Source organism: Schistocerca gregaria, chromosome 1 (genome assembly GCF_023897955.1).
Source record: "Schistocerca gregaria isolate iqSchGreg1 chromosome 1, iqSchGreg1.2, whole genome shotgun sequence".
NCBI lineage: Eukaryota > Metazoa > Arthropoda > Insecta > Orthoptera > Acrididae > Schistocerca > Schistocerca gregaria.
This window is the reverse complement of record NC_064920.1, coordinates 725,981,160-726,269,517: the sequence shown is the minus strand read 5'-3', so window position 1 is coordinate 726,269,517 and position 288,358 is coordinate 725,981,160.

Here is a 288,358-nt window from a genome sequence, read left to right as displayed (position 1 = left end):
TGCTTCTAACAGTTTCCACAACGAAACTTTGTCTCGAAACCTGGCAGAAAATCCAAAGATATTCTGGTCATATGTAAAGTACGTTAGCGGCAAGAAACAATCAATGCCTTCTCTGCGTGAGAGCAATCGAGATACTATCGAAGACAGTGAAGCCAAAGCAGACTTACTAACCACAGCCTTCCGAAATGTCTTCGCAAAAGAAGAAGTAAATATTCCAGAATTCGAATCAAGAACATCTGACAATATGAGTAACGAAGAAGTAAATATCCTCGGAGTAGTGAAGCAACTTAAATCGCTTAATAAAAGCAAGCCTTCTGGCCCAGACTGTATACCAATCAGGTTCCTTTCAGAGTATGCTGATGCCTTAGCTCTATACTTAACAATCATATACAACCGTTCACTCGACGAAAGATCCGTACCCAAATCTGGAAAGTTGCACAGGTCACACGAATATTCAAGAAAGGTAGTAGGAGTAATCCTCTAAATTACTAGCCCATATCGTTAACGTCGATATGCAGGAGGATTTTAGAACATACATTGTATTCAAACGGTCTATTGACACACTGTCAACATGGGTTTAGAAGTTTCAGATCAGTTTCGTATTTCTGGGTTTCCGGAAGGCTTTTGACACTGTACCACATAAGCGGCTTGTAGTGAAACTGCATGCTTGTGGAATATCCACTCAGTTATGTGACTGGGTTTGTGATTTCCTGTCAGAGAGGTCACAGTTCTGACGGAAAGTCTTCGAGGAAAGCAGAAGTGATTTCTGGCGTTCCCCAAGGTAGTATTATAGACCCATTGTTGTTCCTTATCTATATAAGCAATTTGGAAGACAATCTGAGCAGCCGTCTTAGGTTGTTTGCAGATGACGCTGTCGTTTATCGAACAATAAAGGCACATAGAAGATCAAAACAAATTGCAAAACTATTTCGAAAAGATATCTGAATGGTGCGAAAATAGGCAGTTGACCGTAAATAACGAAAAGTGTGAGGTCATCCACATGTGTGATAAAAGGAATTCGTAAAACTTCAGTTACACCATCAAATCTAAAGGCCACAAATTCAATTAAATACCTAGGAATTACCGTTACGAACAACTGAAATTGGAAGGAATACATAGAAAATGTTGGAGGGAAGTCTAACCAAAGACTGCGTTTTATTGGCAGGACACTTAGAAAATGTAACAGATGTACCAAGGAGACTTCCTACACTATGTTTGTCCGTCCTCTTTTAGAATACTACTGCGCGGTGTGGGATCCTTACCAGATAGAATTGACGGAGTATATCGAAAAAGTTCAAGGAAGGGCAGCACGTTTTGTACTGTCGCGAAACTGGGAGAGAGTGTCAATGAAATGATACAGAATTTAGGCTGGACATCATTTAGAAAGGCATTTTTAATTGCGACGGAATCTTATCACGAAATTCCAATCACCAACTCTCTCCTCCGAATGCGAAAATATTTTGTTGATATCAACCTACATAGGAAGAAACGATTACCACGATAAAATAAGTGTAATCAGAGGTCGTACGGAAAGATATATGTGTTCGTTCTTTCCGCGCGCTATTCGAGATTGGAATAATAGAAAATTGTGACGGTGGTTCGATGAACCCCCTATCAGGCACTTAAAAATGTGATGTGCAGAGTATCCATTTAGATGTAGATGTACAGTGTTCCTGTATACAGCTGACACGAACAGCTAACCTCCGAACGGAGTGTGAACTTAGTCCATACCCATGAAGCCCTAGCAGAAGCCCACTTAGTGATTTAGTGATACCGAAGACCAGTGCTTCGATCCCAGTCCGCTCTGTGTGTAAGAGCGAATCGGCATATAGCATCATCTAACAAAGCCATATGTCTCCAGTACGTCAGTGTCCTGATTTATTTATTTTATTATGTCAGAAGTAATTTCTATGTAGAAATACGTTTCCATGATAATAAATTACATAAAAAGACAAATGTAATATCGACAAAATAATATAAACATAAACGTGAATTGTACGCACAAATTACATTAAAGATTTTCAGATGACCCCAACTTCCTCATGTCTCGATGGAACTCTTTGGGATCAGACCATCGAACTGGGAGTACCTGATTCGCTTACACTTATGTAAGATTCCTATACAGTAATGCACTGATCCTAGCACGCCATCATAGAAGTTATAGGAGGCTGGTATGTGCCTGGTTCTTGTTCCATTCGGTATGAAATTTGCGGTTTGGACTTGACCTCGTCAACCGTTTTACATCTCCAGATTAGTTGTACGGAGAGGTGGGGGGGGGGGGGTGAAGGGTTATAGTGTTATTTTCACGTTGACGAATGATGCCCAGTTCAAAAGGTTAAATTAGCGGCTGAGGTGCCATACGAGAGAATCTCATAAATTATTTTAAAACGTTTGAGCCAGTCCTAATAATCATAAACAAGTGCAAGCAGATTTGCCCAAAGCCAGCCGTCACATGTGAATGCTAATAATTCCCTTCCTTAATTCAGCGAAACTCTATAATTATCACTGTATCCAAATATTGCTATTTTCCATTACTATGTCACTGCCGTCATCCTATCACCATAATGTTTCCACCACAACAACGAAGCAGTCACTTGCAGGAAAAGTGTTGCGAATGATTGAACCTCAAAAGTTTCTAATTGTAGAATCGCTCAAAGTTGCGACTGAGCTGCTCTTCGCACACCTAAATTATAAGCAAAAGAACACGAATTAAAGACCTGAGCTGAAACACCTCATCAAAAGACAGACCACGAGCTCAGCTGAACAGGCCAATAAATAGGTTTGGTTGTACGCCCTTCCGTTCAAGTCAAACCGTTTTCAGACTGGAAAAAGCCCAGCACTCATGTAAGAATTAAACTCACATCCAGCGTATTTGAAAAGAAGCCCCTTTTTCCGGCAGTAATTCTGTGAACTCTCAAACCTAGATATAGTAGTTTAAATACTACCATTAAAACATTCTTAATAACTACGTGTCTGGCATTGCTACGCTGCTATCTATTACTGTTTAATGGTAAGTATTTGTTTTAATGTTGTTCCCAAAAATCACAGAAAGTTTTTTACCGATGTACTTCAGATTTTTTCACGATGCTCTACTAAACATATTGACAGACATACGCTATACACTTTTTAACCTATGTAATATATAAAACATAATATATTGAGGGAAAGCTTCGTTACCAAAAATCTCGAGAAGTTCTGGACCGATTTACTTCAAATTCTACACTATACTGTGATGAACATTAAACACTGTTACCAAAAATCCGGAAAAGTTCTTGACTGATTAAGTTAAAAGTTTTAGTTGGTACTTGAAGGAACATGTGGTCAGATGTAGGCTGTATATGTTTTGATTACACATACTATATAAATTAACAATAAATATGTAAAGGGGGAAAATCTCGAAAAGTACTTAACCGATATACTTCAAGTTTCTGACAGTATATTTGTTTCAAATTTCAACAAGATACTCTAATAATCATTCAGGCGGATTCAAACTACATAGATTTTTAAACAACAATGTGCAAGTTTTCTGGGTTATTGCGTGCATATGGAGTATCGACTCAGCTGTGTGACTGTATTCGTGATTTCCTGTCGGAGAGGTCACAGTTCGTAGTGATAGACGGTAAATCATTGAGTAGAACAGAAGTGATTTCTGGCATTCGGCAAGGTAGTGTCACAGGCCCTCTGCTGTTCCTGATTGATATACATGATGTAGGTCATAATCTGAGCAGCCTCCTCAGATTGTTTGCAAAAGACGCTGTAATTTACCGTCTAGTAAAATCATCAGATGATCAATTCCAATTCCATCTAGAGCAGTGGTTTCCAACAGGTGGTCCGCGGACCCCCAGGGGTCCGCGAGCTATGCCAGAGAGGTCCGCAAGATGGTATTAGAATAATAAATATATTTCGTATGATAACAGATTCTTTGTTTTGGGCGCTTCCTGCATGAGCAGAGCTTTATCGAACGCTAAATTCTGCGTCTAGCGTCTTCCTAGAGCCAAACGACACTAGCACACTCTAGCGCAAAACTAGAATTAGATAGAGGCAAATAGTTCTGCTGTTTGCCGTTAGACTGCGCCCGCTACCTCTTTGCAGCTGACAACTGATAGTCACTTTACGCAGAAACTCGCATTTCAGACGACAATCGGCCATTGTTAATTTATTGCCAGTGTTTTCACAGACCGTGTTGTTTACATATTCAAAATTCTGTATTAAAACAGTAGTGTTTGTAAAGCATTGTTTCTCGCGGAAGCTGCAGTTCGCTTAGTTAAAAATGGACCGTTGGTTAAAAAGTGGATTATTAAAACGAGAAAGGCCTACAGATGAAGAGAAAGATAAAGTATTTGAAGTTCAAGCAAGTAAGTAAGTTACTCGAACCGAAAATGTCGGTATTCATTGAACCTAAATCGTCGGCGTCCCTTGAACGTAGCCCTTCTTAATGTGTATGTTTTAGGTACATTATACTTTGATATGACAAGGTACCAATCATGCTCGATGAGGGAGTCCTCTAAAAAATTTTGTTGGGAACCCCTGATCTAGCACTAAACAAAGAAAAGTGCGAGGTGATCCACGAGGGTACTAAAACAAATCCGATGAATTTTGGGTATACGATAAATCGCACAAATCTAAAGGCTGTCAATTCGACTAAATACCTAGGAATTACAATTACGAGGAACTTAAATTGGAAAGACTAGATAGGTAATATTGTGTGGAAGGCGAAACAAAAACTGCGCTTTGTTGGCAGAAAACTTAGAAGATGCGACAAACCCACATTACACTTGTCCGTCCTCTGCTGGAATATTGCTGCGCGGTATGGGATCCTTAACAGGTAGGATTGACGGTGGACATCGAAAAATGCAAAGAAGGGCAGCTCGTTTCGTGTTATGGCGAAATAGGGGCGAGAGTTTCGCTGATATGATACGAGAGTTGGGAGTCACTGAAACAAAGTTGGTTTTCTTTGCGGCGAGATCTATGTACGAAATTTCAATCACCAACTTTCTCTTCCGAATGCGAAAATATTTTGTTGACACCCACCTACGTAGGAAAAATGATCATCATAATAAAATAAGAGAAATCAAAGCTCGAACGGAAAGATTTAGATCTTCCTTTTTCCCACGCGCCGTTAGAGAGTGCAATGCTAGAGAAGTAGAATGAAAATGGTTCGATGAACCCTCTGCCAGGCACTTAAGTGTGAATTGCAGAGTAACCATGTAGATGCAGATGTAGATGCGAAAAGGAAATCCTGTGCTTTGCTCTGTCGTAAGAATGTGTGGTTTTCTTTTCTTCCCAGCAGGCGGTTTTAACTACGACGGCAGGGTATTTAATCTTAAGGCAAATTGTTTCTCCCATATATATTTTTAAACAGAATTTGTGTACACAGCAAGTCACTGTTTTATTTTCTTCATCGCAGTCTGTTTCCAGAGGAAACAGGAAAGTTCTATTTATGGCTTGTCGGCTTATGATTAGCACACTACTACAGAATCTGAATTTGCAATATCAATAAACCAGGCTAAGGGTTAGAGTCCCACATTGGGATCTCCGGGGGGCGACTGCCAAGGGCGAGGTTACCATGAGAAAAAGATTGAATAATCAACGAAAGGATAATGTTCTACGAGTCGGGGCGTGGAATGTCAGAAGCTTGAACGTGGTAGGGAAAATAGAAAATCTGAAAAGGGAAATGCAAAGGCTCGATCTAGATATAGTAGGTGTCAGTGAAGTGAAGTGGAAGGAAGACAAGGATTTCTAGTCAGATGAGTATCGGGTAATATCAACAGCAGCAGAAAATGGTATAATAGGTGTAGGATTCGTTATGAATAGGAAGGTAGGGCGGAGGGTCTGTTACTGTGAACAGTTCAGTGACCGGGTTGTTCTAATCAGAATCGACAGCAGACCAACACCGACAACGATAGTTCAGGTATACATGCCGACGTCGCAAGCTGAAGATGAACAGACAGAGAAAGTGTATGAGGATATTGAAAGGGTAATGCACTATGTAAAGGGGAACGAAAATCTAATAGTCATGGGCGACTGGAATGCAGTTGTAGGGGAAAGAGTAGGAGAAAAGTTTACAGGAGAGTATGGGCTTGGGACAAGGAATGAAAGAGGAGAAAGACTGAGTTCTGCAACAAGTTTCAGCTAGTAATAGCGAATACCCTGTTCAAGAATCACAAGAGGAGGAGGTATACTTGGAAAAGGCCGGGAGATACGGGAAGATTTCAATTAGATTACATCATGGTCAGACAGAGATTCCGAAATCAGATACTGCATTGTAAGGCGTACCCAGGAGCAGATATAGACTCAGACCACAATATAGTAGTGATGAGGAGTAGGCTGAAGTTCAAGACATTAGTCAGGAAGAATCAATACGCTAAGAGGTGGGATACGGAAGTTCTAAGGAATGACGAGATACGTTTGAAGTTCTCTAACCCTATAGATACAGCAATAAGGAATAGCGCAGTAGGCAACACAGTTGAAGAGGAATGGACGTCTCTAAAAAGGGCCATCACAGAAGTTGGGAAGGAAAACAGAGGTACAAAGAAGGTAGCTGCGAAGAAACCATGGGTAACAGAAGAAATACTTCAGTTGAGTGATGAAAGGAGGAAGTAAAAACATGTTCGGGAAAAATCAGGAATACAGAAATACAGGTCGCTGAGGAATGAAATAAATAGGAAGTGCAGGGAAGCTAAGACGAAAAGGCTGCAGGAAAAATGTGAAGACATCGAAAAAGATATGATTGTCGGAAGGACAGACTCAGCATACAGGAAAGTCAAAACAACCTTTGGTGACATTAAAAGCAACGGTGGTAACATTAAGCGTGCAACGGGAAGTCCACTGTTAATGCATAGAAGAGAGCAGATAGGTGGAAAGAATACATTGAAAGCCTCTATGAGGGTGAAGTTTTGTCTGATGTGATAGAAGAAGAAACAGGAGTCGATTTAGAAGAGATAGGGGATCCACTATTAGAATCGGAATTTAAAAGAGCTTTAGAGGACTTACGGTCAAATAAGGCAGAAGGGATAGATAACATTCCATCAGAATTTCTAAAATCATTAGGGGAAGTGACAACAAAACGACTATTCACGTTGGTGTGTAGAATATATGAGTCTTGCGACATACCATCTGACTTTCGGAAAGGCGTCATCCACACAATTCCGAAGACGGCAAGAGCTGACAAGTGCGAGAATTATCGCACAATCAGCTTAACAGCTGATGCATCGAAGCTGCTTACAAGAATAATATACAGAAGAGTGGAAAAGAAACCAGAGAATGCGCTAGGTGACGATCAGTTTGGCTTTAGGAAAAGTAAAGGCATGAGAGAGTCAATTCTGACGTTACGGCTAATAATGGAAGCAAGGTTAAAGAAAAATCAAGACACGTTCATAGGATTTGTCGACCTGGAAAAAGCGTTCGACAAAATAAAATGGTGCAAGCTGTTCAAGATTCTGAAAAAAGTAGGGGTAAGCTGTAGGGAGAGACGGGTCATATACAATATGTACAACAACCAAGATGGAATAATAAGAGTGGACGATCAAGAACGAAGTGCTCGTATTAAGAAGGATGTAAGACAAGGCTGTAGCCTTTCGCCCCTACTCTTCAATCTGTACATCAAGGAAGCAATGATGGAAATAAAAGAAAGTTTCAGGAGTGGAATAAAAATACAAGGTGAAAGGATATCAGTGATATGATTCGCTGATGACATTGCTATCCTGAGTGAAAATGAAGAAGAATTAAATGATCTGCTGAACGGAATGAACAGTATTATGAGTACACAGTATGGTTTGAGAGAAAATCGGAGAAAGACGAAGGTAATGAAAAGAAGTAGAAATGAGAACAGCGAGAAACTTAACATCAGAATTTATGGTCTCGAAGTTAAGGAATGAAGTTAAGGAATTCTGCTACCTAGGCAGTAAAATAACCAATGACGGACGGAGCAAGGAAGACATCAAAAGCAGACTCGCTATCGCAAAAAAGGCATTTCTGGCCAAGAGACGTCTACTAATATCGAATACCGGCCTTAATTTGAGAAAGAAATTTCTGAGGATGTACGTCTGGAGTACAGCATTGTATGGTAGTGAAACATGGAGTGTGGGAAAACCGGAACAGAACAGAATCGAAGCATTTGAGATGAGGTGCTATAGACGAATGTTTAAAATTAGGTGAACTCATAAGGTAAGGAATGAGGAGGTTCTACGCAGAATCGGAGAGGAAAGGAGTATGTGGAAAACACTGATAAGAAGAAGGGACAGGATGATAGGACATCTTCTAAGACATGAGGGAATGACTTCCATGGTACTAGATGGAGCTGTAGAGGGCAGAAACTGTAGAGGAAGACAGAGATTGGAATACGTCAAGCAAATAACTGAGGACGTAGGTTGCAAGTGCTATTCTGAGATGAAGAGGTTAGCACACGAAAGGAATTCGTGGCGGGCTGCATCAGACCAGTCAGTAGACTGATGACCAAAAAAGAAATGGGTCAGAGAGAGGAGGGAAGAGATGGAGAGAGGAGGAGGAAATGAACACAGAAGTGGGGCAGGCTAAGCTGTAGAGAAAGAGGGTGAGGAAGTGAAGGTCAGAGAGAGGGGAGAAGGAGATTAGGCCTATATCCAATTCCCGTACATATTTAGCAGTTGCGAAGCACTGATAAGTTCGCTAGTTGAAGAATAAAATCATGCTGAAAATTTAATGTACAGTTTTATGCAGCCCACTCGTCTAAAGCATCTGTATATGGTTCAAATGGCTCTGAGCACTATGGGACTTATCATCTGAGGTCATCAGTCCCTTAGAACGTAGAACTACTTAAACCTAACTAACCTAAGGACATCACACACATCCATGCCCGAGGATGGATTTGAACCGTCGACCGTAGCGGTCTCGCGGTTCCAGACTGTAGCGCCTAGAACCGCTCGACCACTCTGGTAGGCCATCGGTATATGCTGCTTTTAACAGTGTATACGGACTTTTCATTACTGCACCAGTTGGCATTACTGGCCATTTTATTAAGTTAGTTTAGTTAATCAACAACATTCAAATTATATGTACCTTACCACTTCGTATCTGCTAACTCTAGGGATTGCTTTTTGTGGTCATTGTAATACAATTAACTATGTCCCTAATTGCTTGCCTTAGAAAATACCATTTGACGAGTTTAGGACAGGAATGTCATTAATAATCAAACGATCTACAACTCAATGCACGGAAATGTGGAGGGTAATTACGTAGCGGGTGGCCAAGTCTTGCTTACAGTAAGCAGAAATGACGATATAGGAAGAAACCCCAGATCATGACGTCTAAACGAGCATAGACAGAACACCCAACCGCAACGTGCTTACGGATACACCATATATCGACAGTCCCTAAACAAAGCCGCGGATGCACACTTTCGGAAATAGGCAAATGCTAAGAGAAATAGATTATATCTAGGATAAAGTAGAAATGATCAGGTAAAAACAACTGAGGTACAAATTTATCATTTGTATAACGAAGTTGCTATATACAGATGAGGGAATTTTACTTTCCTGAATATGTATACATATAATTTTAGTCGTGATTAGAAATCATACTGACATATATAAACGTATATAATTAACATTCCTCACTATAGTAAAAGCAAAAGTCAGTGTACCGTATTGCATACGCTGTGAAATAAGAAAAACGTAATAACTTCACTGAAAGTTTGTCTACCTTCATCACAATCTGTACGCCGACTTCCACTCGATTCTATGTCCTGTAGAGAAGAACCAATTTTTTTTTCTTCATCCGCACTGCTTCATGTGTTCTTTCCTGTATTACTATTTCGACTTCGTGTTACAACATTTCGTACTTTTTGGACCAATATTTCATAATACGCCTCTTTTTACATTTTTTTGTACTATTGGGATGGCAAATCCCAAAGATATGAGAGGACCTGTAAATATGTTCTTTCCAATGTTGTCTGACTGGCAGGCAAGGAAGAAACGACTCGGAAAACGTACAGACTACAATAAGTCGTTTAACTTTGTCTCGTGTTGCCATTTAGATGGGGAACGTGTGACATTCGACTTTTTTATCGCAATGGTAGCGCAATGCGAGAAGTGTGTCACGGAACAGTCCTGAAACTCGTGTTTCTTGACTTTGTGTACATGGCCTAAGACACTAACAGTCCTCCAGTAGCCATGAAACAGGAAAGAAAGATAAAAAGCGCCATGGTGGCTCAGTCACTGTAATGCGCCAGGACAGAACTGTCCAGCACAAACAAGAAAGAGCTTCCAGTACAGAAATGTTGTGCAGTGATGGGCAGTGTACAGTTATAAACTACAAAATCTGATGTGCAGCATCAGAAGTACAATAGAACTGTGGTAGAGTGTCTTCTGGTTTGCCGATGCACATTAATCTGTGTACTAAAGAGCCCAACCGAGGTAAGTAGACATATATCTTTTCAAAACATGTAAACACTCTCTCTCACTCTCTCCTTCTCTCTCGGTTCATCTTTCCTATTTCACTTCTTCTCCGTAAATCTCCCTCATACTGGAATGCACAAAAACGTTTGTAATATGATATACGTAATGTGTTATGCAAACAGTTGTGCGTGTAACGGATGACATGTTGTAGAACCTGCTTAACAAAATAAAAGGATATAGCAAATAAACAAATATGTAGATGTTAATGGAAACATGGTGTAAGTGTGTGGGTTTTATATTGTCAAGTTGCGCAATGGATGGATCCAACAAGTACCCTTTGACTCCTTCAAGAAACAGTTTCCACCTCACACTACTACAGAAGTCAGACACGCTCCTAATGTACCAACAAGAACTGCTTGAAAAACATTCAGCAACAAATATCTTCTGTAGTCGTCCGCTGTAAGGAAAAGACACAAAAATATTCTATATACTCTTACATATCTAGTGGGATATTAGGGTACAGAAATACTGCTAGTTAGTTTAAGAAAAACATTAAAGAACGAAAAATATTATTTATTACAAAAAATTCTAAGAAATGAAGTGAAACTTTTTCTTATAAAATAATAATATATTTCCGGGTTCTTTTTGGAACAGTAGATTGCCTCTTATGGACAGGAATGCTATTATTTTACAAGGTATGGAATGGTTCTTTTCTTCCTTTTTCTTTAAGAATATTATTTACTCGGCAGAATGGCTTAGAGCTGCGCCTACACAACTTGAATAACTTTCTAGGTACAGTCAAGGTTGTCCCGTGAGAAATGTAGTGGAGTGTACTGTTAGGGAGGACAGCAGGGGCTCGCATATGCTGTAGCGCACAATGCCGTGAGCTGTGACGACTGCTGCCTGTGTCGCTCCCTGCTGACAAATAACACAACTATCTCTTTCTGTGTGGACCGAGCGAGGTGGCGCAGTGGCTAGCACACTGGACTCGCACTCCGGAGGACGACAGTTCAATCCCGCGTCCGGCCATCCTGATTTAGGTATTACGTGATTTCCCTAAATCGCTCCAGGCAAATGCCGGGATGGTTCCTTTGAAAGGGCACTGCCGACTTCCTTCCCCCTCCCTCCCTAATCCAATGAGACTAATGACCTCGCTGTTTGGTCTCTTCCCCCAAACAACCCAACCCTCTTCCTGTCTGGATTGACCGTCGCCAATCAAACTCTCCCTACGCCTTGATGAAGTCACAGGACAGATAACCAGTCCACCACAATGCCACTCAATACTCGCTCGCAGGCATTTAACTAGTACTCTGTCCGTGTCACCACACAATAAATGTGGCGGCCAACACAGTGAACAACGCTTTTTTTCGCGAGCGATTCATTATAGAGTGTGACTCCGATTCACTAACGACAGAGGTGCTCTCCCAGTGAAGTAATGAGGAGAGATTTTGTTCCTCGCTCTTTGGGTACACGTACGAGTGCACTCGCTCTAGTTATGTGTTCCAGCTCCAAGAGCGACAACAGAAGCTTCTTTTTCTGGAAAAGTTGGAAGGGTATATATCATTCGCTGCCTTCCCTCACTCCTCTGATTCTTTGCGTCAGAAATATTCTGCCAATTAGCATTGCTCTTTTAAATGGGAGAATGACGTTTCGTATGAGTCGACCACTGCGGAAATCTGTAGCATCTCCATTACTCATGCACTGTCCTCCTGTGAGAAATCCGTAAGTATGCAGTCGGTCTGTGAAAAAATGCGTCTTCTAGGCACTCCCACACAATGTCGCGGAATTTGCTCTCAAGTCGAACACGGGGGTCATTATCCCTTCGCTCCAGCTAAAGCTGTCTCCTCTCTGGGCGGTCGTTTTGGCCAAAGTAGGTATGTTGTTGACCCAGCCCTCTCAAGGGACGGTCTTCCCAGGTGGCTGGTTTCCTCTTTAGAGCGAAAATTCCTGTGGCGGTCATGTTGTGTACGCCAGCCTCGACTTTTTTCAACCTAGGTGCGCACTTGCAATTTCCTTCTTAGATTTGCATATCGCTTACATGAATGCATACAAAATTGACTCTACCTTATCGAGTTTGGGTTCGAATGAAGCGTCTTTCTGTGCCGAATACGATTCTGAGGACGTAATATGTAAGAAATGAAGGTCAGGAAACCACACCACCTTACATACCCACCTTGTGACAAAATGTTTGTCTGGGGTTTGTCAATGGTGAGGAAAACATTGACAAAGTCAGGCAAACATTGTTCTTTTAGATTTTCCAATAAACTATCTCAGCCATTCTTGACAATTTTGTAATTATTTTTATAGCTATTGTTTCTAGTTTTTAATTATACAAATAGAAAGTCTTCCAGTCCATATGTGGCATAACAGCAAACCAGTGCTTAACAGTATTCGTTAAAAACAGTCTTGGTTGCAATTTTTTGTTTTTGTTTTTCAATGACGCGTTTCGCCTTATTTGGGCATTTTCAGGTTATCTTTCTAGATGGACGCGAGAGGCACCAAGATCTGCATAATGCTTTCCCGTTCACAGGAGCGAGTAACAGTAAGATGTGGCTCAGGTAGTAAGCCGCTGTTCCCTCTCCTTTCTTTTTCATTTCACCTCGTCTTCTTTAAAAAATGATTCAAGTTCCCGTAAGACCTCTTTGAATTCTTCGGTATTTTCATGTTTTCTTACTGTCGCCTGTTGATATTTTACTGGTAACTTCATTCTACATAGACGTATCAGCTCTCCGTTACAGTATGGTTTGTCTAGGCATTGATTCTTTTTGTTCATTGTGTCAAAGAATTTTACCACGCTTTTCTCCCCTGAGTTTTCATATGGTGTCATCTGAAGTAACTCGTATTTAATTTTGTTTTGCGTCTCCTTAGACCAATATCTTTCGAGATATGCTGTTCTGAACTGCAGGTAAGCCGTACAGGCTGCAGCGATCTTTTGCATCACCTCCGCTACTGTTCCTGACATGTGTGCACAAATGATGGTTCAAATAGCTCTGAGCACTATGGGACTCAACTGCTGTGGTTATCAGTCCCCTAGAACTTAGAACTACTTAAACCTAACTAACCTAAGGACATCACACACATCCATGCCCGAAGCAGGATTCGAACCTGCGACCGTAGCAGTCGCACGGTTCCGGACTTCGCGCCTAGAACCGCGAGACCACCGCGGCCGGCTGCACAAATGAAGTAAAGTTTGTGAGTCACGCTCCAGTGGTTTGGTAAGCCTACTTGGAACTGATCGATGAATGTGCGTGCATGCAAGCTGCCGCCTTCTTCCTTGAAATGTTGAAATTTTCTAACTGTAAGGAAGTGGTCTGTATCATATCTACTCATAAATCCGGTTTGTGGCTGATTCATGGACTCAAATAATCTGTCACTGCTTGTTTCGTCGTGTTTACTTTATGGTAATCTACTTCCTGTCTGCCTACTCTCAATTTCCTGACTCATTTCCGCGTCATATCGCATCATTGGTGAACAAAAGTTCGTTTGTTTCTACTCTCGTCATTCGCGGTACTGTACCTGTGCTACTGTTATATTGTGTCACTGGATTTACTGATTCAGTCGCCTGTCTTTCTATTGGTATCGCCTCACTGTACGGGGTGTTACAAAAAGTTGCGGCCAAACTTTCAGGAAACATTCCTCACACACAAATAAAGAAAAGATGTTATGTGGACATGTGTACGGAAACGCTTAATTTCCATGTTAGAGCTCATTTTAGTTTCGTCAGTATGTACTGTACTTCCTCGATTCACCGCCAGTTGGTCCTATTGAAGGAAGGTAATGTTGACTTCGGTGCTTGTGTTGACTTGCGACTCATTGCTCTACAGTACTAGCATCAAGCACATCAGTACGTAGCATCAACAGGCTAGTGTTCATCACGAAAGTGGTTTTGCAGTCAGTGCAATGTTTACAAATGCGGAATTGGTAGATGCCCATTTGATGTATGGATTAGCACGGGGCAACAGCCGTGGCGCGGTACGTTTGTATCGAGACAGATTTCCAGAACGAAGGTGTCCCGGCAGGAGACGTTCGAAGCAATTAATCGGCGTCTTAGGGAGCACGGAACATTCCAGCCTATGACTCGCGACTGGGGAAGACCTAGAACGACGAGGACACCTGTAATGGATGAGACAATTCTTCGTGCAGTTGACGATAACCCTAATGTCAGCACCAGAGAAGTTGCTGCTGTACAAGGTAACGGTGACCACCACACTGTATGGAGAGTGCTGCGTGAGAACCAGTTGTTTCCGTACCATGCACAGCGTGTGCAGGCACTATCAGCAGCTGATTGGCCTCCACGGGTAAATTTCTGTGAATGGTTCATCCAAGAATGTATCTATCCTCATTTCAGTGCAAAAGCTCTCATTACGGATGAGGCTTCATTCCAACGTGATCAAATTGTAAATTTTCACAATCAACATGTGTGGGCTGACGAGAATCCGCACGCAATTGTGCATTCACGTCATCAACACAGATTTTCTGTGAACGTTTGAGCAGGCATTGTTGGTGATGTCTTGATTGGGCCCCATGTTCTTCCACCTACGCTCAATGGAGAACGTTATCATGATTTCATACAGGATACTCTACCTGTCCTGCTAGAACATGTGCCTTTACAAGTACGACACAAAATGTGGTTCATGCACGATGGAGCTCCTGCACATTTCAGTCGAAGTGTTCGTACGCTTCTCAACAACAGATACGGTGACCGATGGATTGGTAGAGGCGGACCAATTCCATGGCGTCCACGCTCTCCTGACCTCAACTCTCTTGACTTTCATTTATGGGGGCAATTGAAAGCTATTTTCTACGCAACCCCGGTATAAAATGTAGAGACTCTTCGTGCTCGTATTGTGGACGGCAGTGATACAATACGCCATTATACAGGGCTGCATCAGCGCATCAGGGATTCAATGCGACGGAGGGTGGATGCATGTATCCTCGCTAACGGAGGTCATTTTGAACATTTCCTGTAACAAGGTGTTTGAAGTCACGCTGGTATGTTCTGTCGATGTGAGTATCCGTTCCATGATTAATGTGATTTGAAGACAAGTAATAAAATGAGCTCTAACATGGAATGTAAGCGTTTCCGGATACATGTCCTCACAACATATTTTCTTTTTTTGTGTGTGAGGAATGTTTCCTGAAAGTAAGTACCTTTTTTTGACACCCTGTATGTGTCCTGTTTTTCTAGATACTGTGCTTGGTTCTGTGGTATGTCATGTATTACTTTAATCGGGGTTTTCTGTTTCGATTTCTGCGCGAGTGTTACGTCTGGCCTTGGTTCTACTTGAACTGTCTTAGACGGCCGCGTTTTCTTGTACTGAGTTAATGCTTGAGGTATCAGTTGTTTCGCTACAGGTGTAATCGGTCTCGATCTTTTCTTCGATAGTTTGTATCAACTCTGTTCGAAGCTTTTCAAACTGATCTTTGTTTTTAAGTTCTATCTTATCGATCAGCTGATCATATTTTTTCAGTGCAACTTTTGCGACCTTGCTTTGAATTGCATGTTCTTCCGAAATTTGTTTTGCTGTTCGAGTGGATTTTTTCGCAAAACGTTGCACCTTTTTGTCAACGTTTACGATGTCCGATTGGACCTTGTCCACGTCAGTGCGTAATTGCTGCTGACTGTGTTAGTTATGTGTGTGTGTAATCTTATGTGACTTATCTGATAAGGTCATCGGTCCCTAAGCCTACACACTACTTAACCTAAATTATCCTAAGGACAAACACACACACACATGCCCAAGGGAGGACTCGAACTTCCGCCTAGACCAGCCGCACAGTCCATGACTGCTGCGCCTAAGACCGCTCGGCTAATCCCGCGCGGCTGACTGTGTTAGTACCTGAATTCTTTCTCTAGATTCTTTCGCGTCTTTGTTTATCTGTGTGATCTGACTATCAATTCTAGCGATCCCTTCTTCCATCTGGATTTTAACCTGTTGAATCTGTGTCTGTATCTCTTGTCTCAAGTTCTGATCATCCTGTTTCAGTTGCTGATGCTGTTTCGTCACCTGTGTATTAATGTCCTGATTCTGTTTCGTCATACTATCGTTCATTTTTTGTAACATCTCCATGATCGCGTCCTGTCCTGTAACACTGCCTTCTGCTGAACTGTGTGTTCTCGTTCTGTTGTTTTCTACTCGGCCAGTTACGTCGTTTACTGGGCTATGCTGTGGCGTTTCTAAGTTTTATAACTGCAACAATACGTGCTGTCTTCCCTTCTCCCTGTGTTTTTCTTTGTGTGGAGGACTAGTTGCGTATGTCACTGAACCATTACGTGGTGCAAACAACTCAGCCCACTGCCATCTCTGTTGTGTATGTCTTGTGTTTGCAGGTACAATTGCGTCTGTTATGGCACCTTTTCGTGGCGCTCGTAAGTCCACAAGGTTCTGTGCCTGTTGCTGGGGCATTTTGAGAATGTGTGTGAGAGGTTCGACGTATTCTAAATGTTCCCCCTCTTCCTTACTGTCTACTTCTCTTTGGACGTCAGCTAACTGCCGATTCATTCACTGTATTGACGCGTATTCTGTGTCTGAATATGCTCCAAAAAACGCGTTTCTTTAGCTCGTTTCGTTGCTAATCTTTGCCATTTCCTGCGTGGGCTCTCTTTTTCTGGCTCATAATGTGCCCTACACGGAATTTCGTATTCTGGAAATTCCATGTTCTCGTCCCTTGGATTCCCATCTGTCTGATCTGTCTCAATTACATCCCAGTCTGAGCCTGCTCATTCTACAGCTCACCGGCTGGCCTATTCTCTGATTCACTGTCTGTCCTATTCTCAGGTTCTCCGTCTGTTCTATTCTCGACAAGCTCGTTTAGTTGCTGTTTATATGATTTATTTTCCCCCATATTGTCTACCTGCTGCCTATCACGCAACCTTCCGGCTTTTGCTCTAGTTAACATGGAAGTTCTTTCAACACACCACAAACCTATCTACAAAAGTGTACGACCGCTTACCAGTTGGTTGAACCAACAACAACGTCGTGTCTCCTCTGCTGTCCTGTCTGCTCTGCTACAGTCTCCAATCTCCACCTGTGCCCTTGCAAAGGGACGAAAATGTTACTTCCTAATTCTAACTTATTTGGTACTGCGTCACTCTGCGTCTCTGCATCATTCAGCATTTGTGTCAATCACCTGAGACTCCTATGCTCCAAGAGCTACTCAAAAATCGTACAAATACAAAATTTTCCAACACAATAACACAAGACCTTGTCCCTACAACTCTACTTTCCTCGCTACTTATACCGATCCTAATCCACAATCTTTGCAAATAACTCTAATAAGCCTTGATGAAGTCTAGGACTCCTATCCGCCACTGGTTTAACTACTGGCGTGGTACACCGGTCAGATAACCAGTCCACCGCGATGCCACTCAATACTCGCTCAGAGGCGTTTAACTAGTACTCTGTCCATGTTGGCACCGCACAATAAGAATGGCGGCCAACACAGTGAACAAAGCTTAATCACAAGCGACTCCATATAGAGTGTCACTCCGATTCGCTAACGACAGAGGTGCTCTCCCAGTAAAGTAATGAGGAGAGAATTTGTTCCTCGTTCTTTGTGTGCATGTATGAGTGCACCCGCTCTCTTTATGTGATCCCACTACAAGAGCGACAAGAGAACGGCTCCTTTCTCTGGAAACGTTGCAAGGGTATACCATTCGCTGCCTTCCCTCACTCCTCTGACTCTTTGCGTCAGAAATATTCCACCAATCAGCATTGCTCTTTTAAATGGGAGAATGACGTTTCATTTGAGTCGGCCCCGCGGAAATCTGTAGCATCTCTGCTAGGTATATACTGTCCTCCTGTGAGAACTCTGTAACTACACAGTTGGTCCGTGAAAAAATGCGTTATCTGGGCGCTCCCACACAATGTCGCGGAATTTGCTCTCAAGTCGAACACGGGGGGTCGTCATCCCTTCGCTCATGCAAAAGCTGTCTCCTCTCTGAGCTGTCGCTTCGGCCAAAGTAGGTATGTTGTTGACCCAGCCCTCTCAAGGGACGGTCTTCCCAGCGGACTGGTTTCCTCTTCCTGAGGCGGTCTTGCTGTGTACGCCAGCCTCGACTTTTCCAATCTCGGTGCGCACTTCCGATTTACTTATTAGATTTGCATATTGCTTACACGAATTCATACAAAATTGACTCTACCTTATCGAGTTTGGGTTCGAATGAAGCGTTTTGTTGTGCAGCATACGATAGTGAGGACGGAATATTTAAGAAATGAAGGTCAGGAGACCACACAACCTTACAATGGTTAGCTTACATTTCACACTGAGGTGACAAAAGTCATGATATACCTCCTAACATCGTGCCTGACCTCGTTTTGCCTAGTGTAGTGCATCACCTCGATGTCGCATGGCCTCAAGAATTCTTTAGAAATCCGCTGCGGAAATATTGAGCCATGCTGCCTTTATAGCCGTCCATAGTTGCAATAGTGTTGACGATGCAGGATTTTGTGCACGAATTGACCTCTCTTTTATGTTCCATAAATTTCTAATGGGACTCATGTCGGGCGATAGGGGTCACCCAATCATTCGTTCGTGAATTGTCCAGACTGTTCTTCAAACCAATCGTGAAAAACTGTACGGAGTGACATGACGCATTGTCATTCATAAAAATTCCATCGTTGTTTGGAAGCGGATGGCTTGAAATGGTCTCAAAGTATCCAAACACAACCATTTGCCGTCAGTGACCCATGTAAACACAGCCCACACCATTATGGAGCCTTCACCAGCTTGCACTGTGCCTTCTTGACAACTTGTGTCAATGGCTTCGTGGCTTTCGTGCCAAACTCGAACGCTACCATTAGCTCTTACCAACTGAAATCAGAATTCATCTGACCAGGACACGGCTTTCCAATCGTCTAGGGCCCCACCGATTTGGTGACATGCCCATATGACGCGTTGCAGGCGATGTCGTGCTGAGGGTAGGGGCACTCACGTCGGTTTTCTACTGCCATAGCTCATTAACGCCAGATTTCGTTGCACTGTCCTAAAGGATACGATCGTCGTGGGCCTAGGCCTCACATTGATTTATTATTTCATGCAGTGTTGCCTGTCTGTTAGCACCGACAACTGTATCCAAACGCTACTGCTCTCGATCGTTAAGTGAAGACCGCCACTGCGTTGTTTGTGGTGAAACGTAATGCTTGAAATTTGGTACTCTCGGTACATTCTAGTCAATAGGTATGTCGGAATATTGAACTCTCTGACGATTTCAGAAATGGAATGTCCCATTCGTGTAGCTCCAACTACGATACTGCATTCAAAGTCTGTAACTTGCAGAGCAGAAGGAAATCAGTTTCTCTTCAGCCAGCCAACTCGAGCACGTCATCGTTACCAACTTTAAGCCACCGTCTTTTCACAGCCACTGTTGCTCCACTCGGAGTATGACATTGCTGGGTTCAGATGGACTTTGGCGCCTCGCCATCTCAACCTGCTGAACTGTTGCAGGATTCTGCCAGAAGTGCTTGACTGCACGTGACAGAAACACGTGTATTACTGTGGCTTACGGCGCGTAGAATGCTGAAATTGCTGACGTTATTATCAAAAACAGCTTCTGTTGTATCCTCCTGGCATTATGAATACCTAGGGATGCTCTTTGGTCTCGCATGCACCCGTGCTCAATTAAACGTTTCGTTGATTTACCAGGATGACCTAATCGTCTTCTCGGGTACGGCGAAAGAACATGCAGTGAGTCTGAGAAACGTGCTAATTAATGTTTGTGAGCTAATCTAAATCTGAAATTAGAAAAATGCAGTTTTGCGCAAGCGCTCTGTACAGTTTACGTAATTTCTGTACATAGGGTACGACGAGACCAGCGGTCAACAAGCGTAGTGGAAGTTGTTTCAGTGTCGAGAAAGAGTGCCAGTAAGTGTCTTGTTAGAGAACTATTCCTGTGATAGAGCCTGAACTTCTAGAAACTGAAGTGTCAGTTCATTCTGTTTCATTTACTGTGTTGTCGGTGTAAGTATCCGGTAATTTAATTTGGATGAGGATCAGAAGGTCAATTGGTACAAAAACTAACTGTAAGAGTGTTTATTTATTGCCGTAGGTTACAGCAGTCTAGAGTCTGATAACACTGTATATTGATTAAAAGTATATTTGCAGCAAATACTTGCAGGTATATACGTAAATCTGGTCAACAGCTATTGAACGCCGTTAAAAGATGTACGCCATGTCATTAAAGAAAGATAGTTCCAACATTTAGGTAGATAAGTGTTGGTGTGTACCGCATGGCAAAGCACTTTAGTCGTTACAGACAATACTATAATTTCTCTTCAAATACTGAAATTTCAGTACTACATAGGACAAACTGTACGTTGAAGGGCCAGTCACTAGCTTATGGTTTAGTCTCTTCTACGAAACTATTATTTCTCCATATGCCCTTTAAAAATAGCAGTGCGTAGATAAATCATCCGTTGAAAGTTATGCCGCATTCACTGTTTGTACGTTGAGCACTGTTGGCGTCCGTTAGGACCGTGCTCAGCTGTTCTGGGTAACAAGCGCGCACTGCCGAGGTGCGCTCGTACGAAACAATTGGTAGTTATGACCCACTGCTCGCCACAAAGGATCTCTCAGGGCTCCCCCGAAGCCTTGCTTGTGCATCCCGCTAATAACGACCTCGCTGCCTGTTAGAGCAAGTACATCCGTCGCTAGCAACGCCCACTCTGCTCTGCGTTAGCTGGCTATTGATCTGAAACTGGCGTGTCCTGCTTGCTCGTCATGTATGACGCACACCATGAGTAACTACGAAAGTGCTGCACAATTATAACAAGCCACGTTCACGCAGGTATGAACCCTTTTATCTAGGGTTTTCAGATAAACAGTTGGTGATCTGGTAGATGTATGGCTTATCTATGAAGTTTTACTTGCAAACTCTATGTTGTGTAACTCTGCAGGCTTTCGTGGCCGTTGTCACTGCAGGTAAAATCCTATGGGCTGTCAGGCAGCGTCATATTTCTTCTATAGGATCTACATTTCAGTATGATCTTTAGTCTTCTGGCATTCACGGCTGACTGAGCCGTGGACACAATAATATCATGAAGAAGGTTCCAGCAGAGGAGAAGAAACGTCGATCGTATAGAAGAAATATGACGCGGCCTGACAACCCACAAGGTTTTTACCTTCAGTCTGCCACTGTGTTTCGTTTGATAGCCAAATTAGCGTAGATTCCTAACCTTTATACCGTATGTTGCTTAGTCCTACCAGTACATTCTTTAGATCTCGGTTACCCTTCTCGTACCGTAGAGGAAACCGTGATGTAACTGTTACAAAACAAAATAATAATAAAAATAGGCGCAACGTGGAACAAAACAGGGAAATTGATTTTTATTCGTTGCGTCATCAGTTTTCTGACTGGTCTTTTGCTGGCTACCACTATTACTTGCCCCGTACTAACCTCTTGATGTCAGTGTAACGCTTGTATCCGATGTCCTCAATTACTTCTTGTATATTTTCCATCTCTGCCTCTCCTTACATTTTTGACTTTTAGTACCATGGTAGTCATTTTCTGATGTTCTTACACATCTCACTTCATCTTGTCCCTCCTTCAGGTCATTGTTCTTCATATAGTCCTTTCCTCGACGATTCTACAAAGCAACTCCTTTTCAGAGCACTTAATATTCTGCATCCCTAGTAACTTCGTATCTCAAACATTTAGTCTCTTTCTTTCCATATCTACGACACATTTCCATCTAAAGCTGTGCTCCAGACAAACATCAAAGAGATTTCTTTCTCAGATTAAGGCCTATATTTTGTACTAGAACCCTTTTAGCTGAGAATGCTCTTCGCTTATTGTAATCTGCAGCTTATATCCTCCTTGTTTGATCAGCTTTGTGTTATTTTGATCCTAAGTTAGCACAATTCTTGAAATTGTTCAGATGGCTCTAAGCACTATGGGTCTTAACATCTGAGGTCATTAGTCCCCTAGACTTAGAACTACTTAAACCTAACTAACCTAAGGACATCACACACATCCATGCGCGAGGTAGGATTCGAACTTGCGGCCGTGGTTCCGGACTGAAGCGCCTGGAACCGCTCGACCACAGTGGCCAACCAGCAGAACTCAGTCATTTCGTTTATTACTGCGCTCCCCGACTACAGTGTCAAGTTTAACCTAATCTCACTTGCGCTATTACTCTTCAATTTTTTATTTCTTTGCTCAATAGGCAGCCCATTCCATTCAACAGGTCCTGTAATTTTTCCCCACTTTCACCGATGACAGAAATATCATCAGCAAATTTCATCACTGTTATCATTTCACCCTGAATCCTATTCCTGAAATTTTCAGTTATTTTCGTGACTACTACTTCGATGTACCGTACCGCAGGACTCTAGAAGAGCGTAGCGTTCCAAAGGATTGGAAAAGGGCACAGGTCACCCCAGTTTTCAGGAAGGGACGTCGAACAGATAGACCTATATCTCTAACGTCGATCAGTTGTAGAATTTTGGAACACATATTATGTTCGAGTATAATGTCTTTTCTGGAGACTAGAAATCTACTCTGTAGGAATCAGCATGGGTTTCGAAAAAGACGGTAGTGTGAAACCCAGCTCGCGCTATTCGTCCACGAGACTCAAAGGGCCATAGACATGGGTTCTCAGGTAGATGCCGTGTTTCTTGATTTCCGCAAGGCGTTCGATACAGTTCCCCACAGTCGTTTAATGAACAAAGTAAGAGCATATGGACTATCAGACCAAATATGTGATTGGATTGCAGAGTTCCTAGATAACAGAACGCAGCATGTAATTCTCAATGGAGAGAAGTCTTCCGAAGTAAGAGTGAATTCAGGTGTGCCGCAGGGGAGTGTCGTAGGACCGTTGCTATTCACAATATACATAAATGACCTTGTGGATAACATCGGAGGTTCACTGAGACTTTTTGCGGATGATGCTGTGGTAAATCGATAGGTTGTAACAATGGGAAACTGTACTGAAATGCAGGAGGATCTGCAGCGAATTGAAGCATGGTGCAGGGAGTGGCAATTGAATCTCAATGTAGACAAGTGTAATGTGCTGCGAATACATAGAAATATAGGTCCCTTATTTAGCTACAATATAGCAGGTCAGCAACTGGAAGCAGTTAATTCTATAAATTATCTGGGAGTAGGCATTAGGAGTGAGTTAAAATGGAATGATCATATAAAGTTGATTGTCGGTAAATCAGATGCCAGACTGAGATTCATTGGAAGAATCCTAAGGAAATGCAATCCGAAAACAAAGGAAGTAGGTTATAGTACACTTGTTCGCCCACTGCTTGAATACTGCTCAGCAGTGTGGGATCCGTACCAGATAGGGTTGATAGAAGATCCAACGGAGAGCAGCGGGCTTCGTTACAGGATCATTTAGTAATCGCGAAAGCGTTACGGAGATGATAGATAAACTCCAGTAGAAGACTCTGCAGGAGAGACGCTCAGTAGCTCGGTACGGACTTTTGTTGAAGTCAAGGAGTCAAGCAGTATATTGCTCGCTCCTACGTATGTCTCGCGAAGAGACCGTGAGGATTAAATCAGAGATCAGAGCCCACAGAGAAGCATATCGACAATCTTTCGTTCCACGAACAGTACGAGACTGGAATAGAAGGGAGAACCGATAGAGGTACTCAAGGTACCCTCCGCCACACACCGTCAGGTGGCTTGCGGAATATGGATGTAGATGTAGATGTACAGGTTATGAAGTAGGGTAGAATATGGACGTAGATGTAGATGTAGATGTACAGGTTATGAAGTAGGGTAGAAACTGCATTCCTTAATTACGCCGTTGTTTATTCGGGTACCGCCGCGCTTAGTGGCCGAGCTCTTTGAGGCGCCATTTGACGGATTGCGCGGCCCCTCCCGCCGTAGGTTAGAGTCCTCCCTCCGACATGGGTGTGTGTGTTGTTCTTAGCATAAGGTAGTTTAAGTAGTGTGTTTGTCTAGGGACCTATGACCTCAGTAGTTTGGTCCTTTAGGAATTCACACACATTTGAACATTTTTTTATTCGGTAACTTTCTCTTGACCTTCCAATCTTATCGGTCTTGCTCGGGTTTTGATTCCATACCTACTATAAAAGTGTGTGTATGTTCCACATTCCCTCTCAAACCTATGGATCGATTTCAGCGAACCACAGTGGGGGTAAGACCGACCTACATGTATATGTAGGTGTATATTGTCTGCATTTACCGTAAATTAATGCTACTGGTGAATTTTTTTAGCGGCCGTAATGTGAGAAACGTTTCAAAGAAACAGTAACATTTACACCAAATTTTCTGTTGTCGTAATATGTATCGCGTTTTTGGCTGTAAATAACTTTAATTCCAAACTTCTACTGACAATACCTGTATCATATCAGGTACATAAATTAAAAGACGTTGAGAAAAATATTAGTAGAAATCTGTCCGCTCCCGGTAGCTAAATGGTCAGCTTGACGGACTGTCAATTCTGTGGGCCCGGGTTCGATTATTGGCTGGGTCGGGAAATTTTCTCCACTCAGGGACTGGGTGTTGTGCTGTCCTCCTCATCATCCTTATTGACTGCAGGTCGCCAAACTGGCGTAAAATTGGAAGACCGGTACCCGGCGAACGATCTAACCGACGAGGGGCCCTAGCCATACGGTTAAATAAATAAATAGTAGAAATTTATGTGTTTACTTTTCTGTAAAATAGTGCACAAGATCTAAGTTATTTGATAACTATTTGTAAGATATTGCGCAAGGCATAAAGCGCCTCACTGTGTTTGCTGCTCTCGGGCAGAGGATCAATTGACTGCTATTCGTAGGCAGCTGGTAATCGCCCTGACTACCGTCAAGCGTTTGGTAGCTACTGCGAATGCGTGTGTTGGAAGGGCTACTAAGAGTTTTATGCCAGAGATACCAAAGGTACCTCAAGTACTATCCTCTGCTGTGGATACTGTCTGCTCTGCAGGGAATGCAAGGACCATCATTAGGCGCCGACTTGACTGCGAGTGCCATGTCAATAGTAGGCTTCGGCGTTCTGTGCATCGGAGGCAGAGATCGGGGAGTACTCAGAATGTTGCACCCATCCACATAGTTTCTACTGAAATTGAAACAGAACCTTGAGACTCGTTTCATCTGCTGGGAAACCAGTTGTGTACTGTGTGAAGGGGCTTCGAAAGCAAAGGTGTGCCGGTCCATTAATCGTTCGCAGTTCAAAATTACAGCGAATAAAGGCACCCAAAAGGAAAATGTCAGTAAGCGATCGGAAGGAACACCAGGTGCACTAAGTATACAGGGTGAGTCACCTAACATTATCGCTAGATATATTTCGTAAACCACACCAAATACTGACGAATCGATTCCACAGTGTGAGGAGAGGGGCTAGTGTAATTGGTTAATACAAACCATAAAAAATGCACGGAAATATGTTTTTTAACACAAACCTACGTATTTTTAAAATGGAACACCGTTAATTTTGTTAGCACGTCTGAACGTATAAACAAATACGTAATCAGTGCCGTTTGTTGCATTGTAAAATGTTAATTACATCTGGAGATATCGTAACCTACTGTTGACGCTTGAGTACCACTCCTCCACTGTTCGATCATGTGTATCGGAGAGCACCGAATTACGTAGGGATCCAAAGGGAAAGGTGATGGACCCTAGCTACAGAAGAGACTGGAACAGCACATACGTCCCCATGCTAACACCTTTTTATTGGTCTTTTTCACTGACGCACATGTACATTACCATGTGGGATGAGGTACACGTACACACGTGGTCTCCGGTTTCAATTACGGAGTGGAATAGAGTGTGTCCCGACATGTCAGGCCAATAGGTGTTCAATGTGGTGGCCATCATTTGCTGCACACAATAGCACTCTCTGGCATAATGAATGTCGTACTCGCCGCTGTACATCTGGCGTAATGTCGCCGCAGGCTGCCACAATACTTTGTTTTATATCCTCTGGCGTTGTAGGCACATCACGGTACACTATCTCCTTTTTCTACCCCACAGAAAGAAGTCGAGGTGTAAGATCAGCAGAACGGGCTGGACAGTTTGTGCGTCCTCCACTTTCTATGAAATTCCCGTCGAACATCCTGTCAATGGTCAGCCTAGTGTTAATTGCGGAATGTGCAGGTGCACCATCATGCTGATACCACATCCGTCGACGCGTTTCGAGGGGACATTTTCGAGCAACGTTGGCAGACCATTCTGTAGAAACGTGATGTATGTTGCAGCTGTTTGGGCCCCTGCAATGAAGCGAGGACCAATGAGGTGGTCGCCAACGATTCCGCACCATACATTTACAGTCCACGGTCGCTGTCGCTCTACCTGTCTGAGCCAGCGAGGATTGCCCACGGACCAGTAATGCATGTTCCCTGGATTCACTGCCCCGTGGTTGGTAAAACCCGAGTCATCGGTAAAACGGTAGAACTGCAACGCATCCTCTTTAATGCCCATTGACAGAATTGCACTCGATCATTAAAGTCATCACCATGTAATTGCTCATGTAGCGACACATGAAATGGGTGAAAGCGGTGACGATGCAGTATACGCATGACACTACTTTGACTCAGTCCACCGGCTCTCGCAATGTCCCGTGTACTCATGTGTGGATTCACGGCAGCAGCTAACACAGCAACTGCACCCGCTTCTCCTGTGACGGGCCTGTGCTACGACCATACCTGTTGCATACAGTTCGCGGTAGATGTTTTGCAATGTGCGGCACGTTGGATGCTCTGTCCGGGTACCGTGCTGCATACACCCTGCAGGCTTCAGCTGCATTTCGCCGACACTCGCCATAGACGAGTATCATCGCCGCCTTTTCACAGTTCTGAATACACCATGGTCACAGTTCCTACAACACTACACTATCACAGACGTCTGGAAACACGGTGTACTACAGTTGGTCTGCGTGCGGAGACGAATGCAGAATAACAAAAGCAGCAAGCGCTACATGCGGCCCGTGTTTGTTACAACACGCAACTGAACGTCGGAGGTTTCAAGCGCCAACTTTGTTACAATATATCCGGATGTAATTAACATTTTACAATGCAACAAACGGCACTGATTACGTATTTGTTTATATGTTCACATGTGCTAACAAAACTAACGTGGTTAATTAAAAAAAACGTAGGTTTGTGTTAAAAAACCTACTTCCGTGCATTTTTTTGGATCATTCCAGCGACAAGCAAAGAAGGCTTAGAATACCAGACTCGCTCATGGAATTTCAACGAAGCTCACAATCTGCTGCAGCCTCCCCAGAACACATCGTTGTCCCCTGGTTCTGAAGCCAGCGGAAAATTTGAAGTAGAGACCGCAAGCCAGGCCCTGATTTCGCAGTCTAGCGCCATAAGGTTGAGAGTTGTAGGATCCACCTAAGTGGGTTAGGCGTGCACTGAACATAAGAGGCTGTTACACAAGTACCAGATGTATGTAGTATAGGCTGCTGTCCATCCAATACAGATAACTGTAGGAAATGTAAAAATATCAATGTAAGATAAAAAATACACCCCGCAGGCAAGAGCATCGAAACCCTAGTGGTTAACTGCTAAAGCATTCGCAACTAAGAGCCAGAGTTTTAAGCATTCCTAAAAAGCACCTAACCACACATAATACCAGGCCAAGAGAGCGTGTGCCGAAAGAATAGAGAAATGGAATCAAAGTGATGTGTCGCAGTAGAGAAGAACCTCAGATCCACCGAGATCGAAATCGAAGCTCCATGTCAGATTGTTTGGGCTAGACTCAGTAAGGGGGTTGGCGTAAAATTATAACAGGATGCTCCTGTCGACCATTAAACTTACCTTACGATGTAACCGAAAACTTTACAGGAAACCTCATCTCGCCTGTACGAAAATTATCTAATGTGCTGTAATCATTGGAGTAGACTTTAATCATTCGACAATCAATTGGAATAATTAGTGGTGGACATGAAAAGACACCCTGTGAAACATTACTAAATGCCTTCTCTAAAAACCACCTAGAACAGATAGATCGGAATCCACACTGATGATGGAATTATATTAGATATAATGGCCACAAACAGATTGGGTCTCCTTGAGAAAGTCTATTCTGAAACTGCTATCAGTGACCGTGAGGCACTTGCAGCAACAATCAATACATCAGGACAAAGGGGAACTAAAACAGAAATATTTGTATGTTCAGAATATTAGACAAACAAGCAGTTGTTTCAAATCTGAATGAAGAACTTGAAATTTTATCTCAGGATAGGAGCAACTACAGGAACTACACCTCAATTTTAAAAGCGATGTACTGATTAGATATGTCACCAGTAGAACACTTAAAGCCGGACGTTGTGGACGAGCGGTTCTAGGCGCTTCAGTCTGGAACCGCGCAACCGCTTTGGCTGCAGGCTGGAATCATGCCTCGGGCATGGATGTGTGTGCTGTCCTTAGGTTAGTTAGGTTTAAGTAGTTCTAAGTTCTAGGGGACTGATGACCTCAGATGTTTAGTCCCATAGTGCTCAGAGCCATTTGAATCATTTTGAAGGCAGCGCGGGATTAGCCGAGCGGTCCGAGGCGCTCCAGTCATGGACTGTGCGGCTGGTCCCGGCGGAGGTTCGAGTCTTCCCTCTGGCATGGGTGTGTGTGTATGGCCTTAGGATAATTTAGTTTAAGTAGTGTGTAAGCTTAGGGACTGATGACCTTAGCAGTTATAGCAGTTAAGGCCCATACTTTTTCACACGCATTTGATCATTTGAACATTTGAACCATTTCGAAGAACAGTTCATGATGGGAGAGACGGAGCGAGGTGGCGCAGTGGTTATCACACTGGACTCGTATTCGAGAGGACGACGATTCAATCCCACGTCCGGCCGTCCTGATTTAGGTTTACCGTGATTTCCCTAAATCGCTTCAGGCAAATGCCGGGATGGTTACTTTGAAAGGGCACGGCCGATTTCCTTCCCCATACTTCTCTCTTTCGATCGGAACGATGACTTCGCTGTTTGGTGCCCTCCCCCAAATCAACAGATCAATCAACCATGAGGGGTGAGATGCTGTAGTGTGTACAATCACTGTAAAGAAACTTCTAAAGAAACAGACTATTGTGTAATAGAATACACAACAAAGAATAATGATGTAGATAGAGTGATTGTGTTACTGAATGAAAAATGTTTGGCAGTCAAGAGAGCAATGCCCGAACCCTTCAAGCACTATGTTATGTTACAGTTTTCCCCAACACAACCTACCTCATAATACTACATGCACATCCCGATAGTCATTGTAGTCAACCTCTTACGCTGTATCATAACTAAAGAGTCCGCCTGCTTAGCTGGGTGGTAATTTGCTTGCCTCCTATGCACTGGGCCCAGATTCGATTTCCGGCCGACTTGGAGATTTTCTACGCTCGGGGACTGGGTGTTGTGTTGTCCTCATCATCATCTCATCCTCAGCATCGACACTTGGCACCCGAACCCGAATGGGACTTCCCAGCCAACAATGCCATACGATAATTTCATTTCATAACTGCACACAAAATTAAATATACCAGATACTGTGCAGCTAATTGCTTCTTCTCTCCCCTTTAGCCGGCAGGGGTGGCCGTGCGGTTCAAGGCGCTACAGTCTGGAACCGCGGGACCGCTACGGTTGCAGGTTCGAATCCTGCCTAGGGCATGGATGTGTATGATGTCCTTAGGTTAGTTAGGTTTAAGTAATTCTAAGTTCTAAGGGACTGATGACCTCAGAAGTTAAGTCCCATAATGTTCAGAGCCATTTGAACCATTTCTCCCCTTTAATTTATTATGGTGTTGTTTCCCTGCAGAACTGAAAGCTTACTAGCTGGCTTACTTAAAAGGTTCAGGAGTGGTTGCAAATGTTTTCGGAACTGAGTGCTGACTTTCAGCGCCGTTAGACAGTGTAGAATTCGTTTAATGTGGTCTCTGCACTCCAGGCGGTCCAGGCGCCAGTCTATCTGTCATTAAACTCCATTACTCCACGGGTAAATAAATCCTTTTGGAAAGACAACGGATGAAGCCAGGTGCAGACGCCACACAGAGAGAAGCAGCAGATCTGCCGTAACTCTGCGCTCTTGGCACCAAAGAATTTTAGTTTAAAATCCTTGCAATTGGTTGTCCTATTGGTTCACATGAAGTATTTCTATGGAATGTGCTCTTTCCCTCATGTATCTATGTCCAAGCACTCTGATTTACCAGTTTCACTTCTGAACTGGACTCAGAATTTCCAGCCGTTACTGCCACCCTCCACAATCACATTGTATGAGAGTGGTAAGATTGAGGTGGCGATGCAATTACCAAGTTGAGGAGCACGCGGTACTAGTTAAATTTCGTCAGGAGCTAATTGCACAAGTTTTAGAATTCACAGCCAGCTAGTTGCTTCATCATGCACTTTGGCGGTTCTATTGGTATTCGTACGCATTTTTCCTTGTTATTCCTTAATCACAAACCATTATTGCTGTCATTGACTGTATCTGCAGTTTAGTTTCATAGTCGTGCTTTTATTACGTTCACTCACCTGCGCTAAGGTTAAATTTTATAATTAGAGCCCCCTTATCCATTTATTAAATGCTAGAATGCCTATCTCAGTGGGTAATTCATATGTTGATGCTCTATCGCAATAAACAAAAATGGTGAACTGACCGTGTATTTCTGTTATAGATAGACTAGCTCCCCCATTGATATATCCACATATGGTGTGATACGTGTGTTTTTAATGTCTGATTGGGCTACCCCTAAGAGTTATCATGCAAGAAGTGGTTTCCATTGTGCGACATTGTACATTTCTTAAATTTACAGAATTTTTGGTAACTTCCCTTCTCTGCAGCTCACCATAGCATTTTAAGGGCATGCTAATACCGCAGCCGTCATCTGAAAACTATCAGAGCAGAATATAATCGAAAGATCTTTCACGAAACGCAAAGAATTTCTTGTCGCACTAAAAGGCTGTTAACAGTGGCACCGAAGTTAGTGTCTCGTTACTTAAGGACAAGATAGGAACTGAAATTGAGAGTAGCAATGAAAAATCAAATGCTAAACGCTCTCTTCAAATGTTCCTTCATAAAGGAAAACGCAGAAGTATTGCCCTAATTTCTTTCTCGTACTACTAAAAAACACGAGTGAAATAGATAACTAGTCACTGGCGTTGAGAAATAGCTGTAGTCGTTAAACTTGAACAAATCCTCAGGGACCGATGGAATCCCGATTGTATTTTATACTCAATTTGCGGTTGTTACCCTCTCTGTTAACTACAATCTACCGGCCATGGTGGCCTAGCGGATCTAGGCGCTACAGTTTGGAACTTCGCGACCGTTACGGTCGCAGGTTCGAATCCTGACTCAGGCATGGATGTGTGTGATGTCGTTAGGTTAGTTAGGTTTAAGTAGTTCTAAGTTCTAGGGGACTGATGACCGCAGAAGTTAAGTCCCATGGTGCTCAGAGCCATTTGAACAATAATCTATCGTAAATCCCTCGAACAAAACGCCGAGGCCAGTAGCTGGAAGAAAGGACAATATTCAGTATCGTTGACATGCATTTATCGTAGAATATTAGATCATATTCTGAGCTCAAAAATAATGAGGTATCTCGAAGAGATCGACCTCCATGTCAACCAGCAGGGATTTCGGAAACATAGGTGATGTGAAACCCAACTAGAATTTTTCTCACAAGACACCCAGAAAGCCATGGACCGAAGCCGTTAGGCAGATCTAGTATTTCCTGATTTCCGGAAACCACTGGAATTAGAAGTACACCTGCGCTTATTACTAAAAGTACGTTCGTGTGGTGTATCAGGTGGAATTAGCGACTGGACTGAGGATCTCTTGGCAGGGAGGACGTTGCATGAGATCTTGGATCGAAAGCCGTCGATAGACGTAGAATTGACTTCGGGTGTACCCTAAGGAAGTGTACTGGCTCCCTTGCTTTTCATATTGTACGTGTGTTAATGGCTCAGCATGTACTTTTCGCGTATGAAGTAGTTATGTGTAGTGAAGTACAGTCTGAACGAAACTGCACAAGTATTCAGTGACACCTTGACTGGATTACAAAGTACTACAAGGATTGGCAACAATTTAAATATTCAGAAATCTAAAATTGTGCACTTCACAAGGTGACAAAACAGAGTATCCCATGAATATAATATCAGCTAGCCACATTTGGTATTGGTAAACTCATACAAATATCTTTGTGGGAACGTGAAACTTAGAATCACATTGCCTCAGTCGTGAATAAAACAAGTACCTGACTTCAGTTTATTGGTAGCATACTAAGGAAATTCAGTCAGTCTACAAGGGAGATTTCTCTTAAATCACACACAGCAAATAGGAATAGCAAAGGATATTACGCAAATACAGCGAGGGACAGAACTAATGGTTACTGCTTTGTTTGATCTACGGGAGAGAGTAACTGAAATATTGAAATAACCTTCCGGGCAGCCTCTTAAAGAACCTTAGAAACTGTCCTCAGAAAGTCTACTAACAAAGTTTCAAGATCAATGGCTTTAGGAGTGCACTACAACCCCCTACATATCACTCAGAGAGGAATCATGCAAACAAGATTAGATTAATTACAGTATGCACAATGGCATTTAAACAATCATTCTTCGTAAGCTCCATGAGTGAATGTAACTGGTATAGTGCGATGTAACTTCTGCCGTGTACATCATAGTGGTTCTCAGGTTACAGATGTAGATGTAGACAAGAAAGAGGAAGGGATGGACGGTAAGAGAAGGTGAGGTGTGAACGGAGAGAGGGGGAGGAGGAGATGAGCTAAGTGTGGGGGGAGGAGGCGATGGTGAAAGAGAGGTGTAGGAGGAGATGGACAGAGAGGAGGAGAGGAGCTGATGGACAGAGAAAGGGGGCAGGAGTAGTTGTACAGACATAGAGGGAAGAAGATGGACTATGAGATCTGATATACGCACATGAAAAAAAGTTTTACAACACCTCAGTTCCCAGAACTCCTGAAGACAGACTTGGACTGTGGATATTATATCACAGACGCAGTCCCTTTGAATCTTCACAGATCTCCGTAAACCCGTCGAAAGATGTAAACAACCACGCATGAGCAGCGCCTATTAGACAGAGGGGGTTCAAATGGTTCAAATGGCTCTGAGCACTGAGACTTAAACTGCTGAGGCCATAAGTTCCATAGAACTTAGAACTACTTAAACCTAACTAACCTAAGGACATCACACACATCAATGCCCGAGGCAGGGTTCGAACCTGCGACCGTAGCAGTCGCGCGGTTCCAGACTGTAGTGCATAGAACCGCTCGGTCACTCCGGACGGCGACAGAGGGGGTCACAGCTGATCAGTTCTAGTCACTCCACCAGTAAGGAGGTACACGGCTCGTGTTGTCTGTAGTTCAGCCATGCCTAGATGGTAAATACCGCGGTTCGATCGCGTCCGCATTGTTACTTTGTGACAATAAGGGCTCTCAACAAGCGAAGTGTCCAGGCGTCTCGGAGTGAACCATAACGATGTTATTCGGACATGGAGGAGATGCAGAGGGACAGCAACTGTCGATGACTTGCCTCGCTCAGGCAGTCCAAGGACTACTACTGCAGTGGGTGACTGCTACCTACGGATTATGGCTCGGAGGAATCCTGACAGCAACGCCACCACGATGAATAACGCTTTTCGTGCAGCCACAGGACGTCGTGTAACGACTCAAACTGTGCGCAACACGCTGCATGATGCGCAACTTCACTAACGACGTCCATGGCGAGCTCCATCTTTGGAACCACGACACCATGCAGCGCGGTACAGATGGGTTTAAGAACATGCCGAATGGACCACTCAGGATTGGCATCACGCTCTCTTCACTAATGAGTCTCGCATTAGTCTTCAACCAGACAATCGTGGGAGACGTATTTGTAGGAAACCTGGTCAGGGTGAACGCCTTAGACATTGTCCAGCAAGGTGGAGGTTCCCTGATGTTTTGGGATGGCGTTATGTGGGGCCGACGTAGGCCGCTGGTGGTCATGGAAGGCGCCGTAACTGCTGTACAATAACTGAATGCCGTCCTCTGACAGATAGTGCAACCATATCGGCAGCATACTGGCGAGACATTCGTCTTCATGGACGACAATTCGCGTGTACATCGTGTGAATGGCTTCCTTCAGGATAACGACATCGCTCGACTCGAGTGGCCAGCATGTTCTCCAAGCATACAGCCTGTCAAACATGCCGGGGATAGATTGAAAACGGTTGTTTAAGGACGACGTGTCCCACCAACCAGTCTGAGGGATTTACGCAGGATGGCAGCTGAGGAGTGGGACAGTCTGGACCAAGAGTGCCGTGATGGACTTGTGGACAGTATCCACGACAAAAACAGGCATGCATAAATGCAACAGGAGATTCTACTGGGTATTAGAGGTACCGGTGTGTACAGCAGTCTGGACCACCACCTCTGAAGGTCTCGCTGTATGGTGGTACAATATGCAGTATGTGGTTTTCATGAGCAGTAAATAGGGCGGAAATGATGTTTATATTGATTTATGGTGGAGTTTTCTGAACAGATTCCGAAACTCTCGGAACCGAGGTGACACAAATTGTTTTTTGAAGTATAAACATACATGCTGCAGGAATATCGCCTGGTACTTAGCTAGTGTGTTATACTCATATATTACTCGACTTTCCAGACGGAAATACGAAGAAAACGCAGGTATCTCAAAAATACAGCGGTGGTGTAAGACAAACTGATTAACAGCAGTTTCAAAATAAAACTACATGTACAAGGCGGTCAAAAACAGTCTTTAAAGTTGGACGGTAGGTTGGATGAATAAGAATTGTTAAGAAAAATTCGACACGTTGCGGCGATTCCGTGTTATTTAGAAATTATCCAACCAGGCCGCTGCACGGGCAAATTCATGCAGACCGCCAGTGACGGTGTCGCCAAACGTGTTCTTCTTTCGGTGTCTTAAAACCGAACAAGAGAGTGATGAAAAAATTGGTATTGTGACGGTAGTATGGATCTAACACGACCCAAAGGCTGAGCAGACTCGTGAACTGTCATATACGCTATGCGAGGAAGTGATACTAACTTTATCTGGCGGGCACTTGAATTTGCGCGTGCAACGGCCTGATCGTCTAACTCCGTAACGGCGCAGTTATTTCACAGCATCACACCTGCAGCACCCTTAAAAACATTTCAGACTGTTTCAGACCAATCTGTATACTTTTTAAGAGCAAACTTGCCCGAAACTGGAATCAATCACTGCGCTATTTACCAGGCTACTTACTCGTAGCAGGCACTTAAATTTTAACTACCCGAGAGTGTCGGCTGAGAGCGATCATGTATCCAGTGTAAAGAAAGATTCAAATATGCAATGCAGTTTTTATCGTGTTGCTGGTCAATGCCGGCCGCAATGGCCGAGAGAATCTAGGCGCTTCATTTTGGAACCGAGCGACCGCTATGACCGCAGGTTCGAGTCCTGCCTCGGGCATGGATGTATGTGATGTTCCGAGGTTAGTCAGGTTTAAGTAGTTCTAAGTTCTAGGGGACTGATGACCTTGGATGTTAAGTCCCATAGTGCTCAGGGCCATTTTTTGCTGGCCAATAGGTGCACTGGATAACTAGCGTCTCTCTTCAAGTCTGCAAGCTTTCAAAAATTAGAAAAATTATACTGTTTTCATGGTACTCGTTAGGTAACGATTTTGCATAAGTTCTTTTTGACGTATCCCCAGTGTTATGAAATCATGAGGTGCGAGAAACCACACATTTGTTTACGTACCATCGTAACGGAATGTGAATTTGGGATAATAAATAAAATTACATTCACATAAGGTACTAAAGTGAATATACAAATCCCTGTATGTGCCTAAGATAACGTTACCTCCTGATGGAAAGAGTAAAAAAAGTAATACTTGGTCCTCATAGCAATACAGAGTCATACAGGTGTGGCACATCAAGAAGTGTCGCATGTTTATGAGTTGATTATGGCTACTTACTTCCGGATACCAGTTGGGCTAATAGAATAATACAGAAGAGTACCAACAGGGGGCAGCAGTCTCATGAATAATAATAATTTTTGTTTTTTTAAACAATCTATATATCTATGTGTAACTGTATGTCAGAGAGTGCAATGTGATACATTTAAAACTGAAAACAGTACAATGTCAGAAACTATAAAATGGGAAATACACTAGGTAATAATATTTCTGAGCCGTGTGCGGCTCACGGTCTTGCCGTTCATAACTTGGCGTCTTTTAATAGCGGCAGTGGTGTCTCGTTTCCTTCTTGTATTCATGGCACCATTGAGTTTGCTAGTATTGTTTGTTCTCGAGTGGCAGGAACAGCGGTTATCGTCAGCCAGTACTGCGGTACTTCCTTTGGTGCCACGGCTAGTATTTCCGGGTCGTCATGTGTGTCAGGCGGTTCAGGTTGGGACGGAGCAGCGTGGAGGGCGCAGTACGAGGGCGGGCCGGGACCGGTGGCGGCGTGCAGGCACTGTCGGATCGAGGAGCTGTAGCCGACGGCTGAACCCTGGGCGTTTGAAGCTGAGTGAACCTTATCCAGTAGCGAAACCTCTAATGTTTGACATCTCGCTGTTGGTTGCGTGTGCTGCTCCCAGGGTCGGTGAGAACAACCACGACAAGTGGAGTCTGTCAGGTCGGCGGAAGCTATTAGCCGCCTTCTACTGCTTGATATTAGTTTGGATTTGGTTTTATTATTGCTGAGGTTCAACGGGCGGTATCTTACTGCCTAGTGGCCGCTAACGCCTCACATACCTGCCCTGGAGTTTAGCATATTTTGCGGCAGTGTACTTTTCCTCGTCTTGCCTATGTTATCTGGCATGGCGTATAATTTGACAGCTTCCTTGATTTGGGTATGAATAATTGTTTTACTTGCCTGCCTGCGTTATGGTAGTTACTTCCGACTTTTAGGGTTTTAAACACCAGATTCTGGAGACGCAGTGCTGTCTGTCACTTCGCTCTCGCCCGAATTATTCCATCGTTGTACTGGCTATCTCACGTTAGGTGGGTTTGGTAAGAGGGTTGATTGGCGTTTAAACCGTCTCTAGTTTGAGTTGCCCTCCTTAGGTGAACATTACTCTTGGCTGCCTGTCTCACTGCTTGCACAGCTGTAGTCACCTTCCTCAGGTCGATCCAGGGAGCACTGTCCGTGGATCACTCCGTCTTACTAGGTCGTCATAATTGTTTAAAATTCACCATAACGTTTTAAGGTCTAATTGCCTTCCTCACTTGTAATTTAGGCCTTCGGCCGTTAATTGTTTGTAACATTGCTTGCGGCTTTCTGCCGCCAAATGATTTTAAATTCTGTCTTGATAAGTCTTCAGCCGTCACTATAGCTTGTTGTCGTTGTTGTGGTCTTCAGTCCTGAGACTGGTTTGATGCAGCTCTCCATACTACTCTATCCTGTGCAAGCTGCTTCATCTCCCAGTACCTACTGCAGCCTACATCCGTCTGAATCTGTTTAATATATTCATCTCTTGGTCTCCCTCTACGATTTTTACCCTCCACGCTGCCCTCCAATACTAAATTGGTGATCCCTTGGTGCCTCAGAACATGTCCTACCAACCGATCCCTTCTTCTAGTCAAGCTGTGCCACAAACTTCTTCTCCCCAATCCTATTCAATACCTCCTCATTAGTTATGTGATCTACCCATCTAATCTTCAGCATTCTTCCGTAGCACCACATTTCGAAAGCTTCTACTCTCTTCTTGTCCAAACTAGTTATCGTCCATGGCTACGTTCCATATAAATACTATCAGAAACGACTTACTGACACTTAAATCTATACTTGATGTTAACAAATTTCTCTTCTTCAGAAACGCTTTCCTTGCCATTGCCAGTCTACATTTGATATCCTCTCTACTTCGACCATCATCAGTTATTTTGCTCCCCAAATAGCAAAACTCCTTTACTACTTTAAGAGTCTCATTTCCTAATCTAATTCCCACAGCATCACCCGACTTAATTCGACTACATTCCATTATACTCGTTTTGCTTTTGTTGATGTTCATCTTATATCTTCCTTTCAAGACACTGTCCATTCCGTTCAACTGCTCTTTCAAGTCCTTTACTGTCTCTGACAGAATTACAATGTCATCGGCGAAACTCGAAGTTTTTATTTCTTCTCCATAGATTTTAATACCAACGCCGAATTTTTCTTTTGTTTCCTTCACTGCTTGCTCAATATACAGATTTAATAACATCGGGGACAGGCTACAACCCTGTCACACTCCCTTCCCAACCACTGCTTCCCTTTCATGTCCCTCTACTCTTATAACTGCCATCTGGTTTCTGTAAAATTGTAAATAGCCTTTCGCTCCCTATACTTTACCCCTGCCATCTTTAGAATTTGAAAGAGTATTCCAGTCAACATTGTCAAAAGCTTTCTCTAAGTCTACAAATGCTAGAAACGTAGGTTTGCCTTTCCTTAATCTAGCTTCTATGATAAGTTGTAGGGTCAGTATTGCCTCACGTATTCCAATATTTGTACGGAATCCCAACTGATCTTGCCCGAGGTTGGCTTCTACCAGTTTTTCCATTCGTGTGTAAAGAATTCGCTTTAGTATTTTGCAGCTGTGACTTATTAAACTGATTGTTCGGTAATTTTCACATCTGTCAGCACCTGCTTCCTTTGGGATTGGAATTATTATATTCTTCATGAAGTCTGAGGATATTTCACCTGTCTCATACATCTTGCTCACCAGATGGTAGAGTTTTGTTAGGACTGGCTCTCCCAAGTCTGTCAGTAGTTCTAATGGAATGTTTTCTACTCCCGGGGCTTTGTTTCCACTCAGGTCTTTCAGTGCTCTGTCAAACTCTTCACGTAGTATCTTATCTCCCATTTCATCTTCACCTGCATCCTCTTCCATTTACATAATATTGTCCTCAAGTACTATAGCTTGCTGCAGTTAAAATAATTGTTGAAAGTTATTTCTTCAAATAAAGTGTTCATGTTTACTGAAGCCAACGGCAGCTGATTACGGCCCCATCCACAATCATTGCCTTATCCTGCTTCTCCCTGACTACCTGATTACAATTTCGTCAATTTTTATGATCGGGAAAATTATTTCAAATAATGGAGGTAGCGTTAAACATTTGTTAAGAGACAGACACAATATAGATAACAGCATGCGAATTGTTCGCTTTATATGACTATGGCAGAATGTCAGGTTTTGCAAATTGTAGTATCTTCTATTATACTTTTCGTCTCAGAGGAGACGTCATTGAACCGTGGCGGCTCCACGTCGCTCTCTTGATTGTATTTCCGATTTCTCATCTTTTGTTCGGCGTGATAGTGGCGTCCACTGTCGTCGGTGACGGAGCTGTCGAACATGACGAAAGTGAATTTGTTTTGGCCGGCCTATGAACACGGAGAGCCCGGCGAGAACACGATATCTCCACTCTCGTAACCGAGTGGCGGTTCTCACGGACCCCTGTCTTGGGAGCTGTTGGCTCTTTGGCGCGATGGCTCGGCTTGGTGTTTCGGAAGGCTGAAGATGGCTGGAGTGTGCTGTGAGAGAACTTAAACTGAAGTTTACTCCTTGGGTTGTGTGGACCCTTTCTCGTCTCCTTGTCAATTTGTATCTGCAGTGGAGGCTTTAAGTACACAGTTCATTCTTGAGATTGCCTTGTTATTTATCTGCCAGTGTTCGTGCCCAATCTGGTACAAGCTGTGTACCCCGTTCGTACTGTGACCTTTCTTAAATTTCCTGCCACGCGGAGTGCGGTCTAAGGCGCCTTGGGCGGTTCTCGCGGCTCTCCCCGTCGGAGGTTCGAGTCCTCCCTCAGACACGTGTCTGTGTGTTGCCCTTAGCCTAAGATAGTTTAAGTTAGATTAAGTAGTGTGTAAGCCTTGGGACCGATGATCTTGGCAGTTTGGTTCTATAGGAACTTACCACAAATTTCCAATTTAAACTTCTTTCGCCTGGCACTTCACAATTACGTCAACTGACATTTTGTGAAGGTGGTGCCTGAAATTAATTTTGAGTTGTTGATCCATATAGAAGCACCATTCTTCGGCCTTGATTTACTATCTTGTAGCAAGTTTTGCCTGTGACAAGATTAAGGGGAAATCAATTTGGTGTAAGGATGTTACGTAACTGTAAGCCTTGCATTCCAGCCAACATAGCTGTCTGTTACTGGCACTTACCTTTGTAATCACTTATTTCCCTAGGGAAAAAAGGCAGGTTTATTTGGTATGCACAAGCTGCTCATATGTTGCCCGACGCCTAGATTGTAAACAGACCCGTTCTATTATTATTTCATGTTGATTAATTGGTTGCAAGCTAATTTGGGGTGTCGCGTACTATCATACGTTATTGTGTTATTGTGCCTCCAGAAGTAACGTCTAGAGTTTTTTCAGAATTCACTCTGAATCCATATATCGAAGGGGTATTGGCGAGCCCAGCTCCCTCCCCAGCTTCATGTGGGATGGTAGTGGCCGGTGATTGTAACTATTTATTGTTTTTTATCGCATCAGTGTAATTTAACGAGAAAAAAAGAGGCTTTGGCATTCCATAATACTAAAAAGTTATATTTGACTATATATTTGAGATCATTATGATTTATCGTTCTTTTCATATTAGCCCGGGCTGTGTTTTAAGTATAGAGCTTCAATTTTCTGTAACGTCCAAAACTTATGACTAGTTACATCACTCTGCCCTGCGAAGTCAGTAATATTGTTTACATAACTATTATTGAGGGATCGGTAATCCTGAAAGAGGGTACTGTGTTTAACCGTGGTGAGTCTTTAATGAAAAGTTTCTACGTTGAAAGTATCTGTCGGTAAACTTGCGTTAGTTGGTTGCGATTCGGTAGGGGCAGACGGATCCCATTGGTTGGAATAACTCTGCATGGGAGCTGACCCATGTCGTCGAGGGCCGCTGCACAGCGGCTCTCATGTTTTGAAGCCTCGTGAAAGCGGAGTTCTGAACTGGGCTACACCCCCCCCCCCCAATTCTTCCTCGCTCCGTCGGGTGCTACTTGCTGTGTTTGCTATTTAAGATACGTTCATTTGGCTTTTTGGCTTCCTTGCAGTGGGTCTAACCCCTGACAAGTTGTCGCGCGATTTTAGTGAGCCAAAAAATGTAACTTATGACGTGTTAATGTTTTCTGTTGGTAATTACGTTTCTCTCGGAGCCGTTGAATTTGGCCTTATGGCCTTACGGTAAGTTTATGAACAGCAGATGTCGAGTCTTGCTATAAATTTAAGGACTTTGAGATTATTTGTTCTGCTCATCTAACTGCTGTTTAAAATTTATTCTTGCTGAAGCCGCTGTGCTCGGGTTTTATGGTAAATTCACGTACAGCAGATATCAACCCTTGCTATAAATGTAAGTTTAAGCTTATTTATTCTGATCATTTAACTGCTCTTTAAATGCATTTTTCTTGGAGCCGTGGTGGTCGGGATTTATTGTACATTTTATTTTACAGGAGATATCAAGTGCGGGAATACGTTCTATGGATTTGATATTAATTATATTTAATTGCTAATTAAAACTGAATGTTCTTGTGGCCGTTGTACTCTAGCCTTAGTTCTACTTTCACGTCATATATGAGTATTTCTAAGTACATACTACTGTCAAATGTATTATTGTTCAAATGCATGTAAAAAAAGAGATGGTAGCTCCTCACCTTCCATTAACTTGTCTTGGGTATGGGTGCACTCATCGTGAAATACGTGATTGTCTACCTTAAATCAGTAACGTAGACCTTGGGTTATGGCATGTCCTTGCGACATGTATACATTATTGTAATATGACAAGATGCTATTACTTTTATGCTGTGTTTTGTGTATCGATGTATACATTACAATTAAATAAGTATGTGAAACGGCATTGACATCAGAAATTTTAATATGACGTCTGCTGTGAGATGAAACGTGTAATAGATGCTATTACAATCTGTAAAAGTTGGCGTCTCACATAGTCATATAAAGTGAACATTTCTCACACTGTTATCTACATGGTTTCCTACTGACGTAGTTCATTTACTCTTTAAAAATCGTAGAAAATATTTATTGTTATTCATGAGACCGCTGCCCTGTGGCGTTACGCCTTTGTATTACTGTAATGGCCCAACTGGTATCCGGCGGTATGGAGCCGGTAGTCAACTCACACACATGCGGCTCCGCTTGATGGTTCAAATGGCTCTGAGCACTATGGGACTTAACATCTGAGGTCATCAGTCCCCTAGAACTTAGAAGTACTTAAACCTAACTAACCTAAGGACATCACACACACCCATGCCCGAGGCAGGATTCGAACCTGCGACCGTAGCAGCCCCGCGGTTCCGGACTGCAGCGGCAGATCCGCGCGGCCACCGCGGCCGGCTGCGCTGCTTGATGTGCCACACGTGTATGACTCTGCCATCAGAACGCGGCTATATTTTTTAACGTTTTACTCTTTCCATCATGAGGTAAAGTGGTATTAGGCATATATTGAAAATTTTATATTTACTTCAGTGCCTTGTCTGAAGGTAATTTACTACTCCAAATTCACAGTCCGGTACGATGGTACAAAAACAAACGTGTCGTTTACCGCACTTCCTGATTTCAGAACCTCTACTATGAGGGTATTTCAGAATGGATTTATGTAAAATCGTTAACTTACGAGTACTTTTTGTAACCTTGCAGATCTGAAGACAGCAGGGTACCCCTGTTGAAACTAGTAATGAAATGTACCCACATGCGAGCAAGGAGATAAGAACTTAAAATGTGAACCTTTCATTACGTTGAAAGTTTTCTTCAGCGGTGGAAGGAACTTTTAAGATGTGTAAGTTGTCTGTCAAAATGTGGGTAAAATCATCCTTTATAACTACCATCGTAGGGATTACCAGCTACAGTTGTCTCTGAAACCATAGCACGATGGAATACTTGGCAACTGGAGTCGTTGCAACGTATGCTTGGGATGACTATCTGCATCTGATGTGATACAGAGCAACTCTAAGGATGACGAGAACCACTGATAAGAGCCACCTTAACACGTGCACGGCCACATGTTATCTTTAGGAAGATGGGAGCCCACGACACAGACCAGACCCAAGATGTAGACAATAACACGTTGTTCTACGGATGATGGAAGCTCATGACACAGAGCAACCCTAAGACACGCATAGATCCACGTTTTTCAAGGACTATGGGAGCCTCCGACACAGTCGGCCTACGATCTGCACAGCCACATATTGTTCTAAGGGTGATGAAATCCTGTGACACAGAACCAACCTAAGGTATGCACAGCCACACGATGTTCTACGGATGACGATATTCTGTGGCACAGAGCCACCATAGGACATGTACTGTCACAAGATGTGCTAAGGAGGTAGGAATCCTTTGACGCAGAGCCACCCTAAGGAGTGCACAGCCATAGTTTTTTTACTTTTATTTACATTATTTTTTAAAAATAGGTTCAAATGGCTCTGAGCACTATGGGACTCAACATCTGTGGTAATCAGTCCCCTAAACTTAGAACTACTTAAACCTAACTAACCTAAGGGCATCACACACATCCAAGCCTGAGGCAGGATTCGAACCTGCGACCGTAGCGGTCACGCGGTTCCAGACTGACGCGCCTAGAACCGCACGGCCACACCGGCCGGCTTAAAAATAGGACTGAAGCCTGTGACACAGAGACACCCTGAGTTGTGCACAGACAGAAATAAGTTGTAAGGATGACTGGAGTGCAACAGACCTAAGTCTACAGGAAACGAGGAACATGTACTCCCTTAAGACACAATGAGCCACTTTTGTTGTGCAATGATGTTAGCGTGGGGCACTTTGTAAACTTACGAACATTATTAAGTAGCAACAAGGTAGTGTCTTCATCTACAAAGAGATACTATCACTTAATGTTTTGCCGAATATCTCAGTAACAGTATTGAAGATTATACAGGTACATTTTGTTTGAAACCCATATGGAGCCCTTCTGAATCGAGAGTTACTGTGCCAAACACCTACCAGAGATGTACTCATATTACAAAATACAAATAATTAATGCGGGGATGATATGTACAAGAACCGCACAGGTATGTGTAAGTGAAAGGTAATTTTCCTCTTGGTGTAGGCAAAAGGAAGATATATTACAGTAACCGCAAACCAAAGAGTAGCTCCAAAAATTATTAGAAGAGATTTAATAAGTTCATTTTTGTTTTCTTTTGGTTACGTATTTCAATTTCATATTTTAAACTGTGTGTACAGAAGACAATGTCCTGACGGACTGACTCAACATCGCCCAGCCCAAACCACTAACGACAGAAACTTCAGATTTGAAGAGGGTGTTGATTTTGCACTATAGGCATCGTCTGAAGGGATTGTTCGAAATTCTACTCCTAAGAGGGTGAAATAGGGAATGAAAAGCTTTTTGACATTTTGAAGGCAGAACCACTAAATTGGTATTTGGTTTCTCACTCAGAAATACGAAAAATAAGTGTTTCAGTGTTTTTGGAAATTGAAACCCCTAAGGGAACGAAATAGGAGGTGAGAAGTTTTATAAAATTATTTCATTGTGAAAGCATTTTTAAAACTTAGTCTACGAAGATATGTGTTTGGCTTCTCCGTTAGAAATAAAAACTACATGTTTCACTATTTTTGGAAATTCAATCTCTAAGCGATGAAATAGAGGATTAAAATAAAAAAAAACATAAAAAAAATTTAAAGTTAAAATAATATCGGATATAAAGATATGTGTTAGGAGATTACAGCTTCTAAGGAAATACTGACGCAAGAATGCAAAAGGCAAGAGTAACAAACACCTTGGGCTCCAACTACAAAAATTACTCATTGGCCAGAAGTACAGTTGGGAAAGACAATGCTTCTACGGTCTTAATTAGCGTAAAACATTTAGGTGTTGCAGTTTGTGAACAAGATAAAAATTCGATTAAATGATAAAAAAAGAGCTGTGAAGACCATACAGTCTACGCGAGCGAAGCAGCGGGCGCTTAGGAAGTTAACTATGGTTTTATACAAAAAACTAATCTATGTTCTCCAAATTAATGTCTTTATTATTTAACTGTACAAATTTCTATTACCGTACGTAGAGAATTTTCAGTGTTGCAAGAGAACTGTAAAACGTGGTTTAGACACACAGAAAGTTTGCTTTTCAGAATGCGATATATAGATGGGTAACCATTACTCTAAAGAAATTCGTAAGCTGTTTTGCTGCCAGTGGTTTTACAAGCATCTCTGCTTTGGAAAAGCGCACTGGGGCAGATCAGAGACCCGGACACAGTAGCAAATGTGATCGTTCCTTTTTGTGTGGTGCTTGAGCGGCTGGAATCACTTGGTCCCCTGCGAGAGCCCCTGTTATTCGCTTTGTGCAGGTGCACGCCCATCCCACAGAGGCAGCTCTGTTTCCCTGCACTGTGTACTCAGTGTCGTGGTGATCGGCTGCACTGTCCCCAATAAACGACCCCGCGCAGATGATGAAGGTCGCTCAGTAGCGGCACGTGTCCGCTAGGGGTTCCCCTTTTGACGAGCGTTCACTTTGTGTACTTGCGTCAATGCGCAAACGCCGTTAGCCTCTCGAGTTCAATCAGCTGTGTGAAACGGACGGAAGTAATTTCGACACCAGAACTAAAAATCATGCCTAGAAGCTACGCTGAACGGCAACGATCGCCTCTATTGTTAAATAAGTTTCCTACTAAGTCCGGTATCGAACCATTATTGTAATGGACCAGCATAAGAATTTCAAATTTACTGTAGTTACATTTAAGTACCTTTTCTCATTTCTCCGTCTCAGTAACGCTACATATCCGCATCGCGACAGCATTGTTTTACTCTTTGATACCTACCGTCCCAACACTCACTTGATACAATTCTTCAGGCAAATCTATCTTGTGAAGCTTAATCACTTCTGACATCTACTGGTACGTACATCTATACATCCATTTCACTATGCTCCCTATAGTGAAGCCCTGGCCTCCTTGTCTCCTACAATGTTCACGCTCCTCTCACCCCCCCTCCCCCCTCCCTTGCCACCCGTTCACCCACACACGTCCTTTATTATCGAACTGGGTGCCTCAGGATGTGTATCTTTTCAATTTTACTCACGTTCCGGCATAATTTTTTTTTTATCCTGAATTCAATTCAGTACTTTCTTATTACTTACCGATCTATTCATTATAATCTTCAGGATTCTACACACGGGTACACTTCAGATAAATACCTTAAGTAAACATTTCCTTATACCTTAATATACACTGAGTTGGCCAAAGTCGTAGGATAGCGATATGCACGTATACAGGGGGCGGTAGTATCGCGTAGACAACATATAAAAGGACAATGGACTGGCGGAGCTGACTTTTGTACTCAGGTGATACACGTGAAAAAGTTTCAGGCGTGATTATGGCGGCACGACGGGGATTAACACACTTGGAATGGTAGTTTCAGGCAGACGCAGGGGACATTCCATTTCTGAAAGCGTCAGGGAATTCAATATCCCGAGATCGACAGTTTCAAGAGTGTGCCGAGAATACCGAAATTCAGCATTACCCTCACCACTATAACGCAGAGACCGATGTCCTTCACTTAACGACCGAGAACGGCAGCCTCTGCATAGAGTTGTCGGTGGCATCAGACAAGCAACACTGCGTTAAATAACCGCAAAAATAAATGTGGTCCGGTCGCGGTGGCCGAGCGGCTCTAGGCGCTTCTGTCCGGAACCACGCTGCTGCTACTGTTGTAGGTTCGAATCATGCCTCGGGCATGGATGTGTGTGATGTCCTTAGGTTAGTTGCCCGCGAAAGGCAAAGGTCCCGAGTTCGAGTCTCGGTCGGGCACTCAGTTTTAATCTGCCAGGAAGTTTCAAGTAGTTTTATGTTTAGGGGACTGATGACCTCAGATGTTAAGTCCCATAGTGCTTAGAGCCATTTGAACCATTTTTTGAATAAATGTGGGCTGTACGACTAACGTATCCGTTAGGACATTGAGGCGAAATTTGGCATTAATTGTTCTATGGCAGCAGATGAGCAACGCCGGTGCCTTTGCTGACAGTAAGACTTCGCCTACAACGCGTCTCCAGGGTTCGTGAGCACATCATTTGGTCAAAAGAAGGCCCCATCTTGGGATACATCCCAAGACGTCTGTTATCTCAATGTGTATTCGATGTCAACAGATATCTGTTTCTTAAAAACCCTTTTTTTCCTCTTGACACACTGCATATTTTATCCACTCTGTCGCGTCCCAAGCGTGGGTTTTGCGAGGGATTGAGCGACACGGTTCGTAAACGGGAATTAGCCGGTTGACCTAATTGAGAGGGAGACTTTTGATCTGGCTAAGATGTTAAATTCCCTGGTGTGAAGGTACAAGGCTAGGATGTTGGTAGAAGTAAACTCGTATGGACGTTATAAAAGTTCTAATTTATTCATAAAGAATACAGATCACCCTAACTGCGTAGTGATTGTACCTACAGAATAGCCAAGCCCATTACAGAGACGGTGACTGACTTCCACCGTTCTGGCTGCCTGATAGAACTTTCCAGCACTTTGCTGCCCACACTAGCACCCTACGTCAGAGTCCCGCGGTCGCTGCCTAAACGCTCATCGGCGACTATCTCCAACTGTCTGCCTGCAGTCCGCCCTCAGCCCAAGTCGGCTGCCACTCACGCTGACTACAGTCGCTGCCTAAACCCGAGAGAGAGAGAGATCCCCGGAGCGGCGTGCCTCCGAGTTTTGATAGCTCTTCCCCTTCGACCCCGCCAGCGCTTGGCATGACGTAGCGTCGAGTGCAACTTTTCCTTATTAGGGATTGTTTTAGTATTAACTTCAGTACTTTTCTTCAGAAGCTGGGTTGAGGGGTAGAGGGGCCTCTCCCTATATGGTCACGCACTGCGTCCTGAGCCCTTCATTGGCTCCTCATGACGTAGTGCGGTCCCCACCTAGGGCCCTCTTTCTTTCTCTCTCCGCTCCCAGACTTCTCCCTCTAGCCAAGAGTGTTGATACTGCAAGTTATTGTTTATTAAGGGACCTGCCCAGAGCGCCCTGTTTATCTTAATAGCTGAGTCTGCTTCCTTGCTTATCACGCGCAGCTGCCTGGCCGCTTGGACCGCCGCCTCGGCTATTTGGCTGCGTCGTTATCTTTTGTGACCCCTCTGACACGCCTGGCGTCCCCTGTTAACTCTATCTCCCCGTATGATTTCTGGTGTATCGTCTGATAACAACTGCATTTAGACTTGGCTTTTCTGCGGTTACAACACCTCCCCCGCCAGGGAAATTGGCGTTACTCCTCAGAGTAGCGTCAATTGTGACTCTTTTTTTTCCATTACATGCTTTACAGATTTGTTTATTACATTAGCATCTGATATGTTATATTTTTCATTTTCATTTAGTAAAGTCAAATACAATTACATTATACATGCCTAACATTCAGTTATATCAAAAGCATTTGCATTAAAATCAAAGGACACTTTCATTGATACATACATTCACATTTCAATTAGAATTACATTTCAAATACAGTTACATTTCAATTACACATTTCAAATACAGTTACATTTCAATTACACATTTCAAATACAGTTATTTAACGTCTGTTTCTGAAAGCGACCGTATCACCTTGGTCTTTTCCACATCTTTCATAAATTACTATCTCTTCAGTTTCTTTATTACTGTGTCTTCTAGCTGAACTAGTCTCTGGGTATTGGTTCACTATGGTATTTCTTATACATACTTTTCCACAACAATCACTGTCTTGAAAATATTTCCATATACTTTTAAAACAGTCTTTACAACATTTACAGTTTTTACAACAGCATGTTATTATGATTAGAATAACTATTGATATGGCTACATACGTAGTTATGGAGTAATGTGTGAAGTACCTGGAGTACTTCATTTCCTCCTCTTGTCTCTCTACCATCTTCTGGACATCATCCAGTCTTTTTCCTGCGACTTTCAAGTCGTCTAACTGTGTTATTACCTGGTCCAATGGCAAATCTAATGCTAACGTTGAGACATTCCTTTTTTCCTTGTTTACCACGCAACAATCGAATTCTAGATTGATCTGCGGAACTATGTCTTTCTTCGTCACATTACTCTGGATCACTCATCTGTTTGTATGAACACTCTAGTGCCATACCCCTTACATTTACTGTAAAAACTAATTTTTCCTACCCCTTTTATTACTAGGTCCTTTGGTGGTTCCCTTCCACACAATACTGTTAAGCCTTCTTCCTTCGGTGCTACATATAGCCATTCGTTACTGTTTAGATGAGTCCAAAGGCTCTGATTCAGTGCGACTATTTTTCGCACACAATCTTCCGGAATTTCTCTTACCGGTTGCAACAATTTGGCTTCGCACTCTTCGTGGTCGAATGGTGACAGCAAGGCGAATGCTTGTTTGCACAGTCTCCTATTTTTACTTAGCTCCTTGCATTTTAGTTCCTCCGCAGAAAGTTTCGCGTACTGCCTTTTGGATTCATCTATTAGTAAGAATTCTTTCTCTGGCTGTATGTACACATATTTACCTTTCATGTTTGGAATTTCTTTTGGTAGTGGGAGTACTCTATACAAATTGAAATTGTTATTATTTATTAATGGAATATTAATTACATATCCTAGTATGCTACCCGAGATGAAAACATCTAAATCAATTATTCTTAACAATAGATAACCTGAGGACTCCGTAAGAGGAACAGGAAACTTTACATCTTTTAGTTCTTCCCGTATTAAACTTAGGTATTTTACAATTTGGACTGAATTAATTATGAGGCTGTAGTATTCCCCTCTGAGCATTTACAATGGCATTTATCATTTGTTCGTATTCCTCTTCGATCTGACCAAACACTGCCGATAGTTGTAATACTTGCTCTGTTACTGTGGCGAAGGACGCTACACCTTTAAACCCTATATCGGTTTCCTTCACGTATTCCTTCATGAATCGTTCTAGTCTTTGGATACCTGTCTTCAGAACGTGCTCATTTGACTCTAGTGTATATACCGTCCTGTTTACTCCCGCCAATGTGGCTCTTACCACTGCCACCTGTTCTTTTGTTAGCCTCAACAACCCTTCTGAGTTTTTCTCCATAGCGTCTATTCTTTCCTTATAGTATGCTGCATCTGCTTCGTCCAACGTCCCGAACAGTATTTTACTTACCTGCCCGACGAAGTTGAATACTGCTCTCTTCCTTCTGGTCTCGTGTTTCGTTAGCTGCTGTACTAAAAGTTGCAATCCTGTGATTTTTTCCACATGATGGGTTACTTGTTGGTCTAGTACCCTGCATTCTATTAATCCTACATTTAATTGTGTTAGTGTTTCTCGGCACCTTTGTACCGCTGCCCTACCATACCTCTCTGCATTCTGAAACCTTTCTGTTATTATATCTAGATTTACGTATGTGACTATTCTCCATGTGGTACTGTATATTTCTACCTGTCCTCTATTATCGTAATATAGTCCTGATGAACTCGGAAATGGCGTCACTTGGTACTCATTTGTTGCATGCTCTGATGCAGTGATGTAGTATGCTGTTATCACTATGACGAATTTCACGACCTGCCACTTGAGTGCCATACCTGAAATTTAAAAGAATTGTTTCAGCCTGTTGGCATGTACTTTTGTTTCCTTATTTCTTTTAACTTTTATTACTACATTAGGACCTTCCACTTTTACTACTTCAAATGGACCTCTCCATTGTGAATCTAATTTCCGAGATCTACCCCGTCTCACCGACTCATCGTGCAGTAATACTTTATCTCCTACCTTGAAGTTTTTTGGATTTTGTTTCGTGTCATACTGTTCCTTACTGATTTTCTTACTTCTTATAATCGAGTCTCTGGCCACTCTGTGGGCTTCCTGCATTCTCGCTCTTAGTTTGTTTACATACATTTCATAATTGTAACTTACCTGCTGTGTTTCTTGCTGCAGTACTCCTGGTATGTTAACCTTTCTTCCGTATAGTAATTCAAATGGTGTGTATCCTGTGCTGCTGTGTGGTGTAGTGTTGAACACAAAAATTGCATACGGTACCCATTTGTCCCAAGAACTTTGATCTCCTGTTACAAAGTGTCTGAGATACTCTACAATAGTTCTATGACTTCTTTCTAGTGCACCATTTGATTCAGGGTGGTACGCTGTAGTATTTATACGCTTTACCTTCAACAATTTACATACACTTTTAAATACATCACTCAGAAAGTTAGACCCTTGATCTGTTAATAATACTGATGGAATTCCATACCTTAATACTACGTTTTCCACAAATGCCTCAGCTACTGTTTCGGCATCTTGTTTGTCAATTGGGATTGCTAAGGTAAATTTACTCAGATCGTCTTGGAATGTTAACATGTACCTTTTTCCTGTATTAGATACATCTAGTGGACCCACTATATCCATCGCACACTTTCCGAATACTGTTTCTGCTGTGTCTGTAATTTCTAAGGGCATCCTAGTTTTCATTTGCGTGTTTTTATTCTTTTGACACGATGGGCATTTCCTAATGTAATTTTCAATGTCACGCTTCATTCCGCGCCACTGCTTGTATGCTTTAATTCTTTCGAGTGTCCTGTGCATTCCTTGGTGACCTCCCAAGGGATTGTCATGCATTTCCTTTAGTATATTTTCTTTTTCTTCGGGACTAATTTCCTCACCACTATCCGTTTCCTGTTCTATTTCACTCGACACTTGTGCTTGCCGCACGTTTACGGAACTTTCTTCCCCATTTGCTTTTGCTGCCGAGATCTCTGTCTCCACCTTCTGCTTCGCATCTATCTCTTCCTTCCCTTCATGCCTTATTCTACTCAGCGCATCCGCATTACTATTTAACTTTCCTGGCTTGTATATTACTTCATAATCATACTCCTCGAGTTTCAGTCTCCACTTCAGGAGTCTCGAACTCGGATCTTTGACACTAAATATCCACGTTAGTGGCTTATGGTCTGTCACTACAGTGAACTTTCTGCCATATACATATGGTCTGAACTGTTTTACTGCGTAAACTATAGCCAACAACTCTTTTTCCGTTGTGCTATAATTTAGTTCGGCTTTGTTCAATGCTCTGGATGCATATGCGATGGGCAAGTCTTCGCCAATCTTCTTACCTTGCGATAACACTGCACCCAAGGCTGCGTTACTCGCATCCGTTGTAATGATGAACGGTTTCGTAAAGTCAGGGTACTGAAGTAACGGAGGGTTTATTAATTTCTCTTTTAGTTCTTCGAACGCATTGTTCTGACGTTCGCTCCATCGGTACTCCACTCCCTTTTTTAAGAGCTCATGGAGAGGTTTCGCAATCTTGCTGAAGTTAGCAATGAAACGGCGGTAGTAACCTATCAATCCGAGAAACCCTTTTAGTTCCTTAGTTGTCTTTGGCTGTGGGAAGAACTTCACCTTCTCCACCTTCGCCATATCTGGTGATATTCCTTTGTCAGTGATGCAATGACCTAGGAAGATTACTTCCTTCCTCAGGAATTCACACTTGTCTGGTTGCAGCTTCAAATTGTGCTCTCGCAACCTGTCAAATATTTCCCGGAGCTTTTCGTTATGCTCCTGCAGGTTTTTCCCATAGCACACTATGTCGTCTAGATATACAAAGCATTTCACTCCTTGTAAACCAGCCAAGACTGTATTCATCAGTCTCTGAAAACATCCTGGGGCTCCCTTCAGTCCCATCGGCATTCGTTTGTATTCGTAATTCTGATAGTTTGAGCTAAATGCCGTTTTCTCTCTGTCCTTCTCGTCCGTCAATATTTGATGGTACGCGCTTGCGAGGTCAAGCGTCGAGAAGTACTTAGCTTGCCCTAACTGATACAGTATCTCGGAGATATTCGGTAGTGGAAATGCATCGCCTACAGTGATATCATTTAATCGTCTGTAGTCCACTACGATTCTCCATTTCTGTTTGCCACTAGCGTCTAGCTTCTTTGGAACTAACAGTAACGGTGCGTTCCAAGCGCTCTTACTCTCGACAATTATGTCATCTCTTAGCATCTGCTCTATTTGCTCCCTTAGCACTTCCTTTTGCGCTTCCGGGATCCTGTACGGTCTAGCGTTTACTACCTTTCCCGCGTGTTCCGGTGCAATCGGTATTCTGCGCTTCACTGCGGAAGTATAGGACAGGTTGTCCCCTGGTAGATGAAATACATCTCCGTATTCCGCGCAAACCTCTGCTAGAGCGCTTTTCTCTTCAGCGTTCAAATGATCCATTCTTAATTGCCTTCGCAACACACTAGTACGACTTTCTGTCTTTCCTATGACATTAGTACAACATTTTACTTCGCGTATTTTCCCTACTTTTTCTAATTCTTCCGTCATTAACCTGACGTTTCCTAACTGCACTCTGTCTTCTGACAAGTTTAATGCACTTACTATGCATTTCCCATTTCGCACTTTTACTAACGCTTCAGGTACATGTACCCCTTGTGCAATCTCCTGCCTAGGAATAATCATTTCCTTTTCGATTCCCCTTTTTACATTTCCTTCCACCTTTAATAACATTATTTTTTCCTCTCGGGGCCCTATTTCCCCGCCTACTTCTGAATCTTGTTCGTTCTCATGTCCCTTTGGCTCTTCCTCTACTACTAAGGGTATATCTCGCCCTTTTAGTCTCACTATTTTACCTGCATAGTCTAACTTAACTCTATGCTCTGTCAAGAAATTCCTGCCCATCAGTCCGTCGTACGGAATATCTAATCCTCTCCCGTACTCGTGAAATTTTTGCCCTACTTGCTCAGAACCGTCCACACTTAAGTGTACCTGTACCGTACCTATTGTGCTGACGGCCTCACTGGTTACACCTTTTAGCCGAAGCCTTTCCGCTTCATTAATTGCAAGTGTACTATTTATCGGAATACTCGTTCTCTTGAGCAGACACAACTGTGCTCCGGTGTCTATTAGCAACTTCAAATATCTTTTTAATTCTATGCAGTATAAAACCAAAACGTCATTTTCTGTTGCACAGTCGATTACCCTAACTGAGGGTTTACCTATCGCAACAAGGCCCGACTGTGCGGCCTTGCCGCCTCTTAGTTTCCCTGCACCACTTTGCCGGTTTTGCTCGATACTGGCACCCTGCCTTTTCTCCATGCGTGCCAGGGCCCTGCGTGAAAATCTTTCGCGTAATGTCCCGGCCGCTTACACTTGAAACAAGCAACGTCTTTTACCCTCGTACACGGAACTCCACAGTTCCCTGGTAGATTACATTGTGGGCACCTCCACTCTCGTAACCCTCCATCAGTTTCCCTATGATTTCCTCTAAAGTCTCTTGTATCTATCGGCTGAATTTTTCTTAATCTTACCCGGCATTCCGCGTCTGTATGTCCTGGCTTGTCGCACCCGTAACAAAAATTCGTAAACTCTTTGCCCGTCATTATCCGTACTCTTCCCTCTGGCCTATTCTTTCTACACTTGCTTGCCATGTGCCCTCTCAATCCACAATTGAAACATTTCAAATCTCTAATGTCTCTGGTATTCTTCACCGTTTCCTTTCCCCGGTTGAAAGTTACTCTTGGGGCTAGTCCCCGCTCTTTCATTGACAGTATTGCACTTTCTTCTTGCAATGCTAGTTCCACGGCTAGCGTGATTTCATCGCCTCTACTTCTTACTATCGTCTGTATTCTATCATTGCTTAACCCTTGTATAAAGCATGCTCTTACTAGTGAATCAACCAGTTCTATTGCGCCCTTTAAGTTCTCCCTAGCCGTAACTCTGCTTACTGCTTCCCTGAAATCCCTTTGCATTTCATCTATTCGGCTTGCCCATGTCGCAATTGGCTCTCCTTGTCCCTGTCTCGATTGAAATATCTTGCACGCGTAGTAGTCAATGGTACGCTTACTCGCATAATTTTCCTCTAGAACATGTTTTACTTCCTGCCATGTCCCCGTGCGTTCCCTTACTTGCAGCCTCGATCTGGCCTCTCCGGTTATTTTGGCTTTAACAAACTTCAGTAACGTTTCGTGTTCCTCCGGTTTCACAAGTTCAAATGCAGCGTCTACATTTTCAATAAACTCCCTAAGATCTCTCTTATTTCCTTCGAACACTTTTGGAACTATACACAAGGCTTCTTTCACTGATATCTTACCGCTACTGGAGGATGACGGAACTTCGTTAGTTTGGGCCATGTTACCAACTTAACTATGTTAGCACTTTACAATACAAGATACAAAATTCTTAATATAATTTTATATGTACCGCTTCTCTTGTGGTGCGCCGTCTGTTCCGCTGATCCGCGTTGTCCCGCGTTGTGCCGCGCTGCTACGCGCTGTCTCTGTGCTCTCTATGCCCGCGCTGTTCCGCGCTGCCGCGATGCGTCGGCCGCCGATCTGCTGGGCTGTGCCGACCCCGTCGCTCGCCTCGGCTGCCGCTGCTACGGCTGCAGCCGCTGCTCGGCCCGGACCCCCGGTCTCGAACGCTGGCTGCTTAGGCACCTCTGTGCCTCGTCGCTCCGCGTCCTGCTGCCGCTATCCTGCGTTGCCCTGCACCCGCGAGGACTACTTCTCTGGACTCTGTCGTAGTGGGGCTACTAATGCTGAAAGTTCCGAGTCGCCACAACTTCCTGCTAATTGCCACAGTCGCTGTAGCAAAATCTACTGGCTCCTATCTCCTTTTTGCCTATATGCCTTTGTGGTACCCCACACCTGGCACCAAAACTTTTATTTATGTCGCGTCCCAAGCGTGGGTTTTGCGAGGGATTGAGCGACACGGTTCGTAAACGGGAATTAGCCGGTTGACCTAATTGAGAGGGAGACTTTTGATCTGGCTAAGATGTTAAATTCCCTGGTGTGAAGGTACAAGGCTAGGATGTTGGTAGAAGTAAACTCGTATGGACGTTATAAAAGTTCTAATTTATTCATAAAGAATACAGATCACCCTAACTGCGTAGTGATTGTACCTACAGAATAGCCAAGCCCATTACAGAGACGGTGACTGACTTCCACCGTTCTGGCTGCCTGATAGAACTTTCCAGCACTTTGCTGCCCACACTAGCACCCTACGTCAGAGTCCCGCGGTCGCTGCCTAAACGCTCATCGGCGACTATCTCCAACTGTCTGCCTGCAGTCCGCCCTCAGCCCAAGTCGGCTGCCACTCACGCTGACTACAGTCGCTGCCTAAACCCGAGAGAGAGAGAGATCCCCGGAGCGGCGTGCCTCCGAGTTTTGATAGCTCTTCCCCTTCGACCCCGCCAGCGCTTGGCATGACGTAGCGTCGAGTGCAACTTTTCCTTATTAGGGATTGTTTTAGTATTAACTTCAGTACTTTTCTTCAGAAGCTGGGTGGAGGGGTAGAGGGGCCTCTCCCTATATGGTCACGCACTGCGTCCTGAGCCCTTCATTGGCTCCTCATGACGTAGTGCGGTCCCCACCTAGGGCCCTCTTTCTTTCTCTCTCCGCTCCCAGACTTCTCCCTCTAGCCAAGAGTGTTGATACTGCAAGTTATTGTTTATTAAGGGACCTGCCCAGAGCGCCCTGTTTATCTTAATAGCTGAGTCTGCTTCCTTGCTTATCACGCGCAGCTGCCTGGCCGCTTGGACCGCCGCCTCGGCTATTTGGCTGCGTCGTTATCTTTTGTGACCCCTCTGACACGCCTGGCGTCCCCTGTTAACTCTATCTCCCCGTATGATTTCTGGTGTATCGTCTGAGAACAACTGCATTTAGACTTGGCTTTTCTGCGGTTACAACAACTCTTCTTCGTCCGTTGTTACTTATTTTGCTCACAAAATAAAACAGATTTACTCCTCACTTCCTATCGCAATTCGCCAACATTGTCTGATTGAATTAGACTAAAATTCATTTCCCCTGAATTTTGTTGATGTCATTTATAACCTCTTCTCAAGATACAACCTACTCCGTTAAACTGTTCTTCAAATTCCTTTACTGTCCTTCACAGAGTTGTAATGTCATATAAAAATCTTATAACGTGAATTCATTCTCCTGGAACTATAACGATTTCCATATTCCTTGCTTGCCTTCACAGCTTGCTCATTATACAGGATGAATAACAGCGATGATTTTTTCATAACTAAAACGTCGACTAGATGCTATTGGCACGGGGTTGGACAAAGATATGGAAAAACCGCCAGAATTTTATGCTTGAAGATAAATACCGATGATAGCCCAGCCTGGAGGCTGCGTTCTTGTACCTGACCACGAACGCTACCTGCGCAACGTCCTCAATACGTTGAGTGTCAGTCACCTTCAGAACAGTGTCCTGTGTAATTCTGAGTGCATTATGTTGATTGAATGTGAATTTAAGCGTCGGCAAATTGTGGGTGCTCGTATAATGAGTGCGTACGCAACAAAGGTAGTCGAAGTGTTTGGTTTTGCAAGACACACTGTATCGAAGACTGACACCGCATACAGGGAAAGCGGAAAAACATCGTTTGCTAAGTCACAGCGCGAACAGAATTGTGTGTTGAATGATCGTGACAGACGGTTACTGGAGAGGTTTGTGACGAAAAATAAGAGGACTACAGCTCCAGAAATCGCCGCTGAATTGAATTTCATACTCACGAACTCTGTCAGCACCAAACCAAGAAGGGAGATCCATAATCAGTGAATTGCCGGGGAAGTTTGAATTCCAAACCCAATCATCAAATGATTAAAATGGCTCTAAGCACTACGGAACTTAACATCTGACGTCATCAGACCCCTAGACTTAGAACTACTTAAACCCAACTAACCTAAGGACGTCACAAACATCCATGCCCGAGGCAGGATTCGAACCTACGACCGTAGCAGCAGTGCAGTTCCGGAATGAAGCGCCTAGAGCCGCTCGGCCACAGCGGCCGGGAACCGCTCATCGGTGATACAAATGGCCGTATCAGCAAACTGGTGACGATGCCATAAAACCTCGAGTATGGAGCAATAGAAGAAAGTCATTTGGTCGAATAAGTTTTCAATTTCTGGCAGAGTTTACGGCCCAAGAGTGAAACATCGCGGGGATTCGGTAACAATTTGGGCAGCTATATCGTGGTATTCCATGGGCCTCCAAGGTTACTCTGCAAGGTCGTAGAAATGACAAGGAATATGTGACCCTTTTAGCCGGTAATTCCTTTCCATGGCAAAATGTTTGTTGCCCATTGTACCAAGACGACAGGTCCCCGGTTCGCACACCTCATATCGTCAAGGACTGGTTTTAGGAGCACGAGGATGACTTGTCTCATGTCTCCTGGTTACCACAAACACCAGATCTTAATATTATAGAGACTTTGCTTTCTACTTTGGATAGAAGGGTGGGGTGCGTGATTGTCCGCTTCTGTTATCGTTACTTGGCAATAAAGTTCCAGAAATTGAGAGTTGGCTGAAACCGGAAGTGGAAAGCTCTGAGATATTTAGCGAGTCGTCAAACGTATATTGGAAAGACAGAGGCCATAAGAAGAAGAGTGTTTTTGTTGTTGTGGTCTTCAGTCCTGAGACTGGTTTGATGAAGCTCTCCATGCTACTCTATCCTGTGCAAGCTTCTTCATCTCCCAGAACCCACTGCAACCCACATCCTTCTGAATCTGCTTAGTGTAGTTCTCTTGGTCTCCCTCTACGATTTTTACCCTCCACGCTGCCCTCCAATACTAAATTGGTGATCCCTTGATGCCTTAGAACATGTCCTACCAACCGATCCCTTCTTCTGGGCAATTTGTGCCACAAACTTCTCTTCTCCCCAATCCTATTCAATACTTCCTCATTAGTTATGTGATATACCCATCTAATCTTCAGCATTCTTCTGTAGCACCACATTTCGAAAGCTTCTATCTTCTTGTCCAGACTAGTTATCGTCCATGTTTCACTTCCATACATAGCTATACTCCATTCAAATACTTTCAGAAATGACTTCCTGGCACTTAAATCTATACTCGATGTTAACAATTTTCTCTTCTTCAGAAACGCTTTCCTTGCCATTGCCAGTCTACATTTGATATCCTCTCTACTTCGACCATCATCAGTTATTTTGCTCCCCAAATAGCAAAACTCCTTTGCTACTTTAAGTGTCTCATTTCCTAATCTAATTCCCTCAGCATCACCCGATTTAATTTGTCTACATTACATTATCCTCGTTTCGCTTTGGCTGATGTTCATCTTATATCCTCCTTTCAAGACACTGTCCATTCCATTCAACTGCTCTTCCAAGTCCTTTCCTGTCTCTGACAGAATTACAATGTCGTCGGCGAACCTCAAAGTTTTTATTTCTTCTCCATGGATTTTAATACCTACTCCGAATTTTTTTTCTTGTAGTTGACAAAAATATTGTCTGAAGTCGAAGTTGGGTGTCACAGTGAAGTCATCTGGTCGTATAAGAGGTGTTGGAGCAACCAAATTACTTGTTGGATGTTTTTACCGGCCACCAGATTCTGCTGTGACAGTTGTAGATACAAAAAAGTCTGCGGTCAATAGCGCGTAAATACCCGGAACATGCAACACTAGTTGGAGGGGGCTTTAACTTACCGAGTATAGACTGGGATGTCTATGGATTCATCGCGGGGGGTACAGATAGACAGCCTGTGAAGTAACTTCGAGTACGTTTTCTGAAAACTGTCTTGAACAGATAGCTCGGGTGCCCACGCGCAGTGGAATATCTTAGGCATTGTGACTACAAATAGGAGGACCTTATCGACAATGTCAGTATGAAAACCGAGATTAGCAATCATGTGATTATAGCAACTACGATTACGAAAGTTAATAAATGAAACTAAATCGAAAACCTTAGCTGCCGACACGTGTTGTTACATGGCAGACGCTCTATGCATCTGACCCACCGAGGGCACAGAGCATACAGCAACTGCAGGGACTTGTCCCTTGCACGCTTCCCGCGAGACCCACATTCCCAACTGTCCACAACCTACATTCGTAGTGTTCCTAATAGATATTGTCTACTCACTCGGTACTCGCGCCATACTAAGCTGACCAGTCCCGTAAGAGTTCGGGCAAAGCGTGTAACTACGTGAAGGGACAGTTAATGGTGATTGTGGATGACGCTGAAGTTGTTGTTCGCTGATGCCACATATGTGCTAGATTGGAGACACATTTGATAATCTAACAGGCCAAGGCAACATGTCGACACTCTTTAGAGCATGTTGGGTTACAACAGCGCTATTTGGGAGAGCGTTATCGTGTTGGAAAACACCCTCTGGAATGTTGTTCATGAATGGCAGCCCAACAGTTCGAATCACCAGACTGAGGCACACATTTGTGGTCGAGGTGCGCGGGACCACCACCAGAGTGCTCCTGCTGTCATACGAAATCACAGCCCAGACGAAAAGTTTGGTGTAGGGCCAGTGTGTCTAGCACGCTGACAAGTTGGTTTCATTTCCTCAACTGGCTCTTTATAACCAACACCCGGCCACCTTGAAAGCCGTAAACAAATACACAGTCTAATTTCTCCTAATAAATTCAGTATTAAGCTATAGTGACTTGATGAATTATGCTACTAACGTTCAGTATTTTTCAGGATACGGTTGTATAAAATATTTAAGAACTTCAGGAAAATTTTGTGTGTGTCCGATGGTAAGAGGACTTGCGATCGAGAAAATTTCGGGAAGAATGTAATTTCGAAGAAGAAAGTAATAGACTAAAAAGGTAACTATTAATTGAGTTTATTTTTCAGGTATGTACTTTATACGTAATTTGCTGCTCGCGCTTACGTGATTTATACTTTGTGCTAAATTTTATGTTCTATGAATTTACTTGTGAATCGACGTGCTTGCGTACATTAACTGATTTTGACAATGATTGATTAATGAACAGGGTTGTTAATTATGTATATTATGCATGGCTTGGCTGCACTGATTTTTCACTGATGACACTTTTTTTAAATTATGTGCCTGCTGTGCTTATTTATTTAAATTGTAATTGTCACCTGATTAGTCGTGCTGATATGGTTATGTATGTAAGTTATACTTTGTGAATTATCTGTTTACGCCTTCATGTTTACTTATGAAAATTACATATGAACATTTGCTTATGCTGATATGATGCTAATGACCTGTTTATTATGTAAGATATATATTTGCTGCTTTGCGTATGGATTGCATATTTACACATCTATGTTTTGTTGTCATAACTACTTTTTAATTCATTATATAGAAATGCTGATATACTGTGTACGAACATGGAGTTTAGGACACACTATGGTATTAGTTATAGATTGTTTGCTTGGCAGAGCCTCGTTGTAGGGATTGTGCTACATCCACCTGTTAACATTCTGTTCTCTACTGGTATATTTACTCGTTGTTGCATGTTTTGCTTACGCTCAGTGCCTTATATTTTAAGATAAGAAAATGAACAGTTATAATTCTGCGAACGACATTGGTGCAAGAAACTTCATTGAAGTCGCATGAGCTGGAAGTTTTATGGAAGCTGTATAAACTTATGCTAATAGAAAGGAAGCTAACGACATGACATACCAACACTAGGTTCAGACCATTGACAGTTATTACACAGCATTATTCGTGAGCAATTAAAATAGCAAGTGACACTTGACACAATAAATACTCCACATGTTTGCTTCTGTTTTGCCATGATTCTTGAAGTGGTGTACACACTGTGCATTATTACGATCATTCACACTCTGTACTCGTACTTACTTACTGAAAGTTATTCAAACTAACGGCTGTTGGAGGTGATGTATGCATTTCTTTTATTTAATGATGGACAAGGTAACCAAAATGTATTTTATAATTCGTAATGAGAAGATTTGGATCAGATGGATTACACAGAGGTTGTGTGTGGACATTGTCTCTTCAGGCTGTATGGGATGATGAATTGAAGTTTGCACTAGGATTTTATCTGTACTTGTTAGAGGAGACTGACTAGAGGAATGAGTCGTTACGGAAGTGAAATGATATTGGTGATAAGGTTTATATGTATTGACGTACTGAAGAGGTATTATTGAGGTATTGAGATTGTTTGATGTTGATGATTGTTGGAGTTTTGGTGGACAAGAGATAAGGTAAATGATATTGGTGATAAGGTTTATATGTATCGACGTATTGAAGACGTATTATTGAAGTATTAAGATTATGCGATGCTGATGATTATTGGAGTTTTGGTGGATAAGAGGTAAAGTACGTGAGGAGCATATTTTTTTGTTAGTTTATATGGAACAAGGAGGATGAAGATGACAGACTAGAACACTAAAAGATTGTCTACACACACACACACTTTGTTAAATTAATAAGCAGTATATACATTTTTCTGGAGAAAGGAAGTAATTTGCATATCATGACACACTGGCAGTTATTCAGAAAACGTTGGCTTGGCAAACATTGGTCCTGACATGATGACTATGACGTTGACTAACTACTATTGACCGCTATACACTGTACCACTACTACTTGATACACATATTGAGCATCAAATTTTGACAGAATTGCATTTACACAGTTACTACTATTCAATTACACAGTAGTACTTAATATGTGGATGAGAGATGAGTGAGTGTTTTGTGTGTTTTCCTTTCCTAATCCCAAATAATTGGTACCGACCTACCTCCTAAATATTATTTTACTTGTTTGTTGTGGCTTGCACTGACACCCATAAATATTATAGGTTTCCTGATATTTGTGTATTTGTAACAGTTAATATGACAATTATCTGATATCATTTGTGTGTTTATTATAATTTGTATGTTTAGTGTAAGAGCATTGATAATAATTTTGTAAAAGCAATTGTCTGTGCATTCAAACTGTTGTTCGTGCTTGCACCAGTTCAACATTGATGGTTGCCACTTGGAAATGTTTAATTTCTGCTGATGAACTGTCTAATTAGTGAAAGTGAATATTATGAACTGTTACCTGCCCCTGTTCAACATTAATGGGTGACACTGATGGAACTGATTCTACTGAAACATTGTCACTTGTTGGTGTCTGCACCTGTTCAACATTGCTGCGTGCCACTGTTGGAACTGCTTCTAGTGAGATAATGCAACTTGTTGGTGTCTGCACCAGTTCAACATTGCTGGGTGCCATTGATGGAACTGCTTCTACTGAAATGTCACATGTTGGTGTCTGCGCCTGCTCGCCATTGCTGGGTGCCACTGATGGAACTGCTTCTACTGAGATAATGCAACTTGTTGGTGTCTGCAACTGTTCAACATTGCTGGGTGTCACTGATGGATTGCTTCTACTGGAATGTCACTTGTTGGTGTCTGCACCTGCTCAACGTTGCTGGGTGCCACTGATGGAACTGCTTCTACTGAGATGATGTCACTTGTTGGTGTCTGCACCTGTTCAGCATTGCTGGGTGCCACTGTTGGAGCTGTTTAAATACTGCTGATGAAATGTTATGAGACTGCTATTTGCACCTGTTGACCATTGCTGGGTGATACTGTTGGAACTGTGAACTACTCTGAGGAGTGCTACTTGTTTATTAAACTATTGAAAGGTTTTTTGTGAATATTTGTATAAACTGGTTTTTTGTGTATTTTCTGTGTATGAAATGTTATGAGACTCTTACCTACACCTATTCGTCATTGCTGATGCCATTGATTGAATTATACTTGTGTAAACTATCGTGTAAAATCACATATACGAAAGCGTTTGTATTGCTTACTGTATTTTATATATTAGGTTATTGAAGGGTCAGTACAAAGCCAAAATTTATTTAGTTATGTGGTATTTACTTATTTAATATTATCTTTTATTTTTGTCTGTATTTTTTTTGGACGAATTTGGTGGTATTTTCACCACTAATGCTGGCGAAAATACCATCAAATTCTAGCCCGTGGAGGAAGGGCATATGAAAGGTGGCTACACTGAGTCACAGCGCCAGAGATTGCGCCAAAGAGTATTATTCAGCCGCCTCCACTGGCAGTTGCAGCTGAGAAGTTGCTGAGGGCAGTAGTAGTTCCGAGGTAGCCGTAGTTAGACCATGTCGTGTGCACTTGTTTTGTTGGGCAAGACACCAGATGTTGTTGGAATGGGGATGTTGTAGTGATCTGAGTGTATTTTTCGTCAATATATATGAAGGTAAAGAAATTTTTTTTATTTCAAATGTATTATGCCTCTTGGTCACAGGTTCAGTCAGCAAAGCATCTGGCTCGTGTTCTTGTATTAGACTGTAATTCTAGTTTCTATATGCAATTATAGTATTTCTAGTTTTTTAATTATTTCAGTGTAAATCGTGTTTTTAATATCTTGTCTTATTAAGGTAGAACCGTCCCAGATGTGTACGTTGAATCACACTTCCACACACAGAAAAGTTACATTTGTGCTTTGTTGTTTCGTAGCTTTTATAGTTGCTGGGGACTTAATTGTGTTAACGGAAGTTTCCTTTCATTCTTTGTTGTTATTCTGTGCAGTCACATTGCGTACTAATATATTCAGGGCCAACCGGTTACGAGACTGCGTAACCGGACAAACATCGACTAAAATTAAAATTATTAGCATTTTATTTAATTAAGCCCCCATGCAACCTGTAATGAGAAAACACAGCAGACCTACACTCTGCCCTCCAATCGGTTCTCTCTTGGAACCATTTAAGTCGAAAATGACAGTGGTTTGGGGCGAATGGAATGAACGCTACAGAGCGTCTTGCTCGGAGTTGTCCTTGAAGTAACCGGTTCGTAATAGTTCGTTGGGTCACTGTAGTTCTAACAACAGGTCAAATTGCTTCTGAAGATGCAGTGCGATTCGTCACAGCCATGCACCGAACACGACGGTCTTCCCTGTAGGTAGTACCACTTGACTGTGGCCCGGTGCTCTTGCGACTTTACTTTCTCGAGACCAACGCTGCCAGCAATCATGTACAGTGGCTACATTCCTGCCAAGTCTTTCTGCAATATCGCAGAAGGAACATTCAGCTTCTCGTAGCACTATTGCAAAACCTCGGTGAAAATGAGTGAGCGGTGACAACAGCGTCTAGGTAGTCTTAAAGGCATTCTTGAACATCATCAAATCACCACGTCCTATCTCAAAGACAACTAACGTTCACGACCGTTACAATTTGCATTTACAGCAAACCTTATCTGCATCCTCAAAGTAGCCATACAAGTGCTACTGGCGGGCGCCACTCTTATGCAACTGGCACGAAGTTTGAATGGACAACATCTTTCAGATGTGAAAACACTCCTACCAACTTTAATTTTTGTCGTACAACTTCTTCTTGATGTTGCAACATTTTTTCTGTCATTGTATAAAGGACAGGGTAACCTTCGGAACACTTTAGTCCCACATAGTTATCCTCCTGTCTGTTACTTAAGAATAAACTGTATTTATGACAAAACTAAAAACAAAAAAACACCCGCAGAACAAAATATACAGCAAACATCGCTTCGCGCTTCGATACTTCATTTAACTTACGTAAAATATGTTTCTGTTATTCATAAACAGCTTTTTTGTTTTTTTTTGTTCAAATGTGTGTGAAATCTTACGGGCTTAACTACTGAGGTCATCAGTCCCAAAGCGTACACACTAATTAACCTAAATTATCCTAAGGGCAAACACACACCCATGTCCGAGGGACTCGAACCTCCGCCGGGACCAGCCGCACAGTCCATGACTGCACCTCCCTAGTCCACTCGGCTAATCCCGCGTGACAAACAGCTTTTGTACTTATCAATAATAACAGTAAGTTTTGCTTCTGCTCACGATGTAGAAAGTTGTTTTGAGTACGAAATAACGAAATAGTTGTATATATTTTTGTGTTTTGTGCATGTGAACCGGACCTGCATCAAAAGTAATTGCTCTGTTTACATAAAAGCGCAGAAGTAACGCGATCAACTAACCTTTATTATTTATAAGGTGCAATTCATGTTTTTCAAGGATGCAAAATACACAAGGGACTAACACTGAGTTATGTGCGGTTCTAATTATGTGCAAAACAAATAACCAAACAAACAAAAAGGAAAATAGAAGTTGTCGGTTTCCATTTGCTTTCTTACACATTCATTTATGTTCCTTCCCCTTCCAATTGTACCAGTGCTACCTGTAATCTACCATTTACTACGACATTTATAGAGTATCAAAACCACCGAATAGCAGTTCTGGTAGATCGCAACTGTACTCTAGTAATTGTGATTCAGCTTTCCGTGGCTGACTGTCAAAGACACTTGTGTATCTCACTCACTTCGAAGACAGAGACTGAACCGTAAACAATTTCTTGTGTTGTCCCAATATGCTCCGAAGAAATAGAACTGGTTTCCTATGTTCGTGCAAGTAAACTTCCCTCCATTGACTACTGGGGCTTTAGTTTCTCTGCATCGGACTCAGCATGCGCCACTTCGCAGTCAGCCGCATTCACATTGACGAATTTCATTTTCTTTGTGACTAGCCTTCGCAGACAAGCGATGGCTTTCAGATGTCTTGTTAGTCCCCACGAGATATTATGTGATGAGGGACATTTGTATCACCGCTACAGGGTAAAAGTCGCATTGTGATGGAATTTGACTTTGAAACTAGATACACTAAAAGTACAGGAATGAAATAAGATTAGATGGTAGGCGAAGCATACGAAGCATAAGCTCGAATTAGACGAGGTTATGAATAGAACTGTAGTGGGATTGACGTGCGGTGACTAGGACTACTGGATAATCCCCTTATTTGCAGGTTTACGCTGGGACTGGAATCTCGTTCTTCTCTAACAGGAAACCTGTGCTCTAAGCACTCTGTAAGTAGGCTGTTTAGGATTTTTTATTGGTAACGCCGCCGCCACGTAGCGCTCTGTATGAAAATGACTGGCTGTGCTGTGCGCAGTCTGTGTTTAGTTTGCATTGTTGTCTGCCATTGTAGTGTTGAGCAGCGGCAGCTGGATGCTAACAGCGCGCAGCTTTGCGCAGTTGGAGGTGAGCCGCCAGCAGTGGTGGACGTGGGGAGAGAGATGGCGGAGTTTTGAAATTTGTAAGAATTGGTGTCATGAACTGCTATATATATACCATGACTAGTGAGGTAAATACGTTGTTTGTTCTCTATTAAAATCTTTCATTTGCTAACTATGCCTGTCAGTAGTTGGTGCCTGTCAGTAGTTGGTGCCTGTCAGTAGTTGGTGCCTGTCAGTAGTTGGTGCCTGTCAGTAGTTGGTGCCTGTCAGTAGTTGGTGCCTGTCAGTAGTTGGTGCCTGTCAGTAGTTGGTGCCTGTCAGTAGTTGGTGCCTGTCAGTAGTTGGTGCCTGTCAGTAGTTGGTGCCTGTCAGTAGTTGGTGCCTGTCAGTAGCTGGTGCCTGTCAGTAGTTGGTGCCTGTCAGTAGTTGGTGCCTGTCAGTAGTTGGTGCCTGTCAGTAGTTGGTGCCTGTCAGTAGTTGGTGCCTGTCAGTAGTTGGTGCCTGTCAGTAGTTGGTGCCTGTCAGTAGTTGGTGCCTGTCAGTAGTTGGTGCCTGTCAGTAGTTGGTGCCTGTCAGTAGTTGGCAGTAGTGGCACTCGCTGTATTGCAGTAGCTTGAGTAAGAAAGATTTTTGTGAGGTAAGTAATTTGTGAAACGTATAGGTTAATGCTAGTCAGGGCCATTCTTTCGTAGGGATTTTTGGAAGTCAGATTGCGTTGCGCTAAAGATATTGTGTTTCAGTTTAAGCACAGTCGTGTATAATTGTTCAAAGAGGACGTTTCAACTCTAGAGCCTGTGATCGGTAAGTCATCAAATAGAACTAATATCTGCATGCCGGTGTACAGTGGTCGCCTGAAACAGAAGACGGAGTATGTGTTGTAGTATTCTAGAGCAACTAAGTAAGTACTGACTCTCGAACAGCACAGATATCGGCCGGACAATTTCTTGGGGTCTCCATTATCTCAAAGAAGAAGACAACATACTGGTGGTTTCCTCGTGATCAGATTATCAGCAGAGATGGAACAGTTGCTGACTTGTAGACTTCTCTATTACGTGTTCCTTATTTTCTGACATTTGAACACTATCGTTCAAATGGTTCAAATGGCTCTGAGCACTATGGGACTTAACGTCTGAGGTCATCAGTCCCCTAGAACTTAGAACTACTTAAACCTAACTAACCTAACTAACCTAACGACATCACACACATCCATGCCCGACGCAGGATTCGAACCTGCGATCGTAGCCGTCACGCGGTTCCAGACTGGAGCGCCTAGAACCGCTCGGCCACTCCAGCAGGCACTACCGTTCAGTCGTACTATTGAGCACTATTTACAAGCTCATTTAAAGAATTCTGTAAAGTCGGATTAGTCCACTGATATTTCAGAACCTTTCTATTGAGCAAGCTGGATTCCGATCAGGCCGGAGCTGCACCGATCAAATCTTATCTTTAACAACATTTACTGAAACGGGATACCGAATGAAGCACAACAAATCATTTGCTTTCATTGATCTAAGTGCAGCATGTGACACGGTTTGGGAGCAAGGGCTGTTTTACAAATTATTACAACATGTCCCACGCAGACTGACAACAAAAGTGAATGACAACATTTTAGCTGGAAGGACACTTAACATTAACTAAAGGTAAGTACACCAGTTGTCCAAAAGTATTGGCTATTGGCTAATGGCTTATCACAGGGATCCGTCGTTGCTCCTCTGTTGTTTAATTTATATCAATGGTGGGCCAAATAAGTGGCCTCGACGAGTGAATACGGTTGGACGTGAATGTATGCATACAACTAAACCGAGTGACGTCCACACCACATGTCAGCCCGCCGTCATCAACACCTGTTCAGAGCGTAGTGCTGGCTGCGTCATTGTGTGTGGAGCATTGCAAGAGTACGATGATACTCGCAGTAGAGTAGTGTACGTTGGTTGTGGAAAGTTACGTGACAACAAAGTCATGGAAACGGTGTGGCCCGTTGTTTGCTGAGAAGTTTAGTAATGTCAAAATGCCAGCAATTAGTGAAAAAACAATCCGAAGTGCACCTGCACACAAGAAAAGGTGGCTACAGTTCACCAGAAAATGCTTCTGAGTCACGCCAAATCAACCCGATGCCTTTCACAAGAGACTGGCGTATCACGTCGATCATGCAAATACTCCACATGGATCTACACATGCATCCCTACCGAGTGTCGTTGTTCTTGCATTAAAACAAGCAGATGCTCCTGAGTGCCTCCAATTTTGTGAATGAATGGCGGTTCATTGGGGTAACAATGAGTGGCTCGTAAATGGGTCTGTTCTTTATGTCGGATGAAGCCTGGTATCGCCTGAGTTGTTATATAAACTCACAGAATTTGAGGTTCTAGGCAGCAGAGAATCCACATAACTTCCATGAGACACCACTGAATGCGGCGCGTTAAATTGATAATATTTTGAAACAAGTGTGCCAGCATTAACGGAGGAATAAAGGAGCTGTAGTTATATCCAACAGGGTGGAGCAACTATACATATAGCAGGCCAAATCTTGGAGCACATTTGAAAAGTCTTCGCACTGAACAGAGTTGTTAGCAGGAGTTGTTAGCAGGAGTTGTTAGCAGGAGTTGTTAGCAGGAGTTGTTAGCAGGAGTTGTTAGCAGGAGTTGTTAGCAGGAGTTGTTAGCAGGAGTTGTTAGCAGGAGTTGTTAGCAGGAGTTGTTAGCAGGGGTTGTTAGCAGGAGTTGTTAGCAGGAGTTGTTAGCAGGAGTTGTTAGCAGGGGTTGTTAGCAGGGGTTGTTAGCAGGGGTTGTTAGCAGGGGTTGTTAGCAGGGGTTGTTAGCAGGGGTTGTTAGCAGGGGTTGTTAGCAGGGGTTGTTAGCAGGGGTTGTTAGCAGGGGTTGTTAGCAGGGGTTGTTAGCAGGGGTTGTTAGCAGGGGTTGTTAGCAGGGGTTGTTAGCAGGGGTTGTTAGCAGGGTTCACTCTGGTCGCGGCCCCAGCTGGCCACCCAGGCCACCTGATCTTTCAGTGTGCGATTTGTTTGTGTGCGGAGCCCTCAAGTCTAAAGTGCATCGCAACATCCATCATAGACTTAAAGAACTGCAACAGAAAATTTCGGATGAGATTGCAGAAATTCCAGCAGTTCAGCTTCGATCCGCCTTCAGCAACTTGCTGGCCGGAGCCCAAAAATGCCAAGAAATGTGTGGTGGTCACTTTCAACATCTGCTACAGTGGGTTTGGTTGAGCATTTCCTTTCCTTTGATGTTTTACTTTGTACGCTGTAACTCTGTTCTCGGAGCCACTTTTATTTACCCCACCTGTATATCTGATATTCGTGCAACACAGTCCAGAAAGATTGACTATGCAGATGAATAAGCAATAGCTACACAACACAAAATCTTTGAAACAACTGAAAAAATTCTAACTTTGAATCCAGGCATCTTAAGACAATATTTCTGTAAAAGAGGGTTACAACTAAACTCAAATAAAACAGAATTTGCATGTTTTCACCTGTCTAATAAATTGGCACACAGACTTAGATGTCTATTTTGAGAGAGACACACTTCATCTTAACATACATCCAAAATACCTTGGGATCATTCTAGATAGGATACTTTCATTTAAGGGAGGATGTAATCGATTTCATCAATTTTTCTAAAATATTATTTTCTTGATCTACACAGTTTAATCTATGTTGTGTGTGAGTTTTATCGTGATGGTAGCTTTAGAAATGCCTTTAAATTGTTAAACTGATTGACTCTTCACTGGCGGCCACTCCCACCTTTTCTGACATTTGTCCAACAATGAAGACAGTGATAAACTGTAGCAAGAAAAGGATGTTGTAGCATGCTCTAAAAATTATAGTGTCTCAAATGGGGGCATGGAGGCTGCGGCAGTTGTGAGGATGTTATCCAGATATGAGGACCAGTATGTGTTAGATATACTAAATACATTGATGATGGGGACTACTCTTCGTTCAAAACTGTAACAGATATAAATCCGTACAATACAACAGTAGAAAAGTTGGCATGTGTTGGCCACTTCCGAAAGAGGCTTGGTGGTAGTCTTCGTTGCTTGCTGAAAGAGAAGAAAGGTGAAGTACTTGAGGATGAAAAACCACTAGGAGGAAAAGGAAGGCTTACTCTGAAAGAAACTGATGCGCTTCAGTTATTTTATGGGAGAGCCATCAGGAAAAACAGACGTAATTTAGAGGCAATGAGGCGTGCTGTGCGGGCAACTTTTTTCCGCGAACTATCCACTGACCAAACACCTATGCAAAATCTATGTTCGAAAGACCAATGGTGTAAGTTTAACAGTATGAGACATATTCACATAAGCACTCATTACCAGAACCTGTTATGAAAACAATCAAGCCTACATTCAGGTTTCTTGCAAACCCTGATTTATTGTCTTCATTTAATTTGGATTAGATTCTCAAAAAGAACATTCTGTGGACTTGAAGTACTCAAATAGGTGTCTATGATGCAGTTTTATGTTACAATAACGGAAATAATGGTAGAATTGAAGTGCTGAAGAGAGTTTGTGTAGATCTTGGTGTGTTTACAACAAAAGCATTTTACACCAGTGACGAGAGCAGGGCCAATAAAATAAACAGATAGGTGTCTCACCTGCAAATACAGGCCAAGCCGATTCGAAGAGGAGAGAAGAGAAATCTGGAGGATGAGGAGCATCAGTACGGAGGATTTTAAAATTGAGGTAAGTTATTACATGTAGAAGTATGAGAAGACAATCTTTGAACCTCATATCCCCTGTTTTACATTTTTACGTTATTAGAAGCCTATTCCCAAAAAGTATGTGCGCTAATGCTATGAAATTTACAGAAATTGTTTGCAACTTGTTGCTGTCTCCCTGGAACTAAAAAATACGAGGTTCTGCAATTACATTCTGATTTTTAGACGATTGTATGTAGAAAAATTGTTAATTTTGGATGTGCAAAATTAAGAACTCTGTTAATGATACAGTTTGTACCGTGAATTAATAACTGCAGTTCAGTGGTCTTATAATCTTTTCAGGACACTATAATAAAATTTTCAGATTAATTGCATGATTAGAATTTGAGTTATAGCTTTTTATAAAAAAGACAAATATTAAAAATTAAAATTTCTAGTAAAATATTAATCCTGCAAATTTTGTTTAGATTTCTACATTAATAAATATGTCTGTAATGATTTTTTAAAATAAAGGTTTACATTTTCCATTGCATTCCCCCTTAAAGTGTTGTGATACAAAGATATGCTAAGCTCAAAAGCAGGAACAATATTCTCCATGAACTATGTGCTCATTAGAGATCACCAATAGACGCTCTTCGAGTGTCAGCACTCGGACTGGCATGCTCAGCAGCAGAATAATGTGCGCCTGTCTGGCTTAAAAGTGCACACTAAAAAAGATAGACTTAGAACTTAACGAAGCCATGCGCATTTTTAGTGGGTAAATACGATCTACTCACACGTACTGCTTACCTACCTTGAGCCACATTCCACCTCCTGATGTCAGACGGAAGAGCGTACTACTGCATGGACACCGGAAATTGCTAATAACACCGACCTTCCAATATGGAACGTTGTATTCCCTCCGGAACGAAAAAGAGTAAAATGAAGACACACCACTATTATCACAGCCAGGGTTCTAACGGAAATTCAAGTCAATACCCTGAACAAATGGAAACGTTGCTGGCAACAAAACTGTCCTTCACAATGCTGAAGCCGGCCGCGGTGGTCTAGCGGTTCTAGGCGCGCAGTCCGGAACTGCGCGACTGCTACGGTCGCAGGTTCGAATCCTGCCTCGGGCATGGATGTGTGTGATGTCCTTAGGTTAGTTAGGCTTAAGTAGTTCTAAGTTCTAGGGGACTGATGACCACAGATGTTTTGTCCCATAGTGCTCAGAGCCATTTGAACCATTTTGAACAATGCTGAAAATTGTCGTTCAACCGGAATAAATCCCCTCAATTTGACCTGCCTTGGGCAGTTTGGACTACTGTGAACCGTATCCGAAAGGGGCCATGAAGATGTGCAGATACTCTCCCCAAATCTTCGTCACCATGACTATGGTGCGGGACGCAGTTTGTTGCTCATGTTGTATCAACATGTCCCTCACGTGCTGCAAGAGCTTTTTCGAAGATACCCTGACAGGGACGAGCGCTATGATGAAATACATAAAAGATCTTGCTATTCGTATATAGCTGTTGTCATTTATGTTATTTCATGCTGGAGAGCTGTGCTTAAATGTTGACGTGAGGTAATATATATATATATATATATATATATATATATATATATATATATATATGATAGCTTAATATATATATATATATATATATATATATATATATATATATATATATATATATGAGATAGCTTAATATTCCGCCTCCAAATTATTTATTATTATCACACAGCATAGGTGCTAACGCTTTAGTGGCAGTAAAAACGTTTGAGGCGTGTGGAAACATGACAATGCAGCAATTGACAGAATCTTAGAATATCCGTCATTGCAAAATATTTTTTTGTTTATTAAATTGTAACAATTCCAATACAAACACAAAATATTATCAGTTTCAGCTGTACCTTGTAGCAATCTACAGATGAAATCAGCAGTTGTGACATTACGAGACTTAGGTCGTGTGTCACCATTTCACCATTTAGCACGATATTTCTTTCATTACGTGTGTGTGTGTGTGTGTGTGTGTGTGTGTGTGTGTGTGTGTACGCGCGCGAGTATGCCCACGTACGTGGGGATCCTCGACTGTAATCACGCATCATAATTATGTCAATGGCCGGCCAGAGTGGCCGAGCGGTTCTTGGCGCGACAGTCTGGAACCACGCTGCCACTACGGTTGCAGGTTCGAATCCTGCCTCGAGCATGGATGTGTGTGACGTCCTTAGGTTAGTTAGGTTTCAGTAGGTCTAAGTTATAGGGGACTGATGACCTCAGAAGTTAATTCCGATAGTGCTCAGAGCCAATTATGTCAATGTTTCCATGTTACGGTCATTTGCAGAGCCTTTGAAAATGACTGGGAAAAGCTGTGACTCCGACTGTCTCCCTACTCATTCGAGCACATTTCTACAAACGAACAAAAAATTGCATCACCTTTTCCGGAACCTGGAAAGAAAATAGGAATAGAGATAAACATAAACATCATTTCCACCCTTTTTACTGCTCATGAAAACCACACATTGCATGTTGTACCACCAGACAGCAATACGTTCAGAGGTGGTGGTGCAGACTGTTGTACACACCGGTATCTCTAATACCCAGTAGCACGTCCTCTTGAATTGATGCATGCCTGTATTCGTCGTGGACGCTATGTACAAGTTTATCAAGGCACTGTTGGTCCAGATTGTCCCACTCCTCAACGGCGATTCGGCGTAGATCCCATAGTGATTGATGGGAAACGTCGTCCATAAACAGCCCTTTTCAGTTTGCCCTAGGCGTGTTCGATACGGTTCATGTCTGGAGAACATGCTGGCCACTCTATTCGTGCAGTGCCGTTATCTTGAAGGAAGTTATTCACCAGATGTGGACGATGGAGGCGCAAATTGTCGTCCATGAAGACGAATACCTCACCAGTATGCTGCTGGTATGGTTACGCTATCGGTCAGAGAATAGCATTCACATATCTTACAGCAGTTACGGCGCCTTCCATGACCACCAGCGGCGTACTTTGGCCCAGATAGTACTACCCCAAAACAGCAGGGAATGTCCACCTTGCTGCACTCGCTTGGAAAGTGTGTCTAAGGTGTTGAGGCTGACTGGGTGGCTCCAAACACGTCTCTGACGATTGCCTCGTTGAAGGCGTATGTAACACTTATCGGTGAAGAGAACGTGATGCCAATCCAGAGCGGTTCAGTCGGCATGTTTTTGGGGCCATCTGTACAGCGCTGATTGGTGTCGGGATTGCAAAGATGGACCTCACCATGGTCGTTGGGAGTGAAGTCGCGCATCATGCAGCATACAGCGCACAGTTTGAGTCGTAATACGACGTCCTGTGGCTGCACGAAAAGCATTATTCAACTTGGTGGCGTTGCTGTCAGCGTTCGTCCGAGCTATAATCCTTAGGTAGCAGTCGTCCACTGCAGCAGTAGCTCTTGGGCGGCCTGAGCGGGGCATGTCATCGACAGTTCCGGTCTCTCTGTATCTCCTCCATGTCCGAACAACACCGCTTTGGTTCACTCCGAGACGCATGGACACCTCTCTTGTTGAGAGCTGTTCCTGACACAATGTATCAATTCGAACGCAATCGACCACGGTATTGACTGTCGAGACATGGTTGAAGTATAGGCAACACGAGCCATGTGCCTCCTTCCTTGTGGAATGGGTGGGACTGATCGGCTGTCGGACCCCTCCGTCTAGAAGACGCTGCGCATGCATGGTTGCTTACATCTTTGGGCGATTTAGTTACATATTTGAACAGTCAATGAGATTGTGTCTGTGATACAGAATCCACAGTTAACGTACACTATGTGATCAAAAGTATCTGGACACTTGGCTGCAAATGACTTAAATGTTCGTGGCGCCTTCCATCGGTAATGCTGGAATTCCAATATGGTGTTGGCCCACCCTTAGCCTTGATGACAGCTTCCACTCCCGCAGGCATACGTTCAGTCATGTGCTGGAACGCTTCTTGGGGAATGGCAGCTCATTCATTAAGGAGTGCTGCACTGCGGAAAGGTATCAATGTCGGTCGATAAGGCCTGGCACGAACTTGGCGTTCCAAAACATCCCAAAGGTGTTCCATATGATTCAGGTCAAGACTCTGTGCAGGTCAGTCTATTACAGGGATGTTATCGTCATGTAACCACTGCGCCACAGGCAGTGCACTATGAACAGGTGCTCGATCGTGTTGAAAGCTGCAATCGCCATCCCCGAATTGCTCTTCAACAGTGGGAAGAAGGAAGGTGCTTAAAATATCAATGTAAGACTGTGCTGTGATAGAGCCACGCAATTCAACAATGGGTGCAAGCCCCCTCCATGAAAAACACGGCCACACTGTAACACCACCGCTACGTATTTTACTGTTGGCACTTTCCACACTAGCGGATGACGTTCAATGGGCATTCGACATACCCACACCCTGCTAAGGGATCGCCACATTGTGTACCGTGATTCGTCACTCAACACGTTTCCCTACTGTTCAACCGTCCAATATTTACGCTCCTCACACGAAGCGAGGCGTCGTTCCTTCACTGGCGTGATGGTGGCGTATGAGCAGCCGCTCGTCCATGAAATTTAAGTTTTCTTACCTCCCGCCTAACTGTCGTAGTAACTGCAGTGGATCCTGATGCAGTTTGGAATTCCTGTGTGATGGTCTGGTTAGATGTCTGCCTGTTATACATTACGACCCTCTTCAACTGTCTGCAGTCTCCGTCAGACGAGGTCGGCCTGTACGCTTTTGTGCTGTACATGTCCCTTCACGTTTCCACTTCTCTATCACACCGAAAACAGTGGACCTAGGGATATTTAGGAGTGTGGAAATCTCGCGTACAGACGTATGACACAAGTGACATCCAATCACCTGACCTCAAAGTCATTGAGTTCCTCAGAGCACCCCATTCCGCTCTCTCAAGATATCCAAGTCTCTGACATGGAGTAACTGGCAGTAGGTGGCAGCAAAATGCACCTAATATGAAAAACACATGGTTTTGGGATGTCCGGATACTTTTGATTACATAGTGTGTATCTTCAAGAGCTTTGAGAACCGGGATGATGCATAACTTTTTTTAATGTGTGTAGCACCCTCCGTTGCAGCTCTGTAATCAAAATGCTTTTATTGCTTTGCCACTTGTAACACAACAGTTTAATACTGTAAATAATTTGTTTTGATTTATTATGAGTAATGTAAAGCATATATTCTTTAATATGTAATGTCTTTGATCTACTTTAAAGAAATGTAAAGGTTTGTGACTTGTTTACTCTTTGCAAGTCAAGTTCTTTGTATTATTTGGAGGAGAGTAGCATTTAATTATGTTTATTTGTGTTGATTTCTTAATATGCTTAAATGATGAGATTTTTAAAAATATGTTTGTTGGTAACTACACTGTAACTGGTTCATACATAGGGACTTTCATTATATAAAGAAAAACCCAATTTAGTTCCCCTCTGCAGCGGAAGCGAGTTGCCGTGCTAGAAAAAGGTGGATGTGGCGCTCGTCTGGGCGCCAAACGAGAGAGCACAGTAGGCAGTCGACAGTAAGTAACTGACGAGCAAACAGCGCAGGTGCCGAGTGAGGCTTATTGTATTACAATTGGAATGGAATGGCCTCGGATTTAGTATGCGGCTGTAAAATGGTGCTCTCGATTTGGGAAAAGCTCTAAAATTATTATTAACAACGCCATGAAGAAGTAAATAGAGCTTATTCTAACCAATGGAAAGACCACCTAGCCGCCACATACTCGCCACCTCGATTCGGCAACCACTTCGTCACACTCACGAATGGTCAGAATTGTATTAATGTGTGAACCTGTAATGTTGTCTTTGGTTCTATGAAATATAATCCTAATGTCAGAGATGTGTTTGAACAAAGTTTCCATCCTATGCCCTTTTCCAAGTAGGATCCTGTTCGTTAAGTAATGAAATCTGAGAATATCCTTTGCATAAAAAGTATTTAACAATTCTATGGTACATTTTCTTGATGTTTGGCAAAGTTTTATGCCAGTACACTTAATGTGCTGGCCAAGAATGACTTGTTTCTCGTACATATAACAGTGACTGACCATGTTTGAATGTTTTGAAACTTAACTAGATAATGAACTTAATAATCGGTTTAGGAAAGAGTATTACTTTGAAAAGAGAGTACTAATGTTTACTGGTTTAAAATTGTTTTCAAGTGTTACTATAAACATTTTGTCTAGAGGTTGTTTGAAGTAAATTTTAGCGGTAATTTTGTCTGTTTTGTAGAGGTTATTGCCTGGGTACAGAGTGTTTTAAAATAGTACAAACTTAATTATCTCAAATTGAAAGAGTAATCCAATCATACGTTGATGATACATAAATTTGGAAGTGTATACAAGGGCTAGTTTGTGGGATCACATTTCTTTTCTATCATAACAAAAAGAATAAATCAGGTTAGTATGTTTCTAACTAATGATTGTTGACGTAATCACTGAGAAACAAATATAGAAGGTTTGTATACTGTGTGTCCTGTTCGCTTCTGTATAGTGAATGTGTGTATTAATTGTACTTGACTATTATTATGTGTAAAAGTAATGATTAAAGTAAACAATAGAAGGACATTTGCAAATCTAGTGACTACTGAACTACTGAAGTGACAACTACTGTTACCCACTGTGTAATTTATCCATTTGGGTATGTTCATTGCACTTCATACAACAGTATTTAATGAAAGTTCGCTTTGAAGTAGCAAAACCACGTTCTTGATGAATAATACTTTTACCTTATTATGCCTAATTAGGCTGACGATCGTATAACTATTTCATTTAACAGTAATCATTTACTGTTACTTCTTGCAAAATTATTTCTTTCTGTCATCTCCCTGCAGTTGTTATTAGAAAATTAAGTTTCGATTCCAATTGTCCGTTACGTAAACTCTGTCAAATTTCTAAATTCCTCTCAGAAGGTAACATTTACTGCAAGTTTAGGCCATATTTAGCAAACTTACTATCGTTGTAGTGTTATACGTTGCTGCCCTGTGACAAAAATAAGCCTTGTCGTCACTAGATAAATTGCATGTCAGTATAACGAGCGGAGCAGTAGTGTTACAAACTGACTATGTAGATGGTAACATGCTCTACAGAATACTACCGCTAAACGTGCCACTCAGCGAATAAAACAGTCGTTTATTTTCACCAACTGACGCGCTACAATGCTGCCGTTAGTGTATCTCAGGTGTGAATCCCAGCGTCCCGACTCCCGCGGCCCACAGACGTGTAAATAAATTGACGCTGAAGTCTGTGGGCTACATTTGTAGCCAGCGCGACTGAACGAGAAAGTTAAATTTCTGATTACATAAGTTGAGGAAATGAGGTAAATATTATATAGTTACTGTAATTAATACACTGGTGTCCAAAATTAAAACAAAAAACTGCTATTTTCCGTCCTGTGTCTAATTCATGAATAATCATAAAAACTTTCAACATATGTCCGAACGATCGTGTTCTCCAAGGAATATGGCATTCCGGTCAACGGACAACCACGCCAACAATGACGTCAGGGCATCTATGAAAAGGTGTAATGCACAAACACAATCGCTATGTACAGCGTCACAGACGATCAGTACGGCAAAGAGAAGACGCCTACCAGAGTCTCTGCGGTGGAGAGCCATAGGAAGAATGGAAGCAGGACAGCCGCTAACTGATACGGCCCGACAGCGTAGCGTGAATCGTTCTGTTGTTTCTCGGATGTTGCTACAGTTTATAGAGACAGAAAGTGTATCCCGAAGATCAGGACAGGGCCGACCATCAGAAAGAGAGGGTAGCTATTTGGCTGCAAAGCTTTCTTACTGCACTACAACTGGCATCTGACGTCGAAACATCCGACGGACGTGTTTTACCGAGGCAAATGGTTTAGACAAGGCTTCGGTCAAGTGGCCTATATTGTCGGAGACTTGCTGTATGTTTACCTCTAACGAGTCTTCACAGTAGGGAACGTCTAGAGTGGAGTCGTCAACATGCCACATCGACGGTCGAACAAAAGGCCAATGTTCTTTTCACAGATGAGTGCCGATTTGGTCTGGAGCGTGATTCTCTACGGATTCGCATGTGGAGGGCACGTGGAACACGATTTCGGGAACGAAACATTATGCAAAGAGACCGATATCGTGGAGGATCCCTAATTGTATTGTCAGGGATTATGTTGAGCACTCTAACACCTCTTTGTGAAACTGTGCGGGTGAATCGGCAAGGCGTAACTGTTGTCAGGTTTCATGACGAGATCTTGGGACCTCATTTATGGTTGTTGCGTGGTGCTATGGGCCCGGAATTCGTATTCGAGGACTGGGAACGGAAGATATTCAACGGATGCCGATTTGAATAACACAGAGTATGTATTTGGTGCACTAGGGAGACGGGCTGCATCACGTCAGTATCCAGCACCACTCTCCAAAGCTTGCGAGCAGCTCTGCAAGAAACATGGACCTTATTGCCTCAACATGAGCTTGATGACATTATTCACAGAATTCCCCGTCATTGTCAGGCCTGTATTGCTGCCAGAGGTGGCCACACCCCAAACACATTAACCAGTTTTCGGACTATGTGCACAAACCAGTTCTACATCTACATCTACATCTACATCCATACTCCGCAAGCCGCCTGACGTTGTGTGGGGAAGGGTACCTTGAGTACCTCTATCGGTTCTCCCTTCTATTCCAGTCCCGTATTGTTGGTGGAAAGAAGGGTTGTTGGCATGCCTCTGTGTGGGCTCTAATCTCTCTGATTTTGTCCTCATGGTCTCTTCGAGAGTTATACGTAGGAGAGAGTAATATACTGCATGACTCCTCGCTGAAGGTATGTTCTCGAAACTTCAACAGCAGCCCGTACCGAGCTACTGAGCGTCTCTCCTGCAGAGTCTTCCACTGGAGTTTATCTATCATCTCCGTAACGCTTTCGCGATTGCTAAATGATCCTGCTCTCCGTTGGATTTTCTCTATCTCTTCTTTTAACCATATCTGGTACGGATCCCACACTGCTGAGCAGTTTTCAAGCAGTGGGCGAACAAGCGTACTGTAACCTACTTTCTTTGTTTTCGGATTGCATTTCCTTAGGATTCTTCCAATGAACCTCAGTCTGGCATCTGATTTACCGACGATCAACTTTATATGATCATTCCATTTTAAATCGCTCCTTATGCGTACTCCCAGATAATTTATGGAATTAACTGCTACCAGTTGCTGACCTTCTATATTGTAGCTAAATGATGTGGGATCTTTCTTTCTACGTATTCGCAGCACATTACGCTTGTCTACATTGAGATTCAATTGCCGTTCCCTGCACCATGCGTGAATTCGCTGCAGACCCTCCTGCATTTCAGTACAATTTTGCATTGTTACAAGCTCTCGATGTAAAAAAGTTGTAAAAAGAAATCTGTTAAATCTACTCAGCTTGAGCTCCAATGAACAAAAGACAAGTTCACAAAAGGGTTGGAAAAAGAAGAACACTTGAACATTTTCACATTTTTCAGTGGTTTCGCGTTCACCGTCTAGGTTGATCCTTGAAGTATCGATGTAAGAAACATGTTGTTTGGATTTTCGGAGAATATTGCCTTTCTCTAGATAGTTTCCCTTTTTATATATGATTTTACAAATGAGGTGGGGGGATGGGGAGGGGTTTACATACAAAAGAAGTAATAAGAAATGTTTCAGTCTACGTACTAAATTTCCTTAGGAGGTAGGGAGACGCTCTAGGAAAGAAACTGCTTAGTGACTGCCCGAACAAGCCGAGCGTTGCCTACGATACCTCTAGGCTCTCGCTGCCGCCCGGCCAGCCGTTGGTTTATCGCCGAGTCTGCCGCAGGGGACGGAAGCGGCCGCTGAACTTGAGGGCCCAGACCGGACCACAGAGCGGCGGCGGTCGGCCCTCGTAACTGGTACACGGCCAGCGCTGGTCGATACTGCTGCAACAGCTGAGCCTCGGCGGGACCATTCACGCGCTGCTGAGTGTGAGTTGTCGCCGGACGAACACAAGTTGCCGCTCCGCTGGTTTCAGAAGGAAACACACGCTGCTAAACTCGAGCGAGCCGGTGGTCCGTTAGTTGCTATAAACCGTCTCTGTGTGTTACAATTACTAATGAACTAGCGCACCTGCACGACTTCATACGGTTAGTACTAAATACCTAGGGCCAGACGAGTTGACTGGTGTAGCGTATTTTGGTGTAGCCTATTTTATTTGGAGGACAAGCGTAAAATTCAGAGAACCACACACCAAGTAAGCCAATATCATCACTGTAGGAACGTTGTATGGGGGCATGAATGTTACATGTTCCATATGAGACTGACGTTTAAAGTTTGTTTTGTTTACAACGTAAAGATTGAATGCGAATCATGGGGACTATGTCGATATGAGTGGTTCAGTATGTATCGGAGAGAGACTGAAGTGGCACAAACAATAGGAAAAATAAGAAGAAACACGCATGATCTACATGTTTAGCTTTTGTCACAGCACGCCTCTTGTGAAGCTTAGCAAGCACTGTGATGCACTGCTGAGACTCATTGCCGCAATTCTTTGTCGTGGACTCATAATGGCAGGCTTCTTCGTATGGCCACAAAACGAATCGTGTCAACATCTAGTATTGATTCAAGGAAATCAGAAAGTTCACAGTTGAGTCCCCTGCTGCGCTACTGAAGGAGCGTACTGTTCGTTAACGGAACGAAGTTACTGAGGTACTGTTTCGGAAGACGGTGTACTTGAAGCATAAAAAAACACCACATATTTTAGACTTATGTTTTTTCACTACGCAATTGTTCTCAAACGATTTCAGGGAAACTATTGGTTAAAATTATTTGAGTATTTCAAGTTATGGGTCCCACATCACAGCCAGATCATGAGGTTGTCTCTTCGTTGTTGATCATATTTATTCCGACACTTCAAAGCTGACTAACTCACTGCCCATTGCTCGAAGAATTCGCAATGAATGGAGAAAACAAATTACGACTTGTGATCTGAAGGAAGCAGAAATTGGCAATCTGATATCGTCGTCAAACTTCGAAATAGGTCCCTCAACCATCTAGAGAAATATTTAGAAATCACATGAATTCATCCACAAGAAATTTCTGAATATCAATCAAGAAGATCGTGCCCTTGTCTTTACGATCCATACATCTACGTCCACATCTCATTCAGAAATGTTCAACCATCTCTTTATTGGTCTTGCTATGGATCGTTTGCCTCTTCGTTTACATTGTTTTATGGCTTTATTGATTCTTGCATCTGGACAACTGTCTGTATGCTCTTTCCATCTTAACACATATTGTTTTATTTTGTCAATTATGTTTTACGTGTTCAGATCAGCTCGAATGACACCATTTATCTTTTTACACATTAAAGTCGATCCAGCCACGTATCTAAAGAAATTATTTTCAAGTGTTTCTATTCTCTTTTCATCTCTTTTCATCTTAATGAGTCCAGTTTTTCCATTCATAGAGCAGTGATGATATAGCGATAACGTTATAGAAATGTAGTAGAATATCTCTGTGAACTTTCTTTCCCAATATTTTGCGTAAGGTTCCACAGAAATAATTAAATATGTCTAATTTATTTTGTATTTCACTGTTTGCGTTGTATGTGATATTGAAGCCTAAATATTTAAATGTACACACTTCAAAAAAAGTTTTGCATCACCTCGGTTCCATGAGTTCCGGAGCCTGTACAGAAAACTGGAATAGAGATCAACATCAACATCATTTCCGCCCTTTTTATTCCTCATGAAAACCACACATTGCATTTTGTACCACCATACAGCGAGACCTTCAGAGGTGGTGGTCCAAATTGCTGTACGCACCGGTACTTATAACATCTATTAACACGTCCTCCTGCATTCATGCATGACTGTATTCGTCGTGGAATACTATCCACAAGTTCATAAACGCACTGTTGGTTCAGATTGTCCCAAATCCTCGACGCCGATTCGGCGTAGATCCCTCAGATTGGTTGGCGGGTCACGTCGTCCAAAAGCAGCCCTTTTCAATCTATCCCAAACATGTTCGATAGCGTTCATTTCTGGAGAACATACTGGCCACTTTAGTGGAGTGATATTATTATCCTCAAGGAAGTCATTTACGAGATGTGCACGACGGGGGCTCGAATTGTCGCCTGTGAAGACGAATGACTCGCCAGTATGCTGCCGATAAGTTTGCACTAGCGGAGGGAGGATAGCACTCACGTATCGTACAGCCGTTACGGCGCCTCCATGACTAACAGCGGCGTACGTTGGCCCCACATAACGCCACCCCAAAACAGCAGGGAACCTCCACCTTGCTGCACTCGCTAGACAGTGTGTCTAAGGCCTTCAGCATGACCGGGTTGCCTCCAAACACATCTCCGACGATTGTCTTGTTGAAGGCATGTGCGACACTCATCGGTGAAGAGAACGTGATGCCAATCCAGAGCGGTCCATTCAGCATGTTGTTGGAGCCATCTGCATGGTGTCGTGGCTTCAAAGATGGACTTGGCCATTGACGTCGGCAGTGACATTGTTCATCATGCAGCCTATTGCGCACAGTTTGAGTCGTAACACGACGTCTTGTGGCTGCACGAAAAGCATTATTCAACATGGTGGCGTTGCTGTCAAGGTTCCTCCGAGCCATAATCCACAGGCAACGGTCATTCACTGCAGTAGTAGCCCTTGGGCGGCCTGAGCGAGGCATATCGACAGTTCCTGTCTCTCGGTATCTGCTCCATGTCTGAACAATATCGCTTTGGTTTACTCCAGACGCCTAGACACTTTCCTTGTTGAGAGCCCTTCATGGTACAAAGTAACAATGCGGACGCCATCGAACCGCGGTATTGACCGTCTGGGCATGGTTGAACTACAAACAACACGAGCTTTTCTCTTCCTTCCTGGTGGAATCAGTGGAATTGATCGGCTGTGGACCCCCTCAGTCTAATAGGCGCTTCTCATGCATGGTTGTTTACATTTTGGGGGGGGGGGGGGGGTTTAGTGTCATCAATATTCACAGATAACGCCTGTTTTCAGGAGTTCTGGGAACCGGAGTGCTAAAAAACATTTTTTGGTGTGTGTATTAACTTGCTCTATGATCTTCTTGATAATTTAAATCTTAAATCGTATGGGCTGGTGTTCTAAAAATGCCACTGAATTTGCTTTGTGATGGAGCCGATTAGAGTGTATTCTCCTGCTACTGTACTTAAATTAAAGACCGTTTCTTGTAAATTATTTTCATTCTGATTAATAATTACTTGGTCATCATCTAAAGGAACTTACTAACGTCCAAATCGTTAATTTTAAGGCCGGCCATTGTGGCCGAGTGGTTCTAGACGTTTCAATCTGGAAACGCGTAACCGCTACGGTAGCAGGTTAGAATCTTGCTTCGGGCATGAGTGTGTGTGATATCCTTAGGTTTAAGTAGTTCTGTTCTAGGGGACTGATGACTTCAGATGTTAAATCCCAAAGTGCTCAGAGCCATTTGAACCATTTCGTTAATTTAAAAATGTTTTTTTTTTTTTTTTGTCTGCAACCAAGTTCTGATTGAGTCGTCTATATACCGGTACATATTAAAAAGAGTGGTTGAGAGGGGCAGCCTTGTCTGACGCCTTGGTTTATTTCAGCCGTATTATGTCTGCCGCCTACTACTTTGATTTGTGTTTTGGGATTCATGTGTAAACCCTGTAAAGTTCTTATAATATGAGCTGGAATTCCACCTTTTCTTAAAATTTTCCACATTTCGTTTCGATGGTGTTTATCAAACGCCTTTTCGCTGTCAGTGAAGGCTAGAAAAGTTGATAAGAGACTTAAATTCCATTCTCGCCAGAGCAGATTCGATTACCAGTCTTCTGTATAATTTGAAAGTGTCCAAACGTGTAATATATTTCGCCACAATACGCAGTGAATCGTGTTCGCATCTACATTTCTCTCAAGGAAAGCGGGGAGGTGAAAGTTGAATCATCTACTGCGCTGCTGAAAAACTTTCTTTACATACACGAAGTACAGATGCAATCGCATGGTGAGTTTTACTCTATGGATAAACGACTGAAAACCACAGGTTTAGTACGTGCATGTTTTTCGATGTGCAGTTGTTCTGGAAAGAATGCTGTTAATTGGATGTCATTTAGGCGAATTGCACGTCTCCAACCATTTATCACACAAGGGAAAGGTCAGCAACCTTGTAACGTCGTATCCGAGCTTCGTTCCGTTTCTGGTGGATCTCCAGATCAGAGACAGGTGAATGTTAGGTTAAGAGGCAGAATGAATGTGGAGTGACCCGGCCAGAGATCGGTCCTACAATATTTCCTTTCTTAGCCACACGCTCTGCTACCACGTCATCACATCACAGCTGAATTTTGTTACGCTGCCTGCTGTGTCGATGCACGGCTACTCTCATAAGTTATAGTGGCTGTCAACAGGTGGCAGCGGCATCGTTTTCACAATTTGAGTTTAATTCACCTTAATTCAGAAAATATCTGCGAAATATTTATAAAGTACATTCAGTAAGCTTCCTTGCGAATAAGTGCCTCTAGTACCGAAAACCCTGTCAAAATACATACAGAATTCCTGGCATTAGCCTGCACATACAGACGGACGCGAAGAGGCGACTTGAATTTAAAGATGATCCTTATCTGTGAGTGTTAACGCACTAGCGGCATACTTTAGTCATAGTTTTCAGTTACATTAAATAAATGAATGTAACAGTTTCTAATCGTTTCACAATAGCGTTTACAGTAAATGCCCCTAGGAATTAAACTGTCTATGATATTGCTTTGTGAGAATCCAGACCAGGCACTGCTATCCAGGTGACGCAGTCACTGCGGTCCTGGACAGTCACCACGACTATCTACGCCGGAAAATATAGTTTCAGGTTTTGCTCACATACTGTAAATGACCCAAGGGTAGTGCGTCTTTCCTTCCTGTTAAAAGACATAGTCGATTCCTCGCCCATATTTAACACATTCATCTTACCATAACGGCTTTTCGTATTCAGGCGGTCCAACTCAGCATTTACTCTAAATTTCCATGCAGGTTATTGTCCTGAACTGCCCCTGCGTTAAAATATTCGTAGATGCTAATGATCAGTACGCATCAGTGTCCAGCTTACACATCCTTAAGTTACGACTGGCCTGATGAAAACTTATATACTGGCTGTTTAATCTGTTTTGCATCCTGGAAGCATCTATTAGCGCTTAACATGCATGCTTTTATTTCTGTTGATATGAAATTCGTTCTATTAATATTAGATCCCACAAATTCCTGAGCATGTTAAATACTAAGCATTGTGCTGATAATAATCCATTCAGGTTGTTATTTTGCTAAATGATGAGCATAATGTACCTTGCATTCTTGCCATAGGTTTCAAGGCCTCTAGGTTGTGTGACTTCCTTCAGATCAGTCATTTTTCTTTCTAACGAGCATGTTCTTCTGGTAATAATTGCTTCATTACCGCGATTGGCACATATATGACCGGATAAGCAGTTGAACGGAATGAATAGCGTCTTAAAATGAGAATGTAAGGTAAACCTCAACAAAAACAAAACAAGGACAAATGGAGTGTAGGTGATGTAAATCTGATGATGCTGTGATGCTGATGGAATTAAAGTCGGAATAAAGCAGTTAATTAGTAGATGAGTTTTGATAAGTGGATAGTAAAGTAACTATAAAATGTAGACTGGCGATGCAAGAAAAGTGTTTCTCAAAAAGAGAAATTTTTTAACACCAAATGTAGACATGTGTTAGGACATCTTCTCTCGAGGTATTTATATTGAATGTGGCCTTGTACGGAAGTGAAACATGGAAGACAACAGTTTAAGTTTAGGCAAGACAATAAGACGAGTTTTTGAAATGTGGTGCAAAAGAAGCCTGCTCAAGATTAATTGGGTAGATCACGTAACTAATTAAGAGATACTGAGCAGAGTTGGGGAGATAAGAAATTTATGGCACAACTGGGTTAAACGAAGTCATCTGTTGATAGGTCACATTCTGAGACATCAAGGGATCCCCAGTTTAGTGTTCGAGGGAAGGGTGGGAGGTAAAAATCGTAAAGGAACACCAAGAGGTGAATACATTAAGCACATTCAGAAGGATGTAGGTTGCTGTAGTTATTTGCTCAGGATGGAGGCACATAGAGGGCTGCATCAAACAGGTCTGGCGGCCAGTGTGGCCGAGCGCTTCTAGGCGCTTCAGTCTGGAACTGCGCGACCGCTACGGTCCCCGGTTCGAATCCTGCCTCGGGCATGGATGTGTGTGATGCCTTAGGTTAGTTAGGTTTAAGTAGTTCTACGTTCTAGGGGACTGATGACCTCAGATGTTAAGTCCCATAGTGCTCAGAGCCATTTGAACCAAACAGGTCTTCGGACTGAAGAACACAATATAGGATGGGTCTACCACTGCCTTCCTTACTCCCTTAGCATACTAAACCAAGTACTTGATTCTCAGTCTAGTAGCAGTGCAGTCTTGAGTCTTGGAACCGACCATGGTGGCTCGTATGAGTGAGTGTGCACCGACGGTATACCCAGTTATAGCATATGATGGAGCGTTTCCTAAATGTTAAGATTATCAAAGGCGTATTTCAATTTTACAAAGGGATTATCAACTTCGGTCTTATATTATAACTCTTTTCATATGAACGTAAATCAGCTGGAAGAAGGACGAGACGAAGAGCGATAGATAGAGAATGGCGAAGGACAGCATTGCAGTGTGACGAATGGAGGAAGCTTCTTGAAGATGATAAGACCGACACGGGGATGTAATTTCTTGAGGAGAGGAATTGAACCATTAGAATTTGTGAGATGGTTCAGTGGTAAGGCACTACACTCGAACTTGGGAGGACGTTGATTGTACTAAATCGCTTCGGGATGGTTCCTTTGAAAAGAAAACGATCAATTTATCTTCACACCTTAACCCATATCAGCGTGGGCAGCGTATCTAACGAGCTCGTCAATGACGGATGTTAGCTCCTAATCTTCCTTTTTCCTTTTTCTAAGGAAGGAAGGGTTCTTACTAGAATGCTTTGCCACTTGAAAAGGAGCTATTCGGAAAATTAAAATATCTGCTTGTTGTTGTGGTCTTCAGTCCGAAGATCTGTTTTCGATGAGACCAGAGACAATAACTTCGGTTTGTCATTTCTGTCGGTCCCTTATCGATCCTGGTTCGTTTATAACTGAAACTCACACGCAGCTCTGGTATTGCTACAGATATGTGACAAATATCAAGCAGCACCAAACTAGGGATATCACTTTACATTATAGTGTTTTAATGCTCCTCCCGCCCCTCCCCACACCACAAATTACTTGCTTAACCGATTCTCACATTCGAAGAAAGGCACAACAACACACTTCACCTGGACGGAGGTCGTTGTAATTTGGTCAAAGTGTTTGTTACTATGTTAGTTCCTTTGTATATTATGTATATAAATTCGACAGAGCACCAAGAGAGATTTTCATAAAATTGACTCCGTCCAGAGAAGGCTACGTGGTTCTTACAATGGAGATTTTTGTTTCAACTCTTGTTGTAGACAGTTTATGAAGTATTTACTTACATGTGATGTTAAAAATCGTAATGTCCAGCCATGTGGCACTGACCGTAACACAAACTAATAATTTGGTTTCATGAAGAGTAACTAATTCTAGCAATAAGACATGACTGCGACCCAACATCTCGAAAAAACCGCCAGCACGCAATGCTCATGGAAATTGTGACTGTTTTCGGTCACCATAAATAGCGACGACATGGAGAAACCATAGTTTATCAGCGCTCTTTGAACTAAGTAATGGCGCTATTTTATCGCCTTTAATATTATCCTTGTTACATCAGACTGAAATTGCTGTTCTTCATGTTTAATTAATTTTTTAAAGTGCATCGTATTTTCTCTGCATAATTCCGGAGGGAAGTAGATGCTTATATACACATACACAAACCACTGTAGCATTATATTGGGTGTCTCTTTAGTATTTACCTACAGAAATTATGAAAAGGGAAAAACAACCGACACAGAATACATAAATAAACAGTGGAAAGGCTGGATTCGGACCACAGAAAAGCCAGATTTTCGAGTTAATTATCCGATAATAATACTTTTCTGCAGGTCAATTATTAATGAGTGCCCAATCAATCACTGTGGGGTTCGCAGTTGGACAGGGATACTATTCGAAATAATATTCAGCACTGACCTGATTACAAATTCGCCCATGCTCAGAGATAACCAGTTACATATCTTTCATTGTCTAAACACCTAAGAGCGCCAGGTCACCTGATGTGATATCATTAGTCTAGACGAACATTTTACTTGTCAGTACTCACGCTTCAATTTAATTTTTCTGTAAACACAGAAAAAGAGACGGCGATATAAGCTATTTTCATTGGTTTTTCTCATTAGTGGCAACCAATGAAAAGAATATCAGCTCACAGTCAAGATGAAAAAAATTTTTTTTTTATGGTTTCGTGATGCCTTCACCTGCCATTCCCTTTATTCGATATATAATTGTACAATTCAAATATCTAAAACGGAACTGTTATACACGGGATGCGTTAGTATCACTTACGAGTTTAACAGAACGTGACACATCTCAAGATATACTAGGTTGGATTGCAAATTATTTTAGGGACGATTCTTTAATGATATATTATGTCATGTACATCCTTGCTCCGAAGACTGCTTGTAATTGTCCCAAAACAAATTATAAATAGTTTTTCGGTATTTCTGAAGCACATTACTTTTGAGAAGTTGTTGCAAAGCTCTTGTATACACAATACACCATTGAAGAATCGTCAGTAAATAATTTATAACCCGCCTAATCTAGCTTGATGTATGACGTGTTACGTTAAAATCATAAGTGATACTAACGAATCCGTTGTATAATAGCTTTGTTTTAGATACTTAAAAATGGCCTAGGACCGAAACTGTGCACTCCTACAGCAAATAAAGAGAATGGCATCTGAAGGCATCGCGAAATCATTAAAAAGGAGTTCTTTCCAGCTGTATACTCTATAGCAATGAAGATTAACGAACAAAATTCTTCATTTGTGTTCTTCACATTTTCTTATCTTAGATTATAATTAACAGGTGCTTCTTTACAACTTCAACCAACCCAGGTGATATTTACTTCTACAATTTCCTTCTTTCCCATTTACATATCGATGGTAGCAAATGGAAACCTCGTAACTCGATCTTTCCGTGAAAACGCGTAATTCCATTAACCTAGGAAAAATTTGAAAGGGTGTAGATTTCCCTAATCTGTCAATAACTTGGCTTCTGTTATACGGTTATACATGTGACAGCTTCCTCTTCCACTAAATATTGTTTTTTAAGAGACAGTTTTTGCTTCACCTGCAGAATTTAAAGCCGGCCGCTGTAGCAGAGCGGCTCTTGTCGCTTCAGTCCGGAACCGCGCTGCTGCTACGGTCAATGGCATTTGATGCCATGCCTCGGGTATGGATGTGTGTGATGTCCTTAGGTTAGTTGGTTTAAGTAGTTCTAAGTCTAGGTTACTGATGACCTCAAATGTTAAGTTACACAGTGCTTAGAGCCATTTTTCAAAATTTAACCAATTAAAATTACGAAATTTTCATTGCCTACCATTTTTATGCATTGATATCAGTATTAAAAAAATAAAAATAAAGAAAACACTTACTATTGACGTTATTTCAGACCGATTTTTCATGTGAAGCTAAATATGCGAAAATTGCATCGTAATAACGACACTGAAAGATGTCACATATTAAAGTAATAACAACGTCAAGGGTAGCATGTTTTATCCAGGTACTTTGTGAAAGGAACAAAATACATTCGTGCGGCATTCTTGCTCTTTCACGCTCTGCGGCTCGCTTTCGCTGGTGACAGTAAGTGGGTGTTGAGCGCTTGAGTGGATGTTGGGAACAAGCGTCGATGCTGGAATATTAATCAGCGTCCCCAAGAAAGGCGGGGCTTCACGAATTCGTCTTACGCCACCGCGCCTAGCTGTGAAAACCGGCAGGAACCGGGGGATCTACTGGAGAAGGTGATCGTCTATAGGGTGCAATGTTCAGGACAGAGGCAGCGGTACTTGGGGGGTTTCTTTCAATAAGTGTTGCTTATAAATGACCGACACGACGAAACCGTATAGTTTATCTCTTATTACCTACCGATTCAATAGTTTTAAAACCGATTTTTATGTGTATGTGTAAAGTCGGAATGCAGATTTAATTTTATTGTTCTAAAATCAATAATAAAATTACGTTGAATGTCATAGCAATATAGTTAAAATATGCTGAATCAATTTTAAGCTTGCAAATCATGAAGACAAACATCTCAGTATTCTGAGAAAAAGAAATATAGCTTTTATTAACTTTCATTTTTTACTATTAATTCTATCTGACAAATCCGGTTTTACCTGGGTCTTCAATTTTCCAATTTTCTATTTGAATCGAAAACAAAAAAAATGAATTTGTTTAATGACGTAGGCTATCGAAAAAATTTCGTTTCCATGTAGTCGTGAAAACACCCTTGAAATTATGAATCAGTCGTACAAAGAAATGTACATGACGTACAAATGAATAATTAGGTCTACAGTATCCAAAATTAAGAAAAAGGAATGTAGACTATTTCTGTACTGTACGCGTGTACTTCGCGTGTCTACAACGTGATTTTATAAACGTCTCCATGGCAACGGGCCTTTCATAGCTCTGTAAACGGTTGTTGTTTTCGCCTATAGTCGTATGAGCTAAGCAGTTGAAAGCCGTCAAAAGCTCTGCCAGATGTCGTGGGTTTGCTTAAGGCCACTGGACTGTAGGAGTGTCTTACTGTTATTCGTAAAGGATACTGTATGGAAACGTCATGCACTATGCAGCAGTTTTTAACGCGTCTCAACGTTTATGACATTGAATCTCATGAGCTATGATACGTAGGTCGTTTTTATCCCCCAGAGCGATTGTTACCTGACAGAAAGGTATATGTGTACCAAGTCTGACTGAAATATGTACAGTGGTTTAGCAGTTGTGGAACACACACACACACACACACACACACACACACACACACCACACACACACACACACGCACACACACATTGCATTTGTATTTCAAACGCTAAACCTTACTGCAGTTGGATTCTGAAAACTAAACTCACATCAGAGTCACGAAATTAAACGTATTATTACTTATTAAATGAATTTCATTGTACTAAAAAGCAACGAATTACTGTTGTATTAATGATAATGCGTTAAAGACGTCTATTAACAAATTGGCGAACTGAAATTTTTGTGAGTCCTAAAATGACTGGATATCTTAAGAAATATCAACAATACTTAGAAGAGAGTTACAAATCCGCAAAATAGTTGTAAAGAAGTGTGTGGGCCTCGAGCTATATTTGAGGAAGCATGCCATTGTGATGAAATTTCCTTTGTTTGATGGAGAGCCGTGGTTACGGTCTGCACTGCATGCAAGATGACTAGCAAAGTCATTCCAGTTTATATTCAGTCCGGAAGTACGTTGTGCAGTTTAAGGTTGATCAGATTGTCAACTTGTATCAGCCGGCGCACCGATTTACTCGTATTTCCGCGTATGAACATGAAATCGTGTAGGTTTGAAGATATTACGAGTACGTATTTGGACACTGATTACCGCATAATTTTAAGTTCATTTCATTCTATTATATCTCCAATTCTTCCACGTTAAAGATGCAAAAATAGCAAGGTCTGTTTTGTGTGGATAATATTGGATTACTTTCCAGACTACAGAAGCTTGGTTTCGTAAAGACTAATGGGCGTAGCATTCTCATCATTGTCAGTTTTGTTCATGTTTGTGAGGAATGATACATTTATTGTCAACAACAAGTGTTGCATAGAGATTTACTCCTACTTTACCTAAATGTGCCCCAAATAGGATGTCGTGATCTTAAACAAAGCGAAGACTGAAGTACAAGTCATTCTGACTCGTTCTCCCTCCACCCCCCCCCCTCCCCTTCTCTGAAATTGTATAGAAGCACGGGCTTTTTGCTAACTTACCTTATCACAAAATTTTAAAGATAAAATTTTATTTTGCCAAAAAAAGGTTTAATGAAAGTGTTATTGTGATAAACTGTTAATGTTGCTTATGTGGCCTGGTCCTCCCGCTCAACAGCAATTGGCTGATTAGGGTGAAATGACCACCACACCCACTAAATTCGGTCATCCTGATACACTCAGCGGCAGAAGCTGTGACTACAGCAAAGACTCTCGTGTCAGTCGTCTGCATAACGCATTATCACCAAATTTCGCCGCATTCTCCCAACGGACGTGTTCGTCGTACGTCTCGCGTTGATTTCTAAAGTTATTTCACGTGGTGTTCTTTCGCCGCTACCCTCGATCGTGAAGTGAAGGACATAGGTCACTGCATTGTGTGTGGTGAGAGATAATGCCTGAAATTTGGTATTCTCGGCAAACTCTTCACACTCTAGATCTCGGAATATGGAATTCCTTAAATAATTTCCGAAATGGAATGTCCCATGCGTCTAGCTCCAACCACGATCCCACGTTCAAAGTCTGTTAATTCCCGTCATGCGGCCAAAATTATCTCTGAAAGATTTTCACATGAAACACCTGAGCACAAATGCCAGCTCTGCCAATGAACTGCCCTGTTACACCTTGTGCACGCGATACTATCACTATCTGTATACGTGCAAATCGCTATCTCATGATGCTTGTCAGCTTAGTGTATTAGTAGCATGTCTTGCTTTTACGAACGTATTCACTTACATTCAGTGTTAATTCGAGATTACAGGCCCTTTTCATCACGTTCCATTGATTCATATGAAAGAGTGTGTGCTGTTTATTTGAGTCATCATTAGACTCTTTCTAATGGCCATCACATGTTACATTTTGTATATCACTAGAAAATCAGGGCTTTCTCATTACTTCCTATGAGAGTAGAGCAGTCGAGGCTTTTTCAAACACACACGCACACCCACCCACACACACACACACACACACACACACACACACACACACATCTGCATTTCGAAGAAGAAGCGTAATGTGTTTATTTAAAGGAAAAAACTAAAAGAAATTTCGAATTTAACGTCCTGTGGATGTTAAAACGATTATAAGCTCAATTTATATTGGAATTACCTGAGGTTTGAGAAAGAACCGCGTTGTGGGTACCATTGCGGAACCCTATCGAAAATTATGTCATTTATTTGCTATACTGTCGAGGGTACATTAGCTTATGGACTGCCCATCAACACAGTCAAGAGAACCGTAAATGTTTGCACAATGATAAAAAATATGAGAGCGGAGTCATCTTTAATAATTTCATGACACGGCGTCAGAGAAAATCGCTACACTTGTGGAACATACCAGGCATGAATTTATAGCTGAAATGGTAGCTACATACAGGAATTCTAACATTAACTAAACATTACTGACTGAATCTCAGATAAATGTACATAAATGTTGAGACTAGAAACGAATTTGCCTGTGACTGTAAAAATAATAAAATCATTCTTAATTGAGTCAACATCGATTTCGCGATTACGACAGCGTGTGTGCGTTGTAATCCAGCAATGCCGACAGAACGCACCATCTGCTGGGTGATGGTGTTTGGCACAGGTGCCTCTGTCAGCGGCAGCTCCAGTTCGGGCGGCGTCCCAGCTATGGCCGCAAGTGCTGTGGAGTGGCTCGCGGCCCCCGCGCTCTGCTCCAGGTGCCTAGCTTGTGACGTAATGGACGTGACCCGCTGCCCGCGTTAATAGCCCTCAAACCGCTTCCAGCGCTGGTGCTGACCCTGCGTGAAAGCTGCTGGTGGCTCCACGTCCTGTGATTTCAGGGCGGACTGCCCCACCCCGGAATCGAACTGCTGTCCACCTAAAGCATTCCGTACGGCTCCCCGAATGTCACAGCGCTGTGGAATTAGAGCTGTAATAGTGACAAAAATGTCTTTCGTACAAAATGACTAGTTATTTATATGCTTCCGTTGATTGGGCTTTGCTGTGCCTTGCAACACGTACGTTAAACACTCCCTGACTGGCGATGTGGAAAGGCTTCTGCCTTGTTCCACTCCTATACTGCTATATCAGCGGTTTCCACGCCATGAAAAGCCTGTTCGCCTAGCAACGTTGCGACGGATGTTTTGTGATTTTTACAGAATAACAAATGCTTTTTCCTGTGGCTGGCGCTGGTGAAATCTACTTCCTATTCTGGGTGTTTCAGACCAAGTATGGTTCAAATGGCTCTGAGCACTATGGGACGTAACTTCTGAGGTCATCTGTCCCTTAGAGCTTAGGGATTAGAACTACTTAAACCTAACTAACGTAAGGACACCACACACATCCATGCCCGAGGCACGATCCGAATCTGCGACTGTAGCGGTCGCGTGCTTCCAGACTATAGCGCCTAGAACCGCTCGGCCATCCCGGCCGGCCAACATTGTCTAAGATGGAAGGATACTATGTTAAGCCCTTAATACCGACTGTCTGGAATTCGCGTCATGCTAATAATTGGAAGGTTCACTGTTTTTGAATGTCAGTACCGGTAGATGCTGATTCTTCATGAAGCTACCAACGCTTCCGACAACTGCTACGTTCTCGAAACTGTTTTGGGTTCCTCTAAAGCACCAAATATGGTCGGTGCGGGTTGGGTTCGATCGTTTGGGGGGAGAGACCAAACTGCGAGGTCATCGGTCTCATAGTCCGACGTTCGTGGTCTCGCGGTAGCGTTCTCGCTTCCCGAGCACGGGGTCCCGGGTTCGATTCCCGGAGGGGTCTGGGATTTTCTCTGCCTCGTGATGACTGGGTGTTGTGTGCTGTCCTTAGGTTAGTTAGGTTTAAGTAGTTCTAAGTTCTAGGGGACTGATGACCATAGAGGTTAAGTCCCATAGTGCTCAGAGCCATTTGTACAATCGGTCTCATAGGATTAGGGAAGGACGGGGAAGAAAGTCGGCCGTGTCCTTTCAAAGGAATCATCCTGGAACTTGCCTGGAGCTATTTAGGTAAATCACGGAAAACCTAAATCTGGATGGCCGGACGCGGGTTTAAACAGTCGTCCTATCGAATGCGAGTCCAGCGTGCTAACCACTGCGCCACCTCGCTCGGTATGTTCAGTGCGCTACAACACCTTCAGAACTGTGTATGAATCCACACAATCACACATTTTCGATACCACACCAATACTCACAAGTGCACATAAATAAACTGCATAATAACAAATTCACCTATAAAATTTCTGACATGAAATAGTCTTTTTTTGACATGTTTGTATTTCTGTCCACGCATCAGTCTGTGCCAGCACTGTCAATGTGCTCCAGCGCGCCAGAGGTGGAGGTGGTCTGCTTATTGGCCGGTGAAGCGTCAAGGTGAGTTATGAGGCGGAGTGCTGGCATACCAAAATCGAGTCTGAAGTACTGAACAGAAACAACCCGGTCAACTTGGTACGAGCGCCGGTGCACAGTGAGCAGGGGCATGGAAGACTTGGTTCGGCACCCAGTCCACGCAGGACCTGCCAGCTGCCGTTGCTTACGTTCTGGTGTCGCTGGCACAGGTGTTGGCCGCTCTCAACAGTAGATAGAGCAGCAGTGAGGATGGAGTCTTGACATCTACATCTACGTAGACATTCCGCAATTCGCAGTACGGCGCGTGGCTGAGGGTACCCTGTACCACTACTAGTGATTTCCTTTCGTATTCCGTTGCAAATAGAGCGTGGGAAAACGACTGTCTATATGAGCCCTAATTTCTGGTATCTTATCTTCGTGGCACCTAAGCATAACGCATGTTCGATGTAGTAGAATCGTTCTGCAATCAGTTTCAATGTTGATAATATTCTCCTCGGGTATGCAGCCGGATCATAACGTCTTCATGACACAATATTTCCGCGGTCCAACTGGCCGCCATCTTCAGGTGAGAGTGCTGGTGCACAATCTCGCCGGAACTGACTTCCGAGCGCAAGCGGCGGCCCCTATATAGGCCGCAGAAGACCCACAACGCGTGCGCGAGAAGGTGCCGTAACCACCCTCTAGCGCAGTAGACATACCCCGCCGCCAGTAATGGAAAGAGGCGAAATCGAGATATCGCTGTCAAAAATTAAAAAATAAAAATAAATAAAAATTTTATTCCGACGATAGAACCACAGACCGTTGTTTTTTAATGTCAGATAACACTGGGTCCCAAGTCTTACTTAAAAGAAAATCCTTGTCTCTATTAATAAGATTGTCAGATAACCGAATCTCTACGGATTCTTTTAAAATACAGTCCCAATAGCGAGATGCAGGGGCAACCATTTGTGTCTCGTCATATAGTATTCTGTGTCCCTCGGTGAGACAGTGTTCCGCCACTGCAGACTTCTCAGGTTGAAGCAGCCTTGTGTGCCGCTGATGCTCAACACATCGCTCCTGAATGGTCCGGATTGTCTGACCAATATAAGTCTTTCCACAGTGGCAAGGGATCTTGTACACACCGGGCTTCCTCAAACCCAAGTCATCCTTAACAGAGCCAAGGAGCGCTCTAATCTGAACCACCAGAAGATGCCTGCAAATCGGTAGCTTTTCTGCCTTTTGCTGGGAGCATTTCCTCGAAGATAGGAAGGATTCTGAAAAGATATCACATCAAAAGTATTTTTCGTCCACCAGCCAAGATTAGAGCGCTCCTTGGCTCTGTTAAGGATGAACCACATTTTCCTAGAATTCTCCGAATAAACCGAAATCGACCATTCGTCTTCACTACCATAATTCTCATACGCTCGTTCCATTTCATATCGCTTTGCAACATTACTCCCAGATATTTAAACGACATCACTGTGTAAGACAGAACACTGCTACTACTGTATCCGAATATTTTGTCCCTACTAATCCGCATTAACCTACTTTTTTCTACATTTAGAGCAAGATGTCATTCATTACACCAACCAGGTGGAATGACACTGGTACTCGAAGTACCATCTACGGCACACCGTAAGGTAGATGTAGACAAGCTGAACAGTGCATAGCAGTTGGCGTACGAACGGTCAAAATGGAGTGTGGCCAGCTTTAGCGAAGGACTTCAGTGACCAGCAGCAGCAGATCTTGTTCGCGTCTACACTCCAGAAGACACGACAGCTGGAAGCCAGAAGGGATCTGCGGAAGAGAGTTTCATTAAGACGACTGGCGAGCAGAGTGTAAGAGTGAATTGTGTCAATTGAGCGAAGTTTATAATTGCATTTCCAGTCTGTGAGATGAGTTGAATTGCTACAATCCAGAGAGGCTCAAGTGCGGCCATTTGTAGGGGGGCGGCGGAATGCGGGAGGGGGGGGGGGGTGCGGCTCTAGACCTTGGTCTATGGTGTATTTTAAATATGTTGGGAGACTGATGACGACTTGTAATTGCCATAAAAATTTTCAATTAAAAACTGTGTAATACCAACTTTTAAATCGTTTTCTTGACACAAAAACACGTGACTATACTGTGTTTCTTCCTTTTTTCGTTAGAGTAAGGAGGAAGGTGGGGTGGAGTCTGTGGCCCCCGTTGTCCATGGGCGCCTTTGGTGAATCTGTTATTAAGCCTGCATTGGTAGAACAGTGCCTTCTATAATTGAGGACCGTTTTAATAAAAATCAACAAACGCCATTTGGTTCAAAATGCACTTTTGAACGGATTCTGTTATTTTACTATGATCGTTACGGCATTACTAAAAAATACGACAGAAATGAATATTTTCTGTTGGAAAAGGCACCTGAATACAGCAAATTTTCACAAAACTCTACATCGCCACTTTTCAAGACTTCACGAAACTCAGCTAACTCTTCTTTTATACTGCTTGGTTCAAACTCTGAACATAACATTTGGAAGCTAAATGTAACAGCCTTTACACTCACATATGTTTATTGTAGCGTAATCGCACAGTATTCTACAAGACAAACCAACTGTTTGCTAAGTGACTCTAGGCAGTAGTGAGCTGCTTGACTTTTTATCTTTAGAATAATTCCTCCTTAATGAAATAAAGAAAAATAGATGTATGAAAAAGTGAAAATGTTGAGTTTTGTAAAAATTTGTAATTTGTACTTTTCTTCTGAGTATAGGCTGTTAGTGATGAACTTCAGTTATTCCTTCATCAGTCGTATCTACATGGATGACCAATATTAGATTTTTGAAATTTTTTCGATCGAGTGCAACTAAAACATATCCCTTAAAAGACATCATAGTCGCCGTTGATTGTACGAAATATTTATTATTACGATTGGAATTTCGGCCTTAGGGCCGTTTTCAAGTAACATTGCAAAAGTCACCTAAACACAAAAAACACAAAACTGAAGCACAGGGTGTATATACATAATTAAACAAACATTTCATTAAGGTAGTAGCATAATAATAAAAATTGGTGAGAAATGTACACAACTTACAGACTCTCAGAATATAAGACTATCTGACATTAGTACATGTCGTTTTTTTTCCTTTATTGTAATATTAACACCTTTACAGGAAGATAGGTCGGCAGCGGCCTATCTATGCCGCTCGTCGGCCACAGAAGAAACATGCATAAAGCAGGAAGACATACGAACAAACATACATGGAGGATAAAAACAGGAGACATACATATTAAAACAAATGAAGGCGTTCACGGATGCGCTCTTTGTATGAAAAAGTTCAGCAATGTACACAACGGAGACACAGAGTTGCACACGTGAACGGAAGAACACTGAAGGAGGGACACTGAGTATATATCGTCGTCAAATGGCAACCTTTTGATTGCGAGAGTCCCACAATATGCGATGAGTACGACACTTATTACAACGTAAAGTGTTGTTAAATATGTGCTGTATTATCAATGTTACCATAGTGCAAATAATCTATCACAAATAAAAGCTCAAGTGCACTGACAACATGTGGAGCTAAGACTGTTAGCGCGAAAATACATTTACTAAAAATACTGCCTTTGCACGTAGCAAAGATAGTGCACACCAAGGATACAACTTATAAGCTTTATATCGTAAAGTCTCTTCATCCGTCGACGTCATACAGCTTTCTAAATAGTGCTATGATTGTAAGAGGAAGACAGGATAGAAATATTTATTTATAACATAATGAAGGATGATATATTTGTTATCTCTTAAAAAGCTCTCACATTGACTTAAGTGTTCGTAAATGAGATGAAGACAGAGCTCTGATATATAATTCTTTGTGTGGGTATACATGCCCACTTCGCCTCGACAGCCTAGTTTAAGCCTCTTACCTTCCCTATCTTCTCCCCTCTCTCTCCCCCCCCCCCCCCACTCTCCTCCCGCCATTGCGCGGCACGAGTATCGTATCCTCTTCCAGAACATTCGCTCCTTCCGCTCCAACAACCTACTCATGCACCCTCTCTCCCACCACCAGGTCGACACCTTCCTCTTGAACGAAACCTGTCTCTAGCTCCACCATTCTATCCGCACCTCTCCCTATATCCTCCACCGCACTGATGCTCCTGGTCCTCGTGCGCAGGGTGGAGTCACAATTGGCCACCTTAAGCATATCCCCATCCGGCCACAACCTCTCCTCAATGACGCCACTGAACACCATATCCTCAGCGTCTACTTCCCCTCCCTCACCATTACCTGTGCCACCATCTATGTCCGCTCTACTACTCCTCTTCCTTATGACTTCATCTCGCACATTGACTGCACCTTCTCCACCTATGTAATTGCCACCGACCTCAACATCCATAGCCGCACTCCTGCCGCCCTTCGGCGGTGGCATCAGTTCCTCTCCACGATCCAAGGTGACCTTGTTCCGCTTCCCCAGCACACCCGACCCGAAAGTGACACCACCCCAGATGTTGTCATTACCTCCGCCACCCACCTTGGGCGTATCACCGTCGCCGTCCTTGACGTCACAGCTAGCAATCAGCTCCCTGTCCTTCTCACCATAACGTCTGCTCACTGACCCCTCCCCCCCCCCCCCCCGGCTCCGCACCCTGCACCCCCTCGCAAGGTCGTCCATGCCAACCGTGCCAACTGGGATGCCTACCGGGACTCCATCTCCACCCAGGTCGCAAGCCAGTCTCTTATCTATCGCCATCCTGACGACATCATCCACGCCTCGTCCTTCCTTGAGAGGCCATGGAGGCCCATGTTCCTACTAAAACCATCCTTCCCCACTGTCCCACTCTCCCTCGGTGGGCTGTCCTCCTCCTCCGTGAATCCCGCTGGCTCTATCGCTCCTTCCTGTACATTCATGTCAGGAATACACTCCAACGCCACCAGCAAATACAGCGACACATACAGAACCTTATTACAGCAACGAAACGCTGAGACTGGTGCCAGACCTGCACACGACTCAATGCCACCCTCCCTATCAACTCCTCCAAGTACTGGTCCACCTTCCATCGCCTTTCTGGTTCCCTTTCTGGTCCCCACTACCCCCTTCTCCAAAAAAATCACCCCCTTCCTGACAACCTCAGTAAGGCCAACCACTTAGCTTCCCACCTTTCTGAGGTCTTTTCCATCCCAGATGATCCACACCTTGCTTATTCTCTTTTCCCCACTGTCATGGAATGTGCCCATACCTCGGTCGCTCCACTTCCTCCTAGTCTCCAGTACTTGAGGCAGTTGCCTCTCTCCAACATAAACAATCCCATCACAGCACAAGACATTAAACTTATCCTCCAGTCCAGAAGCAACACAGCCCCTGGTCATGACTGTGTCACCTACCGCCACCTTCGAGAAATCCCCTATTCCTTCCTGACTGTCCTCACCCATCTCTAAAACGTCATCCTCTCTACTGGCTTCTACCCAGATCTGTGGAAGACCTTCTGTGTCCTCTTATTCCTCAAACCCAACAAGCCCCCTTCTGCTGACTCATTCTATTGTCCCATCTTCCTCACCTCTGTCTTCAGTAGGGTCTTTGAATCCATCCTCTCCCACCGTATCTATCAGCACCTTACTCAACACCACCTCCTCCCCCTTACCCACTGTGGCTTCCGGCCTTCCTTCTCCGCTGAAGATCAACTCCTTAACCTCTTTCACCTTCTGTCCCTCCAGCTCAACGCCTGTCGCTCCACCATTTTTGTTTCACTTGACCTCCAAAATGCCTATGACCGTGTATGGCATCTGGGTCTCCTCTTTAAACTCCAAACCTATGGCCTGCCTATCAGTTTTGTCCGTCTGGTCGCCTCCTTCCTCTCGCACCATCCTTTCTATGTCACCCTCCATAACACCAACTCCCGTATCTTCTATACCACTGCTGGTGTCCCCAAGGGCTCTGTCCTCTTCCCTCTCCTTTATCTCTTGTATATGGTTGATATGCTCAATCCACCCCCACCAGTCCACCTTCTCCAGCATGCTGATGACATCGCGTTCCTGGCTCTCTATCCTACCCTTCAACAGTCCCAACATACCTCCAAACCCACCTTAACCAGTTTACCACTTGGTGGTTCCTCCATCTCAACCCCTCCAAAACCCAGGCAATCATCATAGGCCACGCCACCTGCTCCTTTCATCTCCACGATTTCTACCGCACCCTTTGTGGTCATCCCATCCAGCTCACCCCCACTCTGAGATACCTTGGCCTCACCCTTGACCGACATCTCACCTGGACCCCTCATCTCGATCCAGCAGAAAGCCCATTCTTGCCTCTGCCTTCTGAAACTCCTGTCTGACCGGATATTGGGATTGCATCCTTCTACCATCCTCCACACCTTCAAATCCCTCATCCATCATATCCTCAGTTATATCAGCGTTGCCTGGATCTCTGCACCTACCCACTTTTACAAGGCCCTACAAATCCTTGAACGCCATGCACTCCGTCTTGCCTTCCGTATCTGCCTTCCTTCCCCCACACGGCTCCTGTATGAACTGATTCCCTTCCCCCACCTCCTCCTGTTCCTCCAACATCTCCGCATCCTTTACGTTGTCCACAGGCTTGATCCCCCCCCACCCTCTGGTTTCCTCCTTCCTCTCCAGCCCCTGCCCATTGCCGTGCCTCTATCACTGTATCCCTCTCTCTCTCCATCTTCGTCATCAGGGCAATTTCCAGTGCGTCCCCCTCCCGGATGATGAACTTCGCCGTGACATCTACCCTTCCAACTATAACATGGCCTTGTCCCTCCCCTCCCCAGGGCTCCTTTTTCCTCTCCCCTCCTTCTCCCAGAGCGGATTTTCCTTCCCCCCCCCCCTGAGACCCTGCACCCCATCCTTGCCTCTTTTCTCCCTACCTGGCCCTCTTCAGCGCGCCCTCTGTCCATCTTCTTCCTCTCTTCCCCTGTTTTGATCATCGTCAGTGTTGCCATGTCAGTGTTGTGTTTAGTGCTGTAGTGCTGTTTCTCCTGTGTGACTTTAATTGTGTGCTGCCTTGAGGTCCGCTGTCAGTGTTTGTTATGTGCTACGCCATCCATCGATACTTTTATGCTCCGATCTTCCTGTGCCTTGTGTTCTTTTGTTTGACGCAGTGTGTGGTTTTTTTGTGTGCGCTACTTTTTTACGGTTTTTATCTCCATTTTACAGTCGCCCCTTTTTTCGTCTATTGGTTTCCATGGTGTGCCCCCTTTTTTTGTTCACCATATTCTCTCCTTTGTATATTTTTAACTGTCTTCTGTTGTTTGTTCTCTGTCTTTTGGCTGAAGAGCAGCGCATATGCTGCTGCCAGCCCACCCCGATGGGGTCTTGAAATACGATGAAGAAAAAAAAAAAGCGGATACATTTTACGAAACTGAATGGAGTAAAACGCTCGCTAGCAATGCAGTTCACTGGGCAGCACCACAAATCGGGACTAAACATCAAAATGCTTCCGCACAAATACAGGATCTGTCCTTCAACCAGGCTCTATTATACAAACAAGACTAACTAAATATGTATACCATGTCATGGAAATGGCTTAAAATGCTTTCGATAAGTCTCTAAAAATAACTGTACAGTTCTATGAATAGCTGTTAAAGTAGATTGATACAATAAATCACATTCTTCGGATACAATGAAATGTAAAGGCTACATTTCATTTATAAAAATATACAAAAATAAAATACCTTGGAGTATGCTTTTCTTTTTTGGTTAGACACTGGACTCGCATTCGGGAGGACGACGGTTGAATCCCGCGTCCGGCCATCCTGATTTAGGTTTTCCGTGATTTCCCTAAATCACTCCAGGCAAATGCCGGGGTGATTTCTCTGAAAGGGCACGGCTGACTTTCTGCCCTAATCGAATGAGACCGATGACCTCGCTGTCTGGTCTCCTCCCCCAAAAACAACCCAACCCAACCAACCCATAAACTTTTCTTTACAGTAAAAAACACCGGGATTACTGATAAAACTTGTTAGTTATGATTTAAGACAAAACTAGTCACGTACAAGACATAAAATTGGCGATTCTAAAACACATAAAATAAGAAAATAGATACATTGCAAGTGGTAGCGGATATGAAACTTCAGTTACTAATATAATTTTGAAGAATCCACGTATTTAAAAAAAACTCGTTTGCACGCTTTATTTTATTCTACGAAACGCTATAGATACGGGCTTTAGGAGCCGAAGGTCCACTCGTGTACCCTTGATGACTGCAAGATATGAAGCTTTACCCCTAGCATGGGCCCGTCAACACCGATAGTGGACTGTTGATGACTGGAATGATGTTTTCTGGTCTGATGAATCTTGTTTCAAATTGTATCGAGCTGATATACAGGTATGGAGACAACCTCTAGAATCCATGCACCCTGCATGTCAGCAGCGACTGTTCAAGCTGGTGGAGGCACTGTAATGGTATGGGGTGTGTGCTGTTGGAGTGATACGGGATCTCTGATACGTCTAGATACGACTCTGAAGATAACACGTACGTAAGGATCCTGTATGTTCATCTGCATCCATTCGTGTCCATTGTGCATCCCGGCGGACTTGGGCAATTCCAGCATGACAATGTGACATCCAAACGTCCAGAATTGTTGCAAAGTAACTCCAGCAACACTCTTCCGAGTTTAAACACTTCCGATGGCCACCAGGCATGAACTTTGCAGGGCATATCTGGAATGCATTGCATCACGCTGTTCAGAAGAGATCTCGTACGGATTTATGGACAACCCCGCGGGATTCATGGCGTCAGTTCCCTCCAGCACTACTGCTGACGTTAGTCGAGTGCGCGCCATGTCGTGTTGCGGCACTTCTGCATGCCAGCGGGGGCCTTACACGATATTAGGCAGGTGTACCAGTTTCTTTCTCTCTTCAGTGTATATCTTCAATTAAATAACAAAATAATAGTTCTTGTTCTCACCAACATCTTTGTTTATTCAGTTCAGACATATACAAAGGGTTTTTCTAGAAGGAATGTAAAAAATGAGAAATCTGGTCGAGTGGGTCGTAACAAGCAACATTCATATTGCAACCCATATCGTGATCCTTTACCATTTGGGGTTAGGTGTCATTTAACAGCGTCGACGCTGCCAGAAAAGCAGACATAGAATCCACCATATGACACGGAAACTTCAATCTTTAGTAAGGCTCATTTGAAAGTGTTGTGTTAACAGTTATGACAGTAAAAATATTAGATGGTAATGACTACCGTGTGCATCAAAAGGCGAAAGAAAATGAGTATCCAGAAGATGCAGCGTCAACTTTCTGAGGTATGTATGTTTTACACTTCACAAAATGGGCATTGTCGACATTCAAGAAATGTTCGAAACAAACCATTAACTTGCAAAATTTATACCGAATGAAAATGGTGCGCCACACCGATCACAAAGGTTTGTTCCATTAAGATCGAAGGGGTGCTCCTTGAGAGTTATAAACTGTGCAGGACTTTCAGCTAGACATCCACTCTTAAAGAATGCATATACAATCGTAATGGTGTAACAATTTGCTGAGAATTGATGGAATGTGACGTCATGCAACCGAATGTGAAACAGTCTGTGGTGGGGCTCCTCGTGAACCTGGCTGTCCTTTACGGCAAATGGCTCTGAGCACTATGGGGCTTAACAGCTGAGGTCATCAGCCCCTAGAACTTAGAACTACTTAAACCTAACTAAACTAAGGACATCACACACATCCTTACCCGAGGTGGTCGCGCGGTTCCAGACTGAAGCGTCTAGAACCGCTCGGCCACACCGGCCGGCTTTAGGGCAAAGCTGCAGGTAGTGCAATAATGTTTTATAGGCACTGAAAAAACAAATATCCAACGGCTGAAATTTTCCAAGGTATGATTTGCAATGTCACACTCTTTTCGAGAGTGAAAGTTTGATCTAAAAGAGTATGGTTTTTATACGCAGTCGAGGAATCAAGCAAAAGAAAATTATTTCGATGAGCTATTGGCCCAAAGCAATGCTCATACCACAGCTGTAGTTATCTTACACCCATTTTCCCACTCTTGCTTACTTTGACGTAAATATTTTTTGCACCTCCAACTTCTCGCAGTACAATAAATAACAATCCAGCTAATTTACCATCGAAATTAACAGTCGACATAATTGTATAAGAACAGGCATTGATGTTAGTTGACCTTGATACAACTCTGTCTGTATCTCTAATTTCCAGGGTTCCCTAAGTATGAATTTTCTCGTCAAGTCCAGATTGGCCGGAGTTAAAAACAATTTCCTTACTGATTTATGGGATAAGTTTATCTCATCTACAAACTTTTTGGTCGATTCCGCAGTTGTCTGTACAATTTGATGAGCATAACGTTGTAAGTCACTGTCATTCATAACCTGTAAATTACATCGAGCATCCTTGAAACACTCAAAGATAAATTTTTGTGACAAGGGCGCCTTGTCCTCCCCTGAACATCCCTAGTTTTTCTTATGCTCTACACGGTCATATAGCCGCGAAGTTATTCGGAATCTGCTCATAATTGCTTTTTAACATGCTGCGGATATATTCCATGTACGTAATTATGCTTAGTACTCGCTTCTTGGACAACGATTGTCCTTTACTACGTTTCGTTGGAGACGGAGTTTGTGGCTCGTCATCATTGTACTCCTCATGTATATTGTCCGCAGAGTCGAGCGTATGCGCCGCCGTACGTTCTACTGATTCATCTTGCGGAAATGCTAACATTTCTTCCGTCACTTCTTTCTCACTCTGCGAAATTCCGTGGGTTCCTTTCTGACGAAATGCCAACTTCGACAACTGTTGTAGATATGGTGCAATGTTTACTTTGCTTGCTCTGCTTCGAATCAACGCCACTATCACTGTAGCACTGTCGTGAGCTACTCGTCGACTGAGCAGTTCAACTACACTCCATAGCCTCATGCTGTGCTCACCATTCGATACCTCCAGTCCCGCCCTTTACTGGCGTTAGCAGTCAGTATTGTGGTTGCGTGGTAGACAATATGTGGGGTATATGCCGTAAAGACCACTGGCCTTTTGCGACCTCGCACTCAAAGGGTTCCCCATTCGAATCTCCGAGCGGGAACTATTCAGGAGAATATCGTCTCAAGATAAACATAACTGCTATTTTACGGCTCGGGACGTAAATTTTAGCTCCTTTAATCGGTTAGGGACGTTAGGAAATTTAGAAAGCTTAAGAAACAGATGAATTTAGATATTAGTTGGATTTAATGAAGTGAGATGGCAGGAAGAACAGGATTTGATGTCAGGTGAGTACGGTGTGTAAAATATAAAAGCAAATACAGGTAGTGCAGGAGTAGGTCTCTTAATGAATAAGAAGAATGCGGCTAAGCTATTATGAGCAACAAAGTGAGCGTGTTATCCTAGCCAATATAGACATGAAGCCAACATCCAACACAGTAGTACAAGCTCCGTAGATGATAAAGAGACTGAAATAATACATACTTCTGGAAATTGAAATAAGAACACCGTGAATTCATTGTCCCAGGAAGGGGAAACTTTATTGACACATTCCTGGGGTCACATACATCACATGATCACACTGACAGAACCACAGGCACATAGACACAGGCAACAGAGCATGCACAATGTCGGCACTAGTACAGTGTATATCCACCTTTCGCAGCAATGCAGGCTGCTATTCTCCCATGGAGACGATCGTAGAGATGCTGGATGTAGTCCTGCGGAACGGCTTGCCATGCCATTTCCACCTGGCGCCTCAGTTGGACCAGCGTTGATGCTGGACGTGCAGACCGCGTGAGACGACGCTTCATCCAGTCCCAAACATGCTCAATGGGGGACAGATCCGGAGATCTTGCTGGCCAGGGTAGTTCACTTACACCTTCTAGAGCACGTTGGGTGGCACGGGATACATGCGGACGTGCATTGTCCTGTTGGAACAGCAAGTTCCCTTGCCGGTCTAGGAATGGTAGAACGATGGGTTCGATGACGGTTTGGATGTACCGTGCACTATTCAGTGTCCCCTCGACGATCACCAGAGGTGTACGGCCAGTGTAGGAGATCGCTCCCCACACCATGATGCCGGGTGTTGGCCCTGTGTGCCTCGGTCGTATGCAGTCCTGATTGTGGCGCTCACCTGCACGGCGCCAAACACGCATACGACCATCATTGGCACCAAGGCAGAAGCGACTCTCATCGCTGAAGACGACACGTCTCCATTCGTCCATCCATTCACGCCTGTCGCAACACCACTGGAGGCGGGCTGCACGATGTTGGGGCGTGAGCGGAAGACGGCCTAACGGTGTGCGGGACCGTAGCCCAGCTTAATGGAGACGATTGCGAATGGTCCTCGCCGATACCCCAGGAGCAACAGTGTCCCTAATTTGCCGGGAAGTAGCGGTGCGGTCCCCTACGGCACTGCGTAGGATCCTACGGTCTTGGCGTGCATCCGTGCGTCGCTGCGGTCCGGACCCAGGTCGACGGGCACCTGCACATTCCGCCGACTACTGGCGACAACATCGATGTACTGTGGAGACCTCACGCCCCACGTGTTGAGCAATTCGGCGGTACGTCCACCCGGCCTCCCGCATGCCCACTATACGCCCTCGCTCAAAGTCCGTCAACTGCACATACGGTTCACGTCCACGCTGTCGCGGCATGCTACCAGTGTTAAAGACTGCGATGGAGCTCCGTATGCCACGGAAAACTGGCTGACACTGACGGCGGCGGTGCACAAATGCTGCGCAGCTAGCGCCATTCGACGGCTAACACCGCGGTTACTGGTGTGTCCGCTGTGCCGTGCGTGTGATCATTGCTTGTACAGCCCTCTCGCAGTGTCCGGAGCAAGTATGGTGGGTCTGACACACCGGTGTCAATGTGTTCTTTTTTCCATTTCCAGGAGTGTATAATGAGATGAAAGAATTAATTCAGATTGTTGAGAGAGAGGAAAATTTAACACTGATGACAGAGTGGAATTCGTTATGAGGAAAAAGAAGAGAAGGAAAAGTAGCAGGAAAATATGGCCTGGGGGAAAGGACGAAATAGAAACCCTAGTGGTAGAATTACGCACAGAGCACAATTTACTCCTTGCTAACGATTTAATAATCCTGGAAAGAGGTTGTGTGTGTGTGAAAGAGACCTGAAGACACTGTAAGATTTCAGATTGATTATATAATGGTAAGGCAGAGATTTCTAAACCAAATTTTAAACTCTAAGATATTTCCTTTGCCAAACCACAGCTTATTAATTGTGAACCTTGAATTAAAACTGTAAAAATTGGAGACAAGTATAAAATCAAGGAGATGGAACCTGGATAAGCTATGAGAACTGGCAAGCTAGTACTATGCAAATAAGAGAAGACTGGATAGTGGAAGGCATATATGAAAAGTGTATAAAAACGAAACAAAATTGAAGATAATGATATGAAAAAAGAAGCAGAATTAAGTGAATACGGAATTCGTATTTGATACTGGGGGATAAATTTCACAGAGCACTGAAAGGCTCGGAATTATTAAGATCCTTAAGAGCGCCGAGCAGCTGGTGTGAAAGATATATGAGACAGGCAAAATACCTTCAAAATTCATAATTATGTAACAATTCCAGTTTCAAAGTGGGCAGGTACTATGTGAATACTACCCCGTACCATCAGTTAATAAGTTATGTTTTATAAACAATAACAAGAATTATTTACAGAAGAATGGAAAACTGGTTGAAATCGACCTTGAGGAAAGTAAGTTTGAGTTCTGAGCAAATGTAAGAAAACGCGAGGCGAAACAATCTTAGAAGGTAGATTAAAGAGAGCTCGCTTTATGTCTATAGCATCTGTAGCGAAAGCTTTTGACAGAGGTGATTGGAACATTACTCTTTCCTAAGTTATGAAGGTATCAGAGACAAAACATATTGAGCGAGGTGTTTTATGTACATTGTACAGGAACTAGACCGCAGTTATAACTGTCAAAGAACTTAAAAGGAACGAAGTAATTGAGGAGGGGCGAGACAAGACTGTAGACTATCCTCGATGTTATTCAGTCTGTTCAATGAGCAAGTAGTGCAGGAAGTAACAGATAAGTTTGGAAAAGGAATTTATGGCCAGGAAGAAGAAATAAAAAATTTGAGGTTTACCGATGACACTGCAGTCTTTTCAAAGAAAGCGAAGGTCTTGGAAGAGCAGTTGAACGGAATGGACAGTGTCTTGAAAATAATAACGAGCGTATGGTATTGGGGACCGGGAGACCGCTCGTGAGGCTGTTTGGCCGCCGCTCCACAGGTTATTTAACACCACTACGGCGACTTTCGAGTGAATGAGGATAAAAGACACACAACTGGCAGTTATCTAGAGGCACAGAAAATCCCTGACCCCGCCGGGAATCTAACCCAGGACCCCATGCACGGGAAGCGAAAACGCTACCGCAAGACCACGAGCCGCGGACAGAGTCTCCAAAAGAGATTATAAGATGAGCATTAACAAAAACAACGGCAATAAAATGTGGTCCAATTCAGTCAGACGATGATGGGAGGAATAGATTAGGAAATGAGACACTAAAAGTAGCAGATGAGTTTTGCTATTAGGGCGGTAAAATAACTGATGACTGCCGAAGTAAGGAGGATGTAAAATACAGTCTGGATATAGCTAGGAGCATATTCCTGAAAACTTTAAAATGAGAAATTTGTTAACACCGAGACAAAAAAAAGAATAGTATCTTTTGAAATGTGCGCTACAGAAGAAAGTTGATGAATAGATAGGTAGATCGCGTAACTAATGAGAAGGTACTGAACACAAGTGGAGAGAAAAAAAGTTTGTGGCACAACTTGACCGAAAGAAGGCATCAGTTGACAGGACAAATTCTGTGACATAATGTAAACATTATATTCTATTGCAGGAAAGTGAGGGAGGTAATAATCATAGAGGGAGACTAAAGGATGAATACAGGAAGCTGGTTTAAACGCGTCTTGTTTTTTGCAGTAATTATTCTTGATGAAGATGTTTGCAATGGTTGCACTGATGTGGAGAGTTGCATCAAATCAATCTTCAGATTTAGATCACAACGACACAACCGCCACTTCACTACTTTGCTCAGTCAAGTGACGTATGACTGTGGGCTATGTGATATGGGGAGACCAATAAGGGTTGTAAACATAGAAATGGATCATAAAATACATGTCATCACACCATATGAAACACCTTATTGCGCAAAAAGATGGTGTGTGGATGTTTATCTCCAGAGGTTTAACAGAACCGGGCCACAGCAGTAAATGCCAGCTGTTCTCTAGCGTTTGTTGATCTTTGATGAGAGTGCATATCCTTCTTTGAGGAAAATATCCCTCATTTGGAACCTGCAGCAGTGATAACGTTTTCAGTGCAGACAGACTAGGAAGAATTTTTCTTTCTCCATGAATCTCTGCAATTTATGGAACGCATCGGTAGCAGCAGACAAGTCATACCAAATTAACGTCTGCCTTTGAAGGCTGCGGTCACATTGGAATTCGTAAGACATTAGACTAGAGATAATCTGAATAATAGATGCAGGTTTTCACTTTTCCCAAAACAATAGTGGAATGTTTTATATCTGAAGATCAGAATTTCAGTCTGACTTCAGGCCATTCCTTGTTTTTTATTTTTTATTTTATTATTTTTTTTAACAGGACACTCCGTGCTGAATGTTGTAATCATTACCGAAGTTCTGTTCTGTAACTGTCAGACACTATTTGGTATTCAGGTTACGTGTTCGTTTGGTGTGTCGATCACCCAATAAACAACTGAGTTGCCATAAGAATCAGCAATAGCCAATGCAGCTCGGATTAGCACAAGATTGTTGTAGTAACATGCGGTGTCTCCATCAAACACTGGCAATGAAAAACCAGTAGTACACATCTGTTGCACGCATTTGATCGTTCTTCCTCTCATGGAACGTTATATGAGCCTAGATTTAACATTTTTCATACAGTGCCGTCTAGTAATGCATTTACGCGAAAAAATAATGTGTAATAATTCGATGGCACAATCCATGAATGTATTTAAACACCTTCAGAGCAAAACTACGACGATTTTAAGTCTCTAGCATATCTCAGAAATGGTTAAACTGGACGGGAAGTTTTCGAAAATTCGACCATACGAAAATCGAATAGTTCATAGTGTATTACTTACTTCACTTGTTACACATTGTTTGAATCGCATGATACTGGTGTCCTTAATGTCGCGAACACTTGATCTAGTGATATGAGCTGCCACGAAACAAAGTTCACCATTCCCAGTGAGTAACTATTAATTCGTACGCTCCCGAAGTTAGGCGCCTGAGGTCGTTAGCTTCTAAATGACTTGTGCCCTAGGGAACGGTGAAGTTCTTTTGCAGACGACGTATGGTTGCGCAGTCAGTTACTGCAATATAACGGTTGTTCAAACCGAAACTGCAGAGTAATCTTCTACTTAGTTTCCTGATACCAGGGAAGGGTGAGGTTCCTTAGCGAATTACTATAGCAGGTCGGTATCACATACGTTACCTTTATCGTTTTAGTAGACTTAAAAAAAAAAAAGTAGCTTCATGTATTGTACTGGCTGAGTTTTGCTTAGTAAGGCAGACGCTATGCTGTACTTCGTACAACGTTTCTCTCTGCTGACGCGAAATTTAAGGAAACTGCATGTTCTGAGAAAAAATTAAATGAACGTGTTAACAAGTTCTAAAGTAGAAATTGTTTGGAAATTGAACTCGAAGCCTTTGCTACGCGAACTAGGGAAAATCATTTAGACTTTGTACAATTACACACTAAGTTCTAGCAATTGTAGCTTCATACGTTAGCAAATCTATGTTATGGAGGTTTTTTATCAGTTATTGTTAGTGTCTGTGACATTTTTTTTAAAAGAATAACTTTTTGTTTTCTTCTAATAGACATCAGTTAACTATACCGTCATACAAACATTCATTCGCCGACATTTGTAGTGGTGCTGAAAGAAACACATCGATCTTTTCTGAATTGGGTAAGGGATTATAAGCTCTCTTGGACCAATATTCAGTTAGGTTTGTAGACTTTATGGAAGGTTTCAAAACGTTGAATGAAAAATAGGCTTCGTTTTTGGAGTAGGCTGCTATTGTATATTACATCAGGAGTTCACGAAGAATGATGGAGGGTTTTGAACTTTTTAATCTAATGAATGTTTACCAGGCATTTAATCACAACATTCTACAGTGCAGGTTGTTGGGGTTAAGATGTTTGTCCATGGAACTGTTGGTTATGTCCGTGCTTCGAATGGTGCGGTGAGAAAGGAAGAAGCAACTTCACACTGTTGGGAACGTGTGGATTGTTTGGTGTCTTACGTTTCACGTAGAAGTCAACTAAAGGGATATACAAGCAGAAGGGTGTATTTACTGTAGGGACTAGTGTGGGAGCTTTTGCAGCCTTGTGGTAAGTGATTATATCAGAATAGACATCTCGTTACGTGTTGGGGTCATCGCAAAAGGTGCCTATCGAAAGCGTGCTACGAATGCTGGCAGTTCCTCTCATCGGAACTTTTATGTGAGCATCAAATCGCGATTTATTTAGGCACGTAATACAAACCTTTGTGGTATCACAAAGCGTAATCAACAACCATAGAATGAGATCTTCACTCTACAGCAGAGTGTGCGCTGATATGAAACTTCCTGGCAGATTAAAACTGGGTGCCCGACCGAGACTCGAACTCGGGACCTTTGCCTTTCGCGGGCAAGTGCTCTACCGTCTTAGCTACCGAAGCACGACTCACGCCCGGTCCTCACAGCTTCACTTCTGCCAGTATCTCGTCTCCTACCTTCCAAATTTTACAGAAGCTCTCCTGCGAACTTTGCAGAAGTAGCACTCCTTAAAGAAAGGATATTGCGGAGATATGGCTTAGCCACAGCCTGGGGGATGTTTCCAGAATGAGATTTTCACTCTGCAGCAGAGTTTATGCTGATATGAAACTTCCTGGCATATTAAAACTGTGTGCCCGACCGAGACTCGAACTCGGGACCTTTGCCTTTCGCGGGCAAGTGCTCTTTCAGAAGTGCTAGTTCTGCAGGGTTCGCAGGAGAGGTTCTGTAAAGTTGGGAAGGTAGGAGGCGAGGTAATGGCAGAAGTGAAGCTGTGAGGACGGGGCGTGAGTCGTGCTGGGGTAGCTCCGTTGGTAGAGCACTTGCCCGCGAAAGGCAAAGGTCCCGAGTTCGAGTCTCGGTTCGACACACAGTTTTAATCTGCCAGGAAGTTTCAACCAAACTGTAGTTTGTAATATGCACTTGCCACTCGGAAGGTTGGATGCAGCCAGTGTATGTCAGTAACACGATTATTAAGATCCTCATTAGCTTCAAGGGGCTAAGTAGGCGCAGTGCAGCAGTCGTCGTAGATGAACCCGTGTGGCAAATATTCAAGGTGAGAAGCTTGCTAGAATTGAGCATAGCGTCAGCCTCAGTCGATTTTATTTACAAAACAGCGCCCAGACGTACGTTCTCTGTGTACACATGGACGCACGCTCATGACCCAGCAAGTTATCCGTTGACGAATAGACCTCCCAGATACATGTTCAGTTCTTGAGGTTTCGTATAAATCGAGCTACCAGACTCTACTTCCCTCACCAATTTGTTCTGTACTTAGAGCAGGATACAGCCTCTGAGGCCGGTCGCGGTGGTCTAGCGGTTCTAGGCGCGCAGTCCGGAACCGTGCGACTGCTACGGTCGCAGGTTCGAATCCTACCTCGGGCATGGATGTGTGTGATGTCCTTAGGTTAGTTAGGTTTAAGTAGTTCTAAGTTCTAGGGGACTAATGACCACAGCAGTTGAGTCCCATAGTGCTCAGAGCCATTTGAACCATTTTTTAGCCTCTGCGATGCCATCAAGAGTGTTGAGGAGACAGGTTGGATGCTTATGTTGGTGGCTTTGGCAACATCGTCCACCTCGATCTTCTGTGGTTTTGGTCTGGACAGAGTTCAGTAACTGTACTGGCAGTGACCTCTGGCGATGAGAGAGTTACGTGTCGTCGCCAAGCATTTCGTTATTTGGTGCACTCGAGCTAATCTGCAGGGCAAGGTGAGGTGAGGAAAACTTTGGAGAGCACTACTGTCCCAGCACTCGAGGTAGTCTGCAGGGCAAGGTGAGGCGAGGTACACCTTGGAGAGCACTGCGGTCCCAGGTGGCTCTTATGGCGTTGCCGTGGGCCATCTCGCGCCCTGCCGTGGTCATGAAGCAGTTCTGAGAGAAATCAACAGAAGCACGAGGCCAGGGAGTGGCTATAGTGTGCGCACTTTGCTGGAAACGCACTCATGTCTTTACTCTGAGTGATCTTGCCTTTGGAAGCAGACTTCCAAGAAGTATCTTCGGATGGTGCCCATATAGTACCACTGTGAGGTTCTTTCTAATGATTGGAGCTGGCCTGTAAGCGGTCGAAAAGCTTCTATGGCTGCTTAACATATCGATTTTGTCATGTGGTATTTCTAAGTTAGGTCTGCCCTACACACTATTCGATTTGCTTTTATGATGGAACGGTACTGATGTCATACGTGGTATCGATTCTGTGGCAGAAATCCTGTTTTGTGGCCTGTTGCCCGAAACTACACTTTAGAGGACGCTCTCAGTGGGCAGACTTTTGCAATGGTGGAGGACACGTTGACGACGCGCAGAAAATTTTTCAGTGTAGCCACCACCATTACCATTACAGATTTGAGAAATGGCCCAGCAAAGTTGATATTTGTGTGTCACTGAGGATGCACAGGTGATGATTAAGAGGCGAAAGTCTGCACCAAACGCCGACAGAGAATCTACTGTTATCACTAGCCACTTCCCAGTAGCGTATGTAGCCAGGGTCGGTTCTGAGCGTGACTGAAACGCACGATCAGGTACATCGGGCCATGAAAAAGTGGCGTTCTAGTGCATAGTAGGAATACATCAAATTCTTCGAGACTGTCAATAAAATTCTTCGTGCTATGTGCCCGCAATGTCACTATGTAAGATTCTCCGAAGTTTCGGCCACTGTTTCAAATGACTGACAGTCTGAAAACACCCTGAGGAAGGCCATTTGCAACAGAAGCCCAAACATCGGAATTTTACACATTGACAGTGACAATGGTTGTGGAAGCTTACTGTTACGTTGAACTGTTCTGTGAGACTGTCTGAAGGAAAAAGCACATAAACTGACTCTAGAGGTTCTGTAGGTGTAACGCCTTTTGCGTTGAGTACTTGTACAAGATTAATTTTTCTCCAGAAAACTACATAACACCTGAAGCCTGCTTCTAGTGAGGGCTATTCATGGAACGGGTTGTCCGGAGCGTGATGACCAGCAGTAGTATTCTCACACTTGCTTTAGTGCCGGGAGTATTTTCTTTGACAGTATTTGCTGCTGTAGAGTGCTCCACTTATTCTCGTTTTCGCTTTTGCTCTTGCGTGTTGGCTAGTTAGTTCGTAAGCATCGGTCATTTATATACATTTATTTATGTATCACTTCATTTTTCTTCATTCTGAAATATGCTGCGAATAATTCAGCTATCGCTGCGTGGAACTGATCTGTATGAGAGAACCTTCATTATCATAATAAGTGACCCTTCCTAAAGTAAACTAGCATAGTATTGCATTGTTATTGGCTGGTAATCCTGAATCCAGCCATAACTGTGGGGCTATGATAGGATGTTATTTGGTTCAATTGGCTACAATGCTTACACAATTCACACAGAGGAGGCCAGCTACTAAGGGGACCATAACTAGCCGGCCGGAGTGGCCGTGCGGTTCTGGGCGCAGTAGTCTGGAACCGAGCGACCACTATTGTCAGTCAACATCTGATTTTCTGCTTAAAATGAAAGAATTAATATCATAATAAAATATTAGAAAACTAAATTGCAAATCAAGGTGATGTATATGCATAACTATACGCACCTGCATCTGTTACATAACAAAAAATGGTTCAAATGGCTCTGAGCACTATGGGACTCAACTGCTGTGGTTATCAGTCCCCTAGAACTTAGAACTACTTAAACCTAACTAACCTAAGGACATCACACACATCCATGCCCGAGGCAGGATTCGAACCTGCGACCGTAGCAGTCGCACGGTTCCGGACTGCGCGCCTAGAACCGCGAGACCACCGCGGCCGGCGTGTTACATAACAGCTTGTAATCTGAACAGACCAAGAAAATTGGGAGCAATGTGAATATATTTGCGCTCTTATTTCCGAAACTGGAAGCTATAGTTATACAAGTAATACACTGGTGTGAAAAGCTTAAGATCGAAAGTAAATTTTCGCATGATGTGTAACTGCCAAGTGACATACAGGATCTTGATGAAATTTCGAGCACGCGTAGAAAGAGTTGCTACGCAATGTAACTGAAAGAAATAGAAAATAAAAGGAAAAGATAAGACCTTTTTTAAAGGGCAATAATTAAACAGAAGTCACTGCGATTCGTGATGGCCCACTGGAAATTATAAAGACGTGACATGATTTTTAATAGGATGTGTGATCACTAGGAACCGGATTTTCATGTACTATCAAATCATAAAACATTCACGCATTCATGCAGTATCATGTCACTAAACATGCACAAGGAGGCCGCAATAAACAACATAAATATGCAGTATTAAAATGCAGTTCGATACTTTTATTTTCTCCTAAAACAGTCCACAACAACCAGCTTCTCCAAATTTTCTTCACTTGAGCTCATACGTTTACGTGATAAAACGTTTTTCTACACAGAAAATGATCTTGCTACTCAAAGAGTGATAAGTGCATACATAATTAGAGTAGTTTCTGAAAATATCAGACGCCTTAATTAAGCTCCATAATTTGACACAAACGTAACAGGCACCCACATTCATTACACTGAAGGCAGTACAGAATACAAACATTCTTCTTTGTTGGCAAATATAAGCAGAAGAAAACTATTTAATGTACGGTTGCATATGTTTTTCACTTCTAAAATATTATTTTGTTATATATACTGTAAATTTCATATTAAGCTCGCTTCAGAGACCATTGCAGGGAGAAGGTGAGGAGTGGGAAGGAGTAACGATGCGAAAAGAAGCATCTCTTGCAGAGCTGGAAACATTATTTACTTGCTGCATAACTCACGTACCATAATTGCATAGCTCATGTACAGTAATTCGTACCATTCACGGTAGATAGCGATAATTGGCGACAGAGAGAGAAGACACGCAGTATATTGACTTCTAGAACCGAAATAGGACGCTTGAGTTCATTACCAAAGTTCGTGAATTTAATCATACTCTGCACTTTTTCCATAATTAATATGGAAAAATTATCAGTAAAGGGTGCTATCAGATGGTTCAAATGGCTCTAAGCACTATGGGACTTAACATCTCAGATCAGTCCCCTCGAACGTAGAACTACTTAAACTTCACTAACCTAAGGACATCACACAAATCCATGCCCGAGACCGGTTTCGAACCTGCGACCGTAGCGGTCGCGCTATTCCAGACTGAAGTGCCTAGAACCACTCGGGCACACAGGCCGACCAAAGGTGCTATCACGCAAGTCATTAATAGAGACACAAAAGCCAAAAAAATTATATAATATGCATTATAAATGTCTAAATTCATGCCATTATCTCGAAAAAAGCTTTGAAATATGCATTTACTCTCCAAATGGCCGAAACTTGCAAACAGGTAAGCAACAAGCATTTGGGTGTAAATCGGGACTTTAGTGAACACTGCAGACGGCAACGTGGTCCCATGTTGGTCACAAAGTTGGTAAGGGGCTCATGTTGTAGGCTGTTTCATACTTACACCAGCGCAGTCGACAAGCGCTGGATGCGAAGGAGCCACCGGACGTCTCCGCAACGCATTTCACACGTGCTCGGTGGGGATTCAGTCGGGGGAACGAGCAGGGCGGTCCATTCTCCGAATAGTCTACACTCTCGTTCCAAGAGCTTCTGCACCTGCGCAGGTAGATGCGGTCGCGCATTGTCACCCATAAAAATGATTTAGGATCGAATGCAACCCTGAAAAGATGATCATGGGGAAGGAGTACAGTGTCACAATAACATTGACAACTGAGTGTACCGTGTTCAAAGATTTGGTCAGTATGCCAAAGGAACATTATCTCTTCTCACACCATAACACCTGAACTACGAGAACGATCAAATTTGACACTGTTCCTGTGTGCATTACTCATTCCCTTTTCTCGCGATATGAGGATATGTCCAGCTTCAGACAAATTTGTTATACTGTGTGAATCAGGATTTTCAACTTGATAAAGTGCATGTATGCTTTCTGAAATTTTGTGGACCATAGTATCAGAAGTATTGCTCATATTTTAGGCGATGTTTTTTATTCTGAGGACGCCACAAACTCCTTCTTCGGCGTACTAAACTTATAAGTCTTTCACAATCCATATTTTGTGTTTGGGAACGTCGGCCGATTCGATCGAAAGAAACAAACTGATTTGAAATCCATGGACTACTGTCTGAAGTCTGTACATTCAGGTCTCGAAATCGGTTGCACTGAATCCGCATACTTACTGGCTTAGTGCCTTGAAAAGATCAGCCGGCTTTGGTCGTCGTCGGTCAGTGGCGGGATCCACCGACATCGGTGCCATTGTGATGCAACTCGAAGACATCGTCGCAGGGGGCGAGGGAGAGAGGCGCGAACGGAGATTTCAAAGTGACGAGAGAGAGCACTTTCGGCGCTAGTTTTGCACTCTCAGCAGTCTCCGGCGGCAGATGTCGGTTTTATTTGGCTCATAGGACATACAGTTGGTTTACGAAAATGTAGGCATAAAATTCTCACTTCAACTCTGTTAAAACTCACATTTCCTCCTTTGTCTGTCTGCTAGTCATGATGTTTTGCCTTTAGTACCGAAAAATATGAGCTGCAATATCAATGAACATGTTGTAAGACCAAAAAGTAGACGCATGTCCAGCTGATAAGGACATCAGCTTATTAAATTTCACAAAAATAAAAAATAAAAATAAAAAATAAAAAACTCACTCCTCACTGAGTGCGCACATATATGTACATAACATCAAATATTATAGAAATTATTTCTATTAATTTAATAAGAAAGTCCCACAACCTTTTAGAAAAATCGAAACTGGAAAAAAAATCCCAATACAGCGGAACACGAAACCGTTACCCTCCGTTTCGAAACGTGGCGCCAGAACCATCTGTGGGACACTGAAGTTACGCAACGAGTGACCTTGTATTTCATGTTACGGTCTTCTGAAGATTTTAATCGCTGATAAATCAGTAACTGAAATTTAATTATACCAAATATTGCAAACAACGACAGGTTTCTGATGAATCTTCAATGTGCCGTTGCCATAAAACGGCGTACTTTCATAACATTCGCGTTATAATGCGAAAGAAACTAAACATGAAAATTCTACAACCGCTAAAACGTTTCCCGTCATTTTATCACAACAAATTGCACCACATTATCGGAAGGTTCAACATGCTGGTACTTAGAAATGAAACATATTTGTAGGATGTAAATTATAACATAAAATCCACCAAATACGAGCTTCAACAGAACAAGACATACGGGATGGGGAAGGGAATTACCCCTAATTTTAACCCTCGAGCGGGCGCTCCTGCGTACAATGTCCGCCATCCAAAAATAAAATGATTTTGTGCGGTTCCATTTTTTTTTTCACGATTGAAAATCTATACCTATACCTACAGTATTGCTGCAGGTAACACAGCGATAAATTGTGTTGTCATACTTCCAAGTGAGCAGCAGTAGTATAAAATACAAAGCGACCTAGGCGAGAAAAAATTTACGATCAGTTAAAAAAAAAAGACCCTAGTTACGAACTAGCAACATAGCCCCAGATTGAGGCAGTTGTCTAAAAGATAATTAGTAACCGAATAAGCAGCTGACCAAGATATGATGCAACTGCACTACTTAATGCTTCAAATGCGTCATTACTGTCTCTTTAACACCTGTTCTTGGGAACAGAGAGATAGAGTGAAAATTTATTTTACTATTGATTAATAAAACAGTAGTTTAGCTCATAGTATAAGTTTATTTTTTCCTTGTTTAAATAAACTAAGATTAAACTGTGATTTTGATCATACATAGCTTACCTTGGTAACATAAGGAAACCTATTCTTTTCATGTGTACAAAGTGCGGCGCGCGCTGGCACATATTTTGAAAAACGGCGCGCCCGCTCGGGGGTTAAATTGGCACTGCGAAGAAAGAGAGAGCCGTGGAAGAGTGGGAATGGGTTACAAGGTCATTGTGGCAAACAAGTTTACGTTGGTATGGCTGTTGGTTGCAAACATGGCTTGGCCGAATGAATAAGAGGCTTTTGCTGTTGAAACCTATTTTCCCTAAAACCGATCTGTAGTTGCAGCACAGTGTGCTGTGCGTACTCGATATCAAATCCCCCATCGAAGAAGCGCTCCCGACCGTAAATCTATTCTGTTATGAAAAAGAAAGTTGGTGCGCTGGGAACCATTAGAGCTCTTGAAACATTGTAAGAAGCTCGGTGTTGCTGTCCCCTAAACGTTCTGCTCGCAAGCATGCGTTGTCGTTTGCACTGTCTGTCCGTACTGTGCTCGGATTCTCCACGAAAACCTCCAATTTTATGATGATCGCTCAAGAACTGTCACAACAGGACCGACAAAATCGTTGACAAGTTTCTGAAGACCTGATTGAAAACGTTTCTCAAGACGAGCATATCTTTTTTTTTTCAGCCGTGAGGCAAACGTTAATGTAGCTGGATATGCTGATAAACAGAATATGCGTAATTATAGTTGTGTGAATCCTGGGGAATTCGTGAGATATCTCCCCACCGGGATAAGGTCAGAGTTTGGCGTGCAATCAGTGTGACGAAATCATTACACTATTTTTTTGTGGGGAACAATTATGTTGTTACCTTCAATAGTGAACGGTACGTGAACATGAGCCGAAACATTTTTTGAACCACTGCTTCAAGAATTCCATATGAGGTTCGTTTGGTCTCAGCAGGATGGTCCCACAGCCCACACTGCTCGACATTCGATGAATGTTTTTGAGGGAACATTTACTGGTCGTTTGATCTTACGGTACGGCGACATTTCATAGCCTCTACACTCGCCTGATTTAAATCCATGCGACTTCTTTCTTTCGGGTCCTCTCAAACCTGTAGTTTATAAACACTACCCATGGACCCTGAGAGCCTTGAAGAATTGACACAGGTCGTATTCCGCAAGAGATTCTCCATAGAGTGATGCAGAACTTAAGAAATCGGCTGCCAACAACAAGGGACGTCATTGCCCGATTTGATGTTCAAAACTGCGTAAAATTAAACAAGCAAGTATATTTTATGGAGGTAATAAATAAATGTTTTCTAGCATTTGTAGTCTTTTCTTTTATTCACTTTTATAGATAGGGATAATTCCATGCCCACCCCCTACAACATGGCAAATTATGTTTGTATGCAGACAGCTTCATCGCTTCTTCTTGGTTTTAAGTTGCAGTACTGGCCATTAAAATTGCTACACCAAGAAGAAATGCAGATGATAAACGGGTATTCATTGGACAAATATATTATACTAGAACTGACATGTGATTACATTTTCATGCAATTTGGGTGCATAGATCCTGAGAAATCAATACCCAGAACGGCCTTGATATGCCTGGGCATTGAGTCAAACAGAGCTTGGATGGCGTGTACAGATACAACTGCCCATGCAGCTTCAACACGATACCACAGTTCATCAAGAGTAGAGACTGGGGTATTGTGATGAGCCAGTTGCTCGGCCCATTGACCATACGTTTACAACTCTTGAGAGATCTGGAGAATGTGCTGGACAGGGCAGCAGTCGAAAATTTTCTCTATTCAGAAAGGCCCGCGCAGGACCTGCAACATGCGATCGTGAATTATCCTGCTGAAATGTAGGGTTTCGCAGGGATCAAATGAAGGGTAGAGCCTCGGGTGGTAACACATCTGAGATGTGACGTCCACTGTTCAAAGTGCCGTCAATTCGAACAAGAGGTGACCGAGACGTGTAACCAATGCCTTCCCATACCGTCACGCCGGGTGATACGCCCGTATGGCGATGACGAATACACGCTTCCAATGGGAGTTCAAAGCGATGTTGCCAAACACGGATGTGACCATCATGATGCTGTAAAAATAACCTGGATTCATCCGAAAAAATGACGTTTTGTCATTCGTGCACCCTGGTTCGTCGTTGAGTACACCATCGCAGGAGCTCCTGTCTGTGAGTAACCGCAGCCACGGTCTCCGAGCTGATAGTCCATGTTGCTGCAAACGTCGTCGAACTGTTCGTGCAGATGGTTGTTGTCTTGCAAAGGTCGCCATCTGTTGACTCCTGGATCGAGACGTGGCTGCACAATGCGTTACAGCCATGCGGATAAGATGCCTGTCATCTCGACTGCTAGTGATACGAGGCTGTGGGATCCAGCACGGCGTTCCGTATTACCCTCCTGAACCCACCGATTCCATATTCTGCAAAGAGTCATTGGATCTCGCCCAACGCGGCCAGCAATATAGAGATGCGATAAACCGCAATCGCGATAGGCTAGAATCCGACCTTTAGCAAAGTCGGAAACGTGATGGTACGCATTTCTCCTCCTTACACGAGGTCTCACAACAACGTTTCACCAGGCAACGCCGGTCAACTGCTGTTTGTGTATGAGAAATCGGTTGGAAACTTCCCTCACGTCAGCAGGTTGTAGGTGTCGCCACCGGCGCCAACCTTGTGTGAATGCTCTGAGAAGCTAATCGTTTGCATATCACAGCATCTTCTTCCTGTCGTTTAAATTTCGCGTCTGTAGTACGTCGTCTTCGTGGTGTAGCAATTTTAATGGCCAGTAGTGTATATGGCGCGTTGCCGAAATAATACAGAACCTATTTTGTGTTTTACGTGACAAAAATGGCTCCCCCTAAGTGAGATAGCTGGAAGTGACGTCACAGAAGTCGTAGAACGCCACGTGAACGTTAGCTATTTTGTCCCGTGTGACGGCGGCTGTACAGATGCACTGTAGCTCCTCTAGCTCGATAGGACAGGACCCGACAGGCGAAATGACCCATTTCCAGAACAGGTTTTGCGGCGAGAACGTGCGACGATGTCGTGGAGCGCTGGAGCAGAGGCAGTGGCGCGGCGCGAGTTCGGCCCGTACGCGCGGCTGCTGGCGGCGGGTGGGCTGTGGCCGCTGCGGACGCCCGAGGGCGGCTGGCGGCTGGCGGCGCGCCGGCTGCTGCTGGCCAACTCGGCGGCCACCGTGCTGTGGCTGTCGCGCGCCGCCGCCGCCTGCACCGGCCGCTGCACGGCGCTGCTGGCGTTCGCGCTGTCGCTGGCCGCCAACCTGCTCATCATGGCCTACGTGGCGGCTCGCCGGCGCGCCTTCGCGCGGCTCATCCACCTGCTTTCCGGCCTGCCGGACGTCGCCGACTGCTCGCGGGCGCACCGACCCCTCAGGATCATCGTCGCCCTCATCAGCCTGCAGATCCTCTGCTGGAACATCTCCTGTGTCTACAGCGGACCCGACAAGGTTGCCGTCTCTCTTCAATCTGTATTCTGCATCATTATACAGAATTGGATAAATTTTGCATTTTTCTATTGAGCTCTAGATTTTAGTGTTACGACCAACGCATTATGCTACTAAGGCCGAGGAAACGCCTTCTCTCTTTAGTAACCGTTCATTTCTGGAGTTATTGATTGCACAGGCAGGTTCTTTTCAAAACGGACGCACTTGATTATCTCCCCTCCGCGGAGACCTTTTACCTATTTAATTATTTTTTTAATTTTTTTATTTCTTTGTGTGCTTCATGCACAAGTCCTTCCACTGCATGGCTGGACTTCCTTATTTTCAGGTGAAAGGGTAATTTGCTCATTACTGACTCGTAAGAAGGGCAGCAAGTTTCCGGAGTCCTTAAGCCCTTCTTGGGATGGTGGTTGGGTTGGTTGGGTTGGGTTGGGTTCTTCTGGGGAAGAAGACCAGACACCGTGGGCATCACTCTCATCGGATTAGGCAAGGACGGGGAAGGAAGTCAGCAGAGCCCTTTGAAAGGAACCATCCCGGCATTTGCCTGGAGTGATTTAGGGAAATCACCGCAAACCTAAATCAGGATGGCCGGACGCGGGATTGAACTGTCGTCCTCCAGAATGCGAGTCCAGTATCTAACCACTGCGCCACCTCGCTCGGTGGGATGGTGGTGACTTTGTTAGATTGTTTGATTGGGGCACCTTGTAATGGCCTGAGGTACCCGAATGCGATGACATCTTTCTTGCGCGCCTGATCCCACATAGTCCAAGTCGTAAGACGTCTGTCAAAGAGTGCCGATATTGTCTGTCAGTTTCCGTGAATGCTTGGATGGCATCCATGCACAGCTTTTGATGTAAGTCTCTGACACGTGTCCACTTGGCGGCTTGTAAGGTCGACCTGAAACACCTGTTTTGTAAGGTCTGAATGGGTTTGAGGGTTGACGTGCTGATTGTGGAACCACTCAGGATGACTGGTAGAACTGTTGCTCGATGGAAATGCAGTTTGGTGAGGGCGTTCATAAGTGTACTGCCCAGCAGTTTATAGAACTGATGCAGCAGTCGTAGGATATGAGACCTCTCATTGAGGAGGTGTGACTTTAAAAGAAATATGTTCTCAATAGTCACTTACATTCGTCCGACAAGGAAAGTTCGAGGTTTCCTAGCATTGGGCGATCTCTTAGTTATGGGCGACGCTTGGTGAACGCGATATCTTATGAAAGGTGGGCTACATGTGGTTCCCAAGTTGTGCAGCGACCTTAAACCATAAAATTACCAAATATGCAGCAATCAGTCACAAAATCATGTTTTAGTTATTCACTTTTGCAAATCGATTTCAACTGATTAACAGCCATCATCGGTGCTTGCAACCAATATGTGCCCTGACCTCTGCTTAAGACAATATTACTACTCAGGGCTCATATTGGTTGAAAGCACCGATGATGGCCGTTAATCAGTTGAAATCTATTTGGAAAAGTGAGTAAATAAAACATGATTTTGCGACTGGTTGTTGCATATTTGGTAATTTTAACATGATATCTGTAGTCTGCTAAGCATTTAAGCGAATGTGGTTGGATGTCGCCTTTCGTTCGGTAATTTCGAGTTGTCTGTGCAGTCGCCATATTGCTGCGTTCATGTGTCGGCTGCTCGTCAGAACTGCCGTATCATCCCCAAACCGTGCAAAAACCGCTTTGGAAGCACTGGTAAACAGTTGACATTGAGTATAAAGAGCAAGGGCGACGGAATGATTCCCTGAGGGTTCCTTCGATGAGTTGTTGCATGCTGGAAGGTCGACATATTTAAATGAAACAGCGGCAGTCTTGCAGGTAACCGTGAACGATTTTAGTGCAGTTGTCTGGGACGGTCCGCTGGGTTAAAGATTGATGAGAAGTTTGTCTTCCCAAAGTAGATCACACACCTTGTGGGAGTCTGTATAATGACATGTTGCCGTTGTAATGTCTATGTAGGAGAAAGTGGAAAGATAGTAACAGAATGTATTAAACATCATGTTCATCACACGTAGTTAAGACATATTGTCCAATCTGCGACAGTGGAATATCAGGAGAATTGAGAGAAAGATTCGGATTTCAACAACCCAGGGAATGCAACATTTATGGACAGTGTTGAAGGTGCTTTGTACTTAGTCACTGGCACCAGGCAACATACACAAGTGGGCGCAACTTTCCAGGCACACCATCAATGCCACCAATATACCGCCGCAAAAAAAAAAAAAAAAAAGACTTACAGAGCTTTCTAATTCACTTAAGATTTATTATCATAACAGTGTATATGAGTGTATGAAAGAGTAGACGTTCTGATCAATAACACAAGCATTTGGGATGGACTAAATATCGATCCATGCTGAAAGAACCATGTTTGTACATGGTGTAGCCTCCACAGGCGGCAATGCAAGAGCTGACTCTGGCATCCAGTCGACGGTACAGATAGAAAATACTGTCCTAGGATACGGTATTCCATGAATACTTCACCTGCTCACAGAGGAGTTGTTGGTTAAAATGTCACTTCTCGTTCCATCATATTCCACACGTGCTCAACTGGAGATCATGCTGGGCAGGGAAGTTGCTGCTTGCACGTCTTGCAGAAGACTGAGTTTCACGGGCAGTATGTGGGTGAGAATTATCCTGTTGGAACAACACATCACATCCCTAAAGCAAGAACTGCAGAGGAATGGGTCTAACAACATTTTGCACATACCGAGCGCTGGTTATCGTCCATTCCAGGAACACCAAATGCGAATACGTGTTGTAACTTAACGCATCCAAGATCATAAAGCCTGTGGTGGGCCAGTGCACCTTGGACAAATTCTCTCTGCGAGACAGCACTTACTAGGTCTATCTCGCACGTACAAACGACCATCATTTGTGTGCAGGCAGAATCTGCTTTCGTCGCTGACAACAGCGCGCCATTCCATCTTCCATGTGATCCTCTGATTGCCCCAGTCGAGCTGTGCACACCAATGGTGTGGCGTGAGTGGAAGATGACAGCTAGAGGTGTGTGTGCCCGTAGTCTCACTTCTAATAACCGGTTAGCAACCATTCATGTAGACGCGTCTGGGCTCACGATCCCTCTTACCTGTGCTGTGGCATTTGTACGATCTATCACTGCTGTCTTTACAGTACGACGAGCCTGGCGGGCGTCTGTGATGCGTGGACGTCCAGAACCTCGTACACAGGTGTGAGAATGTTCACGTGACCACCGATACCAGCATTGTTCCACACTGACGCAACATGTCCAAGTTGTGACAATTTCCCGAAAGAACCACTCGGAACGCCACCATTTGACTCTTTTCAAACACGCTCAGTTGGTTGTAGGAAAAACGACTGCTTCTCCATGCCATGGTTACACGCTTGCGTCTCACGTTTGCGCCACACTAAGTCTTTTGGCTGTAAGCATTCTCTATTATAGGGGAGAAACAAATGGCGCTTTGGTAGGTACTCTATTGGCGGAGGACTTTGAAATCATTATCAGTATATGTACTACCCTCCAGGTGGCATATGACGTCATTGGATCAAATCTACATCGTCGTTTCAAGTGCACTACTTTTTTCGTCATGGTATTTCTGCCCAGATGGCGCTCACAATATGGATTCTATTTATACTTTGGCGATAGGACTGTCAAAGTGTTAGATACATACTTTTCTAGTGATACCAGGTGCTACATGGAGTGCTGATATCCGGAACTATTTTTTTCCTTGCAGATGCAAGATCATTCCAGCAATCGGATAGCGACTTGCAGCAACTGTAATTCAGTTCACGGCAGTTCAATTATAGTTCACGTTCGGGTCAGTCCACCCCCAAGTGCCTATAGCTCTACAGCCCCAGTCTGTGTCAGACGATGCTATCTTCTATTGCCACCATAATAGCTCGCCGCTACTTGCTAGTGTGTTGGACTGCTGAATGACAAGTTGTAGCTGTTATGGTGGTTTACTATTGATTCACTGAATAAAAATGTGCTTTCCTGCCTGTCATTTATCTATATCAACAGGTAAAAGCTCTCTCATCTGCTGATCTTCTGAGAGATGAAGATATCAGCGTTCCTTCCCCATTTGTTTCCTGGATTTATAATTAATGAAAATGAGGCAGGGAGATGATTACGTGAATGAATGGAAATGTGCATTCGTTTCTTTCATTCTTCCCTATCAACATATAAAAACTCTGTCATCTGCTGATCTTCTGGACGATGAAGACAACAGCTTGCTTCCCTATTTGTTTCCTGTATTTATAATTAATGAAAAGGAGGCAGGGAGATGATTACGTATTACAGTGAAATGAAACAAGTCAAATATATAGACGACAGAAACACGATAAATACGAGGTATACTTGTCACAGAGAATGGAATTAGGCATGGCCCAGATGTCGGTTATATGGCGACCTGCTGTCTTGCTGTACGATGTGAAATATTAGAAACAAATAAGAAAAAACGATAACTCATCCAGTCATCAGTGAGAGTGATAACTCGAGAAAGCTCAGATAAATTCTGGGGAATGAGTATCACGAAATAAACAGGGCCCGCAAATAGCATAATTATATGATGACCACGATCAAAGTTGCCACGAACGTTGTACCACGAAACTTCTTAATTACAGATGACTGAGTATAAATACGGTTGCTTCCAAAGTGGAACACCATAGTGGCAACTCACGCCTGTATTACAAAAAATCCAGTGAAGCAAACCAAGAACTGCACGGGGCACGGAGATCGTCTTTCTGTGCCTTTATAGGCTTGGGACACAGCACAGCAACGGGCATCCTCCAATTAAAATTTGGCTCCGTAGCTAACTGTGTTATTAAGCATCGACATGGTTGCGGCTTGAAATTGAAAGTAATGGCCACTAACTTCAACACAAACTAACTTCAACACAATTCGGCCATCTTGTGAATTTTCTCAATTAACTGACCGGTGAACATGAAAATTACTGCATCCTCACCATTCGATGATCTCCTTACTCAGGCCAGTCATCGGTGGTCTCACTTGAACAAGAAAAATTTCTTTTAATGCATAGATATACTGATAAATTTCATTGAATTTTAATTAATTGGTTTATAGGCCTGTGTCTGTTATCACTGAACTCGTGATTGCTTAAGAAGTTCAATTCCACAATTGGAAATATGCTTTAAATTTAACTAAAAGTTTCTGTCTTTGTAAGGGTACTGGACAGTTATTAACACTTTTCTGCGTTTCATATACCTCAGAAAAATCTCTGGATCAAAACTACCGCATCTAAGGGCTACAACTGAATAAACAACTGTCCTTGTGAAAACCAGAATTCCCTCGTATATGTAAGCTAAAAATTAGTATTAAATAATGAAACGCGTATATTTTGAACACACAGGAGAGAAAAAAAATCAAGTTAAAAATATTTACAAATATTGTTCCCTTCATTACTGACTCAATACAAAGTATTACTTTACAAATTCAAGCCTAATACAGATCTAGCTCTATGTTTTCTAGGGCGTATTAGGCGACTGTGGAAATTTATTCAGAAACATTTGCATGACAATTTAAAAAAAATAATTTAATGAATCTACTGAAATAAGACTGGAGTCAGTAGATCTGTTTTGTGCTTTCAAATTCCTTTATTGCGGTACTCCGCCGTGATACATTTCCAAGAGTGGCAGTGTGGCTGAGGCATGCAGTTGTCTCCCTCGTATGTGTGTGTTTGTGTGAGTGTGTCGGCGGATAAAAGAGTGGCGGCCGTGAACCACTGTAGGAGCTCTGTGGCCACCGCTCTGTGACACAAGTGTCACAGCTCGTGGTGGTAGTAATGCGATACTAACGCAAGAATATCCCAGTGCAAAAGTACAAGAGTGGCTGTGTATTCATATGCTCACGAGCTGCTCTTGCTTGGGCTTAAACACTTCTGCGGTTGCTGCTGAGGAAAGGCTTCCGCCTTCTTCCGCCCAGATACTACTGTGTCAACTATTTCCGCACATCGCCTGGCTGGCTCGCCTTACAACGTGTAACGGCTGTGTTGTATTTTGTAAGGCTTAACATCCACGCTCCCCTGCGACTGGCTGTGCTGTAATCTACTTCCCACTTTACGCGTTTCTGGCTGGATACGGTCGGTGCGCCGTGGTATAAAATACTAGGTTGGTGCAGTAATTCGCAGCGCTTTTGTTTTGATGTGGTATATCGGTTTCTATGGGTTTATTTATTGATTTTCGATTTTTATTTGTAGTCAACTGTTGCTATGTGAGCTTATATACTGTCCTTTTGTCTTTTGGAGATGTGGATGCTAGAAAATGGATGGCCAAGTAGAGAAATAGCAGAACGTTTCCGACATGTGCTCCTATTTTAGTTGAATAATGGGGTGACAGCAGCGGAGGCAACCAGTAACATTTTTGCCATGTATAAGAATAATGTCATTGGAAAGAGAATGGTAAAAAAAAAATTTCTGGTTTTAAGAAACATCGTTCTGACATTAGTGACACTCCATGTTTAGGAAAACCTTCCAAGTTTGATGAATATCGTTTAAACGCATTAATCCACAATAATCCACGTCATTGTACTTCATAACTGACAAATGTGATGCAATTCGGAAGTTTCAATAATCGGGTGTATGGCTACCGCATGCTCTAAGCCAAAATCACAAAAATCAGCGGGTGGCCGTATAGTCGTGAGTTGGCTCTTGAATAACACCGACCATCGCTACTGATGACGAGAAATGGTGTCTTTATGCTGACGTAAGGAAAAGAAAGAATAGTTGAGCCCAAACAAATCAGAAATCCCAGTACAAAGACCTGCGCGCATCCACAAAAGATAATGCTATGCATCTGCTTGAATAGCGACAGTGTGGTGTAACCATCAATGCTGACATTCACTGCCAACAAGCGAGACTTCTTGAAAACGCAGTCCAAGAACAACGACCGGGAAGACTGCATGAAATAATGCTACTCCACGATAACGCCCACCCGCGTTTTGCTGGACTGACGAAAAACACTACACATGAGTTGGGTTGGTTGATATTGCACCCTGAGATTTTCGCCTACTCTGCTCCCTATCGAACAACCTTCAAGAAACTTCCTTTCTGAATGAGAATGCGCGCCGAAGATGGCTCGGTGTGTTCATCGCCTCAAAACACGTGATTTCTACTGTACAGAAATAGAAAAGTTACCTTAGCGTTGGCAGACCACTGCAAATAGCGAATGGGAATACATTATTCATGACTAAAATCTCTGTTATGCGAATCTGTTGTATTTATTAAATTTATGGAAAAATACTACGAACTTACGCACCAAGCCAATAAATTTGTGTATACATCTAATCTTAGCTTAGCAAGGTATTTCTGCGCACGAAGTACCCTTCCCAATAATCAACAAATTTACACAACAACAATAAGCAAATTTAGTTTTAAATTTCTCTACATCACGTAGTCAAACAGATAAACTGGTGGGTGGTGTAAGAAAAAACTTTCATTTTTCAACCTTTTCACTGTCACTCTTAGTACATTCAGAGGTAGTGGAAACTGTGTTAGAAAGTCTGTCGTTGTCCTTAGGTTAGTGAGGTTTAAGTAGTTCTAAGTTCTAGGGGACTGATGACTCCAGATGTTAAGTCCCATAGTGCTCAGAGCCATTTGAACCATTTGAACAGTCTGTTGTGTTGTCGCAGTGCAAGGGGGCGGAGGTGCAGTCGGTTCTGTGAGAACAGCGATTGGTTTAGGCAGTCAACGTCCAAATGCCCAAGGGAAGCTCGGATGTATACTCTTTGCGATGATGCCAGCTGTGGATAGAATTAATGCCATGTAATTCGACAATATGTAGATGTTAAGCAGTTCAGTATTTTGCAGTTCACTTAATTGTATTGTAAACTGGTTCGTATCTGCATGAGGATACGTTTGTAATTTGTGGCAATAGTGTGCTGTATGTTATGTTTCATATCAATGCTTGGGCACTTCATTTTTGGGTTTCTTGCAGTTGGTCATTATGGTACCGTCCTATGCAAAGTGTTGCAAGTTTTGCAAGGCAGTATTTGTGAAATCTGGAACACAAGAGACGAGGTAATGGCTGAAGTAAAGCTATGAGGACGGGTCGACAGTTGCGGGTGGATAGCTCAGTTGATGGAGCATTTTCCCGCGGAAGACAAAGATCACGAGTTAGAGTCTCGGTGCAGGAAGTTTCGTATCATCACAGTCTTCGCTGCTGAGAGGAAGTCTCATTCTGGAGGTTCATATTGCTTAATTATGCATAAAGCTGTCTCGATTTCATTTGCAGTCGTTACTAACCCGATATCTTCGGCGTACATTTGACGTTCAGTATTCTCTCCGGACCCTTATTCTCCTATCGCCTAGTTCACGAGTGTAGCAAGGAATGGATCTATTGCAATAGCGAACATCGGTACTGGGCATCCTTGCTTGGTGGAGCGGTTTATTTGGATCAGTATTTGTCTACACTACTCTGATGATGTCCCGAGACGGTATTCCTGAAGTTTCTCATCCTTTGTGTTAGGACGCGTAGGCCTACTAGGCTTCTGTAGTCGCTATTAAGTAATAGGACACTACTTTTAAAATGATTATTCGAAATAAAGACGACTATTCCTTCTCTGAATTCTTGGAGACTTATGACGTTTGGATTCAGCAAACTGGTTTGTTGAGATAGATAAAACCGGACAGTTGGCCATGCTTGTTCTCCCAAGAAGCAACTAAATGTTTTTGATGATCTGTTATAATTATACCGATTTGTTAACATTTAGTCTTTAGTCTTTCTGGCTAATGGCACAGTTAAAATCTTCATCTATTCGTAGTATTACATCGTATCGTGTTCTAAAAAGGGGAACGTTATCCCGCCCCCCAAGAAAAGTCCCGGTGGCTCCTGCTATTTGTGCCGGAAGGTGCACATATGTTGGTCAGACTCTGCTATTGCCGAGTCTGATCACATCGTCAATAATAACACCGTCTTTAGCAAGAATTGTAGTTCCCAGTGCCTAGTAATTTCCTGAATTCGTTATAATATTGTAAGAATAATTATGTGATTCTGCAGGTTTTTAAGGTATCTACCATTTCTGCGTCAGGGGTGCTTTCTACATGTTATGCCCAATAGACTGCACTCGGATTCTCGTGATTATTCTTGTCTTGACTCAAATTTAGAAAGCCTGAACGTATGCTACCAAAGATGTTCCGAGTACACGGCAGAAAGTCTTGCACATCTCCATACAATCCCGAACACCCCCGTGCGAGTTACATGTTTCTGGAGCCCTTAGCAAATTCGTGGCCTTCAATTTGCTTCAGACAACAAGGTGCACGCCTGCGAACAATCATGGTTCCGTAGGCAACGGCAAACATTTTTTCATCAAGGACTGACCATCTTGTTTCATTGTGGGACAAACGTATTAACATTTATGGCTATTGCCTTATGTCTGTCAAAGCGAATACATCTCCTATCATTTAAAGACCAGCCAGTGGTGTATGTATGTTCACATTTACATTGACATCCGACCAAGATTTGTTGGTACTTCACTTTCATCTTTTTTATTTGGAAATTTATGGTAAGGTCTTATGGGAACAAACTGCTGAGGTCATCGGTCCCTGCCGGCCGCGGTGGTCTAGCGGTTCTAGGCGCTCAGTCCGGAACCGCGCGACTGCTACGGTCGCAGGTTCGAATCCTGTCTCGGGCATGGATGTGTGTGATGTCCTCAGGTTAGTTAGGTTTAAGTAGTTCTAAGTTCTAGGGGACTGATGACCACAGATGTTAAGTCCCATAGTGCTCAGAGCCATTTGAACCATTTGAACCATCATCGGTCCCTAATCTTACGCACTACTTAATCTAACTTAAATTAACTTACGCGAAGGACAACACACACACACACACACGCCAGAGGGAGGCCACGAACCTCCGACCCGGGGAGTCGCGCGGACGCCTCAGATCGCGCGGCTACCCCGCGCGGCTTCCTTTTTATCAAGCATTTTATATTCATGTATGACTGTACATACTGAGGCCACTAAACGTCATGGGCTCCCTCCTAGTATCGTGTTTTGCGCGGCGTAGTGCATTAACTCTACGTGGCATGGACTCAACAAGTCGTTGGAAGTTCCTGCAGAAATACTGAGATATGCTGCTTTTATACCAGTCCATAATTGTCAAAATGTTGTCGGCGCAGGATTTTGTGCGCGAGCTGACCTCTCAATTATATCCGATATATGTACGATGGGATTCATGTCGGGCGATGTGGGTGGTCAAATCATTCTCTTGAACTGTCCAGAATATTCTACAAACATACGACGAACACTTGTAGCCTGGTGACATGGGGCACTGTCATCTATAAAAATTCCATCGTTTTTTGGGAACATGAAGTTCATGAATTGCTGCAATTGGTCTCCAAGTAGCAGGATATAACCGTTTCTAGTCAGTGTCCCAGTCCATTCCTTGCAAACTCTGCTCACACCTTCATGGAGTCACTACCACGTTGCAAAGCGCCTTTGTCACGACTTGGGTCAATGGCGTCGTGGAGTCTGCGCCATGTTCCAACCCCATCAGCTCTTACTGACTTGAAAGCGGATCTCATCTAACCACGCAAAGGTTTTTCAATCGCCTAGAGTCCAACCGATACGGTCACTTCAAGAGCCCAGTAGGGGCGTTCGGGAAATGTTGTCCTGTTAGCAAAGGCACTCTCATTCGTCGTCTGCTGTCACAGCGTATTAACGCCATACTTTGCAACACTGTGTAAGAAACACATACGTCTCGCATTTACTTCTGCGGTTATTTCAGGTGGTGTTGTTTGTCTGTCAGCACTGACACGTCTACGCAAACGCCGCTACTCTCACTCGTTAAGTGTTGGCCGTCCATCATTATTGTGCACTGACGAGAGGTTGTGCCTGGAATATGGTATTATCAGCACACTCTTGACACTACGGACCTTGGAATATGGAATTCCCAAAGGATTTCCGAATAGCTCTATCTATCATTCTACGTTCAAAGTTTCTTAATCCCCGATGTGCTTTCATAATCACGTAGGAAACACATTCAAGTGAATCACCTGAGTACGCATGACAGCCCCACCAATGCACTGCCCTTTTATACCTTGTGAATTCGATACTGCCGCCATCTGAAAAATTGCGTATCTCTATCTCATGAATGCTGTGCGGGTTGATTTTTAGTTAATACCAGTCCAAACGGGATACTACCGATAATTTGACCGTTTCTAAGCAAAGCTACTGATTACTTTCGCATGCAGTGACACTGCTGCATTTTTTGATCTACAGGGACTTCAAGCGGTAGCTGGAAGAAGCGAGTGCTTCGAACCCCAATACCGGCATCAGCGATGAAGACCTCATCAGTGGTACTATGACTTGAGTTGATTCACCTGTTTTCTCGCATAGATCAGGAGTTCTTATTTTAAGGAACATCATTGTAGCAACACTGGTATACAAATTCCTACAACATCGTCAATTGGACCTTTGACAACCGCTTCTGACCAATCTTCAGTTTCGACTGATTCCGGCTTTGCAAATGATCAAATGACGCATCGAAGATAAACTTCGGAGTATGTTTTCTATTAACTTCAGTCATCAATTTATGATAGTCTATCCAGTAACGTCACGCACACAGCCAAGTAACACTATTTTTTTAAAAAATCTTTATTTCAAAGCCATAATAATTATACAAAATTAACCCACTTCCTTATCTCATTAGTGGGTTATAATAATTATACAGCTATTACTTATATTGCAGCTAGTTACAATTTTCAGGTGAGCTACAGTTAGTGTTACATACAATGGGCATTTAATTTCTAGTATATAGGGCTTATATCTATTTCTTATAACTAATTCCTATTGGCTGCAGCGTCACATGCGTTGCAGTGAAAGATATAAACCTACTTTTGATAGCCTTGCCCTTCGAGCTAAGCCAGAAGGGCGTGCCCCTGGCACTGGACAGGCCACGATGTTGATTCGCTGCAGTTCCCTAGCATAATTTTCCTAAAAACAAAGTCCTGCAAACTAACTTATCCTACTTCATTTCCGGTGCATGTCCTTATCGCTAGCATTGACCCCCAATCCCCCTAATCCTGCACGTGGCGGGTTCCAACTATGATGGAAAGTCGGCCAGTCCACGCACAGGCGGTATGGGAATAGGGCTCTGGACGCAATCCGTGTTGGTTGTCTTATTTATTCAGTTCATGTCCCTCAAGTACACTGTTAAAACCTTCCGTGATACCTCTTTGGCCAATGTATTTAGCATTTGGAAAGTGTCCTCACGTCTAATCAGTTGATATGTGTCATGCTTTGGAAGTCTGTCTCGAAATGTAGTCGCAACATCGTTGAAGAGGGGGCACTCGTAAAGTACATGGTCGGGAGTACCCTCTGACACGCCACAGTCACACGCAGGTGTAGCCCTCTTCCCAAACCGACATAAGTATGTCCGGTAGGGTCAGTCCTCGTGTAGGCTCAAAATATTTCATGTCCAAGCGCTCCCTCATATCTGGTTTGAACTGGAAAGTTCTACGTCCAGTTTCTTCTACCTCCCAAGACTCCTGCCAAAGTTCCTCCCCTCTTTTCCTTATTTCCCTTTTGTCCCCCACTCTTACACCCATGATGTCTAAAATTGTCTCATAATTTCCCTTTTTTGCCCAGTACCAAGCCGCTTGTTTCCTTATTTTGATGTCTAGAGGCCAGAGCCCCATCATGACTAATAGGGCCCCCCTGGAGATGTTCTGTAGGCTCCCACAGATATCAATACCATACTTCTCTGGACCCTTCTCACTGTGATGGCGGGCACAACCCTCCTGAGCCTGTGCGCTCAGACTCCCGAGTCGTAACCCACTACTGAGGTTAGTGTGCTATTATGGTTAAGTTTAATAAGGTGTGCTGGGAGATGGAATCTTTTGTGACCTATCGAGATGCGGTTGTTTAATATCTGGAGAGCTCTCTGGGTTACGATGTCAATGTGTTTCCCGAAGTTTCACCTCTCATCAATGATGGCTCCTAGGTAGCGTGTCTAACGTCGCCGGAGAACTGGTGAGTCGTTAATTCTGACAGTGGGATTTCTGATTAGATGTCAACAGCAGGTATGTGGATTTGCTGGGTGAGATTGTCATTTTGCTCATGTGGCACCATTGCTGGAGTTTCTCTATGGCTCTCCCAATTTTCGGTTCTATATCTTCCCGGCTACGGCCGTCGACCAACAGGAGGTGGTCATCTGCATAGACTATCACCTCTAGCACTTCTTCGCTTTGTTGTAAACTGTTTAATAATGCCTCCATGTGGGTGTCCCAGAAGAGGGGTCCTAAAACGGATCCTTGGGGCATCCTTTAGTGATTGCTTTTCAACTCTCTCGCAAGGGGACGATAGCCAGACCTCCCGATCCTTACAATAGCTCCTCAGGCAACCGTATAGTGGCCCTGGACACTCTCTCACAAGCAGGAGAAGAGCGAAGACCACCACAGGTTGTCCACCATGATGCCAAACATATACTTGTGCGGGGTCGAGCGACAGGCATCGGCCGCCAGGGCGATTGCATCAGATGCCGACCGCCCCAGACTGAAGCCAAACTGCCTGCTGCTCATCCCGCAAGACACTCGGTGTGCTGCAAATCTGTCAGCTAGCAATTTCTCCAGTATCTTTCCGAACAAATCTAACAAGCAAATCGGCCTGTATGATTTCTGCAGGGTCCTTATCAGGTCCTTTCTTTATTATGACTACATTTGCTGTTTCCCATTTCCTCAGAAACTTCCTTTGCCTGAGCCATTCATTGTAAAGATGAGTAAGTGGCGCAGTCATCTGGGGGGCCAGGAACTACACCACCTCCGCCACAATGCCGTCTGGCCCTGGTAAGCACATCTTTGTAATGATCTTATATAGGCTGCCACCTCCTCCTCAGAGAAGGGGTAGACAGCCGTCTCATTGTTGTATATTTCTTGATCTCCATTTCGCATTTGCTGTTGCCCTTCAGTATCCCCATCCGCACTGTCGTCAGGCAGCAGGGACCGGAGGAGGACCTCCGCAGTCTCCTGCCATGACTCCGTCATCCTGTCCCCGTGCCTGACTGGCGATAACTCCATAGGAGAGCGGATTTTCTCTCTTACCAGCTTATAGCAGAGCCCCCATGGGTCTATGACAAGCTGGTTTAGCACATAGTTTTCCCAACTTCGCGTTTTCACCTCTCGCAGCTCCTTTTGGAATCTCTGCTTTGCCTCTCTGTATTGCAACTGCCACCTTTGTCGTTCCCGCCAGACGACACTGCACTGGTAGTGGCTCCTCTGCAATCTGACAGATTGACGCAGTTCTCCTAGTTCGGCAGACCATGGTGATGGAGAGGTCGCCATGGCCTTTCTCCTAGTTGGTGCAGCAGCTCTCACCGCTCTGGTTACTGCACTCACCAGTTCCTCCGCAGGTCTATGTCCTGATGCATGTCACCTTCCGGTAATGGAGGAATGTCGCACTCCCTCGCTACGCGTTCCCAGTCGGTTGTTTTGTAATTTAATTGTACCTCCCACCCCATGGCCCAGCGGTACTCTCTTTCGCCTAAAGTGAAAGTTATTAATTGTAGTCGCTTGTGGTGGCGTTTTCTATAACCCTCCAGTGCTGAACGATATTTGCTGTGTTTGGTGTTACGAGAGTAACGTCTATATTTGTTCCTTGTCCTCCTCCTGCAGCGTAGGTAGGAGGATTGCCGGGCCTGTTGGCCACCACAAGTTGCGAAGGCATAATAAACTCTTCTACTTTTTCACCGTTTGCATCTCTTGTGCCACTGTACCACAGGGGGGATTTAGCGTTGATGTCATTTGTTATCACTACCTTTCTTCCCTGTAACGCCGTGGTTACTCTCGTTAGATGATCTAGATGCTGTTCTATATTATCTCCGTATTGAAAATACATGTTTATGAGAGTGATAATTCCCACAGGGGATTGCAGCTCCACGACATTACAGTGACTAGTTGTGAACTGTGAGAGTGTAGTGACCCACAAAAGTTTTTTCGTGATTATGATTGCCGCTGTCGGGTCATCCCTTCTGCTGACTATTTGCCAGGTAGCGGTAGCAAAGGCAGTTTTCCCAGCTTGGGAGTACGGCTCCTGTCGACAGAGTACATCTAGTCTCCTCTCCTCCACTTCCCTTCGGAGCTCCTGCATCACAAGTCGGCTGTTATGAGTATTAAGTTGTCCAATATTTATTTTTGGCGTTACGGAAAGTACGTTTGTTTTCGGTCATTCGGCCAAGTCTTGCCCCACTCGAACGGAATTCGTCCGTGTGCTAGTACTGATTGTTGGTAAATGTCGTCAAGATCAAATTTTTCACCTCGTCTTTCGAATACTTTCTTTATCAGGTCTCGCAAGGCGTCGATGTCAGTGGGGATATTCACTGATTTTAGCTGAATTCTGTCAACAGCCTTCATAACCGAGAAGGTTACCTTCCTACCCTCTTCACGTCCTACACAGACCACATGTCGTAAGGCAGTGGCCTGGGTAGTCGGCTGCTCTAGTCTTGATAGTTGCATGGTGCAATCTAGGTTGGGGTACACCCTTACCCGGTCGACAGGTGGTAGTCTGAATATTGGTGTGCCTTGTGTGGTGGAATTTGTGCTTGAACTTGTCACTATATTTTCCTGAATTGGTTGTTGTTTATTTGTTTGCTCATCTTTAGAAACTGCCACAGCCACTTGATGCCCTTGCCGTTGTTGGTGTATTATCGGCTTTGTTCCCCAGATTTCAGAGGAGAGAACTGCAGCTATGAGGGGGAGGTCAGTTTGTATACCTTTGCCCATCGTGTGGAATTCAGTTTGTATAGCTTTATCCACTGTTTCGATTTTAGCGGAGCCCGAAAGCGACCTCAAAAAATCCTTGAATCTATTTGCCCTCATAGCGTCCCTCCTCATTTGCTAAGGGACTTTCGCTTTGGCATCCTGTTCGGTATGCCGGGCTCAATCATAGTCGATTCTAGAGATTAATCTCTTTTAGAGCATTCGGTATGTCGGGCAGTTTCGTCCTGTGGCACTTCAAGATTTTTTACCTCGATTTCTACAGGGTATGCAAATTGCTACTGCCTTACAATCTTTGCGATTCTGACCGTTCTCACCACACTTGGCGCATGCCGACTCCCTGGTACACAGCCTCAGAATGTGGTCCATGTCACCTCAATTGTGGCATCGAGATACCACGACATAATCTCTTCTATTGATGGCATGGAAGCCGACATATATTCTACCCATTGTTGTAATGTTTTTCCACATTGGCGCAGTTACTTCGGCGACGTGATGAACAACTTCACGATCCCATGGCCCCGTCTTAAATTTTAACTTGAAACAATTCTTGAATTCTTGCTCATTCATTTCCTCAAAGTTTTGTTCTCTTATTGTTTCGGAAAGTTCTTCGTTAGTCATAACCGTGGGTACATCATATAGTATTACCAGTGGGTTTCTTTTCCTGGGTGGTTCGCACTTGACCACGTAGTTCAGCTTCTGAATATTCAACAGTTTGTCCTTGTTCTGTTCAGAGAAACTTCAACAATTACAGAGTTCCTACTTGGTTTTATTCTTTTGATTTTAATTTTGTCTTTGACGGGATCTATGGTTGTAGTGAACAACTCTTGGATTTTCTTTACGCTGGTGTCCTGACCAGGCAGTGTCCTAAGAAAGACTGCTGTGTCTGGACTCTTAGTTACTTTGTCAATTGTGTCTCTTGTGGTGCTTGGCTTCGTGAGCGCTTGCCGGTTGCCTCCTCAATCTATTGTTTTCTTTTCCTAACTCCTCTACTCTACATTCAAGTTTTGCGTGGGCAATGGCCCATGCTGCCAATTCGTCTTTTATTATAGCAAGTCCTGCTTGACTAATTTTACCCTTCTCGATATGTTGCTCCATGAGCAACGTCATATTCGAATGTCTCTGTAATGCTGTCTCATTCTCTCCCTGTCTCAGCTCATCCTGGGGAGATTGATCAGGCGCAGCGGAAGCCCGTTGAGGCGCACTCGAATCACTCGTTTCGTTTGTATCCATGATTGTAACGAGTGATGAAAAAAGGTGGGAGTCTGTCTCTTGCCCCAGACCGGCTCCTCTGGCATGTGTGTGTGTGTGGGGGGCTTCTGAAGCTCACCCAGCGACCTCGCCCCTAGGTCAAGGGCACTCCCTAGCTGCCGGGTTCAAACCATCGTCGCCAGTGCGCTGATCCCCCTCGGTGACCCCGTCATCGACGATTTCACGTGACGCTCCTGGGCAACTGTAGCCCGCACTCCGGAGAGGCGGATACACCTCTCGCCCTTCGCCGTCTACTTGCCCAAGTTTCCACCTCTCGGCCTAGGAGCCACTCCTACTCAGGTGGCGGGCCGGTCACCCAGTCGTTCGGGGGTCTGGACCCATCTAACCCGACCCAGGCGATGTCACCACCTCCTGGGTTTGGCAGAACACGCCCGGTTACTCAGGGGAGCGGAGAAGCGCCCTTGCCGACTCTCGCCGCGATCCCACGCATACAAACAAAGTCTCCGGCATGCAGAACACCTGCTGGTCTGAGCAAGGAGGACATCAAAAGCAGACTCGCTATGGCAAAAAAGGCATTTCTGGCCAAGAGAAGTCTACTAAAATCAAATACCGGCCTTAATTTGAGGAAGAAATTTCTGAGGATGTACGTCTGGAGTACAGCATTGTATGGTAGTGAAACATGGACTGTGGTAAAACTGGAACAGAAGAGAATCGAAGCATTTGAGATGTGGTGCTATAGACGAATGTAGAAAATTAGGAGGACTTATAAGGTAAGGAATGAGGAGGTTCTACGCAGAACCGGAGAGGAAAGGAATATGTGGAAAACACTGATAAGGAGAAGGGACAGGATGATAGGACATCTGCTAAGACATGAGGGAATGACTTCCATGGTACTAGAGGGAACTGTAGAGGGCAAAAACTGTAGAGGAAAACAGAGATTGGAATACATCAAGCAAATAATTGAGGACGTAGGTTGCAAGTGCTACTCTGAGATGAAGAGGTTAGCACAGGAAAGGAATTCGTGGCGGGCCGCATCAAACAAGTCAGTAGACTGATGACAAAAAAAAAAAAAAAAAATAGGACACTGATCACATACGTAAAGAAAGCGATCATTGTGAGGTGACGCCCGATAGGTATGCAACACACTTAATGCTCAGGTAACGCGGTTATCACCTTGCCTGACCAAAGCTACCGTAGTCTATGCTTTCTTATGACAGCCTACACTAGCCTGTACTAGTTTTACAACCCTGATCGAGATGTTTGAAGCAGACACACCGCTGGAGAGTGAAACCATTCCCTGCACTATGGCTAAGTCACTGTTAGCAATATTCTTTCTTCTTCGAGTGCCAGCCCCAAAAGGTATGCAGGAGTACTTCTGTGAAATCTGGAAAGTAGGGGAGGTGTTTCTGACAGAAGTCACGCTGCGAGGGCTTGGAGTGCTGAGCCGGCAGAGCACTCGGCCGAAAAGGTATAAATCCTAAGTTCGAGTCCCAGTCGCGCACGCAGTCTTAATCTCCCAGGAAACTAATTTTCTTCGTTAACAGTGAATTATAAGGAAACTATTCCTCACGCAAATTTGTAGCCTGACTGTGCAACAGGAAAATGAAGCTAGCACGACCGTCTCCGTGCCACGCCGGTAACTAGTCAGGCGTCGGTTGCTTGTTTCGCAGCTGCTGCTGGACCTGTGGTACCCGCTGGAGGAGACGGCGTGGCGGCGCGCGCGGCAGCTGCTGCTGCTGGCGTCGCAGACGGCGGTGGCGGTCAACCACATGTGCGGCGCCGTCGGCTTCACGGCGCTCTTCGTGCACTTCTCGCTGCTCGCCGCCGCCCACCTCGAGGCCCTCAAGAGGGACCTCTGCCGGCCCGCGTGTCGCCTGCCGCCCCTCGTGCGCCATCACCAGGGCGTGCTCAGGTGCGGCGCGCGTATCTCTCACTACGGCCAGACTTATACTTGACCACACCTCTAGACTGATGTCAGTAGCGAAGTGTGTTATAATGGCCGGCCGGAGTGGATGTGCGGTTCTAGGCGCTACAGTCCGGAGCCGAGCGACCGCTACGGTCTCAGGTTCGAATCCTGCCTCGGGCATGGATGTGTGTAATGTCCTTAGGTTAGTTAGGTTTAATTAGTTCTAAGTTGATGATCTCAGAAGTTAAGTCGCATAGTGCTCAGAGCCATTTGAATCATTTGTGTTGTAATCCATTAAAAACAACAACAAAAAGGCCTTTTTACCATTATCTCTCTGTAAATATTAGCGAACATCAATAGAAATGATCAGCGGAAACATCAGTTTCTCCTACAATTCACTACGATGAGAAAATCGGTAAAGGGATAAACGGGTGTGACAAATGTGATGCTATAGAAGATTCCAAACTTTAAAAAGTAAAAACCACAGCAAACTCGGCTTCAGAATCAAATGGGGACACAGGGTAGACAACATGAAAGTAACCTCTTAGTTTGCCTTATGTAACACCAAGACAGTCTTTTTAACAAAATCTTCTCGTTAACAATAGTTAATGTGGGCTCATAGCAAATGTAAAATTTAATAGGGGAGTTCAATAAGTAATGCGAAAATTTTTTTGTCAGCCAATTTCGGTCGACAAAATACAGAACGTTGTGGGACATCGCTGAATATTCCCGCCTCAGGCTTTAAAAAAATGGTTCAAATGGGTCTAAGCACTATGGGACTTAGCATCTCAGGTTACCAGTCCTCTAGAACTTAGAACTACTTAAACCTAACTAATCTAAGGACATCACACACCCATGCCCGAGGCAGGATTCGAATCTGCGACCGTAGCAGCCGCGTGGTTCCGGACTGAAGCGCCTAGAACCTCTCGACAACAGCGACCGGCACAGGCTTCATAGTTTCATGAAGTTCCAGCAAGTTGCGGCGCAATAAGCAGCCTTCAAAACGCTGTCTTTAATGGAGTTCCGTTCTAAAGTGTGTTACAAGCAGTATGCTTGTTTGGAAGGTAGGAGACGAGATACTGGCAGAAGTAAAGCTGTGAGTACCAGCCGTGAGTCGTGCTTCGGTAGCTCAGATGATAGAGCACTTGCCCCAGAAAGGCAAAGGTCTCGAGTCTCGGTCGGGCACACAGTTTTAATCTGCCAGGAAGTTTCAATCCGTATGGTGTCACTGAGTTTCTTTTGATGGAAAACAACTCCCAGATACTGATTCGCAGACATTGATAGGCGCTTGCAGAATGTCTACGAAGGCTTGGCAGTCAGCAAAGCCCAGATACGTCCTACGGCGACGTGTCTTTCATCATCGCTACATAGTCTCCCAAACCCGTCACATCTCTCGTGAGCCTGACGGTCGCACACAGCTGAGACTCCCGTAAAGTTGGAAAGTACAGACCCCGTAATTCGAAGTGATCAACGCACCACAAAGGAATTTCTCCTTCTCCGTGTCAACGCAAGACCTCACACGAGTTTGCGCACCCGAGAGAAGCTCACAAAACTTCATTGGACAGTTCCTCCTCATCCACTCTACAGACCGGATGTCGCATCTTCCGACTTCCACCCCTTTCGCCCAATGAAGAATGCAACCCACGGGAAGCAATATATGGATAATGGCTTGCTATTGATGTTGACACCGACGTGGAGCAGTGGAGTGGTAGCAAGCGGGCATACTGCTACTCCCAGTAGTGTGACGTAATGTTGTGGCAATGAACGGAAATTATGCTGAAACATTGGGTTCTGTAGCCAAAGGATTTATGATGTATTGCATTCCGGAATAAAACCAACCTGCACTCAGAAGAAAGTGTTCCATTGTTTCTTAAGCCGCCTAGTAATTTGACCTATTGAAAGACTCTTCAATGACTCAACGTTTCCTATTACTGTCTTAGTTCGCGTGAAATTAAGTTGTCCAAGTAAGTACATCAGGCGACATTCATTGCAGACCTCTCATTCGATACGAATCCCGTGAATCAACATTAGTTATAAGGCAACCCCTTCCTTTGTTCTTCAGTTTGTCATAGGAGAGCCTGGTTCGATGTTGTTCACTACAACTTCCTCTCTTGTACCATCCTGTTCGTCTCAGAGTAGCACTGACACCAAATGTCCCCAACTATTTCTTGGATATAATCTAACGTCTGCATTTACATGCAGAAGTTTTGCTCTGTACCGTTCCCTCTTCTGGCATGGGGGTCATTATCTCATTCATACTGCCTCAATGTCTCTTCTAGTTAGTATTTTCCATATGATTATTTCCTGGACTATTCTGTGCAGAACTTCTCTTCCGTCTAATTACAGAGTAATTCCATTCCGTTTCAGTTTATTGCCGCTACTTATTTTAGTACTTGTACTGCACTGAAAATTTCTGCAGCGCACTGCAGATGTCGCGCTATGCGTCTTGTTTGGAAACAAAATTGTTCTGTTCACTTAGAGTACTTGTTGTTGACAACAGCAACGCCCAATTTTCGCTCTCAAACCTACATTCATTACAGCTCAGTTCTGTTTTGGGATTTCTTTTCCGGTAATTTCCCCCCATGAACCATGGACCTTGCCGTTGGTGGGGAGGCTTGCGTGCCTCAGCGATACAGATGGCCGTACCGTAGGTGCAACCACAACGGAGGGGTATCTGTTGAGAGGCCAGACAAACGTGTGGTTCCTGAAGAGGGGCAGCAGCCTTTTCAGTAGTTGCAGGGGCAACAGTCTGGATGATTGACTGATCTGGCCTTGCAACATTAACCAAAACGGCTTTGCTGTGCTGGTACTGCGAACGGCTGAAAGCAAGGGGAAACTACAGCCGTAATTTTTCCCGAGGACATGCAGCTTTACTGTATGATTAAATGATGATGGCATCCTCTTGGGTAAAATATTCCGGAGGTAAAATAGTCCCCCATTCGGATCTCCGGGCGGGGACTACTCAGGAGGATGTCGTTATCAGGAGAAAGAAAACTGGCGTTGTACGGATCGGAGCGTGGAATGTCAGATCCCTTAATCGGGCACGTAGGTTAGAAAATTTAAAAAGGGAAATGGATAGGCTAAAGTTAGATATAGTGGGAATTAGTGAAGTTCGGTGGCAGGAGGAACAAGACTTCTGGTCAGGTGACTACAGGGTTATAAACACAAAATCAAATAGGGGTAATGCAGGAGTAGGTTTAATAATGAATAGGAAAATAGGAATGCGGGTAAGCTACTACAAACAGCATAGTGAACGCATTATTGTGGCCAAGATAGATACGAAGCCCACACCTACTACAGTAGTACAAGTTTATATGCCAACTAGCTCCGCAGATGATGAAGAAATTGAAGAAATGTACGATGAAATAAAAGAAATTATTCAGATAGTGAAGGGAGACGAAAATTTAATAGTAATGGGTGACTGGAATTCGAGTGTAGGAAAAGGGAGAGAAGGAAACATAGTAGGTGAATATGGATTAGGGCTAAGAAATGAAAGAGGAAGCCGCCTAGTAGAATTTTGCACAGAGCACAACTTAATCATAGCTAACACTTGGTTTAAGAATCACGAAAGAAGGTTGTATACGTGGAAGAACCCTGGAGATACTAAAAGGTATCAGATAGATTATATAATGGTAAGACAGAGATTTAGGAACCAGGTTTTAAGTTGTAAGACATTTCCAGGGGCAGATGTGGACTCTGACCACAATCTATTGATTATGACCTGTAGATTAAAACTGAAGAAACTGCAAAAATGTGGGAAATTAAGGAAATGGGACCTGGATAAACTGAAAGAACCAGAGGTTGTACAGAGTTTCAGAGAGAGCATAAGGGAACAATTGACAGGAATAGGGGAAAGAAATACAGTAGAAGAAGAATGGGTAGCTCTGAGGGATGTAGTAGTGAAGGCAGCAGAGGATAAAGTAGGTACAAAGACGAGGGCTGCTAGAAATCCTTGGGTAACAGAAGAAATATTGAATTTAATTGATGAAAGGAGAAAATATAAAAATGCAGTAAATGAAGCAGGCAAAAAGGAATACAAACGTCTCAAAAATGAGATCGACAGGAAGTGCAAAATGGCTAAACAGGGATGGCTAGAGGACAAATGTAAGGATGTAGAAGCTTATCTCACTAGGGGTAAGATAGATACTGCCTACAGGAAAATTAAAGAGACCTTTGGGGAGAAGAGAACCACGTGTATGAATATCAAGAGCTCAGATGGCAGCCCAGTTCTAAGCAAAGAAGGGAAGGCAGAAAGGTGGAAGGAGTATATAGAAGGTTTATACAAGGGCGATGTACTTGAGGACAATATTATGGAAATGGAAGAGGATGTAGATGAAGACGAAATGGGAGATACGATACTGCGTGAAGAGTTTGACAGAGCACTGAAAGACCTGAGTCGAAACAAGGCCCCCGGAGTAGACAACATTCCACTAGAACTACTGACAGCCTTGGGACAACCAGTCCTGACAAAACTCTACCAGCTGGTGAGCAAGATGTATGAGACAGGCGAAATACCCTCAGACTTCAAGAAGAATATAATAATTCCAATCCCAAAGAAAGCAGGTGCTGACAGATGTGAAAATTACCGAACTATCAGTTTAATAAGCCACGGCTGCAAAATACTAACGCGAATTCTTTACAGACGAATGGAAAAACTGGTAGATGCAGACGTCGGGGAAGATCAGTTTGGATTCCGTAGAAATGTTGGAACACGTGAGGCAATACTGACCTTACGACTTATCTTAGAAGAAAGATTAAGAAAAGGCAAACCTACGTTTCTAGCATTTGTAGACTTAGAGAAAGCTTTTGACAATGTTGACTGGAATACTCTTTTTCAAATTCTAAAGGTGGCAGGGGTAAAATACAGGGAGCGAAAGGCTATTTATAATTTGTACAAAAACCAGATGGCAGTAATAAGAGTCGAGGGGCATGAAAGGGAAGCAGTGGTTGGGAAAGGAGTGAGACAGGGTTGTAGCCTCTCCCCGATGTTATTCAATCTGTATATTGAGCAAGCAGTAAAGGAAACAAAAGAAAAATTTGGAGTAGGTATTAAAATTCATGGAGACGAAGTAAAAACTTTGAGGTTCGCCGATGACATTGTAATTCTGTCAGAGACGGCAAAGGACTTGGAAGAGCAGTTGAACGGAATGGACAGTGTCTTGAAAGGAGGATATAAGATGAACATTAACAAAAGCAAAACGAGGATAATGGAATGTAGTCAAATTAAATCGGGTGATGCTGAGGGAATTAGATTAGGAAATGAGACACTTAAAGTAGTAAAGGAGTTTTGCTATTTAGGAAGTAAAATAACTGATGATGGTCGAAGTAGAGAGGATATAAAATGTAGACTGGCAATGGCAAGGAAAGCGTTTCTGAAGAAGAGAAATTTGTTAACATCGAATATAGATTTATGTATCAGGAAGTCCTTTCTGAAAGTATTTGTTTGGAGTGTAGCCATGTATGGAAGTGAAACATGGACGATAACTAGTTTGGACAAGAAGAGAGTAGAAGCTTTCGAAATGTGGTGCTACAGAAGAATACTGAAGATAAGGTGGATAGATCACGTAACTAATGAGGAGGTATTGAATAGGATTGGGGAGAAGAGAAGTTTGTGGCACAACTTGACTAGAAGAAGGGATCGGTTGGTAGGACATGTTTTGAGGCATCAAGGGATCACAAATTTAGCATTGGAGGGCAGCGTGGAGGGTAAAAATCGTAGAGGGAGACCGAGAGATGAGTACACTAAGCAGATTCAGAAGGATGTAGGTTGCAGTAGGTACTGGGAGATAAAGCAGCTTGCACAGGATAGAGTAGCATGGAGAGCTGCATCAAACCAGTCTCAGGACTGAAGACAACAACAACAACAACAATTTCAGTTACACGTTAGCAGTACATCAAAGCAGTTTACTGACGAAGAATTGACCGATGCGTACCTCGTGTATGGTTTCACTGAATGCACTGCAAGAGCGACACAACTGCTACCGCAGCCACGGAACTCGCATCACAGTACTTTTGCACCTTTGACCCGTGCTGAGACGGATTCCGATTCATTTATTTTACGATGATTCCTGGTCCTGATAACCAACGGCGTTGTAGACGTGTAATAAGATCTAACCTTATCTCTGTTGTAGACCACACAAATCTGAAATGTACGATAAACAATAATTTCCCACCTGTTAAAAGATTCGAGCCCTGCTATCATGTCTACTTTAGGATCACCATTACCGTGCTGTGCGGGATCATTGTTCGTAAGCGGAAAACTAAAAACACAACCACAGAACACTGAAGGACCACGCAAAATGACATGTGCACCTACACCGTTCGCGGTATTAATCACAGTATCGACAGCTTTATACACTATCGGGGGCGAACGCCTTCTCCTCCTCTGATAACTTGCCATCTACTGTGTGAACGGTTGAATGCTGTTGCTCGACCGGCTGCATGAAGACTAACACGCCTTCTTACTAAAATCATTAATTATATAGCAACAACTGTTGCATCCTTGAGCCCTCGGTTCTCGATGTACCTTTGTCCCGTTAGCGGCTGACGCTATAATTTTCTTTTGGCAAGATCAATCTGTAGATTTTCATTTAATATAGGTAAGGATGAGGGACAAGAAAGACTTTATTTTAATATCTATAATAAATTATTGCTTATCGTACTTTACAGATTTGTGAGATCTGCAATAGAGGCATGGGTAGATGTTATTACATATCTACGATGCCGTTGGTTATTAGGACCAGGAATCATCGTAAAATAAATGAATCAGAATCTGTCTCAGTATGGGTCAAAGGTGCTCTTAATTGTACTAAAATTAGAACTGTTGGTGATGTCACACATTATTATAGGAATTAAAATAAAATAGAAAAGGAAAACTACAGTATCCCATTAAAAAACTTTGAACTGACCCCACCTAGCAACAAAAAACCAACGTCATATTATGGCGCTCGTTATCCCATGAAACTTCTGTTTCACAAACTTTTCAGCTCTTATCGTACTTTCTGAGCTATTCTTGGTGACAATAGTTAGTGGCTGAACCAGTGTAAACTGTGCTGGATAGTGCACTGCATTACGTTACATCATCAGTCGGCGTTAACGCTATGAACAGATGTATACCACTACAGCCGATCACTGTTTACTGGCAGAACGTAGTCGATGATCAGATGTGCAGTCGACTTTATACGGTATACATCCGTTCATGAGTGAACGCCGATTGTTGATGAAACGTCAAAGAGTGCACTGCTTAGCACAATTTATGCAGAATGAGTCAGGAGGGAGGATACATGCTTTGACGCTTCATAGGATCATTGATTCTGAACAGAAAACGTCATATGAACATGTGTCCTGTTCTTAACAGGTCCCGAGGAAACTGACGAAAACAGTGGGGAACAGTACAAATGAGTACAGGTCATAGTAAATGAAACGTTGTGATCTAAAGTTTATTTTTAATTCTGTATATTTCTTCAAAAAAGATGGATTTTGCAACTCCTGTAAAGAGCAGCTGTGTTGCTGACATGTGCTCACTCGTATGGTCCTTTACTCAAGCACACGAGTGTAAAATTCGAGTGAAGTTCCTCTTTTGTGTCCACTCTGCGCATGTGGACATCGCTCTTAAGCCAACCCCACAAACAATAATCTTAAGATCGGATCGCCTTCAAGCACAGAAATGACTCCAGGGCGACAGAGCCAAACGACAAGGATAACTTTTCAATGAGGTACTGTGTCACTGACAGTGTAGAATATTCAGGAGGTTCGTGGTGCTGAAGATGCACAAGAAGTCGTGTTGCAAAAGAAATATCCTCCAACTATTCTGATAACACATTTTGAAACAAAGCGAGACACTAAACTCCAATAACACGATTACATAAAACAACTGGGCCGATAAGCTGGTCATCAATAATATCGCACTACACGTTAAGTGAGACACATCGTTGAACATTTGTTTCCACAGTAGAGTGCAAATTTTCATCTGCCCACACGTGAGAGTTGTGCGTGTTATTTATGATGTTGCAGATAAATGTTGACCCACCAGTGGAAGCCTTCTACGTGGAATATAGCGTTCATTGACAATGATTCATTGACAGAATTCCTTCCGTTTGGCATTGTGCGGACGTTGCATCCTCAGCTGGTGACACGGGTGCAGACCTTGCTCATGTACTGAGGAATATCAAACTGTGCAGCAATTCTTCTAGAGCTGGTAAATGGACTGCGTTCCATCATTTCAAGAATGTCTTCAGCTTCACTTAGATCTTGTAGGACGGGACGTTCAGATACAATACGTACGCTGGGAAGCGTACCACGCTTGCGCAATCTGTCAAATACCCTGTGTTAAATGCACTGGTCACCGGAACTCTGCGATTAGGAAATTGTCGTTCATGTTCTCAAAGAGAGGTTCTGGAATTCCCACCTCAAAATGCCTAGACAACGATCATGTAGCATTCCACGTGTGTGAAGACCTGTGGCATTTTCACTGCACTGACCCGTAATGTTTTGACTCTAAAAAAAAAAAAAATGGCTCTGAGTACTATGGGACTTAACATCTGTGGTCATCAGTCCCCTACAGCTTATAACTACTTAAACCTAACTAACCTAAGGACATCACACACATCCATGCCCGAGGCAGGATTCGAACCTGCGACCGTAGCAGTCACGCGGTTTCGGACTGAACGCCTTAACCGCGAGACCACCGCGGCCGGCTTTTGACTCTAAACGTAGCAACACTGTAGTATAGTGGTGCAATCACTGTCGTACTGAGACGTGAGGTGAACAACGTGTACACTTGCAGGGTTGGTCATCCCATCATGCATAAGTGAGATGCACTCTGAAATGGTCAGTAAATGCACTTCGTCGTCTGATGTCGTTTTGGTTGTGTTAGCAAGTGAGTCGTGATGAAGAGGAACACGCGACTGACGTCCCTGATTTTCAAACAGCTGCATGTTGTCTACGCTTAAGAAAATGTCATATGTTCAGTTGAAGTTTTTGTTGAGAATCAGCAATGCCATTACCCCTTAATGTATGTGTATTTCCTCCCGGCTCACTCTGTATTCTGACAATGAAAAAATTACGACGCAACAGTAACAAATTCATAACTTTATCTTCTGACATCTATGATCTTATATTCGCCTGATATGAAGTTGTAAATGTTTTTAAGAACCCAATGATGTTCTCCGTCGACTGAAACTGATTATTAAGTAATGAATTTTATCAGCAGTTCGAGGTGGTAATCGTGACATTTTTCAAATATCTGCCAGCTGTGGGGCACCACCTCCTTCAAACATACTTCGATATTAAGAAAATACAGTTGATACAGGTTGAAAAAGAAATAACAAGGATCAAAAAGGGAATGAAACGAGTGTGGTCGAATGATAATTACGAACAGACATTGAAAAACCGTTTAAATGCATGAAGAGAACACCACATACTCCAGAAAGAAGACGATATGGATAAATACCAAACCCAGCGAGCTCAAACAGTAACACAAACTCTCAGCGAGCAGGGAAAGTTCGAAAATGCAGTATTGGGCAAAACAGAACAAAACTAATAACGAATCTAGCAAATATTATGGAAGTTTTGAAAAGAAGATACAAGGATTTCAAATACCTCTCCTTTTATTTTCAAACGGAAGACAGAAGTTTACCAAAGTCAAACGAAGAAAACGGTGAAACCCCTGCAGATACTTTAAAAAACTTTTAAATTGTGAAAAACTAATTAAAGAATCAGGAATAACAAACCAAGGGAGCAAAATGGGCCGTTTTCTCCCTCGTATTGCAGTGAGTAGAAAACCGCAAGGTCGCTGGAGAACACTCCAAAATACCAGAATTATGGAACCAATCAACCATAAAAACATAGGAAATAGAGGAGTATTACTAGGTGACTGGTAGTTACTTTTCACTCATCCTTTTTATATAAAAGGAAACAATGGGGAAGTGAGCAACTGTCGGGACAACTCACTGCTCCATGTGACAAACAACATACTGTCATTATCGACCTCAAAACGCCTAGAACAATAAGATGGGCATAAACTGGATCAATATCAAGAAGGATTCCCTTGAAGTCGGTCGACAACACAGAAAGAAGTGACTGTGAAAATACAAACAGTATATTGCGCGGGGACTTCAGAAAGTAGGTTACACGTTCTTTTGCCAGGCGAAGTAACTTTTACGGAATACGGCACTACACTTAAAAGTGATGCAGACGCATGAAACTGTTTTGCAGCAAGGTCACCAGGTCTCTATAAATAAGTAAAAAAGTTCTACCTAACGTTCAATTTCTTGACAATATAAACGTACTTCTTTGTCAATGAGTTATTCTAGAACCCTTGTGTGAACGTCCTCTTCTTCTCCAGTTGTTATTTCACCTCACCGCAAAGATGGAAGTTGCTAGCTGGAAGATCTCGACTTCACGATCACCATCACCCAGTTTGTGACACGTAGGTCAAATTGTTGGCGCCATTTCACTACGGCTGCACCCGGCGTTACATTTGGTCGATATGTTACCACAATTTCACTGTGAATGTGTTAATAATTTAGACGCGTTGCCTACAAGAATTGTATGGTGCTGCATAGTTCTACATCGGAGAACCTACGTCAGAAGACTTGCAACCAGCAACGACGCCACCACACGACAGAGAGAGAGAGATAGAGATAGATAGATAGATAGATAGAGAGAGAGAGAGAGAGAGAGGGAGAGAGAGAGAGAGAGAGAGAGAGATGATCATGATGATGTTTGGTTTGCAAAGCGCTCAACTGCGCGGTCATCAGAGCCTGTACGAAGACCCAATTTTTTCACAGTCCAATTGTTACGCAGTTCAATCTAGCCACTGTCACGAATGATGGCGATGATGAGGACAACACAAATATCCAGTCCCCGGGCAGATAAAATACCCAACCCGGCCGGGGATCGAACCCGGGACCCCGTGATCCAGAGAGAGAGAGAGAGAGAGAGAGAGAGAGAGAGAGAGAGAGAGAGAGAGGGTTACCCTACCATTTTACTCCGACCCCGTGATACGCCTGTTATCCATTCGGTGCAAGACTGTGTGTGCAGAAAACCCGGTACCGATACCCCCTTCGCACAACCCCCTTGATGCCCAACTAAGCGTAGGAGAGAATTCCGACAGGAAGACAAATTTTATGTTAAACATACGTCCGAAAGAGCAGATACCATTTTTGGTACGGCAGCCACCGTAATCCAAGACGCATATGAAATAATGACATTTATTACCAGTGGGCACATATTTAAATAGGCGAAAAGTTGAAAATTGGCGCTGGACTGGGAATCGAACTTGGGTCTCATGCTTACGAGGCAGATGCGCTGACAACCGTGCCATTTGGATGCAATGGTCAGCGCCACTGCACAGGCGAACTCTAGCACGCCTCGCTTCAGACTCGAATGCTCAACTTATCTAGACAACGCTGGTGTAGTGCCCCTTGCCCGTTATCCTCGTTGCTTGGGTCATTTCACCGATTTCCGTGAGAGTTCGAGCGTGTTGTGCATTCGAAATGAAATGGTCAATTGGTCATCCTAACCTTAATTATATGTGTGGTGTCTGTTCATTGGGACATGTCCGACAGAGCCCCACTGGCAGCTAATATCACTAATTCATTTGTGTCCTGCTCCATAGTGGCTGCAGGATCGAAAATGGCACCTGAAAATTTAATTTACTGGAATATCTAACAGAACAAACTGCCGACAAATATCTGTTGAGGGGTAAGAAAACAGAAGCAATGTCAAATATCAAGCCAAACACTAGATAAGCGACAGTAGAACAATGCGTGAATCTTTTTAAAGTCTCGGCGAATGGATTACAACCAGTGAACTAGATAAAGAAGCCTTTAAAGAAAGCGCCAAGGGAAAAAAAAACAACACTCCAATTGCACCATAGGCTGTAGTGAAGAGCGATATAGGCTATTAAAATGCAGAGTGACAACTTCAGCATTCTGAAAATAAGATTAGTATTAGGAAAAACAGAAAGTTACAATTCTCATCCAATTAATTGCACTTGTGGCTAGTAGCATCCTTCGAGCCTTATCGCAAATATGTATATTGTAACGCAGATTCAACTCTAGGCTAAACTCTTCAGGAAACCTTAACAAATCCACGTACCATACTCCATAAGATAATTATTATATACAGAGGAATATGCCCTAGAACAAAACTCACTCAGATCAAGCTCAACATTTAACAGGCATATCAATAACAAAATTTAAAATTACTCATCATGAAATTATTATCATGAGCAGCTAAAATTACTTTCTTAAACCTCATGGCAACTTCATCGATATAAGGCAATTTATGAGACTGAGGTAGTAATTAATCGAGGATACTTCTTAAAAAATAATATATAATTTTTTTACATCACAATCTCTGGCCACTACTGTTGTCCAGAATATTAAGACAGTTAAATACAATAAGCACACAACGCATACCAAAAAGGGCCTTTCCATAAGTACAAAAATTCATCATTCCAACGATGCCATAAAAACAAGGTGTCTATAAATATGGGTGTACATTATGCTGTCCATGAGCAGTATACTAGGGGAATTGGAGAGAAAAGAGAAGAAAATCTTTTACAATACACTTCATACAGTTATAAATGCAATACTATATATGCATGAATAAAACTGAAAGAAGAAAACTCTTCCGAAATGGGAAAAATTACGGAGATAATGTGCAAATGCAGAGCACGGTTTTATGCATCTAAGGCGAATGAATGATTCCCATTCGATCAAACACATCTTAAAAGTAAAAACATGGACGACATGGTACATGACACGTAAAACAAAGACTTAGTCAGAACAGCAGCACTGTCGTTTGGGACTTTCCGAGATGAGAAATGAACAACTGGCGCCAAATGGTCGCATTATCGCTAGACGTAGGGCATTCATGAAAAACACTTTGCTTAAAAGGAAAAACGAAAAACTGTGAACAACGTTGGTAACATCGTGGTCCTTAGATGACTAGGGAAATAAAGAAAATAATAAATTATCCTCTGCAAATAAACACGGCTAAAATTGGGCCCTGGTCCCAAAGTATTCTGGAATTTTCTCTGAAGAACCACAGAACTATCGTCGGGTAGCTTCGGGCTTCTCCTGTATATCGAAATCATTCATGTGACTTCACTAGTAGATGGATAGCAGGTAAAGATTCTTATGTAACATGGGAATGCCATAAAACTTAATTGTAACCTGACACATTTCTTCTCAATTGAGCATAATCTAATTACATCCCGTGAATATTTGGAATTAAGAAGCCAAAACACTCATGACTTTTAACGAAATCTAATATAAAATCAATGTACAATATGCATCACGTTGCTATTATTCAATGGCCTCTATGGTTTCTGGCGCTGAGTTACTGCTGTAGTTCACAAACTTGTACAATCAATCTCCCGTACATTTGCAGCCGTAACAGCCCACTTTCTACATTTCGACAAATACCCCATTATTCGGTTATTTGAAAAATATAGTAAATATATCCATGGGAAAGAAACAGATCAGAAGGGCATTCAGACACTTTACCGCAGGTCTGATTTAAGGACTATTCCTAATCAATAATGAATTATTGCTAAAAATGAAGTGGTTTTAGTGCACAGATCTTCCTGTACTGTTTGTAGTTAGACGAGGAAGCTGTCAAACGAGATCCCGCTTCCGTCCCGCGTCCCCCCCCCCCCCCCCCACACCCACCCATCCCCCCCGACAACCTTCGACTGCATTGTTCCCAAAGGAACGCACTACGATCTCTCTTGTAAACCACCTTTCTACTCACGCTCATTTTAACAAGTCATGAAGCTCATACCCTGCTCCAAGAGAAACACAACAATATTTTAGAAAAATAACGACTGCGGCTAGAAAAATCATACCATATTGACAAAGTGCTGATGATCTTCTGTAGAATCACGTATTATCTAATTGAAATATGAAACAAAATTGCTTGAAAACGCTGTAGTTATTTTGAATGGTGCTGTTGTAGCAGATTAATCAGTCACATTACTGCGGTACAATAACTTTATTTTCTTTCCAAAAATTTACAACTGTCAAAGCAGGACGAGCAAAGAATAATATCCGCTCCAAGGAGTAAACATAATGTAAAAGCGTTCTCTGTCCCAAAATATTTCACTTTGCAAGTTACTTTTTTAGTGACGATTTCCACACTGGACACCCTCCTCTCCACACCCCTCGCGAACCCCCACATCACCCCACCCCACCCGTACCACACTGCACCGTCACCCCTGCGTTAGATCGGATCTCCTGGAATGTGCTCTGGTGTGAATTGTTGGAGTCTTTAGTGTCACCTCTTGGGCTTTCTGGGCTCCGTCGGTAAAAGTAACACATGTCCATATACCATCCGCTGTGGAGCTACCAGGGTCTAGTTTGCACGCGTTTCGGAGGCTCAACATAACCAGCGGCAGAGCAGAGGTCCAAAGGATGTTATGGCACATGAGCGAAGCCTGCAACGTTCTGTGCCATCGCTCCACCTTCCGGTTATTTGATGAATGGTAACTGCTGGTCAGGTGGTGACGAAAACAGCAGAGTGGACAGCTCAAGGAACGGGACTGATATCCTTTATCCATAATGACGGGCAGCCGAACAACGCTCTCCATGTTGACAAAAGGATTCTTGATACCACTTCGGCTGTTACGCTTGCAGTGTGAGCTGTCTCGGTGCATCGGGTACGCCTGTTGATTGCAGTCAGCAAGTAGCGAAACCCTTTACAGTGGGAGGGGGGAGGGGAGTGATCCCTTCGATGTGTACGTTGACAATCGGTCTGCCGTCTTTGGAAACTGTTTCTGGATATGTCTGCCCACTTTGTACTCCTAGCACTCTACACTCTCCCTCGTGCACCTGCTGCAGCCCTTCTTAATGGTGGACCATATGGATGTATCCATCATCAGTTTTACGCTTGTGTTCGTGTCAGGATTAGCCAAGCTATGCACACTATCAGACACCACCTGGCGCATTCCATTAATTATGAAGGGACTGGGTTTGGCTTCGGACACATCGCACCAGATCATAACTTTTGCACTGTTGGACATATGTGCTTAGTCTGCAGGCCCGTAGAGCTGTTTCGCAAATAGTCCAGTAATTAGCCTTCAATAGTCCAAGCCTTGACGAGCTGTAATCCACAGTGTGTGCGACGACTCCAGTACGGTAAAAAAAGGCGGCCACTACGTTACCAGCTCCTGTAATGTGCCCCAAATCTGTCGTGAATCTGCTGATAAAATCTAGTTGTCGGGATTGCCTTTGACAGCAGCTGTCTTTGCTTTACTAAAAGCGAAATTGTCCGCCCCTGGTAGCTGAGAGGTCAGCGCGACGGAATGTCCTACCTAACAGCCCGGTTTCGATTCCCGGCTGGGTCGGAGATTTTCTCCGCTCAGGGACTGGATGTTGCGTTGTCCTTATCACCCTCATTTCATCCTCTTCGGCACCCAAGTATCTGAAGTGGCGTCAACTCGAAAGACTTGCACCAGGCGAACGGTCTACCTGACGGGAGGCCCTAGACAGACGGCATTTCCATTTCAAAAAGTGAAAGTTATCGCTCTGTGGTCCATATCTACAATGAACGATTTGGCTTCCCCATATGGTAGAAAGTGCCGTATCGCTTCATAAATAGCTGGTAGCTCGTGGTCATAGGCGCTCCATCTGACCTGCTCCTCTAAGAGCTCACGCAAGGAAAACATTACTTAAAATTGAATATAAATAGTCACTACCGCAATAAACTTTTTTTTATGCAAGGTCACCGGTTTCCGTCTGTGAACAGAGCAAGCGCTACACGTCCACGAAAGCTAACTGCTCATGGGAGCAGACCAAACCGGTAACATTACATAAAAAAAAATTATTGCGGTTGTGACTGTTTGTATTCAATTTTAAATAATAAATAAACCTCTGTACTCCAGAGAGACATGTTCTCAAAAATTATTGAAAACCCTACTGGTTGCCACTGCTATTACACCAAGTGACGGAGCGCAGCTTCAATTGCGTGCTAGATGGCGTCTACCACTAATGCTAGCCGTACATCGTCAACGGGATGGGAGGAAAGAAATTTCTAAGCTGGCCTCTGCATGGTCAAAAACCCGTGGCACTTCCGACGCTGTCGTCGTTCTGTTGCTCGTCTAACGGCCAGCGGTGCCGTCAGTGGCTCTCACACCTTGGCTGCGTGCGGCATGTGTCGACGATTGAGATAAACCGTTCCTCGAGGTGTGTCCTTTATGACATCAGTTGCGTATTTTAGGAGGCAAACGATGGCCTCTTACACTGAGTGGCCAAGAAAAGTTACATGTTTGTGCTGCAGATTACTTTTTGTCTTATTGATCACGTAACTATACATATCGATCCGCTCGAATACAGTCTTGAGTTGTTCCTAGGGTCACAACGAATTAAAGGACAATACCAGTGTATTGTTAAAGTATGCACAGAAGAAATCTAGCTTCTAAAGGACTTCATTGATGAAACGCTGTACGTTTGGGCGGAGTTCTTCAATTCTTAGGATATACAAACATCGGAAGAAGTTTTGCATCAGCTCGGTTCCGAGAATTCCGGACCCTATACAGAAAACTGGAATAGAGACCGACATAAACATCATTTGTGCCCCTTTTCATTGCTCATGAAAATCACACTTTGCATGTTGTACCACCATACAGCGAGACCTTCAGAGTTAGTGGACCAGATTGCTGTACACACCAGTACCTGTAATACGCAGTAACACTTCCTCTTGCACTGATGCATGCCTGTATTCGTCTGGCATACTATCCACAAGTTCATCAAGGAACTGTTGGTCCAGATTGTCTCACTCCTCAACGGTGATTCGGCGTGGGTGCCTCAGAGTGGTTGGTGTGTCATGTCGCCCTTCTCAATCTTTTCCAGGCACGTTCGATAGGGTTCATGTCTGTAGAAGATACCGGCCACTCTACTCGAGCGATGACGTTATCCTGAAGGAATTCATTCACTAGATGTGCATGGTGGGGGCGCAAATAGTCGTCCATGAAGACGAATGCCTCGAGAGTATGCTGCCGATATGGTTGCACTATCGATCGGAGGAGGGGATTCACGTATCGTATGATCGTTACGGCCCCTTCTCTGTCCATCAGCGGCCTACATCGTCCCCACATAATGCCACCCCAAAACAGCAGGGAACCTCCACCTTACTGCACTCGCTGGACAGTGTGTTTAAGGCGGTTGCCTCCAAACACCTCTCCGACGATTGTCAGATAGAAGGCATATGCGACATTCATCGGTGAAGAGAACGTGATGCCAATCCTGAGCGGTCCATTCGGCATGTTGTTGGGCCTATCTGTACCACGCTGCTTGGTGTCGTGTTTGCAAAGATGAACATAGGCATGGACGTCGGGAGTGAAGTTGCGCATCATGCAGCGCTTAGCGCACAGTTTGAGTCGTAACACGACATCCTGTGGCTGCACGAAAGCACGCCTAGAACTTAGAACTAATTAAACCTAAATAACCTAAGGACATCACACACATCCATGCCCGAGGCAGGATTCGAACCTGCGACCGTAGCGGTCGCTCGCCTCCAGACTGCAGCGCCTAGAACCATACGGCCACTCCGTCCGGCCCTTGCAGAACATCCCTCGCTCGTACTGACATTATGTAATTCCCATAGAGCGGAGAACATTTCAATTGGGAGTCGCTGCCTGGTATCGGTGGATAAATACGATATTGCAGAGCCTGTGCTTTTAAGGTGCACAATGCAATGTTCCTTCGGATATACACTCCTGGAAATGGAAAAAAGAACACATTGACACCGGTGTGTCAGACCCACTGTACTTGCTCCGGACACTGCGAGAGGGCTGTACAAGCAATGATCACACGCACGGCACAGCGGACACACCAGGAACCGCGGTGTTGGCCGTCGAATGGCGCTAGCTGCGGAGCATTTGTGCACCGCCGCCGTCAGTGTCAGCCAGTTTGCCGTGGCATACGGAGCTCCATCGCAGTCTTTAACACTGGTAGCATGCCGCGACAGTGTGGACGTGAACCGTATGTGCAGTTGACGGACTTTGACCGAGGGCGTATAGTGGGCATGCGGGAGGCCGGGTGGACGTACCGCCGAATTTCTCAACACGTGGGGCGTGAGGTCTCCACAGTACATCGATGTTGTCGCCAGTGGTCGGCGGAAGGTGCACGTGCCCGTCGACCTGGGACCGGACCGCAGCGACGCACGGATGCACGCCAAGACCGTAGGATCCTACGCAGTGCCGTAGGGGACCGCACCGCCACTTCCCAGCAAATTAGGGACACTGTTGCTCCTGGGGTATCGGCGAGGACCATTCGCAACCGTCTCCATGAAGCTGGGCTACGGTCCCGCACACCGTTAGGCCGTCTTCCGCTCACGCCCCAACATCGTGCAGCCCGCCTCCAGTGGTGTCGCGACAGACGTGAATGGAGGGACGAATGGAGACGTGTCGTCTTCAGCGATGAGAGTCGCTTCTGCCTTGATGCCAATGATGGTCGTATGCATGTTTGGCGCCGTGCAGGTGAGCGCCACAATCAGGACTGCATACGACCGAGGCACACAGGGCCAACACCCGGCATCATGGTGTGGGGAGCGATCTCCTACACTGGCCGTACACCTCTGGTGATCGTCGAGGGGACACTGAATAGTGCACGGTACATCCAAACCGTCATCGAACCCAACGTTCTACCATTCCTAGACCGGCAAGGGAACTTGCTGTTCCAACAGGACAATGCACGTCCGCATGTATCCCGTGCCACCCAACGTGCTCTAGAAGGTGTAAGTCAACTACCCTGGCCAGCAAGATCTCCGGATCTGTCCCCCATTGAGCATGTTTGGGACTGGATGAAGCGTCGTCTCACGCGGTCTGCACGTCCAGCACGAACGCTGGTCCAACTGAGGCGCCAGGTGGAAATGGCATGGCAAGCCGTTCCACAGGACTACATCCAGCATCTCTACGATCGTCTCCATGGGAGAATAGCAGCCTTTATTGCTGCGAAAGGTGGATATACACTGTACTAGTGGCGACATTGTGCCTGCTCTGTTGCCTGTGTCTATGTGCCTGTGGTTCTGTCAGTGTGGTCATGTGATGTATCTGACCCCAGGAATGTGTCAATAAAGTTTCCCCTTCCTGGGACAGTGAATTGACGATGTTCTTATTTCAATTTCCAGGAGTGCACATGCATGTCATATGGAAATTTAGGTGTGGCCGTGAGTCGTGCAGCGAAAGCGCAGGCGAGCTAAGGCGACCGGTCGCGTAAAGTGGTATATACGAGTTCGTGTTCTGGGCTGCCGCCGGCTAGGGTGGCCGAGCGGTTCTAGGCGCTACAGTCTGAAACCGCGCGACCGCTAAGGTCGCAGGTTCGAATCCTGCCTCGGGAATGGATGTGTGTGATGTCCTTAGGTTACTTAGGTTTAAGTAGTTCTAAGTTCTGGTGACTGATGACCTTAGAAGTTAAGTCCCATAGTGCTCAGAGCCATTTTGAACCTGGGCTGGCACAAGTTTTCGCTTTCGCCATTCTCTTATACATCTGATGGCTACTGGTGTTCCCAACTGCGAATGAATTTCATCTGACTGGCTGGCATTAAACTTGTTTCATGAATAGCCTGCAACGTGATAACATCTGATCTGATATAGACGAAAACAACGACCTGTCCTACGATCCCTCACTTTCAGCCTCTGTGCCCACGTTAGCAAGTTATATTGATTACTCTGCCACCTGGTGGGCGTGGCATCCTCGACTTCCTCGCTGTGGCGTTTTCCATTCGTTCCCGCCGCCCCTGTTGCGGGCCTCCGATGCCATTTAGGTACGTTCACAGGAACGCACATTTTGTGGTCCCTTCGCCGAAACGTCGGTGGCACCAACAAATTGATTATTGTGCCTTCTTATGCAACAGTTTATCTCTGTTCTTCGTGTCTTCCTTGAGTATAGTCTTCTTATCTTGTACCAACGCTTTATCTCTTTCAGCAGTGCCTATACCTGCTCTTTTAGGCAGCATAATTGCTTGACGATGTCTTTTTGTTGTTTTTCCCTATTGCTGCGGTCCCTTGGGAGTCGCCTTCTCCGGTCGTTTTCGTCACAGTCGACGTGATCGCTAGGTCCTGCACTAAATACTTCCTGTCTGATACTGAAATCAATTATGTGACGTCGGCTTCTTCATATGCGATCACAGGACGCTGTGACCGTTACTCGGAGTTGGGACGTCCATACCTGCTGCGACGTTACGCCTGACGAACCTTCTGACTCTTCTTCACTTACAGTTGTTTGTGACGCCAGACTTCCGAAGGCTTTCTGTCCCTCATTTGCTCAATGCGTAGCACTAGCTGCAGCTGTTGTTCCACCGGTTTGAACGGACTTCCGATTAGAGTTTTCTTCAGATGCAAATATTGTCGGCCCGGAGGCGGCTTCAATATGATATGGGATGCTATTGTTGCCACTATAGCGTCTAGACTATTGACCATCACCGCCAGGTTCTCGCGCTCATCGGTCACGCCGTTCCGCACGAACGCCAAATCTAGAAAGCAAACCATATTTCAGGTTTAGATGGTAAGAACTGTAGGACTTTTACCTTTGCCCGTGGCTTGACTGTTGGTGCGTACTCCTCGGATCCTTCATTCGTCGAATTTGTTTTCTCACATTAATAGCGGAAACGACTCTCTATTACCTGCGTGTTTAACTCCGCTTGTATTTATTCTGTTTGCTTCTGCAACTATTCTGCGTCTGAAGCAGTTGCATTTCGATTTGACTCGTCTTCGCATCGTGATCCGATGATACTTCATTACTTTGTACAGTTTCTTCCACTCGCGTCCCTTTGTCTTGTTTTCGGGGTTATCAATTAGTACCTATCTTGGATGATGCTATATGTAGCAAATTAATCAGTCACGTTACTGCACTACAGTAACAATTTCTCTCTCCAGTAATCTATAACTGTGAAATCTGAACAAATAAAGAATAATTTCAGCTCGCAGGAGTAAATAGAACATAAATATGTCTGTATCCCGAAACACACTAAAATCCTTTTGTAAGTTACTTTTCTGGTGGCAGTTTCCACAGGGCTTCTGATAAACATAGCCGGCGGAAAGTTAACTGAAAATTTTTGCTCATTCGAAGCAAATTTGTATTTCTTCGTTTAATCCACTTTATTTCAAAGAGTACGTTACGTGGCGAAGTGTTGACAGGTGCACACATCTGAAGATATTGGCTCAGTACACAATAGATAACAGCCCCAAATTACTCAGATATCTAACTTCTAAAAAAATGACTGACAAATCGAAAACCAAGTGTACTGTTGCTCCACATTTCAGTTAAGGCCACTTATTTGTTGCGCGAATTTCCACAGCTCTGTTGGTGAACCTCTATCATATGACTTTATAAACTTCAACTACTATGTTTATTCAGAGGACTTCTTTTGTTCAAGGCAGCTAATTTCGCATTTATTTGCTTCGGCCGTTTGATCATGGTATTCCGCTTGGGTTTAAGAGATTTTCTTACATTCTGCTATCCCCCTTTTTGATGTATAACTGTTGTACTTGTTAATGCTAGTCTTTGTGATATTTACAGTTGTCGTCTTCACGCTGAAACCAATTCTTTCAATAGCGTTTTACATATTACATTAAATGGTTTTTCCAAGTTTTCTGTTTTCCAGAAGGGCGATGTCATTTTAGCATCATTAACTGTTTTACTGCACTTTCGTTTCCGTTCAGAGTACTTCTTTTGTTGATTGATTTCGCCATCGACTCTGTAAGAAATTTAAGGGAAAAATATTTTCTTTTGCATGTTAGAGGAGATCTTATCGCTCACATGCTTCTCCTACTAGGTTCCGCCTTCGATAACTTGTTCTATAGTATTTCCTCAGATTTCCAAAACTTATTTCAGTAAATGTCTGACAGAGCCACGTATCATATCAAGATTGCGGAAATGATTTTTAATTAGCAATACTTCATGAACTTGTTTCTTTATAATATCGCATGAAATACCTGTTGTTAGTGAAATAATATTGGACAAAACCATGTAAACATATAGACTAACAGTTGGAAAAGATCAAAACTTATTTAGTTTGATGAAATCTTCTCGGGTTATCAGCCGAGTGGTGGCGTCGTCTTGTCGCAACGTTTCGATGAGTTTCGTACCCATCATCTTCTGGCGAAGATGACTTCGCCAGAAGATGATGGGTACGAAACTCATCGAAACGTTGCGACAAGACGACGCCACCACTCGGCTGATAACCCGAGAAGATTTCATCAATGGAATACGCCGAGAAAGACTGCAATCGCTTATTTAGTTTGTTTCACTGGTGAGTTTGAAGTTTTTACAGGACGCATTTGTACTCTTGCAAGAAAGCCACTGGACATACCAACCAAGTGAAAGGATATAAATTCATGAGTATGAAGTATGTTTCAGTAAACAACATTTTTCCTTTACAGGTTCCTTGCAGAAATGGAGGACGTCTACAACCTGGTTCTCGTATGGACATTCTTACCGATGATTGGAGTCTTATGTCTTATCATATTTACGTTTGTGATGGTACGTCCACCAAAAAAGCAATGCAGTTTACGTGTATAGATTAAGAACAATTATTAAAAAAAACGACGTGTTGGTTTACATTCATCCACATATTTATTACAATCTGAGTCACAAATGTAGAATCCATTGAACAGAAATGCATTGCATATATTTAAACTAATTACTTTTTTATATTAACTGCTGTGGGATCATGTCACACGAAGCAGTACCATCGCTGAACAGACACTTCATAATTCAAGGAATGCTCATAAAATAAATCATAGAATTTGGAAAAAAATATGAAAACAAATTAACGGCGATTGTATGATCCAGTTACATAGGTTTATACATTGCCATCTTATATAGAGAACCAAGTATTTTCCTTAATCTTAAATGGGAAGTGGCAACATTATTAATGCGTTTCCTTGCCTGCAAAGGTCGTATAGTTATCGTACCTTTACAATGTTAAGTTTTGTACAATGGTTAATTCTTTGCGATAAAAGATAATGGCTCGCTATAGCAAATTTGTATTACTTCATTACACTATTACAATGCTGAATAATGTCGCTGTAGGTGCTAAATTTTTTTATGTCGCTGTACCTGCTAAATTTTTTAAAAGTTATATCCTACGAGCTCAGAGCCAACGAGTGGCTGATGTACCAATCGGAAAGACAGCAGATGTACCGCTGATGTAGTAGAGGACAGGGCACCAGAATAGCATTGCCGCACATCCGCCGAGTGAGGGAAGCAGAAGCGCAAACACCACAGTGAAACACCAAGGAAATGTAAAGTAACACTCTGTAACTATAGCGCCAGAGCGGCACTGCAACAATCAGATCTTGCAGAAAGACCCGAGCTCAGGGACTCAGAATTACCACTGTGATGCAAGGAGCGTGGATTAAATCAATAAACGAGGGCAAATTCGACAATACGTCCAGAGTCACGGCGTCAGAGACTCGAAAATGACTCTTTAAAGAATCACCAAACCCTGCCAGTCTGCCTCACGTCCATAAATGACGACGTTTACGGAGCTCAAGGTCACATACAGCCATGCTGGCACTCTGTCCATGTCGCTAGAGCCAGAGAGAATAACAGTGTACTGAGATTAAGTGAAACCACAACAAGCAAGTTGATTATGGTCTGGCTTTTACTCCTTTTGCTGACTTAAACACCGAGACACAGCCAACCTTATGTAAATCACAGTTGTGATGTACTACTCCTGCCTTCTGGGACAACATGACTGTTGCGCAGCCAAATGCGTGACAGCCCTAGTCCACTGAAGGTCAATCGTGGATGAGCTGCAAGCTGTCATCTTCTCAACGTCCAGGTGTGTCATGTTTGTACATACTTCTGGCAGACTTGCGAACATCTGCTGCAGTCTTTGTTACTCCATGGTGGATGACCAGGGCCTGGACTCCTCAGTCGGCTAACCTCAACTAAGCTCGTGGTGGAGTGTGTACGAGAGTGCTGAGATATGAGCTATACTGTACTGCAGAACCTCTGAGTGACCGATACCTTCATGTCTCCACATGGCTGCTAGCACTGCACACACCGATAATTCATTGACCAGTGGCTCAAGAAGCTGTTGCGGGGTCGGGGTCGAACCTGGGACTCCAGATGGCAGAGCTGAAGCCGGGACTCAGCGCGCCGTATGTTTGTCAGGAGGCCGAGCAAGTTCAAGAGCGTGAAGGAGCAGTGCAGAGAGATACAACGGTATTCGGTAAAATTTGTTTATTCCGGTAATTTACAGTAGTCAATGGGTGAAGTGGTGTCAGCGTGCCGTTCACGTGCTGTCGCACGAGTCCAGCTGGCTCAGCAGACTCTTGGTATTCCGACGCCTTTGCTGTCATCATCAAGGCCGCCCTGCTGGACGTCGGCCGTGCTCTCCCAGTCACCGACGGCCGATGCATTGTGACTTGCGCTGCGCTGCTGTCCTCGATTCAAAAAATGATTCAAATGGCTCTGAGCACTATGGAACTTAACTTCTGAGGTCATCAGTCCCCTAGGACTTAGAACTACTTAAACCTAACTAACCTAAGGACAACACACACGTCCATGCCCGAGGCAGGATTCGAACGTGCGACCGTAGCGGTCGCGCGGTTACAGACTGTAGCGGCTAGAACCGCTCTGCCACTCCCTCCGGCTGTCCTCGATTCCAGAGACTGCTACAGTCCCTGGTCCTCGCCCCATTTCACCCCTCTGGCCTACTCTGTCCGACCATGGGATGCAGGTGGGTGTACTGGTCACCAGTGGTCCTCGCACCGCCGCTGCTCCCAGGACAGGACCGGCCTCAAACCCACGTCTTCCTAGATGCAACTTGCTTGCAGGATGGCAACAACAGCCACCGTCTGTGGCGCTGCTGCAGTGCTGCTGCGCCTCCCGCAGTGTACGCCTCACCCGGACACCGGTACGCCAGGTGGGAAGCGAACGGCACCTGTAGACTCGAGTGGAACCGAGCCCCTCCTGTACCTGCTGCAGACCAGTGCCACTCCCCTGTTTCAGGCAGACCAGGCGATCTCCAAGTTCCCGGCTGCCGTTACATCACGCCCTGGTGTCGTGTCCTAGGATGTGGAATATAGCCTGAACAAGTACATGGAAAACAGAATACAAGTTAATTGCTGCCAGACTGGCCCCTATAAGTGACGACCATCATAAGTCCATCTCGATGCTCGACTGATCCGGCACGCTCTGCCCCAAGCTAAAATTGTCCGTCTATTTATATTGGTTTCTTCTTCGCTTCTGACGTAGTGTCAAAGACATAAACTATGGCAGGGATGAATTCACACACGTCAGCCACTTACAAATCGCCAATCTTGGCTCTGGCCTCTTGCCCCGCCTCATACATTGCAAAAACTTTAAGCAAAACTGCAGTTTCCTGCCTCGTTGTTGCTCCATTCAAAACAAATTGTGCATGCAATACTGCTGTCGCAGCTTTGCGCCTGCGAGTGCCATGTTTACCTTTCCTGGCCCGTTGGCTGTCGACTGTTACCACGCTCTGCCAGCGACCCCAGATTTCATCGCCCAACTGCGCCTTTATTGAATTTAGATAAAATTTCCCTTTCCCTCGACTAGGACTGACACTAGCGGTGCAAAGCATCAACTCCTCTTCGCCATGAGCTCTTAAATCTGGCTACCGATTGATGCAATGAAGCACTTTACAACCTGTAAACTGAATCTGGAAGGCAAATGTTATTACAGGTACTGCTGTGTCACTAAAGCCTCTTGGCATAAAATGGACCACTTTTCACACTTGGTGTTCGGCATCCTGCATACATTGTGATCCCAACTGCTCAGTCAAAGCATTGGTGTGTGGAAGTCGTCGGATCATTGGTCTTTGAATTGGCTGCCGCCTCAGGACTTCAATGGCAGTGGAACTACGTCTACACCATCAGCCGTCGTCTGGTAATACTAGCACAATGTGGTGTAGTGAGTGAACTGTTTCTTTATTGAAGGCCTTTTCGTCTATGTGTGTATCTCTTAGGGACGTCGAGTCGGAAAGACATCAGTAGCGCAATTAAAACTAAAAGAAAGTTTGCAACGCACAGGTATGCTGGAGTGGTAACACTAAACCCACTTTGACCATATAGAGAATTAATACTTATTTGTTTAAAAAACCTATGAAACAATCCACCACTGGTGACAGCACAGACTCACTCTCATTTCAAGCTGCAGTTTTATTAAAGAATGAATGTTCCAAACTCATTGCCATTAAAAGTTAAAGTTAAGGTACAACCAAAGAGTGGCAAAACATTACAACAAAAGAAGCAAATTCAATTTAAATTTGATTATCAAAACCCGTTAAAAAGTGAGAGAAATGAAACTTCAGTAGCATCAAAATTTTATCTTCAAATATTTGATTTTAATTCATTTAACGAGTTAGCTAGAACCACTTAAATCGTCGTTCAAATTTACTGCAATTTCATGAACCACTGTAGCCATTAACATGAAACTTTTACAGGACATTAAAGTGTATGTTCTGAGTCTACTGAATTACAATAATTGCATTTCAGCCACTTCTTCCGGAAATACAATTTTTTTAGTTACACGGTAAATATTTTATGTGCTTTTTCTACGTTATCCCAAATAATTTTAATTATATATAATATTATACTCTTCTTTTAGTTCAGTAGACTCGGGATATGTATGTTATTATTTCCTAAAAATTTGTATACTCTACTCGAAGTGGTTTCTGAGATTTAGAGAAAAATACAACAGGAAATGTAAATTTTCAGGAACGGCTTCTAAGCTTTCAAAAGACTATAACTCACTTAACAAGTGCTTAATTTTTTATTTTTAGTCATTCAGAAGCACCCTGATCCTACGGTATATGAAGGGCTTATTTCAATAGTGGTGCAAGTCCACTTTTGTTCATTCTGAGATACATAGTCCTAAAGTTAAATGAGCGCTGAAAAATCTGCCGTTGAGACACCAGAAATATTCAAGCATATGGCTTCTTGCTAGAGATGAACCTTTCTTTCTGTTTGTATGGACCATTAATGTCAGAAGCATTATAGACAGAAAATGAGAGGTAATGGACTTGTACCACTATTGAAATAAGCCCTTCATATCATCCTCTAGATCTTTTTCCAAGTTTTTCTTCTTTTCTTCTTTCTGGGTTCTTTGTGGATGACAGTGCTGCATACTCTGCTTTATCAGTGCGAACACTGTCCTTCAGTTCAAGTTCTCTGATGCAGTTTGCTCCAGGATTAATTCCCATATGCTGTAGCACTTTCACCCTACCAATATTGCCATCATTAAACACAATAACAGCATCACTGAACCCCCACTTTAATGCTTTCATTCCAACAACAACAATTTTTGCTAAGTGAGTTCATATAAGATTTTTGGACGACTCATTGGGATTTTTAGTCTGACCATGCAGGCACTTCTTCAGTAATTCAGGATTTTCTAGGTCTCTGTAAATAGGTTTTATGATATCCATGACTGTTGCTGGGATGGAATGTTTATGGCTGTATGAACTGTTTGAGAACTGGTCATTGCGGCAGTTGAACCATGAATCAGGTCCAGGGGGTGGGGGGGATGGGGCACAGGTGGTACAATGGTTTTTGATCAGTTGACAGTCTGTGGAAGAAGGTAGTCTATACTGCCTGCTTCATTTTCAATATATTCTCAGTATAATTTCTAATGATCATCCCATAAAACTGTTGCAGTTTGTCAGTCATTATGTGTGTCAGCCTGCCTCTTATGGCTTTACCATCAGAAAGTTTCTTGTCTCTCAAACTTTGTGTCAACTTCCTCAACCCGGTGCCCATCCTCTTCTAGAAATGACCAACACATGCCAGGTTTGTGATAATCTTCTTACCACAAGGCTACTACACTGTTATATGTTTTTGAGTCTCCGTCACCTAAGAACTTAGTGTAACACACTTTCGTTCACAGATCTACTAAAAATTTCAATAGCTGCACAGGCCTACATACCACCACTTGTTCCTTCATAACTTCTGTCGCAGATATGCCCTTGTCCATTCCCCGATATACACTTATAACAATCTTCGGTTAAAGTCTGTAAACCTGTTACTTTTCCAGTATCCACACTGGTCACTGTAGCAACAGAATTCTTAGCCTGTAGTCGAGCTTCTGCCAAGTTCCATCAAAAGCTATTGGTATGTCAGTCATGCCATAATTTTTTTCAGCAGCTTCGTTTGCAGCACCTTTCATTGACTCACATGCAAAAGATCTCGCAGCAGCTCCAATAAATCTGCATACTTGTCGATTTCACAAGATGGGCGTGGCATATTCATCACGGCAAACATTGTTTCTGCTGCAATGTGACCTTTGCCAATAGCTCTCAATCAACGAAACCACTTAACATTTACTATTGTTTCTGCTGCAGTGTGTCCTTTGCGAATAGCTCTCAATCCACAAAACCACCTAAAATAACATTTACTTCAAAATAATTGTCTTTATACTTATTAGAATCCCAAAAAGAATGAGTATATTTACAACTGGCACAATTAATGATAAGTTCCGTGGCTAGTCCAGGGAATTTTGTCCGCCGGGTGCTAGTCTTATTTTAGGTGACGCCATATTGAGCGACTTGCACGTCGGTGGCGATGAGAGGTTGATAAGACAACACAACACCAAGTCCAAGTGCGGAGAAAATCTCCAGTCTGGACGAGAATCGAACCTAGAGCAGCTGCACGGTAGGCAAGCACATTACCACTCAGCTAAGCAGGCGGACGTTGTGACAAGGGGTGACAGACATAAGAGATGAGGTCACAAGTTAAAGTCACCACTGCACAATACAGCCCTGACGGACTGCGTTTGCCACAAAGCCATGACTGCAAGAGCTGCTGGGGGTAGGACTCGTCCAGAATCACCACCCCGCGCACCATCGAGGACTTGTCGAGTGAAGTCTGAGGGACCGAAGGTTTCTGGACAGTGGAAGATGGAATGGTAAGCATGCCACATAAATTCCAGGCACACAAAAGTTGGCGCTGCTGGGCTTCACGTACACCTCATCTTTCTGCAATCGTCATCTCTTATCATGGTTCCATTGTTTTACACATCCTACTTTTATGTGGTTTGGACCATTTCCTCTGGGTGTCGCAGTCTTCTCCAACAGTAGTGTACATTAAGATACAACATAAGGATAAGACGATGCAGTGACGTTACTATGTATTACCCGGCAAAGTCAGCTGAAGTCAAGGCAACAGTAACTGCATCTTCTTGTTTACGGTAGCCGTCATTAATTGCCAATATATTATTTCAGATGTTCGTGTGTCGTAAAAGAACCAAGGTCTCTGCTAAATTAGACACTGCATGTCTAAACTTCCATGCTTCAGTTTTTTGATGTACTGTTGTGCGCCCTTTTCGCAGTGATTAAAGCAGTGGACACTCCTGACATCCTCTCATTTACTACTGTAGCTCCTCAGTATACGAAGGTTAGTAGAAATCCTTGGGTAACAGAAGAAATATTGAATTTAATTGATGAAAGGAGAAAATATAAAAATGCAGTCAATGAAGCAGGCAAAAAGGAATACAAACGTCACAAAAATGAGATCGACAGGAAGTGCAAAATGGCTAAGCAGGAATGGCTAGAGGACAAATGTAAGGATATGGAGGCTTATCTCACTAGGGGTAAGATAGATACTACCTACAGGAAAATTGAAGAGACCTTTGGAGAAAAGAGAGTCACTAGTATGAATATCAAGAGCTCAGATGGAAACTCAGTTCTAAGCAAAGAGGGGAAAGCAGAAAGGTGGAAGGAGTACAAAGAGGGTCTATACATAGGCGATGACTTGAGGACAATATTATGGACATGGAAGAGAATGTAGATGAAGATGAAATGGGAGATACGATACTACGTGAAGAGTTTGACAGAGCACTGAAAGACCTGAGTCGAAATAAGGCCCCGGGAGTAGACAACATTCCATTAGAACTACTGACGGCCTTGGGAGAGCCAGTCCTGACAAAACTCTACCATCTGGTGAGCAAGATGTACGAGTCAGGCGAAATAACCCCCGGACTTCAAGAAGAATATAATAATTCCAATCCCAAAGAAAGCACATGTTGACAGATGTGAAAATTACCGAACTATCAGTTTAATAAGTCACAGCTGCAAAATACTAACACGAATTCTTTATAGACGAATGGAAAAACTAGTAGAAGCCGACCTCGGGGAAGATCAGTTTGGATTCCGTAGAAATGTTCGAAGACGTGAAGGAATACTGACCTTACGACTTATCTTAGAAGAAAGATTAAGGAAAGTCAAACCTACGTTTCTAGTATTTGTAGACTTAGAGAAAGCTTTTGACTATGTTGACTGGAATACTCTCTTTCAAATTCTAAAGGTGGCAGGGGTAAAATACAGGGAGCCAAAGGCTATTTACAATTTGTACAGAAACCAGATGGCAGTTATAAGAGTCGAGGGGCATGACAGGGAAGCAATGGTTGGGAAGGGAGTGAGACAGGTTTGTAGCCTCACCCCGATGTTATTCAATCTGTATATTGAGCAAGCAGTAAAGGAAACAAAAGAAAAATTTGGAGTAGGTATTAAAATCTATGGAGAAGTAATAAAAACTTTGAGGTTCGCCGATGACATTGTAATTCTGTCAGAGACAGCAAAGGACTTGGGAGAGCAGTTGACTGGAATGGACAGTGTCTTGAAAGGAGGATATAAGATGAACATCAACAAAAGCAAAACAAGGATAATGGACTGTAGACGAATTAAGTCTGGCGCTGCTGAGGGAATTAGATTAGTAAATGAGACACTTAAAGCAGTAAAGGAGTTTTGCTATTTGGGGAGCAAAATAACTGATGATGGTCGAAGTAGAGAGAACGTAAAATGTAGACTGGCATTGGCAAGGAAAACGTTTCTGAAGAAGAGAAATTTGTTAACATCGACTATAGATTCAAGTGTCAGGAAGTCGATTCTGAAAGTATTTGTATGGAGTGTAGCCTTGTATGGAAGTGAAACATGAACAATAAATAGTTTGGACAAGAAGAGAATAGAAGCTTTCGAAATGTGGTGCTACGGAAGAATGTTGAAGATTAGGTGGGTAGATCACGTAACTAATGAGGAGGTATTGAATAGGATTGGGGAGAAGAGAAGTTTGTGGCACAACTTGACTAGAAGAAGGGATCGGTTCGTAGGACATGTCCTGAGGCACCATGGGATCCCAAATTCAGCATTGGAGGGCAGAATGGAGGGTAAAAATCGTAGAGGGAGACCAACAGATGAATACACTAAGCAGATTCAGAAGGATGTCGGTTGCAGTAGGTACTGGAAGATGAAGGAGCTTGCACAGGGTAGATTAGCATGGAGAGCTGCATCAAACCAGTCTCAGGGTTGAAGACCACAACAACAACATGTTCGTGTGTCGTAAAAGAACCATGGTCTCTGCTAAATTAGACACTGCATGTCTAAACTTCCATGCTTCAGTTTTTTGGTGTACTGTTGTGCGCCCTTTTCCCTGTGATTAAAGTAGTGGACACTCCTGACACCCTCTCATTTAATACTGTAGCTCCTCAGTGGCAATCAATTTAACGACGTTAATAGCAAACTATGATGCCCGTCTGCGAAGACATTTCCTGGAAGTCAGTTTGGTGTTTGAATGGCGAGGGAACAACGAGCGCCTGAAGGGGAGGATGGCTTCACGCAGGTGTTTGTCTCGTTTGCCCCGCCTGCAGCTGGAACCACAGTTTGTTTTGTCGACTAAAACGTAACCCTTTCCGAAGATGTCTTCTATCGTGGGCAGGTACTGACGATAGCAAAATATGTTTCTTTTTTACATGATTCATGATTCGTGTTTCATGAGCTCCGATAATGTAAGACTGCTTCTTCTTTAAATAAACATTACAATAAGGAAGCAGTTTTCTGGAGACATTATTTGTGTAAATATTTATTTTTTGTTGCAGAAGGCCACGTTTGATCTTACCACAGTACAAATGCTGATGTTCTTCGCTATTTACTTCTGTAACGTCGCCGTAATTTGCTACTTCGGCAGTATGATAACGTCACAGGTAAAAGTTCTAAATGAATGATTCATTGTATGCTTTTCATCAAATGGCACATTAGGACGTAGTGTATCATGACTAAAGAAAAGAGTAACTGTAAGAATAGTTTTGATTCATAACTAGAACAATCTGTGGCTGATATAAATTCTTTACTTTGAACGTATTGACGTTTTATGAGACTTCAAAAAGTAAGTTACAAATTATTCCTAAATTATTACAAATTATTTACTGAATATTGCACTACACTTCATAGCAACACAGATACATGATACTATTTTTCAACGTAGTCACCAAGTCTCTGCAAACAACGGTCAGTACTTTCTATCATTATTTCAGTTCATCGACTACGGCAATCTCCACCATGGTCACGGGGCCATTCGAGAACCACTCTGTCAATGACGTCATCGCTGGAAAATGTATCCACCCAGATGATCTTACAGCTTGCTGATTGCCTCGCCATTGTCGCCTCTTGTCGATGCCTATGACCTTTCATCCTTATCACCATCACGCACTTGGCTGCGACATGTCCGAAATAACAGACACCACGCAGTCATATAATTGGTCCAGTTTTTGTCACAATTTCACTACAAGTGGAAGCGACATTGCATTTGATCCATACGCCGTCATAATTTTGTGACAAAAGCGTGTGCCAGTTAGAGGTCTTAATCACAAGAATTATAGCGTGGTATATGTTTCCAGTTGCCGTACCATTTCACTCACAGGTTGAGTTGTGGTTCATCCGTTACCTCAATCGCAGCAGAAAACCTGGAACAAGTAATTTCTTCTAAAGTTGTGCCACTGTTGTTGGATGATCTGCAGAACTAACTCCTTAAGTCGCTGCGTTAAATCATATACACAAAGTGGTGTTTTCTATTGACTGCTCCAGTCACGGCCGCATTTAAGTGCAGCTTGCTTAAGCTGAGGCCAAGCGGCCCCCGTCACAAAGAGTCCTGCATCACAAAAGCTGAAATAAGAAAATGTCCTGAGAGTCTGGTGCGGCCACCCTTGCAATCGTACATTGTGCGAATGTAATTGTGTCATTCAGCTGAGTTTTCCAGCGGATATCTGATTTACATTAAGTCAGTATTCACGTTTCAATGCCCCCGCCTCTCAAACTGCAAGCGGCAATCGGTCAAATGCGTGGAATTTCATTTGGCAACGCTGGTAAGGCTTTTAAACAAATGATTCATAGAACTTAGACAACTTGACGTGAGTTCGATTCCACGAAAAGCGATTTCTCCCACTCCTTAGTTTGTGGAATGTAAGACCCATAAAACGTCAAAAGTGTTTTCCCAAAGGTTATTCTCAAAATTTTATTAGATCAAAACAGCAACAAAACGGGGAGTAGACTATCGTGAACGTACCGCTGTGCTGTAAAGGTGCCGCTGATGACAACAAAAAGGGTGCTACTACGAAACGAAAGACACCCCAGGCGACCACTTTTCGTTGTCCAGCGTATGGTGTGCGACAAACAGATTGGAATCCCACTGCTGTCTGGGGCGTTTCCACGCACGTCTTCTCTGGTCATGGAGACTGAATTCAAAGCGGGCCTCATCACTGAAGACAATTCTACTCTAGTCAATGAAATTCCAGCCCGGAAACGTGTCTGAGGACACCCAGACAACGTGGGTACACCAGCCTAACTGTCGCCCACCACGTGGCCCGACAGCCAGACGTTATGGTCTGTGGCGCCATTCCATTTCATAGCAGGATCCCTTTGGCTGTCATCAGCGGCATATTTAAAGCACATAGAAACGTTGATCATATTCTATGCCCGTCATGGCAAGCCATTCTGGGCTTACATTTCTGCAAGATAATGCGTCCTGCGCACGGCGAGAGTTTCTCCCGTTCTCTTTGTGCTTACTACACACTACTTTCCCAACAAGGTCGCCAGATCTCTCCCCAATAGGGAACGACTGGAACATTACGGACAGGGCCCTGCAACCAGCTCGAGATTTTGACGGTGTAACGCGCCAAATGAATGACGCTAAGCCGCATAAGGGCTAGAGGTGGACAAACGCGTTAATGAATTGCTCTATTCGGGATGATCTTTCTGTGGAATATATCATCCAACATCTCTAATACTGTAAGCATTTATTTGTCTGTACATGTTCATCAGATCTATCGATATCCGTACCACCTGGACAATTCCTTCGTGTTGCCTCTTCTTTTTTGCCTTAGAACGTATTTCAATTAAATACATGTAAAATTTGTTTGATTGATACTTCTTTTTCTCACTACTAAGTCACGTAGCTCGATGAAACGTAAACGGTACGTAGAAAGACTTATTACAGTGATGTACGGAAGATAACTAACAGAAATACGCAGTGATACGAATAGGAATGACACTTTTTATATCTACGTCTATACCTACATGGACACTCTCCAAGTTACACTTAAGTGCCTAACAGAGAGTTCATCGAACCACGTTCACAATAATACTCTACTGTTCCACTATCGAAAAGCGCTTGGAAAAACCAGCACCTATATTTTTCCGTATGAGCTCTTCTTTCCCCTATTTTATTATGATGAACGTTTACCCTTTTGTAGGTCGGCGTCGATGAAATGTTTTGGTATTTCAGGATCGAAATTTCGTGAGACGATCCCGCCGTAACGAGAAACGCCTTTGTTTTAATTAAGTTCAAGCCAAATCCTGTATCATAGTCAAATCCTGTACCATATCCATGACATTAGGTCCCCTACTTATTGATAGTAGAAAATGTGTTTCTCTTCTCTGAACTTTCTCTATGTACTAAGTTAATACTACGCGGTAACGATCCCACGCTACGCAGCTGTACTGGAGGATGGACAAACGTAGAGTAGGCAGTGACTTTAGTAGATCTGTTACGTTTTCTAAGTAAAAAACACAGTCTTCCAGTCTTTGGTTCGCCTTCCTCACAGCATCGTCTATGTGATTCTTTTTTTTCCAATTAAGGTTGTTCGTAATTGTAATTCCTAGCTATTTTGTTGAATCTACGGCATTTAGATTTGATTGATTTATAGTGTAACCAAAATTTAAAGGCTTCTTTTAGCACTTATGAGACTGACCTCTCACTTTTCAACAATTATGCAGAAGTCATCGCGATTTGAGATGGTCCTCTACACATTACAGCAGGCGGGACGATGTTCTTAATAGTGTGTTATCACCATGAACGGCCGGATGGTAAGGAGTTGTTGTGATAGGGCGTCCCATTCTTCCAACAGCGCGGTGGACAAGTGCTGAATGATCATTGGTGCAAGTGGACGTACTGCAGTACGTCTAACCAACGCATCCCATATATGGTCGACGAGATTTAAGTCGGCGGAACGGGCAGGCAAGTCTGTTCGCCGAATATCGTCTCGTTTCAAGCGTTCCTCCACCTGCGGTCTTCGAAGTTGTCGCTTATTGCCATCCATAAAAAAAAAGTCACGCCCGAAAGCACCTCTGAAAAGACACGCATGGGGAAGGAGTACAGTGTCACAATAACGTTGACCGATGAGACTACAACGTTCAAAGGTTCTGAGGTCAGTACGCCCCTGCAACATTATGCATCCCCAGACCACAACACCTCGTCCGCCAAAATGATCATCTTCGATTACGTACGTGGGTCCATCAGGTGTTCCCACCTCGTGCCATTGATAATACCTCCAGAGTTGTCGAACACTGTCGATGGATAATGGAGCTGACAGTCCTTTCCCACGACTTAAGTCCCATCGACGTGTGGGATGCGTCGGAGAGAAGTACAGGAGAACAGACCAATGACCATCCAGCAGTTATCAAATGGGTTCAAAGGCTCTGCGCACTATGGGACTTAACATCTGAGGTCATCAGTCAGCTAGACTTAGAACTACTTAAAGCTAATTAACCTAAGGATAGCACACACATTCATGCCCGAGGCAGGATTCGAACCTGCGACGGTAGCAGCTGCGCGGTTCCGGACTGAAGCGCCTAGAACGGCTCGGCCACAACGGCCGGCGCACGCAGCTTGAGGAATGGGCCAGACTGCCACAATAGCTCCTTACGGACGATGTGGGCAGCGTGGGATCACATTGCAGAGCATACATTGGTGTCTGTGGTGAGCACACATCCTATTAAGAACTATATTCTGCCTTTTGTAATGTCCAGAAGACCATAAAAAATCGAGATGGCTTCACTGTAACTATTATCTTCGAATTAAAGTATCATTTCTGTTCGTGTCATAGTGTATTTTCTTCAGTTATCTTCTGTGATACACTGTAGCAGTTATTTCTGTGTATGGTCCAAGTTCCATCGAACTACTCGTACGTTGCGTGGTAGTGACACATCACGAGAAAACTACATTGGTCTTTAAGTTTAGGACACAAGCTTATTTGTGGCTCTGGAAAAACTTTCAGTTCTTATTTTAATAAACGTATACCATGGTACATTCAGGAAGTAGGATTTACCATAAAAAAATAAAAAGAAGCTCAAGTTAGTTTGCCTCAAAATTTAATGTTAGTACCGGGGGTTTGTACAGATTTAAAACTGTTATTGGTGCTAGTACCACTACCGCCACTACTGCTACTGTGCAGGCGGAGAGCGTGCGGCTGTCGGCGTACTGCAGCGAGTGGCCGGAGCGCGACCTGGCCTTCCGGCGCGGCGTCCTGCTGGTGATGGTGCGCGCCACGCGGGGCGCCACACTCACCGTGGGCCGCTGCAAGCCCGTCTCCATCCGCACCTTCTCTGCCGTACGTACTCCACTAAGGCGCTGCATAGACTACATAGACGTCCTAAGGGTCTTAGCCGCACCACACATCAATAACGTCATTCAGCTCAATAACCGCCATGCTACAAAATTTTCATGTTATTCATATAGTTCAATAGAAGCAAGGTCGTCGTTGAATTTGAGAGAAAAAGAGTAAGACAGATCACTGGAAAAATACTCCTATCGCATCTCAGAAAATTCAAATATGTTCCTGTTGATTTAAAGGACTCATCCCACCTTCCTCAGCTTCTTTAATTATTTCCCAAAAATTTTGACATGCGAATACATTGGCGCCTCTTTTAACATGCAAATCCCCTCAAACTCCAACGAGTTCTCTAACTGTAAATCACTCACACCCACTAGTCCACCGGTCTAGATCACTCATACTCGGCCACTCTCAATGCCCTTCTCACTCACTCGTTCAGCCAATCTTACTGCCATTATCTTTTTGTGTCTCTTTGCAACTGTCAATAAATTTCTTCTGGGGTGGTGACCGAATTGTCAACTATAGAATTCCGTCGTTTCGCAGTTAACAATACACTCTGAGGAACTAGTCTTGCCGAAGCGTCGGAATTTTATAGTTGACAAAAATTGTTCAAATGGCTCTGAGCACTATGGGACTTAACTTCTGTGGTCATCAGTCCCCTAGAACTTAGAATTACTTAAACCTAACTAACCTAAGTACATCACACACATCCATGCCTGAGGCAGGATTCGGACCTGCGACCGTAGGTGTCGCGCGGTTCCAGACTGTAGCGCCTATAACCCCTCGGCCACCCAGGCCGGCTATAGTTGACACTCCGGTCATAAACCCAGAAGAATTATATTGACTGTGACAACGGCTGCTATGCCGTCTGGCTCTGGAGCCTTCCACCTTTCAACAGATTTGAAATGTGCCATCACTTCTTCCTCCGTGTAATGGTACACCACGGTGTTGTTGGTGTACTCATCAAGATCTTCCTTGAGGATCTGACGTTGGGTTTCGTTATTGTCATTTGTCTCGTCATCTGGCAGCAGAATCCGAAGGACGACCTCGGCACTCTCCTGTCACGGCCGCTTTCATTCGGCCCCCATCCCTGATGGTCGAAAGAACCACGGGAAATCTTTTCTTTTCCGTGATCAGCTTACAGGGAACTCCCCAAGGGTCTGGGGCTAGTTGATGTAGCATATATCTTTCCTAACTTTACCCTAACCTCCTATAGTTCTTTCTGGAACACGTCTTTAGCTGTAGCCAAAACTGCTTTCCCTGTCAGACCACACTTCGCTGGTAATACCTCGTCACCCGTCTTACAGACTGACGCATACGTTCAAGGTCGGAAGTCCATGGAAATGGGGAGGCCGCAACGCCTCTCTTCCTGGTTGGTACAGCAGCTGTCACTCGTAACTATTGACCCCACGACTTCATCAGCATACCTATCCACGCGTACGTCACCTTCAAGTAATGGGGGAACATCATTCCCGAGCTATGCATTCCCAATATGTCATACTGAATTTATAATGAATCTCCCACCCCATGTCAAAGTACATGTTGATGACATAGACGAGCCCCGCAGGCGACTGTAGTTCCACGACGCTGCAGTTGCTATTTGATAGTTTTCTCAGGGTAGTTACTCGTAGGGCCTCGTTCACTACAATTAGAGCTTAAGTGTAAATTACCTGCCAAGTTGCAGCCATAAAGGAAATTTTCCCAGCTTGGGAGTGTGGCTCCTGCAAGCAGATTACATCCAGCCTCCACTCCTCCACCACCTTTCGCAGTTCCTGTATGACCAAGCGACTATTATGTGCATATATCTGTCCGATGTTTATTTCACGTGACGAAAATTGCTCGAAGCAGGGACTTAACATCTGAGGTCACAAGTCCCTTAGAGTTGTAACGAGTTAAACGTAAATAACTTAAGAACATCACACACATCCATGTCCGAGGCAGGATTCTAACCTGCGACCGTAGCACCAGTGCGGTTCCGGACTGAAACGCCCAGAACTGCTATTTCACGTGACATTATGGGAAATTCGTATGTACATTACAATCAGGCCATGTCTTTTTTCAGTCTAGCTCAATGCGCCCATTTGCTAAAACAGATTGTATATAGATTTCCTCCACGCCAAATCTTTCATCTCTTCTTTCGAAAACCTCTTTCACGAGATCACGCTGGGCTGAAAAGTCAGTGGGGAGATTCACCGACTTTAGCTGTATTCTGTCCACAGCCTCCATTGTCGACAAGGTGACCTTTCTGCCATATTTATGTCTTACGCGAACGACGTGTCTGAGTGCAGTTGCCAGGACAGCCGGCTGCTCCAAGGGCGAGAGCTGCATAACATGTTCTAAGTTAGGGTACACCCTTATTGGGTCTGCTCCCGTAGATCTTATTTGTTGTGCTGGTAACTGTATTATCCTGTATTATTTGTTGTGACTGTCCTTGTGCGGGTGTAGTTCTGTTAATTGTACGGGTACGCGAGCGGATATCTAGTACTTCACCGCCTTGAATTATAACTGGCGGGCTCGCTGTCACTGGTCGCCCCACATGTCTTTTCGCGGTCTCTGTTAAACTGTGCCCTCGGTTGAGGGAGGAGGAGCCTGAGCCACTGGCTTTCGCATCTCTGATAGAGACTTTAGAAAGTCTTTGAATTAACATGCCCTCTCCGCATCCATCCTCCTCTAACTCGGGGACTTTCTTTAATGACTATCCTGGTCCCAACGACAGCTTCAGCCATAGTATATTCTAGATATCAAACGCTGTTCCAGCATTTTATATGTTCGGCAATTTCTACCAGTGGCACCGCAAGTCTTTTTGCCCCTACGCCTGCATGGAATGCAGACGTTCGATTTTCTACAGTCTTTCCTTACATGTTCCTCAGCTCCACACTTGGAGCAGGCCGGCTTCCTGCTAAGGTATTTGTGTACATGATCTATGCTCCAGCAGTTATGGCAACGAGGTACCCCGAGGCCAGTCTTTAACGTTTATATCATAGAAACCTATGTAAACTTTGCACATGGTTGTTAGTTTCTTCCACAGGGCCCCTGAGACATCAGCGACGTGATGGACTATATCTCGGTCCCTAGGTCTGTCTTTCATAAAGGTGTTCATGTACATTTCGTCTAAATTTTGTTGATACAGGGTTTTACATAAGTCCTCATCCTTTAAGGACGTGGGATCATCTTACATGATAACCAATTCGTTACGTTTCCTGGGTGGTTTGCATCTGACGAACATGCACAGTTTCTGATTGACTAACAGTTTATTTCTATCTTCCTCTGTGGCAACATCAACTACAACGACGCTTTTGGTGGCTTTAACTCTGTTTATATTAATTTTTTCTCTAGCTGGGTTTACTGTTGTGGCAAAAATCTCCTGTACTTTCTTAACGTCTTGGCTGGACATGGGTCTTAGAAAGACCGTGGTGTCTGGCCGTTTGGGACCTTGGCTATTGTGTCCTTTGTTGACTGGGCCTTAGGTGCTGTCAGCCTATGTTTCAACAGGCAGCTTTCTCAGCCTATCATTTTCCTTCTACAACTCCTTAATTCGACTTTCTAACTTGGCGTTGGCAATTGCCCATGCCACCAGCTCATTTTTGATGGCCTGGACAGCGGTCTGACCAATTTTCCCATTTTTAATGCTTTGATCAAGGGTCTGAGTGATCCTTGTATGCCTGTTACCTGTTATCCTCCATTCCTCCATTGCCTGACCCAGGCCATCTTGTGCAGAGGGATCTGCTAGCATCGAAGCCCTTGGCAAGCGGAAAAAGATTGGGAGCCACGTGTCTTAACCCCAACCCGCTCCTCTAGAAAGGGGGGGGGGGGGCTAACTGAAGCTCACCCAACGTCCTCGCTTCTAGACCAAGGACCCCTCAGAGCTGCCGGGTTCAACACACCGTTTCCAGCGCATTGGTCCCCTTCAGTACCTGGTGACAGTCGATATCACTCATACCACATCGGTTAGTGCATCCTGCACTCCGGCGAATCGGATGCACCTCTCGCCCTTCGCCACTACTAGCCCTAGCTTCCTCCTTGCGGCCTAGATGCTACGTCTGTTCAGGTTGTGGGCTGGTCACCAAGTCGTTTGAGGGTCTGGACCCATCTAACCTAACCCGAGCTGTGTTACCACCTCTCGGGCTTGGCGCAACATGCCTCGGAAGACTAGAGGCGCGGCGAGGCACATTTGCAGACTCGGGTCAAGGTCCCAGTACAACAAACCAGGCTACCGGCAGCTGAGACACAGATGGAGGCGTGTTCCTGCGTTCTGGGGAACAGCAGCACTAGGCCGGCGCAGCACGTCGCAACCAAGGGCAGCAACACGCCGCACCCGCCCTACACCACCGCTTAATGCAGGAGGGACAGATGTTGTGTCCCTTTTGCGCAGCTCCTCCTGCGCCACACACCATTTGCTTTCGCCTTGGGTTGAGAGACTTTTAACGTCGTCCAGGAGGTGAGGAGCGGCAGCAGCCAGATTACAGCAGCCCAGGCTCGTCGTTAGATTTGCCCTCACATCCCCGCCCTACCGCCGCCACTTAGGAGAGACAGATGGGGTGTCTCTCGTAATGGAGCTTCTCCTGCGCCTCGCACTCTTTGCGTTGGGTTGGGGGCGTTTAATGTCCTACCTTGACACGCGTTTAACGTCCTTCCTTGCCAAACAACAACCCTCACCATACAACGCAGCCTGGAGATGTAAAATGATGTTGGTCCAGACCTTATGTTGTGGAGTGTGACATCAACGAGATGGTGCGGCCCTCAAACCCGAGTTACCTTCCCCGGAGGGCCTTCACATGTACTGGGAGATCATGACTGACCATGTCTCACCCAACCCTTTTGATAATTCACAGTGGGACAGTGTGCACCAGTAAAGATTGCACCCAGTTAATGGCTGGCCTTTTAACGTTATGCATGGACAGCCCTCCCTGTGTTAGCTTCACCCCATCCAGGGATACTTCTGAGCGCCAGGGAAACGTCGAGACCACGGAATAGGACATTGCGATCCCCGCCCCACGCAGGTGCCTCTGAGTCACAAGAGCACTTCGGGACAAGTCCGAAGATTTCCAGGATTCAGAGGGTCTCCTGGCGGTTTTAACCCATTAGCGGAAAGCAACACGGAGTCCGCTTTCCCAGCATCACTCACTTATTAGTTTATGGTTCTATCTCCTTGTCAGAATGTGAACATCCTGGTGCATAGTACACAGTGATTTTCAGTCCATACGTTGCTGTGGCGTACAGGTGACGCAGAAAGCGAGGCAGACCTGGTGACGACAGAGAGACTGAGTTTGACCCGGGGAGAGGCCGCAGAAGACCTACACGCTTCATTTTGGTCATTCGAGAGCGAACGTATGCTTGAACTAACGCCAGTCTGCAATAACGGTGGTGCTTTTAAATAGATATAAACTAAGAGCAGCCGATCTCATAGTGGAGGCTAGATCCAACGATAAGCCGCTCATTTTTGTAATAACTCCAGATGGACATGTTGGATAAAACGCAACAATGTGGTCGATCGTAAATCGCGGTACTGTCGGAGCAACAGGGCGGATGTGTAAGATCTGTGAGCCATGCTCGACTCGTGTTCGTGCCGTTTATTACTTGACATCTTGTCTTTGCGGTACTGCCGTCCTGTTTCTTATTCGATTTACTGGCGTCACTAAGTTGGTGGCCTGCCTGCCCGAGAGTACAGCAGCAGCGCTATCGATAAAAGCACTGTCGTACTACCTTTGGAGCGACCGCAGTGAGTTCATTGGGGATTGAGCTCCAGTGAGGTCTGCACAGCCAGTACTCACCCGACCGCTGGCGAAAAACACCACTGTCCGACGGAAGGAGACGAGCGGGGAGGACCGTTGGTTGGTCGTTCGGTCGGTCGTCTCATCGGGCGACGTGTATTTGGTCTTCCGACCGCTTCTTGGCGCCCTGGTCATCTTGTGCGACTTGGGTCGGTTCCTTCCTTGTGAAAAGATGTCGGGTGGCCAACGGCCGTTGTTCCCTCTGTATGGTTGGGTCCGAGAAAGCGTCTCCGTGTCGTCGTGCGTCTGAAGGGAGTCGGCACGTAGCGCCAGTAAGGTGCGGACACCCAGTACTCGCTGACCGCTGGCGACACACATGCACTGTCCAACGGAAGGAGACTGGAGCGGGAACGACCGTTGGTTATTGTTTTGGGCGGACGTAGAGTCAACAAGCCTTCGCGTTTCAGCATTAGAGATAGCAGGCAACATTCGTATGCTGACAATAGCAACATTCGATTTCTGCATCAGATCTTGAACGTGATACTTCGAAGAAAGCCTTCCATCTACATTCATTCCTATTTTTATGTCGTGGTTGACACTATAGCGTCTTGTACCAGAGAGAGGAAGGGAGATGATGTTTGGTGGATGGCATCTTCATCTACAACACAAACTATATGCATGTATTAACAGGGTTCTTTATTAATAAGAAAAGAAGTAACTTATTTTTCAGCAAATTGTTCTGGTACGAGCTCTTCCTTAACAATCCACATTAGACTCACTCTGGTGAAGCCCAAGTCCCACTATGTGCACTACTCTGGTCGCTGGGTACTGACTGACACAGAGCTAGAGACTATGACTCTGGCTCTCTGCGACTGCGACTTACTGGATGACTGTCTGTGACTGACTGGGCTGCGACTTGTGTCTCGATTGGGCACTCCGGTCCTCGGCGGCGATCTAAATACTGGCGGTGGAGAGGGCGTTGGCAGCGCGTTGCTTGCGAGTCTGTGTTTGGCCTCTCTCCTGATAGGTGCGCTTTATTCAGCTCCTGTTATCGATCAATTTGCAGCCTCATTGCCGACGGGCGTGCTGGCGACAGCTACGAATTTGAAATGCGTCTGTGACATTTTGACCATCTTGGGACAGTAAAATTTAACTCGTACGAGATTTGCATGTCAAACTGTATACATTGGGTTTTATTGCAGTAATCGTTAGTGTGTTTTCTGAAAGCCATATTATGATGTTAACGATTTCCCTACTACGTAGGGACTTCAAAAAGTAAGTTACATACGTTACGGCAAGCTAAAGACATAGTGCTCCAAAACTGGAGCTTTGGCATATAAATTACATGTTCCAGATTTTCTGCTGAGTTCTCCTGTGGAACGCATAACGGGTGCGTCAAGAGTGTGTCTGAACTTTCGTGGCTATTGGAAACGTACTCCAAAGTTTATGTACGTGGGCAATGCCATTCTTGTGGGCAAAACTATTAAATAGCACTCACGTAAACCCTGTAATTGTGGTGACGTGTGCACCAAATGAAATGTTCTGTCTAGCCATTGTGAAACGAACAAATTGACGAAGACCGCACAGACGTGTGTGATGCTGACAGGGAAATACAGGTCTTGCACCATACGACTTCCATCTTTTCGACAACCTCAGAGAACATCTGGAAGGATAGAGATTTTTCTAGCGATGAGAAAGTTCAGACAGCAGTTTTTAAATGGCTCCGTGACAAAGCAGCTGGTATCTGTCGTCGATGAATTCAAGGGCAGGTAGAACTTTCCGACCGTTGTTTACAGACATTTGGAGCCTGCGTTGAAAAATAATGTTAAGCATCTGCGTCACTTTGACGGGCAGGGCAGCGATCAATAATAGTTACTTGATACTTCCTGGCAGATTAAAACTGTGTGCCGGACCGAGACTCGAACTCGGGACCCTTGCCTTCCGCGGGCAAGTGCTTTGCCAACTTTTTTTTTTTTTTTTTATATATGAATTTTCCTCCCCAGAGAAGTTAAACTATAAACCAGTGGCATACTGACTACAGTAAAGATTAAAATTGCTCATTTATTGCCCTTGCAGAGGAATCAATCGAATACATAAAGTGTATTTGCAGTTGTGAATGCAAACAACCATCAGCTATATAAAGGATGACGATAATGAAAATTTGTGCCAGAGCGAGACTTGAACCCGGATTTTCCTTTTTACGCGAGCGCTCGCCTTAAGCGATTTTTTTTTATCTCCTGCTTACATGTTTTTTTTGTTTTCTTTTAAATTTCTAATAAGACGCTACCCCCCTTTTTTTTTATCTGGACAGGAAAGGAAAAACTACAAAAAAATGTCTATTTGCCACCGCCACTTGTATTCTAAACAAAAAAAAATAAAATAAAATTAAATAAAATTAAATGCACCTCTTCAGGCGTTGGCACCTATCTACACCTATTCCAAAACAACTAACCTATTACTGCAAAGGTGTAGGAAAGGAAGAAAGTAGGGGGGAAGAGACATAGAGAGTAGCGATAAAAAAATGAAATTTGTTGTGAACAGGAACTTTTTTTTTGTTTTTAGTTTATCGTATTGCATTTTTGTTTTCTTTATTTTTCTTTGTTTTTTATGTTTTTATTTATTCATTTTTTTTTTGTATTATGGCAGTCGTTGCACCAGAATTCTAGGAGTCGCTTGCGCCGTCTGATTGGCGGAACATCCAAACGTGTCTTCTCGAAATTTTAGTGGGGATTCCGTGTGTAGTACGTTCAGAACATCATATCGGCAAAAAAGCATCAGCATCTCATGGCTTGGACGTTCCAGCTGGAAGGCGGGTCATGAAAGGCGCTCCGTAGAAAATTGGAAAAGAACTGCTTGTATCTGGGGTTGCGAACAAGTGCACAATGTCGATCGTTAAGGTACGTCCAATAACCTAGTTCTGATTTCTCATCGGGCCCAAAAAGGTAGCGGACTGTATGACCGCGTATCCAATTCACGGCATTAGTTTTTGTTGTGGGGTAATGAATCACATCCGGGAATAGAAGCGTCAGGAAAATAATCTGAGCAGGCGGCTGTCGGGTGAGGAAAGCCAGGATACGCTGCGCGAGCCTCCAGACGTCAGCAGACGGACCACATGAGAACCGATGAGCGTCCGTGTCCTCTACACCACAGTGAACACAGAGTGGTGTGTCAGCAAGGCGGATGCGGTGCAAACGAGACTGGTTGACCTGTTTGCCATTGACGGTGATATACCAGGTGGACTGAACGCTGGTGTCGAGGTAACCAGCATGCACTGCTTTCCACACACGGCGCCATATGATCTGGGGAAACTTGTGTTCAATGGGGTTGGGGGTTTGACACATTTGTAAGGTGTCGTATACAGTCTTTGTCTGGAGTATACGGAGAAGGGGTAAGGAGTGCAGAATGTAACTGATTTCAAAGAAGAAGTACCGAAAGTGATAAAAGGGGGGTGGAATGTCGGATAACATGACCGGGGCTGACATGGAGACTGGTGCGTATTCACGCAAAAGCAGTCCGGTCAGGCTCGTCGGGCAGCGACGCCAGACTTTCAGTTGGGAGCTAACAAAAAGTGCGGTAACTCTGTCTGGCACATGGAATAAGCCCACTCCACCACGCTCCCGCGGGAGGGCAAGGGAGGAATATTGAACTTTAAATAACATCCCGGCACAGACAAAGGATCCCATCGCCATCAACATACGACGTGCGAGGGTAATCGGAACCGGGAACACTTGTGCCACATGGGGGATGCGTGAGGCGTGATAAACATTCACGTATTGCGCGCGCTGTATAATGTAGAGGGATCGAAGCCGGTGGTCCACAAGGCCAGCCCTGATCGTTTGTAGGAGACGTCGACCGTTGGTTGCCGCTGAGCGACGGAGGTCATTCATAAAATCAATGCCCAAACAGCGGACGCTGGTGGCCACACTTAGAGGAGCGACAGATCTTTCTGGTAGACCCTCACCAATGAGCAGAACCTTCGATTTGGAAATGTTAAGAGAACTGCCCGATGCCTCCCCATAAGTCGTCACCCAAGTCAGAGCAGCGCGAACATCGTCTTCATTGCGGAGGTAGAGGACTAGATCGTCAGCATAGGCTGTACAACAGAAGCGGTGCCCATGCAATGTCAGGCCCACCAGGCGTTGGCGAAGCCCCTGTAGGAGGGGCTCTAATGCCAAAGCATACAGTATCGTGGAAAGTGGGCATCCCTGTCGGACAGAGCGCTCGATCGCTAGAGGCGCGGTGAGGCGACCATTACAGAGTATTCTTGAAGTTGAGCCGCTCAAGAGCCGCATTACCACGGTGATTGTACGAACCGGAAAACCCATGTGTTGGAGGACCGATTTCAGAAAAGTATGGTCGACACGGTCGAAAGCTTGACGGAAGTCAAGCGATGCCAATGCGCCAGGTAAATGTCGCGAGCGCGCGAGCGCAATCATGTCCCTATAACGGCAAAGGGCCGTATGGATGTTGTTGTCACCGCCCAACGAAGTCTGATCAAGGGAGGTGACGGATCTTGCTGCCTTCTTGAGGCGTGAGGCCAACAAACGGGTGAAAATTTTCATGTCACTGTTGAGTAGAGTGATGGGCCGGTAATCACAGATCCGTGATCGCCCATGTGGCTTAGGGACCAGGATGATGACCCCATCAAGGAAGGTGGCTGGGATCATCGTTGTGGGTGACATCAATTCACGACAGATGGACGTCCAAGCAGGTAACAAAAGGTAGCTAAAATACTTGTAAAAGTCGAGGGGGAGGCCGTCAGGTCCAGGGGACTTGTTGGCAGCCCCCACCTTGATAGCATCTAGGACTTCATCAGAGGTCACTTGTTCCTGAAGTTCTTGAGCCACATCCTCTGGCATGGTGTTGACAGTCATTGCTGCTACCTCCTCAATTAAGGTCGGGGGATGAGGGACGGCAGCGAACAGTTGACGGAAATGAGAATAGAAAGCGTGACCAATGTCGCATTGCGTAGTGTGTCGTCGTCCTTCCGCATCTGTGAGATCGTGGATGAGGGTTCGACGACGACGTCGGCGTTCCCTGAGAAGGTGGTACATCGATGGCGTTTCATGAGGCACATGGTCACGGGTGCAGGATCTGACAAGAGTCCCTTCTAAGCGCCGTCGCGTGAGGGAAGTGATCTGCGCTTTAGCACGATGCACCATCATCTGACGATCAGGAGAGAAGGCCATCGAAGTGCAGTCACGAAGGACTGCATAATAAAAGTCCATGGTGCTCGCTTGCCAGGCTTTGAAGTCTTTGCCATATCCTATCAGCGCCCTGCGCAGAGCTGGTTTCGCGCATGATACCCACCACGATAAGGTGGATGCGTAGGCGGAGCGACGACGATGACAGAGGGCCCACGCATCCTCAACGATTCGTCGGCAGTCAGGGACAGTCAGGTGGGAAACGTTGAATTTCCACAAGCCGCGGCTGTGCCACACTTGTTGGCGGGCGAGGACGACATCGCAGATGTAGGCGTCATGGTCAGAGAAAGCCAGAGGCCATACTTCGGCATGTCGAGTGTCGGCAGCAAGGGAACGTGTGAGGTATATACGATCGAGACGACTAGATGAATGCGCCGTATAATATGTGAAACCTGCACGGTTGCCATGCACCTTTGTCCATGTGTCAACAAGCTGGAGTCTGTCGATGATGACGGAGAGGGCCGCACAAGGGGAATGATGCGGTAATTGATCTTCAGGCCTTTGCGTGGAGTTGAAATCGCCACCGAGGACCATATCATCTAGGGGACCCTCAAACAGCGGCGTTACCTCGTCAGCAAAGAAAGTGTGTCGATCACGACGTCGACTGGAGCCGGACGGCGCATATACATTGAGGATACGGACGCCGAACAGCGTGAGAGCCATACCCCTAGCATTAGCAAGGTACACTACATCTTCAGCAGGGAGTCCAGAACGGAGGAGGATGGCAACTCCACTACCGTTGTCAGAAGCATGGGAGATGTGTGCCACGTAGCCAGTGGGGGCATGGAAATCGGCGACAAACACTTCTTGGAGGAGGGCAATGTCGACATCAGCAGCATAAATGGTCTCACGGAACATTGCCAGTTTTTGGGGGGCCCGAATGGTGGCCAGATTCATCGTCACTATGCCGTAATGTTGGGGGCGTGCTCCCACCATTGGCACAGATGTTCCGGCAGAGATGTCTGGCTGGCGTGTAACATCTGACGTAGTCACCGTTGTCGTAATCACTGGCTGGAAGGTGGGTCAGGCACCTCCATGGGGCACTGCCTGATGGGAGGACCACCATCTCGAACTGCTCCTTCGTCGATATCATCAGCCCAGGAGACTGGAACAGACGGTGAGCGACTGTCACACTCCTCAAGGGCGAGTTGTAGCGACGCTGCTGTAGTGGGGTCCAGGGAGGCACCCTCCTTGGAATCCGTCATATTCGTGTGAGATCGTTCTTCAGAGGGGACATCAGGAGCAGCCTCTCCTGTCGTCAGAACGCTCGAAGGGAGATCACTGTCGTGTATCAGCTCCACTGCCTGTGATGCCACATGAAGAAGTGTGTCGTCAGATGGCGTTTGACTCCTCTTCTTCCGTTTTCTGGGCGACCGTTGCTTTCGGAGGTGCTGTTCTGAATCAGAATGTGGATGTTCGATGTCCGAGGTCGCGCCAGTCTGAAGAAAGGCAGAGGTAGGCACCGCATTCGCGTCGATGTCCATCGAGCTCTGGAGAGTTGGTGGTGTCGTAGCCGTCAGAGGAGATGGTGCCGGTGAGGCCATGGCAGCACCGTCATTTCCAGTGGGGAGTGTCGGGTGGAGAAGAGGTGCTTCCTGAAGTGACGCATCGGGGCTGCGTACGGCTGTGGCGTAGCTATCTGGTAAAGAAGCGGCCGTCACTTTGGGAGCTGAGTCACTGGTCGGGACCTGGAGCAAACGTCGGCGGAGACATTCTGACCGAACATGGCCCTCCTGTCCGCAACCGGCACACGTCCGCGGCTGGCCATCATACATAACGATGGCTCGCACGCCACCTATCAGCAGATAGGATGGTACATGTTTGGAGAGTTCGATTTTGATTTGGCGGACACCATTCAACACGTTGTATGTCGTGAATGTCTGCCATTTCTCCGCGATGTGCCCCACAACATTGCCATAGGGTCGGAAAGCTTCGACGACCACATCTTGCGGCACTTCGAAAGGGAGCTCAAAAACCCGGATTGTTCGAAGTCCGAAACCAGCGTGATTGACCGTCACCTCTCCAATATGCCCGTCAGAATGTTTGAACTTGAGTCCGCGTGCGTGTTGTCGAACTACGTTAGCACATGCTTCCTCCGTCGTCATCTTAATATAGACGATGCTGCTAGTGATAGAGAAATGAATACCTATCACTTCCTGAGGGTCCAGACGTAGCTCTTCGCGAATGAATTGCTCAATTTCAAAAGCGCGTGGTCTAGCATGTTCGGCTTGGAATGTTACTTTAACTGTCGCTCGGCGGTAACAGTGCGCCATGAGGTGCAATAGAAATGGACGCTACACAACACGAAATACCGCGACGCGGAAGTAAACAAACTACGGTGCGCTGTCCGGCGCGCGGAGCCGGTCCGCACGCGACCACGGCCGAAAGCCGACTGCCAACTGAGCTACCAAAGCACGACTCACGCCCCGTCCTCACAGCTTTACTTCTGCCAGTAGCTCGTCTCCTACCTTCCAGACTTTACAGAAGCTCTCCTGCGAACATGCAGAACTAGCACTAAGGAAAGAAAGGATGTTGCGGAGACATGGCTTAGCCACAGCCTGGGGTATGTTTCCAGAATGAGATACCCTTTCTTTCGTGAGTGCTAGTTCTGCAAGATTCGAAGGAGAGCTTCTGTAAAGTTTGAAAGGTAGGAGATGAGGTACTGGCAGAAGTAAAGTTGCGAGAACGGGGCTGACTGGTGCTTGGGTAGCTCAGTTGGTAGAGCACTTGCCCACAAAAAGCAAAGATCCCGAGTTCGAGTCTCGGTCCGGCCCACAGTTTTATTCTGCCAGGAAGTTTCTTATGGGACAACCGCTAAGGTCATCAGTTCCTATGCTTACACACTACTTAACCTAAACTATCCGAAGGATAAACACACACACCATGTCCGAGGGAGGACTCGAACCTCCGCCTTGACCAGCCGCACAGTCCATGACTGCAGCGCCTTAGACTGCTCGGCTAATCAGGCGCGGCTCAACTTAACATAATCCAATTCAAGTTTAAATCTCTTCATGTATGTTGACTCTACAGAAAAATTTCATGCTTCTACTTTCTTCAAATGAAGTGAACCTTTTTTGGGACTTCTGATTAATCTCATAATGTTCCAACTTAAGACAAAATATTGCATCGTTCATCCAATCAAACGCTTTTGCTAAATCAAACAAAAATACCCACTGTCCTCAAACTATGGTTTAGTCCTTCTAGTGCCGCAAACACAAAAGAATAAATTACATTTCCTGTGGTTACTACAAACTGCGAGTGTAGTGCAGTGTGGCACTATACTCTTACAATTTCCTTCTAAACGACTGTCATACGAAGTCTCAATGATGGTGGCATTCAATTCTCAGCCAGTCATTCAGTAAGAGGCCCGTCATATGACGACCGCCAATAGCAACTGTTCGTTAGCTCAGGCGTCGTGTCATCCCTGTCACTTCCTGTTGTTCATTGGAGCCTGCCTACAGTGTTGTGGAGAAATTCCGTTCAGTTGATCATTTTGCGAATCAGTGTGAAGCTCAGGGTGTTGTATGCATTCGTTTCATTAGTCGTTGCACTGCCACAACAACCTCGTACGTGCGAGAAAGAGGACTAATTTCAAGTCCCAAATATAAGATCTGTGATTGTGCAATCCTCACTCGAAATACACCACCCTAAATAAAATTTTTAAGCCTTTCAGTAAGGTCACCTTTTTATGTTATTAAATGTAACCCAGCCAACGTTTCAAATCCTCCCTACTTTGTTTCTTAGCTACGTAACAAACCCGGCATTGCCCGGGTATTCATTTTGACAGTTTTCCATTGGAATCAAAAAATGAACTATATTTACAGTGTAATATTGAAAACATTTTTGAAATTATGAAACAGTCATAAAGAGAAATATCCATAACGTACAATTGTATAATATGTGCAGCTGCTTCACGTTTCTGTAATACGATTTTGTAAACGACTCTCCACAGCTGTACAGACGGCTATTGGTTTCGCCTACAGCCGTTTGTGTTTCACAGTTGAAAGCTGCAAAAACGTTGCCAGTTGTCTGGAATTTTCTTTAGGTTTTTCGACTTTCGGAGTCTCTTAGTAGGAAAGATTAAATGTATTATCAAATTACCTTCCGTTGGGACTGTGGAAAGCACTCAATGACTGATATGTGTTTAGAAATGTCAGAGAGCAGCAATCATTTTTTGGCTGTATTAAAGCAAATTCAGATTTTGGCTAGTTTAGCCCATCAATGCAGTATTTCAGAGATTTAATACATGCTTTAGTACGTTAACTCCTTGTTGCTCGAGCCCCTGTCACACTTAATTAAAGATGAATGAATTAAACTTCGTGTATGGTGCGGCATTTCTTCACTATATCGGTGCTTATGACGTCATATCTCTTTAACACATATATTTGTGTAGGTACATTCAGAGGCATATGTGGATACAGTCTGCGAAATATGTATGGTGCGGCATTTCTTCACTATATCGGTGCTTATGACGTCATATCTCTTTAACACATATATTTGTGTAGGTACATTCAGCGGCATATGTGGATACAGTCTGCGAAATATGATACGTATAGAGTTGGTAGCAAAGAAATAATAAATTTAAACGTCATGCACGATGTCAGTGTTTATGACGTCATATCTCCGAATCTTTCAGTCATATGATATAAATTTGTAATTATACTCAGCGGCATATGTTGATACTGTACTACAAACTGTGTTGCATGTAGAGTTAGTTGCACAGAAGTAATAAATTTAAACGTTACGCACGATGTGACAGTTTTTGACGCATCTCATTGTTTATGACGTCATATCTCTTTAACTGTGATGTAGGTGGTTCCTACCCCAAGAGCGATTGTAGCGTGACAGTAAGGCACACATGTACCATGTGTGGTTGAAAACGATATAGTGGTTTAGGAGGAGATGCGGAACATACATCTATTTCTACAATATGTATGGGTATTCCTGACGGATGTGCTATGAGTGAATTAATATATGAACTCAGTTTTGGTTCAAATGGCTCTGAGGACTATGGGACTTGACTTCTGAGATCATCAGTCCCCTAGAACTTAGAACTACTTAAACCTAACTAACCTAAGGACATCACACACATCCATGCCCGAGGCAGGATTCGAACCTGCGACCGTAGCGGTCGCGCGGTTCCAGACTGTAGCGCCTAGAACTCAGTTTTATTGAAACAATAAATTTGGTCAAATTTCTATTAATTTACCTTTAGTTTCTAGACTGTAGATTGATAATTAAATGAAATAACGAAATTACAGCTAGAATAGATCGTCCAGTAGTTAATAACATATATGAAATAAAATAGGTTACCACTCATTACACAGTGAGTCAACTACTATCGCTGGCTCGTTCTCCGTGTACACCGAAGAGCCCTTGTGTAGGTGAGGCCATACCGTGCGGCCGTATAAGGCGCCAAAGGATTAAACGCTTACGAAATGGTGAGGGATTTTGAACTTTTAGAAGAACATATTTGTGTAGAGGTTAACACTTAAAATTCATTGTTTTGCTGTCGCAATTGAATGTTGACCCATTAATCGACGAGGAACTGGTAACTTTAATTTTACCCTACACCAGTGGCCTCTATACCGCTCCGTAATTGGTGAGTTTCCCACATCCACCGGCGGTTTATTCACGGTTCAGGATCGCCATTGCGCTATCTCGGAAAATAACCGGGTGCTTGCAGGAGGTAGCAGCGCTGTAATTGCCTCTGCCTTGAGACCGGTGTTCAGAGTAAACGGCACTGCGCTCTCGTATTGTTCAATCGCGCCGTAGCGTCTAGTACGATCTCCTACTCGTCGCCGAGTGCCGTTAAACGCGCTGTGATGCTCCAAACGACGGCACTTCAAATAGCGCGGTGTTTTTGCTTTTCATGTTTATACTACCGTTCGGGTCTGCATAAAATGTCAACAGAATGCTAATTCTACGCCTGTCTTGTTAGTGTGTGAGAAGGTTACCTTACCACTGTTTACTATGACGTAATATATGCTCACGATGAGATTAGTCTGATTTAGATTCTTCCTTCTTCCACGCCTCTTTACACTGCAGAATTATGATTTATTACTGATATGGAAAGTTTATTCTGTTTTATTCTGTTGAAAATGAGACTGTGCTAAAATTCTGACCATTATTTCTCATTTGCCTATGAAAAAGAGCTTAAATTTCTCGGTGTAACATTGCGGAAAAGTTATATCTGTCGTAAAATTGTGTCGTTTCATTGAAGTGCCGTAGGCTACCGTAGACTATCATAAGTAAGCATAGACTACGGCAGTTCCCCTAGTAGTCTTGGTTATTCGAGACCTTAACCGCATTGCATGTAAATGTGTTGCATATCTATCGAGAGTTACCTCGTTTCGATAGCTTTGTTTGCTTATGAAATTAGTGTCTTGCTAAATTCCGCCAGAAACTGGAAGCTGTGAACCGTCTAGAAAATGAGAGGAGATATACAAAAGACTGCGTAACCTATGCAACATTTTTGCTGTACATAGTTATCCTTCTGTCTATTACTTAAATAGGTACAGAATTTACAGTAAAATTGAAACTGTCAAAATTGGTGTTTTATAAGTCAAACAGAGAGATGTTGGAGTAAAAGAAAAAAGAACACAAACAGATTTATCATGTACTGCTAGCAAACGCAATTTCTAGATGAAAAATAAAATTTAAAAAAAAATCTGAAAAAACATGTCAAAAATCGATGCAATACTTCATCGAGCTTATATAAAACTTGTTTTGCTTTTTGGTAAGCAACTTTCATACTTATCAATAATAACAGAAACTCTTGCCTTTGAACATGATAGGGTACAAAATAACAACAATAATTATTTAGATTTTTTTGTATTTGTGCATGTAAACTGTACTTGGATCAAAAGTAATTGATTTGGTTACATAAAAGCGCAGAGGTTACGAGATTAATTTTTGTTCATTATGAAATGCAATATGGGTGTTGTAAGGTTATAAAAAAACGCACTCAAGTAACATTTGAATAATGTGTGGTTCTAATTAAGAGCAAAACAAACAAACAAACCAGAAACAAAGAAAAGTAGTAGACTCTCACTTTCTCTCACGTACAATGGTTTATATTTCCTTACCTACAGATTCTATCAATGCTACCGGTAATCCTATTACTTACTACGTCGTTTATGTATGGTGTCAAAACCACCGAACCGCAGTTTTGATATTGCAACTCTATGTGTAATAGAGGAGTCACAAACAGGAATAACTATTATTAGTACATACTTCTCGTTGCATCCACCAGAGCACTACGTAAGCTGTATAACGTTTTTACGCCTGTGTTCTTCATTCTTTTCTGTCTCATGGCATGACTTCAGCTAATAATGTAATCTATGTCAATTTTACTTCCAATATTACAGACTACGATGAGTGAAAACAGTATATCTGCTGACCGTCGCGAGACTGAATGCCCTAGTAGCGCAGTGATTCAAGTTTAGAAGCCGGGAAGCGACGATTGAGGAATCACTCTCGCGATGGCATGGACCAGAAGTGAGGAATGACATAAGCAACTTTAACAAAGGTGCATTGTTGTGGTCTGGTGCACTGGAACAGGAATCTCGAACTCGGGGAAGCCTGCTGTCTGTTCACATGCTAGAGTCTGTGCAGAATACAGTGGCCGGTAAATGCGCAGTCGGCCGGGAACTTGTGGGGAGCGCAGTAGAGGTGTGGGTTGCCGGCAGGCGCTGTAGCGGAAATGCTGAGCGCCGGAGAAGAAGTGCAGTTTTAAACTGAAACCTACGCTTACATTTTTTCTGAATATCAAGTCGAGCCCTCTACGCCCACACTTCGATGGCGACCATTCAAAAGGCTGTCGCCTCTGACTAGGTTAGTATCTAAAAATAATTCTGCTGAAAACGCAGCGGGTTTATTTTCACCTGGCTTGATAACCATTTGTAACTTTCAGAGAAGCGTGGTGAGCGGCGAATTTTCAGTAAAACCTACATGTTTCTCTTGTTAACATTGTTAATGCGTTAGAATTTGCTTCTATTGCTAAAACACAGCGGAGTTTACACTGTCTCGCCTCTTTAACACGTCGTGCAGACGCGTTTGGGAGAGAATTCTGAAACAATGGTTTACTAAGTTTATTAAGCGAGGACCTGAGGAAAAGTAAAGTCGATAGCTTATAAAAAGCACATCCTCGGTACAGATTAAATGTGTAAGTCTTCACTTACGTTTTTTCCAAAACCCGTAGCATTTCTCGTTTCACCACATATCGATGACACTTACAATTACATTCTTTTCTGATGAAAGTCAGCAGTTGGTGGAGTAACACGGTAAAAAGTTTTGCACGATAAGCACATGGCAAAATACCGGCCTCGTTGCGTGCTATGATTTTCTAAAATCTCATTGCGATGTCTCAGATCGTTTCTGAAATATTAGGAATGCGAATATTTCACTATGGCTTTGTCGCTCATGCAGCACAATGCCAAATGAGTGTGTTACATCAGATCAATTTTCTCGAGATTGGCGTCAAATAGAGACCTCCACCCACGTCTAAAGAAAAATTCAGTATGTTAGATGAATGTCATATGTAGCAAAGAGTTACGACATACGCATCAAACACAAAATTATAGAAACGCCTATGTTTCTATGGAAATTTTTTCGAACGTTGCGCTGCGTCCAGCTTCCACGTAATTATCACAATAACTATGACCATTAATGAAATTAAGGATGCATTATCATAAATCTGTCATATATTTATGTAAGTAAGGTAAAAATAGCACACCCGGTTGGGAAGGAGCTCCTGATCCCCGACACGAATCCGCCCGGCGGACTTGTGTCGAGGTCCGGTGAGCTGGCCAGTCTGTGGATGGTTTTTAGGAGGTTTTCCACCTGCCACGGCGAATGAGGGCTGGTTCCCCTTATTCCGCCTCAGCTACACTATGTCGGCGATTGCTGCGCAGACAAGATCTCCACGTACGCGTACACCACCATTACTCTACCACGCAAACATATGGGTTACACTCGTCTGGTGTGAGATGTTCCCTGGGGGGGCCACTGGGGGCCGAACCGCACAATAACCCTGGGTTCGGTGTGGGGCGGCGGAGGGGTGAAGTAGACTGCGGTTGTCGTCGTGGAGTTGTGGACCACTACAGCTGCGATCCTGTCATCTCCGATTGGCCGAAAGGTGGCAAACACTGGCTGTCTCCCCTTCGGAACAAAGGAATAAACTCGCTCAGCGCTTTGGACTAAAATTGGTCAGTGCACATCGGCCACCACATCCTGCACGGACTCGACTGTCACACACGTCTACAGAAGGTGGCTGAAACACCGTGAAACCACGAGTAGGAGACATGTTGTTGGACTGCCACACCTTATCAAAGAACGTGGAGGTCAGAGACTTGCATGCTCTGTTAAGGAAAGTAGGTGGCGATCTCTGCAGGTCCGACGACAGAGTATAGTGTTGCTGCAGGCATTACTACTGTGGCTCTCACCGTTCAACGCACATTGTTGAGAATGTGACTCCGCAGCAGATGGTTCTTTTGTGTTCCCATTTCGACCCCTCGATATCATCTATTGCAGCTGAAGTGGATAAGAGATCACACTCGTATCTTCATCAGATAAAGGAGCACCTGGTTTCCACCTAACTTTGCTACAGCCTACTCATCACAACATAAAATACACTCAGTCACAGTATACAGTACACGTTTTGATACCTATCATCCCTTTCACGCCACAAAAATCACTCCCATATATCCTGGCTACCTGCGGAGAGAGTATCTGCAGTAAAAACGGTCCCTTCCTTACTATGCTGAAGGTCCCACCCAGGCCTTCACAGTCAGGCACCACAAGCTTCACAGACTGGGGTATTCTTTCACCAGAGGAGAAAGCCATGCGCTACGGCACAGTGCCAAATGAGGAGGCTCGTCAGTGCCACTTTGTACCTCTAAAGTGAGCGACAAGAGGTGGGTCATTGGTGGATAGTTTGCTTCACTAATCGTTGTTTATTGTTCAATCAAACAACGGAAACTCCAGGTAGGAATACCAAGAACGTAGGGAAAGATAGATTGCTACTTACTGTAAAGAAGACACGTGAAGTTACAGACAGGCACGATAAAAAGACACTCACATATAGCTTTCGGACAGAGCTTTCGTCAGTAAGAGAGGTACACACACAACATTCACACGCACACACACAAGCAAGAATACCTCACGCACACATGACCGCCGACTCCAACATCTCGGGTGGGATGCTACCAACAAACTGGACGGGGTGGAGAAGGGGAAGAGAGAAGGGAAGGCATAGTAGTGAAAGGGTGGGGTGGGAGATGAGCACTGACTGGTGGAGTGTACAGGGACTAGACTGCCAACAGGTGTAATATCAGGAAGTTGTGGGGCAGGTAGGGGGGGAAAAAAGGAACAACAAAGAGAGGAGCAGGGAAAGTCAGAGGATGCATTGGCAGTAGGGTGTAAATAAACAGGGTGGGTGATGAGAATGGGGAGGAGAAGATAGGACAGAGGGTTGAAAGCTGTTTGGTGGAGGGTGTGGTGACTGTATGTTACTGGAACTGGAGGCTGGGTTAATCACAGGAGCAGAAAATCGGTTGTAAGGATCTGCACAGTTAAGACAAGCTGGTGGTCGAAGGAAGAAACCAGATGGCTTGGGTTGGGAGGCAGCCATTGATATAAAGTGTGTTATGCTCAGCTGCATGTTGTGGCACAGGGTAGCCAGCTTTCCTCTTGGTCACAGTTCAGCACATCCTGGTGGACAGCTGGTTGTAAGTTATTCAAATATGAAAAGCTATAAAATAATTGTATCAGAGCTGGTAAATGACATGGCTGCTTTCACAGATGGTCCAGCTCCTGATATGATAGGACTGAGTGGATTGGGCAGGTTTTGCACCTGGTTCGTCCACAGGAATTTGATCCTTGTGACAAGGAGTTTGGATTGGGAGTAAGTTTGGGATGGACTGGGATGTTGTGGAGTTGGATGTCCGATGGAACACAACTGTAGGAGGGGTGGGAAATATCTCAATAGGATGTCCCTCATTTTGGTGCATGACGATGGGTAATCAAATACTTGGTAAAAGGTGCAGTTCAGTTGTTCCAGTCCCGGATGGTACCAGGTGATCCAGGTGATGAAAGCGAGGCTCCTTTGTGGCTGGTTCTTAGGAATTACGGGAGGCTTGTAGTTGTAAGGGGAAATGGCACTGGAGCTCTGTTTGCAGACTAGGCTTTAGTGAGTCCCTCAGCATAGTGAGCAAGGGAGTTTTTGCCACTGCAGATACGCCATCCCTGGCTAGCCAGGCTACATAGCAGGGTCTTTTTGGTATGAAAAGGATGAAAGCTGTCAAAATGCTACTGCTGTAGATGGTTGGTGGGTTTAATGTGGACAGAGGTGTGGATGGAGCCATCAGAGAAGAGGAGGTCAACATCTAGAAAGATGGCATGATACTTTGAGAAGGACCATGTGAAGTGAATGGGAGAGAAGGATTGACGTTGTTCACATTAAACCAACCAACCACCAACAGTGCCTGCATTTGGACAGCTATCATCCCTTTCACACCAAGAAATCACTCCCATATATCCTGTCTACCTGCGGACAGAATATCTGCAGTAAAAAAGGTCTCACCAAGGCCTTCACAATCAGGCACCATCCCCCAGACCTAGTCTGCAAACATATCTCCAGTGTCATTTCCTCACAACTACAATCCTCCCACCATCCTAAAAAAAGTCACAAAGGAGTATTTCCTTCCTCACCCAGTACCAACACAGACTGGAACAACTGAACTGCATTCTTTGCCAAGGATTTGATTAGCTATCATGAAGCCTGACACCCAGTACCAACCCAGACTGGAACAACTGAACTGCATCTTTTGCCAAGGCTTTGATTAGCTATGATGTAGCCTGAAATGATAGACATCCTATTCAAGCTAAGGAAGTACCCCACCTAAAGTGAAATTCCATCACCCACCCAACTTCCACAACATCCTAGTCCATCCCTATGCCACGCCCATTCCGAACAGTTTGCCACAAGAGCCATAAGCCCGTGGAAGACCCAGGTGCAAAACCTGCCTAATCCACCAACTCAGGACTTCCTATTCCAGTCCTGTCACAGGTTTATCCTACGGCATCGGGATCTGGGTCACCTCTGAAAGCAACAATGTCGTTTACCACCTCTGCTGCAATTATTGCACAGCTTTTTATATTTGTATGAGTACCAACCAGCTGTCGACCAGGTTGAATGGACACCGCCAAACTGTGGGCAAGACTAAAGTAGGCCCCTGTGGCACAATATGCAGCTGAACAAAACACATTTGATTTCAATGGCTGCTTCACTATCTGAGCCATCTGGGTCCTTACCTCCACCACCAGCTTTCCTGAACTGCACAGATGGGACTTATGCTTACAACCCATTTTACGCTCCTGTAATTAACCCAGCCTCAATTTCCACCAAACAGTTTCCACCCCTGTCATCTCCTCCCCATTCTCGTCTCCCACCCTGTTTATTTGCAACCCTTTGACAATACATCCCACTCCTCTCTGTGTTTGTTCCTGTTTTCCCCGACTCCCTGACCTGCAACCTCCTGACACTGCACTTGTTGGCAGTCTAGTCCCTGCACACTCCACCAGACAACATTCGTCTCTCTATCCACCCATACACTACTATACCTTCCCCTTCCCCTATCTTTCCCCTTCCTCTTCTCCATCCCCTACAGATTGCTACTTGCATCCCATGTGATGTTGCATTACAGCCTGATATGCTGTAGTTGGCGGTCGGGTGTGTGTGAGGTATGCTTGCATGTGTGTGTGTGCAAGTGAATGTTGTTTGATTGTCTCTCTTTACTGACAAACGTTGTGACCGGAAGCTATAGGTAAGTGTCTTTTAACTGTGCCCATCTGCAACTTGAAATGTCTTCTTTACAGTATTCAGCAATCTACCTTTTAGTACATTTTGTTGTTCGCTACTGCTAGCCACTCCTTCTCACACATTTGCATGGATTTCCGAGTGAAATGAAGGCCTAGAGGTAACAATCGTCGTGGGGCTAGGGCCTCCCGTCGCGTAGACCAATCGCCGGGTGCAAGTCTTTCGATTTGACGCCACTTCGGCGACTTGCGCGTCGATGGGGGTGAAATGATGATGATTAGGACAACACAACACCCAGTTCCGGAGCAGAGAAAATCTCCGACCCAGCCGCTAATCGAACCCGGGCCCTTAGGACTGACATTCTGTCACGGTGACCACTCAGCTACCGGGGGCGGACGGCCTAGAGGCGAATGGCGCACTGTGTCACGTCATTCCTGCAAGCATTCTTGATGACTTGTCCTGCACTTTAATGAGCCGAAATTCACAAGTGCCACGTTACACAGAGAATGAGACCTGCTTCCTCCGTTGTTAAGGGATTTACAATTAATCAAGCATTCCTGTTCCATTTACTCATTGTGTCGCTAACATTTCGGGGCACTAAGGCAATCGGAGCAAATGAGTAACTGTGTGCCCCGAAGACGCTTCAACCGCTCTAATGCCTTCATGATCGTATGAAGCTTTGCGGAAGATACAGCGTATTTATGGGGAATGCGAATCCTGAATTCATGATCGTGACACACTGAAACGTCCCCTTAGAAAAATTATACACGAATGTGCTTATATGAGACGTCCCCTTTGAACATTTATACAATACTGTGCTTAAACTGACACACAATATCCTTAGCGCAACGCAATCTGACTTCCAAAAATCCCTACGAAAGAATGGCCCTGACTAGCATTAACCTATACGTTTCACAAATCACTTACCTCACAAAAATCTTCGTTACTCAAGCTACTGCAATACAGCGAGCGCCACTACTGCCAGCTCACTAGTCATAATATATATAGCAGTTCATGACACCAATTCTTACAAATTTCAAAACTCCGCCATCTCTCTCCCCACGTCCACCACTGCTGGCGGCTCACCTCCAACTGCGCAACGCTACGCGCTGTTAGCATCCAGCTGCCGCTGCCCAACACTACAATGGCAGACAACAATGCAAACCAGCCACAGACTGCACACAGCACAGCCAGTGATTTTCTTACAGAGCGCTACGTGGCGTTGGCGTTACCAATAAAAAAACCTAAACATCCTACTTACAACACTACTGGAAAGCCTATGGAGTCTCCTTTTTGCATCCATCAGTGTACATAACCGTAAAACTGCGATGCCTATCTAAAATGTTAAGAAACAGAGATTGCAATATTTCTTATAAATTAAGTCTAAAATAATTCTGGACGTTTGTAAAAGACAAGGTGGAAATCTGCTCTCACTTTAAAATCCATTTCTGAAAGACAGTTACTTGCGAATCCCATACGGCCTCGTTGCTCATTGACGATTACGGAGAAGACTTTCCATTGGTGGCCGAGCAACGGCATGGCAGCTATGTTTGGCGAGGACAACGTTTTAGCGCAGAAGGCTCAGTGTGGTACACGTGCTAAAGGCCCCAGAAGCCAGCCGAATTCCTACAGGGTGAACCACGTCTACCATTTTTAAAGACGAGGATCTTGTAGAAACATATATCATCCACCGACAATCATGCCGAGATCTCACGAAGGCCTAGTAAAACTGGAGTATACAAAATCTGTCTGCTCTCCACGAATTGTGGCTAAGGTATTTTAAAACACTGAGTGCTTCGAAGGTCTGCCATATCAGGCCGTTAGGTGTGGTCACCTTGTAAGCTTAGAGAAAACGCGAGGTTCAGAAGACTCTGCGTCTCTTCAAAATTAAGAACAATGTCTCGCAGCCTCAGTTCAGGAAAATGTGAAACAGAACGTGAATGGTTAAAAAGAATGCACAAAGGCTTCTCTGTTGAAAAGATATTCACTACTATACAACTACACTTTCGACGACAAACGGCTGAAAACAGCAAGCAGAGTAAAATATTGTAGTAGTAACTATCTAGACCGACGTAAAGTGAAATGACCAGATTAAACAAATAAAAGGAAAAGCAGATGACAGACCGAAATTCGTAGGAAGAATTGTAAGGAAATGAGACTCATCGAATGGAATGATCAGATTACACAAGTAACGGGAAGGCGAACTCTAGATTGCGGTTCATTAGTAGAATCCTGAAGCGATGCAGCCCCTCAACAAAGGAAATAACTTACTATACGTTATTTCGTCCAGTCTTGGAGTATTGTTCGTCTGTATGGGACCCTTACCAGTTGGGTCTGATTCAAGAGATTGAGAAGGTCCAAAGAAGAGCGGCAAGATACATGGCTGATACATTTAGCCATCGCAAGAGCGTTACAAATCTCATAGAAAGTTTGAAGTGGGACACACTTGCAGATAGACGATGCGCTAAACAGAAGGGGCTGCTCACTAAATTCCGAAATCCGATCTTCACCGAGGATGTAGAGCATATATTGTCACCACCAACTTTCAAATAGCGCAATGATGACCATTCAAAGGTAAGGGAAATAAGAGTTCGGACTGAGGTGTTCAGATAGTCGTTTTTCCCTCGCGCGATCCGCGAGTGGAACAGATGGGGGGGAAATATGACTTTGGCGCGAATTGTGCCCTCCGCCACACACCACGTGGTGGCTAGCGGAGTATATATATGTAGATGTAGATGTAGATGTAAATGTAGATGAAAGAAGTGACTTGAAAGATGTTTGTTCGGCCGACTCTTGAATATTATTTATCAGTAGGGGACCCCTACCATGTAGAACTGATAGAAGAGATAGAGAAGATTCATCGAAGAGCTGCGCGTTTCGCCACTGGATTGTTTAGTCGTCGCGAGATGGTTGCCTTCAGTGACAGACGTTAGAAGACAGGCGTTGTGCATCGCAGAGACGTTTACTACTGAAATATGAAGAGAACAGTTTCTGGGAAGCGGCGGACAACATAATACTCCCTCCCACATGTATCTCGGGAAATGACGACTATTGGAAAATTCTTCACGTGGGCCATACACGAGTGGAACGAAGATGGGGGACGAGTTAGTGATATCAGAAGTATACTCCGGCACACACCTTCACCGATGTAGATGTAGACGTTGCTGCAGAATTTGAAAACCCTCTTCCCTCCAACCGCCGAGGAGTGAGTGGCAATTGACGAGCTGTTTTCGCGAGGCTCGAGGAGGAACGGTAGATAGGTGTCGAAAATATCGTCGTACGACGAAGATGGTAAGACGTATTCGAAAACTCCATTCATTAAGCTGCCCGAGAATAATATGCCTTCAATTAGTATTCCAGGCTTTCTATGTGTTAAAAAATACACCCATTAGGTGATGCGGGCTCAGGGAAGCCTGTTGGACAGCCGCTTCCAATAGGGCCAGGTTATTACAGGTTGAGCGATATCTTCTGAACCCACGCTGACAGTACAGTCTACACACTGCACACTCACTGGTTTCTGCGACTAGTATAGTATCTCCTGAGGAATGTTTGCTAGAGAACGCAGAGATTTTCCAGTTGCTTTTTTCCCAATTCGTCTTTCCAAAGGAAGCAAACTGGAAGTTTCTTTGAATGTAATTATTGAGGGTGCGCTTTTCTCAAATGACAGCTGCCGTACATTCATCCAACAGAGAAGCTGTCCTTGCATGCCCACTTGGGTGCACACTATCTTAAATGCCAGGAAACAATCGCTGTGGGGGTAAGAACCACCTGCCTGTCATAGTTCAGAAGATAAGACGTCATAAACAATGAAATGCATGAAAAACTACAGCTTGAAAAACTGGATGACTTTAAAATTTATCCTTCTGTGCTACTAACTCCGTGGGCAATAAATTTCGCAGATGGTATCCAAATATGCCGCTAAATGCACCTACAGAATTATATCTAGGTACCACACATAGTTCAGAAGATATGACGTCATATTTATTTATTTATGCATTTATTTTACCTGGCAAGATTAGGGCCTTCAGGCCCTCTCTTACACCTAACCAGGCATACTCAGATTGAACGAGTTACAGTTTCTACATAACATTAAGGACATATAGCCTATTATGCAGTATTGATGTTAAAGAAAAAATAGATATTATAACAGTAGTACAATGATAATTATAACAATAAAAATAATTATAACAATCAATAATAATAATAATAATAATAATAATAATAATAATAATAATAATAATAATAATAATAGTAATAATAATAATAATAATAATAATAATAATGACTATGTATATGAAAGTAAACATACTTTTCTTTTCTGAATGTCAGTCCCATTGTTAGTTGGGAGATGCGTGAAAATTTGAGGCATTGTGCATCACGTTTAAATTTAGTACGTTTGCTGCTCTTTCTACTCGTAACATATTTCGCGACATATGCACATACGCCCATGAATGTACCTACACCAGTTTATCATCGTAAGACACATAATTCAAAACATATGATGTCATAAACATGAAGATGTATGAAAAAATGTCACATCATGCATGTAGTTTTAATACATTTATTCTTTTCTACAAAGACACTTCCACAATCGAGTCAACTTAAGAAAATCCACGACACCTGGCAGCGCTCTCGAGAGCTTTCAACTGCAAAGTGCAATCGGCTTTAGGCGAAAGAAATAACCATCCATGGAACTATGAAGGTGCGTTGCCAGAGAGACGTGCACAAAATCGCATTGTAGACACGCGCCCAATGCACAGAAACTGTCCAGGATTGTCACACACAGAGGCTAATGCAGGAATACATGTAAGGTTTCTTTTTAAATATAAAAATGAGAAACAAGTACCCGGGCAGTGTCGGATTTCTTAGCTAGTTTGTTTGTAAGCGTTAAAGTGTTTGTGATTTTAAACTTATTCCTATTTGTTGATGTTAGCATTCTGTTCCAATCCTCTGGCAGGTTAATGCATTGTTCCTATTTATTTGTTTCTTTGATTCAGACAATCAGTACGCTAGGTAAGGTTGAAGGCCAGACTCTAGGAACGTCACAGTTGTAGTTTCTGTTTCTAGGCCCGGAGTTCGAGTTCAGTTTAACACGGTCAGGGCTACTTTGGTGTTCCAATTTCGTCCGCTACACAAGTCTGACTGGAGACCCACTTTCGAGAATTCTCTTCAAATGCTTACTAGTACATCATGTTATTGAAATGTTTTGTCATCTCCCACTTCATCAAACTATTAACACTATGCCGTCCGGTGACACCTCAGTGTTGTGCGCGAAATAGCGGTCAACGGCCGGCGACAATACAGTGAGCGTAGTACCCCGCAGTGGCCGGCGACAGCGCTTTAGTATCTTTTGCATGCATTCTGTTGGTGTTTTGTTTAGGTAACAGTAAGTTATACACGTCAACAACTTTTTGTTTTTAGACGTACTTGTGCCCTTTCATCATGGCAAACGAAAGAGACGATACGATTATTTATGATGAATGTGTGGACGTCTTTCTGACATTTGGAACGACTTTGTTGATTGGGAAGAAGACAGTCAATATAAAAAACATGAAAGTGGAGCAGAATCGTGGGAAAATAGTGTAATACGTCCAAAAAGAATTCGGCTAACGTCAAGGTTGCCAACTGATTCAGATGAATCAGAAGATGACGACTGTGCACAGTGGTCAGAATTTGATTTACCGACGACCAACAATAAAGTTGAAGTATCTCCGGGTCCAAACATATTTCCCAAAGATACACAGAGCGTCGAGGATATCGTAGAATTGTATATTGGGAACGATCTATTTGAATATATTGCAACGAAACCAACAAATACTACTGTCAAAATTGCAATAGTAGGAAACTTGATAAAAAAAATGCCAAATTTGTTGACGTTACGGGACCCGAACTTAGGAAATGGTGTGTGCTTGCTATCCTTATGGGAACTGTAAAGAAAACAAGGATCAATGATTATTTGTCAACGAATCCGTTGATAGGCACACCTATGTTTCACAAAACGATATAGCGCTACCGATTCATTTTTACATTTTTCCGATAACAACAATGAACTGGATAATGCTGACCGGATTTTCAAAGTGCAATTCGTAATTATTTGTTTTTCCAAAAAGTTTAAAGAAACCTTTAATACAAGTCAAAACATCTCAATTGATGAAGGAATGATACCGTGGCGTAGGCGGTTAAACTTTTAAGGTATATAACCCGTCTAAAATTACGAAATGTGGCAAACTCATTCGGATGCTGTGTGATTCGAGTACGGGATACATTTCCTCATTGAAAATATATTCCGGCGTTGTACAGCCTTTAACAAAAACAGTGTAGGAACTATTGACACCTTCTAATGGAACGTGGCATCACTTCTACATGGATAATTATTATAACAGTGTAGAACTTGCAGAGAAGTTACTTGAAAAGAGTATTTGAGTTTGTGGCACGATACGGCAAGATTTCTGGAAAAATTAAAGTGCTCAAAAGTCAATGTGTTTGAAACTAGCCATCAACGGAAAGGTGAAGTACTCGCAGAGGTATGGAGAGCTTCGAAAACTAAAACGATGCGAATGATCTCGACCATAAATAATGGCACTTTGTCTGACACTCAAAGAAAATGCAGAAAAACTTTAAAATGATCAAAAAGAGGTTTGTATGTATCTCTTTAATTGCGCATTATTTAATGCTTTCCGTACATGGCAATACTTCAATACAGTCCACAAGAGTCTCCGATTTCACGATTTTTTATTGAATGTGTCTGATTCGTGGATAAAAGACCATGTACCTGCTTATGAGCATAACTTGGGGGTTGCCACTACTTCGCGCACGCCTCATCATGATCCGGTTGTCCGGTGACATAAAGCAACACCAGCTTATACTTATTTCGGAAACGAATAAACGAAAACGAAGGAAATGCCATGTGTGTTCCAAAAACAAAAAAAGGAGAACAACAAACTTAATGCGAAAGTCCTATTGAGTTGCATTACATCTTGGTAGACTGTTTTGCTGCAAACAAATTTTGTATTCATTTACGTACGGACTCGTGGATTTCAAAATTTTGTGAAAGTAGGAGAACAGGGTTGTGAACTTATGAGGACTAACGATGAGATTAGTAAAACTTAACAACTCATAATCTCCCGATAGTGTCAAGAACGGCCGGCGACAAGCCAAGTAATCCGAATTAGCGCTGCCTTCGCCAAGCGAATACATTTGTACGAGACGTGCGGGCGATAGAGTGTTAAAACTCAAAATAAGTTTCACTCTTCTTTATACAGCATTTAAAGCAAAAGATAAACGCTAGGTCTATAAACGTCGGAGAGGAAATTCTGATTCCACCTGAAGCGTGAAAATCTGACTGAAAGGTGGGGAAAATGAAACTAGCCACGAAAATATTTGTGAGACGGAACGAACGCCTGCTAATGAACCGGAGAGTGCTCATCATCCAAAATGCTCGAACATATGATTTCGATGCACCAATCGGACACTGTGTCCCGGTGCTTTGCTTTGTCATTACGTTTGAGTCAGTGATAGGAGCAAATGTGTTCAGTGACGAGTTGAAAGAAACGCAAAATGATACTCACGATAAAACACAGGGTGTTGATTGCTGACGTTATGCGAAGCACAATTCGCGAAAAACTTGTGCAGAACTGTTTGCGCAAGAGTTTACGACTTTAAGTATTTCGGCGGAACTTTCAGCAAAGTCTGCAACGCAGAACTTTATGGCAAAATGGTGGGAAACTGACTCTGTAGCGAACAAAAGCCGTAAATGTCCGAAAAGATTGCGAACTCCAGAAAAGACGGTTCGAGTGAAAGAGAGCCTGGAATAAGGTCAGAAGAAATATCAACCCCGTCTGTCTGTGCAAGCAGGAATCAAGACATCGTCGTGTCGAGACGTTATCAAAAAGGATCCAACCGATGTCCTTAAAATTTTTACTGTTGCGTCTGAGTTCAAGCGTCTGGACGAATTTTCGAGTGTTGAGTTCTTCCGGTTGTTTCTCACAAGTAAACGTACCCAATGGATACGCTTTGATTTTGATCAGTTTTGAATATGTTTCAGTGTAGAGCAAAATAACAGATACATTTTTTTCTATATATGTGCCCATATCGCCGTTAAAGGGGTATGAATTCTCCCTGAAAAAATAATTTTAAGATTTATTAATGAATACCGTTGATACGGCAACAGATAAAATAAAACTTCTTTGGTTTTTAATGTAGTTTACAATGGTGCACTCAGATTCGTCGAAAAAGTAATTTTTTTCGAAATCCCTTCGAATAAAAGCAAAATGTGTAGCATCCTTAATACTAAATTAAATCGTGTATGATGCAATAGTCTTCGAAAGACGCATTTGTCAGAAATAAGCTAGAAATATCGCTATTTTACTACATGCGCCCTTGCGGTGAAATTGCGCAGTAGCGTCACTCATTCAACTATTGGCCCCCAAAGTTTATAGTTTTACATTTCCCGTCGGTACTTGTATGAATAGCAATTTGTGACCAATTTGCATAAATACTTCGTGCTACTCAGATGAGGCGTCAACGGTGGCCATTTCGAGTACTTTCCGTAATTTTCATTAAGAAGGATAAATCCTGTGTCTGTCTTATAGCAAATACTTTACTGGGCCAATTTTATTTGGCCCATCCTGTACGCACTTGACTTTTTGCTAAGCTGAAAAGTAACATGTTTTGTGAGATAGTGTTCGTTTTTATTGAAAAATAGACCAAAATTGACTTGGTTCTTTTGAACCCTCCTGGTAGACCCGGTGGAAAGGTCGGGTTTAAATCCTAGGTGTGGGTGGACACATGTACGGAAGAAGTCAGCATATGGTTCGATGTTCAGAAATTGTTATCGAGAACCTGTCGGCATAGCTCATAACAATTTTTGAAAAAGACAAAGTAGCACTGTAAAAGGAAGCAGAAAATTAATCTTAAATGCACTCTCAACTTTGTGGCGAAAGTTGTTCGCAACTATCTCGACAGACTGGTTGCACAATACGACGCACAGTGGGCCTGAACCCAGAAAACTTGGCAAAAATTCTAAATCTTCTCCAATATGGTCAAAAATAGGTGTAATTGAATTTATCCACACTTCTGACAACGATTACTATAGCAAAATCTAAAAATTAAAAATGGTGGATCTGATATGTCGTAAGAAATCTGGAAGAAAAGTTGAAGTTGACAAGAAATGTTTTCGGTGAAAATTTATAATTTTAATAGTATACGTCTTTACAAAACTGCCTCTGACCGTTAGAGAAAAGGTATATTAGTAAGTCTTCTTAATATTGTTATTCTTGTGCTGCTTGTTCATCATCATCGTCATCACCTTCTTCTTCTTCCTCTTGTTCTTCTTCATCTTGTTCTTCAGTATCTGGTACATCGTAATCCTCTACACCAGGCACCAAGAGGGCTACAGTTTCCATTGACAAACTTGTGACTTTCCCCGGAGACGGTTTCCGAAAAGAAGAAATATAGGGATCGGTTGTTGCTAGAAGTTCCCAGAATACATCCTCCACTCGAGAAGATTTTGGAAAAGTTTAGGTGATACTACCTTATTAACTTGTTTGTTGATTCCCTCACGTCCTCCGACAGCTGACCGAGTGGTAAGAGTGTATAAGCAAATATTTACGGCCTGTCGATAAACGTCTATAGACTCCTTTAGCATATTGTACCAGTAGTAGTCTTTGACATAATGCCTGGTTGTTGCAATGGCGTGAAATTTCCAGTTCTGTTTACTCTGTGTAAATAACGGCATTTTGAAGCTGTTGCTCAAAAATGGCCCATAGCCAGAGTTGTAGCTAGAAGGTGAATCTTAAGGCTGCATCGTGGAGATAATAGTATGTAACTAAGGACGGAGTGTAAAATTATACCTTTTTCTCGCTCGCGTTGTAGAAATTTTATGCTTGCAGTCCGGTAAGAAGTTAGTTGATCAAAACCAATTGTTACGTAATGGTTAAATAATGCAATAAGTGTGCTTAATTATGTACACACATTCTGGAATGGCGTCCATTAAAAAAGAAATCCTTCAGTCTGATTTCGCTGAACACAAGTATTTCATCCGAACGAAATATCGAAACTGAACCTTCGGAAGGAACAGCTAAGACTGAGATTCATTAGTCCAAACCTATTAAACGAAACTTCATAATTCTGAATTTCTTTTATTTTTTGTCGCGTTTGTGGGATTCTGACCCCTGTGCAAGGTCGCAAGAGATGCATTCAGTACAGTTAGGGATGCCTTGGCTTGCCAGATGTTGCAGGAGTCGTTCTCGTACCTCATGGTGATGCTGAGCATCGCCAGAAGGAATGGTGCCCTCGGTGTGGGCGACTGGATGCAGACGGCAACTCAAGGCGCCAACTCCACAGTCGCTACTCACCACTGAAGCGGTCACTCCTCAGCCACACGCCTGTATCGTCTGTTGGGAAATTAGAACACAATGCAGACTTTGGGATATCTACATATGCACAATTGAAGTGTGCATTTTAATGTTATTATTCATATTATGTTAATGTTTTTGTGCCCGTATGTGTGTTAAGCTGAGTAAATGCAATTTACAGTATTCTATTTGTGTTTCCCACAGTGTACCGAGACATCATTAGTGGCTTAAAATACATACACATAACGGTTTACGTGAGCTCATTTTGATTTACTTACAAAAAGTCCCGGTGCTGGCACTTCCACGCTCAGTGTAGTCTATCCGATCAGAAATATCGCCACACCCCTGTTTTATGACGCACTGAACACTAGATGACACGAGATATTGTGAAGATAGCACTGAAAAATGATATACATTTTTCCCCTTTTTCCTATACTTCTTTTAGTTGTTTTTGTCTTATTTTCGTGATATGTTGAAATGGTTATTTCAGGGGAAGGTTTGAAAATTTATTTCGTTGCACAATTATGTTTCTGGTTACATTATTCAGTTGTCATGAACGTAATCGCCATTTTCATTTATTCTGATGTTACTTGTTCACACGTTATTCAAATTCATTTTCTGTGTGCAGATTAACATTAAATTGTAGTTTTGCATAAAACTTCAAATCGATGGAATTAGAAGCTTCGAAAGTGTTATGTAAACCGAAATGTATACTTCTTTTAGTTGTTTTTGTCTTATTTTCGTGATATGTTGAAATGGTTATTTCAGGGGAAGGTTTGAAAATTTATTTCGTTGCACAATTATGTTTCTGGTTACATTATTCAGTTGTCATGAACGTAATCGCCATTTTCATTTATTCTGATGTTACTTGTTCACACGTTATTCAAATTCATTTTCTGTGTGCAGATTAACATTAAATTGTAGTTTTGCATAAAACTTCAAATCGATGGAATTAGAAGCTTCGAAAGTGTTATGTAAACCGAAATGTGTGAGCGACGTGGAACTATATCGACAGGTCGACAGAGGAAAACATCGACAAAGCGTCTGGAGCGAGGAGAACAAAGAAACAGTTGCGCCGCGCGCAAGATGTTACACGTTGTGTTCGTAGCCACTGAAAATTACTGGTGTTTGAACGAACATTGCTCCACTTATGATTTCGATGTGTACCGCGGTTAAAGAACTAATGATTTTACGTATGGCGTTGCTCATTAGACGCAACTGCAATTTGACTCATTAAGCTTAGGACTTTGACGTGCAGACCGGTGAATTGTTTGGACGTCTCAAAGATACTGTTTTCAATTGTATACAGCACGAACTCTTTAATGAGTACCGCGTACTGGAAATACAGAAAATATGGGTACGCTTTTTCGTGTCGTTCACACATCAAGAATAGTTTTGCATCACCCCGGTTCTCAGAACTCCTGAAGATAGATGTTGACTGTGGATATTATATCACAGACACTGTTCCCTTTGACTGTTTAGAGATGTCACTAAACCCGCCCAAAGATGTAAACTATTATGCTTGGGCAGCACTTATTAGACGGAGGGGGTACAACAGTCGATCATTCCAGTCATTCCACCAGGAAGGCTTTACACGGCTCGTGTTATCTAGTTCAACCATTCCTAGACGCTCTTTACTCTGGTTCGATCGCGTCCGCATTGTTGCTTTGTGCCAGGAAGGGCTCTCAACAAGGGACGTGTCCAGGCGTCTCGGAGTGAAGCAAAGCGATTTTGTTCGGACATGCAGGAGATACAGAGAGACAGGAACTGTCAAGACATGTCTCGCTCAAGCCGCCCAAGGGATACTACTGTAGTGGATCACCGCTACTTACGCTTATGACTATGAGGAACCCTGACAGCAACACCACCATGTTGAATAATGCTTTTCGTGGAGCCACAGAACGTCGTGTTACGATTCAAACTGTGCGAAACAGGCTGCATGATGTGCAGTTTCACCCCGACGTCCATGGCGAGGTTCATCTTTGCATCCACGACACCATGCAGCGCGGTAGAGATGGGCCCAAGAACGTGCCGAATGGACCGCTCAGGATTGGCATCACGTTCTCTTCACCGATGATTGTCGCATATGCCTTCAACCAGACAGTCGCCGTAGACGTTTCTGGAAGCAACCCGGTCAGGCCGAACGCCTTAGACACACTGTCCAGAGAGCGCAACAAGGTGGAGGTTCCCTGCTGTTTAGGAGTGGCAGAATGTGGGGCCGACGTACGCCGCAGGTGGTCATGGTAGGCCCCCTGTCAGCTGTACGATACGTGAATTCCGTCCTCCGACCGACAGTGCAACCATATCGGCACCATATAGGCGAGGCATTCGTCTTCATGGACGACAATTCGCGGCCCCGTCGTGCACATCTTGTGAATGACATCCCTCAGGATATCATCGCTCGACTAGAGTGCCAGCATGTTCTCAATACATGAACCCTACCGAACATAGGTAGGAAATAATGGAAAGGTCTGTTTAAGGTCGATGTGAGCCACGAAGCACACTGAGGGATCTACGCCGAACCGCCGTTGAGGAGTGGGAAAATCTGGACCAATAGTGCCTTGATGAACTTCTGGATAATATGCCACGACTATTACAGGCATGCATCAATGCAAGAGGTATTAGAGGTACCGGTGTGCTCAGCAGTCTGGACCACCACCTCTGAATGTCTGGCTGTATGGTGGTACAAATGCAATGTGTAGTTTTCATGAGCAATAAAAAGGGCGGAAATGATGTTTATGTTGATCTCCATACCAGATTTCTGTACAGGTTCCGGAACTCACGGAACCGAGGTGATGCAAAACTTTTTTTTATGTATGTATTTTGATACACTCACCGCCGCGTGATTGAAGTGATTACGTAGACAATTGCACACGGCACGGAACGTGTGTTATAAACCGCATACTAATGATTTACGGTACAAGTAATTTGATGTACTTTCGTCGTGCAGATGCTCATGTGAATAGCACCGCACCACTACCGAATAATAAAGCACAAATGTGGCCGAGCGGTTCTAGGCGCTACTGTCTAGAACCGTGCGACCGCTGCGGTCGCAGGTTCGAATCCTGCCTCGGGCATGGAAGTGTATGATTTCCTTATTAGTTAGGTTTAAGTAGTTCTAAGTTCTAGGGGACTGATGATCTCAGAAGTTAAGTCCCATAGTGCTCCTAGCCTTTTGTACCACCTAGTGCCCTGCGATTGGGAGTTAGCAACAACTATTACAAGACTCCCAAGCTGCTGAATGTTGTCAGAAGCGGAGTAGTAACAGCAGAACGTTAGAGTAGGGGAGCTCATTGAGTTTGAACGTCGACAAGTCATCGGATGTCTCATGAGTAACGAATTCATCAGAGGTTTCAGGCCTTTTAAAGCTGTCCAAATCGACTCTTGGTGAAGTGACTGTGAAGTGTAAATGCGAAGGAACACCCACAGCGGATTCAAAATCAGGCAGATCGTAAGTACCGAGGGCTAGGACCCACGTTCTCTGGTTCAAATGGCTCAAATGGCTCTGAGCACTATGGGACTTCTGAGGCCATCAGTCCCCTGGAACATAGAACTACTTAAACCTAACTAACCTAAGGACATCACACACATCCATGCCCGAGGCAGGATTCGAACCTACGACCGTAGCGGTCGCGCGGTTCCACACTGTAGCGCCTAGAACCGCTCGGCCACCCCGGCCGGCACAGAGCATTCTGGATGGTGCTTGTAAAAGATCGCATTAAATTGGTGAAAGGAATCTCTCCTGCGGTCCAAAGCGCTATCAGAAGTTCAGAAATCACAATGACTGCGCTTAGGGGGAGTGAAAGAATGGACTGCAATAGTCGACCTGTTTCTCACAAACCACATATTTGTTTAAAGAACGACGCCGTCGAAAAGTGGAAGAGTGGAAATAAGAGGTGAAGAATGGTGCATCACGCTGTATCCTACAGTAGTCCGGTAGAAGTGGGTTCGGTGAATACGTGGATAACGTTGCGTGGCATCATGTGTAGCGTGAGGAAGGGGTCTTTTTGCGGTATGTTGGAGACTTTCATGGTCAGGTGTGTCCCCTTACCGCGTTTAGGAAAACGTTGAATGCGTAAGGCAGACATTTTACAACACTGTGCACCGCGTAGAGTAGATGGACACATTGGAGACGATGGTTGTGTGTATCGCCATCACAGACCATTCTGTCATAAAGCAGCGTCATAGGGTGCAATAATTTGTGGAAAATAGCATTTCCAAAATGAACTGGCCATCCCAGTCTCTCGATCTGAACTAAATGGAAAGCTTTTGGAATGAGTTTGAGACATGAGCTTCCAACGCTAAGGAAGACTGGATTACTATTCCTCCATAGACATTCAGACAGCTAATTGGAAGTATCTCCAGCAGAGTTTGAGCGCTCATAGAGGCGAAGCATGAACGTACATCTTATTAATATCCATTAATATGTGTCGGGACACAGTTGATCAGATAGCGCATGTTTAATCACTTGCTGTGTGTTTTGATATGTGTCCTTACCTTTCTGCTTGTGAAGCTTTACCTCTCTCGGTATCATAAGCACTTTTGACCACAACTCCCAACAAAATGCATACTTTTCGTGTTTTTCAGTGTGGTCTTAGCGGCAGGAAACCGCTACATACAAGGGGCATCCTATAAGTAGTACAACACATTTTTTTCACCGACAGTTTCGGTTGAAAAAAATGCTAAATTTGTTGTGGAATATAGTGGAATGTTCCGACTCCAGCCCCTATACTTTCACGAAATATCGACGGGTGCGGCGCTAGGCGTAAACTTCAAAATGGTATCTTTAACGGAGATGCAATTCTAGGCGCTTGCAGTATGTGTATAGAGATACTGTTGGGACCAAAAGCATGGAGAATCGTTGGGCGAGGCGTCTTTTATCACTGCAACAAGATCACGCAAAGCCTGTTCGATCTCCTGCGTGCTACCCGGGCGCACGGACAGTCGTGACTCCCGCAACGTCGAAACGTGCGGACACACTCATTCGAAGTGATCGACGGATCACAGACATCTCACTACACAAATGACGTCTCTGGTTGTAGTGCTGACACACTCGCCCACCAGTTGGGATAGTCAAAGATGTGTTCCTGCTGGGTTCCTCGTCGCCTATCAAAAGACCATAAAGACCTACTAAGGACTGTCTGTGCGCAATTGCTTGCGCGTTACGAGGCTGATTGTGATAATATTTTGTCCAACATCGCCACCGGCTATGAAACCTGGGTTTCTTCGAACCGGAAACCAAACGGCAATTTATGGAGTGGCGCCACATCACTTCTCCTCCAAAGAAAAAGTTCAAAGTCGCAACGTCAGCAAGTCATGGAGATGTTCTTCTGGGTCTCTGAAGGGGTTATTCCGCTAGATGGCCACTCTCATGGTGCTGAGATCAACTATGAAGAGTGATTTGCTACACCTATGAAACTGATTAAAGGATTTCAGTGCGTTCGTTGCCACAAAACTGCAAACGAATTTCTCTTTCTCCATGACAAATAGGGCCTGAGAAGGTAACAAAAATTCATTGGACCTTTCTGATCCACCCTACAATCCGGATCTCGCAACTTCCGACTTCCATCTGTTTGGTCTAATGAAAGATGCACTGCGCAGGAACCATTACGTGAATGATGGCGTGGTTACTGATGCAGCAAGACGTTGGCTCCAGTGTCGACTAACAAAGTGGTACTGTGCGGGCATACAGGCCTACCCCAGTAAACTGGCGCAAGGCCGTCGCATTGAACGGAGATTATGCTGAAAAATGGTGTTTTGTAGCCAAGAGGGTGGGGAATAATATGGTCTACTAAAATCATGAATACCCAGTCTGCTTTCAGAAAAAAACCATGTGTAGAATTACTTATTGAACGCTCCTGGTGCGTCTACCTGTGGAATGGAAGTGAAATTACGCTAGTTTTCTCAACGCATTTCAGTAGAACGTAGTTACCAGTGAGGCAATGCGGCACGTGTACATCGTACTGTAGCAGCAGTAGTAGTATTAGAAGTAGTAGCTTTATTCATCCGTAGATCTCTTTTTACAAGGATATAGGGTATGTCAAAGTATTTACAAATTTAGATCAATTTAAAATAAACTAATTCGTATACACATATATTTACAGACTTCTCGTTAGAGACAATCATTAGATTTATTCCTGGAGTAGTATACTTTTTTCACAAATAACTTATTAAATAAAGTAACGCTACATTGTTCACTCATATCTCACTATCAGTCACTGCACATGCCATACACACATTTCTTTAAAGTCAGTACCGCCATTACACTGTTTTTATTTGCAGTGTTACATTTACATGATCATGATTTCGGCTTTAAAGTGCCATTATCAAGTGCTTTAATGTTATACAGTGCCAAGATGGAATACTGTCATATTTAAAATACACTGTTAGCCACATTAGACACATATATAATGACTGTGGCCCCACGTTATGAAAAATTATTATACACACATTGTTTCATAACACTTCACTCACTACAACTCTCTCTCTCTCTCTCTCTCTCTCTCTGTTTGGTGATTTCTGCGCCATTTTCTGTACCGCAACTTCCCGTTTGCTATCCTGAAAAACTGAGTCAGCATCCCTCCATAATGAGTGAGATGTTGAGCTCGGAAAGAGGAAGAGGTGTTAGTATTGTGCTATGCATAGCTTGGGCGAAGTATTTCGAGAAAGGAGAAAAAGAAGAAAAATGAACATGAAAAGAAGGTGTTATGTGGAATGTTGGATATTTTGTAATCATTATTATTATTCTTTTTTGTATAATATTTTTTATCGAACCCCTACTCTGTTTTAGCTAAGTAATCCTTCAATGTATAAAATGTATTGCATAACAGGCACTTTATAGCTGCCTTTTTGAATAAGTGTATTTTTGCAATTTCTTTAATCCTTTTTGGTAATTTATTGTACAGTTTTATTCCTTGGTAGAAAATGCTGTTTTGAGTTTTATGTTTATTTTTTCTTGGTAAATGTAAGTTGAGGCTATCTCTTGTTGCATGGTCATGGACAGAGCTGTTTGTGCAGCAATTACCAATGTTATTTTTGATGTATACAACTGACTGGTAAATGTATTCACATGGAGCGGTTCTGAACACATCTTTACAATGAGTTCGACTAGAATTTTTGGTTATTATTGTGTGGGTGAGTCCGCAGCTCGTGGTCGTGTGGTAGCGTTCTCGCTTCCCGTACCCTGGTTCTCGGGTTCGATTCCCGGCGTGGTCAGGGATTTTCTCTCCCTCGTGATGACTGGGTGTTGTGTGATGAGCTTAGGTTAGTTAGGTTTAAGTAGTTCTAGGGGACTGATGACCATAGATGTTAAGTCCCACAGTGCTCTTTTCTGGAATTTGAAAATTGTGTTCATATTTTGTACAATTGTTCCCCAAAAAAGATTGCCAGTGCGTGCATGCGCATGGAAGGGCCGTTTCAAGTAAGTGAGACACCAGCATATGCACTTTACTGCAGGAAGGACTGTCTTCACGGGAAGTTGCACTCCAATTTGGTGTACATCACAGCGACTTTTTTCGAATGTCATCTGCTGTCGTCAGATACAATACACTGAGCATCTGCCTCATAGGAACCACCGGCGGCAAACATCATCATCTTATAGTTTCTGTTCGAAAAATACCTACCGTATGGGGAATGCATCAAAATAGACCTGTGACATAATGAAGGCAACTGGGACAACTGCGTCGACCTAGGGATTACACAACCGTCTCAGTTCGGCATCTAGGCGTCCGTCAAGAATAGCAGTAGTCTACAAATCAAGTAGCAGCGTGGACGTTGAGGAAAAGCCTTTGATGGGAGCTGGATTTAAGATGTCAGGTTCTCTTCGGAACCTCAAAACTTGTCTGAAGATGGTGATCGTCAAAGAATATTGTAGAAGTGGTTGAGAGGTCTCAGGTTCGGCAAGGAGTACATCAATCCTGTTCTGGTGGCCACTGAAAGCTGTCGACGCTCAGTTAATCGCGGTACAGTATCGTCACAGGGGCTTCCATCCAATCGCTCAGGTCTGTAGTAAACATTTCGGCGATGGTTTCACGACAAGTTTTGGTTCTGCAACGGAGTGTGGGCTAATATGAAATTTCCTGGGAGACAAAATCTCTTTTTTCCGCCCTGGACTCCGGGATTACACCTTCGCCTTTCACCCGCATGCTCTCTACCTACTCACGATCTGCCTTCACAGCTTAACTTTCAGCAGCAGAGTATTTCCCCACGAAAGTCTCAGATCCCAGGTTCGTGGTGCAAACCGGAAAAATGTTTTAATCTGCCAGGAAATTTCATTTCGAGGATGGGCTTGTATTTCAAAGCGATAATGCGCAAAAACATCTTATATAGGAGGTAGAAATTAACTGAATGGAACTGTCGCGGAATCTGCTGACATGAGGCCGACTGAGAATACTGGTGACCAGATTAAGGCGCAGTGTTGTCTCAGAAACTCTTCTCACAATCTGGATTATCTTTGGAAGACCCCTATCCAAGAGTTGTCGAACCTTCAGCAGCATCGTCTAGACTACTTTGAGGACAGCACGCCCAGGAGAAGCCAAGCATGGTGCAGCGATTGGGGATGGGGCAACAAGGTGTCCAATATTACACACCAGAAGATTGTGAATTATTTGCGCAAAGATAATGCACTTTCGAATAATGTGTCCATATTTTGATTCTTTTGTTTTTATTTTACAGTAAAGAATTTTTTTAGATTACCATAGTTTATTCCTTAATTTTCAGCTCTCCCTTAGTCTAAGGCTACACACTTTCTTAGATATTATAGCAGCATATAACTTTTGTCTACAGATTCGTAAGAAAATAAATGACAGAAAAATACCGAAATCACGTTTGGAACCGAGCTTATCTGTAATACGTTGTGTCATCTTTTAATTTAATTTGAAGGCTGATAAGTTTATATATTGTTGGCCTGGTTTATGCAGACAATTTGCTGCCGATAAATGACAAAAATACTTTTTATATAAAAAATATTTTTATCCTATTGTTGCAGACTTTTTTTTTATTGCCGGCCGTTGTGGCCCAGCGGTTGTTGGCGTTTCAGTCTGGAACCGCGCGACTGCTACGGTTGCAGATTCGAATCCTGCCTCTGGCATGGATGTGTTCCAGGGGACTGATGACCTCAGATGTTAAGTCCCATAGTGCTCAGAGCCATTTTTTGCTTGGATTAAAATACTACGAAGTTACTAACAAACGTATTGTTTGGAAGATTAGTTTCTGCAATCAGGAGGACAAGCGATGCAACCAATTTATGCTCAGTGGTTTCAGTTTCTCATAACGAATTTTCACGAAAATGCATTGTCAAAGTAGATACTATTGAGTTAAGCGATACTTAAGGCATTCAAGTGTTCATCAGGGCAACTTCGAACATTCTGAACCTGTGATACTCTGACGACCTGCTAGGTGTACAGGGATAAGTACAAAAAAAAAATGGTATCCTATTTGTTATGAACTTTTTCATATTTCTCAGTTCTCTGATACGTAGGAACGTAAGCCATCGGCCAGTCTAAGCGCCCGCTGTTTATTGTTGTAGCGTAGTCGGCTACAGGATGCGGCCGAAATTGCGACAGAAGTGGAGATTTACATTCACTGCACCTCTTATTCCTGTTTGTCTTTTTCAGAGACGTGTCGTCAAAGTCGAGTTATGAGTAACACACTTCTGTTATTGCCATATTAAAATTTCCTCTTTTGCAAAACACAGCAGAGCTTATGAAGATTTGCCTTACTGACACCCTCATGCATTTGAAACTGCGATGGAATCTTGGAACATTCTATTTTTAAACAATTAGCAGACGGCAATGCAGGTAAGTAATATATGAGAAATCTCATTATCGGTATAAAAATAAACGTTTAATTTATTTACATGTGTTGTTGAAAATCCACATCAGTTCTCCTTGCGCCAACTATCGACGGCCCTAAAACTTTCATTCCATTGAAAAAAATCAGCTGTTACATGTATATCAGTTCAGATAAGAAAGTTTTGGATATCAACCACGTGGCAAAATACTTTCCTCTTTACTTATTATTTTCCAAAGATGGGTTTTGATCTCTCTTGTGGGTTATGAGGTACCAGGGATGTTATGAATAGTTCGGTCTCACTGTATAAGTTAAGCGTGCATGCAGAAACGAGTGCACAGCATACAATCCGTTTTTTTTTTTTTAAACTGAGAGATATATGTAGGCCTCCTTCCAAATTTAAAGAAAAATTCAGTGTGTTAGCTAAATGTCAAAAAAAAATGGCTCTGAGCACTATGGGACTCAACATCTTAGATCATAAGTCCCCTAGAACTTAGAACTACTTAAACCTAACTAATCTAAGGACATCACACACACCCATGCCCGAGGCAGAATTCGAACCTGCGACCGTAGCAGCCCCGCGGTTCCGGACTGCAGCGCCAGAACCGCACGGCCACCGCGGCCGGCAGCTATATGTCATACACAGCAATATACGACACAATACACACCAAACATAGTCACAGCGAGCAAAATTTTCAGTGAAAACTGTCTGAATTATGTGTGGCCCTTTACTTAATATAGCAATATCACAATAAATAGTTGAAAATCATTTCACAAACTGCAGAGTGGCTGGGTGGCGCGCGATATTCTGTTAAGAGCATTTTGTCTCACGGTTCAACCTGTGTTACCTGTGTACATGTCCAGACCACATGGGAAGCCTGCATGTCGATTAACCGTTTTCTGTGTGCCATCTGCTGCAAGTTGTATTGTGGTAGATTGTCTGCCTCGTGTACTGTTATTACAAAAACTGAGAATTCTCTCGGTATCTAAGAAAGACTCTTACCTACGCATATTAATTCAAGCATTAATGCGTTCTTTGCTCCACTGTAGAGACATTTGCGATAACTGAAATACATTTTTGATTGTGAGACAGGCGAGCAGGTAATGAGACATCCGTCACCTCCCTGGCATGGCCGTACTTACAGTAAGGGAAGTTCTTCCTGGCCGTGACGTCAGATGCCAACAGGACTCCTAATTGGCCAGCACAGGTAGTATTCAGAGAATCGTACAAGACAAAAGACACCGTTGCTATAAAGCGCCGGCCAGGCTGCCGAGCCGGCCGCTGTGGTCTCGCGGTTCTAGGCGCGCAGTCCGGAACCGTACGACTGCTACGGTCGCAGGTTCGAATCCTGCCTCGGGCATGGATGTGTGTGATGTCCTTAGGTTAGTTAGGTTTAAGTAGTTCTAAGTTCTAGGGGACTAATGACCACAGCAGTTGAGTCCCATAGTGCTCAGAGCCATTTGAACCAGGCTGCCGAGCGGTTCTAGGCGCTTCAGTCTGGAACCACGCTACTTCTACGGTCGCAGGTTCGATCCTGCCTCGGGCATGGATGTGTGTGATGTCCTTAGATGTCATTAGGTTAGTTAGGTTTAAGTAGTTCTAAGTTCTAGGGGACTGATGATCTCAGATGTTAAGTCCCATAGGGCTCAGAGCCATTTGCTATAACGCAAATGTCTTTGCAGAGGCGAAGTCTAACAATCGACAGGGCATGCTTGAGACACGTCATGCAATCCAGCAAATTAACTTACAACGGATATTACTCCATATGAGATGAGATTAAAATTCCCTAGTCACTGCAACAAAAAGCCTCAGATAGTGACTCTGAGCATTCTTGTTCAGATAATTACGCTTGGTAGGAAACAGAAACGCTTTATGTAAGCGGAAAATGATTATAGTACACTTAATCCTGTAATTTTTATTTACTGGAATTAATGAATTTAAGTGCTAATTTCATAATTAATAAATATGATTAGTTTCCCATTTTGGGATTTAAAATACTCATTTACTGGACATTACCACACAACAACAGTTCACTAAACAAAGACCTACTTGGGGTCCGTCAATCAACACTAAATATGTCTCTAATGCTTCGCTTTTGTTCCAAAATTATTCATTCCCTCTTCTTTTACTCACACCAAAATTCTATCCCATATGATATCAAGGGATGTAAGTATGTGCACTGAATACGTCTCAGCAGAAACTACTAGCGACTATTATCTTTCTTGAAAGAAGGATTGTAGGGCACAGCGCTGCTGGGGTGGGAGCACTGAGTCTAATTTGAGGATACACACATGTAATACTCGTGTAGTTATTTTTTAAGAAAATACTTGAAACAATCCACCACTACTAACAGCATAGACACATTCTGATTTCCAACTGCAGTTTTATAAAGGAATGCCTTTGAAATGTTCCTGACTTGCTGCCATTAAAAGTTAAAGTTACGATACAGCCAAAGAGCGGGCAAAAAATCCGTACAGTAAAATCAGCAAATTTAATCTAAAAGTTAACTTCAAATATTTTGTTTTAAAGTATTTCACACTTTAGCTAAAAACACTTCCATCTTCCTTCCAATTTAATGAAATCTCCCAAACTTACTGCCATCGTCTTAGTTAAATAATTTACAAATAATCAATCTGGATTACAGAGTTACTGAGCTTGGCAGGCCACAAGCAGTGCAGGCCGTTCAGTTAACTTGTTCACGCAACCCGATACAACGCCATGGGCAGTGCAGCTAGACTAAAAACAGCTTGATCTACAACATAGGAAAATGATATTAGCACAAGGACTCACTTTCAGGAGTATATTCTCACGACAATGCTTTTCATCTCACTTCAAACAACCACCAGAAATATTAATATTCAAAAACAACACTGAGGCTTGATTTTTTATATCAAAACCTTTTTAGTTTTAAAACATTAAACTCAGATGCTTATGTTAGAGTTCCTTGTGAGGAATCGACTTAACTAACTTCATGGGGTTTTCACAACCAAATGAGAACGAGCCTTTTGGACATTAATAATTGGCAGATTTCTATGAAATCTTCGATATCTCCACAAATCATAACACAGTCAAAAATTTTAAACCATACAAGCACAACGTTCAAATAACAACCATGCCACTGCTGGAGCAATTCAACGGGACCAGACGAAGCACTAAGCTGGGAACACAAATAGCGCTGGGAAAAATGATTTGAACGCCACAAAGAGCGCGGAACAGAAATCCACTTGAAGGTCAGGTCTTCAATAGCAAGGCAGCTGATCATTTAACATAATCTCCAGTCGGTAACAGCAGAGTCATAGGAAGATAACAAGAACCGTACCACCACCCAGGATAGGCTAAGGCAGGCGCAGGCAGGTACAAACAGCCCACTAACAGCCACAGCGTCCACTTTGTGACGTCTCCCAGATTCCAGTTGCGCTAGAAGGAAGCCCCATCTCGTCGTCACTGCTTTTCCTCCATGCCACCTCACTACGGCAACGCTCCGTACCAACTCATACCACGCGATAAGTCAAGCCCTCCGCTCCAACCAAGCACAGCGCTTCTTGCCAAACGTCAGCGCTAGGGCGGATATACCAAAGGCGTTACGGAACAATTCCCAGTCGCAAATGTTCGAAATAATTCTATTAAGTTCTCTATGTTTGTAGATGGAAAACTGCTAAAGAAAAACAACTGTAACGCAAAACAAATTCAAATCCAAATTTTCGAATCATTTGTTAAGAACTCTAATTTATACTCCACAAAAACTAAAGCGTATGATTATATAGATATATAATCCGCTCTGTTTCCAGATTTGTGAATGATTTCTTAAAAACTCAGCCCAAGTGATGTTGGGTCTTGGTCAGTCTTCCTGTACGTAATATCACTAAGTAGACTATACATCTTCTCCAAATACAACCCACGAGGTAACAAAACGGTAGAGTTACCTTTAAAAATAGAGTTATCTTTATCAGCCTTCAGCACCACTATTTTGGGATCCTGTCGAAGGTTTCGTAGGGCAGCCGTTTCTTCAGCAGTTACATTATTGCATTGTGGAGGAGCTTTCAGGAGAATCCAACCAGTTTCCCTTCTTCTTTTTTTCAGCAGCGTCCATAGGAATGCGACATACAGCCAGTTCAATACCACTTATGAAACTTATAACACGATGCGGAGAACGTCTTCGTCAGGCCTCGTTCGGCTTACCTGAACGTGACTGGCAGTTGCAGCCGAAATATCGTGGAATGAAGTTTATGACGACCCGCTGCACTCCCGAAATCTCTTTGAACAAGAAATAAAGGTGTTTCCTCAAGACCTATTCCATAAAAAATAAGAAAATGGACAGTATTCTAACTTTTGCCATACATACACTGATATATTACTATGGTGTGCGCATATCCAGAACTTTGGACAATAGAACATCAGCGGAACAAGCAGGACGGCGTACAGAACAGACAGGTCCTTTAGTATTAACGGACGGCGTACAGAACAGACAGGTCATTTAGTAATAACAGTTTCGCGAAGGGACCCATGTAGGATTCGTGCAACGGCAGTTATCCGCGCAGACGAGGCCGGCTGTTATGGCCGAGCGGTTCTAGGCGCTTCAGTCCGGAACCGCGCTGCTGCTACGGTCGCAGGTTCGAATCCTGCCTCGGGCATGGATGTGTGTGATGTCCTTAGGTTAGTTACGTTTAAGTAGTTCTAAGCTCTAGGGGACTGATGACCTCAGAAATTAAGTCCCATAGTGCTCAGAGCCATTTGAACCATTTTTAAACGTTGAGAAACGTTACATAATGTTTATAGCAAAACAGAAAGAACTCCGAGGTATTTAATCACAATATTTGTGATTAACATCTTCAGCACGTCAGTTCATAATGGTAAGCATGCAACAACATGCGTGCGTAATATGATCCCAAACGCCGCCCATAAAAACGGGATATTCCGGTCCTCATAGATCGAGTTCCATAGATGATAAAAAGGTAGGATCAAGTGCTTTGGATAGCTCTTACGATACGGACCAATTTGTGTCCCAACAGAAGCATCGTCTTACTGTTACTACCCTACGGTACAGGCCAAAGTATGAGTATTACATACTTTCTCCTGTTTAGCCAAATATAGCAAATTGATTGGTTATTTTAGTATTTGTTGCAGTCTACGATGGGCTTGATGCAACGCACCTATATCTATCTACATGGATACTCTGCGAATCACATTGAAGTACCTGGCATCATTATCATGGGTGACTTCACAGGAAATCTCACGCTTTTTCTGCTATATTTCCGCCGTCACCAGCGGATCAAAACCAACCGGGGATTCCAAGGTGGTCATGCACAGAAGAAACAAAAATTTTTACGATACATTCTTAAGATTCCGATGTTGAAAATCTTTGAAAATTTTCTTGGCATATTTATTGGCTTCCAGAGTTACCTTACTTCTACATGTTAAATCCGCTGTGACGAGAAACCGAAGAAAATTGATCAAATTTGAAAGGTATATTCTCTAGGCATTAATACCGAAGTATCACCTAACCGTTTTGAAAAATCGTCATCCCCAGACACTTATTTTTTGCTTACCAAACCCCAGTCGCATATTGGGAGACAGCTATGAACAGAAAACGACTGTAATTGCATCGAGGTAGTACTAGGATCCCGACGTCGAACAACCTTTAAGGTTGTCTTCATATCTTTACCCGTTTCCTACATACTGAGCTTAAAAGTTGCCCTACCTGTACACGTAAAATAAGCACGCAAATCTGGCATGAGGCGAAAACCTAGTTTATAATGAGACGTAACACTGAGAAAGACGCAGTAAATTGTTTCTGTTATCATTTGAGAACATCATGTCGTAGTACTGAAGCACATACCAGATTTTTGAACACGTAAAATACGGTCTGAGCTGTAAAATTAGTTTTGTGTTATTTCAGTTTCACATGAAGTAACGATCTAAATTTTACTGGCCAATCCATTTCTAGTCATCAGTTACACTGAAGAGACAAAGAAACTGGAACACCTGCCTAATATCGAGTAGGGCCCCCATGAACACGCAGAAGTGCCACAACCCCACGTGGCATGGACTCGACTAATGTCTGAAGTAGTGCTGGAGGGAACTGACACCATGAATCCTGCAGCGCTGTCCATAAATCCGTAAGAGTACTTCTGAAGAGCACGTTGCAAGGCATCCCAGATATGCTGAATAATGTTCATTTCTCGGGAGTCTGGTGGCCAGCGTAAGTGTTTAAACTCAGAAGAGTGTTCCTGCAGCCACTCTGTAGTAATTCTGGTCATGTGGGGCGTCACATTGTCGTGTTGGAATTGCCCAAGTCCTTCGGAATGCACAACGGACATGAATTGATGCAGGTAATAAGACAGGATGCTTACGTATGTGTCACTTGGCAGAGTCGTGTCTAGACGTATCTCTGGTCCCATATCACTCCAACTGCATGTAGGTCCTCAACCAGCTTGAACAGTCCCATAATGACATGCTGGGTCCATGGATTCATGAGGTTGTCTCCATACCCGTACACGTCCATCCGCTCGATACAATTTGAAACGAGACTCGTTCGACCAGGCAAAAAGTTTCCAGTCGTCAACAGTCGAATGTCAATGTTGACGGACCCAGGAGAGGCCTAAAGCTTTGTGCCGTGCAGTCATCAAGGGTACACGAGTGGGCTTTTGTGCTCCGAAAGCCCATATCGATGCTGTTTCGTTAAATGATTCGCATGCAAACATTTGTTGATGGCCCAGAATTGAAATTTGCAGTCATTTTCTGAAGGGATGAACCTCTGTCACGTTGAACGATTCTCTTCAGTCGTCGTTGGTCCCGTTCTCGCAGGATGTTTTTCCGGCTACATCGATGTCGGAGGTTTGATATATTACAGGATTTCTTATATTCACGGCACACTCCTGAAATGGTCGTATGGAAAATTCCGCACTTCATTGTTACCTCGGAGATGTTGTGTCCATCACTCGTGCGCCGACTATAACCCCAAGTTCAAAGTCACTCAAATCTTGATTACCTGACATTGTAGCAGTAGTAGCCGATCTAACAACTGCACCAGGCTCCTTTTGTCTTATATAGGCGTTTCCGACAGCATCGCTGTATTCTGCCAGTCTACATATCTCTGCATTTGGCGTTTCAGTTTACAGGCCCTACTGCAGCAAGGAAAACCAACAGAAAAATACTCCTATCGGAACACAAAAAATGGGAATATATTCCTTTTTATTTAAATTAAAAGACTCTGACTGGAATGTGGGGTACCAGCTGGCTCATTCTACATTTCTTGTAACCTTTAAAAACTTTCCCACATTTTTAGTTTGCGAAAATATTCGTGCTCCTTTATTCTAAGACAGAAGAAGGCAGTGGAAGAGAGACGAAAAAGTATTAAAATTTTGAAGACTATGTTGTGCTACAGAAGGAATTAAGGGGACACAATGGCTGTGGAACATATCTGACAGTGACAGAAACAGTGCTAAGAGAAGAGTGAAGGAAACAGCGCCATGTGGCGGTCAGGGAGGCAGGGGGGGGGATAAAGGTAAAGAGAAAGCGGGAGTGGATGAGAGCCAGTGATAACGACAGACAGAGTACATGACAACGAGGAAGAAAGAGATAGCGACAGTGGGAAGAGATAGCAGAAATAGTAAGGAGATATTAGCAGTAACATAGAGCAAGAGGAAGACAGTGACAGTGAGAGGAAACTATAGTGGTAGGACAGAAAGAAGGGGAGTGTACATTGACGGACACAAAGGGATAATGAAAATGAGTTGTGCTGAATAAACTGAAAAAATTGAGAAAGGACAGCTGGGAGTACGTGGGTATGAACGACTTACAGTGATGCGCTAGTGATTTACAGCTTATGGGAGTTTGAGGTGGGTTGCATGTTAAAAAAATCATGAGTATTTTCACAGGCTTACAGTTTTTGGAAAATTTTTAAAGGTGCTGAGGACTGTAGAATGAGGCAGCAGATAACCCACTTTTCAGTCAAAGTTTTGTAAATAAACAGGAAGTATTAGCATTTTTTGTGCTCCGGTAGCAGCGTTTTTCGGGTGGTAAGTACTTAGGATAATACTGAGAAGGGATCTCATAAAGTCAATACATGAGAAGGCGATAGGAACACTGAATATTCTTCCAAGGTTGTTGAGAAAACGTAAAACATTTATATAAGAACTCACGTAGAACATTACAAGATGCTAGTGCAACCATTACTAGAGATCTATGCCAATGCTTGGAGCTTGAATCAAGTAAGCTCGTCAACAGACCTCGAAAGGATTTGGGAGTGCAGTGCTAGGATCGTAGCATTACTCATTCGAAAGAGCAACAGAAATACTTTGATAATTTTAGTGTGAGTCTATGGAAGAAAGCCAATTTAGTTCTCGGTAAACTCAGCTGCATAAATTTTTAGAACATGTATTTTAAGCAGACCTTATGGCACAACCACCGGATATCTCGCTGAGGGATAGTGAGAATAAAGAGATTACGGCACATATAAAACAGCATTGGTAGAAAATCGGTAATGTTGGTACAATGTGAGGTCTCGCAATTTTCAGTTTTTCTAATATTGTGGCGAATACCCGGTGGATCTTACCGTGATTTCAAATTGAGGTCATAGATTCAGTGGTTACCTGTAACCTACCCAGATTCCACCTGTGCCCGGTTATTAGTTTAAGAAAAAGTTAAAATTCTGCAAAAAAGAAAATTGCAGGATTTTACTCCACAAAATAGAGTAGAGCCACACAGTGTGGGTCTTTGTCTCATTTGAGATATACTTGGATAAAAAAGGATGATTGCATAATACACATATTTAGAGCTATTCCGTTATGGAACCGTGCTGTATTCATACCTGTGAGTTTCGACAGTTTCATTATCATATCGTCATTGCCAACGAGTGACTCTTCGTATGTGTCAATAAATCTGTAAGATGCTAGAAGTTTTATTGTAAAACACACTTCCAGAACCTTACTCTTGGTATATTGAAAAAGAGCTGGCTGCGTGTCTAGTTTTTCCTTGCACTTTTACTACAGTGATACCTGATTGTCATTTTCTTTGGGGATTATCATTGGAGAACTGTCATCATAGTTTTGGAGCTGCGAGGATTTTTTCTCCATTTTCTGAGAAATTCACCCACAATTATTTTGATGGTGAACCGAAGCTTAAATTCAGTAATGAATAATACGTTGATTTCTCTTTTCAAAACATTATATTAGTACGAACACAATGTATGCTGATGTGCAGATAACGATGTTGTCACATTCGGTGTCATATTACTCATCCTTTGTCGGGTTACACACTTGGGACCCTTACTTCCTCGATTACTCCTTCCCCGGAGAATCACCGGGAATTGCTCAAGGTTACCCAGGGGAATCACTCAGGCAACTGTGTCAGGCAATTACCTTTCATCGTTAGTAACCGGCTGATATGTGCGTGGGGTTTTTCCCTTGAGATCTGAGCTTCATGGAGAGAGGTGCAAGTTTGTTATCGACAACAGCAATAATTTTCTCCATATACTTCAATTATACTTTGCTGTGAAAGGTTTTGTAAATAATAACAATGATATAAAAATAACTTATAGTTTATTGACAACCTTTTCCTTTAACATTATTTTCTTTTATTGACAACAGTTTTTTTACAATCATTTTGTGGCGTGCGCCCGCGTTTAGTTTCACGTGATTCCCGCGGATTTGGAATGCCTCTGGCCGCAAGGGCGCACGGAGCGTTACTGTCGCCGGAAGGGCAGGTCGGAGGAGAAGGAAGTTAAGGACTGCAGCGACCTGGAAAAAAGCAGAGTGTTACACGGGCGGCGAGGAGCGCAAGTGGGGTAGCGTGTTGTTGTGGCCAAGCGTCTACCGTGGTCCGTTGGCAAGAGTTGTGCCTTTGCTCACTGCGGGTTTGGCTGGACCGGGTGTTGGTCGCAGCCGTGGACATTGCTCGTTAAAAGCTACTTCGGCAGGACGCACAGTATTCGGTGCGTCCTCTGCTGATGAGGTTGTAAGCAGTTTGTGTCCATTTTTATGCTGGGTTGGAAGCCGGTCTGACCTTTGCGAGTACTGGACGCGGTGGCGTCCGCTGGGTGATCCCCGTGGGTGTCCGACTACGAGAAATCCTCGTTACATCCTTCTCTTGGCACTCTCTGAGCAAGCGTTTGTCAGTGGGCCTTGGATTTTACGAGAACTCACGGTGAGCATGACTATTTTCAGTCTGTATCCTGGTTGCTATGTATATATATCAATGTGTTATTTATGAAGATTTTACCCGGTATTACTTGAATTCAGTTCTGTCAATGTGTGTGGGCTTGTGGCTGCCGCTATTCCCAACTGATTTTAGAATCTGATGGTACAGAATGCAGATATAAATTTTCTCATTTACGAATTGTAGTTCATCGTCGGTGAAAATTGTTTAATCAATGTACCTTATTTCTGATGCAGGTCTATTGTTACCTGTTCGCTAGTATCATGAGCTCGAGCTGTTTGCTGAATTGTTTACATTTACTAAAAAAGAAAAAAACTAAAGAAAAAATTTTACGCCTCGATAGTCAAGCCAAAGTTTCCTGGATAAGGTTCGTACTTTCCTGCATTTGTGGTATGTTTAAATTTCACTAAATAATAGTTGTCTCGGCGTTACGGGATAGGCGACTGTATCTCTTGTTAAATGTGATCTAGCTGAAGATGACTGTGTACCATGACTGAAATTTGTAATGAAGGTTTCTAACATTGTGGTAGCGGCAACCGCTGTCCTATGTTAGTAGAGGAGTAGGAATTGTTGCTCCTGGAGTTACCTCTGCCACCGCCTCTATTATCATAAATCTGAACCACTTCTGTCAGTCTTTTGGCTACTTCTAAGGCAATGACGTTTTCATGATTACTGACAATAGCCGATGGTTTATATTTGTGGCACATTCATTTGATCATATGTTTCGCTGTTTGTAATGTAAAGGCTATTTCGAAGGCAATGGCGTTGTCATAATTACTGGCAATGGCCGATGGTTGATATTTGTGGCATATTCATTTGATCATATGTTTTGTTGTTTGTAATGTAAATGTATTTTTACATCATTTAATATTCTTTACTAAAAGTGATTTTATACTATTGGTGTTTTGAGGTGTTGCTGTCAATTGTGTTACTGAAATTTAGTCTTTCTAGTTCTCGAGGCAATTTGTTAATGTTATTCTTGGATTTTTGGCTTTTAAAAATAAATTTATTCGTGTTTTTAAAAAAGTTGATAGATTCATAATGGGTCAGTACCTTTCCACTCAAAACCGGCTCCGTACCGCATTTCACATTTAATGTTAAATTTTTTACTTCCAAAGCTATTTGTTATACACAATGTGTACTTTTTAAATTAAAATCCCTAATTTAGTCATTTTTCCTTACAGAACTGTTTGCAATACAAACTGCAGGGCTTTCTTATACGAGTTTTCCTTTTTCTTATGTACAACAACCTTCAGCTTTTTTATGTATGTCTTACTACTTTCTCCGAAAACTCACGACTAGCAGGTACAAGAACTTTAGTACTACGTTTACCCTTTTTTCTTTGAATTTATCCAGTACTTAATGAATTGTTTATATATGGGAAACGGATCTAGCAGCGGCAAGTGAAGGAAAAACTGTAAACACACACGCACGCATGCACCCGCCCACCCACCCACCCACCCACCCACCCACCCACCCACACACACACACACACACACACACACACACACACACACACACACACACACACAGGAGAAAATAATCGAAAATCATTTTCGCATATCTGGGCTGCCTTTCAGCAGCGGGACCACGGTGCTTCATACCGCTGGCAGGGGTCTAGGGATGAAAAAGAATGAAGGAACAGCAGTTGGGGATTGAATATTGGGAAACAGACTACCCATTGAGGATAGGAATGCCAGTGACAAACACCAAAGAGTAACTTTGGTCATCCAACACAGTAGCACAAAGATTTGATGCCTGTAGCTGACAAGCCTAGAATGAGAGCCGGCCGGGGTGGCCGAGAGGTTCTAGGTGCTACAGTCTGGAACCACGATACCGTTACATTCGCAGGTTCGAATCGTGCCGCGGGCATGGATGTGTGGGATATCCTTAGGGTAGTTAGGTTAAAGTAGTTCTAAGTTCTATGGGGCTGATGACCTCAGAAGTTAAGTCCCATAGTGCTCAGAGCCGTTTGAGCCATTTCGAGTGAGATCCCCTTTTTTACACTTCTTCCTCATTGTTATTTCGTCCCCTAGTCTCCATGCGGGCTGGGGGGTGGGGTGGGGAGGTGGCGGAGAGGATCCTGTCAGTGGTACAATACTCCGTTCTTCAGCCAAGAGCCTTCGTAAAGATGTAACAAAGATTAAAGGAAACAATATGAAGACATTTCACGTTTCAGATTAAAAGAGTTAATGATGGACAGCGGAAAGGACAAAAAATTGCATACAATTTAAAAAAAACAGTTACAATGAGGTATTAAGTGAAATGATCGATTGGCATTGTTCGACGGGAGGTCTCATTCTGGTTCGGCCGCCAAGTACACGTCTTATTTCAGTCGGCGCCATATTGGGCGACTTGCGGCCGATGATGAGGAAAATACAACACTCAGTCCACGAGCGGAGAAAATCTCATTTTGTTCCATATTGTTCGTTGAATTTGTTCGGGGTGGACGTCCGATGACACCCTTTCAGGTTGTTCGTTGATCCGTTCACTCAGTTTTCCTATTACAGAGGGTACCTAACCCTCTGACCGAACACGTTGAGCTGCCGTTACCACCCGACTAAGCAGGCGGACTGCGATGGGGCAACATCCTTCTATGAAAAAGCACTGAAGCACAGCACTTCCACTTAACATCTCAAGGACCTGCACTGTGTGCGGAGTATTGTGGTAGGAGAGAAAGTGTTCCATAGAGGTTGAGTGGTGTGGGTAAAGAGATAAAGTGTGCTATGTGGGGAAAATATGGTGATGATAGATAGCAGATGAAGCGTGCAGTGGGAATACAGACGGTACGAGAGACAGAAAATGAGAAGGACTAATGGTGTGTGGGGATGTGAGATCCTGCACGGAAGCCCTTCTTTATGTAGGCGAGCGCGACTATTCCATCAATGCTTGTCACTGCATTTTCAAGCCAGTTCCTGCGCACGCTTAAGGCAGGACCCGTCCGCTGCTAGGAAAGCTTAATCATTCGCCGTCTTGCAACTATCAAAGATATGCCGCACGCACATCCTGTGATCAGAGGAATCGTATGTTTCACCGCCAGCGGCATGACGCTGCGGAGATGAGTACGATTTCAGTGCAGTGCACGTAATCTATCTATATCGGTATGTGTCTTCTGGACCTATTCTAATCCCACATGTACCGCTTTCAACATGACTTTGCTAAACCAAAATTCTCCGATCCCTGGTTACTTTATATGAATACGTTTCATCTACTGAGTGAAGGCCGCGATCCATATGAAGTAATCAGATACAATCAAGAAGAATCCGGCAAGTCCAATAATGGAGCCGGTAATTCATTTAGGACAACACCTCAGAACAGGAAGGTTATTGGCCTCATGAAAGAAGCGGTGGATGGTTTTCAGACTGTTGAGTTTGTGGGAGTCAGGTCCAAGATGTATACCTACCGTACTGTTGCAGCAGCCACGCACAGGCGGGCTGAGGGTGTGTATCGTGAAGCCTCAAACTCTGTCACAATCGAAGATTACAAAAGGTGTCTTTCCAGGTAATCTTTGTTTCGCGAGGTCATGAGGTCCGTATTACACTGCAACTGAAAGCCGGACCAATTCGTTTGTTGTGATTGAATCGGAAGCCTCCCGTACTTACACTGTTTCTCAGAGCGATTGAGTGAATGGCTGTGTACAAGTAGTTGGTACGTACGTACAGAATAGTTTGATGAGCCGTTTTTCATAGTTTTTGCGTGTGAGAGAGCATGAATGCTTCGTCGCAAGCAATGTGTGCTTGTATACTGTCTGCACAGGATGTGTGCTTGTAAAAATAGTATTGTGCGTGCGTGGTTCTTCCTTCACCTACTGCTTCTGGGCCCATCTCCCAAATCTCAGCAACCTATGATTGAATACTGGTTAAATTGAAAGAATTTATTTATTGTAAACAGAATGATCATAAAAATGTAAATATTGTATAAAAATGAGAAACGCAGTATTTAAGTTCTTGTAACTGCTAGCCATACGTTTTCAGAAAAAATAGTTTGTTTGCAAGACATACATAAAAAACTGGAAGTTGTTGCATATAAGAAAAATATAGCTTTGTATAAGAAAGCGCTACTGTATATATAAAAACAGTTTTCAGAGACAAATATTGTGGAAAAATGATTGTAATCTAAAAAATATGCTGTATGTGTAACCTTAGCCTTGCAAGTGCAAAATTTAATAACAAATTATTATAAAACACCATTATAAATAAAAGAAAAAATTGTTAACGAAAAAGATTGTCAATAAAATCTTAGTTATTTTTATGTCATTGTTTTTACAAACCCTTTCATTACAGAATGTAACTGAGCTATATAAAGAAAATTATTGCTGTTGTTTATAAGAAACCTGCAGCTCTCCCCATGAAGCTCAGACCTAGAATGGAGAGGCCCACGTACATTTAAGCTAATTATAACAGATGGAAATGGGCAGGCAGGGGGCGCACTCCCTCCACTTTTATGTCACATGACACAGTTGCCTGGGTGACTCCCTGTCGGTGAGGGAGTCGCGGAAACAAGGTGCCCAAACGTGTAACATGACATCAGATATGTTATATGAACCTGACGCTATAACATCGGTATCTCCGCTTGAGTATACATTATATACCTACTTACATTACACAGTTTTCAAGTAAAACATCGAAAAGATTCAAGTAAGTAGTAAAAAACAGGCTTCCATCATTTTCTCAACTTTGGGCCTATGTGCTGTTACGATCTTTCACGGAACAGTTTGTCAACAATAAGACAAACTACCCCATGATGCTCAACACCTGCATCGAGAGCGGTCAGATCAAAAACTGGATTTGGATCTCGATCTCCTGCGGTGTTTTATCCCCACCTCTCCCACATAACACCACACACAGCACTGTACGAGGGCTTGCTAAAAACTAATGTCTCACATTTTTCTATGTGGAAACCCTTAAAGCTTTAAAAATAAAGAAAGTTATTAAATAAGTGTCCCGCAGCGAGGATACTTCAAGAAGAACACATGAATATACAAAACAAAACACGTTTTACTACCTCAATTTTCAGTTCTAGATGTCTGAGGCTCCAATCAGTAAGTAAGCATTTATCAGTTCACAAAAAAACAAAGAAGATAAAAATGGTGTTGATAACAGGTCTTTTTTTCGGAAATTTGTAAATGAAACAAAAGTGTCTCTTCCATTTATTGCAATTAATTAATTCTTGGTTCAATACTGTGAATACGAAACACTGCCCGGAGGGCAATCAGTTAGTAAAGACTGTCAATGAAAAAATGCAGTCTTATCAATTGAAGACAGTCTGTTCAGGTAATTATTGGCTTCCTAGGCGTATAAGGAAGAGAATGAATTACAGCGGTAAAGTCCGCACTTAAAGTGAATTTTAAACTTCAGGTTCGCTACGACAGCCTGAGACAAGTCCACAGACCAGTTCGGCCGCACTTGCAGCAGAAGGGCGCCCTGGCAGAGTGAGGTGACGGGGCAGTGATCCGTCACGTGATCGGCGGGCGCCACGAAGTTGACCGCGACGAAGCAGATCGTGTAGCCGCCAGCGGCCATACATACACTGTGGGCGGATGCACACAGCAGTCCTATTGGCTGCGCGATGTGTTTGCGGAAGCGTAATGTAGTGCGGCACACCCAAAACCGACGGCGAACGTGTGGCCTCTAATCATAACCTCCGCGCAGAAGGGGCCACGTGGCGCCGGCCGATGAACGCTCGCCTGTAGCCGCTGGCCTACTGTAGGGGCCAGGTGGTAGGCCACCCGCCGTGCTCCTTCGACGGTTTAGTGCAACACCGACTCAAAGGAAGGCCTCGGCGCTTGTTCGTGACGTCACGTCACGTCAGCTAGGCACGGCCAACGCCAGGTCTGTTGCAGGCATACTCGTGCTGTCTCCCTCTCTGACACAGGAAAATGTGAAACTGTTGGCGGTAGTTGAACAACATACATTGTTCTGAGAGATTTCTGCAATCAATTAATTGTGCAATACATTACACTTCTTAACAAGTAGTGTACTACTGAACTTAAATTTCCACCTAAAGATTGACATACAAATACAACTTCATAGTCCAGCAGCAACAGAATTCGTTCTTCTTTACCTTATTTGTAAACCTGAGGAAGTTACGTTTGTACTGGGTTGCTTTTACAAGAAACTGTGAACATACTCGTGCTCTTCTTTAGGTATCTTGGTCGACTATGGAGTGAGGAGCACTGAATGTTAATGAAATATCTTGCGATTGTACACATTGGGGGACGGGGTGGGGGACAGAAGAAGAGACAAAAGAGAGATAGTTGTTTTATCAAAAAAAATTTTTATCTTACGAAGTTTCTCGTTTCATTTGCAAGAGTTTAAGCTCAGCAGTATTTTCGATGTATGAATATATTTTGTTTCCTTTCTAGAAGTCCTTTCGTTGAAAACGACTGTAATCTAATGACTGGCAACAGTTGGACATTTGCACACTTAAATTAGTTCACATTTCCAGTGATGATGCGAAAAGAAAATAAATAAATATATAAAAGGAACGAGTTCAATGGAAGGGGGTTGGGTTAAGCTTCGATAAGAAAATGGATCAAGTAAATATAGTTACTTGAATGTAAAATTTCTGAAGCTTGCAATGGGGCAAAGCATCTTCTCATATTGATCTACGTTTGTTTCTACAGGATTCAGCAATACAGAACTATGATCTTCATTTGTAGCTTTACGATAGTAAGAAAATCTTTCACCTAAATAAAACTGCAGAATCCAAAACAATACCAAACATTTTGTTTACAGTGAGCCCAGGCGTTTCTGCTTGCAACAGACCTGGTGTTCGCCGTGCCTAGCTGACGTGACGTCACCAACAAGCGCCGAGGCCTTCCTTTGAGTCGGTGTTGTTTTGTGTCGGCGCATAGTTGCCACACGCCTGTTAACACTCTACATCTTTATTCTTCATGTTTACATATTTCTAGCTGAACATAGTGTGCCTGGTGAAGGACATATTTCTCCTAACGAGAGACCATTTTGTTGTTACTGTCACTGTGAAATGTGTGACTTCGCTGAGTCAGAACCTCACCTCCGCCTGCATGGCTTCACCACTATCGAATTGGTCAGCAACCTTACCTGATTAGTCAGCGCGTCTGACTGCCATGTAGCGGGCCCGGACTTAATTCCCGACGAGGTCAGAGATTTTCTCCGTTTGGGGCTGCGTATTGCGTGTCCTCATCATCATCGACATGCAAGCCACCCAATGTGGCGTCAACTGAAAAGACTTGTGACTCGGCGGCTGAACTTCCCCGAGTGGGGACTCGCGGCCGTTACTGTCATTCTATCATTTCATCTCTGTCAAAGTGAAGTCCTCGAATGTGTCCTTTAAGTTCTGGAAACCTATGAAAATCGGATGGGGATGGAAGACGGTCGATCGCAGTGAACCAAAGGCGTCGCATTGTTGCAGACCTCACGTGTGTGACCTGTTGCTGTGATAGTAAACGTGATGGTGCTCCATGTGCGGACGAACTCTAAGAATTCGAAACCCGATTACAGCACGCTGTTTCTCACGCATCGGCATAATTAAATCACACACCTCCACGTAACAAGCTACAATTCGGAGCCATCCAGCGGCAGACGTTTGCAAGGTCGCAGACACAAAAAAGAGATGTACAATGTTAAAAAAAAAGTTTTATTTGAAAAGCTTGGAGTTTCCACATGAAAATTCGGAGGCATTACTTTTCAGATTATCCTCGCATATACGTAGCTCTGACAGCTTTTCACACGTTTCTGATCGTGGGACTGCTTATGTGAACTGCCCCTCCCAGTGGGAGTGACAGAGGAGTTTTTACGGCTACCAGTATCTTTATCGGAATTTTAATAGATTGCCTTTTGTCTGCTAACCTAATGCTTTTTTGCGACTATCCACAAAATGCGACTAAATATTTCCTAAATAGGGTCTTAATTTCGATATGGCTCGTCATCGCTCAGTGTAAGCTAAGACGAATCCGAGTCGAAACGTCCGAAGCGGCAGTCTAATCTAGTCTAGTATCTGGAGAGCGCTTCGCTCATAGCCGTTGCGGGCGGCTATCGAGGGAAACGCGGAGAGCATTGCCGGTTTGCGGTCCTCTGTCCCCACGTATGGCGGCCCGCCTTGGCTCGTTTGGAACACGCGTGGCAAAACAGGCGCTCAATTCCGGGCACGCGCCTTAGCCGCGGCCGTGGAATATCTTATTACCCGGACTTCACTTTATTACAGAGCGGATGGGCGCCAGTTCCGGATGCCCTCCGAATCGCCGATGTGGCACCGTTACCTCCGGAGGCCATTTCCTCTTCTGTCTCAGCATTTTATTTAGAGGCGTGAGCAGTTTGGAGTGAAGCAGGTTGTTTATAGCTATGATCTAAAAAGGGACCACATTTCCTCACATGCTTCATAGAGCGCAAAAGCTCGCGTTCCCCTGAAACAGTAATTCGCTTTCTTACCGACGCCGATTCGTATAACTTAGCTGATGACTACAATTACAATCAATATTCCTCAAATTACCTTCCTTTAAGAAAGTTGAATGCACTCCCCGACTGTGATATAACTTTCAAAATGGCAAGGAGCAACAATCAGTCGTTATTTCCGTACTAGCTTTATTAGAGCAGACATTATCAAGTGCAAGAGATGAACGCATTAATCCGCAATGACCCACGTCATTGTACTCAAGAACTGGGATATTGTGATGAACAGTGATCATTCCACCATCATTCGACATTTGGATGCAATGGGGAAGGTTAAAAATTTAGGTATACGGGTAACCGACACTAACCTAGGCTAAACTTACCTAAAATCAGTTGGTGGCCATATGAACATCTCTTCTTGCACGTCATCAATTGGCTCGTGATCCACACCGACCATTCCTATACTGCATCGTTACTGGCGACGCGAAATGCTGTCTTCATGCTAACGTTAGGAAAATAAATGAATTGTTGAGCCGAAGCAAAATAGAAACTCCCAGTACAAATACCTGCGCGCATCTACAAAAGACAATGTTAGATATGTGGTGGAACAGCGACGGTGTGGTGTTCTACGAATTGCTTCTCCGAGGTGTGAACATCACTGCTGAAATTTATTGACAAAATCTGAGACGTCTTGAAGAGACAATCCAGGAACAACGACGAAGAAGATTGCGCGAAGTGAGGGCAATCCAAGGCGGCGCCCGCCCGCATTACTCCTGGAAATTGAAATAAGAACACCGTGAATTCATTGTCCCAGGAAGGGGAAACTTTATTGACACATTCCTGGGGTCAGATACATCACATGATCACACTGACAGAACCACAGGCACATAGACACAGGCAACAGAGCATGCACAATGTCGGCACTAGTACAGTGTATATCCACATTTCGCAGCAATGCAGGCTGCTATTCTCCCATGGAGACGATCGTAGAGATGCTGGATGTAGTCCTGTGGAACGGCTTGCCATGCCATTTCCACCTGGCGCCTCAGTTGGACCAGCGTTCGTGCTGGACGTGCAGACCGCGTGAGACGACGCTTCATCCAGTCCCAAACATGCTCAATGGGGGACAGATACGGAGATCTTGCTGGCCAGGGTAGTTGACTTACACCTTCTAGAGCACGTTGGGTGGCACGGGATACATGCGGCCGTGCATTGTCCTGTTGGAACAGCAAGTTCCCTTGTCGGTCTCGGAATGGTAGAACGATGGGTTCGATGACGGTTTGGATGTACCGTGCACTATTCAGTATCCCCTCGACGATCACCAGAGGTGTACGGCCAGTGTAGGAGATCGCTCCCAACACCGTGATGCCGGGTGTTGGCCCTGTGTGCCTCGGTCGTATGCAGTCCTGATTGTGGCGCTCACCTGCACCGCGCCAAACACGCATACGTCCATCGTTGGCACCAAGGCAGTAGCGACTCTCATCGCTGAAGACGACACGTCTCCATTCGTCCCTCCATTCACGCCTGTCGCGACACCACTGGAGGCGGGCTGCACGATGTTGGGGCGTGAGCGGAAGACGGCCTAACGGTGTGCGGGACCGTAGCCCAGCTTCATGGAGACGGTTGCGAATGGTCCCCGCCGATACCCCTGGAGCAACAGTGTCCCTAATTTGCTGGGAAGTGGCGGTGCGGTCCCCTACGGCACTGCGTAGGATCCTACGGTCTTGCCGTGCATCCGTGCGTCGCTGCGGTCCGGTCCCAGGTCGACGGGCACGTGCACCTTCCGCCGACCACTGGCGACAACATCGATGTACTGTGGAGACCCCTCGCCCCACGTGTTGAGCAATTCGGCGGTACGTCCACCCGGCCTCCCGCATGCCCATTATACGCCCTCGCTCAAAGTCCGTCAACTGCACATACGATTGACGTCCACGCTGTCGCGGCATGCTACCAGTGTTAAAGACTGCGATGGAGCTCCGTATGCCACGGCAAACTGGCTGACACTGACGGCGGCGGTGCACAAATGCTGCGCAGCTAGCGCCATTCGACGGCCAACACCGTGGTTCCTGGTGTGTCCGCTGTGCCGTGCGTGTGATCATTGCTTGTACAGCCCACTCGCAGTGTCCGGAGCAAGTATGGTGGGTCTGACACACCGGTGTCAATGTGTTCTTTTTTCCATTTCCAGGAGTGTATATATACACTCCATTTCCAGGAGTGTATATATACACTCCTGGAAATGGAAAAAAGAACACATTGACACTGGTGTGTCAGACCCACCATACTTGCTCCGGACACTGCGAGAGGGCTGTACAAGCAATGATCACACGCACGGCACAGCGGACACACCAGGAACCGCGGTGTTGGCCGTCGAATGGCGCTAGCTGCACTGCATTTGTGCACCGCCGCCGTCAGTGTCAGCCAGTTTGCCGTGGCATACGGAGCTCCATCGCAGTCTTTAACACTGGTAGCATGCCGCGACAGCGTGGACGTGAACCGTATGTGCAGTTGACGGATTTTGAGCGAGGTCGTATAGTGGGCATGCGGGAGGCCGGGTGGACGTACCGCCGAATTGCTCAACACGTGGGGCGTGAGGTCTCCACAGTACATCGATGTTGTCGCCAGTGGTCGGCGGAAGGTGCACGTGCCCGTCGACCTGGGACCGGACCGCAGCGACGCACGGATGCACGCCAAGACCGTAGGATCCTATGCAGTGCCTTAGGGGACCGCACCGCCACTTCCCAGCAAATAAGGGACACTGTTGCTCCTGGGGTATCGGCGAGGACCATTCGCAACCGCCTCCATGAAGCTGGGCTACGGTCCCGCACACCGTTAGGCCGTCTTCCGCTCACGCCCCAACATCGTGCAGCCCGCCTCCAGTGGTGTCGCGACAGGCGTGAATGGAGGGACGATTGGAGACGTGTCGTCTTCAGCGATGAGAGTCGCTACTGCCTTGGTGCCAATGATGGTCTTATGCCTGTTGGGCGCCGTGCAGGTGAGCGCCACAATCAGGACTGCATACGACCGAGGCACACAGGGCCAACACCCGGCATCATGGTGTGGGGAGCGATCTCCTACACTGGCCGTACACCTCTGGTGATCGTCGAGGGGACACTGAATAGTGCACGGTACATCCAAACCGTCATCGAACCCATCGTTCTACCATTCCTAGACCGGCAAGGGAACTTGCTGATCCAACAAGACAATGCACGTCCGCATGTATCCTGTGCCACCCAACGTGCTCTAGAAGGTGTAAGTCAACTACCCTGGCCAGCAAGATCTCCGTATCTGTCCCCCATTGAGCATATTTGGGACTGGATGGAGCGCCGTCTCACGCGGTCTGCACGTCCAGCACGAACGCTGGTCCAACTGAGGCGCCATGTGGAAATGGCATGGCAAGCCGTTCCACAGGACTACATCCAGCATCTCTACGATCGTCTCCATGGGAGAATAGCAGCCTGCATTGCTGCGAAAGGTGGATATACACTGTACTAGTGCCGACATTGTGCATGCTCTGTTGCCTGTGTCTATGTGCCTGTGGTTCTGTCAGTGTGATCATGTGATGTATCTGTCCCCAGGAATGGGTCAATAAAGTTTCCCCTTCCTGGGACAATGAATTCACGGTGTTCTTATTTCAATTTCCAGGAGTGTATATATGGTGTCCCAGCTATCTTGTCCATCCAAAATATCTCTGGAACAATAACAGCTATTGGAAAACAACTTTCACCGGTATGAATGTAGGGCTGGGGCCCATGAATGTACATATTTGGAAATATTCTAAAACGAAAGCATATGTGTTTTTTATTACAAACTTATGTTTTTTTAAATAGACCTCCTATATTTTTTCTTCAGCAATCCATAGCATGACAAAGCACATAAACAATGGCGTTGTTTGCATTGCAATATTCCCATTACATCCCGAGATATTGTGACGCGAAGTTGACGCTTGAAACACCCGACGTGCGCTGCTAGCGCACGTCCTGAGGCTCAGGCGTGAACCCCATGCTGCCCGTAATCGCGATGTGATTGACATGTGTAATCACACCTTCATACTTATCAAGAGGTCCGAAACGAATAATACGGTCTGCTGCCATCAACTCTCATAAGCACGTAATGGTTTCCGTCTTGCACGTTTTACGTATCTACGTACACAATATGAACCAGTACCGATCGGCGTACACCCGTCAGGTTGTCTTATTTGTCCTGCACACCCAAAATAAGGTTTATCTAATGCGTTATATGACCCATTGTGTCTGTCGCGCACGATATGGCTCTACCTAGTCAAGTGTCCAACGTAGTTCCCACTACTGCCACAGTCACCACTTCGCCTTGTTTATGATTTGCGACCCATGCAAACTCCTGTACTCCACCAACCTCCGAGCATCCCATTTGTTGTTGCTTTGGCGTGCAGTACACCGCTTGCCAGTGTAGACGTGCATCAGATTAATCTAGTGACGGCACGGAGGTAATACACATTATGAACAAACGTTGTGTTGTGGAACTTATATTGTACAGTATAATGTACACACATGAAAATATGGTAGAAATGCTGCTGCCCTATGGAGAATGTACGTTGACGGGAAATACGTTATGAGATTGCTTGTTTGTTGATAGTACTGTTAGCGAACATTATGATTATTAAGTTAATATGTCTGTTTTCTACCCTACTCTACATACCTGTATTGTACCCTGTTGTAGGTGGACGAAATGCTGTTCAGACAGAACGACTGTAGAGGAGACGATTCCCTGACAAGCCATCGCCTTCGCGCCGGGTGTTTGGTCGTCTCACATCTCGTCTACGTGAAACGGGAAGCTTAAATCCAAGACCTCGACATCGTCCTAGAACACGCACAGATGAACGTGCTGAAGTTGCTGTGCTCTCTACCATAGCTGTGAATCCTCAAATCAGCACACGTCAAATTGAACGTGAAGTTGGTGTGTCGAAATCAAGTGCACAGCGTATTCTTAAACGTCATATATTTCATCCTTCCTTGTTCATTTACACCAGGATCTTAATGGAAATGACTTCCGCAATAGGGTAACATTTTGTCGGAGGGCTCGGCAAAAACTTCAGACTAATCCAATTTTTTTTGCAGACGAGGCATCATTCTCCAACAAAGGAATTGTCAATATAAGAAATATGCATTATTGGTCCGCAGACAATCCAAAATGGCTCCGTCAGGTAGAGCATCAACGTTCGTGGAATGTTAATGTTTGATGTGGGATTATTGGAGATACCATTAACGGACCTTTCTTTATAAATGAAATCCAAAATGGCAGACAATACTCCAGATTTATACGACACAATCTTCCTGTTCTCTTGGACACCGTACCTCTGAACCGGAGAATGGTCATGTGGTATCAGCATGACGGATGCCCTGCACATAACGCCTTACGAGCACGACGACTTCTGACCCGTAAGTTCCCTGGTAGGTGGATTGGACGAGGCGGCCCAGTTAGGTGGCCTGCTCGATCTCCGGACCTTACACCGCTGGATTATTTTCTTTGGGGAGCAGTGAAGGATGCTGTTTACCAACATGAACCAACAACACCAGAGGACATGAAGCAACGCATTATTGATGCTTGTACAGCCATCAAAGAGGAAACAGTAGCACGAAGTAGGGCATCCTTCATCCGCAGAGTGACCCTATATATACAAGCCAATGGGCATCACTTTGAGCATGAGATGTGAACGCTATATTTAGTATGTAGTGCTGGTATCACAGTGGAAGTTTCTACAAAGGGCAATTTTACCCAGTGATGTTAAGAAACATTTGTTTGCAACAATTTGCCATTTAACACATTAGATAAACATAACATTGATAATTATGTGATAATAAAACTAACTGGTTAAACATGTTTACATTCATCTTCCGTGTCCTACCTGAAGTTCCCAAATCAAAACATTTTTACCTAAACAACGGTAAAACTTTTAGTCCACTTGCACGTTTCACTAAAAACATCAACATGGATTTTACTATTACGAGTGAATGATTAACTGTCACTTGCGCTAGATCTACAGTAAAGTAAAGTTTTAACGTTGAACGGCATTAAAGTTTTATTAACGGATTAACGATAAGCGAAGTTAACTTTGTGACTAACGTTGCGGTACACAGATATGTTACAGAACCGTATCACCCCTAGCCTGTATCCTACAGTAAGGTGCTGTTGCTGTGGGTGAAAGTATAGTAACTGTACATATCTTATTACAGTACTACATTGACATACGGCTGATTTGCGCTTGAATGTTTGAAACATGGAAATCACACAGTAGAAGATGTTTTGTTGTTAAGAAGGACGAAAGAATGTCAATAATGTTCTTTTTCCTAGCAGGCGACAGCCTTCATTGTACCACGATGTTCTGCCAGTTTCTAACCCACAAAATGTCTGCTAGGGTAGGCGTGGAGCTTTTTTAGATGTACAGAAGGGATAAATGAAATGCGTTTTTGGCATCAGCATATGATACTCGAGGCGTACGTTCGTTGACTTCGTTGTCGCCATTTCTTCCTCCTTCTCGTCGGTTGTTCGGATACAGCGTAAACGATTTGATCACCAATTAATTCTTATCCTATTGTACAGTCGTCAGGTGTACTGATACAGTCACTTACGAGTACATCACCGGGCTCAAAGACCTACTGAAAAGTTTGCAAATCATTCGAATCGCTGTAATGTCTACGTCTCGACTTTCACCCCTTGTTGCACGGGCTATTTCTTCTTGATTCTTATAATCGTTTCTTTTGGTGCATCATCTTTATAGGCACTCATTTTTGGTCACAGTTTGCCTCAAGAGTTTTCAAAGTTGATGTCGACGTTTGTTCCCAGGCTTCGGCAATTGTATGCATTACATTATTTTATGTTTATTATTATCGCTTGAAGCGAGCTGATGTCCTCTTGTGTCCTTTCTAAAATTGATGCAGTGCATTTTCGGCAATAACACCTCTCCAATCATTCGATAATTCTTTTATTTTTCCTTTTTCAAGTTCATTTTGGGACGGTGGAATTGTCGCATTGTCGAGTGTCAATGAGGCACGTGTAGGAAGCAACGCGCTGATTAGAAAACTAGTCCTCAAAGAAGCTGAATTTCATTCTTATTGCGATAATATAGAGGTAGTGACAGCATACTGATATTTTCGAAAGCCCTAGATCTTATCTCTTTTTCCAGTCACAAGCACTAGCATCCTGTGACAGCTGCTAGCTTTGCAATTTTTTTTTCTTTAGAGTTATCAGTCTGCTGACTAGTTAACAGGCCAGCCACGAATTTCTCTCCTGTGCTAAAATTTCCAGCTGAGAGTAGCACTTGCGACCTACGTCCTCAATTATTCCTTGAATATATTCCAATATCTGTCTTCCCCTAGATTTTTTTATCCTCTACAGCTCCCTCTAGTACTAAGGAAGATGTTTCCCGATGTCTTAACGGCTGTCCTATCGTCCTGTCTCTTCTCCTTGTCAGTGTTTTCCATAAAGGCCATTCCTCTTCATTCCTTATCTTATCAGCCCACTTAATTTTCAACATTCGTCTGTAGTAATACATCCCAAATGTTTCGATTCTCTTCTATTCCGGTTACCAGCCGGTATGTCCGAGCGGTTTTAGGAGCTTCAGTCTGGGACCGCGTTACCGCTACGGTCGCAGGTTCGAGTCTTGCCTCGGGCATGGATGTGTGTGGTGTCCCTAGATTGGTTAGGTTTAAGTAGTTCTAAGTTCTAGGCGACTGATGACCTCAGATGTTAAGTCCCATAGTGCTCATAGCCATTTCAACCATTTCTATTCCGGTTTTCCCACAGTCCATGTTTCACTACCATACAATTCTGTGCTCCAAACGTACATTCTCATAAATTTCTTCCTGACACTAAGGCTTGTGTTCGGTACTAGTACTCTCTTGGGCAGGAAAGCGCTTTCTGTCAGTGCTAGTCTGTATTTGATGTCCTCCTTGCTCCGTCCATCATTGGTTATGTTGCTGCCTAGGTAGTAGAATTCCTTAACTTCATCTACTTCGTGACCATCAATCCTGATGCTGTGTTTCTCGCTGTTCTCATTTCTGCTACATCTCATTACATTTGTCTTTCTTCGATTTACTGACAATCCATATTCTGTACTCATTAGACTTCATTGCACTCAGGCTAGCAATGTCTTCAGCGAATCTTATCACTGATATCCTTACACTATGATTTTTAATCCCGTTCTTAAATATTCCCTTTATTTCCGTCATAGCTTCTTCAGTGTATAGACTGAACAGTAGAGGAGAAATAATACATGATGTAATCTAAATGAAATCTTCTCCTTACACACTTTTAATCAGAGCTCTTCCTTTTTGGTGTCATATTGTTATTGTCCTCTCTTGGTTCTTGTACACATTACATAATTCTCGTCTTCCCTGTAGCTTATTCCTACTTTTCTCAGAATTTCAAACATTTTGCCTTACTTTACATTGTTGAGCGTCCTTTAAAGTAGGATGGATACTGGTCTGTGGCCTTTGCTGAAAGAACACAGTATTGGTGCAAGCACAAGCGTTTCAGAGCAAACCTTTCATCGTACATGGTTGAACATGGATCTCCCAGCACGCCACACATGTCGACCTAAAAATATTGTCAATTACGATTGCAGTGGGCACGTTACCATCGGCAGTCGACCGTCGATCAATGGAAACTTGCCGGCCCTTGGATGAATCACATTTTTGCTGCATTAGGTCGATAGTCGTCTCCACAAACGCCGTCATCAAGGTGAAAGGGGGCACGAAACGTGCAGAGCGCCACTGTTACAGGCATGTGGGAGTAGTATTATGTTATGGGGAACATTCTCCTGCACTACCATGGGACCTGTGATACTAATCGAAGACACTCTGACATCTGCGAACCACTCGCAAGCGGTGGATACAGCCGTCTGTAGGGACAGCATGTTTCCTTGCCGTACATAGGCCCCTCTTCCCTTGTGGATATGAGAGCTGTGCCGGATGTGTATTTTCGGAGTGAAGCTGAGTGTAATTGATGAGTACATAGTATAGTGCTATATCTGCGTCAGACGATGAGGGAAGGGGTGGGATGAATTCCGGCGCTGCATAAAGCCTACTCCTCTCTTATAGCACCGAGGGAGCCCCCAGGCTTAACGTCCTGATCCGACTGATGGATCACTATCAACCATGTAACACGCCCTCTCTTCATGAGATACTGCGGAGAAGTATGGAATCTAGTCCAGGACATTGGCACAAACACTGGTAGCCAGAAACATAACGATACCAGTTCTGTTCCCCTTACCGGCCAAATACTGGTAGTGAAAACTTCAACCACCACCAGTATTCGATCAGGGTGACTGCAGAGTAGAGCGGCACCGCACTGACCTGTGTCAGTGACACAGGCTACTCTTCTTTAAAATAAAAAGTGCGCGACGCTAAACACACGCTGTTGCTTACTTTTTTTTATTTTTTGACCACAATCAACCTATTTGATGGGAAGTAATTACGCATTCGGACTCTTAGGGTCTTAGCACAGTAAAACTCAATGACACACACAAGGTACTGCATTATATAGCATTATTGTCTCACACATTGAGCCCAGATTATAGTTCAGTGAAGTAAATAAGAAAACCGTTGAGACATTCAGAAGTACTGATAATGTGTTAAGCAAGATTCATATATTTAAGTAAATAAATCACTGTAGCTACCAAAAACAAAAATCAATGTTTGATTTTCTTCCAATAATCACAGTAAAACTCGTTTAACGTTGACAGTGGCTCGTTTCGCTATCATAAGAAGCCCAAAACCAAAGGTAACAGAAAATAAATGGAAAGTTATGCATCCAACTGCCAATCTCATCATAAACTTTTAGAAGTAATATGCATCTATCTGTAGTCCAAGAAACAAAATTGCTGAAGTTAGAGAATTCAGGACCACAAATGTGGAGCAGCCAACTATAAAAGCTACACAGATGCATTATGAAGCCCTCTTACATTTCCTACTCTCACGTGTCTCTCCCATACATACTAGCACATGTCTGAAGAAATCTTTTTTCTGGGAGAAAAGTTTCTTTACTAAGCTGGCAGACACGGCTTTGAAAAGAATTGTCAATTTACATCACCGAATATTTACGGTAGCACACGTTTATCTTTTATGAGCTACAGTTGGTATCTCTCATTTCACTGACTACAGAATCCATTCTTTCATATACAACGATGCGGTATTATCGATACCTTTGGTCAGTAATTTAGTTCTTTTCAAATACTGAAGAAATACTGTAGGGGAAAAAGCGCAGTGTCCGGTTAAAAGTAAACAGGACTTCAGCCTTTCTCTCTCAGAAACTTCATAGGACAAAAGCCGCCGCAGCACCGCAGCGAAAACTTGCTGGCTTCGTAATACAATTTGCGCCAAGGAAGTTCCTAGATTTTATCCGCGCTACAGCGCAACCTGAAGGAGCAGACAGCATGCTAAGAAACGGGAAACTACTCGTACAATTACAATGTCCAATATTACGGTTACTTTGAAAGACTTCAGTTAAGTTCGTGTTCACAAAAGCTTTCAGTGGAGCCGCCTCACAAGTTTTCCAGGCATTTAATATAGAATTTTATGACAAGACATTACCAATTTGTGAGAAGTGGAGCATAATTTTCGTCTCTCGAGCCTTATATTCCTCTTGTAAGTTGTGGCATTTCACCGATGTCTCCGAGTATTGTGAAAACAAATACACTGCTTAGAATTTAAAAGTCGTCCGATAGGCTTGCAGAGAACCCCCTTAGAGATTTTAATGCATCATCACGTATATATGTAAACCCTAAGCTTAGTGAACAAACACTAAGGACACATTGGAAAAGTAATTCTGGAAATACACACAAATTATTACTAATCAAAAATCACTTTCACATTGCCTTGTTTTACGGTAATAAGGGAGCTCCAACTTCAAATTTCATTTAACTTAACAATTAAGATTGATTTTTGTTAACAAACAAGGATCTCGTATGATTTAGATTTTATCAGATGTGATAATTGAAATGAAATATTATTCGTGTAGGTAGTGCAAATACACTGCCATTAGCGAACACCTACTTACGCATCCGTCAATCTAAGGAAATCAGTGAGATTACTCTAGAACGTATATTCTTGCTCTTCGCGGACAACAAAACCGAGGATTGGTCTAAATTGCCGTTATTTACACATGCCGTTTGAATTTCGTTTGGGCCCTATAGAAGGTCCATTAGTACGCACATTAATAAAAGGCTGAAAATGAAATGTAATGTTAAAGTGTTTCATGGTTTATAAGCTAATGTAAAGAAGTTCGACAGCTCATAAAAATATTATCATTTTTATCAGAATGACATCCCTATAGTAATATTACAAAACGTTGCACGAAACACAAGTATAAATTTGTGACATGTATTTTGATGGAACTTTCTTGTTGACAGCTGTAAAATGTCCTTGACAGCAGGTTGTCAACATGTTGTCCCCCCGCATATGCCCTTCAGACGTGATTGCCTCGTCCCTCCGCCCCCATTCCCCTCCTCCACACATCTCTATCCCCTGCCTCCTCTGAAGTGAAACTGCAAACGTTCTCTTTATTCTTTGCTCGTTTCTATATTGAAGGAAAACAAATGTTTGACTCTGTTCGGACTGTCTCTGTACCTGCACCTCGAACACAATTGAGCAGTAAATCCCTGAAAGTAAAAGGTTAGCCAGCAGCAAACGTAGTTGGAACTCGACTATAGAGCCGTCTTAGAGTACCAGTGTATGAATGTGCACAATTTCAGCGCAGTGTCGTACACAGATTTCAGTTATAACAAATAATCGATAGATTGTATACACCTCGGCAAATACGCATCGTCTGAACAAAATAAGACAGTAAGAAACTTATACCTTTAGGTTTAAATATCGTATTTTTCGCTACTGAATGACATTAATATTGAAATATATTACAAGATCTACTGGAGCAGCTAGCCTAAATGCAGAAAGAGTTCTCCTAAGACAAATCTGTTGTTCAGCAGCATGCTTCAGTCTAAGAAGAGTCTACTCAGGGTACTACTGAATGACTAAACAAATACAAGTAAGAATCTAAAGTATATCACTGATTACTTCAGAATTTTAAAATTTGATAATATACTTCCTACTACAAATACAAACAGCTGAATAGTCGCTGTTTCTGTATATGCAACTTCTACGATAAATAAAAGATGACTGTCTGTGGAAACATTCAAAAATTTTGGATGTCAGAGAGCAGAAAACACTTTCAATTTTATTGTTACTAAAAGAAACTCGTAAAGCTTGCAGATGAGGAAAGTGCAGCATTAGTGATTTATAATGTTTCCTTTCCTTCGTAAATAAGCACGAATTCTTGCTAGAAAAACTGAACCCAGCTATGGCAAGTAATTCAAACCCTTTTATGAACTGAAAAATGTGGGGGAACGTGTGATTAAATCTGTAGACAAGAAGAAAGCAAAAACAGTTTTATTTCTGTGTAATATAGCCCATTAACATGCTTTGGAAGATTCGAGGAAGAAGAGGCTAAGAATTTCGTAATTGTTCAACTCATGAAGAGAACTTTCGGCTTCCACGAGATTGGCGTGTCTCAAAACTTACATACTGCAAGTGTAACATACAAGGGCTGTTCAATAAAGAATGATCATAATTCTTTTTTTGACAGAATACTTTTACTCATCCTCATAATTTTGATGGTATTTCTCAAAGTGGTCCCCATAAGTGCGAGGCACTTGTCCCAGCGTTTCTGCCAGTCTTCAAATACTTACTGGAAACCATTTTTTGAGAGGTCCTTCAAAATCGCCCCTGCAGCCTCCACCACTGCTTCTGATTATTGATAATATCTCCCACTAAGGCGTTTCTTCATGTAAGGAAATAGAAAAAAGTCAGTTGGGGCTAGATCCGGACTGTAGGGAGTGTGAGGGATGCACTTCACGTTGATGTTTGCAAGATTTTCAGCAACAACATTGGCAATTATCATGGTGGAGAATGCCTGCTTCACGGAAATGTGTTCTTTTGCGCCTGACATGGAGTTACAATGTTTTCAGGACATCCCTGTAGTATTGTCTAGTTACTGATGTGTATGCAGGTACAACAGGCTGATAATCCATTATATGAATATGAAAGAATGAGATGACCATCACTTTCCCAGAAGAAGAAACCACTTTTGCTTTTTTGGGGGTTGGTGATGGAGATTTTCACACTGAGCTTTGCTGTTTTTGCTCTCAGGATCAAAATGATGTAGCCAAGTTTCACCGGCAGTGATTACGTCTGAAAGAAACTCCGGATCTTCCTGTAAGGCCAACTTTAACTGCATGTAGACCTGCATGCGAACGTCCTTTTTTTTGGGAATCAACAGTCTTAGAGCCCATCGCGCACAAACACGTGTCATGTGTATTTTTTCTGTCACCAATATGTGGGTAGCACGCAATAAAACGTTCAGTATTTCAGAAAGTGATCTTAAGGTAATTCGTCAATCCTCTCTCACAATGACAGCAGCAGTGTTGATGCTTACTTTAGTAAGAGCGGTAACTGGAGCACCGGTTCACTTTCCTTGGAAATTGATTGTCTCCTCACTTAAAACATTTTAAACCACCGTCGAGTTGTGTTGCAGGGCAGAACAGACTCTTAAAAAATGGTTCAAATGGCTCTGAGCACTATGGGACTTAGCATCTGTGGTCACCAGTTCCCTAGAACTTAGAACTACTTAAACGTAACTAACCTAAAGACATCACACACATCCATGCCCGAGGCAGGACTCGAACCTGCGACCGTAGCAGAACAGACGCTCCATAGGCCTCCTGTAACATTGTATAAGCCTCAGCTGGAGATTTGTTGAGACGAAAGCAGAATTTTAAAGACGCGTATTGTTTCTCGCGTCTTACCCCCATTGCAGCGGTAGGCGGTATTGAGCATGTCTAACCTTGTCTGCCTCTCACAGGCGGGAACCAAGAGTCCAAACAATGAAACTACTACAGCGTGTTTGTTGCACATTAAGCTAACAGAATATCATTAGATTAAATTTTAGCGCGAGCAATTTTGACTATAAAAAAGATTATGATCATTCCTTATTCAACAGCCCGGCTAGTATCACTGCTAGCCACAGAATCCATAATTGTCTGTCTCGAGAGTGCAGACGGTGGCAGTCACACATGAGCTCTCGTTATGGGCACCACATACGCAGGGCTTGCAAAACCGCCAAATGTTGCGTTGCCAAATCGTTTAAAACCTTCACCTTGAACGTTGCATGTTTTATATCAGTACTAATCAGCATAATCATCTGCAATTATTACGAAAGGTTTACTTTCCGTTTTCGTACGTCTTGCCGTTGAGGTAACGATCAGCATTGCCACGACAGTTACGGACTCAACAAACTTGGATTTGATTCATTTGTAATTCAGTAAGCCTTCTAATTGAGAGGGACCTGTACATTGCACCTTATTAAAATTAACGGGTGGAAATACTTTCTTTCGCCTATCGCTTCGCACGATCGAAAGCCTCCACATTATGAAACAGTACGTTCGTGAATTGCGGCGATTATCAGAGGTGAACTAGATATCATCACAGTCATATGCAAATAATGGAGCTGCTACTGAAGAAACTTTGTGACTGAACACCACAACAGGTTGTAATATGTGGCAAATAGATCACGGTGGCTGAAATTGAACTTACAAGGGAACCTCCTCGCTCCCCCCGCCACCCCAATCGCTCACTCCTCAGATTCAGTGGTAAAATGACCCAGTGGACAGCTTGTCAAAAACTGAAGCAGGTCAAGCGGGAAAGCAGGAAGAAGGTGTACTGGACTGTGAAAAGGAAGCAAAATGGAAATAGTGAACGATGCAAGATGAAGCTGTGGAACATTGTGGAACATGGTGGTTGTGTGGACACGGTATTGGAGTGCAAGGCAGGAGATCCGTGTTCAAAATTTCCTTGTATAACACCCATACCTTTTTTTCACAAAAGTATGAACTTTGCGTCATTTACTTTGCGTCATTTACTTGTCTGTTTTGCTTCTGTAGTCTTGGCAATATACGTTGGTTATAGAATATGAGTCATGTGGTAAGAAGATATTACTGTCGCAAGTAAATGTGATAAATAGTGAGAACATTTAAGATACGGCGTATACATGTTACAGAACTGAAAACAACGAAGAAAAGGATGTGGACTGTGTTACAAGAAAGGAATTCAAGAGATAAAATTTCCAAAACAGGATGCAAGAGTCGTAAAATATGATACCTACTGTAGAACGAATCGAAAGTACATAGTCTGGAGATCCTTTTCTTGCATGTTGGTGTTGTAAACGGACGTTACACCACGACACAGATACAAATTTGAAAATAACAAACAGACATATCAGTGATTGATGGCCAGTTCATAATTTTGTGAAAAAATTGTGGAGCACCACGGAGATTTGTACACGGATCTGCTGGCTGCCAGTCAAACACCGGGTGCAGATATCCACAACGTCGTGGCTATCCACACGTCCGCGATGTAGCACATCTAGGACCGTTCGCTGATTCTATTTTGCTTCTTTTTTCACAGTTCAATACAACTTCTTGCTGTTTTCATGTTTGATCTGTGTTCAGTTTTAGACGAGCTATTCACTGTGCTATGTTACCACTAAATTTGAGGGAGGTGTAATGGGGAGTTTCCCTTGTTAGAACATATGACTATTACGTTACTAACACATTGTATGAACACTGTGGTCTACTTTAATGGCTGTTACTGATAGAAAATATGTCAAGCATTATCAGATATTTGAGGTTCCCCAACCTACAGCTAACTAAATAAAACAGATTTGCAAGGTTCAATAGCAGCTGTTGGCGCAAAAAGGAGAAGATAAGCGCCGATGAGAAACAGGAACAAGCGATCTAAGTACATGGAAATTAAATATCCTGATTCAAGTATCTATATAATTTATTGTTTGTCAGTGATCGCTGTGTTTTACCGAGCGAGGTGGCGTAGTGGTTAGCACACTGGACTCGCATTCGGGAGGATGACGGTTCAATCCCGTCTCCAGCCATCCTGATTTAGGTTTTCCATGATTTCCCTAAATCGTTTCAGGCAAATGCCGGGATGGTTCCTTTGAAAGTGCACGGCCGATTTCCTTCCCAATCCTTCCCTAGCCCGAGCTTGCGCTCCGTCTCTAATGACCTCGTTGTCGACGGGACGTTAAACACTAACCACCACCACCACCACCACCACCACCACCACCGCTGCGTTTTGGAGTACTAGTAAAAGAATTACCTCTCAAGTTTTAACATCCAGGATGCTTCCATGGCGACTTGCACTCAAGGACGTGTAATCTTTGGTGAAAGAGAGCCGATTTAGATATTAAAAGTTATGAATAATGAAGTGATTGTTAGGAGATGTCAGAGTAGCTCCGTTCGGAACTAAGCAAGAAACCTAAGACTGCAGTGATATTACTTGCCTGAAGTACAATGCAAGAACCATTGATGGTCAGTGATTTCACTACATGTAATGGCAAAATAACTTCATACTACGTTTTCTGCTACGTGAGCGACACTTACGATTGGAGCAAGCAGCTACACGCTGCCATTGCAGTAGTGCACCAAACGGCCACTGGATGACGCTATCTCATATCACCAAGACGAGTGAAGTCACAGCCACGCACTTTCGCAGAGTAACCAGCTGTCTGAGGTCAGTTTCATAGCAATGCAGATATTTCTCACGCACATAAAGTCCCTAAGTCAAGTTGACTGGAAATATATATATTGATTTAATAATAACAGTTTATGTAAATAGTAATTTCTGAATATAGTAGAGGTAAATTACAAATTTGGTCTTATACTTTGGCACCTGATAAGTAGTAACATGTGTGTGGTTGCCCAGTCTTTCGGTAGTAACCCATGCTAACTGGTAAACGCAACGCTATATTCCTATTGAAACTTCTGTATTCCTACAATATAAGTTTGTCCTCGTTTCATTTGACTGTATGTATGTCTGATGTGTTTTTAGCACTGTAAAATGGCGTTGAACTGACAGTACTGCCGCTTGAGTTTGTTTTATTTCGTTTTGTGTACAATAAAACTGTTTGTAATTCAATATTGCAATTACATATTTCTGCGCATGTGACATATTTTAATTTACGGAGTCAGATAACGAGCTCAATATAGTCATAGAAATGATGAGATAGGTATATTACTGACTCATGTGATGAAGATAATTCAATAGAAATAACAGCTAAAGTAGGCAGCAGTGGGTTGCGGGAAGAGTTTTGTATAGGGGACTAAAGTTTGTCAGTCAACATAGAAGGTGTGAGTGGTAAATTGTGACCCATTCAAGGCAGGCCCAAACATGAAAGTTATGGACCATAGTTAGAATGTTTTGCAATGTTAGTGAAAGTAATGGGTCAAAAATTTGCAAGCAGTGATAGAAGGACGAAAAGAGTCAGTAAGGAACTTACCAGCAGGATTAACTAATATAGAAAGCGCATGAAGTAGAAGTTTACGACGGTTTTTGACAGAATAGGAATCAGCTGAGGGAGGATCTCAACACAAATACTGATGTAAACAGTAAATGACTAAAGATGCGGGGTGACGAATGTGATACAAAAATGTAGCTGCGCTCACAACTAGGTTAGACTGACATATCATAGACTGTGTGCAACGTTTTGACAAGGTCGAAACCGAAAGGGTGCAGAACGAACTTGACGGAAAATCTGTAATCCACATTAAGCACTTGAAATAAACCAAATGATGGAATTCATGGATGTCAAAACTGAGTGGAAGCCCACTGACAAAAGACGTGAAGAAAGCATTACTGGCGTAATGTCAGAACGAAAAGATTGCATATGATGAATGAGTGAGGTCTGGGAAGAGGTAAAGGCATGATCACTTGTTGGTAACATTATGATGCATGAAAACCAAGTGAACCTGTTATTATGTGAGGGAGCCGTAATAGGAAGCAACGTAATAAGCTACCTCAGTAGCAGGAATGTTAGAAAAATTATCCAAACGAACATCGCATCCGATGCTTTTGTTAGATCAGTTTATGGGTTTCCTACCTGAACTGTGGGACGAATAAGGGAAAACCTGCTTAATTTCATCTAGAATTCAGAGTGAATCTGGTCGATGCGATCGAAGTCCAAGGAAATTCTCCCAAGTGTAGTACAAGAGGAACCTGTACATACTTATTAGGCGAGCCTATCAAAAAAGAGGCAGCAGTGTTTTTGGTCAAACGTAAACTGTCGATAGCAGTTCAGCAAAAACCCCAAGGACAATGTGGAAACAATAAAGTCCGCACTGGGACAATGTACTCCCGAGCATCGTGGGAACGAAGAGTATGATTGAATGTTGTCAGGAAACCGTCAAGAATACTGGCGCACATTGCATAATGATGGAGGGTACAATGGCCAACGGTAAAACCGAAAAGACGAGAGATTTAAACAAAGTTTTCAAGAACGCGAAAGTTAGCGCGGTCAGCGCGGAACTCGTAACAGTAAGAGAAGTCGAGGCAGCTGACAGCGAGCCGAATTTAAAACATACCTTTGCACGCCGTGTCGTGACCGAAGCGAGGAAAACTAAGTCAGGTTCCAGATGCCGTTTAATCAGTTCAAATGGTTCAAATCCCTCTGAGCACTATGGGACTTAACATCTGAGGCCATCAGTCCCCTAGAACTTAGAACTACTTAATCCTAACTAACCTAAGGACATCACACACGTCCATGCAGGATTCGAACCTGCGACCGAAGCGGTCACGCAGTTCCAGACTGAAGCGCCTAGAACCGCTCGGTCACACAGGCCGGCTTCTAATCAGTAACAAACGGCTCAGTACTAGCATTTATGTCATACACAAAACAGAAGAAGCCAATGAACTGACTGAAAAATGGAGAGCCTGACGAGATTGTTCAGCCTACGGATAGAAGCCAATATCTTTGCAATCAGAACAGCAGTTTCGATAGACTACAGGTCAGTTAAATGCTGTATACGAAGTGACTAGAGCAGAGAAGAAAAGTACCAAGCCTTCCAGTGAATTGTATGTTTATTACGAGTGCTGTGAGCACAAAAACCAATATTATTAAAATAAAAGTCTTAGGTGTGATGACCCTGAATTGAGAAGAATATGTTATGCCGGCGATACTGGTCTGGACAGACCAGGTAGCTGACGGGGTGGCAGGCTTACTTGAATTTTGAGAGAGGTCCTCCTGTAGAGTTTCAGTAGGAAGTAAAGGAAGTGATAATAAATGTTATGGAGGTATCATGACGACAAATTTACGTTGTTTATCCAAATAGCAGCACCACAGAATACCGCGAAGACAGAACCGGCTGCACTGTGTAGGAAATAATGAAGATGGGAAGACAGGGAAGCCGGTGAACCGGATGTGGAACAAAAACCAACGTCACTAGAGCAGAAAAATAGGAAATAAAAGAAAAATCTGATTCTTTATATTTGGAAGGATGTTTATTGTTGTGGTCAGAAGACTGGTTTGATGCAGCTCTCCAGGCTACTCAATGCTGTGCAAGGCCCTTCATCTCCGAATAACTATTTCAGCCTACATTCTTCTGAATCTGCTTACTAAATTCATCTCTTGGTCTCCCTGTAGGATTTCTACTCCCCACGCTTCCCTCCAATACTAAGTTTGTGATCCCTTGATGTCTCCGAATGTGCCTTATCAACCGTTCCCTTCTTTTTCTCAAGTTATACCGCAAATGTTTTGTTTCCTCAGTTCTATTCACCACCTCCTCATTACTTTCGTGATCTATCCATCCAATCTTCAATACTCTTCTGTAGCATCATATTTCGAAAGCTTCAGTTGTCATTTTTTCTGCACCGTTTATCGTTCACGTTTCACTTTCATACTTGGCTACACTCCAGACAAATACTTTCGATAAAAACATACCAACGCTTAAATCTGCACTAGATGCTAAAAAATTTCTCTTCTTCATAAATGCTTTTGTTGCCGTTGCCAGTCTACATTTAATATTCTCTCTACTTCTGCCATGATCGGTTGTTCTGCCCCAATAGCAAAACTCATCTACTACTTTAAGTATCTTGTTTCCTAATTCCTTTAACATCACCTGATTTAATTGAACTTGTTTTGGTTTTGTTGATGCTCATTCCGTTCAACTGCTTCTCAAAGTCCTTTCCTGTCTCGGACGGATTGTAATGCCATTGGCAAACCTCAAAGTTTTCACTTCTTTTCCCTGAACTTTAATGTCTGCTCCAAATTTTTCTTTGGTTTCCTTTATTGCTTGTTCAATATACAGATTGAATAACATTTGGGATATGCTACAACCCTGTCTCACTCCTTTCTCAACCACTGTTTCCCTTTCATGTACTTCGACACTTGTAACAGCGGTCTGGTTTCTCACAAGTTGCAAATAGCCTTTCGATCCCTGAAGTTTACTCCTGCTACCTTCACAATTTCAGAGGGAGTATTCCAGTCAACATTGTCGAAAGCTTCCTCGATCTACAAATGCTATAAACGTAGGTTTGCCTTTCTTAATCTACCTTCTAAGATAACTCGTAGGCTCAGTACTGGCTCGCATGTTCCTACATTGCTCCGAAATCCAAACTGATCATCCCCGATATCAGCTTCTTTTGTAAGGAATTTGATATTTTGTAAACGCATTTTGATAATATGAACACCTGTCAGCAACTGCGATCGTTGGAATTGAAATTATTACATACTTCTTAAGTCTGAGCGTATCTCTCCTGTCTCAGCCATTTTGCCAACCAGATGGAAGAGTTTAGTCATGGCTCTCTCTCCCAAGACTATCAGTATTTCTGACAGATGTCGTCTACTCCCGGGGCTTTGTTTTGTTTTAGATATTGTAGAGCTCTGTCAAAGTCTTCAAGCAGTGTATCTCCTATCTCAGTTACATCTATTTCCACTTCCCCTTCCGTAATATTTTTTTATCTGACATCTTGATATTCACACAACTGCTTCTCTTTTCCCCAAAGGCCTATTTAATTTTCCTGTTGGCGATATCTATCTTCCCCTCGTGAAATATGCCTCTAAATCTTTACATTTGTCCTGTAACCTTTGATGCTCAGCCATTTGGCTTGTTTTTTTTTTTTTTTTTTAACCGTTTGTATTCCCTTTCATTTGCTGCATGTTTATATTTTCTCCTTTCATCAGTTAAACTCAATATCTCTTGTGTTGTCCAAAGATTTGTACAAGGCCTCGTCTTTTTCCTTATTTGACTCTCTACTGCATCCATATTTAATCTCTTAAAACTACCCATTTGTATTGTGAGGTATTCCTTTCCTCTGTCGTAGTCAGTCATTGCCTAATTCTCCCTCTGAACACTCAGCAACCTCTGGTTCGTTCAATTTATGCAGGTCCCATATCGTTAATTTCCTACCTTCCTCCGTATTTCTTAAGTTTTATTCTGCAATTCATAACCAATAAATTGTGGTCAGAGTCCACAATTTAAAATCTGATTTGTAAACATCTGTCTTACTATTATAAATCAATTTGAAACTTTACAAGTACACAACCTTCTTTTATGATTCTTAAGCCAAATGTTAGCGATGATTAAATTACGCTTTGTGCAAAATTCTACCAGGTGCCTCCCCGTATCGCTTCTTTCCCCGAGTCAATATTCACCTAATATTTTTCTTTCTCTTCTTTTTCTTGCTATTGAATTCCAGTCCCCCGTCGCAATTAAATTTTCGTTTCCCTTAACTATCAGAATAATTTCTGTTAATTCATCGTACGTTTCTTCAGTCACTTCATCAACTGCGGGGCTAGTTTGCTTATAAACTTGTACTGTTGGCTACAATAATGTGTTCACTGTGCTGTTCAGAGTAGCTTACCCGCATTCCTATTTTCGTATTCATTATTAAGGCCACTTCTGCGTTTCCCCTATTTGATTTTGTATTTGTAACCCTTTATTCAACTGACCAGAAGTTGTGCTCCTCTTGCCACGTGACTTCACTAATAACCACTTCATCTAGCCTCAACCTATCCATTTATTTTTAAATTTTTTTATTTACCTGCCCGATTAACGGATCTCAAATTCCACGTTCCGATCTGTAGAATGCCAGTATTGTTTCTTCTGTTAACGACATCCTCCCAAGTAGTCCCCGGCTACAGATCCATAACATGGACTATTTTCCCTCAGAAATATTTTACCCAAGAGGAAGCCATCACCATCTAACCATAGAGTAGAGCACCTTTTCATCAGGAAAAATTATGGACGTTGTTTTCCCTTGCTTTCAGCCGTTCGCAGGTCCATGATTGGAAGGCCGTTTTCGCTGACGTTTCAAGACCAGATCAGTTGATCATCGAGACTGTTGTCCATGCAGCTTCTGAAAAGGCAGCTGCCCCTCTTGCGGAACCACACGTTTGTCTGGCCTCTCGACAGATACTCCGTTGCAGTTACACCTACGGTACGGCTATCAAGATTCTGAAAAAAGTAGGGGTAAGCTATAGGGAGAGACGGGTCATATACAATATGTACAACAACCAAGAGGGAATAATAAGAGTGGACGATCAAGAACGAAGTGCCCGTATTCAGAAAGGAGTAAGACAAGGCTGTAGCCTTTCGCCCCTACTCTTCTATCTGTACATCGAGGAAGCAATGTTGGAAATAAAAGAAAGGTTCAGGAGTGGAATTAAAATACAAGGTGAAAGGATATCAATGATACGATTCGCTGATGACATTGCTATCCTGAGGGAAAGTGAAGAAGAATTAAATGATCTACTGAACGGAATGAACAGTCTAATGAGTACACAATATGGTTTGAGAGTAAATCGGAGAAAGACGAAGGTAATGAGAAGTAGTAGAAATGAGAACAGCGAGAAACTTAACATCAGGATTGATGGTCACAAAGTTAATGAAGTTAAGGAATTTTGCTACCTAGGCAGTAAAATAACCAATGACGGACGGAGCAAGGAGGACATCAAAAGCAGACTCGCTATCGCAAAAAAGGCATTTCTGGACAAGAGAAGTCTACTAATATCAAATACCGGCCTTAATTTGAGGAAGAAATTTCTGAGGGTGTACGTCTTGAGTACAGGATTCTACGGTAGTGAAACATGGACTGTGGGAAAACCGGAACAGAAGAGAATGGAAGCATTTGATATGTGGTGCGATAGACGAATGTTGAAAATTAGGTGGACTGATAAGGTATGGAATGAGGAGGTTCTACGTAGAATCGGAGAGGAAAGGAATATGTGGAAAACACTGATAAGGAGAAGGGACAGGATGATAGGACATCTTCTAAGACATGAGGGAATGACTTCCATGGTACTAGAGGGAGCTGTAGAGGGCAGAAACTGTAGAGGAAGACAGAGATTGGAATACGTCAAGCAAATAATTGAGGACGTAGGTTGCAAGTGCTACTCTGAGATGAAGAGGTTAGAACAGGAAAGGAATTCGTGGCGGGCCGCATCAAACCAGTCAGTAGACTTACGACAAAAAAAAAAAAAAAAAAAAAAAAAAAAAAAAAAAAAAAAAAAAAAAACGGCTATCAGTATCGCAGAGGCACGCAAGCCACCCTATGAGCGGAAAGATCCGTGGTTCTTCGGAGGTTCTATATCTTAAAACACAGGGTCGCTTACAGTACGTGCATGAATTTTGTTATCAGTTGCAGTTAAAACACTTGATCATGATTTCCTATTCGTATGTCAAATGAAAAAATAAAAGACAGGATATTGATTTGCTTATCATTAACATTTTCAACACTGCCCTCTTTATACCAGGCACTTTGCTGTTAACTGCCATATTTAATGGATGTTTGAAATTAGATTGCAAAGAACAGAAAAATGATAGGAATATGGTTCTTGCATCATTGAAAAGCAAAACGTAAGAGCTTTACATGCATGTGAGTTTATTTTACAATGTAAAATACAAATGGGTGTTATAATTAAAAAAACACAAAAACGTCGTGGATAGAAAAGTTTTACATTATCTCTCTCTAGAGTAATGCCTTTATTACTGTATCTAAATTTAAAACAATATATCACTGGACTGTCTAACTGCAGATACCTGTAAGCTAGAGTAATTTAATAGTTCAGATGTAGTTAGCCTTTGTGTGAAAATCCTGGAAACATTGTGGGACGCAAAGGCCAACGCCACAGTCATTGCACCACCATCTACTTTCCTTTCTGATGCGCTTACCTATCTCTTTCTACCGCTTGTCTGAACATACTTTGCAGTACCTAGTAGTATTCACCTTGTTTGCAGTGGGTGGGACCTTCTCTGGAAAGTGCCTTGCAAATGTCCTTTCAATTTGTGAGGATGAAGCGGCTTTTGCTGAAAAATGTTTCCGCCCTTCTCAGCCAGTTTCTTCCCCACTTTGTGAATAAAGTCTACTAGGGAACATTCTTTCTAGTCTTCTCTTCATATAAAATAAAACTGTTGACAGTTGACACGATAAGCAAGTGGAAAAAACAGCTTTTTCCACCACGTCAAAGTTTCTCGGGCAAACGCACGATAGCTGGAGATCTGAGCTGCTCTGTCAACCCCAGCTTTATTCTTAGTGTAATCAATAATAACGTCTGGCTTTACAATTTCTGCTGTTCCACCTTTGGCGCTCACTTGATTACTAGTTCTGGTAGACTTATGCTTTGTGGAAAGACAAAAAACATCTCGTTTTGACTTCCACTTCACTGCCAAGAGATGGTGTTTCCTTTGAAAAACTGTCTTCTTTTTGTTAGTTTTAGTCTTTTGAATATTCAATGCAAACCTTTACTGTTTTTCATTACAGTTCCCACTCCAAGAGCTTTATTTTCCCACATGTCCAAAAGAGATGGACTGGTGTAGTACCTATCCATATAAATACAACGTCCTTTGCCAAAGTACTGTGAACACAACCTTTTTACAAGGCCCTCGATGCTATTCTCAACACTGCCTGCAGAACCTGTATATACATCACAGTTTAGCATACAACCAGTTGATGGACCGCAGAGAGCATACAATTTTATTCCATATTTACTGGGTTTGTTTTTCATGTATGCTCTGAAGCTTGTTCTACCACGAAAGGGACACATTGCCTCACCTATTGTCAGATTCATACCGGGACGAAAACTAATTTTGCTTTTTTCACAAAGAAATCAAACAAAGGCCTCACTTTGTGAAGTGGGTCGTGCTTTTCTTCGCCTCTGCTAATGAACGTAGCATTGTCATTCAAGTGTAACATCGACAATGTAGCGCGACTCAACAATTTACTCGCAAATCCTGTCTGACCAATAACCACTGATTTTCGGCAATTTGGCGACGCTCATATGCAAAATAATACTGAGAGATCAGTAAATCACTTGCAATATTACTGCAGACCACTTATGCCAAACACAGTTTGTTTTCAGGCTACCTTTGCGTTTCATTGCCGTAATAACGTTACCAGCGTACCGATTCGTTTCAATTTCGATGAGCCGAATAAGGTCGTCATCAAAGAAATAACTAAAATATTGAAGCTCCTCAGTGGCGTTTGAAAAATGCGATGCTATGCCGACTACTTCCTGGAAATCCGGCAGTACAGGCTGATCATCTAGTTCCGACCAATCTGGCTCATTGTGCTCAGTGATATTCGTCTGGAGAGTACGAATCCTCTTTGTCAGAATAGTCAATATCAGATCCTGCATCTCCACAAAGAATATATAAGATCTCTGCCTCCGTCAACTCGCTGCGCAATATTTTCACGATCGTAAACACCTGTGAATGAACTGCAGGTAACTTCGTCTTTGCAGTGCTCACAACAGCTCCCAGGATGAGATAGCCGATAAGTGCTTGCCTTCTGCCGAAGAAGAATGAAATACCTCCACATTAGTTGACGAAACTGCTTCGGAGACCCGCTAAACGCGCTTACGGAGCCACTTAAAGGCTCACCCGTGCGGTATACGGGCGCCGTCGCCAGCGTCAGGGCGGCCGCGCCCGTATGGTGTACGGGCACCGTGCTGTAAGTGTTAAGCTGCTGCAGCGTCTGGAACTTCCTGAAACCGTGGCTCTGTCTTTATGTAACGAAAACGATAAAACAGTGGTTGAGACAAATATAGAGCATCAGTATAAGCAGATGAAAGTGAAAAAGAAGGAGGGACAAAATGAAGCAAATAAAATCAAGAAAACAGGTGAAATCTGCGTCAATACAGTTTTTCATCCTTCACATAAATAGAGTTTCCTACTTTCGTAACCAATGGCACTACTGACCTTCAGGAAATTTTCTACCAATGCTCAGTTACACTGCGATCTCTGATGTGGACGAAGGATCCCGATTGTAAAATTTGATGGAAAACGTTCTGAAGACAGATACTTTTCCAGATTGATATTTTCACCCTACAGTGGAGTGCGCGCTGATATGAAACTTCCTGGCAGAGTAATGCCGGACGAGACTCGAACTGTGAACCTTTTCCTTCCGCGGGCATGTGCTCTACCACATGAGCTACCCTAGCGCGATTCATGAACCGTCGGTAGAGAACTTGCCGGCGAAAGGCAAAGGTTCCGAGTTCGAATCTCTGCCCGGCACACAGTTTAATCTGCTAGGAAGTTTCATATCAGCACACACTCCACTGCAGAGTGAAAATTTCATTCTGGAAAGATCCCCCAGGCAGTGGCCAAGCCACGTCTCCGCAGCATCCTTTCCTCCAGTAGTGCAAGTTCCCCAAGGTACGCAGGAGAGTTCCTGCGAAGTTTGGAAGGTAGGAGACGAGGTACCGACGGAAGTAAAGCTGGTAAAGCTGTGAGGAGTGCCCGTAAGTCGTGCTGGGGTAGCTCAGTCACTAGGGCACTTTCCCGCGAAAGGAAAAGGTCGCGACCTCGACTCTCGGTGGGGAGCATTCTTTTAATCTGCCAGAAAGTCTCATGACAGATACTTTTTCCAGGAATCCGTATTAAATTCATCACAGACTGTAACAATATTTCCCATATATAAATCAGAAATAATTTGTTTTACAAATTGTTGCTGAAGTTCATGTAAAGTACCCAACTGTAACCATCTCCATTCTTTTATTTATTTATTTATTTACTTATTTATTGAGTCATAAGTCATCTGATTGTCTTGATGCGGTCCGTCACGAATTCCCCTCCTGTCTCAACCTCTTCATCTGATAACAGCACTTGCAGGCTACGTCCTCAATTACTTGCTGGTTCTGTTCCAATCTCTATCTTCCTCTACAGTTTTTGCCTTCTGCAGTTCCCTCTACCACGTTGGAAGTCATTCCCTGATGTCCTAACGTCCTATCATCCAGTCTCTTCCTCTTGTCAGTATTTTCCACATACTAATTTCCTCTCCGATTACGAGTTGAACCTCTCTATTCCTTATTCTATCAGTCCACCTAATTTTCAACATTCGTCTGTAGCACATCATCTAAAATGCTTCGATTGTCTTCTTTTCCGATTTTCGCTCACTACATGTTTAACTACCATGCAATGCTGCGGTCCAAACGTACCTTCTCAGAAATTTCTTCCTCGAATTCAAGCCTCTCTTCGATACTAGTAGATTACTCTTGGCCAGGAATACTCTTATTGTTTCTTCGATTTACTCTCAATCCATTTCCTGTACTAATTGGACTGTTCTTTCTATTCGTCAGATCCTGTATTTCTTCTTCAGTTTCACTTAGGGTAACAATGTCATGGTTTCACCTTGAACTTTAATTCCACTTCTGAATGTCTTTTATTTACATCATTACTTCTTCGATGTACAGTCTTAACAGTAGCGGCGAAAGAGTACATTCTAATCTTACATCCTTTTTACTACGAGTACTTCGTTCCTGGTCGTCCACTCTTATTATTCCGTCTTGGCTCTTGTATAAATTGTATATTACCCGTTTCTCCCTATCGCCTACCCCTATTTTTTCAGAATTTCGAACATCTTGTCCATTTTATATTGTCGAACGCTTTTTTCAGGTCGAAAAATCCATTCTTAGGGAAAAGTAATGTTTCCATACCTGTTCACGTCATACTTTGGTTCAATAAAAGTTATAAATAAAAATATGTTTTTGTCATAGAAGACATCTGCCTTATTTACTGAAACAAAATTCTTCACGTTCTCACGAAATTTCGGAAAATAATGTTTTCTGATTATTTCGTACAGGATATGAGGAGACAGCTATGGTACATCCTAATAAATTACTGTTAGGGCAGAAAGGTAAAAGATAGAGAAAGGGAAGAGTGCACCAATTTTTGAAGGAAGTTATTCGATTTGCAGGACTGTGTTTAGTCGATTGGAACAAGATTAGTTGGCAGGAGCAACAATACATATGTTTCGGAAAATTATTTACGGTTCACAGTAACCTTAATGTGGACATAAATATAAGATTTTTAAATTTTTTAAATAATTTGTTATCTGTTTTCTGACTGGTTTGATGCACCTGCCACTCTCTTCATCTCTGAATAGTACTTACATGCTACATCTTCAATAACTTTTTTGGAGTATATCCTAGTCTCTGTAGGGTTTTCCTCAACAGCTTCCTGAAGTTCCATATACGTTATTCCACTGGAGGCCGAACAGCACAATAACCCTAGGTTCGGTGTGGGGCTGCGGAGGGGTGAGTGGACCTCTGTAGACTGTTCTGGGATTGTGTACCACTGAGGGCCACGGCGGGAACGATGCCTCTCCGTCGTTTCTAGGTCCCCAGTTCCACACAATACAATACAATACAATACTTATCTTTGATACTAGCAGACGTCTTTTCGCCAGGAATGCCCCATTTTCCTGTGCTGGTCTCTATTTTGTGTCATCCCTGCTTCGTCCATCATGTGTTACTTTGCTTCCTAATTATGAGAATTCCTGTACCTATTTCGTGTCCCCAATACTGATGTTACGGTTATCACTAATATTGCTGCTAATTCTCGTTATTTTCGTATTTCTCCAGTTTATTACAAATCTATATTCTGTTCTCGTTAGGATTGTTCACTCCGTCCAACATGTCTTGAAATTCTATCTCACTTTCACCGTCGATAGCGATATCATTCACTAACGAAAGCAGTGTAAGCAGATAATCTTATCACTAGTATCCTTTCAGCCTGAGTATTAATTCCTCGTCTGGACCTTTCTTTATTCCTGTTACTGCTTTCTCAATATCCTACCTGAACAGCAGAGGACAGAAACTCAATCCCTCTTACACCATTTTTAATTAGAGCAACTGGTTCTTGCTCTTCCATTCTTATTGATCCCTCTGAGTCTTCAGCATATTGTTTGTTATCCGTCTTTCACCTATTTTACCCAAAATTTCGAACATCTTGCACCATTTTACACTATCAATCCCGTTTACTGTGTCGACATATCCTATCAATTTGTCTTGATTTTCCTTAAATCTTGCATCCTTCATCAAGTGCAACATTCGGTACTGACTCTCACATTCCTCTACCTTTTCTAAAGTTAAACTGTTCGTCATCTAACACATTCACAATTTTCTGATCCATCCTTCTGCATAATACTTCTGTCGGCGACTTCGATGCATGAGCTCTTAGGCGACATCTCTCACATTTATTTACCTTTGCTTTCTTCAGTATTGTGCTCATGTTATTTTCTGAAAGTCAGATCTTCGCATAGGTACTACACACCAACTTAAACAAATGTCTTGATTTTCCTTAAGTCTTGCATCCTTCATCAAGTGCAACATTCGGTACTGACTCTCACATTCCTCTACCTTTTCTAAAGTTAAACTGTTCGTCATCTAACACATTCACAATTTTCTGATCCATCCTTCTGCATAATACTTCTGTCGGCGACTTCGATGCATGAGCTCTTAGGCGACATCTCTCACATTTATTTACCTTTGCTTTCTTCAGTATTGTGCTCATGTTATTTTCTGAAAGTCAGATCTTCGCATAGGTACTACACACCAACTTAAACAAATGTCTTGATTTTCCTTAAGTCTTGCATCCTTCATCAAGTGCAACATTCGGTACTGACTCTCACATTCCTCTACCTTTTCTAAAGTTAAACTGTTCGTCATCTAACACATTCACAATTTTCTGATCCATCCTTCTGCATAATACTTCTGTCGGCGACTTCGATGCATGAGCTCTTAGGCGACATCTCTCACATTTATTTACCTTTTCTTTCTTCAGTATTGTGCTCATGTTATTTTCTGAAAGTCAGATCTTCGCATAGGTACTACACACCAACTTAAACAATCGCTTAGTTTCCATTTCTCCAACTCCGCAGAAATAGTGTTTGTGCCTTCTACTTTATTTGACCTCAAAACTTCCAAAGCTCTGTCACGTATGGGAATATTATTACGCTACGTTAAATCACATCAGATAGTTCAGCTTATTACCACCTTTAACATACCACATTAACCGCAACTGTCAATTGATATCAATGTGTTCTCATTTCTGCACGTTAGATGACGCGAAAGAATATTATAAAAAAGAAGAGCGTTTTTACGTGAATGAATCGTCTATTTCTTGATTAATTTATCTACATACACAGTGAACAACATAGGAAATGATCACTGCAAGTGGGTTGACTTTTAATGACTATCGATGCCATCACTGTTGATTCGTTTTAAAATTCGCTGGTCCTATAGGAGTTTCCAATGATTTGTGTTTTTCAGTTGTTATGGTATTGCTTCCTCCTGTAATACATCCTATGATTTAGGAAAGATTACCAAGAAATGGATTAAAACACGTGTTAGTGTTTCTACATTTCAGAAATGTGGCTTTTGCTATGAATTATGTCTGTTCATCAACTGTCCCTTAGAGACGAGGCTACATATACAGTTACCACGTGTTACAGTTTTGTAGGAATCGCCCCTACTTTTCTGTATGTGTCCCGTTTCCCTAAAGACTGAAATCCATACTATTGCTACTTTACAGTTTTACTTTTTCATATAATTATGCGTAGTTTTAAACTCACATTCTAAAGTTTATCATTTTGTTCTTGTTAGAATCCCTCCGAACAACCCTCCGAATGGCCAACGATACCGACCACCCGATGTGTCATCTTCAGCCGATAGGCATCATTGGATGTTGATAAGCTGTCCCGATCTTTGTCAGTTTCCATGATCGGAGGTGCTTATTTTCCATCAAGTAGCTCCTCAATCTGCGTCACAAGAGCTCTCTGCCGCCTGCTTGCCAAAAGCGCTCGGCAGATCCGGAAGGTTACCCATCCAAGTGTTAGCCAAGAGTGACAGCGTTTAATTTTGGCGATCTGACGGGAATCGATGTTAACCACTGCTGCGAGACTGTTGTCTTTGTTCTTGTTAACTAAAGCCAGTATGTGTAAAATACACGGAATAGCGACAAAACAGTGGGTTTAAAGGTCAGTCATTTTGCCTCCTCGCTTTCATGATGTAAATGTATGAGACAAGCGAAATACTTGAATAAGAGTATAATAATTCCAATTTATAAGCAAGCCGGTGTTGTCAGGTACGGATATTACTGACCTATCAGTTTAAAAATTCATGGTTGCAAAATACTAACGCGGAATCTTTATCGAAAAACGGAAAAACTGGTAGAAGCCGACCTCGGGGAAAATCAGTTTGGATTTCCAGATTCTCTAAGATTTATTTTAAAAGACAGGTTGAGAAAAGGCAAATCAATTTTTATAGCATTTGTAGACTTGCTGAAAGCTTTTGACAATGCTGACTGGAATAGCCTCTTTGACATTCTGAACGCAGTAGGGGTAATATACATGGAGAGAAAGCCTATTTACAAGAGTGGGGGAAGGGGATGGCAGTAAAATTGTAGAGGAAAACGAAGATACGAATACAGCAAGCATGTTCAGAAGGCTGTAAGTAGCAGACATGAAGAGGTTTGCACAGAATAGAGTAGCGTGGAGAGATGCGTGGAATCAGTCTTCGGATTGGAGACCACGACAGGGACAACTGTGAATCCCCTCTGTCTGTTCCAACAATGTTTGTACTTCCTGTGCAAAATGACGAACACCTAAACCTTCTACATCTACATCTACATCTACATGACTACTCTGCAATTCACATTTAAGTGCTTGGCAGAGGGTTCATCGAACCACAATCATACTATCTCTCTACTATTCCACTCTCGAACAGCGAGCGGGAAAAACGAACACCTAAACCTTTCTGTTCGAGCTCTGATTTCTCTTATTTTATTTTGATGATCATTCCTACCTATGTAGGTTGGGCTCAACAAAATATTTTCGCATTCGGAAGAGAAAGTTGGTGACTGAAATTTCGTAAAAAGGTCTCGCCGCGACGAAAAACGTCTATGCTGTAATGACTTCCATCCCAACTCGTGTATCATATCTGCCACACTCTCTCCCCTATAACGCGATAATACAAAACGAGCTGCCCTTCTTTGCACCCTCTCGATGTCCTCCGTCAATCCCACCTGGTAAGGATCCCACACCGCGCAGCAATATTCTAACAGAGGACGAACGAGTGTAGTGTAAGCTGTCTCTTTAGTGGACTTGTTGCATCTTCTAAGTGTCCTGCCAATGAAACGCAACCTTTGGCTCGCCTTCCCGACAATATTATCTATGTGGTCCTTCCAACTGAAGTTGTTTGTAATTTTAACACCCAGGTACTTAGTTGAATTGACAGCCTTGAGAATTGTACTATTTATCGAGTAATCGAATTCCAACGGATTTCTTTTGGAACTCATGTGGATCATCTCACACTTTTCGTTATTTAGCGTCAACTGCCACCTGACACACCATACAGCAATCTTTTCTAAATCGCTTTGCAGCTGATACTGGTCTTCGGATGACTTTACTAGACGGTAAATTACAGCATCATCTGCGAACAACCTAAGAGAACTGCTCAGATTGTCACCCAGGTCATTTATATAGATCAGGAACAGTAGAGGTCCCAGGACGCTTCCCTGGGGAACACCTGATATCACTTCAGTTTTACTCGATGATTTGCCGTCTATTACTACGAACTGCGACCTTCCTGACAGGAAATCACGAATCCAGTCGCACAACTGAGACGATACCCCATAGCTCCGCAGCTTGATTAGAAGTCGCTTGTGAGGAACGGTGTCAAAAGCTTTCCGGAAATCTAGAAATACGGAATCAACTTGAGATCCCCTGTCGATAGCGGCCATTACTTCGTGCGAATAAAGAGCTAGCTGCGTTGCACAAGAGCGATGTTTTCTGAAGCCATGCTGATTACGTGTCAATAGATCGTTCCCTTCGAGGTGATTCATAATGTTTGAATACAGTATATGCTCCAAAACCCTACTGCAAACCGACGTCAATGATACAGGTCTGTAGTTAAATGGATTACTCCTACTACCCTTCTTGAACACTGGTGCGACCTGCGCAATTTTCCAATCTGTAGGTACAGATCTATCGGTGAGCGAGCGGTTGTATATGAGTGCTAAGTAGGGAGCTATAGTATCAGCGTAATCTGAAAGGAACCTAATCGGTATACAATCTGGACCTGAAGACTTGCCCGTATCAAGCGATTTGAGTTGCTTCGCAACCCCTAAGGTATCTACTTCTAAGAAACTCATGCTAGCAGATGTTCGTGTTTCAAATTCTGGAATATTCCATTCGTCTTCCCTGGTGAAGGAATTTCGGAAAACTGCGTTCAATAACTCCGCTTTAGCGGCGCAGTCGTCGATAACAGTACCATCGGCACTGCGCAGCGAAGGTATTGACTGCGTCTTGCCGCTTGTGTACTTTACATACGACCAGAATTTCTTCGGATTTTCTACCAAATTTCGAGACAATGTTTCGTTGTGGAACCTATTAAAGGCATCTCGCATCGAAGTACGTGCCAAATTTCGCGCGTCTGTAAATTTTAGCCCATCTTCAGGATTTCGCGTTCTTCTGAACTTCGCATGCTTTTTCCGTTGCCTCTGCAACAGCGTTCGGACCTTTTTCGTGTACCACGGGGGATCCGTTCCATCTCTTACCAATTTATGAGGTATGAATATCTCAATTGCTGTTGCTACTATATCTTTGAATTTGAGCCACATCTCGTCTACATTCGCATAGTCAGTTCGGAAGGAATGGAAATTGTCTTTTAGGAAGGCTTCTAGTGGTACTTTATCCGCTTTTTTAAATAAAATTATTTTGCGTTTGTTTCTGATGGATTTGGAAGAAATGGTATTGAGCCTAGCTACAATGACCTTGTGATCACTAATCCCTGTATCAGTCATGATGCTCTCTATCAGCTCTGGATTGTTTGTGGCCAAGAGGTCAAGTGTGTTTTCGCAACCATTTACAATTCGCGTGGGTTCGTGGACTAACTGCTCTAAATAATTTTCGGAGAATGCATTTAGGACAATCTCGGAAGACGTTTTGTGCCTACCACCGGTTTTGAACAAGTATTTTTGCCAACAAACCGAGGGTAGGTTGAAGTCCCCACCAACTATAACCGTATGAGTGGGGTATTTATTTGTTACGAGACTCAAACTTTCTCTGAACTGTTCCGCAACTGTATCATCGGAGTCTGGAGGTCGGTAGAAGGAGCCAATTATTAACTTAATTCGGCTGTTAAGTATAACCTCCACCCACACCAATTCGCACAGAGTATCTACTTCGACTTCACTACAAGATAAACCACTACTGACAGACACCAACACTCCACCACCAATTCTGCCTAATCTATCTTTCCTGAACACCGTCTGAGACTTCGTAAAAATTTCTGCAGAACTTATTTCAGGCTTTAGCCAGCTTTCTGTACCTATAACGATATCCGCTTCTGTGCTTTCTATTAGCGCTTGAAGCTCAGGGACTTTTCCAGCGCAACTACAACAGTTTACAACTATAATTCCGACTGTTCCTTGATCCAAGCACGTCCTGTAATTGCCAAGCACCCTTTGACATTGCAGCCCATCCCGCACTTTCCCGAGGCCTTCTAACCTAAAAAACCGCCCAGTCCACGCCACACAGCCTCCGCTACCCGTGTAGCCGCCAGCTGAGTGTAGTGAACTCCTGACCTATTCAGCGGAACCCGAAACCCCACCACCCTATGGCGCAAGTCAAGGAATCTGCAGCCAATACGGTCGCAAAACCGTCTGAGCCTCTGATTCAGACCCTCCACCCGGCTCTGCACCAAAGGTCCGCAGTCGGTTCTGTCAACGATGCTGCAGATGGTGAGCTCTGCCTTCATCTCATAAGCAAGACCGGCAGCCTTCACCAAATCAGATAGCCGCTGGAATCCAGAGAGAATTTCCTCAGATCCAAAGCGACACACGTCATTAGTGCCGACATGTGCCACCACCTGCAGCTGGCTGCACCCTGTGCTCTTCATGGCATCCGGAAGGACCCTTTCCACATCAGGAATGACTCCTCCCGGAATGCACACGGAGTGCACACTGGATTTCTTCCCCTCCTTAGCCGCCATATCCCTAAGGGGCCCCATTACGCGCCTAACATTGGAGCTCCCAACTACCAGTAAGCCCAACCTCTGCGATTGCCCGGACCTTGAAGGCTGAGAATGATCCTCTGAAACAGGGCAGGCAGCTGCATCTGGCTCAGCCAGAGACAGTGCCTGAAACCGGTTTGTCAGACGCACCGGGGAGGCTTTCTGGTCAGCTTCCGGGGACGCCTTTCGCTGCCTGCCACGCCTTGGAACGACCTCCCAATCAACCACAGGTGAGGGCTCAGCTCCACTGCGGGCAGCAACCGGGGCAACCACAGCGGCAGACCGATCTGGGGACAGACGGGATGAGGTTGACATCCCCGTGATACCCGAGTCCGGCTCCCCACAGTGGTGCCCATTGGCAACAGCCTCAAGCTGCGCGACCGAAGTCAGCGCCGATTGCAGCTGTGAGCGAAGGGATGCCAAGTCAGCCCTCATCCGAACACAGCAATCGCAGTCCCTGTCCATTCTAATCGATGTTTAACAACAGTTACTGAAACACGAGTCGGTGCCTAGATAACGCAAGCGGAACACGCAAAGAATGTATCAACTAACCTGTACAAATGCCTAACGACTGCGCTACAATCTGCTGAATTTACGATTACAGTAACTAAAACTCGAAACTGCACCTCCTATACGAAACTCACACGCAATTTAAATAAGAATCTACGAAGTAAACACTAAAGCGCGATGCTACAACTGTCAAATACTATAATACGCCCGAAATATATGAATTAAACAATGCAAGTACCCAAAAACACGCAAAGAAATTAAACTATGTAACAAATAAGTAAGCTAGGGTTATACGACTTGCTGCTGCAGCTGCTTATCCAACGGCGGCAGGGAGCACAATGACTGTGACCAACCGACACTGGCTGTTCAAAACAAAAACAGAAGACAGACGACTACGCGAATTTGCACTATTCAGGTACTAAGGCGCGATGCTACAACCCTCAAATACTATAATACGCCCGAAATATACGAATTAAACAATGCAAGTACCCAAAAACACGCAAAGAAATTAAACTATGTAACAAATAAGTAAGCTAGGGTTATACGACTTGCTGCTGCAGCTGCTTATCCAACGGCGGCAGGGAGCACAATGACTGTGACCAACCGACACTGGCTGTTCAAAACAAAAACAGAAGACAGACGACTACGCGAATTTGCACTATTCAGGTACTAAGGCGCGATGCTACAACCCTCAAATACTATAATACGCCCGAAATATACGAATTAAACAATGCAAGTACCCAAAAACACGCAAAGAAATTAAACTATGTAACAAATAAGAAGCTAGGGTTATACGACTTGCTGCTGCAGCTGCTTATCCAACGGCGGCAGGGAGCACAATGACTGTGACCAACCGACACTGGCTGTTCAAAACAAAAACAGAAGACAGACGACTACGCGAATTTGCACTATTCAGGTACTAAGGCGCGATGCTACAACCCTCAAATACTATAATACGCCCGAAATATACGAATTAAACAATGCAAGTACCCAAAAACACGCAAAGAAATTAAACTATGTAACAAATAAGTAAGCTAGGGTTATACGACTTGCTGCTGCAGCTGCTTATCCAACGGCGGCAGCTATAATATGAGCTGCTCAGAGTTCTGTCGGCATGTCCCACATAAAAAGAGACTCCTCACTGGCAATACGTGAGGAAACGTCAACAGGTTTCCGGCCCATCCCCATTGTTTTTCATCAGTTGTAAGGTAAATGCCGTCAACATTTACATACATTAAGTTTCAAGTATGGTATTTGTAGTTTAGCTTAGACGAATTAAACGGACAAACGTTAGTAAGAACTACACACACACAGAGAAGTGCCCAGGCTTTTGACTTACCAATGGAGACAGTGTGCCTACTTGTGATTTGCCGAAGGTGGCAATCCTAGCTGCATGGTACATCTTCGTACATCTAAGGCTACCCAAATACCGTGGAAACAACTTCCCCATGTGCTGCATAGGGTACTTCAAGTGCCGCTCGATTTTTCCCTGTTCCATTTGTGACTAACATGCAAGGATACACATTATCAGCAAGATTCTATTTATTTATTTCATTTTATAGCCTAAAATAAAATAAATTGGATGAACTCAGTCAATATTATGAATTACGTTCTGCTGTTTTTTGTTAGCCCAATACTTTTGCAGAGTACCCGTGGTCTAGGGGTAGCGTCTTTGATTCAAAACGTCTTCGGTCCCGGGTTCGATCCCCTCCACTGCCTAAATTTTGATAAATAGTCAGCATTGGCGGCCGAAGACTTCCGGCATAAGAAGTCATCCTCATTCTACCAACGGCCTTGTCAAAGAGGGCGGAGGAACGGTTAGAGGTTCAGGGCACTCTCTTGTCCTAGGGGTGGAAATTCACCCTAAAGGCGGAAGAATCAGCAATGATCAACAACATGAGGATGTGGAAGGCAATGGAAACCGCTGCATTAAAGATACGTAACGTGTATCCACAGGTCATGTGGCCTGTAGTTGAAGAAGTGTCATGATGATCTCTCCATTGGCAAAAGATTCCGGAATAGTCCTCCATTCGGATCTCCGGGAGGGGACTGCCAATGGGGAGAATACCATGAGAAAAAGATTGAATAATCAACGAAAGGATAATGTTCTACGAGTGGGGGCGTGCAATGTCAGAAGCTTGAACGTGGTAGGGAAACTAGAAAATCTGAAAAGGGAAATGCAAAGGCTCAATCTATATATAGTAGGGGTCAGTGAAGTGAGGTGGAAGGAAGACAAGGATTTCTGGTCAGATGAGTATCGGGTAATATCACCAGCAGCAGAAAATGATATAAGAGGTGTAGGATTCGTTATGAATAGGAAGGTAGGGCAGAGGGTGTGTTACTGTGAACAGTTCAGTGACCGGGTTGTTCTAATCAGAATCTACAGCAGACCAACAGCGACAACGATAGTTCAGGTATACATGCCGACGTCGCAAGCTGAAGATGAACAGATAGAGAAAGTGTATGAGGATATTGAAAGGGTAATGCAGTATGTAAAGGGGGACGAAAATCTAATAGTCGTGGGCGACTGGAATGCAGTTGTAGGGGAAGGAGTAGAAGAAAACGTTACAGGAGAATATCGGCTTGGGACAATGGAAAAGGAGAAAGACTAATTGAGTTCTGTAACAAGTTTCAGCTAGTAATAGCGAATACCCTGTTCAAGAATCACAAGAGGAGCAGGTATACTTGGAAAAGGCCGGGAGATACGGGAAGATTTCAGTTAGATTACATCATGGTCAGACAGAGATTCCGAAATCAGATACTGAATTGTAAGCAGATATAGACTCAGATCACAATACAGTAGTGATGAAGAGTAGCCTGAAGTTCAAGATATTAGTCAGGAAGAATCAATATGCTAAGAAGTGGGATACGGAAGTTCTAAGGAATGACTAGATACGTTTGAAGTTCTCTAACGCTATAGATACAGCAATAAGGAATAGCGCAGTAAGCAACACAGTTGAAGAGGAATGGACGTCTCTAAAAAGGGCCATTACAGAAGTTGGGAAAGAAAACATAGGTACAAAGAAGGTAGCTGCGAAGAAACCATGGGTAACAGAAGAAATACTTCAGTTGATTGATGAAAGGAGGAAGTACAAACATGTTCCGGGAAAATCAGGAATACAGAAATACAAGTCGCTGAGGAATGAAATAAATAGGAAGTACAGGGAAGCTAAGACGAAATGGCTGCAGGAAAAATGTGAACACATCGAAAAAGATATGATTGTCGGAAGGACAGACTCAGCATACAGGAAAGTCAAAACAACATTTGGTGACATTAAAAGCAACGGTGGTAACATTAAGAGTGCAACGGGAATTCCACTGTTAAATGCAGAGGAGAGAGCAGATAGGTGGTAAGTATACATTGAAAGCCTCTATGAGGGTGAAGATTTGTCTGATTTGATAGAAGAAGAAACAGGAATCGATTTAGAAGAGATAGGGGATCCAGTATTAGAATCGGAATTTAGAAGAGCTTTGGAGGACTTACGGTCAAATAAGGCAGAAGGGATAGATAACATTCCATCAGAATTTCTAAATTCATTAGGGGAAGTGGCATCAAAACGACTATTCACGTTGGTGTGTAGAATATATGAGTCTGGCGACATACCATCTGACTTTCGGAAAAGCATCATCCAAACAATTCCGAAGACGGCAAGTGCTGACAAGTGCGAGAATTATCGCACAATCAGTTTAACAGATCATGCATCGAAGCTACTTACAAGAATACTATACAGAAGAATGGAAAAGAAAATTGAGAATGTGCTTGGTGACGAACAGTTTGGCTTTAGGAAAAGTAAAGGCACGAGAGAGGCAATTCTGACGTTACGGCTAATAATGGAAGCTAGGCTAAAGAAAAATCAAGATACGTTCATAGGATTCGTCGACCTGGAAAAAGTGTTCGACAACATAAAATGGTGGAAGCTCTTCAAGATTCTGAAAAAAGTAGGGGTAAGCTATAGGGAGAGACGGGTCATATACAATATGTACAACAACCAAGAGGGAATAATAAGAGTGGACGATCAAGAACGATGTGCTCGTACTAAGAAGGTAGTAAGACAAGGCTGTAGCCTTTCGCCCCTACTCTTCAATCTGTACATCGATGAAGCAATGTTGGAAATAAAAGAAAGGTTCAGGAGTGGAATTAAAATACAAGGTGAAATGATATCAATGATACGATTCGCTGATGACATTGCTATCCTGAGTGAAAGTGAAAAAGAATTAAAGGATCTGCTGAACGGAATGAACAGTCTTATAAGTACACAGTATGGTTTGAGAGTAAATCGGAGAAAGACGAAGGTAATGAGAAGTAGTAGAAATGAGAACAGCGAGAAACTTAACATCAGGATTGATGGTCACGAAGTCAATGAAGTTAAGGGATTCTGGAACCTAGGCAGTAAAATAACCAGTGACGGACGGAGCAAGGAGGACATCAAAAGCAGACTTTCTATGGCAAAAAAGGAATTTCTGGCCAAGAGAAGTCTACTAATATCAAATACTGTCCTTAATTTGAGGAAGAAATTTCTGAGGATGTGCGTCTGGAGTACAGCATTGTATGGTAGTGAAACATGGACTGTTGGAAAACCGGAACAGAAGAGAATGGAAGCATTTGAGATGTGGTGCTATAGACGAATGTTGAAAATTAGGTGGACTGATAAGGTAAGGAATGAGGAGGTTCTACGCAGAATCGGAGAGGAAAGGAATATGTGGAAAACACTGATAAGGAGAAGGCATAGGATGATAGGACATCTTCTAAGACATGAGGGAATGACTTCCATGGTACTAGAGGGACCTGTAGAGGGCAAAAACTGTAGAGGAAGACAGAGATTGGAATACGTCAAGCAAATAATTGAGGACGTAGGTTGCAAGTGCTACTCTGAGATGAAGAGGTTAGCACAGGAAAGGAATTCGTGGCGCGCCGCATCAAACCAGTCAGTAGACTGATGACCCAAAAAAAATACTTTTCCATTCTTTCAGATCGTGCCCTTCTCTCCTCATCCGAAATCACCCTTCCCATTCTCTGTTCGTTAATTTTTATTGGTAATGTGATATGTTTGTCTTGAAGTATCTTAAGCGCATCTGTCTTCCTTTTCAAATCTACAATTGTAATCTCTAATTTCATGTCCTCCTTGATCTCTGCGATCCGTCTAATCCCACTCCTACTATTCCGTAACTTTTCAATTATTCTCCTGCTAATTCTATTTTCTGTTGTCCTCATCCAATGTTCTAGGAAAGAGAACCGTTTATTTTCCATTGTACTAGTCACTGGTTCTACTTCTTTATGAAGTGTTGCGTTTGAAGATATTTCACAAAAACACATCTCTTGGAATTTTTTCTTTATACTTGTTCTGGATATCCGTCGTTTTATTTTGAGCAATCTGTCTATTGCTGCAGTGTTGGTTGTTTTAAATATACTTTCGCTAGCATATGTAATTTTAGGCTGTGTGGCTGTTTTGTAGTGTTTCAGTTATGTGGCTATTGAGAGGCAATTTTTGTTATATGTGTTCTTGATAATGTGATGTGTTTTAATCACATAGTTTTTTCTGCTTTGCATTGATGGTTTCTCTTTTAGGTTGTGTGTTATTATTTCTCCCAAGTGCTTAAACTTTTCATCGTTTTGTATGTCGTGTTTTCATATTCTATTTTCCAGGGGCGGTTTAGTTAGCACTATCCCTGTTTTTTTTTCAAAAGATATTTTAAGGCCAATACTCTGGGCTGTTTTCTGTAACGATTGTATTTCTTGTTTGGTTTCGTGAATGTTGACGTAGCATTACATATGAGGTAGAAAATCTCTTATTTTTCTGTCGTTTATCGAAATGAATGTCGGAAACAGTAATGTGTTAAGTGATTCTGTTTGGAACGTAGGCCGACAGTCTCAGAACTTTAAAAGTGATCCTCCCCTACGCAGATGTTCTTCCAATGTGTGGAGACTACGTGTAAAATGTCATCTTTTCTCCAAGAAGACCATATTTTCGAGATTCTGATTAATCGGTAAACGAGTAAATTATTGTTATGAAGTTTATGGTTCTGATATAAGCTAAGAAAATGCCAGTGCTGCTGATGCTGTTTTAAACGCTTCTGCTGAGATGTTATGCAAAGGTTTTCACAACGGAAACCAAAATATATTCGCAGAATTACTGCACATGGGAATAAATCTGGACATACGACATTTTCAACGCTCTAACACAAAGAAAGAATTACCCTTAAATCAAATTTTCTATCCTCTTAAGTGTGTGGATTAAGGAAGAAAACAGAAAATGGAAGCTGTTTAGCGGATTACGGCCGTAAAATACTGGGGGCACTAAACTACGAGATCTGTCAGGAGTGGTTTGTGTCTTTGTAGCTTCATTGCACTCCCCTTTTCCAGCTCAGACGCGAAAGCGTTTCTGCAGCGTATGCTCACTGTGTGATGGAAATAACTGATCTAGCTGTTACCAGATTAGCACGACTTGTCATTCACAAATTGTAATTATTGGGCATCAAGTTGAACTTTAGCAACTATTAAAGCACTTACTGCCTGCTTTTGATGTCCTTTCACTGTTCACAGGACTTAAAATTAACCTGTTTGATCGAGCTTTATCTTGTGTGTCTGTTGACATTAATTGCTTGCAGAAACAATGGAACGTCACAGCATGAAAGCTCCATAGGATACCAATGGATGTAATGACGATACACTGCCTGACAGAAAAAGCTAAGCACCCAGATCCGGGGAAGGAAATGCAATGAATGAATGTGATGTTATTTCAGTGATTAGAATGTCAAATGAAATTTACAAAGGGCTTGGCAGTATCGTTGCAGTCCTCTGATTAGATTACATAAGATTAGACGTACAGGGTGATTATAGTTACAAACTTTCAAAACGCTGTAGAAATAACACCACTTGTCAGAATGACGTCAGATTACAGCGGAGTATTATCGGAGAAGCAGGAAAACGGATGGCATACGAAAAAAAAATAGTAGATGGCGCTGAATGTGTCAGAAAATGTAAATGAAAACATGTGTCATGCACACGACTCATTGAAGTTAGTATAAACATGTGGGGTGCACGGCTTTTCCTCCTTTCGCGTCTGCGACGCTCGCCGTAACTGTCTCAATGCAGGATAGCGCTCTGCTTGTAAAGCTGCATTACAAGAATGATGGCTGTGCACACGTCGCTCTGCAGAAGGCTTTGAAAAATGGCGTTGGTCCGATGACTGCGGTGGGTCTGGAGAAAATGATTCGGAAATTCGTAAAGACGGGTTCTCTTGGCGTGGTCGTCAGTGTCGTCGTAACTGCCGTCTGCGTCACGTCTGTTGTGCAGCGAGCTACGTTAATTTAAGTATTAACTGTATTATTCTTACTTGTTACTTCTTCTTCCGTTTGTTTTTGTTTTTAGGAAGTTTTAGTTGTCGAGTGCTAGGAGTAGTGTTCCATAGATTTCGTGTTTGTTTTGAATACAGTCAGAAGAGTCCCTTTAGTCAGCCATAGTGCTAGTAGTGCTAGTGTTTGTTTTGAATACAGTCCAGAGACAGATAGTGCTATTTTCATTGTTTTCTACAGGAAGTATCTAGTAATCACAGTTTATTCAACTATCAGCCGCCTTAAGTGAATTAGCAGTCCAGTTAAAAGTTGATTAACTCTCTACAGTAAATTGATTTCTTAGAATGGATAGGATGTGTGACTGCTGCGTACGGACGCAGGAGGAGTTGGCCACTGTTCGCGAACAGCTGAACGTCTTGAGGCTGCTGCCTCGGAGTGTAGCGGCAGTGGGGAGTCTGGTGCGTCGCATGGTACACCCCAGGTGTTACATGCTTCACCCACTGTCCCTGCTGTCGAGACATCTTCGCGGGTACCGGGCGCGGTTGGGCCACCCTCTCCCCAAGGGGAGTGGAGGGTTCAGCGGCGTTCGCGGCCCACGAGGCGGAGGGTCAATGTGGAGGCTGGCCGTGTGGCATCGCCCGCTCTGCCTGTGAGTGGACATGTGGCTGCTCCTTCAGCAAGGTCCGAGCAGGCACACGGGGGGGAGGGGTTTATTAGTGATTTGCAGCTCCAACGCTAGGCGGGTGATGGAGCCCCTTAGGGAAATAGCGGAGAGGTCGGGGAAGGAGGCCAGTGTTCACTCTGTCTGCTTGCCGGGGGGTCTCATCCGAGATGTGGAGGAGGCTCTGCCGGCGGCGATAGAGACCACTGGGTGCACCCGACTGCAAATTGTTGCTCATGTCGGCACCAATGACTCCTGCCGTTTGGGTTCAGAGGTCATCCTCAGTTCATACAGGCGGTTGGCGGAGTTGGTGAAGGCGGAAAGCCTCGCTCGCGGGGTGGAATCTGAGCTAACTATTTGTAGTTATCGTTTCCAGAACCGATCGCGGTCCTCTGGTTTGGAGCCGAGTAGAAGGTTTAAACCAGAGGCTCAGACATTTCTGGGGAGATCTGGGGTGCAAATTTCTCGACCTCCGCTATCGGGTGGAGAAATGTAGGGTCCCCCTGAATAGGTCAGGCGTGCACTACACGCAACTACACGCCGGAAGCGGCTACAAGGGTAGCGGAGTACGTGTGGAGTGCAAATATGGGTTTTTATGTTAGAGAATTCCCTCCCTAGGCCCGACGAGACACCTACTGAGACGTGGCAAGGTAGGAGTAGGCAAAATGCAACAGGGAATAACAATATTAATGTGCTAATAGTAAACTGCAGGAGCGTCTATAGAAAGGTCCCACAACTGCTCTCATTAATAAACGGTGACAACGCCCAAATAGTACTATGGACAGAAGTTGGCTGAAACCAGATGTAAACAGTAATGAAATTCTAAACTCAGATTGGAATGTATACCACAGAGACAGGCTGGACAGTGAAGGTGGGCGGGGGGGCGTGTTTATAGCGATAAGAGATGCAATAGTATCGAAGGAAATTGACGGAGATCCTAATAATTTAGGTGAAGGTCACAGTTAAAGCAGGCTCAGACAGGGTAATTGGATGTCTCTGTAGGTCCCCTGGATCAGCAGCTGTTGTGGCTGAGCACCTGAAGGATAATCTGGAAAATATTTCGAGTTGATTACCTCACCATGTTATAGTTCTGGGCGGAGATTTTAATTTGCCCGATATAGACTGGGAGACTCAAACGTTCATAACGCGTGGCAGGGACAAAGATTCCAGTGAAATTTTTTTAAGTGCTTTGTCTGAAAACTACCTTGAGCAGTTAAACAGAGAACCGACTCGTGGCGATAACATAATAGACCTTCTGGTGACAAATAGACCCGAACTATTTGAAACAGTTAACGCAGAACAGGGAATCAGCGATCATAAAGTGGTTACTGCATCGATAATTTCAGACGTAAATAGAAATATTAAAAAAGGTAGGAAGATTTTTCTGTTTAGCAAAAGTGACTAAAAGCAGATTTCAGAGTAGCTGAGGGCTCAACACAAAAGTTTTGTGTCAAGTACAGATAGTGTTGAGGATCAGTGGATAAAGTTCAAAACCATCATACAATATACGTTAGAAGAGTATGTGCCAAGAAAGATCGTAAAAGATGGAAAAGAGCCACCGTGGTACAAGAAACGAGTTAGAAAACTGCTGCGGAAGCAAAGGGAACTTCACAGCAAACATAAACACAGCCAAAGCCTTGCAGACAAACAAAAATTACGCGGAGCAAAATGTACTGTGAGGAGGGCTATGCGAGAGGCGTTCAATGAAGTCGAACGTAAACTTC